Raw genomic sequence first — 244,832 nt, forward strand, 5'->3', positions numbered from 1 at the left:
GGGTTACTCACTGTGTCACTGTACAGAGTCACTGTTTATTCTGAGTGAGGGGTCACTCACTGTGTAACTGTACGGAGTCAGTGTTTATTCAGGGGTGAGGCTCACTGTGTAACTGTACAGAGTCACTTTTCATTCAGGGTGTGGGTCACTGTATCTCTGTACAGAGTCACTGTTTATTCAGGGTGAGGGTCACTGTGTAACTGTACAGAGTCACTGTTTATTCAGGGTGTGGGTTACTGTGTAACTGTACCGAGTCACTGTTTATTCAGGGTGAGTGCTACTCACTGTGTAACTGTAAGGAGTCACTGATTATTCAGTGTGAGCGTCACTCACTGTGTAACTGTACAGAGTCACTGATTACTCAGGTTGAGGGTCACTGTGGAAACTGCACAGAGTCAGTGTTTATTCAGGGTGAGGGTCACTATGTCACTGTACAGACTCACTGTTTATTCAGGGTGAGGGTCACTCACTGTATAACTGTACAGAGTCACTGTTTATTCAGGTGTGAGGGTCACTCACTGTATAACTGTACAGAGTCCACTGTTTATTCAGGGTTACGGTCACTGTGTAACTGTAAAGAGTCACTGTTTATTCAGGGTGAGGGTCACTCACTGTGCAACTGTACAGAGTCAGTGTTTATTCAGGGTGAGGGTCACTCACTGTGTAACTGTGGAGAGTCACTGTTTATTCGGTGGGTGAGAGTCGCTCATTGTGTAACTGTACAGAGTCACTGTTTATTCAGGGTGATTCTCACTGTGTAACTGTACAGAGTCACTGTTTATTCAGGCTGAGGTCACTCATTTTGTAACTTGTACAGGGTCACTGTTTATTCGAGAGTGAGGGTCACTGTGCCACTCTACAGAGTCACTGTTTATTCAGGGTGAGGGTCACTGTGTAACTGTACAGAGTCACTGTTTATTCAGGGTGAGGATAACTGTGTAACTGTACAGAGTCACCGTTTATTCAGTATGAGTGTCACTTTGTAACTGTACAGAGTCACTGTTTATACAGGGTAAGGTTCATATCTCACTGTGCAGAGTCATCTGTTTATTCAGTGTGAGGGTCACTCACTGTGTAACTGTACAGAGTCACTGTTTATTCAGGGTGAGGGTCACTGTATAACTGTACAGAATCACTGTTTATTCAGGGTGAGGGTCACTCACTGTGTAACTGTGCACAGTCACTGTTTATTCAGGGTGTAGGGTCACTGTGTCTCTGTACAGAGTCACTGTTTATTCAGGGTAAGGGTCACTGTGTAACTGTACAGAGTCACTGTTTATTCCGGGTGAGGGTGACACGCTGTGTTAATGTACAGGGTCACTATTTATTCAGGGTGAGGATCACTCACTGTGCAACTGTACAGAGTCACTGTTTATGCAGGGGCGATTTTCTCTCTTTGTGTAACTGTACAGAGTCACTGTTTATTCAGGGTGAGGGTCAGTGTGTAACTGTACAGAGTCACTGTTTATTAAGTGTAAGAGTCAATGTGTAACTGTTACAGAGTCACTGTTTTATTGACGGTGAAGGGCACTGTGTAACTGTACAGAGTAACTGTTTCTTCAGGGTGAGGGTCACTGTGTAACTGTACAGAGTCACTGTTTATTCAGGGTGAGGGTTACTGTGTCACTGTATAGAGTCACTGTTTATTCAGGGTGAGGATCACTGTGTAACTGTACAGAGTCACTGTTTTATTGAGGGTGAGGGTCACTGTATAACTGCACAGAGTCACTGTTTATTCAGGGTGAGGGTCCACTGTTTAACTGTACACAGTGTTTATTCCGGGTGAGGGTCACTTGCTGTGTAAATGTACAGGGTCACTGTTTATTCAGGGTGAGGATCACTCACTGTGTAACTGTACAGACTCACTGCTAGCTCAGGGTGAGGGTCACTGTTTAACTGTACAGAGTCACTGTTTATTCCGGGTGAGGGTCACACGCTGTGTAAATGTACAGGGGTCACTGTTTATTCAGGGTAAGGATCACTCACTGTGTAACTGTACAGAGTCACTATTTACTCAGGGTGAGGGTCACTGTGTAACTGTACAGAGTCACTGTTTATTCAGGGTGAGGGTCACTCACTGTGTAACTGTACAGAGTCAACTGTTTATTAAGGGTGAAGGTGACTGTGTAACTGTACAGAGTCACTGTTTATTAAGGGTGAGGGTCACTGTGTAACTGTACAGAGTCATTGTTTATTCAGGTGAGGGTTACTCACTGTGTAACTATACAGAGTCACTGTTTATTCATGGTAACGGTCACGATGTTGCTGTACAGCGTCACTGTTTATACAGGGTGAGGGTCACAGTGTCTCTGTACAGAGTCACTGTTTGTTCAGGGTGAGGGTCACTGTGTCACTGTAGAGAATCACTGATTATTAAGGGTGAGGGTCACTGTGTAACTGTACAGGGTCAATGTTTATTCAGGGTGATGGTCGCGGTGTAGCTGTACAGAGTCACTGTTTATGCAGGGTGAGGGTTACTCACTGTGTAATTGTACACAGTCACTGTTTATTCAGGGTGAGGGTCACTGTGTAACTGTACAGAGTCACTGTTTATTCATAGTAACGGTCACGGTGTAGCTCTACAGAGTCACTGTTTATACAGGGTGAGGATCACTCACTGTGTAACTGTACAGAGTCACTGTTTATTCAGGGTTAGGGTCACTGTGTAACTGTACAGAGTCTCTGTTTATTCATGGTGAAGGTCACTCACTGTGTAACTGTATAGAGTCACTGTTTTTTCTGGGTGAGAGTCACTCACTGTGGAAGTGTACAGAATCACTGTTTATTCAGGGTTAGGGTCACTGTGTAACTGTACAGGGTCACTGTTTAATTGAGGGTGTGGGGTCACTGTTGTAACTGTCCAGAGTCACTGTTTATTCAGCATGAGGGTTACTCACTGTGTAACTGTACAGAGTCACTGTTTATTCAGGGTGAGGGTCACTGTGTAACTGTACAGAGTCACCTGTTAAGCAAAGATAGCAGCATGAGGGTTACTCACTGTGTAACTGTACAGTGTCACTGTTTATTCAGGGTGTGGGTCATTCACTGTGTAACTGTACAGAGTCAGTGTTTATTCAGGGTGAGGGGCACTCACTGTGTAACTGTACAGAGTCACTGTTTATTCAGGGTGATGGTCACTCACTGTGTAATTGTACAGAGTCACTGTTTATTCAGGGTGAGAGTCACTGTGTAACTGTACAGAGTCACTGTCTATTCAGGGTGAGGATCACTGTGTAACTGTACAGAGTCACTGTTTATTCAGGGTGAGGGTAATGTGTAACTGTACATAGTCACTGTTTCTTCAGTGTGAGGGTCACTGTGTAACTGTAGAGAGTCACCTGATTTATACAGGGTGAGGTTCATTATGTCACTGTACAGAGTCACTGTTTATTCAGGTTGAAGGTCACTCCACTGTGTAACTGTACAGAGTCACTGTTTATTCAGGGTGAGGGTCACTATGTCACTGTACAGACTCACTGTTTATTCAGGGTGAGAGTCACTGTGGTACCTGTACAGAGTCACTGTTTATTCAGGGTGAGGGGTCACTCGCTGTAACTGTACAGAGTCACTGTTTATTCAGGGTGAGGGTCAATGTGTAACTGTACAGACTCACTGCTAGCTCAGGGTAAGGGTCACTGTGTAACTGTACAGAGTCACTGTTTATTCCGGGTGAGGGTCACACGCTGTGTTAATGTACAGGGTCACTGTTTATTCAGGGTGAGGATCACTCACTGTGTAACTGTACAGAGTCACTGTTTTTGCAGGGGGATTTTCTCTCTTTGTGTAACTGTACAGAGTCACTGTTTATTCAGGGTGAGGGTCAGTGTGTAACTGTACAGAGTCACTGTTTATTAAGTGTGAGAGTCAATGTGTAACTGTACAGAGTCACTGTTTTATTGACGGTGAAGGGCACTGTGTAACTGTACAGAGTAACTGTTTCTTCAGGGTGAGGGTCACTGTGTAACTGTACAGAGTCACTGTTTATTCAGGGTGAGGGTTACTGTGTCACTGTACAGAGTCACTGTTTATTCAGGGTGAGGATCACTGTGTAACTGTACAGAGTCACTGTTTTATTGAGGGTGAGGGTCACTGTATAACTGCACGGAGTCACTGTTTATTCAGGGTGAGGGTCACTGTGTAACTGTACACAGTCAGTGTTTATTCCGGGTGAGGGTCACTCGCTGTGTAAATGTACAGGGTCACTGTTTATTCAGGGTGAGGATCACTCACTGTGTAACTGTACAGACTCACTGCTAGCTCAGGGTGAGGGTCACTGTGTAACTGTACAGAGTCACTGTTTATTCCGGGTGAGGGTCACACGCTGTGTAAATGTACAGGGTCACTGTTTATTCAGGGTGAGGATCACTCACTGTGTAACTGTACAGAGTCACTATTTACTCAGGGTGAGGGTCACTGTGTAACTGTATAGAGTCACTGTTTATTCAGGGTGAGGGTCACTCACTGTGTAACTGTACAGAGTCACTGTTTATTAAGGGTGAGGGTGACTGTGTAACTGTACAGAGTCACTGTTTATTAAGGGTGAGGGTCACTGTGTAACTGTACAGAGTCACTGTTTATTCAGGGTGAGGGTTACTCACTGTGTAACTGTACAGAGTCACTGTTTATTCAGGGTGAGGGTTACTGTGTCACTGTACAGAGTCACTGTTTATTCAGGGTGAGGATCACTGTGTCTCTGTACAGAGTCACTGTTTATTCAGGGTGCGGGTCACTGTTTAATTGTACAGAGTCACTGTTAATTCAAGGTGACTCACTGTGTAACCGTACAGAGTTACTGTTTATTCAGGGTGAGGGTCACTCACTGTTTAAATGTACAGAATCACTGTTCATTCAGGGTGTGGGTCACTGTATCTCTGTACAGAGTCACTGTTTATTCAGGGTGAGGGTCACTGTGTAGCTGTGCAGAGTCACTGTTTATTCAGGGTGAGGGTTACTGTGTAACTGTACCGAGTCACTGTTTATTCAGGGTGAGGGCTACTCACTGTGTAACTGTAAGGAGTCACTGATTATTCAGTGTGAGCGTCACTCACTGTGTAACTGTACAGAGTCACTGATTACTCAGGTTGAGGGTCACTGTGAAACTGCACAGAGTCAGTGTTTATTCAGGGTGAGGGTCACTCACTGTATAACTGTACAGAGTCACTGTTTATTCAGGGTGAGGGTCACTGTCACTGTACAGAGTCACTGTTTATTCAGGGTGAGGGTCACTCACTGTGCAACTGTACAGAGTCACTGTTTATTCAGGGTGAGGGTCACTCACTGTGTAACTGTGGAGAGTCACTGTTTATTCTGGGTGAGGGTCGCTCATTGTGTAACTGTACAGAGTCACTGTTTATTCTGGGTGAGGGTCGCTCATTGTGTAACTACAGAGTCACTGTTTATTCAGGGTGATTCTCACTGTGTAACTGTACAGAGTCACTGTTTATTCAGGGTGAGGATCACTCATTGTGTAACTTTACAGGGTCACTGTTTATTCAGGGTGAGGGTCACTCATTTTGCAACTGTACAGGGTCACTGTTTATTCAGAGTGAAGGTCACTGTGCCACTCTACAGTGTCACTGTGTATTCAGGGTGTGGGTCACTGTGTAACTGTACAGAGTCACTGTTTATTCAGGGTGAGGATAACTGTGTAACTGTACAGAGTCACTGTTTATTCAGGGTGAGGATCACTCACTGTGTAAGTGTTCAGAGTCACTGTTTACTCAGAGTAAGGGTCACTCACTGTGTAACTATACAGAGTCACTGTTTATTCATGGTAACGGTCACGATGTTGCTGTACAGAGTCACTGTTTATACAGGGTGAGGGTCACAGTGTCTCTGTACAGAGTCACTATTTATTCAGGGTGAGGGTCACTGTGTCACTGTAGAGAATCACTGATTATTAAGGGTGAGGGTCACTGTGTAACTGTACAGGGTCAATGTTTATTCAGGGTGATGGTCGCGGTGTAGCTGTACAGAGTCACTGTTTATGCAGGGTGAGGGTTACTCACTGTGTAATTGTACACAGTCACTGTTTATTCAGGGTGAGGGTCACTGTGTAACTGTACAGAGTCACTGTTTATTCATAGTAACGGTCACGGTGTAGCTGTACAGAGTCACTGTTTATACAGGGTGAGGATCACTCACTGTGTAACTGTACAGAGTCACTGTTTATTCAGGGTTAGGGTCACTGTGTAACTGTACAGAGTCTCTGTTTATTCATGGTGAAGGTCACTCACTGTGTAACTGTATAGAGTCACTGTTTATTCTGGGTGAGAGTCACTCACTGTGGAAGTGTACAGAATCACTGTTTATTCAGGGTTAGGGTCACTGTGTAACTGTACAGGGTCACTGTTTATTGAGGGTGAGGGTCACTGTGTAACTGTCCAGAGTCACTGTTTATTCAGCATGAGGGTTACTCACTGTGTAACTGTACAGAGTCACTGTTTATTCAGGGTGAGGGTCACTGTGTAACTGTCCAGAGTCACTGTTTATTCAGCATGAGGGTTACTCACTGTGTAACTGTACAGAGTCACTGTTTATTCAGGCTGTGGGTCATTCACTGTGTAACTGTACAGAGTCAGTGTTTATTCAGGGTGTGGGTCATTCACTGTGTAACTGTACAGAGTCAGTGTTTATTCAGGGTGAGGGTCACTGTGTAACTGTACAGAGTCACTGTTTATTCAGGGTGAGGGTCACTCACTGTGTAATTGTACAGAGTCACTGTTTATTCAGGGTGAGAGTCACTGTGTGACTGTACAGAGTCACTGTCTATTCAGGATGAGGATCACTGTGTAACTGTACAGAGTCACTGTTTATTCAGGGTGAGGGTAAATGTGTAACTGTACATAGTCACTGTTTCTTCAGTGTGAGGGTCACTGTATAACTGTACAGAATCACTGTTTATTCAGGGTGAGGGTCACAGTGTCTAGGTACACAGTCACTGTTCATTCAGGGTGAGGGTCACTCGCTGTAACTGTACAGAGTCACTGTTTATTCAGGGTGAAGATCGCTGTAACTGTACAAAGTCACTGCTTATTCAGGGTGAGGGTCACTGTCACTGTACTGAGTCACTGTTTATTCAGGGTGAGGGTCACTCACTGTGTAACTGTACAGAGTCACTGTTTACTCAGGGTGAGGGTCACTGTAACTGTACAGAGTCACTGTTTATTAAGGGTGAGGGTCACTGTGTAACAGTATAGAGTCACTGTTTATTCTGGATGAGGGTCACTCATTGTGTAACTGTACAGAGTCATTGTTTATTCAGGGTAAGGGTCACTGTGTAACTGTACAGAGTCACTGTTTATTCAGGGTGAGGGTCACTCACTGTGTAACTGTACAGAGTCACTGTTTATTCAGGGTGAGGGTCACTGTGTAACTGTACAGAGTCACTGTTTATTCAGGGTGAGGGTCACTCACTGTGTAACTGTACAGAGTCACTGTTTTATTGAGGGTGAGGGTCACTGTATAACTGCACAGAGTCACTCTTTATTCAGGGTGAGGGTCACTGTGTAACTGTACACAGTGTTTATTCCGGGTGAGGGTCACTCGCTGTGTTAATGTACAGGGTCACTGTTTATTCAGGGTGAGGATCACTCACTGTATAACTGTACAGACTCACTGCTAGCTCAGGGTGAGGGTCACTGTGTAACTGTACAGAGTCACTGTTTATTCCGGGTGAGGGTCACACGCTGTGTAAATGTACAGGGTCACTGTTTATTCAGGGTGAGGATCACTCACTGTGTAACTGTACAGAGTCACTATTTAGTCAGGGTGAGGGTTATTGTGTAACTGTACACAGTCACTGTTTATTCAGGGTGAGAGTCACTGTGTAACTGTACAGAGTCACTGTCTATTCAGGGTGAGGATCACTGTGTAACTGTACAGAGTTACTGTTTATCGAGGGTGAGGGTCACTGTGTAACTGTACAGAGTCACTGTTTATTCAGTGTGAGGGTCACTGTGTAACTGTAGAGAGTCACTGATTTATACAGGGTGAGGTTCATTATGTCACTGTACAGAGTCACTGTTTATTCAGGGTGAAGGTCACTCACTGTGTAACTGTACAGAGTCACTTTTTATTCAGGGTGAGGGTCAATATGTCACTGTACAGACTCACTGTTTATTCAGGGTGAGAGTCACTGTGTCACTGTACAGAGTCACTGTTTATTCAGGGTGAGGGTCACTGTGCCACTGTATAGAGTCACTGTTTATTCAGGGTGAGGGTCACTCACTATGTAACTTTACAGAGTGACTGTTTATTCAGGGTGAGGGTCACTCACTGTGTAACTGTACAGAGTCACTGTTTATTCTGAGTGAGGGTCACTCACTGTGTAACTGTACAGAGTCAGTGTTTATTCAGGGTGAGGCTCACTGTGTAACTGTGCAGATTCACTGTTTATTCAGGGTGAGGGTCACTGTGTAACTGTACAGATTCACTGTTTATTCAGGGTGAGGGTCACTCACTGTGTAACTGTTCAGAGTCAGTGTTTATTCAGGGTGAGGGTCACTCACTGTGTAACTGTACAGAGTCTCTGTTTATTCATGGTAACGGTCACAGTGTAGCTGTACAGAGTCACTGTTTATACAGGGTGAGGGTCACTTACTGTGTAACTGTACAGAGTCACTGTTTATTCAGGGTTAGGGTTACTGTGTAACTGTACAGAGTCACTGTTTATTCATGGTGAAGGTCACTCACTGTGTAACTGTATAGAGTCACTGTTTATTCAGGGTGATAGTCACTCACTGTGTAAGTGTACAGAATCACTGTTTATTCAGGGTTAGGGTCACTGTATAACTTACAGGGTCACTGTTTATTCAGGGGGAGGGTCACTGTGTTACTGTACACAGTCACTGCTTATTCAGGGTGAGGGTCACTCACTGTGTAACTGTACAGAGTCACTGTTTATTCAGGGTGAGGGTCACTGTGTTACTGTACATTGTCACTGTTTATTCAGGGTGAGGGTGAGTCTCTGTGTAACTGTACAGGGTCACTGTTTATTCAGGGTGAGGGTCACTCACTGTGTAAGTGTACAGAGTCACTGTTTATTCAGGGTGAGGGTCACTGTGTAACTGTACAGAGTCACTGTCTATTCAGAGTGAGGTTCACTGTATAACTGTACAGAGTCACTGTTTATTCTGGGTGAGGGTCGCTGTGTAAATGTACAGAGTCACTGTTTATGCAGGGCGATTTTCACTCTTTGTGTAACTGTACAGAGTCACTGTTTATTCAGGTTGAGGGTCAGTGTGTAACTGTACAGAGTCACTGTCTATTCAGGGTGAGGGTCTGTGTAACTCTACAGAGTCGCTGTTTATTCAGGGTGAGGGTCACTGTGTAACTGTACAGAGTCACTGTTTATTCAGGGTGAGGGTCACACTGTAACTGTACAGAGTCACAGTTTCTTCAGGGTGACTGTGTAACTATACAGAGTAACTGTTTATTCAGGGTGAGGGTCTCTATGTCACTGTACAGAGTCACTGTTTATTCAGGGTGAAGGTCACTCACTGTGTAACTGTGCAGAGTCACTGTTTATTCAGGGTGAGGGAAACTGTGTAACTGTACAGTGTCACTGTTTATTCAGGGTGAGGGTCATTCACTGTGTAACTGTACAGAGTCAGTGTTTATTCAGGGTGAGGGGCACTCACTGTGTAACTGTACAGAGTCACTGTTTATTCAGGGTGAGGGTCACTCACTGTGTAAGTGTACAAAGTCACTGTTTATTCAGGGTGAGAGTCACTGTGTAACTGTGCAGAGTCACTGTCTATTCAGGGTGAGGATCACTGTGTAACTGTAGAGAGTTACTGTTTATTCAGTGTGAGGGTCACTGTGTAACTGTACAGAGTCACTGTTTATTCAGTGTGAGGGTCACTGTGTAACTTTAGAGAGTCACTGATTTATACAGGGTGAGGTTCATTATGTCACTGTACAGAGTCACTGTTTATTCAGGGTGAAGGTCACTCACTGTGTAACTGTACAGAGTCACTGTTTATTCAGGGTGAGGGTCACTATGTCACTGTGCAGACTCACTGTTTATTCAGGGTGAGAGTCACTGTGTCACTGTACAGAGTCACTGTTTATTCAGGGTGAGGGTCACTCACTATGTAACTTTACAGAATGACTGTTTATTCAGGGTGAGGGTCACTGTGTTACTGTACAGAGTCACTGCTTATTCAGGGTGAGGGTCACTCACTGTGTAACTGTACAGAGTCACTGTTCATTCAGGGTTAGGGTCACTGTGTAACTGTACAGGGTCACTGTTTATTCAGGGTGAGGGTCACTGTGTAACTGTACAGAGTCACTGTTTATTCCGGGTGAGGGTCACACGCTGTGTAAATGTACAGAGTCAATGTTTATTCAGGGTGAGGGTCAATGTGTAACTGTACAGAGTCACTGTTTATTCAGGGTGAGGGTCACTGTGTAACTGTACAGAGTCACTGTCTATTCAGGGTGAGGGTCTGTGTAACTCTACAGAGTCGCTGTTTATTCAGGGTGAGTGTCACTGTGTAACTGTACAGAGTCCCTGTTTATTCAGGGTGAGGGTCAATGTGTAACTGTACAGAGTCACTGTTTATTCAGGGTGAGGGTCACTGTGTAACTGTACAGAGTCACTGTTTATTCAGGGTGAGGGTCACTCATTGTGTAACTTTACAGGGTCACTGTTTATTCAAGGTGAGGGTCACTCATTTTGTAACTGTGCAGAGTCACTGTTTATTCAGAGTGAGGGCTACTCACTGTGTAACTGTAAGGAGTCACTGATTATTCAGTGTGAGCGTCACTCACTGTGTAACTGTACAGAGTCACTGATTACTCAGGTTGAGGGTCACTGTGAAACTGCACAGAGTCGGTGTTTATTCAGGGTGAGGGTCACTATGTCACTGTACAGACTCACTGTTTATTCAGGGTGAGGGTCACTCACTGTATAACTGTACAGAGTCACTGTTTATTCAGGGTGACGGTCACTGTGTAACTGTACAGAGTCACTGTTTATTCAGGGTGATTGTCACTGTGTAACTGTACAGAGTCACTGTTTATTCAGGGTGAGGGTCACTCATTGTGTAACTTTACAGGGTCACTGTTTATTCAGGGTGAGGGTCACTCATTTTGTAACTGTACAGGGTCACTGTTTATTCAGGGTGATTGTCACTGTGTAACTGTACAGAGTCACTGTTTATTCAGGGTGAGGGTCACTCATTGTGTAACTTTACAGGGTCACTGTTTATTCAGGGTGAGGGTCACTCATTTTGTAACTGTACAGGGTCACTGTTTATTCAGAGTGAGGGTCACTGTGCCACTCTACAGAGTCACTGTTTATTCAGGGTGAGGGTCACTGTGTAACTGTACAGAGTCACTGTTTATTCAGGGTGAGGATAACTGTGTAACTGTACAGAGTCACTGTTTATTCAGTATGAGTGTCACTTTGTAACTGTACAGAGTCACTGTTTATTCAGGGTGAGGGTCACTCACTGTGTAAGTGTTCAGAGTCACTGTTTATTCAGGGTGAGGGTCACTGTGTAACTGTACAGAGTCACTGTCTATTCAGGGTGAGGATCACTGTGTAACTGTACAGAGTCACTGTTTATCCAGGGTGAGGGTCACTGTGTAACTGTACAGAGTCACTCTTTATTCAGGGTGAGGGTAACTGTGTAACTGTACATAGTCCCTGTTTATTCAGTGTGAGGGTCACTGTGTAACTGTAGAGAGTCAGTGTTTATTCAGGGTGAAGGTCACTCACTGTGTAACTGTACAGAGTCACTATTTATTCAGGGTGAGGGTCACTGTGCCACTGTACAGACTCACTGTTTATTCAGGGTGAGGGTCACTGTATAACTGTACAGAGTCACTGTTTTATTGAGGGTGAGGGTCACTGTGTAACTGTACACAGCCACTGTTTATTCAGGGTGAGGGTCACTCGCTGTGTAGCTGTACAGGGTCACTGTTTATTCAGGGTGAGGGTCACTCACTGTGGAACTGTACGGAGTCACTGTTTATTCAGAGTGAGGGTTACTCACTGTGTCACTGTACAGAGTCACTGTTTATTCTGAGTGAGGGTCACTCACTGTGTAACTGTTCAGAGTCAGTGTTTATTCAGGGTGAGGGTCACTCACTGTGTAACTGTACAGAGTCACTTTTTAGTCATGGTAACGGTCACAGTGTAGCTGTACAGAGTCACTGTTTATACAGGGTGAGGGTCACTCACTGTGTAACTGTACAGAGTCACTGTTTATTCAGGGTTAGGGTTACTGTGTAACTGTACAGAGTCACTGTTTATTCATGGTGAAGGTCACTCACTGTGTAACTTTATAGAGTCACTGTTTATTCAGGGTGATAGTCACTCACTGTGTAAGTGTACAGAATCACTGTTTATTCAGGGTTAGGGTCACTGTATAACTTACAGAGTCACTGTTTATTCAGGGTGAGGGTCACTGTGTTACTGTACAGAGTCACTGCTTATTCAGGGTGAGGGTCACTCACTGTGTAACTGTACAGAGTCACTGTTTATTCAGGGTGAGGCTCACTGTGTAACTGTACATTGTCACTGTTTATTCAGGGTGAGGGTCACTGTGTAACTGTACAGAGTCACTGTTTATTCTGGGTGAGGGTCACAGTGTAACTGTGCAGAGTAACCGTTTATTCAGGGTGAGGGTGAGTCTCTGTGTAACTGTACAGGGTCACTGTTTATTCAGGGTGAGGGTCACTCACTGTGTAAGTGTACAGAGTCACTGTTTATTCAGGGTGAGGGTCACTGTGTAACTGTACAGAGTCACTGTCTATTCAGGGTGAGGATCACTGTTTTACTGTACAGAGTCACTGTTTATCCAGGGTGAGGGTCACTGTGTCTATGTGCAGAGTCACTGTTTATTCAGGGTGAGGGTCACTGTGTAACTGTACAGAGTCACTGTTTATTCAGAGTGAGGGTCACTCACTGTGTACCTGTACAGAATCACTGTTTATTGATGGTGAGGGTTACTGTGTATCTCTTTGCAGTTGCTGCTTATTCAGGATATGGGGCCTTCTTTGCTATTGTACTTGCCAGTGAATGTTCCTCAGCCTTACCCCAGCCTCTCTCTTTCTCCTTCCACCCACTTCTTGCAGATGCTGTCTAACTTGCTGATCCTCCTCTGCACCAACATTGTCGGCGTGTGCACACAGTACCCTGTAGAGGTGTCGCAGCGGCAGGCGTTCCGTGAGAGCAGGTCGTGTATTCAAGCACGCCTGCACTCCCAGCATGAGAACCAGCAGCAGGTATGTGAGCTTTCCATCCAATTTCTTCCGGCCCTTGCTTCCCCCATCAGCTCCCTCCTCCTCCAGCCCACCTGCTGTGCTTCGACTCCGCACAGCCACTGTCCTGGGAGGAAGGGGTTTTTTCTCCACCCCATCTACTCTTAGGATGACCACCTCCCCACTTCTGTCCAGTTCCCCATCCCCCCACTGCTCTCCAACCCTATGGGGAAGAGTGTGTTTGGAATTGGTTGTGGTCCTTCCTCCTGTCTGTACCCCATAGTACTTTCTGCCCCCATCAGCATTGATGTTTGTGGAACCGAATGTAAGGGTCTCAGGATACTGTGGTGAGTGGATCACCCTCTAACACCCTTAAATCTCGCCACACTCTGCAGGTCAGGAGTGTGATGGAACACACCCTACTTCCCCGGGTAGTTAGTCCATGTACTCCACATCCACCACATTACCTCTCCACTGTCTACAGGTCAGGTGTGTGATGGAACACTCCCCACTTGCCCAGGTGGAGATAGTCCATGTATTCCACATCCACCTCATTACCTCTCCACTGTTTACAGGTCAGGAGTGTGATGGAACACTCCCCACTTTCCCGGGTGGAGTTAGTCCATGTACTCCACATCCACTACATTATCTCTCCATCGTCTATCGGTCAGGAGTGTGATGGAACACTCCCCACTTGCCTGGATGAACGGGCTCCAACAATTTTCTAGGAGCTCAACACCAGCTGGGAAAAAGCATCCCACTCAAACGGGCACTCACAGGCACTCAGTGCACTATCTCCAAACCTGTGGTCACCTCACCAAGGCTATTCTGATGACCCCTCCCAAGCCCCATATACCTCTCCCCAGGTGTGATTATGAGGGGAACAAATCCCCACCACCACCACCAACACTGTCCTGAATACTTCGAATGTCCCTTCACCATCTGAATCCAGGGATGTCTGTCTATGACAGCACTGTAGGAGCGTCCTCACCACGTAGACTGTTGGGGTTCAAGGAGATGGCTGATCCTCCCCACTTTCCTGATGGTTATATGGAAGGGAGTAAATACCACACTTGGTAGCAACTGGCCGGGGTCAGGGGAAGGTGACGCGTTCAGAGGGATCAGGCTGTGGGAGTGGGTCAGGGAACGATTCACATTTGGTACGTGGTGGGGCCGGACATCTGGGCTGAGACACAACTGACCTGGTGTTGGGAACCAGTCACCTGGATTGGGAGATGTCTGACTTGGCCCCTTCTGTCTCGGCCCTGCAGGAACGCCTCCTCCTCTCCATCCTGCCCCGACATGTTGCAATGGAGATGAAGGCCGATATCAGCAGCAAGAAGGAGAACATGATGTTCCACAAGATTTACATCCAGAAGCATGACAACGTCAGGTTGGCCCTGGCCCCAGGCCCCTCTCCCTTTCTCCCTGTCTCGTTCACTCTCCTCCTCCATCACACTCCTCCCTGCCTCTTTCCCCCACTGTTCACCAACTCCACTGCCAACGTACCTGTTCAGTATTCCCACCTTATTGTTTCTATCTGTTTTCACCAGGGTATAACTACGTGGTCTTCCTCCTTCCCATCCTGTGGCCTGTGGTCCCAACCTTGCCTGCATTGCATTCCAAGCTGTGGGGTTGGGGAGGGGCGAGGGGTAGACATGGGCTAGAATTGGCATTGGGACATCCCCGGCTCCCTGTCAGTCTCCCACATTTCGAACCTGTGGTTGAGGTGGGAGGAGGGGGAGTGGGGAGGGGAGAACTGGCACTGGCCTCAGGACCTGACTGACCTTCGCCCCCCCCCCTCCCCGCAGCATCCTGTTTGCTGACATCGAGGGCTTCACCAGACTGGCCTCCCAGTGCACAGCTCAGGAGCTGGTCATGACCCTCAATGAGCTCTTCGCCCGCTTCGATAAGCTGGCAACTGTGAGTATAGCAGCGAGGGGAGAGTGGGAACGTGGGTAGGGAGAGGCTGGTACCTCGCGGGACAGTGGGTTCAATCCTCTCACCTCTAGCACTCTCTCTCTGTCTATGTGGAATCTGCACGTTCTTGCTGTGATCTCGGGGATCTCCCTCCACCTCCCAACAACGTGAGGTTGTGGGGAGGGGGAGGGGGTGTTAATCGGACACTGTGAACTCCCCCATCTGCAGGTGTGTGTTTGGGTGAGGGGTAGGCATCCACTCTCTGCCCACCCTGATTAGTCCCCTTCCCTCCACCCCTCTATCCCTCCCTCCCTCTATTGTCACGTATACAAGTCCCTGTGTGCACGGGCTGATGGGAAAATTTGCTTCCAGCAGCATCACAGGCACACAGCGTCACATTAGTGGCACTCACAAGGAGAATATAAGTTGCAAACAATTTTTACAAAGATAAACACAAATGGAACAAAAACCAAGTCCATCATAGTGCAGAGTGGTCACAGTGTTGCTGTACTGAGGTGGTGATCAGGGTTGTGCTGGTTGGTTCTGAATGTTTGAAGGGAAGTAGCTGTTCCTGAACCTGGTGGTGTGGGACTTCAGGCTTCTATACCTCCTGCCCGATGGGAGCTGTGAGAAGATGGGATGTCCCGGATGGTGGGGATCTCTGATGATGGACGTTGCCTTCCTGAGACAGCACCTCCTGTAGACACTACCGATGGTGGGGAGGGAGGGATGTGTCCGTGATGTATTGAGCTGAGTCCACGACTCTCTGCAGCTTCTTACATTCCTGTGCGTTTGAATTGCCGTATCAGACCGTGATACAAACAGTCCTACCCTCCTGCCCATTGGGTTGTAAGCCCCTCTCTCCACGCCCCCTCTAATCCTTCTCCTTGCCTCCTGCCCTTCAGGAGAACCACTGTCTGAGGATTAAGATTTTGGGTGACTGTTACTACTGTGTGTCTGGGCTCCCTGAAGCTCGAGCCGATCATGCTCACTGCTGTGTGGAGATGGGGATGGACATGATTGAGGCCATATCGTGAGTACAACCAGTGTGGGCACGGCCCAGGGGTCAGTGACAGTTTGTGTTGTCTGTGAGTGTGTTGTCTATCTGTGTGTGTGTGTGTGTGATTTCCTCTGCCTGTGTGTCTGTGCTTGTGTTTCATTTCTCTGTGTGTGTGTGTGTATAAAAACGCATATCCATATTGCAACGCTCCCTCCTCGCCGCCCCTCCCACCGCACTGATGGTGGGAAGGAGTACAAAGACTGGCGGTTTAGGGATGTGTGTGTGTGTGTGTGTGTGTGTGTGTGTAAGTAAGTGTAAGTGTGAGTTGGGATTATGTGTGCAGAGCCTGAGCACAAGGTTCCCGGCTTTCCCACAAAACTGCAGGAAATCCAGCCCAAGATCTCCGGAATTCTGCAGATGCTGGAAATTCAAGCAACTCACATCAAAGTTGCTGGTGAACGCAGCAGGCCAGGCAGCATCGCTAGGAAGAGATACAGTCGACATTTCGGGCCGAGACCCTTCGTCAGGACGAACTAAAGGAAGAGCTAGTAAGAAATTTGTCTCTTCCTTCAGTTAGTCCTGACGAAGGGTCTCGGCCCGAAACGCCGACTGTACCTCTTCCTAGAGATGCTACCTGGCCTGCTGGATCTCCGGAGACAGTGTGGAATCTCCAACTGGGAACTGAGTGGGGAGGTGGGAAAGGGAGGGATGGTGGGAGAGAGATATGGACAAGGGGAGAGAGGGAGGAACGGGACAAGGTATGGTGAAAGTGGAGGGGAGAGCAGGGGACGGAGAGATGGCGAAGAAGGGCTTGGAGAGAGAGGGAAGGAGAATGGATGGAGAAACTGAGTGAGTGGGAGGGTCTGAGAGGAAAACTGGGTGCAACGGTGGTGATGGACGAGAGAAAAGGAGTGCTGGAGGGTAGGAGAGTGGTAAGAAGGAATGGAGAGAGAGAGAGGAAAATAGGTAGAGTGAGAGAGCTCAAGGGTGAGAGATGGAAGAGGGAATGGAAACAGAGGGAGGAGGGAGACAGGCATAGAAAGCAGGGAGAAAGACTGGTGGCGAACAGGGTTTGGGGAGTGGAAGAGGGATAGTGAGAGAGTTTGGTGAAGAAAGGGAGGAAGCGCAAAGATAGAAAGGGTGGAAGGGAACGGAAGAGGGAGTGAGAAAGAGAGAAGGAGATGAGAGAATTGGAGAGAGTTGCAGGGCAGCGGGTTGAGAGGGGAAGAGGAATGCCAGGCAGGGGGAGGAGAGGGGCAGTGGGGATTGCAATCAAGGTGGCCCCATGCCAGCGGGGAGAGAACTGGGTGAGACAGTCCCCAAACCACCGAACCTTCTGCCTCTTTCACAGGCTGGTGCGGGAGGTCACGGGAGTCAATGTCAACATGCGTGTGGGGATCCACAGTGGAAGGGTTCACTGCGGTGTCCCTGGGGCTCCGCAAATGGCAATTCGATGTCTGGTCCAACGATGTCACACTTGCCAATCAGATGGAGGCAGGGGGCAAAGCAGGGTAAGTCATGGAGATGCACAGGGGAGATCTCCCTATCCCTGAGTCAGACCCACATCAGGAGCACCGTTCACATTTCCATCTCCCTATCCCTGGGTCAGACCCACACCAGAAGCACTGTGCACAGTTCCCATCTCCCTATCCCTGGTCAGACCCACACCGGGAGCATCGCGCACAGTTTCCATCTCCCTATCCCTGGTTCAGACCCACACCGGAAACACAGTGCACAGTTCCCATCTCCCTATCCCTGGGTCAGACCCACACCGGGAGCACCGTACACAGTTTCCGTCTCCCTATCCCTGGGTCAGACCCACACCAGGAGCTCCGTGCACACTTCCCATCTCCCTATCCCTGGTCCAGACCCACACCGGGAGCACCGTGCACAGTTTCCGTCTCCCTGTCCCTGGGTCAGCCCCACACCGGGAGCACTGTGCACAGTTCCCATCTACCCTATCCCTGGGTCAGACCCACACCGGGAGCACCGTGCACAGTTCCCATCTCCCTGTCCCTGGGTCAGACCCACACCGAGAGTACCGTGCACAGTTCCCGTCTCCCTATACCTGAGTCAGACTCTCACCGGGAACACCGTGCACAGTTCCAGTATCCCTGCTCCTGGGTCAGACAAACATCAGGAGCACCGTGCAAAGTTCCCATCTCCCTATTCCTGGGTCAGACCCACAACAGGAGCAGCGTGCACAGTTCCCATCTCCCTATCCCTGCGTCAGACCCACTTCGGGAGCACCGTGCACAGTCCCCATCTCCCTATCCCTGGTCCAGACCCACACCGGGAACACCGTGCACAGTTCCCATCTCCCTGTCCGTGGGCCAGACCCACACCGGGAGCACCATGCACAGTTCCCATCTCCCTATCCTGGGTCAGACCCACACCGGGAACACCGTGCACAGTTCCCCTCTCCCTATCCCTGGGCCAGACCCCACACCGGGAGCACCGTGCACAGTTCCGTCTCCTTCTCCCTGGGCCAGACCCACACCGGGAGCACCGTGCACAGTTCCCATCTCCCTATCCCTGGGTCAGACCCACACCGGGAACACCGTGCACAATTCCCATCTCCCTATACCTGGGCCAGACCCACACCTGGAGCACCGTGCACAGTTCCATTTCCCAATCCCAGGGTCAGACCTTCACCGGGAGCACCGTGCACAGTTCCGATCTCCCAATCCCTGGTCCAGTCCCAGACCAGAGCACCGTGCAGAGTTCCCATCTCCCTATCCCCGGTCCACCCACACCAGGAGCACCGTGCACAATTCCCATTTCCCAATCCCTGGGTCAGACCTTCACCGGGAGCACCGTGCACAGTTCCAAAGTTCCAATCTCCCAATGCCTGCTCCAGACCCACACAAGGAGCACTGTGCACAGTTCTCATCTCCCTATCCCTGGGCCAGCCCCACACCGGGAGCACCGTGCACAGTTCCCAACTCCCTGTCCCTGGGTCAGACCCACACCGGGAGAAACGTGCACAGTTCCCATCTCCCTATCCCCGGGCCAGACCCACACCGGGAGCACCGTGCACAGTTCCCATCTCCCTCTCCCTGGGCCAGAACCACTCCGGGAGCACCGTGCACAGTTCCCATCTCCCTATCCCTGGTCCAGACCCACACTGGGACCACCGTGTACAGTTCCCATCTCCCTATCCCTGGTCCAGACCCAAACCGGGAGCACCGTGCACAGTTCCCGTCTCCGTATTCCTGGGCCAGACCCACACCGGGAGCACCGTGCACAGTTCCCGTCTCCGTATTCCTGGGCCAGACCCACACTGGGAGCACCGTGCACAGTTCCCGTTTCGCTATCTCTAGGTCAGACCCACACCGGTGCACCGTGCACAGTTCCCATCTCCCTATCCCTGGGCCAGACCCACACCGTGGGCACCGTGCACACATCCTGTCTCCCTGTCCCTGGGCCAGACCCACACCGGGAGCATCGTGCACAGTTCCCATCTCCCTATCCCTGGTTCAGACCCACACCGGAAACACAGTGCACAGTTCCATCTCCCTATCCCTGGGTCAGACCCACACCGGGAGCACCGTGCACAGTTTCCGTATCCCTATACCTGGGTCAGACCCACACCAGGAGCACCGTGCACAGTTCTGATCTCCCTATCCCTGTTCCAGACCCACACCGGGAGCACCGTGCACAGTTCCAGTCTCCCTATCCCTGGTCCCGACCCCACACCGGGAGCACCGTGCACAGTTTCCGTATCCCTGTACCTGGGTCAGACCCACACCAGGAGCACCATGCACAGTTCTCATCTCCCTATCCCTGTTCCAGACCCACACCGGGAGCACCGTGCACAGTTCCAGTCTCCCTATCCCTGGTCCCGACCCACACCGGGAGCACCGTGCAAAGTTCCCATCTCTCTATCCTGGGACAGACCCACACCGGGAGAACCGTGCACAGTTACCATCTCGCTATCTCTAGGTCAGACCCACACCGGGAGCACCGTGCACAGTTCCCATCTCCCTATCCCCGGGCCAGACCCACACCGGGAGCACCGTGCACAGTTCCCATCTCCCTATCCCTGGGCCAGAACCACACCGGGAGCACCGTGCACAGTTCCCATCTCGCTATCCCTGGGTCAGACCCACACCGGAGCATCGTGCACAGTTCCCATCCCCTATCCCTGGTTCAGACCCACACCGGAAACACAGTGCACAGTTCCCATCTCCCTATCCCTGGGTCAGACCCACACCGGGAGCACCGTGCACAGTTTCCGTATCCCTATACCTGTTCCAGACCCACACCGGGAGCACCGTGCACAGTTCCAGTCTCCCTATCCCTGGTCCCGACCCACACCGGGAGCACCGTGCACAGTTCCCACCTCCCTATTCCTGGGCCAGACCCACACCGGGAACACCGTGCACAGTTCCCATCTCGCTATCCCTGGGTCAGACCCACACCGGGACCATCGCGCACAGTTCCCATCTCCCTATCCCTGGTTCAGACCCACACCGGAAACACGTGCACAGTTCCCATCTCCCTATCCTTGGGTCAGACCCACACCGCGAGAACCGTGCACAATTCCTGTCACCACACATCCTGGGTCAGACCCACACCGGGAGCACCATGCATACTTCCCATCTCCCTCTCCCTGGGTCAGACCCAGACCGGGAGCACCGTGCACAGTTCCATCTCCCTGTCCCTGGGTCAGAACCACACCGGGAGCACTGTGCACAATTCCCATCTTCCTATCCCTGGGTCAGACCTTCACCGGGAGCACCGTGCACAGATCCCATCTCCTGTCCCTGGGTCAGACCCACACCGGGAGTACCGTGCACAGTTCCCGTCTCCCTATCCCTGCGTCAGACACACTTCGGGAGCACCGTGCACTGTTACCATCTCCCTATCCCTGGTCCAAACCCAAACCGGGAGCACCGTGCACAGTTCCCGTCTCCGTATTCCTGGGCCAGACCCAAAACTGGGAGCACCGTGCACAGTTCCCGTCTCGCTATCTCTAGGTCAGACCCGCACCGTGCACAGTTCCCATCTCCCTATCCCTGGGCCAGACCCTACACCGTGGGCACCGTGCACACTTCCTGTCTCCCTGTCCCTGGCCAGATCCACACCGGGAGCAGCGTGCATGCTTCCCGTCTCACTCTCACTGGGTCAGACCAACACCGGGAGCAGCGTGCAGAGTTCCCCGTCTGCCTTTCCCTCAGTCAGACCCCACACCGGGAGCACCGTGCACAGTTCCCATCTCCCTATCCCTGGGTCAGAGCCACAGCATGATCACAATGCACAGTTCCCATCTACCTATCCCTCAGTCAGACCCACACCGGGAGAACCGTGCACAGTTCCCGTCTCCCTCTCCCTGGGTCAGACCCACACCGGGAGCACCGTGCACAGTTCCTGTCTCCCTATCCCTGGGCCAGACCCACACCAGGAGCACCGTGCACACTTCCTGTCTCCCTATCCCTGGGCCAGACCCACACCGGGAGCACCGTGCACAGTTCCCGTCTCTCTATCCCTGGGCCAGACCCACACCGTGAGCACCGTGCACAATTCCCGTCTCCCTGTCCCTGGGCCAGACCCACACCGGCAGCAGCGGCATACTTCCCGTCTCACTCTCACTGGGTCAGACCAACACCGGGAGCTGCGTGCACAGTTCCCGTCTACCTTTCCCTCAGTCAGACCCACACCCGGAGCACCATGCACAGTTCCCGTCTCCCTATCCCTGGGACAGACCCACACCGGGAGAACCATGCACAGTTACCATCTCGCTATCTCTAGGTCAGACCCACACCGGGAGCACCGTGTACAGTTCCCGTCTCCCTCTCCCTGGGCCAGACCCACGCCGGGAGCACCGTGCACAGTTCCCGTCTCCCTGTCCCTGGGTCAGTCCCACACCGGGAGCACCGTGCACAGTTCCCATCTTCCCTATCCCTGGGTCAGACCTACACCAGGAGCACCGTGCACACAGTGAGATCTCCCTATCCCTGGGTCTGACCCACACCGGGAGCACCGTGCACAGTTCCAATCTCCCTGTTCCTGGGTCAGACCCCACACCGGGAGCACCACGCACAGTTCCCATCTACCTTTCCCTCAGTCAGACCCACACAGGGAGCACCGTGCACAGTTCCCATCTCCCTATCCCTGGATCACAGCCACAGCTGGATCACCATGCACAGTTCCCATCTCCCTATCCCTGGTCAGACCCACACCGGGAGCACATTAGCACAGTTCCATTTCCCAATCCCTGGGTCAGACCTTCACCGGGAGCACCGTGCACAGTTCCGATCTCCCAATTCCTGGTCCAGTCCCACACCAGGAGCACCGTGCACAGTTCCCATCTCCCTATCCCCGGTCCAGACCCACACCAGGAGCACCGTGCACAGTTCCCATCTCCCCTATCCCTGGGCCAGAACCACACCGGGAGCACCGTGCACAGTTCCCATCTCCCTATCCCTGGTCCAGACCCACACTGGGACCACCGTGCACAGTTCCCATCTCCCTATCCCTGGTCCAGACCCACACCGGGAGCACCGTGCACAGTTCCCCATCTCCCTATCCCTGGGTCAGACCCACACCAGGAGCACCATGCACACTTCTCATCTCCCTCTCCCTGGGTCAGACCCACACCGGGAGCACCGTGCACAGATCCCATCTCCCTGTCCCTGGGTCTGACCCACACCGGGAGTACCGTGGACAGTTCCCGTCTCCCTATCCCTGTGTCAGACACACTTCGGGAGCACCGTGCGCAGTTCCCATCTCCCTATCCCTGGTCCAAACCCAAACCGGGAGCACCGTGCACAGTTCCAATCTCCCAATGCCTGCTCCAGACCCACACAAGGAGCACTGTGCACAGTTCTCATCTCCCTATCCCTGGGCCAGCCCCTCACCGGGAGCACCGTGCACAGTTCCCCAACTCCCTGTCCCTGGGTCAGACCCCACACCGGGAGCACCGTGCACAGTTCCCATCTCCCTATCCCCGGGCCATACCCACACCGGGAGCACCGTGCACAGTTCCTGTCACCACACATCCTGGGTCAGAACCACACTGGGAGCACCATGCAGAGTTCCCATCTCCCTATCCCTGGATCACATCCACAGCTGGATCACCGTGCACAGTTCCCATCTCCCTATCCCTGGGTCAGACCCACACCGGGAACACCGTGCACAGTTCCCGTCTCCCTATCCCTGGGCCAGACCCACACCGGGAGCACCGTGCACAGTTCCCATTTCCCAATCCCTGGGTCAGACCCACACCGGGAGCATCGCGCACAGTTCCCATCTCCCTATCCCTGGTTCAGACCCACACCGGAAACACAGTGCACAGTTCCCATCTCCCTATCCCTGGGTCAGACCCACCACCGGGAGCACCGTACACAGTTTCCGTCTCCGTATTCCTGGGTCAGACCCACACCGGGAGAACCGTGCACAGTTCCCATCTCCCTGTCCCTTGGTCAGGACGCACACCGGGAGTACCGTGCACAGTTCCCGTCTCCCTATACCTGAGTCAGACTTTCACCGGGAGCACCGTGCACAGTTCCAGTATCCCGACTCCTGGGTCAGACAAACATCAGGAGCACCGTGCAAAGTTCCCATTTCCCTATTCCTGGGTCAGACCCACAACAGGAGCAGCGTGCACAGTTCCCGTCTCCCTATCCCTGCGTCAGACCCACTTCGGGAGCATCGCGCACAGTTCCCATCTCCCTATCCCTGGTTCAGACCCACACCGGAAACACCGTGCACAGTTCCCATCTCCCTATCCCTGGCTCAGACCCACACCGGGAGCACCTTGCACATTTCCTGTCACCACACGTCCTGGGTCAGAACCACACTGGAGCACCATGCACAGTTCCAACTCCCTATCCCTGGGCCAGACCCACACCGGGAGCACCGTGCACAGTTCCCATTTCCCAATCCCTGGGTCAGACTTTCACCGGGAGCACCGTGCATAGTTCCGATCTCCCAATCCCTGGTCCAGTCCCACACCAGGAGCACCGTGCACAGTTCCATCTCCCTATCCCTGGACAAGACCCACACCAGGAGCACCGTGCACATTTCCCATTTCCCAATCCCTGGGTCAGACCTTCACCGGGGAGCACCGTGCACAGTTCCAATCTCCCAATGCCTGCTCCAGACCCACACAAGGAGCACTGTGCACAGTTCTCATCTCCCTATTCCTGGGAGAGCCCCACACCGGGAGCACCGTGCACAGTTCCCAACTCACTGTCCCTGGGTCAGACCCACACCGGGAGCATCGTGCACAGTTCCCATCTCCCTATCCCCGGGCCAGACCACACCGGGAGCACCGTGCACAGTTCCCATCTCCCTATCCATGGGCCAGACCTACACCTGGAGCACCATGCACAGTTCCCATCTTCCTGTCCCTGGGTCAGACCCACACCGGGAGAAGCGTGCACAGTTCCCGTCTCCCTCTCCCTGGGTCAGACCCACACCGGGAGCACCGTGCACAGTTCCCGTCTCCCTATCCCTGGGCCAGAGCCACACCAGGAGCACCGTGCACAGTTCCCATTTCCCAATCCCTGGGTCAGACCTTCACCGGGAGCACCGTGCACAGTTCCGATCTCCCAATCCCTGGTCCAGTCCCACACCAGGAGCACCGTGCACAGTTCCCATCTCCCTATCCTGGTCCAGACCCACACCAGGAGCACCGTGCACATTTCCCATTTCCCAATCCCTGGGTCAGACCTTCACCGGGAGCACCGTGCACAGTTCCAATCTCCCAATGCCTGCTCAGACCCACACAAGGAGCACTGTGCACAGTTCTCATCTCCCTATTCCTGGGCCAGCCCCACACCGGGAGCACCGTGCACAGTTCCCAACTCACTGTCCCTGGGTCAGACCCACACCGGGAGCACCGTGCACAGTTCCCATCTCCCTATCCCCGGGCCAGACCCACACCGGGAGCACCGTGCACAGTTCCCATCTCCCTATCCCTGGGCCAGGACCTACACCTGGAGCACCATGCACAGTTCCCATCTCCCTGTCCCTGGGTCAGACCCACACCGGGAGTACTGTGCACAGTTCCCGTCTCGCTATACCTGAGTCAGACTCACACCGGGAGCACCGTGCACAGTTCCAGTATCCCTACTCCTGGTCCAGACCCACACCGGGGACCACCGTGCACAGTTCCCGTCTACCTTTCCTCAGTCAGACCCACACAGGAGCACCGTGCACAGTTCCCATCTACCTATCCCTCAGTCGGACCCACACCGGGAGAAGCGTGCACAGTTCCCGTCTCCCTCTCCCTGGGTCAGACCCACACCGGGAGCACCGTGCACAGTTCCCGTCTCCCTATCCCTGGGCCAGAGCCACACCAGGAGCACCGTGCACAGTTCCCATTTCCCAATCCCTGGGTCAGACCTTCACCGGGAGCACCGTGCACAGTTCCGATCTCCCAATCCCTGGTCCAGTCCCACACCAGGAGCACCGTGCACAGTTCCCATCTCCCTATCCCTGGTCCAGACCCACACCAGGAGCACCGTGCACATTTCCCATTTCCCAATCCCTGGGTCAGACCTTCACCGGGAGCACCGTGCACAGTTCCAATCTCCCAATGCCTGCTCCAGACCCACACAAGGAGCACTGTGCACAGTTCTCATCTCCCTATTCCTGGGCCAGCCCCACACCGGAGCACCGTGCACAGTTCCCATCTCACTATCCCCGGGCCAGACCCACACCGGGAGCACCGTGCACAGTTCCCATCTCCCTATCCCTGGGCCAGACCTACACCTGGAGCACCATGCACAGTTCCCATCTCCCTGTCCCTGGGTCAGACCCACACCGGGAGTACTGTGCACAGTTCCCGTCTCGCTATACCTGAGTCAGACTCACACCGGGAACACCGTGCACAGTTCCAGTATCCCTACTCCTGGACCAGACCCACACCGGGACCACCGTGCACAGTTCCCGTCTACCTTTCCCTCAGTCAGACCCACACAGGGAGCACCGTGCACACTTCCCATCTACCTATCCCTCAGTCGCACCCACACCGGGAGAAGCGTGCACAGTTCCCGTCTCCCTCTCCCTGGGTCAGACCCACACCGGGAGCACCGTGCACAGTTCCTGTCTCCCTATCCCTGGGCCAGAGCCACACCAGGAGCACCATGCACAGTTCCTGTCTCCCTATCACTGCACCAGACCCACACCGGGAGTACCGTGCACAGTTCCCGTCTCCCTATCCCTGCGTCAGACACACTTCGGGAGTACCGTGCACAGTTCCCATCTCCCTATCCCTGGGTCAGACCCACAACAGGAGCAGCGTGCACAGTTCCCGTCTCCCTATCCCTGCGTCAGACCCACTTCGGGAGCACCGTGCACCGTTCCCATCTCCCTATCCCTGGTCCAAACCCAAACTGGGAGCACCGTGCACAGTTCCCGTCTCCGTATCCCTGGGCTAGACCCACACCGGGATTACTAGTGCATAGTTCCCGTACCCCTATCTCTGGGTCAGACCCTCAGCGGGTGCACCGTGCACAGTTCCCATCTCCCTATCCCTGGGCCAGACCCACACCGGGAGCAGCGTGCAGAGTTCCCGTCTACCTTTCCCTCAGTCAGACCCACACCGGGAGCAGCGTGCACAGTTCCCGTCTACCTTTCCCTCAGTCAGACCCACACCGGGAGCACCGTGCACAGTTCCCATCTCCCTATCGCTGGGTCAGAGCCACAGCAGGATCACCGTGCACAGTTCCCATCTACCTATCCTTCAGTCAGACTCACACCGGGAGATCCGTGCACAGTTCCCGTCTCCCTCTCCCTGGGTCAGATCCACACCGGGAGCACCGTGCACAGTTCCCGTCTCCCTATCCCTGGGCCAGACCCACACCAGGAGCACCGTGCACACTTCCTGTCTCCCTATCCCTGGGCCTGACCCACACTGGGAGCACCGTGCACAGTTCCCAACTCCCTGTCCCTGGGTCAGACCCACACCGGGAGCACCGTGCACAGTTCCCATCTCCCTATCCCCGGGCCATACCCACACCGGGAGCACCGTGCACAGTTCCTGTCTCCACACATCCTGGGTCAGAACCACACTGGGAGCACCATGCAGAGTTCCCATCTCCCTATCCCTGGATCACATCCACAGCTGGATCACCGTGCACAGTTCCCATCTCCCTATCCCTGGGTCAGACCCACACCGGGAACACCGTGCACAGTTCCCGTCTCCCTATCCCTGGGCCAGACCCACACCGGGAGCACCGTGCACAGTTCCCATTTCCCAATCCCTGGGTCAGACCCACGCCGGGAGCATCGCGCACAGTTCCCATCTCCCTATCCCTGGTTCAGACCCACACCGGAAACACAGTGCACAGTTCCCATCTCCCTATCCCTGGGTCAGACCCACACCGGGAGCACCGTACACAGTTTCCGTCTCCGTATCCCTGGGTCAGACCCACACCGGGAGAACCGTGCACAGTTCCCATCTCCCTGTCCCTTGGTCAGACGCACACCGGGAGTACCGTGCACAGTTCCCGTCTCCCTATACCTGAGTCAGACTTTCACCGGGAGCACCGTGCACAGTTCCAGTATCCCGACTCCTGGGTCAGACAAACATCAGGAGCACCGTGCAAAGTTCCCATTTCCCTATTCCTGGGTCAGACCCACAACAGGAGCAGCGTGCACAGTTCCCGTCTCCCTCTCCCTGGGTCAGACCCACACCGGGAGCACCGTGCACGGTTCCCGTCTCCCTATCCCTGGGCCAGAGCCACACCAGGAGCACCGTGCACAGTTCCCATTTCCCAATCCCTGGGTCAGACCTTCACCGGGAGCACCGTGCACGTTTCCCATTTCCCAATCCCTGGGTCAGACCTTCACCGGGAGCACCGTGCACAGTTCCGATCTCCCAATCCCTGGTCCAGTCCCACACCGGGAGCACCGTGCACAGTTCCCATCTCCCTCTCCCTGGGCCAGAACCACACCGGGAGCACCGTGCACAGTTCCCATCTCCCTATCCCCGGGCCAGACCCACACCGGGAGTACTGTGCATAGTTCCCATATCCCTATCTCTGGGTTAGACCCACACCGGGAGCACCGTGCACAGTTCCCATCTACCTATCCTTCAGTCAGACCCACACCGGGAAAACCGTGCACAGTTCCCGTCTCCCTCTCCCTGGGTCAGATCCACACCGGGAGCACCGTGCACAGTTCCCGTCTCCCTATCCCTGGGCCAGACCCACACCAGGAGCACCGTGCACACTTCCTGTCTCCCTATCCCTGGGCCAGACCCACACCAGGAGCACCGTGCACAGTTCCCAACTCACTGTCCCTGGGTCAGACCCACACCGGGAGCACCGTGCACAGTTCCCATCTCCCTATCCCCGGGCCAGACCCACACCGGGAGCACCGTGCACAGTTCCCATCTCCCTATCCCTGGGCCAGACCTACACCTGGAGCACCGTGCACAGTTCCCATCTCCCTGTCCCTGGGTCAGACCCACACCGGGAGTACTGTGCACAGTTCCCGTCTCGCTATACCTGAGTCAGACTCACACCGGGAGCACCGTGCACAGTTCCAGTATCCCTACTCCTGGTCCAGACCCACACCGGGACCACCGTGCACAGTTCCCGTTTACCTTTCCCTCAGTCAGACCCACACAGGGAGCACCGTGCACAGTTCCCATCTACCTATCCCTCAGTCGGACCCACACCGAGAGAAGCGTGCACAGTTCCCGTCTCCCTCTCCCTGGTCAGACCCACACCGGGAGCACCGTGCACAGTTCCCGTCTCCCTATCCCTGGGCCAGAGCCACACCAGGAGCACCGTGCACAGTTCCCATTTCCCAATCCCTGGGTCAGACATTCACCGGGAGCACCGTGCACAGTTCCGATCTCCCAATCCCTGGTCCAGTCCCACACCAGGAGCACCGTGCACACTTTCTGTCTCCCTATCCCTGGGCCTGACCCACACTGGGAGCACCGTGCACAGTTCCCAACTCCCTGTCCCTGGGTCAGACCCACACCGGGAGCACCGTGCACAGTTCCCATCTCCCTATCCCCGGGCCATACCCACACCGGGAGCACCGTGCACAGTTCCTGTCACCACACATCCTGGGTCAGAACCACACTGGGAGCACCATGCAGAGTTCCCATCTCCCTATCCCTGGATCACATCCACAGCTGGATCACCGTGCACAGTTCCCATCTCCCTATCCCTGGGTCAGACCCACACCGGGAACACCGTGCACAGTTCCCGTCTCCCTATCCCTGGGCCAGACCCACACCGGGAGCACCGTGCACAGTTCCCATTTCCCAATCCCTGGGTCAGACCCACACCGGGAGCATCGCGCACAGTTCCCATCTCCCTATCCCTGGTTCAGACCCACACCGGAAACACAGTGCACAGTTCCCATCTCCCTATCCCTGGGTCAGACCCACACCGGGAGCACCGTGCACAGTTTCCGTCTCCGTATCCCTGGGTCAGACCCACACCGGGAGAACCGTGCACAGTTCCCATCTCCCTGTCCCTTGGTCAGACGCACACCGGGAGTACCGTGCACAGTTCCCGTCTCCCTATACCTGAGTCAGACTTTCACCGGGAGCACCGTGCACAGTTCCAGTATCCCGACTCCTGGGTCAGACAAACATCAGGAGCACCGTGCAAAGTTCCCATTTCCCTATTCCTGGGTCAGACCCACAACAGGAGCAGCGTGCACAGTTCCCGTCTCCCTATCCCTGCGTCAGACCCACTTCGGGAGCATCGCGCACAGTTCCCATCTCCCTATCCCTGGTTCAGACCCACACCGGAAACACCGTGCACAGTTCCCATCTCCCTATCCCTGGCTCAGACCCACACCGGGAGCACCTTGCACATTTCCTGTCACCACACGTCCTGGGTCAGAACCACACTGGGAGCACCATGCACAGTTCCCATCTCCCTATCCCTGGGCCAGACCCACACCGGGAGCACCGTGCACAGTTCCCATCTCCCTATCCCCGGGCCAGACCCACACCGGGAGCACCGTGCACAGTTCCCGTCTCCCTCTCCCTGGGTCAGACCCACACCGGGAGCACCGTGCACAGTTCCCATCTCCCTATCCCTGGGCCAGAGCCACACCAGGAGCACCGTGCACAGTTCCCATTTCCCAATCCCTGGGTCAGACCTTCACCGGGAGCACCGTGCACAGTTCCGATCTCCCAATCCCTGGTCCAGTCGCACACCAGGAGCACCGTGCACAGTTCCCATCTCCCTATCCCTGGTCCAGACCCACACCCGGAGCACCGTGCACATTTCCCATTTCCCAATCCCTGGGTCAGACCTTCACCGGGAGCACCGTGCACAGTTCCAATCTCCCAATGCCTGCTCCAGACCCACACAAGGAGCACTGTGCACAGTTCTCATCTCCCTATTCCTGGGCCAGCCCCACACCGGGAGCACCGTGCACAGTTCCCAACTCACTGTCCCTGGGTCAGACCCACACCGGGAGCACCGTGCACAGTTCCCAGCTCCCTATCCCTGGGCCAGACCTACACCTGGAGCACCATACACAGTTCCCATCGACCTGTCCCTGGGTCAGACCCACACCGGGAGTACTGTGCACAGTTCCCGTCTCGCTATACCTGAGTCAGACTCACACCGGGAGCACCGTGCACAGTTCCCGTCTCGCTATACCTGAGTCAGACTCACACCGGGAGCACCGTGCACAGTTCCAGTATCCCTACTCCTGGTCCAGACCCACACCGGGACCACCGTGCACAGTTCCCGTCTACCTTTCCCTCAGTCAGACCCACACAGGGAGCACCGTGCACAGTTCCCATCTACCTATCCCTCAGTCGGACCCACACCGGGAGAAGCGTGCACAGTTCCCGTCTCCCTCTCCCTGGGTCAGACCCACACCGGGAGCACCGTGCACAGTTCCCGTCTCCCTATCCCTGGGCCAGAGCCACACCAGGAGCACCGTGCACAGTTCCCATTTCCCAATCCCTGGGTCAGACCTTCACCGGGAGCACCGTGCACAGTTCCGATCTCCCAATCCCTGGTCCAGTCCCACACCAGGAGCACCGTGCACAGTTCCCATCTCCCTATCCCTGGTCCAGACCCACACCAGGAGCACCGTGCACATTTCCCATTTCCCAATCCCTGGGTCAGACCTTCACCGGGAGCACCGTGCACAGTTCCCGTCTCCCTATCCCTGGGCCAGAGCCACACCAGGAGCACCGTGCACAGTTCCCATTTCCCAATCCCTGGGTCAGACCTTCACCGGGAGCACCGTGCACAGTTCCGATCTCCCAATCCCTGGTCCAGTCCCACACAAGGAGCACTGTGCACAGTTCTCATCTCCCTATTCCTGGGCCAGCCCCACACCGGAGCACCGTGCACAGTTCCCAACTCACTGTCCCTGGGTCAGACCCACACCGGGAGCACCGTGCACAGTTCCCATCTCCCTATCCCCGGGCCAGACCCACACCGGGAGCACCGTGCACAGTTCCCATCTCCCTATCCCTGGGCCAGACCTACACCTGGAGCACCATGCACAGTTCCCATCTCCCTGTCCCTGGGTCAGACCCACACCGGGAGTACTGTGCACAGTTCCCGTCTCGCTATACCTGAGTCAGACTCACACCGGGAGCACCGTGCACAGTTCCAGTATCCCTACTCGTGGTCCAGACCCACACCGGGACCACCGTGCACAGTTCCCGTCTACCTTTCCCTCAGTCAGACCCACACAGGGAGCACCGTGCACACTTCCCATCTACCTATCCCTCAGTCGCACCCACACCGGGAGAAGCGTGCACAGTTCCCGTCTCCCTCTCCCTGGGTCAGACCCACACCGGGAGCACCGTGCACAGTTCCCATCTCCCTATCCCTGGGCCAGACCCACACCGGGAGCAGCGTGCAGAGTTCCCGTCTACCTTTCCCTCAGTCAGACCCACACCGGGAGCAGCGTGCACAGTTCCCGTCTACCTTTCCCTCAGTCAGACCCACACCGGGAGCACCGTGTACGGTTCCCATCTCCCTATCGCTGGGTCAGAGCCACAGCAGGATCACCGTGCACAGTTCCCATCTACCTATCCTTCAGTCAGACCCACACCGGGAGATCCGTGCACAGTTCCCGTCTCCCTCTCCCTGGGTCAGATCCACACCGGGAGCACCGTGCACAGTTCCCGTCTCCCTATCCCTGGGCCAGACCCACACCAGGAGCACCGTGCACACTTCCTGTCTCCCTATCCCTGGGCCTAACCCACACTGGGAGCACCGTGCACAGTTCCCGTCTCGCTATCTCTAGGTCAGACCCACACCGGGAGCACCGTGCACATTTCCGGTCTCCCTCTCCCTGGGCCAGACCCACACCGGGAACACCGTGCACAGTTCCCATCTCACCATCCCTGTTCCAGACCCACACCGGGAGCACCGTGCACAGTTCCCGTATCCCTATCTCTGGGTCAGACCCACACCGGGAGCACCGTGCACAGTTCCCATCTCCCTATCCCTGGGTCAGACCCACACCAGGAGCATCGCGCACAGTTCCCATCTCCCTATCCCTGGTTCAGACCCACACCGGAAACACCGTGCACAGTTCCCATCTCCCTATCCCTGGGTCAGACCCACACCGGGGGCACCGTGCACAGTTCCCATATCCTGGTCCCTGGGCCAGAACCACTCCGGGAGCACCGTGCACAGTTCCCATCTCCCTATCCCTGGGTCAGACCCACACCAGGAGCATCGCGCACAGTTCCCATCTCCCTATCCCTGGTTCAGACCCACACCAGAAACACCGTGCACAGTTCCCATCTCCCTATCCCTGGGTCAGACCCACACCGGGGGCACCGTGCACAGTTCCCATATCCCGGTCCCTGGGTCAGACCCACACCGGGAGCACCGTGCACAGTTCTCATCTCCCTATCCCCGGGCCAGACCCACACCGGGAGCACCGTGCACAGTTCCCATCTCCCTCTCCCTGGGCCAGAACCACACCGGGAGCACCGTGCACAGTTCCCATCTCCCTATCCCCGGGCCAGACCCACACCGGGAGTACTGTGCATAGTTCCCATATCCCTATCTCTGGGTCAGACCCACACCGGGAGCACCGTGCACAGTTCCCATCTACCTATCCTTCAGTCAGACCCACACCGGGAGAACCGTGCACAGTTCCCGTCTCCCTCTCCCTGGGTCAGATCCACACCGGGAGCACCGTGCACAGTTCCCATCTCCCTATCCCCGGGCCAGACCCACACCGGGAGTACTGTGCATAGTTCCCATATCCCTATCTCTGGGTCAGACCCACACCGGGAGCACCGTGCACAGTTCCCATCTACCTATCCTTCAGTCAGACCCACACCGGGAGAACCGTGCACAGTTCCCGTCTCCCTCTCCCTGGGTCAGATCCACACCAGGAGCACCGTGCACAGTTCCCGTCTCCCTATCCCTGGGCCAGACCCACACCAGGAGCACCGTGCACACTTCCTGTCTCCCTATCCCTGGGCCAGACCCACACCAGGAGCACCGTGCACATTTCCCATTTCCCAATCCCTGGGTCAGACCTTCACCGGGAGCACCGTGCCCAGTTCCAATCTCCCAATGCCTGCTCCAGACCCACACAAGGAGCACTGTGCACAGTTCTCATCTCCCTATTCCTGGGCCAGCCCCACACCGGGAGCACCGTGCACAGTTCCCAACTCACTGTCCCTGGGTCAGACCCACACCGGGAGCACCGTGCACAGTTCCCATCTCCCTATCCCCGGGCCAGACCCACACCGGGAGCACCGTGCACAGTTCCCATCTCCCTATCCCTGGGCCAGACCTACACCTGGAGCACCATGCACAGTTCCCATCTCCCTGTCCCTGGGTCAGACCCACACCGGGAGTACTGTGCACAGTTCCCGTCTCGCTATACCTGAGTCAGACTCACACCGGGAGCACCGTGCACAGTTCCAGTATCCCTACTCCTGGTCCAGACCCACACCGGGACCACCGTGCACAGTTCCCGTCTACCTTTCCCTCAGTCAGACCCACACAGGGAGCACCGTGCACAGTTCCCATCTACCTATCCCTCAGTCGGACCCACACCGGGAGAAGCGTGCACAGTTCCCGTCTCCCTCTCCCTGGTCAGACCCACACCGGGAGCACCGTGCACAGTTCCCGTCTCCCTATCCCTGGGCCAGAGCCACACCAGGAGCACCGTGCACAGTTCCCATTTCCCAATCCCTGGGTCAGACCTTCACCGGGAGCACCGTGCACAGTTCCGATCTCCCAATCCCTGGTCCAGTCCCACACCAGGAGCACCGTGCACACTTCCTGTCTCCCTATCCCTGGGCCTGACCCACACTGGGAGCACCGTGCACAGTTCTCAACTCCCTGTCCCTGGGTCAGACCCACACCGGGAGCACCGTGCACAGTTCCCATCTCCCTATCCCCGGGCCATACCCACACCGGGAGCACCGTGCACAGTTCCTGTCACCACACATCCTGGGTCAGAACCACACTGGGAGCACCATGCAGAGTTCCCATCTCCCTATCCCTGGATCACATCCACAGCTGGATCACCGTGCACAGTTCCCATCTCCCTATCCCTGGGTCAGACCCACACCGGGAACACCGTGCACAGTTCCCGTCTCGCTATCTCTAGGTCAGACCCACACCGGGAGCATCGTGCACAGTTCCCGTCTCTCTATCCCTGGGCCAGACCCACACCGGGAGCACCGTGCACATTTCCGGTCTCCCTCTCCCTGCGCCAGACCCACACCGGGAACACCGTGCACAGTTCCCATCTCACTATCCCTGTTCCAGACCCACACCGGGAGCACCGTGCACAGTTCCCGTATCCCTATCTCTGGGTCAGACCCACACCGGGAGCACCGTGCACAGTTCCCATCTCCCTATCCCTGGGTCAGACCCACACCAGGAGCATCGCGCACAGTTCCCATCTCCCTATCCCTGGTTCAGACCCACACCGGAAACACCGTGCACAGTTCCCATCTCCCTATCCCTGGGTCAGACCCACACCGGGGGCACCGTGCACAGTTCCCATATCCTGGTCCCTGGGCCAGAACCACTCCGGGAGCACCGTGCACAGTTCCCATCTCCCTATCCCTGGGTCAGACCCACACCAGGAGCATCGCGCACAGTTTCCATCTCCCTATCCCTGGTTCAGACCCACACCAGAAACACCGTGCACAGTTCCCATCTCCCTATCCCTGGGTCAGACCCACACCGGGGGCACCGTGCACAGTTCCCATATCCCGGTCCCTGGGTCAGACCCACACCGGGAGCACCGTGCACAGTTCTCATCTCCCTATCCCCGGGCCAGACCCACACCGGGAGCACCGTGCACAGTTCCCATCTCCCTCTCCCTGGGCCAGAACCACACCGGGAGCACCGTGCACAGTTCCCATCTCCCTATCCCCGGGCCAGACCCACACCGGGAGTACTGTGCATAGTTCCCATATCCCTATCTCTGGGTCAGAGCCACAGCAGGATCACCGTGCACAGTTCCCATCTACCTATCCTTCAGTCAGACCCACACCGGGAGCAGCGTGCAGAGTTCCCGTCTACCTTTCCCTCAGTCAGACCCACACCGGGAGCAGCGTGCACAGTTCCCGTCTACCTTTCCCTCAGTCAGACCCACACCGGGAGCACCGTGCACAGTTCCCATCTCCCTATCGCTGGGTCAGAGCCACAGCAGGATCACCGTGCACAGTTCCCATCTACCTATCCTTCAGTCAGACCCACAACGGGAGATCCGTGCACAGTTCCCGTCTCCCTCTCCCTGGGTCAGATCCACACCGGGAGCACCGTGCACAGTTCCCGTCTCCCTATCCCTGGGCCAGACCCACACCAGGAGCACCGTGCACACTTCCTGTCTCCCTATCCCTGGGCCTGACCCACACTGGGAGCACCGTGCACAGTTCCCGTCTCGCTATCTCTAGGTCAGACCCACACCGGGAGCATCGTGCACAGTTCCCGTCTCTCTATCCCTGGGCCAGACCCACACCGGGAACACCGTGCACAGTTCCCATCTCACTATCCCTTGGTCAGACGCACACCGGGAGTACCGTGCACAGTTCCCGTCTCCCTATACCTGAGTCAGACTTTCACCGGGAGCACCGTGCACAGTTCCAGTATCCCTACTCCTGGGTCAGACAAACACCGGGAGCACCGTGCAAAGTTCCCATTTCCCTATTCCTGGGTCAGACCCACAACAGGAGCAGCGGGCACAGTTCCCGTCTCCCTATCCCTGCGTCAGACCCACTTCGGGAGCATCGCGCACAGTTCCCATCTCCCTATCCCTGGTTCAGACCCACACCGGGAGCACCTTGCACATTTCCTGTCACCACACGTCCTGGGTCAGAACCACACTGGGAGCACCATGCACAGTTCCCATCTCCCTATCCCTGGGCCAGACCCACACCGGGAGCACCGTGCACAGTTCCCATCTCCCTATCCCCGGGCCAGACCCACACCGGGAGCACCGTGCACAGTTCCCATCTCCCTATCCATGGGCCAGACCTACACCTGGAGCACCGTGCACAGTTCCCATCTCCCTATCCCTGGGCCAGAGCCACACCAGGAGCACCGTGCACAGTTCCCATTTCCCAATCCCTGGGTCAGACCTTCACCGGGAGCACCGTGCACAGTTCCGATCTCCCAATCCCTGGTCCAGTCCCACACCAGGAGCACCGTGCACAGTTCCCATCTCCCTATCCCTGGTCCAGACCCACACCAGGAGCACCGTGCACATTTCCCATTTCCCAATCCCTGGGTCAGACCTTCACCGGGAGCACCGTGCACAGTTCCAATCTCCCAATGCCTGCTCCAGACCCACACAAGGAGCACTGTGCACAGTTCTCATCTCCCTATTCCTGGGCCAGCCCCACACCGGAGCACCGTGCACAGTTCCCAACTCACTGTCCCTGGGTCAGACCCACACCGGGAGCACCGTGCACAGTTCCCATCTCCCTATCCCCGGGCCAGACCCACACCGGGAGCACCGTGCACAGTTCCCATCTCCCTATCCCTGGGCCAGACCTACACCTGGAGCACCATGCACAGTTCCCGTCTCGCTATACCTGAGTCAGACTCACACCGGGAGCACCGTGCACAGTTCCAGTATCCCTACTCCTGGACCAGACCCACACCGGGACCACCGTGCACAGTTCCCGTCTACCTTTCCCTCAGTCAGACCCACACAGGGAGCACCGTGCACACTTCCCATCTACCTATCCCTCAGTCGCACCCACACCGGGAGAAGCGTGCACAGTTCCCGTCTCCCTCTCCCTGGGTCAGACCCACACCGGGAGCACCGTGCACAGTTCCCATCTCCCTATCCCTGGGCCAGACCCACACCGGGAGCAGCGTGCAGAGTTCCCGTCTACCTTTCCCTCAGTCAGACCCACACCGGGAGCAGCGTGCACAGTTCCCGTCTACCTTTCCCTCAGTCAGACCCACACCGGGAGCACCGTGCACAGTTCCCATCTCCCTATCGCTGGGTCAGAGCCACAGCAGGATCACCGTGCACACTTCCTGTCTCCCTATCCCTGGGCCTGACCCACACTGGGAGCACCGTGCACAGTTCCCGTCTCGCTATCTCTAGGTCAGACCCACACCGGGAGCATCGTGCACAGTTCCCGTCTCTCTATCCCTGGGCCAGACCCACACCGGGAACACCGTGCACAGTTCCCATCTCACTATCCCTTGGTCAGACGCACACCGGGAGTACCGTGCACAGTTCCCGTCTCCCTATACCTGAGTCAGACTTTCACCGGGAGCACCGTGCACAGTTCCCGTCTCCCTATCCCTGCGTCAGACCCACTTCGGGAGCATCGCGCACAGTTCCCATCTCCCTATCCCTGGTTCAGACCCACACCGGGAGCACCTTGCACATTTCCTGTCACCACACGTCCTGGGTCAGAACCACACTGGGAGCAGCGTGCACAGTTCCCGTCTACCTTTCCCTCAGTCAGACCCACACCGGGAGCACCGTGCACAGTTCCCATCTCCCTATCGCTGGGCCAGACCCACACCGGGAGCACCGTGCACAGTTCCCATCTCCCTATCCCCGGGCCAGACCCACACCGGGAGCACCGTGCACAGTTCCCATCTCCCTATCCATGGGCCAGACCTACACCTGGAGCACCGTGCACAGTTCCCATCTCCCTATCCCTGGGCCAGAGCCACACCAGGAGCACCGTGCACAGTTCCCATTTCCCAATCCCTGGGTCAGACCTTCACCGGGAGCACCGTGCACAGTTCCGATCTCCCAATCCCTGGTCCAGTCCCACACCAGGAGCACCGTGCACAGTTCCCATCTCCCTATCCCTGGTCCAGACCCACACCAGGAGCACCGTGCACATTTCCCATTTCCCAATCCCTGGGTCAGACCTTCACCGGGAGCACCGTGCACAGTTCCAATCTCCCAATGCCTGCTCCAGACCCACACAAGGAGCACTGTGCACAGTTCTCATCTCCCTTTTCCTGGGCCAGCCCCACACCGGGAGCACCGTGCACAGTTCCCATCTCCCTGTCCCTGGGTCAGACCCACACCGGGAGTACTGTGCACAGTTCCCGTCTCGCTATACCTGAGTCAGACTCACACCGGGAGCACCGTGCACAGTTCCAGTATCCCTACTCCTGGTCCAGACCTACACCGGGACCACCGTGCACAGTTCCCGTCTACCTTTCCCTAAGTCAGACCCACACAGGGAGCACCGTGCACAGTTCCCATCTACCTATCCCTCAGTCGGACCCACACCGGGAGAAGCGTGCACAGTTCCCGTCTCCCTCTCCCTGGGTCAGACCCACACCGGGAGCACCGTGCACAGTTCCCGTCTCCCTATCCCTGGGCCAGAGCCACACCAGGAGCACCGTGCACCGTTCCCATTTCCCAATCCCTGGGTCAGACCTTCACCGGGAGCACCGTGCACAGTTCCGATCTCCCAGTCCCTGGTCCAGTCCCACACCAGGAGCACCGTGCACAGTTCCCATCTCCCTATCCCTGGTCCAGACCCACACCAGGAGCACCGTGCACATTTCCCATTTCCCAATCCCTGGGTCAGACCTTCACCGGGAGCACCGTGCACAGTTCCAATCTCCCAATGCCTGCTCCAGACCCACACAAGGAGCACTGTGCACAGTTCTCATCTCCCTATTCCTGGGCCAGCCCCACACCGGAGCACCGTGCACAGTTCCCAACTCACTGTCCCTGGGTCAGACCCACACCGGGAGCACCGTGCACAGTTCCCATCTCCCTATCCCCGGGCCAGACCCACACCGGGAGCACCGTGCACAGTTCCCATCTCCCTATCCCTGGGCCAGACCTACACCTGGAGCACCATGCACAGTTCCCATCTCCCTGTCCCTGGGTCAGACTCACACCGGGAGCACCGTGCACAGTTCCAGTATCCCTACTCCTGGACCAGACCCACACCGGGACCACCGTGCACAGTTCCCGTCTACCTTTCCCTCAGTCAGACCCACACAGGGAGCACCGTGCACACTTCCCATCTACCTATCCCTCAGTCGCACCCACACCGGGAGAAGCGTGCACAGTTCCCGTCTCCCTCTCCCTGGGTCAGACCCACACCGGGAGCACCGTGCACAGTTCCCATCTCCCTATCCCTGGGCCAGACCCACACCGGGAGCAGCGTGCAGAGTTCCCGTCTACCTTTCCCTCAGTCAGACCCACACCGGGAGCAGCGTGCACAGTTCCCGTCTACCTTTCCCTCAGTCAGACCCACACCGGGAGCACCGTGCACAGTTCCCATCTCCCTATCGCTGGGTCAGAGCCACAGCAGGATCACCGTGCACAGTTCCCATCTACCTATCCTTCAGTCAGACCCACAACGGGAGATCCGTGCACAGTTCCCGTCTCCCTCTCCCTGGGTCAGATCCACACCGGGAGCACCGTGCACAGTTCCCGTCTCCCTATCCCTGGGCCAGACCCACACCAGGAGCACCGTGCACACTTCCTGTCTCCCTATCCCTGGGCCTGACCCACACTGGGAGCACCGTGCACAGTTCCCGTCTCGCTATCTCTAGGTCAGACCCACACCGGGAGCATCGTGCACAGTTCCCGTCTCTCTATCCCTGGGCCAGACCCACACCGGGAACACCGTGCACAGTTCCCATCTCACTATCCCTGTTCCAGACCCACACCGGGAGCACCGTGCACAGTTCCCGTATCCCTATCTCTGGGTCAGACCCACACCGGGAGCACCGTGCACAGTTCCCATCTCCCTATCCCTGGGTCAGACCCACACCAGGAGCATCGCGCACAGTTCCCATCTCCCTATCCCTGGTTCAGACGCACACCGGAAACACCGTGCACAGTTCCCATATCCTGGTCCCTGGGCCAGAACCACTCCGGGAGCACCGTGCACAGTTCCCATCTCCCTATCCCTGGGTCAGACCCACACCAGGAGCATCGCGCACAGTTCCCATCTCCCTATCCCTGGTTCAGACCCACACCAGAAACACCGTGCACAGTTCCCATCTCCCTATCCCTGGTTCAGACCCACACCAGAAACACCGTGCACAGTTCCCATATCCCGGTCCCTGGGTCAGACCCACACCGGGAGCACCGTGCACAGTACCCGTCTCCCTATCCCTGGGCCAGACCCACACCAGGAGCACCGTGCACACTTCCTGTCTCCCTATCCCTGAGCCAGACCCACACTGGGAGCACCGTGCACAGTTCCCGTCTCGCTATCTCTAGGTCAGACCCACACCGGGAGCATCGTGCACAGTTCCCGTCTCTCTATCCCTGGGCCAGACCCACACCGGGAGCACCATGCACATTTCCGGTCTCCGTCTCCCTGGGCCAGACCCACACTGGGAACACCGTGCACAGTTCCCATCTCACTATCCCTGTTCCAGACCCACACCAGGAGCACCGTGCACAGTTCCCGTATCCCTATCTCTGGGTCAGACCCACACCGGGAGCACCGTGCACAGTTCCCATCTCCCTATCCCTGGGTCAGACCCACACCAGGAGCATCGCGCACAGTTCCCATCTCCCTATCCCTGGGTCAGACCCACACCAGGAGCATCGCGCACAGTTCCCATCTCCCTATCCCTGGTTCAGACCCACACCGGAAACACCGTGCACAGTTCCCATCTCCCTATCCCTGGGTCAGACCCACACCGGGGGCACCGTGCACAGTTCCCATATCCTGGTCCCTGAGCCAGAACCACTCCGGGAGCACCGTGCACAGTTCCCATCTCCCTATCCCTGGGTCAGACCCACACCAGGAGCATCGCGCACAGTTCCCATCTCCCTATCCCTGGTTCAGACCCACACCAGAAACACCGTGCACAGTTCCCATCTCCCTATCCCTGGGTCAGACCCACACCGGGGGCACCGTGCACAGTTCCCATATCCCGGTCCCTGGGTCAGACCCACACCGGGAGCACCGTGCACAGTTCTCATCTCCCTATCCCCGGGCCAGACACACACCGGGAGCACCGTGCACAGTTCCCATCTCCCTCTCCCTGGGCCAGAACCACACCGGGAGCACCGTGCACAGTTCCCATCTCCCTATCCCCGGGCCAGACCCACACCGGGAGTACTGTGCATAGTTCCCATATCCCTGTCTCTGGGTCAGACCCACACCGGGAGCACCGTGCACAGTTCCCATCTACCTATCCTTCAGTCAGACCCACACCGGGAGAACCGTGCACAGTTCCCGTCTCCCTCTCCCTGGGTCAGATCCACACCGGGAGCACCGTGCACAGTACCCGTCTCCCTATCCCTGGGCCAGACCCACACCAGGAGCACCGTGCACACTTCCTGTCTCCCTATCCCTGAGCCAGACCCACACTGGGAGCACCGTGCACAGTTCCCGTCTCGCTATCTCTAGGTCAGACCCACACCGGGAGCATCGTGCACAGTTCCCGTCTCTCTATCCCTGGGCCAGACCCACACCGGGAGCACCATGCACATTTCCGGTCTCCGTCTCCCTGGGCCAGACCCACACCGGGAACACCGTGCACAGTTCCCATCTCCCTATCCCTGGGTCAGACCCACACCAGGAGCATCGCGCACAGTTCCCATCTCCCTATCCCTGGTTCAGACACACACCGGAAACACCGTGCACAGTTCCCATCTCCCTATCCCTGGGTCAGACCCACACCGGGAGTACCGTGCACAGTTCCCATCTCCCGGTCCCTGGGTCAGACCCACAACTGGAGCACCGTGCACAGTTCCCATCTCCCTATCCCCGGGCCAGACCAACACCGGGAGCACCGTGCACAGTTCCCATCTCCCTCTCCCTGGGCCAGAACCACACCGGGAGAACCGTGCACAGTTCCCGTCTCCCTCTCCCTGGGTCAGATCCACACCGGGAGCACCGTGCACAGTTCCCGTCTCCCTATCCCTGGGCCAGACCCACACCAGGAGCACCGTGCACACTTCCTGTCTCCCTATCCCTGGGCCAGACCCACACTGGGAGCACCGTGCACAGTTCCCGTCTCGCTATCTCTAGGTCAGACCCACACCGGGAGCATCGTGCACAGTTCCCGTCTCTCTATCCCTGGGCCAGACCCACACCGGGAGCACCGTGCACAGTTCCCATCTCCCTCTCCCTGGGCCAGGACCACACCGGGAGCACCGTGCACAGTTCCCATCTCCCTATCCCCGAGCCAGACCCACACCGGGAGTACTGTGCATAGTTCCCATATCCCTATCTCTGGGTCAGACCCACACCGGGAGCACCGTGCACAGTTCCCATCTCCCTATCCCTGGGTCAGACCCACACCCGGAGCATCGTGCACAGTTCCCATCTCCCTATCCCTGGTTCAGACCCACACCGGAAACACAGTGCACAGTTCCCATCTCCCTATCCCTGGGTCAGACCCACACCGGGAGCACCGTGCACAGTTTCCGTATCCCTATACCTGGGTCAGACCCACACCAGGAGCACCGTGCACAGTTCCCATCTCCCTATCCCTGTTCCAGACCCACACCGGTAGCACCGTGCAGAGTTCCCGTATCCCTATCTCTGGGTCAGACCCACACCGGGAGCACCGTGCGCAGTTCCCATCTCCCTATCCTTGGGTCAGACCCACACCGGGAGCATCGCGCACAGATCCCATCTCCCCATCCCTGGTTCAGACCCACACCGGAAACACAGTGCACAGTTTCCGTCTCCCTATCCCTGGGTCAGACCCACACCGGGAGTACCGTGCACAGTTCCCGTCTCCCTATACCTGAGTCAGACTTTCACCGGGAGCACCGTGCACAGTTCCAGTATCCCTACTCCTGGGTCAGACAAACATCAGGAGCACCGTGCAAAGTTCCCATTTCCCTATTCCTGGGTCAGACCCACAACAGGAGCAGCGTGCACAGTTACCGTCTCCCTATACCTGCGTCAGACCCACTTCGGGAGCACCGTGCGCAGTTCCCATCTCCCTGTCCCTGATCCAGACCCACACCGGGAGCACCGTGCACAGTTCCCATCTTCCCTATCCCTGGGTCAGACCCACACCAGGAACACCGTGCACAGTTCCCATCTCCCTATCCCTGGGTCAGACGCACACCGGGACATCGCGCACAGTTCCCATCTCCCTATCCCTGGATCACAGCCACAGCTGGATCTCCGTGCACAGTTCCCATCTCCCTATCCCTGGGTCAGACCCACACCGGGAACACCGTGCACAGTTCCCATCTCACTATCCCTGTTCCAGACCCACACCGGGAGCACCATGCACAGTTCCCATATCCCTATCTCTGGGTCAGACCCACACCGGGAGCACCGTGCACAGTTCCCATATCCCTATCTCTGGCTCAGACCCACACCGGGAGCACCGTGCACAGTTCCCATCTCCCTATCCCTGGGTCAGACCCACACCGGGAGCATCGCGCACAGTTCCCATCTCCCTATCCCTGGTTCAGACCCACACCGGAAACACAGTGCACAGTTTCCGTCTCCCTATCCCTGGGTCAGCCCACACCAGGAGCGCCATGCGCAGTTCCCATCTCCCGGTCCCTGGGTCAGACCCACACCGGGAGCACTGTGCACAGTTCCCATCTTCCCTATCCCTGGGTCAGACCCACACCGGGAGAACCGTGCACAGTTCCCGTCTCCCTATACCTGAGTCACACTCTCACCGGGAGCACCCTGCACAGTTCCAGTATCACTACTCCTGGGTCAGACAAACATCAGGAGCACCGTGCAAAGTTCCCATCTCCCTATTCCTGCGTCAGACCCACTTCGGGAGCACCGTGCACAGTTCCCATCTCCCGGTCCGTGGGTCAGACCCGCACCGGGAGCACTGTGACAGTTCCCATCTTCCCTGTCCCTGGGTCAGACCCACACCGGGAGTACCGTGCACAGTTCCCGTCTCCCTATACCTGAGTCAGACTCTCACTGGGAGCACCATGCACAGTTCCAGTATCCCTACTCCTGGGTCAGACAAACATCAGGAGCACCGTGCAAAGTTCCCATCTCCCTATTCCTGGGTCAGACCCACAGCAGGAGCAGCGTGCACAGTTCCCGTCTCCCTATCCCTGCGTCAGACCCACTTCGGGACCACCGTGCACAGTTCCCATCTCCCTATCCCTGGTACAGACCCACACCGGAAACACCGTGCACAGTTCCCATCTCCCTATCCCTGGGTCAGATCCACACCGGGAGCACCTTGCACAATACCTGTCACCACACATCCTGGGTCAGAACCACACCGGGAGCACCATGCACACTTCCCCTCTCCCTATCCCTGGGCCAGACCCACACCGGGAGCAACGTGCACAGATCCCATCTCCCTATCCCTGGGTCAGAGCCACAGCAGGATCACCGTGCACAGTTCCCATCTACCTGTCCCTCAGTCAGACCCACACCGGGAGAACCGTGCACAGTTCCCGTCTCCCTCTCCCTGGGTCAGACCCACACGGGGAACGCCGTGCACAGTTCCCGTCTCTGTATCCCTGGGCCAGACCCACACCAGGAGCACCGTGCACACTTCCTGTCTCCCTATCCCTGGGCCAGACCCACACTGGGAGCACCGTGCACAGTTCCCATCTACCTCTCCCTCAGTCGGACCCACACCGGGAGAAGCGTGCACAGTTCCCGTCTCCCTCTCCTTGGGTCAGACCCACACCGGGAGCACCGTGCACAGTTCCCGTCTCCCTATCCCTGGGCCAGAGCCACACCAGGAGCACCGTGCACAGTTCCTGTCTCCCTATCCCTGCGCGAGACCCACACCAGGAGCACCGTGCACAGTTCCCGTCTCCCTATCCCTGCGTCAGACACACTTCGGGAGCACCGTGCACAGTTCCCGTCTCCCTATCCCTGTGTCAGACACACTTCGGGAGCACCGTGCACAGTTCCCATCTCCCTATCGCTGGGTCAGAGCCATAGCAGGATCACCGTGCACAGTTCCCATCTACCTATCCTTCAGTCAGACCCACACCGGGAGCACCGTGCACAGTTCCCGTCTCCCTATCCCTGGGCCAGACCCACACCAGGAGCACCGTGCACACTTCCTGTCTCCCTATCCCTGGGCCAGACCCACACTGGGAGCACTGTGCACAGTTCCCGTCTCTCTATCCGTGGGCCAGACCCACACCGGGAGCACCGTGCACATTTCCGGTCTCCCTCTCACTGGGCCAGACCCACACCGGGAACACCGTGCACAGTTCCCATCTCACTATCCCTGTTCCAGACCCACACCGGGAGCACCATGCACAGTTCCCATATCCCTATCTCTGGGTCAGACCCACACCGGGAGCACCGTGCACAGTTCCCATCTCCCTATCCCTGGGTCAGACCCACACCGGGAGAACCGTGCACAGTTCCCCTCTCCCTGTCCTTTGGTCAGACCCACACCGGGAGTACCGTGCACAGTTCCCGTCTCCCTATACCTGAGTCAGACTCTCACTGGGAGCACCATGCACATTTCCAGTATCCCTACTCCTGGGTCAGACAAACATCAGGAGCACCGTGCAAAGTTCCCATCTCCCTATTCCTGGGTCAGACCCACAACAGGAGCAGCGTGCACAGTTCCCGTCTCCCTATCCCTGCGTCAGACCCACTTCGGGACCACCGTGCACAGTTCCCATCTCCCTATCCCTGGTACAGACCCACACCGGAAACACCGTGCACAGTTCCCATCTCCCTATCCCTGGGTCAGATCCACACCGGAGCACCTTGCACAATACCTGTCACCACACATCCTGGGTCAGAACCACACCGGGAGCACCATGCACACTTCCCCTCTCCCTATCCCTGGGCCAGACCCACACCGGGAGCAACGTGCACAGATCCCATCTCCCTATCCCTGGGTCAGAGCCACAGCAGGATCACCGTGCACAGTTCCCATCTACCTGTCCCTCAGTCAGACCCACACCGGGAGAACCGTGCACAGTTCCCGTCTCCCTCTCCCTGGGTCAGACCCACACCGGGAACACCGTGCACAGTTCCCGTCTCTGTATCCCTGGGCCAGACCCACACCAGGAGCACCGTGCACACTTCCTGTCTCCCTATCCCTGGGCCAGACCCACACTGGGAGCACCGTGCACAGTTCCCATCTACCTCTCCCTCAGTCGGACCCACACCGGGAGAAGCGTGCACAGTTCCCGTCTCCCTCTCCTTGGGTCAGACCCACACCGGGAGCACCGTGCACAGTTCCCGTCTCCCTATCCCTGGGCCAGAGCCACACCAGGAGCACCGTGCACAGTTCCTGTCTCCCTATCCCTGCGCGAGACCCACACCAGGAGCACCGTGCACAGTTCCCGTCTCCCTATCCCTGCGTCAGACACACTTCGGGAGCACCGTGCACAGTTCCCGTCTCCCTATCCCTGTGTCAGACACACTTCGGGAGCACCGTGCACAGTTCCCATCTCCCTATCGCTGGGTCAGAGCCACAGCAGGATCACCGTGCACAGTTCCCATCTACCTATCCTTCAGTCAGACCCACACCGGGAGCACCGTGCACAGTTCCCGTCTCCCTATCCCTGGGCCAGACCCACACCAGGAGCACCGTGCACACTTCCTGTCTCCCTATCCCTGGGCCAGACCCACACTGGGAGCACTGTGCACAGTTCCCGTCTCTCTATCCGTGGGCCAGACCCACACCGGGAGCACCGTGCACATTTCCGGTCTCCCTCTCACTGGGCCAGACCCACACCGGGAACACCGTGCACAGTTCCCATCTCACTATCCCTGTTCCAGACCCACACCGGGAGCACCATGCACAGTTCCCATATCCCTATCTCTGGGTCAGACCCACACCGGGAGCACCGTGCACAGTTCCCATCTCCCTATCCCTGGGTCAGACCCACGCCGGGAGCACTGTGCACAGTTCCCATCTTCCCTATCCCTGGGTCAGACCCACACCGGGAGAACCGTGCACAGTTCCCCTCTCCCTGTCCTTTGGTCAGACCCACACCGGGAGTACCGTGCACAGTTCCCGTCTCCCTATACCTGAGTCAGACTCTCACTGGGAGCACCATGCACATTTCCAGTATCCCTACTCCTGGGTCAGACAAACATCAGGAGCACCGTGCAAAGTTCCCATCTCCCTATTCCTGGGTCAGACCCACAACAGGAGCAGCGTGCACAGTTCCCGTCTCCCTATCCCTGCGTCAGACCCACTTCGGGAGCACCGTGCACAGTTCCCATCTCCCTATCCCTGGTCCAGACCCACACCGGAAACACCGTGCACAGTTCCCATCTCCCTATCCCTGGTCCAGACCCACACTGGGAGCACCGTGCACAGTTCCCATCTTCCCTATCCCTGGTCCAGACCCAGTCCAGGAGCACCGTGTACAGTTCCAGTCTCTCTGTTCCTGGGTCAGACCCACACCGGGAACACCGTGCACAGTTCCCATCTCCCTATCCCTGGTTCAGACCCACACCGGAAACACCGTGCACAGTTCCCATCTCCCTATCCCTGGGTCAGATCCACACCGGGAGCACCTTGCACAATACCTGTCACCACACATCCTGGGTCAGAACCACACCGGGAGCACCATGCACACTTCCCCTCTCCCTATCCCTGGGCCAGACCCACACCGGGAGCACCGTGCACAGTTCCCATCTCGCTATCCCTGGGTCAGACCCACACCGGGAGCACCGTGCAGAGTTCCCATCTCCCTGTCCCTGGGTCAGACCCACACCGGAAGTACCGTGCACAGTTCCCCTCTCCCTATACCTGAGTCAGACTCACAACGGGGGCACCGTGCACAGTTCCAGTATTCCTACTCCTGGTCCAGACCCACACCGGGAGCACCGTGCACAGTTCCCATCTCCCTATCCCTGGGTCAGACCCACAACAGGAGCAGCTTGCACAGTTCCCGTCTCCCTCTTGCTGCGTCAGACCTACTTCGGGAGCACCATGCACAGTTCCCATCTCCCTATCCCTGGTCCAGACCCACACCGGGAGCACCGTGCACAGTTCCCATCTTCCCTATCCCTGGGTCAGACCTACACCAGGAGCACCATGCACAGAGTGAGATCTCCCTATCCCTGGGTCTGACCCACACCGGGAGCACCGTGCACAGTTCCAATCTCCCTGTTTGTGGGTCAGACCCACACCGGGATCACCGCGCACAGTTGCCATCTCCCTGTCCCTGGGTCAGACCCACACCGGGAGTACTGTGCACAGTTCCCGTCTCCCTATCCCTGCGTCAGACCCACTTCGGGAACACCGTGCACCGTTCCCATCTCCCTATCCCTGGTCCAAACCCAAACCGGGAGCACCGTGCACAGTTCCCGTCTCCGTATCCCTGGGCTAGACCCACACCGGGAGTACTGTGCATAGTTCCCGTACCCCTATCTCTGGGTCAGACCCACACCGGGTGCACCGTGCACAGTTCCCACCTCCCTATCCCTGGGCCAGACCCACACCATGAGCACCGTGCACAGTTCCCGTCTCCCTGTGCCTGGGCCAGACCCACACCGGGAGCAGCGTGCAGAGTTCCTGTCTCCCTATCCCTGGGCCAGACCCACACTGGGAGCACCGTGCACAGTTCCCATCTACCTATCCCTCAGTCGGACCCACACCGGGAGAAGCGTGCACAGTTCCCGTCTCCCTCTCCTTGGGTCAGACCCACACCGGGAGCACCGTGCACAGTTCCCGTCTCCCTATCCCTGGGCCAGAGCCACACCAGGAGCACCGTGCACAGTTCCTGTCTCCCTATCCCTGCGCCAGACCCACACCGGGAGTACCGTGCACAGTTCCCATCTCCCTATCCCTGCGTCAGACACACTTCGGGAGTACCGTGCACCGTTCCCTTCTCCCTGTCCCTGGTCCAAACCCAAACCGGGTGCACCGTGCACAGTTCCCATCTCCCTATCCCTGGGCCAGACCCACGCCATGAGCAGCGTGCACAGTTCCCGTCTCCCTGTGCCTGGGCCAGACCCACACCGGGAGCAGCGTGCATACTTCCCGTCTCACTCTCACTGGGTCAGACCAACACCGGGAGCAGCGTGCACAGTTCCCGTCTACCTTTCCCTCAGTCAGACCCACACCGGGAGCACCGTGCACAGTTCCCATCTCCCTATCGCTGGGTCAGAGCCACAGCAGGATCACCGTGCACAGTTCCCATCTACCTGTCCCTCAGTCAGACCCACACCGGGAGAACCGTGCACAGTTCCCGTCTCCCTCTCCCTGGGTCAGACCCACACCGGGAACACCGTGCACAGTTCCCGTCTCTGCATCCCTGGGCCAGACCCACACCAGGAGCACCGTGCACACTTCCTGTCTCCCTATCCCTGGGCCAGACCCACACTGGGAGCACCGTGCACAGTTCCCATCTACCTCTCCCTCAGTCGGACCCACACCGGGAGAAGCGTGCACAGTTCCCGTCTCCCTCTCCTTGGGTCAGACCCACACCGGGAGCACCGTGCACAGTTCCCGTCTCCCTATCCCTGGGCCAGAGCCACACCAGGAGCACCGTGCACAGTTCCTGTCTCCCTATCCCTGCGCGAGACCCACACCAGGAGCACCGTGCACAGTTCCCGTCTCCCTATCCCTGCGTCAGACACACTTCGGGAGCACCGTGCACAGTTCCCGTCTCCCTATCCCTGTGTCAGACACACTTCGGGAGCACCGTGCACAGTTCCCATCTCCCTATCGCTGGGTCAGAGCCACAGCAGGATCACCGTGCACAGTTCCCATCTACCTATCCTTCAGTCAGACCCACACCGGGAGCACCGTGCACAGTTCCCGTCTCCCTATCCCTGGGCCAGACCCACACCAGGAGCACCGTGCACACTTCCTGTCTCCCTATCCCTGGGCCAGACCCACACTGGGAGCACTGTGCACAGTTCCCGTCTCTCTATCCGTGGGCCAGACCCACACCGGGAGCACCGTGCACATTTCCGGTCTCCCTCTCACTGGGCCAGACCCACACCGGGAACACCGTGCACAGTTCCCATCTCACTATCCCTGTTCCAGACCCACACCGGGAGCACCATGCACAGTTCCCATATCCCTATCTCTGGGTCAGACCCACACCGGGAGCACCGTGCACAGTTCCCATCTCCCTATCCCTGGGTCAGACCCACGCCGGGAGCACTGTGCACAGTTCCCATCTTCCCTATCCCTGGGTCAGACCCACACCGGGAGAACCGTGCACAGTTCCCCTCTCCCTGTCCTTTGGTCAGACCCACACCGGGAGTACCGTGCACAGTTCCCGTCTCCCTATACCTGAGTCAGACTCTCACTGGGAGCACCATGCACATTTCCAGTATCCCTACTCCTGGGTCAGACAAACATCAGGAGCACCGTGCAAAGTTCCCATCTCCCTATTCCTGGGTCAGACCCACAACAGGAGCAGCGTGCACAGTTCCCGTCTCCCTATCCCTGCGTCAGACCCACTTCGGGAGCACCGTGCACAGTTCCCATCTCCCTATCCCTGGTCCAGACCCACACCGGAAACACCGTGCACAGTTCCCATCTCCCTATCCCTGGTCCAGACCCACACTGGGAGCACCGTGCACAGTTCCCATCTTCCCTATCCCTGGTCCAGACCCAGTCCAGGAGCACCGTGTACAGTTCCAGTCTCTCTGTTCCTGGGTCAGACCCACACTGGGAACACCGTGCACAGTACCCATCTCCCTATCCCTGGGTCAGATCCACACCGGGAGCACCTTGCACAATACCTGTCACCACACATCCTGGGTCAGAACCACACCGGGAGCACCATGCACACTTCCCCTCTCCCTATCCCTGGGCCAGACCCACACCGGGAGCACCGTGCACAGTTCCCATCTCGCTATCCCTGGGTCAGACCCACACCGGGAGCACCGTGCAGAGTTCCCATCTCCCTGTCCCTGGGTCAGACCCACACCGGAAGTACCGTGCACAGTTCCCCTCTCCCTATACCTGAGTCAGACTCACAACGGGGGCACCGTGCACAGTTCCAGTATTCCTACTCCTGGTCCAGACCCACACCGGGAGCACCGTGCACAGTTCCCATCTCCCTATCCCTGGGTCAGACCCACAACAGGAGCAGCTTGCACAGTTCCCGTCTCCCTCTTGCTGCGTCAGACCTACTTCGGGAGCACCATGCACAGTTCCCATCTCCCTATCCCTGGTCCAGACCCACACCGGGAGCACCGTGCACAGTTCCCATCTTCCCTATCCCTGGGTCAGACCTACACCAGGAGCACCATGCACAGAGTGAGATCTCCCTATCCCTGGGTCTGACCCACACCGGGAGCACCGTGCACAGTTCCAATCTCCCTGTTTGTGGGTCAGACCCACACCGGGATCACCGCGCACAGTTGCCATCTCCCTGTCCCTGGGTCAGACCCACACCGGGAGTACTGTGCACAGTTCCCGTCTCCCTATCCCTGCGTCAGACCCACTTCGGGAACACCGTGCACCGTTCCCATCTCCCTATCCCTGGTCCAAACCCAAACCGGGAGCACCGTGCACAGTTCCCGTCTCCGTATCCCTGGGCTAGACCCACACCGGGAGTACTGTGCATAGTTCCCGTACCCCTATCTCTGGGTCAGACCCACACCGGGTGCACCGTGCACAGTTCCCATCTACCTATCCCTCAGTCGGACCCACACCGGGAGAAGCGTGCACAGTTCCCGTCTCCCTCTCCTTGGGTCAGACCCACACCGGGAGCACCGTGCACAGTTCCCGTCTCCCTATCCCTGGGCCAGAGCCACACCAGGAGCACCGTGCACAGTTCCTGTCTCCCTATCCCTGCGCCAGACCCACACCGGGAGTACCGTGCACAGTTCCCATCTCCCTATCCCTGCGTCAGACACACTTCGGGAGTACCGTGCACCGTTCCCATCTCCCTGTCCCTGGTCCAAACCCAAACCGGGTGCACCGTGCACAGTTCCCATCTCCCTATCCCTGGGCCAGACCCACGCCATGAGCAGCGTGCACAGTTCCCGTCTCCCTGTGCCTGGGCCAGACCCACACCGGGAGCAGCGTGCATACTTCCCGTCTCACTCTCACTGGGTCAGACCAACACCGGGAGCAGCGTGCACAGTTCCCGTCTACCTTTCCCTCAGTCAGACCCACACCGGGAGCACCGTGCACAGTTCCCATCTCCCTATCGCTGGGTCAGAGCCACAGCAGGATCACCGTGCACAGTTCCCATCTACCTGTCCCTCAGTCAGACCCACACCGGGAGAACCGTGCACAGTTCCCGTCTCCCTCTCCCTGGGTCAGACCCACACCGGGAACACCGTGCACAGTTCCCGTCTCTGCATCCCTGGGCCAGACCCACACCAGGAGCACCGTGCACACTTCCTGTCTCCCTATCCCTGGGCCAGACCCACACTGGGAGCACCGTGCACAGTTCCCATCTACCTCTCCCTCAGTCGGACCCACACCGGGAGAAGCGTGCACAGTTCCCGTCTCCCTCTCCTTGGGTCAGACCCACACCGGGAGCACCGTGCACAGTTCCCGTCTCCCTATCCCTGGGCCAGAGCCACACCAGGAGCACCGTGCACAGTTCCTGTCTCCCTATCCCTGCGCGAGACCCACACCAGGAGCACCGTGCACAGTTCCCGTCTCCCTATCCCTGCGTCAGACACACTTCGGGAGCACCGTGCACAGTTCCCGTCTCCCTATCCCTGTGTCAGACACACTTCGGGAGCACCGTGCACAGTTCCCATCTCCCTATCGCTGGGTCAGAGCCACAGCAGGATCACCGTGCACAGTTCCCATCTACCTATCCTTCAGTCAGACCCACACCGGGAGCACCGTGCACAGTTCCCGTCTCCCTATCCCTGGGCCAGACCCACACCAGGAGCACCGTGCACACTTCCTGTCTCCCTATCCCTGGGCCAGACCCACACTGGGAGCACTGTGCACAGTTCCCGTCTCTCTATCCGTGGGCCAGACCCACACCGGGAGCACCGTGCACATTTCCGGTCTCCCTCTCACTGGGCCAGACCCACACCGGGAACACCGTGCACAGTTCCCATCTCACTATCCCTGTTCCAGACCCACACCGGGAGCACCATGCACAGTTCCCATATCCCTATCTCTGGGTCAGACCCACACCGGGAGCACCGTGCACAGTTCCCATCTCCCTATCCCTGGGTCAGACCCACGCCGGGAGCACTGTGCACAGTTCCCATCTTCCCTATCCCTGGGTCAGACCCACACCGGGAGAACCGTGCACAGTTCCCCTCTCCCTGTCCTTTGGTCAGACCCACACCGGGAGTACCGTGCACAGTTCCCGTCTCCCTATACCTGAGTCAGACTCTCACTGGGAGCACCATGCACATTTCCAGTATCCCTACTCCTGGGTCAGACAAACATCAGGAGCACCGTGCAAAGTTCCCATCTCCCTATTCCTGGGTCAGACCCACAACAGGAGCAGCGTGCACAGTTCCCGTCTCCCTATCCCTGCGTCAGACCCACTTCGGGAGCACCGTGCACAGTTCCCATCTCCCTATCCCTGGTCCAGACCCACACCGGAAACACCGTGCACAGTTCCCATCTCCCTATCCCTGGTCCAGACCCACACTGGGAGCACCGTGCACAGTTCCCATCTTCCCTATCCCTGGTCCAGACCCAGTCCAGGAGCACCGTGTACAGTTCCAGTCTCTCTGTTCCTGGGTCAGACCCACACCGGGAACACCGTGCACAGTTCCCATCTCCCTATCCCTGGTTCAGACCCACACCGGAAACACCGTGCACAGTTCCCATCTCCCTATCCCTGGGTCAGATCCACACCGGGAGCACCTTGCACAATACCTGTCACCACACATCCTGGGTCAGAACCACACCGGGAGCACCATGCACACTTCCCCTCTCCCTATCCCTGGGCCAGACCCACACCGGGAGCACCGTGCACAGTTCCCATCTCGCTATCCCTGGGTCAGACCCACACCGGGAGCACCGTGCAGAGTTCCCATCTCCCTGTCCCTGGGTCAGACCCACACCGGAAGTACCGTGCACAGTTCCCCTCTCCCTATACCTGAGTCAGACTCACAACGGGGGCACCGTGCACAGTTCCAGTATTCCTACTCCTGGTCCAGACCCACACCGGGAGCACCGTGCACAGTTCCCATCTCCCTATCCCTGGGTCAGACCCACAACAGGAGCAGCTTGCACAGTTCCCGTCTCCCTCTTGCTGCGTCAGACCTACTTCGGGAGCACCATGCACAGTTCCCATCTCCCTATCCCTGGTCCAGACCCACACCGGGAGCACCGTGCACAGTTCCCATCTTCCCTATCCCTGGGTCAGACCTACACCAGGAGCACCATGCACAGAGTGAGATCTCCCTATCCCTGGGTCTGACCCACACCGGGAGCACCGTGCACAGTTCCAATCTCCCTGTTTGTGGGTCAGACCCACACCGGGATCACCGCGCACAGTTGCCATCTCCCTGTCCCTGGGTCAGACCCACACCGGGAGTACTGTGCACAGTTCCCGTCTCCCTATCCCTGCGTCAGACCCACTTCGGGAACACCGTGCACCGTTCCCATCTCCCTATCCCTGGTCCAAACCCAAACCGGGAGCACCGTGCACAGTTCCCGTCTCCGTATCCCTGGGCTAGACCCACACCGGGAGTACTGTGCATAGTTCCCGTACCCCTATCTCTGGGTCAGACCCACACCGGGTGCACCGTGCACAGTTCCCACCTCCCTATCCCTGGGCCAGACCCACACCATGAGCACCGTGCACAGTTCCCGTCTCCCTGTGCCTGGGCCAGACCCACACCGGGAGCAGCGTGCAGAGTTCCTGTCTCCCTATCCCTGGGCCAGACCCACACTGGGAGCACCGTGCACAGTTCCCATTTACCTATCCCTCAGTCGGACCCACACCGGGAGAAGCGTGCACAGTTCCCGTCTCCCTCTCCTTGGGTCAGACCCACACCGGGAGCACCGTGCACACTTCCTGTCTCCCTATCCCTGGGCCAGACCCACACTGGGAGCACCGTGCGCAGTTCCCGTCTCGCTATCTCTAGGTCAGACCCACACCGGGAGCACCGTGCACAGTTCCCGTCTCTCTATCCCTGGGCCAGACCCACACCGGGAGCACCGTGCACATTTCCGGTCTCCCTCTCACTGGGCCAGACCCACACCGGGAACACCGTGCACAGTTCCCATCTCACTATCCCTGTTCCAGACCCACACCGGGAGCATCGCGCACAGTTCCCATCTCCCTATCCCTGGTTCAGACCCACACCGGAAACACAGTGCACAGTTCCCATCTCCCTATCCCTGGGTCAGACCCACACCGGGAGCACCGTGCACAGTTTCCGTCTCCCTATCCCTGGGTCAGACCCACACCAGGAGCACCGTGCACAGTTCCCATCTCCCGGTCCCTGGGTCAGACCCACACCGGGAGCACTGTGCACAGTTCCCATCTTCCCTATCCCTGGGTCAGACCCACACCGGGAGAACCGTGCACAGTTCCCGTCTCCCTATACCTGAGTCACACTCTCACCGGGAGCACCCTGCACAGTTCCAGTATCACAACTCCTGGGTCAGACAAACATCAGCAGCACCGTGCAAAGTTCCCATCTCCCTATTCCTGGGTCAGACCCACAACAGGAGCAGCGTGCACAGTTCCCGTCTCCCTATCCCTGCGTCAGACCCACTTCGGGAGCACCGTGCACAGTTCCCATCTCCCGGTCCGTGGGTCAGACCCGCACCGGGAGCACTGTGCACAGTTCCCATCTTCCCTGTCCCTGGGTCAGACCCACACCGGGAGAACCGTGCACAGTTCCCCTCTCCCTGTCCTTTAGTCAGACCCACACCGGGAGTACCGTGCACAGTTCCCGTCTCCCTATACCTGAGTCACACTCTCACCGGGAGCACCCTGCACAGTTCCAGTATCACTACTCCTGGGTCAGACAAACATCAGGAGCACCGTGCAAAGTTCCCATCTCCCTATTCCTCGGTCAGACCCACAACAGGAGCAGCGTGCACAGTTCCCGTCTCCCTATCCCTGAGTCAGACTCACACCGGGGGCACCGTGCACGGTTCCAGTATTCCTACTCCTGGTCCAGACCCACACCGGGAGCACCGTGCACAGTTCCCATCTCCCTATCCCTGGGTCAGACCCACAACAGGAGCAGCGTGCACAGTTCCCGTCTCCCTATCCCTGCGTCAGACCCACTTCGGGAGCACCGTGCACCGTTCCCATCTACCTATCCCTGGTCCAAACCCAAACCACGAGCACCGTGCACAGTTCCCGTCTCCGTATCCCTGGGCTAGACCCACACCGGGAGTACTGTGCATAGTTCCCGTACCCCTATCTCTGGGTCAGACCCACACCGGGTGCACCGTGCACAGTTCCCATCTCCCTATCCCTGGGCCAGACCCACACCATGAGCACCGTGCACAGTTCCCGTCTCCCTGTGCCTGGGCCAGACGCACACCGGGAGCAGCGTGCAGAGTTCCTGTCTCCCTATCCCTGGGCCAGACCCACACTGGGAGCACCGTGCACAGTTCCCATCTACCTATCCCTCAGTCGGACCCACACCGGGAGAAGCGTGCACAGTTCCCGTCTCCCTCTCCTTGGGTCAGACCCACACCGGGAGCACCGTGCACAGTTCCCGTCTCCCTATCCCTGGGCCAGAGCCACACCAGGAGCACCGTGCACAGATCCTGTCTCCCTATCCCTGCGCCAGACCCACACCGGGAGTACCGTGCACAGTTCCCATCTCCCTATCCCTGCGTCAGACACACTTCGGGAGTACCGTGCACAGTTCCCATCTCCCTATCCCTGGGTCAGAGCCACAACAGGAGCAGCGTGCACAGTTCCCGTCTCCCTATCCCTGCGTCAGACCCACTTCGGGAGCACCGTGCACCGTTCCCATCTCCCTATCCCTGGTCCAAACCCAAACCGGGAGCACCGTGCACAGTTCCCGTCTCCGTATCCCTGGGCTAGACCCACACCGGGAGTACTGTGCATAGTTCCCGTACCCCTATCTCTGGGTCAGACCCACACCGGGTGCACCGTGCACATTTCCGGTCTCCCTCTCACTGGGCCAGACCCACACCGGGAACACCGTGCACAGCTCCCATCTCACTATCCCTGTTCCAGACCCACACCGGGAGCACCATGCACAGTTACCGTATCCCTATCTCTGGGTCAGACCCACACCGGGAGCACCGTGCACAGTTCCCATCTCCCTATCCCTGGGTCGGACCCACACCGGGAGCATCGCGCACAGTTCCCATCTCCCTATCCCTGGTTCAGACCCACACCGGAAACACAGTGCACAGTTCCCATCTCCCTATCCCTGGGTCAGACCCACACCGGGAGCACCGTGCACAGTTTCCGTCTCCCTATCCCTGGGTCAGCCCACACCAGGAGCGCCATGCGCAGTTCCCATCTCCCGGTCCCTGGGTCAGACCCACACCGGGAGCACTGTGCACAGTTCCCATCTTCCCTATCCCTGGGTCAGACCCACACCGGGAGAACCGTGCACAGTTCCCGTCTCCCTATCCCTGGTTCAGACCCACACCGGAAACACAGTGCACAGTTCCCATCTCCCTATCCCTGGGTCAGACCCACACCGGGAGCACCGTGCACAGTTTCCGTCTCCCTATCCCTGGGTCAGACCCACACCAGGAGCACCGTGCACACTTCCCATCTCCCGGTCCCTGGGTCAGACCCACACCGGGAGCACTGTGCACAGTTCCCATCTTCCCTATCCCTGGGTCAGACCCACACCGGGAGAACCGTGCACAGTTCCCGTCTCCCTATACCTGAGTCACACTCTCACCGGGAGCACCCTGCACAGTTCCAGTATCACTACTCCTGGGTCAGACAAACATCAGCAGCACCGTGCAAAGTTCCCATCTCCCTATTCCTGGGTCAGACCCACAACAGGAGCAGCGTGCACAGTTCCCGTCTCCCTATCCCTGCGTCAGACCCACTTCGGGAGCACCGTGCACAGTTCCCATCTCCCGGTCCGTGGGTCAGACCCGCACCGGGAGCACTGTGCACAGTTCCCATCTTCCCTGTCCCTGGGTCAGACCCACACCGGGAGAACCGTGCACAGTTCCCCTCTCCCTGTCCATTAGTCAGACCCACACCGGGAGTACCGTGCACAGTTCCCGTCTCCCTATACCTGAGTCACACTCTCACCGGGAGCACCCTGCACAGTTCCAGTATCACTACTCCTGGGTCAGACAAACATCAGGAGCACCGTGCAAAGTTCCCATCTCCCTATTCCTCGGTCAGACCCACAACAGGAGCAGCGTGCACAGTTCCCGTCTCCCTATCCCTGCGTCAGACCCACTTCGGGAGCACCGTGCACAGTTCCCATCTCCCGGTCCGTGGGTCAGACCCGCACCGGGAGCACTGTGCACAGTTCCCATCTTCCCTGTCCCTGGGTCAGAGCCACACCGGGAGAACCGTGCACAGTTCCCCTCTCCCTGTCCTTTGGTCAGACCCACACCGGGAGTACCGTGCACAGTTCCCGTCTCCCTATACCTGAGTCAGACTCTCACTGGGAGCACCATGCACAGTTCCAGTATCCCTACTCCTGGGTCAGACAAACATCAGGAGCACCGTGCAAAGTTCCCATCTCCCTATTCCTGGGTCAGACCCACAACAGGAGCAGCGTGCACAGTTCCCGTCTCCCTATCCCTGCGTCAGACCCACTTCGGGACCACCGTGCACAGTTCCCATCTCCCTATCCCTGGTTCAGACCCACACCGGAAACACCGTGCACAGTTCCCATCTCCCTATCCCTGGGTCAGATCCACACCGGGAGCACCTTGCACAATACCTGTCACCACACATCCTGGGTCAGAACCACACCGGGAGCACCATGCACACTTCCCCTCTCCCTATCCCTGGGCCAGACCCAGACCGGGAGCACCGTGCACAGTTCCCATCTTCCCTATCCCTGGGTCAGACCCACACCGGGAGCACCGTGCAGAGTTCGCATCTCCCTGTCCCTGGGTCAGACCCACACCGGGAGTACCGTGCACACTTCCCCTCTCCCTATACCTGAGTCAGACTCACACCGGGGGCACCGTGCACAGTTCCAGTATTCCTACTCCTGGTCCAGACCCACACCGGGAGCACCGTGCACAGTTCCCATCTCCCTATCCCTGGGTCAGACCCACAACAGGAGCAGCTTGCACAGTTCCCGTCTCCCTCTCGCTGCGTCAGACCTACTTCGCGAGCACCATGCACAGTTCCCATCTCCCTATCCCTGGTCCAGACCCACACCGGGAGCACCGTGCACAGTTCCCATCTTCCCTATCCCTGGGTCAGACCTACACCAGGAGCACCATGCATAGAGTGAGATCTCCCTATCCCTGGGTCTGACCCACACCGGGAGCACCGTGCACAGTTCCAATCTCCCTGTTTGTGGGTCAGACCCACACCGGGATCACCGCGCACAGTTGCCATCTCCCTGTCCCTGGGTCAGACCCACACCGTGGGCACCGTGCACAGTTCCCATCTCCCTGTCCCTGGGCCAGATCCACACCGGGAGCAGCGTGCATACTTCCCGTCTCACTCTCACTGGGTCAGACCAACACCGGGAGCAGCGTGCACAGTTCCCGTCTACCTTTCCCTCAGTCAGACCCACACCGGGAGCACCGTGCACAGATCCCATCTCCCTATCCGTGGGTCAGAGCCACACCAGGAGCACCGTGCACAGTTCCTGTCTCCCTATCCCTGCGCCAGACCCACACCGGGAGTACCGTGCACAGTTCCCGTCTCCCTATCCCTGCGTCAGACACACTTCGGGAGTACCGTGCACAGTTCCCATCTCCCTATCCCTGGGTCAGAGCGACAACAGGAGCAGCGTGCACAGTTCCCGTCTCCCTATCCCTGCGTCAGACCCACTTCGGGAGCACCGTGCACCCTTCCCATCTCCCTATCCCTGGTCCAAACCCACACCGGGAGTACTGTGCACAGTTCCCGTCTCCCTATACCTGAGTCAGACTCACACCGGGAGCACCGTGCACAGTTCCAGTATCCCTACTCCTGGTCCAGACCCACACCGGGACCACCGTGCACAGTTTCCGTCTACCTGTCCCTCAGTCAGTCCCACACAGGGAGCACCGTCCACAGTTCCCATCTCCCTATCCCTGGGTCAGAGCCACAGCAGGATCACCGTGCACAGTTCCCATCTACCTGTCCCTCAGTCAGACCCACACCGGGAGAAGCGTGCACAGTTCCCGTCTCCCTCTCCCTGGGTCAGACCCACACCGGGAGCACCGTGCACAGTTCCCGTCTCCCTATCCCTGGGCCACACCCACACCGGGAGTACCGTGCACAATTCCCGTCTCCCTATCCCTGCGTCAGGCACACTTCGGGAGCACCGTGCACAGTTCCCATCTCCCTATCCCTGGGTCAGACCCACAACAGGAGCAGCGTGCACAGTTCCCGTTTCCCTGTCCCTGGGCCAGACCCACACCGGGAGCAGCGTGCATACTTCCCGTCTCACTCTCACTGGGTCAGACCAACACCGGGAGCAGCGTGCACAGTTCCCGTCTACCTTTCCCTCAGTCAGACCCACACCGGGAGCACCGTGCACAGTTCCCGTCTCCCTCTCCCTGGGTCAGATCCACACCGGGAGCACCGTGCACAGTACCCGTCTCCCTATCCCTGGGCCAGACCCACACCAGGAGCACCGTGCACACTTCCTGTCTCCCTATCCCTGAGCCAGACCCACACTGGGAGCACCGTGCACAGTTCCCGTCTCGCTATCTCTAGGTCAGACCCACACCGGGAGCATCGTGCACAGTTCCCGTCTCTCTATCCCTGGGCCAGACCCACACCGGGAGCACCATGCACATTTCCGGTCTCCGTCTCCCTGGGCCAGACCCACACCGGGAACACCGTGCACAGTTCCCATCTCACTATCCCTGTTCCAGACCCACACCAGGAGCACCGTGCACAGTTCCCGTATCCCTATCTCTGGGTCAGACCCACACCGGGAGCACCGTGCACAGTTCCCATCTCCCTATCCCTGGGTCAGACCCACACCAGGAGCATCGCGCACAGTTCCCATCTCCCTATCCCTGGTTCAGACCCACACCGGAAACACCGTGCACAGTTCCCATCTCCCTATCCCTGGGTCAGACCCACACCGGGAGTACCGTGCACAGTTCCCATCTCCCGGTCCCTGGGTCAGACCCACAACTGGAGCACCGTGCACAGTTCCCATCTCCCTATCCCCGGGCCAGACCAACACCGGGAGCACCGTGCACAGTTCCCATCTCCCTCTCCCTGGGCCAGAACCACACCGGGAGAACCGTGCACAGTTCCCGTCTCCCTCTCCCTGGGTCAGATCCACACCGGGAGCACCGTGCACAGTTCCCGTCTCCCTATCCCTGGGCCAGACCCACACCAGGAGCACCGTGCACACTTCCTGTCTCCCTATCCCTGGGCCAGACCCACACTGGGAGCACCGTGCACAGTTCCCGTCTCGCTATCTCTAGGTCAGACCCACACCGGGAGCATCGTGCACAGTTCCCGTCTCTCTATCCCTGGGCCAGACCCACACCGGGAGCACCGTGCACAGTTCCCATCTCCCTCTCCCTGGGCCAGGACCACACCGGGAGCACCGTGCACACTTCCCCTCTCCCTATCCCTGGGCCAGACCCAGACCGGGAGCACCGTGCACAGTTCCCATCTTCCCTATCCCTGGGTCAGACCCACACCGGGAGCACCGTGCAGAGTTCGCATCTCCCTGTCCCTGGGTCAGACCCACACCGGGAGTACCGTGCACACTTCCCCTCTCCCTATACCTGAGTCAGACTCACACCGGGGGCACCGTGCACAGTTCCAGTATTCCTGCTCCTGGTCCAGACCCACACCGGGAGCACCGTGCACAGTTCCCATCTCCCTATCCCTGGGTCAGACCCACAACAGGAGCAGCTTGCACAGTTCCCGTCTCCCTCTCGCTGCGTCAGACCTACTTCGCGAGCACCATGCACAGTTCCCATCTCCCTATCCCTGGTCCAGACCCACACCGGGAGCACCGTGCACAGTTCCCATCTTCCCTATCCCTGGGTCAGACCTACACCAGGAGCACCATGCACAGAGTGAGATCTCCCTATCCCTGGGTCTGACCCACACCGGGAGCACCGTGCACAGTTCCAATCTCCCTGTTTGTGGGTCAGACCCACACCGGGATCACCGCGCACAGTTGCCATCTCCCTGTCCCTGGGTCAGACCCACACCGGGTGCACCGTGCACAGTTCCCATCTCCCTATCCCTGGGCCAGACCCACACCATGAGCACCGTGCACAGTTCCCGTCTCCCTGTGCCTGGGCCAGACCCACACCGGGAGCAGCGTGCATACTTCCCGTCTCACTCTCACTGGGTCAGACCAACACCGGGAGCAGCGTGCACAGTTCCCGTCTACCTTTCCCTCAGTCAGACCCACACCGGGAGCACCGTGCACAGATCCCATCTCCCTATCCCTGGGTCAGAGCCACAGCAGGATCACCGTGCACAGTTCCCATCTACCTATCCCTCAGTCAGACCCACACCGGGAGAAGCGTGCACAGTTCCCGTCTCCCTCTCCCTGGGTCAGACCCACACCAGGAGCACCGTGCACAGTTCCTGTCTCCCTATCCCTGCGCCAGACCCACACCGGGAGTACCATGCACAGTTCCCGTCTCCCTATCCCTGCGTCAGACACACTTCGGGAGTACCGTGCACAGTTCCCATCTCCCTATCCCTGGGTCAGAGCCACAACAGGAGCAGCGTGCACAGTTCCCGTCTCCCTATCCCTGCGTCAGACCCACTTCGGGAGCACCGTGCACCCTTCCCATCTCCCTATCCCTGGTCCAAACCCACACCGGGAGTACTGTGCACAGTTCCCGTCTCCCTATACCTGAGTCAGACTCACACCGGGAGCACCGTGCACAGTTCCAGTATCCCTACTCCTGGTCCAGACCCACACCGGGACCACCGTGCACAGTTTCCGTCTACCTGTCCCTCAGTCAGTCCCACACAGGGAGCACCGTCCACAGTTCCCGTTTCCCTGTCCCTGGGCCAGACCCACACCGGGAGCAGCGTGCATACTTCCCGTCTCACTCTCACTGGGTCAGACCAACACCGGGAGCAGCGTGCACAGTTCCCGTCTACCTTTCCCTCAGTCAGACCCACACCGGGAGCACCGTGCACAGTTCCCGTCTCCCTCTCCCTGGGTCAGATCCACACCGGGAGCACCGTGCACAGTACCCGTCTCCCTATCCCTGGGCCAGACCCACACCAGGAGCACCGTGCACACTTCCTGTCTCCCTATCCCTGAGCCAGACCCACACTGGGAGCACCGTGCACAGTTCCCGTCTCGCTATCTCTAGGTCAGACCCACACCGGGAGCATCGTGCACAGTTCCCGTCTCTCTATCCCTGGGCCAGACCCACACCGGGAGCACCATGCACATTTCCGGTCTCCGTCTCCCTGGGCCAGACCCACACCGGGAACACCGTGCACAGTTCCCATCTCACTATCCCTGTTCCAGACCCACACCAGGAGCACCGTGCACAGTTCCCGTATCCCTATCTCTGGGTCAGACCCACACCGGGAGCACCGTGCACAGTTCCCATCTCCCTATCCCTGGGTCAGACCCACACCAGGAGCATCGCGCACAGTTCCCATCTCCCTATCCCTGGTTCAGACCCACACCGGAAACACCGTGCACAGTTCCCATCTCCCTATCCCTGCGTCAGACCCACACCGGGAGTACCGTGCACAGTTCCCATCTCCCGGTCCCTGGGTCAGACCCACAACTGGAGCACCGTGCACAGTTCCCATCTCCCTATCCCCGGGCCAGACCAACACCGGGAGCACCGTGCACAGTTCCCATCTCCCTCTCCCTGGGCCAGAACCACACCGGGAGAACCGTGCACAGTTCCCGTCTCCCTCTCCCTGGGTCAGATCCACACCGGGAGCACCGTGCACAGTTCCCGTCTCCCTATCCCTGGGCCAGACCCACACCAGGAGCACCGTGCACACTTCCTGTCTCCCTATCCCTGGGCCAGACCCACACTGGGAGCACCGTGCACAGTTCCCGTCTCGCTATCTCTAGGTCAGACCCACACCGGGAGCATCGTGCACAGTTCCCGTCTCTCTATCCCTGGGCCAGACCCACACCGGGAGCACCGTGCACAGTTCCCATCTCCCTCTCCCTGGGCCAGGACCACACCGGGAGCACCGTGCACAGTTCCCATCTCCCTATCCCCGAGCCAGACCCACACCGGGAGTACTGTGCATAGTTCCCATATCCCTATCTCTGGGTCAGACCCACACCGGGAGCACCGTGCACAGTTCCCATCTCCCTATCCCTGGGTCAGACCCACACCCGGAGCATCGTGCACAGTTCCCATCTCCCTATCCCTGGTTCAGACCCACACCGGAAACACAGTGCACAGTTCCCATCTCCCTATCCCTGGGTCAGACCCACACCGGGAGCACCGTGCACAGTTTCCGTATCCCTATACCTGGGTCAGACCCACACCAGGAGCACCGTGCACAGTTCCCATCTCCCTATCCCTGTTCCAGACCCACACCGGTAGCACCGTGCAGAGTTCCCGTATCCCTATCTCTGGGTCAGACCCACACCGGGAGCACCGTGCGCAGTTCCCATCTCCCTATCCTTGGGTCAGACCCACACCGGGAGCATCGCGCACAGATCCCATCTCCCCATCCCTGGTTCAGACCCACACCGGAAACACAGTGCACAGTTTCCGTCTCCCTATCCCTGGGTCAGACCCACACCGGGAGTACCGTGCACAGTTCCCGTCTCCCTATTCCTGAGTCAGACTTTCACCGGGAGCACCGTGCACACTTCCAGTATCCCTACTCCTGGGTCAGACAAACATCAGGAGCACCGTGCAAAGTTCCCATTTCCCTATTCCTGGGTCAGACCCACAACAGGAGCAGCGTGCACAGTTACCGTCTCCCTATACCTGCGTCAGACCCACTTCGGGAGCACCGTGCGCAGTTCCCATCTCCCTGTCCCTGATCCAGACCCACACCGGGAGCACCGTGCACAGTTCCCATCTTCCCTATCCCTGGGTCAGACCCACACCAGGAACACCGTGCACAGTTCCCGTCTCCCTATCCCTGGGCCAGACCCACACCGGGAGCACCGTGCACAGTTCCCATTTCCCAATCCCTGGGTCAGACCTTCACTGGGAGCACCGTGCACAGTTCCGATCTCCCAATCCCTGGTCCAGTCCCACACCAGGAGCACCGTGCACAGTTCCCATCTCCCTATCCCCGGTCCAGACCCACACCAGGAGCACCGTGCACAGTTCCCTTTTCCCAATCCCTGGGTCAGACCTTCACCGGGAGCACCGTGCACAGTTCCAATCTCCCAATGCCTGCTCCAGACCCACACAAGGAGCACTGTGCACAGTTCTCATCTCCCTATTCCTGGGCCAGCCCCACACCGGGAGCACCGTGCACAGTTCCCAACTCACTGTCCCTGGGTCAGACCCACACCGGGAGCACCGTGCACAGTTCCCATCTCCCTATCCCAGGGCCAGACCCACACCGGGAGCACCGTGCACAGTTCCCATCTCCCTATCCCTGGGCCACACCTACGCCTGGAGCACCATGCACAGTTCCCATCTCCCTATCCCTGGGTCAGACCCACACCGGGAACACCGTGCACAGTTCCCGTCTCCCTATTCCTGGGCCAGACCAACACCGGGAGCACCGTGCACAGTTCCCATTTCCCAATCCCTGGGTCAGAACTTCACCGGGAGCACCGTGCACAGTTCCGATCTCCCAATCCCTGGTCCAGTCCCACACCAGGAGCACCGTGCACAGTTCCCATCTCCCTATCCCCGGTCCAGACCCACACCAGGAGCACCGTGCACAGTTCCCTTTTCCCAATCCCTGGGTCAGACCTTCACCGAGAGCACCGTGCACAGTTCCAATCTCCCAATGCCTGCTCCAGACCCACACAAGGAGCACTGTGCACAGTTCTCATCTCCCTATTCCTGGGCCAGCCCCACACCGGGAGCACCGTGCACAGTTCCCAACTCACTGTCCCTGGGTCAGACCCACACCGGGAGCACCGTGCACAGTTCCCATCTCCCTATCTCAGGGCCAGACCCACACCGGGAGCACCGTACACAGTTCCCATCTCCCTATCCCTGGGCCAGACCTACACCTGGAGCACCATGCACAGTTCCCATCTCCCTGTCCCTGGGTCAGACCCACACCGGGAGTACTGGGCACAGTTCCCGTCTCGCTATACCTGAGTCAGACTCACACCGGGACCACCGTGCACAGTTCCCGTCTACCTTTCCCTCAGTCAGACCCATACAGGGAGCACCGTGCACAGTTCCCATCTACCTATCCCGCAGTCGGACCCACACCGGGAGAAGCGTGCACAGTTCCCGTCTCCCTCTCCTTGGGTCAGACCCACACCGGGAGCACCGTGCACAGTTCCCGTCTCCCTATCCCTGGGCCAGAGCCACACCAGGAGCACCGTGCACAGTTCCTGTCTCCCTATCCCTGCGCCAGACCCACACCGGGAGTACCGTGCACAGTTCCCGTCTCCCTATCCCTGCGTCAGACGCACTTCGGGAGTACCGTGCACAGTTCCCATCTCCCTATCCCTGGGTCAGAGCCACAACAGGAGCAGCGTGTACAGTTCCCGTCTCCCTATCCCTGCGTCAGACCCACTTCGGGAGCACCGTGCACCGTTCCCATCTCCCTATCCCTGGGCCAGACCCACACCATGAGCACCGTGCACAGTTCCCGTCTCCCTGTGCCTGGGCCAGACCCACACCGGGAGCAGCGTGCATACTTCCCGTCTCACTCTCACTGGGTCAGACCAACACCGGGAGCAGCGTGCACAGTTCCCGTCTACCTTTCCCTCAGTCAGACCCACACCGGGAGCACCGTGCACAGTTCCCGTCTCCCTATCCCTGGGCCAGACCCACACCAGGAGCACCGTGCACACTTCCTGTCTCCCTATCCCTGGGCCAGACCCACACTGGGAGCACCGTGCACAGTTCCCGTCTCGCTATCTCTAGGTCAGACCCACACCGGGAGCACCGTGCACAGTTCCCGTCTCTCTATCCCTGGGCCAGACCCACACCGGGAGCACCGTGCACATTTCCGGTCTCCCTCTCACTGGGCCAGACCCACACCGGGAACACCGTGCACAGTTCCCATCTCACTATCCCTGTTCCAGACCCACACCGGGAGCACCATGCACAGTTCCCATATCCCTATCTCTGGGTCAGACCCACACCGGGAGCACCGTGCACAGTTCCCATATCCCTATCTCTGGGTCAGACCCACACCGGGAGCACCGTGCACAGTTCCCATCTCCCTATCCCTGGGTCAGAACCACACCGGGAGCATCGCGCACAGTTCCCATCTCCCTATCCCTGGTTCAGACCCACACCGGAAACACAGTGCACAGTTCCCATCTCCCTATCCCTGGGTCAGACCCACACCGGGAGCACCGTGCACAGTTTCCGTCTCCCTATCCCTGGGTCAGCCCACACCAGGAGCGCCATGCGCAGTTCCCATCTCCCGGTCCCTGGGTCAGACCCACACCGGGAGCACTGTGCACAGTTCCCATCTTCCCTATCCCTGGGTCAGACCCACACCGGGAGAACCGTGCACAGTTCCCGTCTCCCTATACCTGAGTCACACTCTCACCGGGAGCACCCTGCACAGTTCCAGTATCACTACTCCTGGGTCAGACAAACATCAGGAGCACCGTGCAAAGTTCCCATCTCCCTATTCCTGCGTCAGACCCACTTCGGGAGCACCGTGCACAGTTCCCATCTCCCGGTCCGTGGGTCAGACCCGCACCGGGAGCACTGTGACAGTTCCCATCTTCCCTGTCCCTGGGTCAGACCCAAACCGGGAGAACCGTGCACAGTTCCCCTCTCCCTGTCCTTTGGTCAGACCCACACCGGGAGTACCGTGCACGGTTCCCGTCTCCCTATACCTGAGTCAGACTCTCACTGGGAGCACCATGCACAGTTCCAGTATCCCTACTCCTGGGTCAGACAAACATCAGGAGCACCGTGCAAAGTTCCCATCTCCCTATTCCTAGGTCAGACCCACAGCAGGAGCAGCGTGCACAGTTCCCGTCTCCCTATCCCTGCGTCAGACCCACTTCGGGACCACCGTGCACAGTTCCCATCTCCCTATCCCTGGTACAGACCCACACCGGAAACACCGTGCACAGTTCCCATCTCCCTATCCCTGGGTCAGATCCACACCGGGAGCACCTTGCACAATACCTGTCACCACACATCCTGGGTCAGAACCACACCGGGAGCACCATGCACACTTCCCCTCTCCCTATCCCTGGGCCAGACCCACACCGGGAGCAACGTGCACAGATCCCATCTCCCTATCCCTGGGTCAGAGCCACAGCAGGATCACCGTGCACAGTTCCCATCTACCTGTCCCTCAGTCAGACCCACACCGGGAGAACCGTGCACAGTTCCCGTCTCCCTCTCCCTGGGTCAGACCCACACCGGGAACACCGTGCACAGTTCCCGTCTCTGTATCCCTGGGCCAGACCCACACCAGGAGCACCGTGCACACTTCCTGTCTCCCTATCCCTGGGCCAGACCCACACTGGGAGCACCGTGCACAGTTCCCATCTACCTCTCCCTCAGTCGGACCCACACCGGGAGAAGCGTGCACAGTTCCCGTCTCCCTCTCCTTGGGTCAGACCCACACCGGGAGCACCGTGCACAGTTCCCGTCTCCCTATCCCTGGGCCAGAGCCACACCAGGAGCACCGTGCACAGTTCCTGTCTCCCTATCCCTGCGCGAGACCCACACCAGGAGCACCGTGCACAGTTCCCGTCTCCCTATCCCTGCGTCAGACACACTTCGGGAGCACCGTGCACAGTTCCCGTCTCCCTATCCCTGTGTCAGACACACTTCGGGAGCACCGTGCACAGTTCCCATCTCCCTATCGCTGGGTCAGAGCCACAGCAGGATCACCGTGCACAGTTCCCATCTACCTATCCTTCAGTCAGACCCACACCGGGAGCACCGTGCACAGTTCCCGTCTCCCTATCCCTGGGCCAGACCCACACCAGGAGCACCGTGCACACTTCCTGTCTCCCTATCCCTGGGCCAGACCCACACTGGGAGCACTGTGCACAGTTCCCGTCTCTCTATCCGTGGGCCAGACCCACACCGGGAGCACCGTGCACATTTCCGGTCTCCCTCTCACTGGGCCAGACCCACACCGGGAACACCGTGCACAGTTCCCATCTCACTATCCCTGTTCCAGACCCACACCGGGAGCACCATGCACAGTTCCCATATCCCTATCTCTGGGTCAGACCCACACCGGGAGCACCGTGCACAGTTCCCCTCTCCCTATCCCTGGGCCAGACCCACACCGGGAGCACCGTGCACAGTTCCCATCTCGCTATCCCTGGGTCAGACCCACACCGGGAGCACCGTGCAGAGTTCCCATCTCCCTGTCCCTGGGTCAGACCCACACCGGAAGTACCGTGCACAGTTCCCCTCTCCCTATACCTGAGTCAGACTCACAACGGGGGCACCGTGCACAGTTCCCATCTCCCTATCCCTGGGTCAGACCCACAACAGGAGCAGCTTGCACAGTTCCCGTCTCCCTCTTGCTGCGTCAGACCTACTTCGGGAGCACCATGCACAGTTCCCATCTCCCTATCCCTGGTCCAGACCCACACCGGGAGCACCGTGCACAGTTCCCATCTTCCCTATCCCTGGGTCAGACCTACACCAGGAGCACCATGCACAGAGTGAGATCTCCCTATCCCTGGGTCTGACCCACACCGGGAGCACCGTGCACAGTTCCAATCTCCCTGTTTGTGGGTCAGACCCACACCGGGATCACCGCGCACAGTTGCCATCTCCCTGTCCCTGGGTCAGACCCACACCGGGAGTACTGTGCACAGTTCCCGTCTCCCTATCCCTGCGTCAGACCCACTTCGGGAGCACCGTGCACCGTTCCCATCTCCCTATCCCTGGTCCAAACCCAAACCGGGAGCACCGTGCACAGTTCCCGTCTCCGTATCCCTGGGCTAGACCCACACCGGGAGTACTGTGCATAGTTCCCGTACCCCTATCTCTGGGTCAGACCCACACCGGGTGCACCGTGCACAGTTCCCATCTCCCTATCCCTGGGCCAGACCCACACCATGAGCACCGTGCACAGTTCCCGTCTCCCTGTGCCTGGGCCAGACCCACACCGGGAGCAGCGTGCAGAGTTCCTGTCTCCCTATCCCTGGGCCAGACCCACACTGGGAGCACCGTGCACAGTTCCCATCTACCTATCCCTCAGTCGGACCCACACCGGGAGAAGCGTGCACAGTTCCCGTCTCCCTCTCCTTGGGTCAGACCCACACCGGGAGCACCGTGCACAGTTCCCGTCTCCCTATCCCTGGGCCAGAGCCACACCAGGAGCACCGTGCACAGTTCCTGTCTCCCTATCCCTGCGCCAGACCCACACCGGGAGTACCGTGCACAGTTCCCATCTCCCTATCCCTGCGTCAGACACACTTCGGGAGTACCGTGCACCGTTCCCATCTCCCTGTCCCTGGTCCAAACCCAAACCGGGTGCACCGTGCACAGTTCCCATCTCCCTATCCCTGGGCCAGACCCACACCATGAGCAGCGTGCACAGTTCCCGTCTCCCTGTGCCTGGGCCAGACCCACACCGGGAGCAGCGTGCATACTTCCCGTCTCACTCTCACTGGGTCAGACCAACACCGGGAGCAGCGTGCACAGTTCCCGTCTACCTTTCCCTCAGTCAGACCCACACCGGGAGCACCGTGCACAGTTCCCATCTCCCTATCGCTGGGTCAGAGCCACAGCAGGATCACCGTGCACAGTTCCCATCTACCTATCCTTCAGTCAGACCCACACCGGGAGCACCGTGCACAGTTCCCGTCTCCCTATCCCTGGGCCAGACCCACACCAGGAGCACCGTGCACACTTCCTGTCTCCCTATCCCTGGGCCAGACCCACACTGGGAGCACCGTGCGCAGTTCCCGTCTCGCTATCTCTAGGTCAGACCCACACCGGGAGCACCGTGCACAGTTCCCGTCTCTCTATCCCTGGGCCAGACCCACACCGGGAGCACCGTGCACATTTCCGGTCTCCCTCTCACTGGGCCAGACCCACACCGGGAACACCGTGCACAGTTCCCATCTCACTATCCCTGTTCCAGACCCACACCGGGAGCACCATGCATAGTTACCGTATCCCTATCTCTGGGTCAGACCCACACCGGGAGCACCGTGCACAGTTCCCATCTCCCTATCCCTGGGTCGGACCCACACCGGGAGCATCGCGCACAGTTCCCATCTCCCTATCCCTGGTTCAGACCCACACCGGAAACACAGTGCACAGTTCCCATCTCCCTATCCCTGGGTCAGACCCACACCGGGAGCACCGTGCACAGTTTCCGTCTCCCTATCCCTGGGTCAGACCCACACCAGGAGCACCGTGCACAGTTCCCATCTCCCGGTCCCTGGGTCAGACCCACACCGGGAGCACTGTGCACAGTTCCCATCTTCCCTATCCCTGGGTCAGACCCACACCGGGAGAACCGTGCACAGTTCCCGTCTCCCTATACCTGAGTCACACTCTCACCGGGAGCACCCTGCACAGTTCCAGTATCACTACTCCTGGGTCAGACAAACATCAGCAGCACCGTGCAAAGTTCCCATCTCCCTATTCCTGGGTCAGACCCACAACAGGAGCAGCGTGCACAGTTCCCGTCTCCCTATCCCGGCGTCAGACCCACTTCGGGAGCACCTGCACAGTTCCCATCTCCCGGTCCGTGGGTCAGACCCGCACCGGGAGCACTGTGCACAGTTCCCATCTTCCCTGTCCCTGGGTCAGACCCACACCGGGAGAACCGTGCACAGTTCCCCTCTCCCTGTCCTTTAGTCAGACCCACACCGGGAGTACCGTGCACAGTTCCCGTCTCCCTATACCTGAGTCACACTCTCACCGGGAGCACCCTGCACAGTTCCAGTATCACTACTCCTGGGTCAGACAAACATCAGGAGCACCGTGCAAAGTTCCCATCTCCCTATTCCTCGGTCAGACCCACAACAGGAGCAGCGTGCACAGTTCCCGTCTCCCTATCCCTGCGTCAGACCCACTTCGGGAGCACCGTGCACCGTTCCCATCTCCCTATCCCTGGTCCAAACCCAAACCACGAGCACCGTGCACAGTTCCCGTCTCCGTATCCCTGGGCTAGACCCACACCGGGAGTACTGTGCATAGTTCCCGTGCCCCTATCTCTGGGTCAGACCCACACCGGGTGCACCGTGCACAGTTCCCATCTCCCTATCCCTGGGCCAGACCCACACCGGGAGTACCGTGCACAGTTCCCATCTCCCTATCCCTGCGTCAGACACACTTCGGGAGTACCGTGCACAGTTCCCATCTCCCTATCCCCGGGTCAGAGCCACAACAGGAGCAGCGTGCACAGTGCCCGTCTCCCTATCCCTGCGTCAGACCCACTTCGGGAGCACCGTGCACCGTTCCCATCTCCCTATCCCTGGTCCAAACCCAAACCGGGAGCACCGTGCACAGTTCCCGTCTCCGTATCCCTGGGCTAGACCCACACCGGGAGTACTGTGCATAGTTCCCGTACCCCTATCTCTGGGTCAGACCCACACCGGCTGCACCGTGCACAGTTCCCATCTCCCTATCCCTGGGCCAGACCCACACCATGAGCAGCGTGCACAGTTCCCGTCTCCCTATCCCTGCGTCAGACCCACTTCGGGAGCACCGTGCACCGTTCCCATCTCCTTATCCCTGGTCCAAACCCAAACCGGGAGCACCGTGCACAGTTCCCGTCTCCGTATCCCTGGGCTAGACCCACACCGGGAGTACTGTGCATAGTTCCCGTACCCCTATCTCTGGGTCAGACCCACACCGGGTGCACCGTGCACAGTTCCAATCTCCCTATCCCTGGGCCAGACCCACACCATGAGCACCGTGCACAGTTCCCGTCTCCCTGTGCCTGGGCCGGACCCACACCGGGAGCAGCGTGCATACTTCCCGTCTCACTCTCACTGGGTCAGACCAACACCGGGAGCAGCGTGCACAGTTCCCGTCTACCTTTCCCTCAGTCAGACCCACACCGGGAGCACCGTGCACAGTTCCCATCTCCCTATCGCTGGGTCAGAGCCACAGCAGGATCACCGTGCACAGTTCCCATCTACCTATCCTTCAGTCAGACCCACACCGGGAGCACCGTGCACAGTTCCCGTCTCCCTATCCCTGGGCCAGACCCACACCAGGAGCACCGTGCACACTTCCTGTCTCCCTATCCCTGGGCCAGACCCACACTGGGAGCACCGTGCACAGTTCCCGTCTCGCTATCTCTAGGTCAGACCCACACCGGGAGCACCGTGCACAGTTCCCGTCTCTCTATCCCTGGGCCAGACCCACACCGGGAGCACCGTGCACATTTCCGGTCTCCCTCTCACTGGGCCAGACCCACACCGGGAACACCGTGCACAGTTCCCATCTCACTATCCCTGTTCCAGACCCACACCGGGAGCACCATGCACAGTTACCGTATCCCTATCTCTGGGTCAGACCCACACCGGGAGCACCGTGCACAGTTCCCATCTCCCTATCCCTGGGTCGGACCCACACCGGGAGCATCGCGCACAGTTCCCATCTCCCTATCCCTGGTTCAGACCCACACCGGAAACACAGTGCGCAGTTCCCATCTCCCTATCCCTGGGTCAGACCCATACCGGGAGCACCGTGCACAGTTTCCGTCTCCCTATCCCTGGGTCAGACCCACACCAGGAGCACCGTGCACAGTTCCCATCTCCCGGTCCCTGGGTCAGACCCACACCGGGAGCACTGTGCACAGTTCCCATCTTCCCTATCCCTGGGTCAGACCCACACCGGGAGAACCGTGCACAGTTCCCGTTTCCCTATACCTGAGTCACACTCTCACCGGGAGCACCCTGCACAGTTCCAGTATCACTACTCCTGGGTCAGACAAACATCAGGAGCACCGTGCAAAGTTCCCATCTCCCTATTCCTGGGTCAGACCCACAACAGGAGCAGCGTGCACAGTTCCCGTCTCCCTATCCCTGCGTCAGACCCACTTCGGGAGCATCGTGCACAGTTCCCATCTCCCGGTCCGTGGGTCAGACCCGCACCGGGAGCACTGTGCACAGTTCCCATCTTCCCTGTCCCTGGGTCAGACCCACACCGGGAGAACCGTGCACAGTTCCCCTCTCCCTGTCCTTTGGTCAGACCCACACCGGGAGTACCGTGCACAGTTCCCGTCTCCCTATACCTGAGTCAGACTCTCACTGGGAGCACCATGCACAGTTCCAGTATCCCTACTCCTGGGTCAGACAAACATCAGGAGCACCGTGCAAAGTTCCCATCTCCCTATTCCTGGGTCAGACCCACAACAGGAGCAGCGTGCACAGTTCCCGTCTCCCTATCCCTGCGTCAGACCCACTTCGGGACCACCGTGCACAGTTCCCATCTCCCTATCCCTGGTTCAGACCCACACCGGAAACACCGTGCACAGTTCCCATCTCCCTATCCCTGGGTCAGATCCACACCGGGAGCACCTTGCACAATACCTGTCACCACACATCCTGGGTCAGAACCACACCGGGAGCACCATGCACACTTCCCCTCTCCCTATCCCTGGGCCAGACCCACACCGGGAGCACCGTGCTCAGTTCCCATCTCGCTATCCCTGGGTCAGACCCACACCGGCAGCACCATGCACACTTCCCATCTCCCTATCCCTGGGTCAGACCCAGACCGGGAGCACCATGCACAGTTCCCATCTTCCCTATCCCTGGGTCAGACCCACACCGGGAGCACCGTGCAGAGTTCGCATCTCTCTATCCCTGGGCCAGACCCACACCGGGAGCACCGTGCACATTTCCGGTCTCCCTCTCACTGGGCCAGACCCACACCGGGAACACCGTGCACAGTTCCCATCTCACTATCCCTGTTCCAGACCCACACCGGGAGCACCATGCACAGTTACCGTATCCCTATCTCTGGGTCAGACCCACACCGGGAGCACCGTGCACAGTTCCCATCTCCCTATCCCTGGGTCGGACCCACACCGGGAGCATCGCGCACAGTTCCCATCTCCCTATCCCTGGTTCAGACCCACACCGGAAACACAGTGCGCAGTTCCCATCTCCCTATCCCTGGGTCAGACCCATACCGGGAGCACCGTGCACAGTTTCCGTCTCCCTATCCCTGGGTCAGACCCACACCAGGAGCACCGTGCACAGTTCCCATCTCCCGGTCCCTGGGTCAGACCCACACCGGGAGCACTGTGCACAGTTCCCATCTTCCCTATCCCTGGGTCAGACCCACACCGGGAGAACCGTGCACAGTTCCCGTTTCCCTATACCTGAGTCACACTCTCACCGGGAGCACCCTGCACAGTTCCAGTATCACTACTCCTGGGTCAGACAAACATCAGGAGCACCGTGCAAAGTTCCCATCTCCCTATTCCTGGGTCAGACCCACAACAGGAGCAGCGTGCACAGTTCCCGTCTCCCTATCCCTGCGTCAGACCCACTTCGGGAGCACCGTGCACAGTTCCCATCTCCCGGTCCGTGGGTCAGACCCGCACCGGGAGCACTGTGCACAGTTCCCATCTTCCCTGTCCCTGGGTCAGACCCACACCGGGAGAACCGTGCACAGTTCCCCTCTCCCTGTCCTTTGGTCAGACCCACACCGGGAGTACCGTGCACAGTTCCCGTCTCCCTATACCTGAGTCACACTCTCACCGGGAGCACCCTGCACAGTTCCAGTATCACTACTCCTGGGTCAGACAAACATCAGGAGCACCGTGCAAAGTTCCCATCTCCCTATTCCTCGGTCAGACCCACAACAGGAGCAGCGTGCACAGTTCCCGTCTCCCTATCCCTGCGTCAGACCCACTTCGGGAGCATCGTGCACAGTTCCCATCTCCCGGTCCGTGGGTCAGACCCGCACCGGGAGCACTGTGCACAGTTCCCATCTTCCCTGTCCCTGGGTCAGACCCACACCGGGAGAACCGTGCACAGTTCCCCTCTCCCTGTCCTTTGGTCAGACCCACACCGGGAGTACCGTGCACAGTTCCCGTCTCCCTATACCTGAGTCAGACTCTCACTGGGAGCACCATGCACAGTTCCAGTATCCCTACTCCTGGGTCAGACAAACATCAGGAGCACCGTGCAAAGTTCCCATCTCCCTATTCCTGGGTCAGACCCACAACAGGAGCAGCGTGCACAGTTCCCGTCTCCCTATCCCTGCGTCAGACCCACTTCGGGACCACCGTGCACAGTTCCCATCTCCCTATCCCTGGTTCAGACCCACACCGGAAACACCGTGCACAGTTCCCATCTCCCTATCCCTGGGTCAGATCCACACCGGGAGCACCTTGCACAATACCTGTCACCACACATCCTGGGTCAGAACCACACCGGGAGCACCATGCACACTTCCCCTCTCCCTATCCCTGGGCCAGACCCACACCGGGAGCACCGTGCACAGTTCCCATCTCGCTATCCCTGGGTCAGACCCACACCGGCAGCACCATGCACACTTCCCATCTCCCTATCCCTGGGTCAGACCCAGACCGGGAGCACCATGCAGAGTTCCCATCTTCCCTATCCCTGGGTCAGACCCACACCGGGAGCACCGTGCAGAGTTCGCATCTCCCTGTCCCTGGGTCAGACCCACACCGGGAGTACCGTGCACAGTTCCCCTCTCCCTATACCTGAGTCAGACTCACACCGGGGGCACCGTGCACAGTTCCAGTATTCCTACTCCTGGTCCAGACCCACACCGGGAGCACCGTGCACAGTTCCCATCTCCCTATCCCTGGGTCAGACCCACTTCGGGAGCACCGTGCACCGTTCCCATCTCCCTATCCCTGGTCCAAACCCAAACCGGGAGCACCGTGCACAGTTCCCGTCTCCGTATCCCTGGGCTAGACCCACACCGGGAGTACTGTGCATAGTTCCCGTACCCCTATCTCTGGGTTAGACCCACACCGGGTGCACCGTGCACAGTTCCCATCTCCCTATCCCTGGGCCAGACCCACACCATGAGCAGCGTGCACAGTTCCCGTCTCCCTGTGCCTGGGCCAGACCCACACCGGGAGCAGCGTGCATACTTCCCGTCTCACTCTCACTGGGTCAGACCAACACCGGGAGCAGCGTGCACAGTTCCCGTCTACCTTTCCCTCAGTCAGACCCACACCGGGAGCACCGTGCACAGTTCCCATCTCCCTATCGCTGGGTCAGAGCCACAGCAGGATCACCGTGCACAGTTCCCATCTACCTATCCTTCAGTCAGACCCACACCGGGAGCACCGTGCACAGTTCCCGTCTCCCTATCCCTGGGCCAGACCCACACCAGGAGCACCGTGCACACTTCCTGTCTCCCTATCCCTGGGCCAGACCCACACTGGGAGCACCGTGCGCACTTCCCGTCTCGCTATCTCTAGGTCAGACCCACACCGGAAGCACCGTGCACAGTTCCCGTCTCTCTATCCCTGGGCCAGACCCACACCGGGAGCACCGTGCACATTTCCGGTCTCCCTCTCACTGGGCCAGACCCACACCGGGAACACCGTGCACAGTTCCCATCTCACTATCCCTGTTCCAGACCCACACCGGGAGCACCATGCATAGTTACCGTATCCCTATCTCTGGGTCAGACCCACACCGGGAGCACCGTGCACAGTTTCCGTCTCCCTATCCCTGGGTCAGACCCACACCAGGAGCACCGTGCACAGTTCCCATCTCCCGGTCCCTGGGTCAGACCCACACCGGGAGCACTGTGCACAGTTCCCATCTTCCCTATCCCTGGGTCAGACCCACACCGGGAGAACCGTGCACAGTTCCCGTCTCCCTATACCTGAGTCACACTCTCACCGGGAGCAGCCTGCACAGTTCCAGTATCACTACTCCTGGGTCAGACAAACATCAGCAGCACCGTGCAAAGTTCCCATCTCCCTATTCCTGGGTCAGACCCACAACAGGAGCAGCGTGCACAGTTCCCGTCTCCCTATCCCTGCGTCAGACCCACTTCGGGAGCAACCGTGCACAGTTCCCATCTCCCGGTCCGTGGGTCAGACCCGCACCGGGAGCACTGTGCACAGTTCCCATCTTCCCTGTCCCTGGGTCAGACCCACACCGGGAGAACCGTGCACAGTTCCCCTCTCCCTGTCCTTTAGTCAGACCCACACCGGGAGTACCATGCACAGTTACCGTATCCCTATCTCTGGGTCAGACCCACACCGGGAGCACCGTGCACAGTTCCCATCTCCCTATCCCTGGGTCGGACCCACACCGGGAGCATCGCGCACAGTTCCCATCTCCCTATCCCTGGTTCAGACCCACACCGGAAACACAGTGCGCAGTTCCCATCTCCCTATCCCTGGGTCAGACCCATACCGGGAGCACCGTGCACAGTTTCCGTCTCCCTATCCCTGGGTCAGACCCACACCAGGAGCACCGTGCACAGTTCCCATCTCCCGGTCCCTGGGTCAGACCCACACCGGGAGCACTGTGCACAGTTCCCATCTTCCCTATCCCTGGGTCAGACCCACACCGGGAGAACCGTGCACAGTTCCCGTTTCCCTATACCTGAGTCACACTCTCACCGGGAGCACCCTGCACAGTTCCAGTATCACTACTCCTGGGTCAGACAAACATCAGGAGCACCGTGCAAAGTTCCCATCTCCCTATTCCTGGGTCAGACCCACAACAGGAGCAGCGTGCACAGTTCCCGTCTCCCTATCCCTGCGTCAGACCCACTTCGGGAGCATCGTGCACAGTTCCCATCTCCCGGTCCGTGGGTCAGACCCGCACCGGGAGCACTGTGCACAGTTCCCATCTTCCCTGTCCCTGGGTCAGACCCACACCGGGAGAACCGTGCACAGTTCCCCTCTCCCTGTCCTTTGGTCAGACCCACACCGGGAGTACCGTGCACAGTTCCCGTCTCCCTATACCTGAGTCAGACTCTCACTGGGAGCACCATGCACAGTTCCAGTATCCCTACTCCTGGGTCAGACAAACATCAGGAGCACCGTGCAAAGTTCCCATCTCCCTATTCCTGGGTCAGACCCACAACAGGAGCAGCGTGCACAGTTCCCGTCTCCCTATCCCTGCGTCAGACCCACTTCGGGACCACCGTGCACAGTTCCCATCTCCCTATCCCTGGTTCAGACCCACACCGGAAACACCGTGCACAGTTCCCATCTCCCTATCCCTGGGTCAGATCCACACCGGGAGCACCTTGCACAATACCTGTCACCACACATCCTGGGTCAGAACCACACCGGGAGCACCATGCACACTTCCCCTCTCCCTATCCCTGGGCCAGACCCAGACCGGGAGCACCGTGCACAGTTCCCATCTTCCCTATCCCTGGGTCAGACCCACACCGGGAGCACCGTGCAGAGTTCGCATCTCCCTGTCCCTGGGTCAGACCCACACCGGGAGTACCGTGCACACTTCCCCTCTCCCTATACCTGAGTCAGACTCACACCGGGGGCACCGTGCACAGTTCCAGTATTCCTACTCCTGGTCCAGACCCACACCGGGAGCACCGTGCACAGTTCCCATCTCCCTATCCCTGGGTCAGACCCACAACAGGAGCAGCTTGCACAGTTCCCGTCTCCCTCTCGCTGCGTCAGACCTACTTCGCGAGCACCATGCACAGTTCCCATCTCCCTATCCCTGGTCCAGACCCACACCGGGAGCACCGTGCACAGTTCCCATCTTCCCTATCCCTGGGTCAGACCTACACCAGGAGCACCATGCACAGAGTGAGATCTCCCTATCCCTGGGTCTGACCCACACCGGGAGCACCGTGCACAGTTCCAATCTCCCTGTTTGTGGGTCAGACCCACACCGGGATCACCGCGCACAGTTGCCATCTCCCTGTCCCTGGGTCAGACCCACACCGGGTGCACCGTGCACAGTTCCCATCTCCCTATCCCTGGGCCAGACCCACACCATGAGCACCGTGCACAGTTCCCGTCTCCCTGTGCCTGGGCCAGACCCACACCGGGAGCAGCGTGCATACTTCCCGTCTCACTCTCGCTGGGTCAGACCAACACCGGGAGCAGCGTGCACAGTTCCCGTCTACCTTTCCCTCAGTCAGACCCACACCGGGAGCACCGTGCACAGATCCCATCTCCCTATCCCTGGGTCAGAGCCACAGCAGGATCACCGTGCACAGTTCCCATCTACCTATCCCTCAGTCAGACCCACACCGGGAGAAGCGTGCACAGTTCCCGTCTCCCTCTCCCTGGGTCAGACCCACACCAGGAGCACCGTGCACAGTTCCTGTCTCCCTATCCCTGCGCCAGACCCACACCGGGAGTACCGTGCACAGTTCCCGTCTCCCTATCCCTGCGTCAGACACACTTCGGGAGTACCGTGCACAGTTCCCATCTCCCTATCCCTGGGTCAGAGCCACAACAGGAGCAGCGTGCACAGTTCCCGTCTCCCTATCCCTGCGTCAGACCCACTTCGGGAGCACCGTGCACCCTTCCCATCTCCCTATCCCTGGTCCAAACCCACACCGGGAGTACTGTGCACAGTTCCCGTCTCCCTATACCTGAGTCAGACTCACACCGGGAGCACCGTGCACAGTTCCAGTATCCCTACTCCTGGTCCAGAACCACACCGGGACCACCGTGCACAGTTTCCGTCTACCTGTCCCTCAGTCAGTCCCACACAGGGAGCACCGTCCACAGTTCCCATCTCCCTATCCCTGGGTCAGAGCCACAGCAGGATCACCGTGCACAGTTCCCATCTACCTATCCCTCAGTCAGACCCACACCGGGAGAAGCGTGCACAGTTCCCGTCTCCCTCTCCCTGGGTCAGACCCACACCGGGAGCACCGTGCACAGTTCCCGTCTCCCTATCCCTGGGCCAGAGCCACACCAGGAGCACCGTGCACAGTTCCTGTCTCCCTATCCCTGCGCCACACCCACACCGGGAGTACCGTGCACAATTCCCGTCTCCCTATCCCTGCGTCAGGCACACTTCGGGAGCACCGTGCACAGTTCCCATCTCCCTATCCCTGGGTCAGACCCACAACAGGAGCAGCGTGCACAGTTCCCGTTTCCCTGTCCCTGGGCCAGACCCACACCGGGAGCAGCGTGCATACTTCCCGTCTCACTCTCACTGGGTCAGACCAACACCGGGAGCAGCGTGCACAGTTCCCGTCTACCTTTCCCTCAGTCAGACCCACACCGGGAGCACCGTGCACAGATCCCATCTCCCTATACCTGGGTCAGAGCCACAGCAGGATCACCGTGCACAGTTCCCATCTACCTATCCCTCAGTCAGACCCACACCGGGAGAACCGTGCACAGTTCCCGTCTCCCTCTCCCTGGGTCAGACCCACACCAGGAGCACCGTGCACAGTTCCCATCTCCCGGTCCCTGGGTCAGACCCACACCGGGAGCACTGTGCACAGTTCCCATCTTCCCTATCCCTGGGTCAGACCCACACCGGGAGAACCGTGCACAGTTCCCGTTTCCCTATACCTGAGTCACACTCTCACCGGGAGCACCCTGCACAGTTCCAGTATCACTACTCCTGGGTCAGACAAACATCAGGAGCACCGTGCAAAGTTCCCATCTCCCTATTCCTGGGTCAGACCCACAACAGGAGCAGCGTGCACAGTTCCCGTCTCCCTATCCCTGCGTCAGACCCACTTCGGGAGCACCGTGCACAGTTCCCATCTCCCGGTCCGTGGGTCAGACCCGCACCGGGAGCACTGTGCACAGTTCCCATCTTCCCTGTCCCTGGGTCAGACCCACACCGGGAGAACCGTGCACAGTTCCCCTCTCCCTGTCCTTTGGTCAGACCCACACCGGGAGTACCGTGCACAGTTCCCGTCTCCCTATACCTGAGTCACACTCTCACCGGGAGCACCCTGCACAGTTCCAGTATCACTACTCCTGGGTCAGACAAACATCAGGAGCACCGTGCAAAGTTCCCATCTCCCTATTCCTCGGTCAGACCCACAACAGGAGCAGCGTGCACAGTTCCCGTCTCCCTATCCCTGCGTCAGACCCACTTCGGGAGCATCGTGCACAGTTCCCATCTCCCGGTCCGTGGGTCAGACCCGCACCGGGAGCACTGTGCACAGTTCCCATCTTCCCTGTCCCTGGGTCAGACCCACACCGGGAGAACCGTGCACAGTTCCCCTCTCCCTGTCCTTTGGTCAGACCCACACCGGGAGTACCGTGCACAGTTCCCGTCTCCCTATACCTGAGTCAGACTCTCACTGGGAGCACCATGCACAGTTCCAGTATCCCTACTCCTGGGTCAGACAAACATCAGGAGCACCGTGCAAAGTTCCCATCTCCCTATTCCTGGGTCAGACCCACAACAGGAGCAGCGTGCACAGTTCCCGTCTCCCTATCCCTGCGTCAGACCCACTTCGGGACCACCGTGCACAGTTCCCATCTCCCTATCCCTGGTTCAGACCCACACCGGAAACACCGTGCACAGTTCCCATCTCCCTATCCCTGGGTCAGATCCACACCGGGAGCACCTTGCACAATACCTGTCACCACACATCCTGGGTCAGAACCACACCGGGAGCACCATGCACACTTCCCCTCTCCCTATCCCTGGGCCAGACCCACACCGGGAGCACCGTGCACAGTTCCCATCTCGCTATCCCTGGGTCAGACCCACACCGGCAGCACCATACACACTTCCCATCTCCCTATCCCTGGGTCAGACCCAGACCGGGAGCACCATGCAGAGTTCCCATCTTCCCTATCCCTGGGTCAGACCCACACCGGGAGCACCGTGCAGAGTTCGCATCTCCCTGTCCCTGGGTCAGACCCACACCGGGAGTACCGTGCACAGTTCCCCTCTCCCTATACCTGAGTCAGACTCACACCGGGGGCACCGTGCACAGTTCCAGTATTCCTACTCCTGGTCCAGACCCACACCGGGAGCACCGTGCACAGTTCCCATCTCCCTATCCCTGCGTCAGACCCACTTCGGGAGCACCGTGCACCGTTCCCATCTCCCTATCCCTGGTCCAAACCCAAACCGGGAGCACCGTGCACAGTTCCCGTCTCCGTATCCCTGGGCTAGACCCACACCGGGAGTACTGTGCATAGTTCCCGTACCCCTATCTCTGGGTTAGACCCACACCGGGAACACCGTGCACAGTTCCCATCTCCCTATCCCTGGGCCAGACCCACACCATGAGCAGCGTGCACAGTTCCCGTCTCCCTGTGCCTGGGCCAGACCCACACCGGGAGCAGCGTGCATACTTCCCGTCTCCCTCTCACTGGGTCAGACCAACACCGGGAGCAGCGTGCACAGTTCCCGTCTACCTTTCCCTCAGTCAGACCCACACCGGGAGCACCGTGCACAGTTCCCATCTCCCTATCGCTGGGTCAGAGCCACAGCAGGATCACCGTGCACAGTTCCCATCTACCTATCCTTCAGTCAGACCCACACCGGGAGCACCGTGCACAGTTCCCGTCTCCCTATCCCTGGGCCAGACCCACACCAGGAGCACCGTGCACACTTCCTGTCTCCCTATCCCTGGGCCAGACCCACACTGGGAGCACCGTGCGCACTTCCCGTCTCGCTATCTCTAGGTCAGACCCACACCGGAAGCACCGTGCACAGTTCCCGTCTCTCTATCCCTGGGCCAGACCCACACCGGGAGCACCGTGCACATTTCCGGTCTCCCTCTCACTGGGCCAGACCCACACCGGGAACACCGTGCACAGTTCCCATCTCACTATCCCTGTTCCAGACCCACACCGGGAGCACCATGCATAGTTACCGTATCCCTATCTCTGGGTCAGACCCACACCGGGAGCACCGTGCACAGTTTCCGTCTCCCTATCCCTGGGTCAGACCCACACCAGGAGCACCGTGCACAGTTCCCATCTCCCGGTCCCTGGGTCAGACCCACACCGGGAGCACTGTGCACAGTTCCCATCTTCCCTATCCCTGGGTCAGACCCACACCGGGAGAACCGTGCACAGTTCCCGTCTCCCTATACCTGAGTCACACTCTCACCGGGAGCAGCCTGCACAGTTCCAGTATCACTACTCCTGGGTCAGACAAACATCAGCAGCACCGTGCAAAGTTCCCATCTCCCTATTCCTGGGTCAGACCCACAACAGGAGCAGCGTGCACAGTTCCCGTCTCCCTATCCCTGCGTCAGACCCACTTCGGGAGCACCGTGCACAGTTCCCATCTCCCGGTCCGTGGGTCAGACCCGCACCGGGAGCACTGTGCACAGTTCCCATCTTCCCTGTCCCTGGGTCAGACCCACACCGGGAGAACCGTGCACAGTTCCCCTCTCCCTGTCCTTTAGTCAGACCCACACCGGGAGTACCGTGCACAGTTCCCGTCTCCCTATACCTGAGTCACACTCTCACCGGGAGCACCCTGCACAGTTCCAGTATCACTACTCCTGGGTCAGACAAACATCAGGAGCACCGTGCAAAGTTCCCATCTCCCTATTCCTGGGTCAGACCCACAACAGGAGCAGCGTGCACAGTTCCCGTCTCCCTATCCCTGCGTCAGACCCACTTCGGGAGCACCGTGCACAGTTCCCATCTCCCGGTCCGTGGGTCAGACCCGCACCGGGAGCACTGTGCACAGTTCCCATCTTCCCTGTCCCTGGGTCAGAGCCACACCGGGAGAACCGTGCACAGTTCCCCTCTCCCTGTCCTTTGGTCAGACCCACACCGGGAGTACCGTGCACAGTTCCCGTCTCCCTGTACCTGAGTCAGACTCTCACTGGGAGCACCATGCACAGTTCCAGTATCCCTACTCCTGGGTCAGACAAACATCAGGAGCACCGTGCAAAGTTCCCATCTCCCTATTCCTGGGTCAGACCCACAACAGGAGCAGCGTGCACAGTTCCCGTCTCCCTATCCCTGCGTCAGACCCACTTCGGGACCACCGTGCACAGTTCCCATCTCCCTATCCCTGGTTCAGACCCACACCGGAAACACCGTGCACAGTTCCCATCTCCCTATCCCTGGGTCAGATCCACACCGGGAGCACCTTGCACAATACCTGTCACCACACATCCTGGGTCAGAACCACACCGGGAGCACCATGCACACTTCCCCTCTCCCTATCCCTGGGCCAGACCCAGACCGGGAGCACCGTGCACAGTTCCCATCTTCCCTATCCCTGGGTCAGACCCACACCGGGAGCACCGTGCAGAGTTCGCATCTCCCTGTCCCTGGGTCAGACCCACACCGGGAGTACCGTGCACACTTCCCCTCTCCCTATACCTGAGTCAGACTCACACCGGGGGCACCGTGCACAGTTCCAGTATTCCTACTCCTGGTCCAGACCCACACCGGGAGCACCGTGCACAGTTCCCATCTCCCTATCCCTGGGTCAGACCCACAACAGGAGCAGCTTGCACAGTTCCCGTCTCCCTCTCGCTGCGTCAGACCTACTTCGCGAGCACCATGCACAGTTCCCATCTCCCTATCCCTGGTCCAGACCCACACCGGGAGCACCGTGCACAGTTCCCATCTTCCCTATCCCTGGGTCAGACCTACACCAGGAGCACCATGCACAGAGTGAGATCTCCCTATCCCTGGGTCTGACCCACACCGGGAGCACCGTGCACAGTTCCAATCTCCCTGTTTGTGGGTCAGACCCACACCGGGATCACCGCGCACAGTTGCCATCTCCCTGTCCCTGGGTCAGACCCACACCGGGTGCACCGTGCACAGTTCCCATCTCCCTATCCCTGGGCCAGACCCACACCATGAGCACCGTGCACAGTTCCCGTCTCCCTGTGCCTGGGCCAGACCCACACCGGGAGCAGCGTGCATACTTCCCGTCTCACTCTCGCTGGGTCAGACCAACACCGGGAGCAGCGTGCACAGTTCCCGTCTACCTTTCCCTCAGTCAGACCCACACCGGGAGCACTGTGCACAGATCCCATCTCCCTATCCCTGGGTCAGAGCCACAGCAGGATCACCGTGCACAGTTCCCATCTACCTATCCCTCAGTCAGACCCACACCGGGAGAAGCGTGCACAGTTCCCGTCTCCCTCTCCCTGGGTCAGACCCACACCAGGAGCACCGTGCACAGTTCCTGTCTCCCTATCCCTGCGCCAGACCCACACCGGGAGTACCGTGCACAGTTCCCGTCTCCCTATCCCTGCGTCAGACACACTTCGGGAGTACCGTGCACAGTTCCCATCTCCCTATCCCTGGGTCAGAGCCACAACAGGAGCAGCGTGCACAGTTCCCGTCTCCCTATCCCTGCGTCAGACCCACTTCGGGAGCACCGTGCACCCTTCCCATCTCCCTATCCCTGGTCCAAACCCACACCGGGAGTACTGTGCACAGTTCCCGTCTCCCTATACCTGAGTCAGACTCACACCGGGAGCACCGTGCACAGTTCCAGTATCCCTACTCCTGGTCCAGAACCACACCGGGACCACCGTGCACAGTTTCCGTCTACCTGTCCCTCAGTCAGTCCCACACAGGGAGCACCGTCCACAGTTCCCATCTCCCTATCCCTGGGTCAGAGCCATAGCAGGATCACCGTGCACAGTTCCCATCTACCTATCCCTCAGTCAGACCCACACCGGGAGAAGCGTGCACAGTTCCCGTCTCCCTCTCCCTGGGTCAGACCCACACCGGGAGCACCGTGCACAGTTCCCGTCTCCCTATCCCTGGGCCAGAGCCACACCAGGAGCACCGTGCACAGTTCCTGTCTCCCTATCCCTGCGCCACACCCACACCGGGAGTACCGTGCACAGTTCCCGTCTCCCTATCCCTGCGTCAGGCACACTTCGGGAGCACCGTGCACAGTTCCCATCTCCCTATCCCTGGGTCAGACCCACAACAGGAGCAGCGTGCACAGTTCCCGTTTCCCTGTCCCTGGGCCAGACCCACACCGGGAGCAGCGTGCATACTTCCCGTCTCACTCTCACTGGGTCAGACCAACACCGGGAGCAGCGTGCACAGTTCCCGTCTACCTTTCCCTCAGTCAGACCCACACCGGGAGCACCGTGCACAGATCCCATCTCCCTATACCTGGGTCAGAGCCACAGCAGGATCACCGTGCACAGTTCCCATCTACCTATCCCTCAGTCAGACCCACACCGGGAGAACCGTGCACAGTTCCCGTCTCCCTCTCCCTGGGTCAGACCCACACCGGGAACACCGTGCACAGTTCCCGTCTCTGTATCCCTGGGCCAGACCCACACCAGGAGCACCGTGCACACTTCCTGTCTCCCTATCCCTGGGCCAGACCCACACTGGGAGCACCGTGCACAGTTCCCATCTACCTATCCCTCAGTCGGACCCACACCGGGAGAAGCGTGCACAGTTCCCGTCTCCCTCTCCTTGGGTCAGACCCACACCGGGAGCACCGTGCACAGTTCCCGTCTCCCTATCCCTGGGCCAGAGCCACACCAGGAGCACCGTGCACAGTTCCTGTCTCCCTATCCCTGCGCCAGACCCACACCTGGAGTACCGTGCACAGTTCCCATCTCCCCATCCCTGCGTCAGACACACTTCGGGAGTACCGTGCACAGTTCCCATCTCCCTATCCCTGGGTCAGAGCCACAACAGGAGCAGCGTGCACAGTTCCCGTCTCCCTATCCCTGCGTCAGACCCACTTCGGGAGCACCGTGCACCGTTCCCATCTCCCTATCCCTGGTCCAAACCCAAACCGGGAGCACCGTGCACAGTTCCCGTCTCCGTATCCCTGGGCTAGACCCACACCGGGAGTACTGTGCATAGTTCCCGTACCCCTATCTCTGGGTCAGACCCACACCGGGTGCACCGTGCACAGTTCCAATCTCCCTGTCCCTGGGCCAGACCCACACCATGAGCACCGTGCACAGTTCCCGTCTCCCTGTGCCTGGGCCAGACCCACACCGGGAGCAGCGTGCATACTTCCCGTCTCACTCTCACTGGGTCAGACCAACACCGGGAGCAGCGTGCACAGTTCCCGTCTACCTTTCCCTCAGTCAGACCCACACCGGGAGCACCGTGCACAGTTCCCATTTCCCTATCGCTGGGTCAGAGCCACAGCAGGATCACCGTGCACAGTTCCCATCTACCTATCCTTCAGTCAGACCCACACCGGGAGCACCGTGCACAGTTCCCGTCTCCCTATCCCTGGGCCAGACCCACACCAGGAGCACCGTGCACACTTCCTGTCTCCCTATCCCTGGGCCAGACCCACACTGAGAGCACCGTGCACAGTTCCCGTCTCGCTATCTCTAGGTCAGACCCACACCGGGAGCACCGTGCACAGTTCCCGTCTCTCTATCCCTGGGCCAGACCCACACCGGGAGCACCGTGCACATTTCCGGTCTCCCTCTCACTGGGCCAGACCCACACCGGGAACACCGTGCACAGTTCCCATCTCACTATCCCTGTTCCAGACCCACACCGGGAGCACCATGCACAGTTACCGTATCCCTATCTCTGGGTCAGACCCACACCGGGAGCACCGTGCACAGTTCCCATCTCCCTATCCCTGGGTCGGACCCACACCGGGAGCATCGCGCACAGTTCCCATCTCCCTATCCCTGGTTCAGACCCACACCGGAAACACAGTGCACAGTTCCCATCTCCCTATCCCTGGGTCAGACCCACACCGGGAGCACCGTGCACAGTTTCCGTCTCCCTATCCCTGGGTCAGACCCACACCAGGAGCACCGTGCACAGTTCCCATCTCCCGGTCCCTGGGTCAGACCCACACCGGGAGCACTGTGCACAGTTCCCATCTTCCCTATCCCTGGGTCAGACCCACACCGGGAGAACCGTGCACAGTTCCCGTCTCCCTATACCTGAGTCACACTCTCACCGGGAGCACCCTGCACAGTTCCAGTATCACTACTCCTGGGTCAGACAAACATCAGGAGCACCGTGCAAAGTTCCCATCTCCCTATTCCTGGGTCAGACCCACAACAGGAGCAGCGTGCACAGTTCCCGTCTCCCTATCCCTGCGTCAGACCCACTTCGGGAGCACCGTGCACAGTTCCCATCTCCCGGTCCGTGGGTCAGACCCGCACCGGGAGCACTGTGCACAGTTCCCATCTTCCCTGTCCCTGGGCCAGACCCACACCGGGAGCAGCGTGCATACTTCCCGTCTCACTCTCACTGGGTCAGACCAACACCGGGAGCAGCGTGCACAGTTCCCGTCTACCTTTCCCTCAGTCAGACCCACACCGGGAGCACCGTGCACAGATCCCATCTCCCTATACCTGGGTCAGAGCCACAGCAGGATCACCGTGCACAGTTCCCATCTACCTATCCCTCAGTCAGACCCACACCGGGAGAACCGTGCACAGTTCCCGTCTCCCTCTCCCTGGGTCAGACCCACACCGGGAACACCGTGCACAGTTCCCGTCTCTGTATCCCTGGGCCAGACCCACACCAGGAGCACCGTGCACACTTCCTGTCTCCCTATCCCTGGGCCAGACCCACACTGGGAGCACCGTGCACAGTTCCCATCTACCTATCCCTCAGTCGGACCCACACCGGGAGAAGCGTGCACAGTTCCCGTCTCCCTATCCCTGCGTCAGACCCACTTCGGGAGCATCGTGCACAGTTCCCATCTCCCGGTCCGTGGGTCAGACCCGCACCGGGAGCACTGTGCACAGTTCCCATCTTCCCTGTCCCTGGGTCAGACCCACACCGGGAGAACCGTGCACAGTTCCCCTCTCCCTGTCCTTTGGTCAGACCCACACCGGGAGTACCGTGCACAGTTCCCGTCTCCCTATACCTGAGTCAGACTCTCACTGGGAGCACCATGCACAATTCCAGTATCCCTACTCCTGGGTCAGACAAACATCAGGAGCACCGTGCAAAGTTCCCATCTCCCTATTCCTGGGTCAGACCCACAACAGGAGCAGCGTGCACAGTTCCCGTCTCCCTATCCCTGCGTCAGACCCACTTCGGGACCACCGTGCACAGTTCCCATCTCCCTATCCCTGGTTCAGACCCACACCGGAAACACCGTGCACAGTTCCCACCTCCCTATCCCTGGGTCAGATCCACACCGGGAGCACCTTGCACAATACCTGTCACCACACATCCTGGGTCAGAACCACACCGGGAGCACCATGCACACTTCCCCTCTCCCTATCCCTGGGCCAGACCCACACCGGGAGCACCGTGCACACTGCCCCTCTCCCTATCCCTGGGCCAGACCCACACCGGGAGCACCATGCACACTTCCCATCTCCCTATCCCTGGGTCAGACCCAGACCGGGAGCACCATGCACAGTTCCCATCTTCCCTATCCCTGGGTCAGACCCACACCGGGAGCACCGTGCAGAGTTCGCATCTCCCTGTCCCTGGGTCAGACCCACACCGGGAGTACCGTGCACAGTTCCCCTCTCCCTATACCTGAGTCAGACTCACACCGGGGGCACCGTGCACAGTTCCAGTATTCCTACTCCTGGTCCAGACCCACACCGGGAGCACCGTGCACAGTTCCCATCTCCCTATCCCTGGGTCAGACCCACAACAGGAGCAGCGTGCACAGTTCCCGTCTCCCTATCCCTGCGTCAGACCCACTTCGGGAGCACCGTGCACCGTTCCCATCTCCCTATCCCTGGTCCAAACCCAAACCGGGAGCACCGTGCACAGTTCCCGTCTCCGTATCCCTGGGCTAGACCCACACCGGGAGTACTGTGCATAGTTCCCGTACCCCTATCTCTGGGTCAGACCCACACCGGGTGCACCGTGCACAGTTCCCATCTCCCTATCCCTGGGCCAGACCCACACCATGAGCAGCGTGCACAGTTCCCGTCTCCCTGTGCCTGGGCCAGACCCACACCGGGAGCAGCGTGCATACTTCCCGTCTCACTCTCACTGGGTCAGACCAACACCGGGAGCACCGTGCACAGTTCCCATCTCCCTATCCCTGGGCCAGACCCACACCAGGAGCACCGTGCACACTTCCTGTCTCCCTATCCCTGGGCCAGACCCACACTGGGAGCACCGTGCGCAGTTCCCGTCTCGCTATCTCTAGGTCAGACCCACACCGGGAGCACCGTGCACAGTTCCCGTCTCTCTATCCCTGGGCCAGACCCACACCGGGAGCACCGTGCACATTTCCGGTCTCCCTCTCACAGGGCCAGACCCACACCGGGAACACCGTGCACAGTTCCCATCTCACTATCCCTGTTCCAGACCCACACCGGGAGCACCATGCACAGTTACCGTATCCCTATCTCTGGGTCAGACCCACACCGGGAGCACCGTGCACAGTTCCCATCTCCCTATCCCTGGGTCGGACCCACACCGGGAGCATCGCGCACAGTTCCCATCTCCCTATCCCTGGTTCAGACCCACACCGGAAACACAGTGCACAGTTCCCATCTCCCTATCCCTGGGTCAGACCCAGACCGGGAGCACCGTGCACAGTTTCCGTCTCCCTATCCCTGGGTCAGACCCACACCAGGAGCACCGTGCACAGTTCCCATCTCCCGGTCCCTGGGTCAGACCCACACCGGGAGCACTGTGCACAGTTCCCATCTTCCCTATCCCTGGGTCAGACCCACACCGGGAGAACCGTGCACAGTTCCCGTCTCCCTATACCTGAGTCACACTCTCACCGGGAGCACCCTGCACAGTTCCAGTATCACTACTCCTGGGTCAGACAAACATCAGGAGCACCGTGCAAAGTTCCCATCTCCCTATTCCTGGGTCAGACCCACAACTGGAGCAGCGTGCACAGTTCCCGTCTCCCTATCCCTGCGTCAGACCCACTTCGGGAGCACCGTGCACAGTTCCCATCTCCCGGTCCGTGGGTCAGACCTGCACCGGGAGCACTGTGCACAGTTCCCATCTTCCCTGTCCCTGGGTCAGACCCACACCGGGAGAACCGTGCACAGTTCCCCTCTCCCTGTCCTTTAGTCAGACCCACACCGGGAGTACCGTGCACAGTTCCCGTCTCCCTATACCTGAGTCAGACTCTCACTGGGAGCACCATGCACAGTTCCAGTATCCCTACTCCTGGGTCAGACAAACATCAGGAGCACCGTGCAAAGTTCCCATCTCCCTATTCCTGGGTCAGACCCACAACAGGAGCAGCATGCACAGTTCCCGTCTCCCTATCCCTGCGTCAGACCCACTTCGGGACCACCGTGCACAGTTCCCATCTCCCTATCCCTGGTTCAGACCCACACCGGAAACACCGTGCACAGTTCCCATCTCCCTATCCCTGGGTCAGATCCACACCGGGAGCACCTTGCACAATACCTGTCACCACACATCCTGGGTCAGAACCACACCGGGAGCACCATGCACACTTCCCCTCTCCCTATCCCTGGGCCAGACCCAGACCGGGAGCACCGTGCACAGTTCCCATCTTCCCTATCCCTGGGTCAGACCCACACCGGGAGCACCGTGCAGAGTTCGCATCTCCCTGTCCCTGGGTCAGACCCACACCGGGAGTACCGTGCACACTTCCCCTCTCCCTATACCTGAGTCAGACTCACACCGGGGGCACCGTGCACAGTTCCAGTATTCCTACTCCTGGTCCAGACCCACACCGGGAGCACCGTGCACAGTTCCCATCTCCCTATCCCTGGGTCAGACCCACAACAGGAGCAGCTTGCACAGTTCCCGTCTCCCTCTTGCTGCGTCAGACCTACTTCGCGAGCACCATGCACAGTTCCCATCTCCCTATCCCTGGTCCAGACCCACACCGGGAGCACCGTGCACAGTTCCCATCTTCCCTATCCCTGGGTCAGACCTACACCAGGAGCACCATGCACAGAGTGAGATCTCCCTATCCCTGGGTCTGACCCACACCGGGAGCACCGTGCACAGTTCCAATCTCCCTGTTTGTGGGTCAGACCCACACCGGGATCACCGCGCACAGTTGCCATCTCCCTGTCCCTGGGTCAGACCCACACCGGGTGCACCGTGCACAGTTCCCATCTCCCTATCCCTGGGCCAGACCCACACCATGAGCACCGTGCACAGTTCCCGTCTCCCTGTGCCTGGGCCAGACCCACACCGGGAGCAGCGTGCATACTTCCCGTCTCACTCTCACTGGGTCAGACCAACACCGGGAGCAGCGTGCACAGTTCCCGTCTACCTTTCCCTCAGTCAGACCCACACCGGGAGCACCGTGCACAGATCCCATCTCCCTATCCCTGGGTCAGAGCCACAGCAGGATCACCGTGCACAGTTCCCATCTACCTATCCCTCAGTCAGACCCACACCGGGAGAAGCGTGCACAGTTCCCGTCTCCCTCTCCCTGGGTCAGACCCACACCAGGAGCACCGTGCACAGTTCCTGTCTCCCTATCCCTGCGCCAGACCCACACCGGGAGTACCGTGCACAGTTCCCGTCTCCCTATCCCTGCGTCAGACACACTTCGGGAGTACCGTGCACAGTTCCCATCTCCCTATCCCTGGGTCAGAGCCACAACAGGAGCAGCGTGCACAGTTCCCGTCTCCCTATCCCTGCGTCAGACCCACTTCGGGAGCACCGTGCACCCTTCCCATCTCCCTATCCCTGGTCCAAACCCACACCGGGAGTACTGTGCACAGTTCCCGTCTCCCTATACCTGAGTCAGACTCACACCGGGAGCACCGTGCACAGTTCCAGTATCCCTACTCCTGGTCCAGAACCACACCCGGACCACCGTGCACAGTTTCCGTCTACCTGTCCCTCAGTCAGTCCCACACAGGGAGCACCGTCCACAGTTCCCATCTCCCTATCCCTGGGTCAGAGCCACAGCAGGATCACCGTGCACAGTTCCCATCTACCTATCCCTCAGTCAGACCCACACCGGGAGAAGCGTGCACAGTTCCCGTCTCCCTCTCCCTGGGTCAGACCCACACCGGGAGGACCGTGCACAGTTCCCGTCTCCCTATCCCTGGGCCAGAGCCACACCAGGAGCACCGTGCACAGTTCCTGTCTCCCTATCCCTGCGCCACACCCACACCGGGAGTACCGTGCACAATTCCCGTCTCCCTATCCCTGCGTCAGGCACACTTCGGGAGCACCGTGCACAGTTCCCATCTCCCTATCCCTGGGTCAGACCCACAACAGGAGCAGCGTGCACAGTTCCCGTTTCCCTGTCCCTGGGCCAGACCCACACCGGGAGCAGCGTGCATACTTCCCGTCTCACTCTCACTGGGTCAGACCAACACCGGGAGCAGCGTGCACAGTTCCCGTCTACCTTTCCCTCAGTCAGACCCACACCGGGAGCACCGTGCACAGATCCCATCTCCCTATACCTGGGTCAGAGCCACAGCAGGATCACCGTGCACAGTTCCCATCTACCTATCCCTCAGTCAGACCCACACCGGGAGAACCGTGCACAGTTCCCGTCTCCCTCTCCCTGGGTCAGACCCACACCGGGAACACCGTGCACAGTTCCCGTCTCTGTATCCCTGGGCCAGACCCACACCAGGAGCACCGTGCACACTTCCTGTCTCCCTATCCCTGGGCCAGACCCACACTGGGAGCACCGTGCACAGTTCCCATCTACCTATCCCTCAGTCGGACCCACACCGGGAGAAGCGTGCACAGTTCCCGTCTCCCTCTCCTTGGGTCAGACCCACACCGGGAGCACCGTGCACAGTTCCCGTCTCCCTATCCCTGGGCCAGAGCCACACCAGGAGCACCGTGCACAGTTCCTGTCTCCCTATCCCTGCGGCAGACCCACACCTGGAGTACCGTGCACAGTTCCCATCTCCCCATCCCTGCGTCAGACACACTTCGGGAGTACCGTGCACAGATCCCATCTCCCTATCCCTGGGTCAGAGCCACAGCAGGATCACCGTGCACAGTTCCCATCTACCTATCCCTCAGTCAGACCCACACCGGGAGAAGCGTGCACAGTTCCCGTCTCCCTATCCCTGGGCCAGAGCCACACCAGGAGCACCGTGCATACTTCCCGTCTCACTCTCACTGGGTCAGACCAACACCGGGAGCAGCGTGCACAGTTCCCGTCTACCTTTCCCTCAGTCAGACCCACACCGGGAGCACCGTGCACAGATCCCATCTCCCTATCCCTGGGTCAGAGCCACAGCAGGATCACCGTGCACAGTTCCCATCTACCTATCCCTCAGTCAGACCCACACCGGGAGAAGCGTGCACAGTTCCCGTCTCCCTCTCCCTGGGTCAGACCCACACCAGGAGCACCGTGCACAGTTCCTGTCTCCCTATCCCTGCGCCAGACCCACACCGGGAGTACCGTGCACAGTTCCCGTCTCCCTATCCCTGCGTCAGACACACTTCGGGAGTACCGTGCACAGTTCCCATCTCCCTATCCCTGGGTCAGAGCCACAACAGGAGCAGCGTGCACAGTTCCCGTCTCCCTATCCCTGCGTCAGACCCACTTCGGGAGCACCGTGCACCCTTCCCATCTCCCTATCCCTGGTCCAAACCCACACCGGGAGTACTGTGCACAGTTCCCGTCTCCCTATACCTGAGTCAGACTCACACCGGGAGCACCGTGCACAGTTCCAGTATCCCTACTCCTGGTCCAGACCCACACCGGGACCACCGTGCACAGTTCCCGTCTACCTTTCCCTCAGTCAGTCCCACACAGGGAGCACCGTGCACAGTTCCCATCTCCCTATCCCTGGGTCAGAGCCACAGCAGGATCACCGTGCACAGTTCCCATCTACCTATCCCTCAGTCAGACCCACACCGGGAGAAGCGTGCACAGTTCCCGTCTCCCTCTCCCTGGGTCAGACCCACACCGGGAGCACCGTGCACAGTTCCCGTCTCCCTATCCCTGGGCCACACCCACACCGGGAGTACCGTGCACAGTTCCCGTCTCCCTATCCCTGCGTCAGGCACACTTCGGGAGCACCGTGCACAGTTCCCATCTCCCTATCCCTGGGTCAGACCCACAACAGGAGCAGCGTGCACAGTTCCCGTTTCCCTGTCCCTGGGCCAGACCCACACCGGGAGCAGCGTGCATACTTCCCGTCTCACTCTCACTGGGTCAGACCAACACCGGGAGCAGCGTGCACAGTTCCCGTCTACCTTTCCCTCAGTCAGACCCACACCGGGAGCACCGTGCACAGATCCCATCTCCCTATCCCTGGGTCAGAGCCACAGCAGGATCACCGTGCACAGTTCCCATCTACCTATCCCTCAGTCAGACCCACACCGGGAGAACCGGGCACAGTTCCCGTCTCCCTCTCCCTGGGTCAGACCCACACCGGGAACACCGTGCACAGTTCCCGTCTCTGTATCCCTGGGCCAGACCCACACCAGGAGCACCGTGCACACTACCTGTCTCCCTATCCCTGGGCCAGACCCACACTGGGAGCACCGTGCACAGTTCCCATCTACCTATCCCTCAGTCGGACCCACACCGGGAGAAGCGTGCACAGTTCCCGTCTCCCTCTCCTTGGGTCAGACCCACACCGGGAGCACCGTGCACAATTCCCGTCTCCCTATCCCTGGGCCAGAGCCACACCAGGAGCACCGTGCACAGTTCCTGTCTCCCTATCCCTGCGCCAGACCCACACCGGGAGTACCGTGCACAGTTCCCGTCTCCCTATCCCTGCGTCAGACACACTTCGGGAGTACCGTGCACAGTTCCCATCTCCCTATCCCTGGGTCAGAGCCACAACAGGAGCAGCGTGCACAGTTCCCGTATCCCAATCCCTGCGTCAGACCCACTCCGGGAGCACCGTGCACCGTTCCCATCTCCCTATCCCTGGTCCAAACCCAAACCGGGAGCACCGTGCACAGTTCCCGTCTCCGTATCCCTGGGCTAGACCCACACCGGGAGTACTGTGCATAGTTCCCGTACCCCTATCTCTGGGTCAGACCCACACCGGGTGCACCGTGCACAGTTCCCATCTCCCTATCCCTGGGCCAGACCCACGCCATGAGCAGCGTGCACAGTTCCCGTCTCCCTGTGCCTGGGCCAGACGCACACCGGGAGCAGCGTGCATACTTCCCGTCTCACTCTCACTGGGTCAGAGCCACAGCAGGATCACCGTGCACAGTTCCCGTCTCCCTATCCCTGGGCCAGACCCACACCAGGAGCACCGTGCACACTTCCTGTCTCCCTATCCCTGGGCCAGACCCACACTGGGAGCACTGTGCACAGTTCCCGTCTCGCTACCTCTAGGTCAGACCCACACCGGGAGCACCGTGCACAGTTCCCGTCTCTCTATCCCTGGGCCAGACCCACACCGGGAGCACCGTGCACATTTCCGGTCTCCCTCTCACTGGGCCAGACCCACACCGGGAACACCGTGCACAGTTCCCATCTCACTATCCCTGTTCCAGACCCACACCGGGAGCACCATGCACAGTTCCCATATCCCTATCTCTGGGTCAGACCCACACCGGGAGCACCGTGCACAGTTCCCATCTCCGTATCCCTGGGTCAGACCCACACCGGGAGCATCGCGCACATTTCCCATCTCCCTGTCCCTGGTTCAGACCCACACCGGAAACACAGTGCACAGTTCCCATCTCCCTATCCCTGGGTCAGACCCACACCGGGAGCACCGTGCACAGTTTCCGTCTCCCTATCCCTGGGTCAGACCCACACCAGGAGCACCGTGCACAGTTCCCATCTCCCGGTCCCTGGGTCAGACGCACACCGGGAGCACTGTGCACAGTTCCCATCTTCCCTATCCCTGGGTCAGACCCACACCGGGAGAACCGTGCACAGTTCCCCTCTCCCTGCCCCTGGGTCAGACCCACACCGGGAGTACCGTGCACAGTTCCCGTCTCCCTATACCTGAGTCAGACTCTCACTGGGAGCACCATGCACATTTCCAGTATCCCTACTCCTGGGTCAGACAAACATCAGGAGCACCGTGCAAAGTTCCCATCTCCCTATTCCTGGGTCAGACCCACAACAGGAGCAGCGTGCACAGTTCCCGTCTCCCTATCCCTGCGTCAGACCCACTTCGGGAGCACCGTGCACAGTTCCCATCTCCCTATCCCTGGTCCAGACCCACACTGGGAGCACCGTGCACAGTTCCCATCTTCCCTATCCCTGGTCCAGACCCAGTCCAGGAGCACCGTGCACAGTTCCAGTCTCTCTGTTCCTGGGTCAGACCCACACCGGGAACACCGTGCACAGTTCCCATCTCCCTATCCCTGGTTCAGACCCACACCGGGAGCATCGCGCACAGTTCCCTTCTCCCTATCCCTGGGCCAGACCCACACCGGGAGCACCGTGCACAGTTTCCATCTCCCTATCCCTGGGTCAGACCCAGACCGGGAGCACCATGCACAGTTCCCATCTTCCCTATCACTGGGTCAGACCCACACCGGGAGCACCGTGCAGAGTTCCCATCTCCCTGTCCCTGGGTCAGACCCATACCGGGAGTACCGTTCACAGTTCCCCTCTCCCTATACCTGAGTCAGACTCACACCGGGGGCACCGTGCACAGTTCCAGTATTCCTACTCCTGGTCCAGACCCACACCGGGAGCACCGTGCACAGTTCCCATCTCCCTATCCCTGGGTCAGACCCACAACAGGAGCAGCTTGCACAGTTCCCGTCTCCCTCTTGCTGCGTCAGACCTACTTCGGGAGCACCATGCACAGTTCCCATCTCCCTATCCCTGGTCCAGACCCACACCGGGAGCACCGTGCACAGTTCCCATCTTCCCTATCCCTGGGTCAGACCTACACCAGGAGCACCATGCACAGAGTGAGATCTCCCTATCCCTGGGTCTGACCCACACCGGGAGCACCGTGCACAGTTCCAATCTCCCTGTTTGTGGGTCAGACCCACACCGGGATCACCGCGCACAGTTGCCATCTCCCTGTCCCTGGGTCAGACCCACACCGGGAGTACTGTGCACAGTTCCCGTCTCCCTATACCTGAGTCAGACTCACACCGGGAGCACCGTGCACAGTTCCAGTATCCCTACTCCTGGTCCAGACCCACACCGGGACCACCGTGCACAGTTCCCGTCTACCTTTCCCTCAGTCAGTCCCACACAGGGAGCACCGTCCACAGTTCCCATCTCCCTATCCCTGGGTCAGAGCCACAGCAGGATCACCGTGCACAGTTCCCATCTACCTATCCCTCAGTCAGACCCACACCGGGAGAAGCGTGCACAGTTCCCGTCTCCCTCTCCCTGGGTCAGACCCACACCGGGAGCACCGTGCACAGTTCCCGTCTCCCTATCCCTGGGCCAGAGCCACACCAGGAGCACCGTGCACAGTTCCTGTCTCCCTATCCCTGCGGCACACCCACACCGGGAGTACCGTGCACAGTTCCCGTCTCCCTCTCCCTGGGTCAGACCCACACCGGGAACACCGTGCACAGTTCCCGTCTCTGTATCCCTGGGCCAGACCCACACCAGGAGCACCGTGCACACTTCCTGTCTCCCTATCCCTGGGCCAGACCCACACTGGGAGCACCGTGCACAGTTCCCATCTACCTATCCCTCAGTCGGACCCACACCGGGAGAAGCGTGCACAGTTCCCGTCTCCCTCTCCTTGGGTCAGACCCACACCGGGAGCACCGTGCACAGTTCCCGTCTCCCTATCCCTGGGCCAGAGCCACACCAGGAGCACCGTGCACAGTTCCTGTCTCCCTATCCCTGCGGCAGACCCACACCTGGAGTACCGTGCACAGTTCCCATCTCCCCATCCCTGCGTCAGACACACTTCGGGAGTACCGTGCACAGATCCCATCTCCCTATCCCTGGGTCAGAGCCACAGCAGGATCACCGTGCACAGTTCCCATCTACCTATCCCTCAGTCAGACCCACACCGGGAGAAGCGTGCACAGTTCCCGTCTCCCTATCCCTGGGCCAGAGCCACACCAGGAGCACCGTGCATACTTCCCGTCTCACTCTCACTGGGTCAGACCAACACCGGGAGCAGCGTGCACAGTTCCCGTCTACCTTTCCCTCAGTCAGACCCACACCGGGAGCACCGTGCACAGATCCCATCTCCCTATCCCTGGGTCAGAGCCACAGCAGGATCACCGTGCACAGTTCCCATCTACCTATCCCTCAGTCAGACCCACACCGGGAGAAGCGTGCACAGTTCCCGTCTCCCTCTCCCTGGGTCAGACCCACACCAGGAGCACCGTGCACAGTTCCTGTCTCCCTATCCCTGCGCCAGACCCACACCGGGAGTACCGTGCACAGTTCCCGTCTCCCTATCCCTGCGTCAGACACACTTCGGGAGTACCGTGCACAGTTCCCATCTCCCTATCCCTGGGTCAGAGCCACAACAGGAGCAGCGTGCACAGTTCCCGTCTCCCTATCCCTGCGTCAGACCCACTTCGGGAGCACCGTGCACCCTTCCCATCTCCCTATCCCTGGTCCAAACCCACACCGGGAGTACTGTGCACAGTTCCCGTCTCCCTATACCTGAGTCAGACTCACACCGGGAGCACCGTGCACAGTTCCAGTATCCCTACTCCTGGTCCAGACCCACACCGGGACCACCGTGCACAGTTCCCGTCTACCTTTCCCTCAGTCAGTCCCACACAGGGAGCACCGTGCACAGTTCCCATCTCCCTATCCCTGGGTCAGAGCCACAGCAGGATCACCGTGCACAGTTCCCATCTACCTATCCCTCAGTCAGACCCACACCGGGAGAAGCGTGCACAGTTCCCGTCTCCCTCTCCCTGGGTCAGACCCACACCGGGAGCACCGTGCACAGTTCCCGTCTCCCTATCCCTGGGCCACACCCACACCGGGAGTACCGTGCACAGTTCCCGTCTCCCTATCCCTGCGTCAGGCACACTTCGGGAGCACCGTGCACAGTTCCCATCTCCCTATCCCTGGGTCAGACCCACAACAGGAGCAGCGTGCACAGTTCCCGTTTCCCTGTCCCTGGGCCAGACCCACACCGGGAGCAGCGTGCATACTTCCCGTCTCACTCTCACTGGGTCAGACCAACACCGGGAGCAGCGTGCACAGTTCCCGTCTACCTTTCCCTCAGTCAGACCCACACCGGGAGCACCGTGCACAGATCCCATCTCCCTATCCCTGGGTCAGAGCCACAGCAGGATCACCGTGCACAGTTCCCATCTACCTATCCCTCAGTCAGACCCACACCGGGAGAACCGTGCACAGTTCCCGTCTCCCTCTCCCTGGGTCAGACCCACACCGGGAACACCGTGCACAGTTCCCGTCTCTGTATCCCTGGGCCAGACCCACACCAGGAGCACCGTGCACAGTTTCCGTCTCCCTATCCCTGGGTCAGACCCACACCAGGAGCACCGTGCACAGTTCCCATCTCCCGGTCCCTGGGTCAGACGCACACCGGGAGCACTGTGCACAGTTCCCATCTTCCCTATCCCTGGGTCAGACCCACACCGGGAGAACCGTGCACAGTTCCCCTCTCCCTGCCCCTGGGTCAGACCCACACCGGGAGTACCGTGCACAGTTCCCGTCTCCCTATACCTGAGTCAGACTCTCACTGGGAGCACCATGCACATTTCCAGTATCCCTACTCCTGGGTCAGACAAACATCAGGAGCACCGTGCAAAGTTCCCATCTCCCTATTCCTGGGTCAGACCCACAACAGGAGCAGCGTGCACAGTTCCCGTCTCCCTATCCCTGCGTCAGACCCACTTCGGGAGCACCGTGCACAGTTCCCATCTCCCTATCCCTGGTCCAGACCCACACTGGGAGCACCGTGCACAGTTCCCATCTTCCCTATCCCTGGTCCAGACCCAGTCCAGGAGCACCGTGCACAGTTCCAGTCTCTCTGTTCCTGGGTCAGACCCACACCGGGAACACCGTGCACAGTTCCCATCTCCCTATCCCTGGTTCAGACCCACACCGGGAGCATCGCGCACAGTTCCCTTCTCCCTATCCCTGGGCCAGACCCACACCGGGAGCACCGTGCACAGTTTCCATCTCCCTATCCCTGGGTCAGACCCAGACCGGGAGCACCATGCACAGTTCCCATCTTCCCTATCCCTGGGTCAGACCCACACCGGGAGCACCGTGCAGAGTTCCCATCTCCCTGTCCCTGGGTCAGACCCATACCGGGAGTACCGTTCACAGTTCCCCTCTCCCTATACCTGAGTCAGACTCACACCGGGGGCACCGTGCACAGTTCCAGTATTCCTACTCCTGGTCCAGACCCACACCGGGAGCACCGTGCACAGTTCCCATCTCCCTATCCCTGGGTCAGACCCACAACAGGAGCAGCTTGCACAGTTCCCGTCTCCCTCTTGCTGCGTCAGACCTACTTCGGGAGCACCATGCACAGTTCCCATCTCCCTATCCCTGGTCCAGACCCACACCGGGAGCACCGTGCACAGTTCCCATCTTCCCTATCCCTGGGTCAGACCTACACCAGGAGCACCATGCACAGAGTGAGATCTCCCTATCCCTGGGTCTGACCCACACCGGGAGCACCGTGCACAGTTCCAATCTCCCTGTTTGTGGGTCAGACCCACACCGGGATCACCGCGCACAGTTGCCATCTCCCTGTCCCTGGGTCAGACCCACACCGGGAGTACTGTGCACAGTTCCCGTCTCCCTATACCTGAGTCAGACTCACACCGGGAGCACCGTGCACAGTTCCAGTATCCCTACTCCTGGTCCAGACCCACACCGGGACCACCGTGCACAGTTCCCGTCTACCTTTCCCTCAGTCAGTCCCACACAGGGAGCACCGTCCACAGTTCCCATCTCCCTATCCCTGGGTCAGAGCCACAGCAGGATCACCGTGCACAGTTCCCATCTACCTATCCCTCAGTCAGACCCACACCGGGAGAAGCGTGCACAGTTCCCGTCTCCCTCTCCCTGGGTCAGACCCACACCGGGAGCACCGTGCACAGTTCCCGTCTCCCTATCCCTGGGCCAGAGCCACACCAGGAGCACCGTGCACAGTTCCTGTCTCCCTATCCCTGCGGCACACCCACACCGGGAGTACCGTGCACAGTTCCCGTCTCCCTATCCCTGCGTCAGGCACACTTCGGGAGCACCGTGCACAGTTCCCATCTCCCTATCCCTGGGTCAGACCCACAACAGGAGCAGCGTGCACAGTTCCCGTTTCCCTGTCCCTGGGCCAGACCCACACCGGGAGCAGCGTGCATACTTCCCGTCTCACTCTCACTGGGTCAGACCAACACCGGGAGCAGCGTGCACAGTTCCCGTCTACCTTTCCCTCAGTCAGACCCACACCGGGAGCACCGTGCACAGATCCCATCTCCCTATCCCTGGGTCAGAGCCACAGCAGGATCACCGTGCACAGTTCCCATCTACCTATCCCTCAGTCAGACCCACACCGGGAGAACCGTGCACAGTTCCCGTCTCCCTCTCCCTGGGTCAGACCCACACCGGGAACACCGTGCACAGTTCCCGTCTCTGTATCCCTGGGCCAGACCCACACCAGGAGCACCGTGCACACTTCCTGTCTCCCTATCCCAGGGCCAGACCCACACTGGGAGCACCGTGCACAGTTCCCATCTACCTATCCCTCAGTCAGACCCACACCGGGAGAAGCGTGCACAGTTCCCGTCTCCCTCTCCTTGGGTCAGACCCACACCGGGAGCACCGTGCACAGTTCCCGTCTCCCTATCCCTGGGCCAGAGCCACACCAGGAGCACCGTGCACAGTTCCTGTCTCCCTATCCCTGCGCCAGACCCACACCGGGAGTACCGTGCACAGTTCCCATCTCCCTATCCCTGCGTCAGACACACTTCGGGAGTACCGTGCACAGTTCCCATCTCCCTATCCCTGGGTCGGAGCCACAACAGGAGCAGCGTGCACAGTTCCCGTCTCCCTATCCCCGCGTCAGACCCACTTCGGGAGCACCGTGCACCGTTCCCATCTCCCTATCCCTGGTTCAGACCCACACCGGAAACACAGTGCACAGTTCCCATCTCCCTATCCCTGGGTCAGACCCACACCTGGAGCACCGTGCACAGTTTCCGTCTCCCTATCCCTGGGTCAGACCCACACCAGGAGCACCGTGCACAGTTCCCATCTCCCTATCCCTGGGTCAGACAAACATCAGGAGCACCGTGCAAAGTTCCCATCTCCCTATTCCTGGGTCAGACCCACAACAGGAGCAGCGTGCACAGTTCCCGTCTCCCTATCCCTGCGTCAGACCCACTTCGGGACCACCGTGCACAGTTCCCATCTCCCTATCCCTGGTTCAGAGCCACACCGGAAACACCGTGCACAGTTCCCATCTCCCTATCCCTGGTTCAGACCCACACCGGAAACACCGTGCACAGTTCCCATCTCCCTATCCCTGGTTCAGACCCACACCGGAAACACCGTGCACAGTTCCCGTCTCCGTATCCCTGGGCTAGACCCACACCGGGAGTACTGTGCATAGTTCCCGTACCCCTATCTCTGGGTCAGACCCACACCGGGTACACCGTGCACAGTTCCCATCTCCCTATCCCTGGGCCAGACCCACACCATGAGCACCGTGCACAGTTCCCGTCTCCCTGTGCCTGGGCCAGACCAACACCGGGAGCAGCGTGCATACTTCCCGTTTCACTGTCACTGGGTCAGACCAACACCGGGAGCAGCGTGCACAGTTCCCGTCTACCTTTCCCTCAGTCAGACCCACACCGGGAGCACCGTGCACAGTTCCCATCTCCCTATCGCTGGGTCAGAGCCACAGCAGGATCACCGTGCACAGTTCCCGTCTCCCTATCCCTAGGCCAGACCCACACCAGGAGCACCGTGCACACTTCCTGTCTCCCTATCCCTGGGCCAGACCCACACTGGGAGCACCGTGCACAGTTCCCGTCTCGCTATCTCTAGGTCAGACCCACACCGGGAGCACCGTGCACAGTTCCCGTCTCTCTATCCCTGGGCCAGACCCACACCGGGAGCACCGTGCACATTTCCGGTCTCCCTCTCACTGGGCCAGACCCACACCGGGAACACCGTGCACAGTTCCCATCTCACTATCCCTGTTCCAGACCCACACCGGGAGCACCATGCACAGTTACCGTATCCCTATCTCTGGGTCAGACCCACACCGGGAGCACCGTGCACAGTTCCCATCTCCCTATCCCTGGGTCAGACCCACACCGGGAGCATCGCGCACAGTTCCCATCTCCCTATCCCTGGTTCAGACCCACACCGGAAACACAGTGCACAGTTCCCATCTCCCCATCCCTGCGTCAGACCCACACCGGGAGAACCGTGCACAGTTCCCCTCTCCCTGTCCTTTGGTCAGACCCACACCGGGAGTACCGTGCACAGTTCCCGTCTCCCTATACCTGAGTCAGACTCTCACTGGGAGCACCATGCACAGTTCCAGTATCCCTACTCCTGGGTCAGACAAACATCAGGAGCACCGTGCAAAGTTCCCATCTCCCTATTCCTGGGTCAGACCCACAACAGGAGCAGCGTGCACAGTTCCCGTCTCCCTATCCCTGCGTCAGACCCACTTCAGGACCACCGTGCACAGTTCCCATCTCCCTATCCCTGGTTCAGACCCACACCGGAAACACCGTGCACAGTTCCCATCTCCCTATCCCTGGGTCAGATCCACACCGGGAGCACCTTGCACAATACCTGTCACCACACATCCTGGGTCAGAACCACACCGGGAGCACCATGCACACTTCCCCTCTCCCTATCCCTGGGCCAGACCCACACCGGGAGCACCGTGCACAGTTCCCATCTCGCTATCCCTGGGTCAGACCCACACCGGCAGCACCATGCACACTTCCCATCTCCCTATCCCTGGGTCAGACCCAGACCTGGAGCACCATGCACAGTTCCCATCTTCCCTATCCCTGGGTCAGACCCACACCGGGAACACCGTGCAGAGTTCGCATCTCCCTGTCCCTGGGTCAGACCCACACCGGGAGTACCGTGCACAGTTCCCCTCTCCCTATACCTGAGTCAGACTCACACCGGGGGCACCGTGCACAGTTCCAGTATTCCTACTCCTGGTCCAGACCCACACCGGGAGCACCGTGCACAGTTCCCATTTCCCTATCCCTGGGCCAGACCCACACCGGGAGCACCGTGCACATTTCCGGTCTCCCTCTCCCTGGGCCAGACCCACACCGGGAACACCGTGCACAGTTCCCGTCTCTGTATCCCTGGGCCAGACCCACACCGGGAGTACTGTGCATAGTTCCCATATCCCTATCTCTAGGTCAGACCCACACCGGGAACACCGTGCACAGTTCCCGTCTCCGTATTGCTGGGCCAGACCCACACCGGGAGTACTGTGCATAGTTCCCATATCCCTATCTCTGGGTCAGACCCACACCGGGAGCACCGTGCACAGTTCCCATCTACCTATCCCTCAGTCAGACCCACACCGGGAGAAGCGTGCACAGTTCCCGTCTCCCTCTCCCTGGGTCAGACCCACAGCAGGAGCACCGTGCACAGTTCCCGTCTCCCTATCCCTGGGTCAGACCCACACTGGGAGCACCGTGCACAGCTCCCGTCTCCCTATTCCTGGGTCAGACGCACACCAGGAGCACCGTGCACAGTTCCCGTCTCCCTATCCCTGGGTCAGACCCACACCGGGAGCACCGTGCACAGTTCCCATCTCCCTATCCCTGGGCCAACCCACACCGGGAGCACCGTGCACAGTTCCCGTCTCCCTGTCCCTGGGTCAGACCCACACCGGGAGCACCGTGCACAGTTCCCATTTCCCAATCCCTAGTCCGGTCCCACACCAGGAGCACCATGTACAGTTCCCATCTCTCTATCCCTGGTCCAGACCCACACCGGGAGCACCGTGCACAGTTCCCATCTCCCAATCCCTGGTCCAGACCCACACCAGGAGCAACGTGCACAGTTCCCATCTCCCTATCCCTGGTCCAGACCCACACCGGGAGCACCGTGCACAGTTCCCATCTCCCTATCCCTGGCTCAGACCCACACCAGGATTACCGTGCACAGTTCCCGTCTCCCTATCCCTGGGCCAGACCCACACCGGGAGCACCGTGCACAGTTCCCATCTCCCTATCCCTGGTCCAGACCCACACCGGGAGCACCGTGCACAGTTCCCATCTCCCTATCCCTGGCTCAGACCCACACCAGGATTACCGTGCACAGTTCCCGTCTCCCTATCCCTGGTCCAGACCCACACCGGGATCACCGTGCACAATTCCCATCTCCCTATCCCTGGGTCAGACCCACACCGGGAGCACCGTGCACAGTTCCCATCTCCCTATCCCTGGATAAAACTCACACCGGGAGCACCGTGCACAGTTCCCGTCTCCCTATCCCTGGGCCAGACCCACACCGGGAGCACCGTGCACAGTTCCCATCTCCCTATCCCTGGGCCAGACCCACACCGGGACAACCGTGCACAGTTCCTATCTCCATATTGGTGAGGCTCAGGGAGTCGATGAACCCTTAGCCTCCTGTTCTTGCAGGAAAATCCACATCACCAAGGCCACTCTGCAGTTCCTGAATGATGATTACGATGTGGAGCCCGGTTACGGAGGGCAGAGGAACCCCTACCTCAAGGAGAACCGCATCGAGACATTCCTGATCATTGGTTGCAACCAAAAACAGGCAGGTGGTCTTTCACTCTCCCTCTACTTCAGCGTTGTTGTTTTGGTGAGAGCTCGGGATCACTGCCGACCATCCCACGGTCAACGCGGTGGGGTTGGATATTGTAATCCTGGGGGGAGGGGTGTGGGAATCAGGTTAAGTGGCTGATTCCATTGAGGCTCTGGAAGTGGAGTGTGTGTTCCTGGGGAGTGGAGTAAAGAGAATGCAGGGATATCTTTCCATGGGAAGGGGTAGGATATGGAGCAGATCCTATCGGAGTTTTATGGAAAATAAGGAATTGAGTAGGATAGCAGTGGATGTGGGGTGGAGCAACATGTTGCAGGAGGGAGAGTCTCAGAGTGATACAGCAGGGAAACAGGCCCTTCATCCCAACTGATCCATGCTAGCCAAGATTCCTATCTAAGCCAGTCCCATTTACCCACATTTGGCCCCTATACCTCTAAACCTTCCCTATCTCCATACCTGTCCAAGTGGCTTTTTAACATTGTTAATGTATCTGTCTCATCCACCTCCTCTGGCAGCTCATTCCATATACGGAACTCCCTCTGGGTGAAAAATTACCCCTCGGGGTCCTGTTAAATCTTTCCTCTTTCACCTTAAACCTGTGCCCTCTAGTTCTTGGTTACCCAGCCCTGGGAAAACGACAAAGGGTTCACTCTATCGATGGCCCTCATGGTTTTTTAACCTCTTTAAGATCACCCCTCAGTCTCTTACTCTCCAAAGAAAAAGTCCCAGTCCCAACCTTTCCAAACCTCTCTCCATAACTCAGTGCCTTCAGTCCCAGCAACATCCTGTAAATCTCCTCTGCATTCTTTTCAGTTTAAATGCACTATTCCTACAGCAAGCTGACCACAACTGAACACAGTACTCCAAGTGTGGCCTCACCAATACCTTGTCCAGCTGCAACGTAACGTCCCAACTTCTATACCCAATGCCCTGACTGATTGAAGCCAGAATGCCAAATGTCTTCCTCTCTGCCCTGCATCTGTGCGTGAGCTGTATCTGTACGGTAAGCTCCCTCTGTTCCACAACACTCTTCAGGGCACCACTGTGAGAGGTAGTATTGATCTGACCACAGTGTCTGAGGGCTCGCTCAGTGGTGAAGACTGTGCGGGGAAGGTGGGGGTGGGAGGTGGAGCATGTGGGATGCACAATCCCCCAGTTATAAGACCCTGCAGAGCTTCCCTGCGCGTCTGCCCGTTTCCAGTGCAAGGAAAACTGGCCCAGAGCCTAAATCGCCATAGGTGGGGTAGGGAGAGTGGATGTCTACAGTCACTGAGGGAGGGGCCTGTGTGTAACCGGCACTGTGGGAGGGGCGGTGAGGAGGGAGTGTGGGATGATTGGGTCACTGTTGCCTGGATCTCACCGTTGACAATATTTTCTACCCTCGCCTCCCCCAACAGAGGGAAGGCAAGGCCACGTTGGCCAAACTGCAGCGAGCACAGGCTCTCTCCACCTCCATCCCAGGCTCCTCATGGGAGTCCAACAGACATGTAAATCTCCACATGCCCCACCACCTGCACGTACCGGTAAGGATGCCTCCCGCACACACTCTGCTGCCTCTCCCTGTGACCCCTTTACCCCCCACGTGCCTCCTGTTCGGCCCCACCCCCTCGTCCATCAACCCCACCTCCTCGCCCTTCATCCCCACCTCCTCATCCTTCTTCAGCTTGGGAACTGTAGCCCAGTGCTGCCTCTTGCAGTCAAACAGCCGGAGGGTGGGGTCAGTGTTGTGTGCCCTGGAGCTTGTTAACTCTCTCTCTCTTACCCCCCTCCCCCTTTCTTTTTCAGGGAATCATGGATTACATCGGAAAAGAAAAGTGAGTTCCCGGTCTTCCTAGAATGTTTTCTAGGTCAGGCATACACCTGCCGGAACAGCACTGGGATCAGGTCACTCTGCAGAGAAAACAGCCCAAGTTTCTCCTTATAGCTCACGCCCTCCATTCCAGGCAGCATCCCGGCGAACCTCTTCTGTAAAGCCTCCACAGCCGTCCTGTAATGGGGCGATCAGAACTGAATGAAATACTCTAGATGCAGCCTGAACAGTTTTATAAAGCTGTAACATAACCTCCTGGCTCTTGAACTTCGGTGTCCAGACTAATAAGGGCAAATGTCCATGTGCCTTATTTACCACTCTATCAGTATGCGCAGACTCTTCAGGAAGCAATGGACTGGCACCCCATGATCCCTTTGTTCATCAACACGGTTAAGTGTCCTGCCTCTTCACTTTTGACCTCCCAAAGTGTAACACCTCACACTTGCCCAGACGGAACTGCCCCTGCCATTTCTCTGCCCGTATCTGTCTGAGTCACAAACAGCAAGATGGTGTAATGGTTAGCCTAACGCCGACAGCCCAGCTTCATTTTCCGTTTCTGTAAGAAGTTTGTTTGTTCTCCCATGCCCGCATGCTCAGGTCGCTTCTCACGTTCCAAAGACGTACGGGTTGGGGCTGGTAAATTGTGGACATGCTACGTTGGCATCAGAGGTACAGTGACACTTGCAAGCTGCCCTCAGCAGATCCTCGGACGGTTTTGGTTGTCGATGCTAATGATGCAATTCACTGTATCTTTCGATGTGCATAAGATATCGGAGCAGAATTAGGCCCATTGAGTCTGCTCCACCATTTCATCATGGCAGATCCATTTCCCTCTCGGCCCCAATCTCCTGCTTTCCACCTTCAAGAACCTATCAACCTTTTCCTTAAATATACATAAAGATTTGGCCTCCACAGCTGCCGATGGCAAACAATTCCACAAATTCCCTTCTTTAATCCGCCATCAAACACTCCTTATACAGTAACCTTTTCCCCCTTCAATGGCAGTTCATCCAAGAACTGTGTTAGTTGTTGACGTAAATGACTGATTTCACTGTATGTTTTGATACACATGTGACAAATAAAGCTAATCTTATAAAACAGCAGAGGTCCCAGCAGGAATCCCTTGGGAACACCACAAGTCATGGTCTTTCAGCCAGAATACAGTAAGTCCCATTGACTTCCATCTCTGTCTTCCATGGGAAAGCCAATTCTGAATCCAGACAGCCAGGTCACCATGGATGCGATGCATCTTAATCTTCTAGACCAGCCTGCCGTCATCTTACTCATGGGTGGAGTAGGTTCCAAGGGCTGTCCCTGAGTAACCAGAGACATCCCTGGGACGAAAAGGGCTCCTTGTGGACAGAGATCAAGGAATCAAGCAGACTGGGTCCTGTTGGCTCTGGGGTTCAGGAGAATGACAGATGATCTCATGGGGGGGGGGAGGGAGGAGTTCAGTTGATGAGGGTGTTTTCCTAGTCCAGAACGAGGGTCCCACGTTCAGATGCCTTGCAATTCCCGTACCAGCCGGTGACGCAGCTGGTCAGGACACTCGATGGTGCTCCTGTAAAGATTGGTTAGAATGTGGGATGGGTGAGTACATTATCAGGCCCCGCAGCTTTACGTGGGCTGACCCTGGCTGGGGTCTTCCTCGCATCAGCCGCCGCCTGACAGAGTGGGAAGAGGGGCGAAAGCGGCTTCCTTGCCGGCACATCGTTCCGTGCATCAAACTGAGGGTAAAAGACTAGTCACCCAGCCTGTCAGGAGGGAAAGTGTCATTGTTGTTGGTGCATGTGGGGGACTTGTAGTCTGTTATGGTCTGGATACCCTGCCACATATGCCCCGTGTCTCTGGTGTCACAGAAATGGCTGTCTGTGAATAATCCTGTTTTGCCTTTCTGACAGTGCGGGAAAGCGCAGCTCTTGCTGACCCGAGAGCTGTCTTATCACACACAGGAGAAAATCTGCCGATGCTGGAAATCCAAGCAACGCACGCAAAATGTGGGAGAAACTCAGCAGGTCAGGCAGCATCTGGGAAAATAGTACAGTCGACATTTCGGGCTGAGACCCTTCATCAGGATTGAAGAAGGGTCTCGGCCCAAAACGTCGACTGTTTACTCTTTTCCATGATGCTGCCTGACCTGCTGAGTTCCTCCAGTATTTTGTGAGAGCCACCTTCTCCCCTGATCTAAAGGCAGCATCCTGATCCCTCAGCCGTGCCCGGAGCTCTCCTGATTTGCGCTCACGTAGATGTGATTAATGACGGTAATACGTATCCAGCCACAGGTCTCTCATACTCATCGGTGTTAATATAGGTAGCCGACTCCCTGAGCATACTCCAGTCCGTGTTTTCCAAACAGTCCTGTACCGCTGAGGTTGCTCCTTCTGGCCAGTTGTTTATCTCCCTTTGAACTGGTTTAAATCAGTTGTTGGTATGCAAGATTGAGCATGATAGATAAGTGGTCAGAGTTGTTTCATACACACCAGGAATGTTGGTATCAACCTGGTCTAATATGTTCTGAACCACGGTAGCCAAGTTAACATGCTGATAGAATTAGGCAGGCCTGTTTTTAAGTTAGCATGGTTAAAGTCGGCAACATCAGGGTGTGTGGTTTGCAGGTCAGGAATGGCATCTCCTCAGTATTAGCATGGGGGAAGGGGGGGGGTGTACAGTCACAATCATAATAGTAATGAACTCCCTCAGTAAATAGAAGGGCCTGCACTTCACCTTTAAGAACACTACCATAGTGGGCCGTCACTACAGAAGCGTTCACACACCAGTTCTCAATAACATAAACGCATGCACCTTCACCATGAGTCTCGCCAGAGATCATGGGGATTCTGTCGGTCCAAAAAGAGATGAAATCCACTTGTTTGGGGTGTTGTCCTGGAAGCACGTTTCCGTCAGGATGAGCGCACAGCGGTCTTTCAGCTGGCGCTGATTCAGTGTCAGACGCAGGTAATCTAGTTCATTTTCCTGCGGTCGAATGTTTGAAGGCAGAATTGCTGGGAGATCTGGCCTGTAGGGTTTCGTCTTTAGTCTCGCCAAAGCACTTTCCGCGCTTTTGTATCCTGGCCCACCGCTTCCGACGGCTCTCCCCTGGGTGATTGTAGCAGGTGACAACACGGAACGCAATGAGCCCATGCTGCGGAGCTCCTCTGCTGTCCAGCAACTCGCTAGTGAGGTAGACTTGCAGTACCTGGTGTTCTTAATATCCAGTGATGTCTTGCTATCGTAAAAAAAGACGCAAAGAACGAACAATTACACTATTACTTGGAGCTGGAGTGACCGCCACGCCTGGCCTCGCCGCCCTCTTCACAGAATACCGCAAAAGAATGTCGAGGCCTCTCTCGAAACTTCCAAAATACAGATCTTGTGTATGCAAACCAACAGTCCGATTAACACAACCCCTCTGACACACGCTTGCTCCCAGTCACTCCCCTTCCCTCTCCTGGGAGAGGTAGAATGGGTGATAGAGTGTGGAAGAGAGAGCGCGCGAGCGTACAGGAATGGCGGAAGGGTGGCACCGGAGACAATTGGGGAAGGGGGAATTGGGAGACAGAGATCACATCTTTAATTCCCCCCCCCCCACTACTGATCGTGTCTCCACTATTGTCGGGGGCAGAGACGTCCAAAGATGATCGAACACGCGTGCACCCACTGACACCCGGGCTACTTGCGCTCACCCACTGCCCGTTCCTGTACGTGACAGGAGTGTGGCTCTGTGACCTCCACGCAGGATTCGTGTGCGGAACTGACACTCTGTCTGCTCCCACCCAGGGATGTCCAGGAGAACAGGAACCCCGAGGAGGAAGTGGACGAGTTCCTGGGCCATGCTATCGACGCCCGGACCATTGACCGCCTGCGTTCCAAGCATGTCCGCAGGGTGCTGCTCACCTTCCACGACCCCCAGCTAGAAAACAAGGTGGGGATCGGAGGGAAACAAGGGAGGGGGAATGGGGAAGAGGAGTTGAGGGGGGGGAGAGGGAGGGTGGTGGGAGAGGGCGAGCAGGGCAGAAAAAAAGGGGAGAAGAGGCTGGGGAAGCTGAATGGAGAAGTGCGGAAGGGGAAACGAAGGTCACACATGGGATGCTCCATCCCATGTCTTTAACCCCATGGTTACCTCCACCCCATCCCCTCCTCCTGTCCCTGACCCCACTCCTTTCCCCCACCCCCACCCTACCCCTTGCTCCCTCTGTCTACCCACTTGGCACACCCACACACTACCCTTGCCGACCCACCCACCCCTTCTGCACCCTCACTTGTTCACCCCCCTCGCACCCATTCTTGCCCACCCACCTGATCGCCCCCTCCCCATCTCCTTGCCCCACCGATCCAATCCCTCACCCCAACCCACTCACTCAATTCCTCCCCCGCCCTCACACTCCCCTCTCCATCTCCCTCCTGTTCTCTCTCACTCTCTCACTCTCTGCCCTGCAGTACTCCAAAGAGGTGGACAACGGCTTTGCTGGTTACGTAGCCTGTGCCCTGCTGATCTTTGCCTTCATCTGCTCTGTGCAGATAGTGATCATCCCACAGTGAGTACTTCATTGGACGTGAGGAGGGACAGGACACAGAGAGTACCCACATCACTCCAAACCATCGTCTCCCTGAGACCAAAGGTTTCCCCAATCAAAGTCACAGTCTAGTTGACTCAGCCAGTTCTGTCACTGGCACAACCCTCTCCCATGGTCAAGGACAACTTCCAGAAGGTGGCATCCATCACTAGGGACCCTCACCATCTGGGACACGCCCTCTTCTCGTTGCTACCATTGCGGAGGGGGTACAGGAGCCTTAAGACCCACACCCAGTGATGTTGTCATTGGAGCTTCTGCTGGTGTCTCTGTACCTCTGGGTTGTTACGGGATGGTGACCCCCATGAAGAGCCTTCCTCCTTTCACAGTCAGGCTTGGCACTGTCCTTGGCAGAGTGCTGTGTGCACAGGTGCAATGAAAAACTTACCTACAGCAGTATCAGGGACACAACGTTCTCAAGGAAACATAAATTAAACATGAATTATACACAATTTTTATGAGAAAGGACACAATTAGAACAAACAGGTCCATTGTAGTACAAAGTGGTCACAGTGTTGCTGTACTGAGGTGGTGATCAGGGTTGTACTGGTTGGTTCTGAATGTTTGAAGGGAAGTAGCTGTTCCTGAACCTGGTGATGTGGGACTTCCGGCTTCTGTACCTCCTGCCCGATGGGAGCTGTGAGAAGATGGGATGGCCCGGATGGTGGGGATCGCTGGTGATGGACGTTGCCTTCCTGAGGCAGCACCTCCTGTAGACACTACTGATGGTGGGGAGGGAGGGATGTGTCCGTGATGTATTGGGCAGAGTCCACGACTCTCTGCAGCAAGGGTTTCCGTCCTTTCTTAAGCCATGGACCAATACCATTAAGCAAGGGGTCCGTGGACCCCAGGTTGGTAACACCTGATCTGCATCTTCTTACATTCCTGTGCACTCGAATTGCTGTACCAGACTGTGATACAACCAGTCAGGACATTTCCAACAGTACATCTGCAGCAGTTTGTTCGATCCCTCCTTCTCTTCCTCACCCCCTCCCCAACCTCCACCTTCAGAGTTATATAGCACAGAACCAGGCCCTGTGGGCCAACTCACCCATGCCAACCATGCCTGTGTGTTGGAAGTTCTGAGAGTGCAAGATGCTCCTTACAATTGACTAACAGGACGGAGAAAGCCCCGAGGCATCTTGCAGAAGAACATTGAATCCAGGCTAGAGATGGAGAGCACTAATCTGTGCTGCAAGTTACTGTAGTGCCTTACGTGCACAGGTACATTGTGAGCTTCAAGTTCACCAATAGCATCTCCCTGACCAACCACACCCATGGAAGCTCACCATTGCCTCCAGCCTCCTTCACTCCAGGGCCAGACAATCTCTCACATTCTCATCTCATTAATACCGTTGAGAAGGAGGTACAGGAACCTGAGGACCTACTCTCGATAATTCAGGAGCAGCTTCCTCCTCTCTGCCATCAGATTTCTGAATGGTTCATGAACACATCTTTTGGATGATTAATGTATTTATTATAACATCGTAATTTTTAAGTCTTGCACTGTACTGCTGCCAGAGACCAACAGATTTCACTCCGCAATACTACTAACCAACCTCTCTTTATTTCTCTCTTCTCCCCCACCCCTCCCATTGGGCAGAAGATACAAAATCCTGAAAGCACATACCATCAGGCTTAAAGGACAGCCGTCCCACTGCTGTCAGACTACTAAATGGTCCCCTAGTACGACAAAATGGACTCTTGACCTCGCAATCTGCCTCGTAGTGGCCTTTGCACCTTATTGCCTGCTTGCATGACTGTTAGGGCCATAGACAAAGTAGATTGTGGGAAATCTTTCCCCATTGCTAAGATAGCGAGAACGAGGACCTTGACGTACTGATGCGGTGAAATGATCTGTCTGGATGGCATGCAGATCAAGGTTTTTCACTGTATCTCGGTACGTGGGACAATAATAAATCAACTTAATAGGAAATGAAAACAGAGAATTTATGAAACTCTGGTTAGACCACACTTGGAATATTGTGTTTAGTTCTGGTTGCCTCATTAGAGGAAGGATGTGAAAGTTTCAGAGAGGGTGCAGAGGAGATTTACCGAGATTTACCAAGATTCTACCTGGATTGAGGAGCATGTCTTATGAGGGTGGGTTGAATGAGCTATGACTTTTTAAGGTGATTGGAGGGAAGTATAGGGGGGATGTTAGAGGTAGGGTTTTTACACAGAGAGTGGTGGTGATAGAGGCAGATACATTAGAGACATTTAAGAAACTCTAAGCTAGGCGTATGGATGATAGAAAAATGGAGGTCAATGTGGGAGGGAAAGGTTAGATTGATTTTGCAGTAGGTTAAAAGGTTAGCACAGCACTGTGGGCCAAAGGGTCTGTTCTGTACTCTAATGAACAAAGTGCGTTGTCTCAGCGTGACCATAATGCTGGGATTGTCAGGCTGTGAGATGGGGGTTCCCCCACCCTACACCTGATATCCTTCTCTCCCTTCCGCTGCCCCCACACCCAGCACTGGCAAGGGGCTTTCGGCTGTGAAGCTGAGGTTCCCACCCCAGTCCCAGATCTCCACAGAGGCCCCCAGCCTGGTCTCCAACCTTCCAGAGGAGGGAGGGGAGGGGTTTGGGGACTGCCTGGGGAGCCCTTCCCCTACGAGATGCCGGGGGGGGGGGGTGTGATGGGAAGTGGATGATCTCAGCTGGAGAGATCAAGGGAAGTGGCCTGTTGTTTCTTCTGACTGTGGGAGAACCCGGCCCCCGTCGCTAGGCTCTCCCTCACCCTTCCTCCTCTACCCCACAGTTCCTCCCTGATGCTGGGTTCTTTCCTCTGCTGCTCCCTGGTACTGATCGGCATCCTGTACATCTGCACCGTCTACTCTTGTCACAGTGTGAGTACAGGGGGCTTCACAGGTACAGACCCTTCCCTGTCCAGTGTGCTTACTGTCCGTGTATAGGGGGCAACTCTTTCAGTGTTAGTGTGCTCACCCTCAGTGTGTGCCTGTATCTCTGCGTGTGTCCCTGTGTGTGTGTGTGTGTGTGTGTGTGTGTGTGTGTGTGTCTCCCTATACGCCTGTGCATGTGTGTTACTGACTGTGCCTGTGTTGTTGGGGCGTTTGGTATGACGGAGTGGTGCCTCTGTAGAAGGGAGGGAAGGTGGAGGGATGTAAAGAGGGGAGAGCTGAAGCAGGAGGGATGGTGGGGGAGAGAGAGGGAGAGCAAGGAGGGTGGGGCAGAATAGAGGGGGAATGGAGAGGAGAGGAAGGGAGAGGTGAGGGAGGGATTGAGTGCATAGTGGTGGCGAGAGTCTGGGGTGGTGAGGAGGTATGTAGTCAGGGAAGGGGTGACCCTGTTGTTGAGGTGGGGAATACTCAGGGTGGGGGTTGCTAGAGGGTGTGGTCAATGGACCCTCTTCCTCAGCCCTCATTGACCTCCCCGCCCACACCACAGCTCTTTGTGCTGCCGCTCCAGCGCCTTTCCAAGAAGATCGTGCAGTCGCGGGTCAACAGCACAGCGGTCGGCGTCCTCAGCGTCGCCCTACTCTTCCTGGCTGCCTTCATCAACATGGTGGGTGGTTCCTCACTCCCTTCCCCTAACACTCACCCCCATTACCCCCTCCCTCACCCCATCACCCCCTCCCTCACCCCTCAACCCTCACCCCTCACCCCTCCCTCACCCCTCACCCCTCATCCTTCCTCACCCCTCCCTCACCCTCTCCCCCACCCCGTCCCTTACGCCTACCCCAGCCCTCACCCCTCCCTCACCCCTCATCCCTCCCTCCTCCCCCCTCCTCGCCCCCTCCCTCACCCCTCCCTCATCCTCTCCCCCACCCCGTCCCTCACGCCTACCCCAGTCGTCACCCCTCCCTCACCCCTCATCCCTCCCTCCTCCCTCCCTCCCTCCCTCTTCACCCCTCCCTCACCCCATCACCCCTCCCTCACCCTCTCCCTCACCCCGTCCCTCACGCCTACCCCAGCCCTCACCCCTTCTCCCTGTCCCGCTGTCCCTGTCTCTCTAGCTCTCTGCCCCGGCGCATCGGACATTTACTCCTGGTCTTGCTCCTCCCCAGTTCTCCTGCAGCTCGGAGGATCTTCGTGAGTGTGTGGCTCGGATTCACAACGTGTCCCCGCAGATGGTCAACGCCTGTTCCCTCCGCACCCTTAACATCACCCTGGGGGATGAGAAGAATCTGTGTGGGGGAAGCTCCCCCGTCTGCAGCTTTCCTGAGGTGGGTGATGAGGGAGTGTCACGCTGTGTGAGGGGCAGTGAGGAGGGAGCGTCACGCTGTGGGTGGGGCGGTGATGAGGGAGTGTCACGCTGTGGGAGGGGCGGTGAGGAGGGAGCGTCACGCTGTAGGATGGGTGGTGAGGAGGGAGTGTTGTGCTGTGGGAGGGGCGGTGAGGAGGGAGCGTCACGCTGAGGGAGGGACGGTGAGGAGGGAGCGTCACGCTGTGGGACGGGCGGTGAGGAGGGAGTGTTGTGCTGTGGGAGGGGCGGTGAGTGGGGAGTGTCACGCCGAGGGAGGGGCGGTGAGGAGGGAGCGTCACGCTGTGGGAGGGGTGGTGAGTGGGGAGCATCACGCTGAGGAAGGTGGGACTGGTTCCCAGCTCTAATGTATTCTGTTCCTTCCATCTAACCCCCTTCACAACCACTCCTCTGTTCCTCTTCAACCCAAACCCTTCCCTCTCACCTCTCACCTCTCACCCTCCCCTCCCCCCCTCCCCCCCTCCCCCCCCCCCCCGACAGTACTTCACCTACAGCATTATTCTCTCCCTGCTGGGATGTGCTGCCTTCCTCCAGATCAGCAGCATTGGGAAGCTGGTCATCATGGCAGTCATCGAGGGCATCTACATGGCCATTGCCGAGGGACCCAAAGTCAACCTCTTCAACAACTTCGACCTCCTGGTCATGGCCAACACCCTGTGAGTCCCACCAGCCACCAGGAACTCAGCTCCCCCCACCCTCTCATGCTCCCCAATCCCTGATCTTTCCCCCAACCCCATTCTCCCGCTGTCTTCCCAAAACCCTTAACTCCTTCCCTCACCGATCAGGAGCCCATCCATTGTTGCCTTTAATATGCAACACCTGACCTTCACCAACCCCGTGGCAATGAATCCTATGGATTCAGCATTCTCTGCGAGAAGATCTTCCTCCTCGTCCCAGTTCTAAAGGGAGGTCTATTCACTCTGAGGCTGCACCCTGGGTTCGTGGAGCCTCCCACTTATGGAGATGACCCTTCCACATCCACTCTCTCCAGGCCTTTCAGCATCTGGGAGGTTTCAATGAGATTCCCTCCTGCATCCTTCTGAACTCCATCGAGTACAGGCCCAGAGACATCAAGCGTTCCTCGTACATCAAGCCTTTCATTCCCAGGGTTGTTCTTGTGAACCTCCTCTGGAGCCTCTCTGGGAGCAAAACATCCTTCCCTAGATACAGAGCCCAAAACTGCTGAATGATTTGTAAAGTTGAATCATAAGTCCTAGCTTCTATATTCTGTGACCTTGGCTAATAAAGGTAAGTATCCTATATTCCTTCTTGTGTTTCCTGCTTTGGGGATCTTTGGACTTGTACACTGAGGTCCATCTGTTCCTCAGGCTATTGGTGATGTTTACGCATAGGAACTTGAGGCTCTCAAACCTCTTGACCTCAAAACCATTGATATAGACAGGAGAATGTGCACTGGCCCCCTTTCTGAAGTCAACAATTAAACGTCTAACCAAACTAATCCCTTCTGCCTACACTGTGTCCATATCCTTCCTTTTCCTGTACACTCATGTGCCTACTTTGTAGAGTCTTGATTGAAGGGTCTCAGCTAGATACGATGATTGTCCATTTCCCTCCACAGACGCTGCCCGACCTTCTTAGTTCCTCCTGCCTTCTGTGTGTGTTGATCGTGAACATGTCCATCATATCTGCCTCCATCACCAACCCTGACAAAACCTTCTACGCACCCACTGCTCTCCACATTAAGGAAAAACCTAGCCCACACATCTACTCTGTCTACCTACGTCATTGTGCATGGCCTAGCTCTCCAAACTGTATCACCCCACACTGACCAGGATTAAACTCCAGCTGCCATTGCTCTGCCCGTGTTCCCTCCTGGTCAGTGTTGTCATGTAACCTCCCTGCCATCGTCATATCTCCTAACCTGGGGTCCGTGGACCTCTCAGACTTGTCAGCTGAGCTGGGCTGTATAGCCAGCCGCTTTTTGCTCTGAATGACCATGTCTTCTCTCTCTGCTCTTTCCCCCAGGACCAGCAACGACACCTCAGCCTGGTGAGTCTCCTGCTGATGGAACCTCATGTTTCCCCATTTCACCCCCACCCACCCCTTACCTGAGACAGCTCCGCGAACCCTTGCAGTCCATGTGGTGTGGTGGGCAGATATTGGACTTGGTTTATTATTGTCATGTGCACTGATACAATGAAAGCTTGTCTTCCATACTGTTCATACAGATCAGATCATTACACAGTGTATTGAGGTAGAACAAGGCAAAACAATAACAGAATGCAGAATAGAGTGTCACAGTTACAAAGAAAGTGCAGAAACTGTGAGGTCAAAAAGTCCAGCTTATCTCACTGGGGGACCATTTAATAATTTTATAACAGCGGGATAGAAGATGTCTTTGAGCCTGGTGATAAGTGCTTTCAGATGTTTGTATCTTCTGTCCAATGGGAGGAGAAGAGAGGATGTCTGGGGTGGGTGGGGTCTTTGATTATTCTGGCTGCTTTACTGAAGACAAGTGAGAAGTGTAGACAGAGTCCACGGTGGGGAGGCTGGTTTCTGTGATGTGCTGAGCTGTGATCACAATGATGTTCCAAGCAGTGATGCACCCAGACAGAATGCTTTCTATGCACATTGATAAACATTGGTAAAAGTTGACAAGGACATGTCAAATTGCTTTAGTTCCCAGGATTTAGACTGTGAAGGAATGGTTGATGTGTTTCCCAGTTGGGATGGTATGGGAGAGGCAGAGAGTGTCCCCCACCCCCACCAAGTCCTCCTGGGCAGAAGAGGTGGAAGTTTAGGAGATGCCGTCCACATAGTCCAGGCATTGACTACCTATTGGTGTATTGTGTGTGCCTGTGGTGTGGGAGGGTGTTTAGTGGAGGTGGGATGGGAGTGCCAATTGAGCGGGCTGCTTTGTCCATCACCACTGCTGTCCTGCAGATGGCGGAGAAGTAACGTGGCAGTATGTGGAGTGCATGGACTAACTCCATCCGGGCAAGTAGTGAGAGACCTTGAGTTGTCAGGAAGGGAGTCACTCACCACAGGATCCCCAGCCTCTGACATGCTCTTGTAGAGAAGCGTTTCCCTGTTTGGTGGTGACTCCCAAGATGGAGATGTGGCTGATGGGGTTGTGATGGAATGTACGTTAACCCTCTCCCATTCTCCCCACCTCTCTGTACGTGCCGTTTTGCAGTGAGGAGCTGGTGTCTAAGGTGCCCCTGAAATACCGTGACCCCGATGGTGCTGTTGGTCTCCATGTTGGTCCTGTACCTGCATGCACAGCAGGTGGAGTCCACGGGCCGGCTCGACTTCCTCTGGAAGCTGCAGGTAAGGAACGTGCTCCCGGCGAGGAAGGGCGGAGGGGGGACCAAGTGAGGAAAGAAACAAGTTAATGAGGGGAGGGGAAGGAGTGAGGGCATGGAGGGCCAGTGAATGAAGGGGTGGGGGCGAGGGGTGGATTGAGGGAAAGGGGAAGGGAGAGGAGAGGAGAGGACAGGTGCAGTCTACAGCCCAGCTTGACCCTCTGCAAGCTGGAGGTAGGGGAAGGAGGCGGGCTGGGAGAGGAATGGGAGTGGAGGGGAACGAATGGGGAACGGGACTGATGGCCAGCTAAATAGGGAGGGGTGACAAAGGGGAAGGGGGAAATGGGTTGGCAGGGGGAGATTGAGAGGGGTGAGGGAGAGAGGGGGTGAAGGTCTGGGTTGGGGGGGGAAGGGGAGCTGTGAGGGTGAGGTGATGTCCTGGAGAAGGGAGCAGAGGAGATTCTCCAGGGTGTTGTCCTGGACTGGAGGTCTCTAGTTACAGGGAGAGATGTGTGCCGTTTATGAGGTTGAGAGGTGTAGACAGGGTGGGGAGTCAGAATCTTTTTTCCCCCCACAGTAGTGGTATCAGAAACAAGAGGAGGTGAGAGGGAGGAGGTTCAAAGGGGACCTGAGGGGTAAGTTTTCCCACACAGAGAATGGGTGATATCTGGAAGTTACAGCCAGAGGAGGGAGTGGAATCAGAGACACTGGTTGTGTTTGATGGGCATTCAGATGGGCAGGGGGTAGAAGGACAAGGTCCAAATGGGGCAAATGGGATTGGCAGAGATATGTAAAAATATTGGCAAGGTCCATTCTGGACTTGTTGCTGAGTAATGAACCTTCCAGGTAACTGACCTTTCAGTGCGAGAGTGACTACAGCTCAAAGTTTTTTTTTAAAAGATTAAAGTTCTTTTAAAACAATTAGCTGTATTTGTCACATGTACATTGAAACCTGCAGTGGAATGCATCATTTTAGTAAAGAAAGCTTTTGGCTCATTGGCCTTCATAAATCAATGTATTGTGTACAGGAGATAGGATGTTATGTTGAAGTTGTATAAGACGTTGGTGAGGCCTAATTTGGAGTATTGTGTGCAGGTTTGGTCACCTACCTACAGGAAAGATGTAAACAAGGTTGAAAGAGTGCAGAGAAAATTTACAAGTATTTTGCCGGGACCTGAATTATAAGGTAACATTGAATAGGTTCGGACTTTACTCCCTGGAATGTAGAAGATTGATGGGAGACTTGATAGAGGTGTACAGGATTATGAGGGGTATAGATAGGGTAAATGCAAGCTGGCTTTTTCCACTCTGGTTGGGTGGGATTACAACTAGAGGTCATGAGTTAAGATATGATAAGATAAAACTTTATTTATCCTGAAGATAATTATTGTTGCAAGGTTGCTCAGTCAGAAATATATACTTTAAAATACAAAATGTAAGCATTGAGGTGTGAAAGAAATACAACGTGCATTAAAAAGTTAAAGTGCAGAATACAGATGTACAATGAAACTATATACTTACATACGTAAGGAGGAGCAGTTGTAGAGTTTTATAGCCACAGGGAGAAAGGATCTCCTGTGGCATTCGGTTATGCTCCTCGATGGAATCAATCTGTTACTAAAGGTCTGTTTGTCATGGAGGGGTTGAGCGGGATTGTCCATAATGCTCCGTAGCTTCTGCAGCATCCTCCTCTCAGACACAACCACCAGGGAATCCGGTTCCACCCCAGAACAGAACCAGCCTTCCTGACTAGGCTATCGATCCTCTTGGTATTGGCTGCTCTCACCCTGTTGCCCCAGCATACTACAGCGTAGAATCGAATGCTGGCCACCACTGAGTCGTGGAACATCTGCAGCCTAGTACTGATTGACATTGATTGACTTTGAAAGGTGAAAGGTGAAAAGATTAAGGGGAACATGAGCGGAAACGTCTTCTCTCAGAGGGTGGTGAGAGTGTGGAACAAGCTGCCAGCACAAGTGGTGCATGCAAGCTCAATTTCAACGTTTAAGAGAAGTTTGGACGGGTACATAGAAGTTGGGGTATGGAGGGCTATGGTCCTGGTGCAGGCCAATGGGAGGAGGCAGCTTAAATAGTTTGGCACGGATGAGTGCTGTACTTTCTCATAACTATTTGTGTCAACACCCAGTACAGTCCGAGGATGTGCTGGGGGCAGCCTGCAAATCTCACCATACTTCCGGTGCCACAATTTACTAACTGCTAACCGGTACACCTTTGGACTGTGGGAGGAAACCAGAGCACCCGGAGGAAACACACGCAGTCACGGGGAGAATGTACAAACTCCCTGCAGACAATGGCGGGAATTGAACCCCTGTAACAGCGTTATGCTCACTGCTACAGACAAGAGTAAGTATGGACCTTGTGAGAAAGTATTAAACTGGATCAGGGCAAATGACAAGAGCATTAGGCAGGAACTAGAGAGAGTTCATTGGAAAGAGGTGTTTTGGGCAAGTTCGCACGTGGATAGCGTTTAAAGACCAACTTCACACAGGTACGTTCCAGTCAGAAGGAAGGACAAGGATGGGAAGGTAACAGAACCCTGGATTTTCGAGAGACCAGATATGAATTGAGTCAGGAAGAGAAAGGAAATGGGTTGAGAGCGTTACAAATGCAGAAGGAGATGTGGGCTGTGAGGAGGGATACAGGGAGTGGTGAGGGATGGAGGGGGGACAAGGGCAGTAGAAGAGATTGAGGTTATCAACTTGAGTAGGAAAATTAAAGAGTCTTCCTTATTCCCAGTCTCTCAGGATCGGTGTGGTGAATTCTATTCTTGTTGACGGGGGGGGGGGGGGTGGGCGGGGAGATTTTTGTCCTTCCGCCCTGGTCCACACGCATCTGTCCTAGTTGTACAGCACAGAGACAGGCCTTCTGGTCATTTGTGTCTGTACTAACCCCCATTTCCCCAGCACTTGCTCCATAAATTTCCCTACCTTGGTGATACGAGTGCTACTCCAGATACCCCTCCAATGTTGTGGGAGTCTCTGCTTCCTCCCCCACCCTCAGACTGTGTTCCAGATTCCAGCCCCCCCCCCTCACGATTGGGATATAAGACTTCCCCCTCATATCCACTCTGAACCTCTGGAGAGTGCAGACACTGCACCATCTGCTGGCAGAGTCAGTGAGTTGAGAAGTATCTGTGAGGTAGAGTGAGACTGTCAATGTTTCAGGTGGAGACCCTGCATCAAGAAATCCTTCCTCAGTTCCTTACAGCCTCACGGAATCTCCTCAACCCACTGAGTTTTTTAAAATTTCAAAATAGACTTTATTCAAAAATAAAATTATGTACAATAAACCATTTAATGACTCTCAGTCCTTTACAGATGTCTCCATTATCGTCTATACATTTCCACACTTCTAGCCACCCACGTGGCATCCTGTTGGTTCACCTTTCCACACCACTGTTGAGGGGTATACTCCCCGCCACCCGACCCCTCCCACTCCCATGGGTGGAGAAACTTATACCGTGGTCCTTCCCCACCGGGCCCTTGCGATGGCTGCACCGAGTTTCAGTGCGTCCCTCAGCACGTACTCCTGCAGCCGAGAATGTGCCAGTCGGCAGCATTCTCCCACGGACATCTCCATGTGCTGGTAGATCATCAAGTTTCGGGCTGACCAAAGAGCGTCTTTCACCGAGTTGACGATCTGCCAGCAGCACCGGATGTTTGTCTCCGTGTGCGTCCCCGGGAACAGCCCGTAGATCAGAGAGTCCTCTGTTACGCAGCTCCTGGGGATGAAACGTGACACTAGCCCGTCCATCCTCCTCCACACCCTCTTTGCGAACTGGCAGTGTGCAAAGAGGTGGGTCACAGACTCCTCCTCACTGCAGTCTTCCCGTGGGCAGTGGGGTGCGGAGACGACGTTCCGGGCGTACAGGAGGGATCTGACTGGGAGGGCCCCTCTCACCACCATCCTGGTGCCTGTTGGTGAGATCTGGCGATGAGGCATTTTGCCAGATGAACTGGACGGTCTGCTCAGGGAACGACCCCACTGTGTCCATCACGTCCTTCTCCTGCAGTGCCTGCAGGACATTACACGCCGACCACTGCCTGATGGCCCTGTGGTCAAAGGCGTTCTCCTGGAAGAACTTTCCTACAAATGACAGGTATGGCGGCAATGACCAGCTGACTGGGACCTTGCGCGGGAGTGGAGCCAGACCCATCCTTCGTAGCCAGGGTGACAGGTAGAACCTGGGCACATAGTGGTACTTGGTGCCCACATACCTGGGTTCTACACACAACCTGATGCAGCCACACACGAAGCTGGCTATCAGGGTGAGGGCGACATTGGGGACGTTCTTGCCCCCGTTGTGCAGGGACTTGTGCATGACGGTCCGTCTGACCCGCTCCATCTTGGATCCCCAGACGAATCTGAAGACAGCCCGGGTGATTTCCAAGCTGTAGGAGCGGGGGACGGGCCAGACCTGCGCCAAGTACAGCAGCCCTGAGAGCACCTCACACCTGATGGCCAGGTTCTTGCCCGTTATCGACAGGGAGCGCCCTTCCCACAGTCCCAGATCCTGTTTCACCTTGGCAGTCCGCTCCTGCCAGTTCTTGTTGCACGCCTCAGCCCCTCCGAACCAGATCCCCAACACCTTCACGTGGTCAGACCTGATGGTGAAGGGGACGCTGGATCGGTCGGGCCAGTTGCCGAAGAGCATGGCTTCGCTCTTCGTGCGGTTGATCCTGGCCCCCGACGCTAACTCGAACTGTTCATAGGTGCCAATCAACCTGCGAACTGACCTCGGATCAGAGCAGAAGACGGTGACGTCGTCCATGTACAGGGAGGTTTTCACTTGGGTCCCTCCACTGCCTGGCAGCGTCACCCCTCTTATGCCCTCATCCCTCCTGATGGCTTCCGCAGAGGGTTCAATGCAGCAGACAAACAAGACAGGGGAGAGGAGACAGCCCTGTCTGACTCCAGACCTGATGGGGAAGCTGTCTGTTTCCCACCCGTTGACCTGGACTGCACTACGGATGTCTGTGTAGAGCAGTCTGATCCAATTCCTGATTCCTTCCCCAAATCCCATTTTGGAGAGCATGTCCGCCATGTACGTGTGCAATATCCTGTCGAAGGCTTTCTCCTGGTCCAAGCTGGCCAGGCAGGCGTTCACTCCCCTGTCCTGCACGTAGGCGATGGTGTCCCTCAGCAGCGTGAGGCTGTCTGAGATCTTCCTGCCCGGTACAGCACAGGTTTGGTCTGGGTGAATCACCTGTCCCAGAACAGACTTGACCCTGTTGGCGATAGCCTTGGACAGGATCTTGTAGTCCACATTCAGGAGAGAGATGGGTCTCCAATTTCTAATGTCCTCCCTTTCCCCCTTCTGCTTGTAGATGAGGGTGATGTTGCCCTTCCTCATGGACTCTGACATACTGCCGGCCAGAAGCATAGCGTTGTACACTTCCAGCAGGTCTGGGCCCCTCCAGTTCCACAGAGCTGAGTACAACTCAGCCGGTAAGCCGTCGCTTCCGGGAGTCTTACCCGACCCAAAGGAACGGATGGAGCCTGTCAGCTCGTCCAGGGTCAGTGGCTGATCCGGACTCTCCCGCTTGCCGTCGTCTAAGACCTGCGTGATAAACGACAGGAAGTTGCGGGAGGCTGTGGATTCTGTAGCCTTTTCGTCGTACAGACCGGCATAGAAGGACTTGCAGATCCTCAGTATGTCGGTCTGCGAGGACGCGACTGAGCCGTCCTCTTCCTTAAGGTCAACCTACTGAGTTCCTCCAGCATTGCTCCCTCTGACCCCCTCAAAGACTATCTACCCCTTCTGCACCCCTCTAACTCTGGACAGATTTGCATCAAAACATCCACTGAAATGTTCCATTTGCGCTCGCAACCAACATAAGCTGGGTGTGTGCTGAGGGCAGCCTGCAAGTGTCGCCTCGCGTCTGTCGCCAGCCAAGCATCATACCCACAATGCTCAGCAGAACAACGCAAGCAACAACAGCAGCTCAATAATGGCAATAAAAAAAAACAAGCCTCTTTTCCCCCTGACAGACAGGCGTCCAATCCCAAGCTTCTATCAGGTCCCCCCTCAGCCCACTCTGCTCCAGGGAGAATAGACCCAGACTTTCCACGGCGGCACAGTAGCGTAGAGGTTAGCGTAATGCTATTGCAGCGCCAACGATTACCGTATGTTTTGATGTACACATGACAAGTAAGGTTAATCTTTCTTTGAATTGAGAGTCTCCATCGCAGGAAACCTCCTGGTAAATCTCCTCTGCATCCTCTCTCCAGCGCTTCCTTTATACACCCCTGTCTATCCCTGATACAGGGAGAAGTTCCCTGTAGTCTCTCCTTCCTAGAACCCTTCCTAATGTTGTACAGCTCAATCATGGTACCCTCTTGAACCCCTCCACTCCAGGGAGAACAGATTCAATCTCTTCATGAAGCTGAAACACTCTGTCCCAGGGAGCTTCCTGGGGAAAGTCCCCGGCAACCCCTCCAGCAGCGACCAGGACTGCACACAGTACTCCAACTCAAAGTCAGGGTGGAGTCTACTGTCACCAGCACAAGTTCACGTGTGCACAGGTGCAGTGAAGAACTTCCCCGCAGCAGCGTCACAGACCAGGGTTTGCTACGGCTGTCAAGTGACCCCAACCCCCCCCCCCACCTCCACTGTTCTGGGCTGATGGAGGCAAATCTCTTTGTGACTTCTTCACACTTACCACTTCCCAAGGGTCCCTCTTGTTCCCCACGCCCAGTGAAGACAGGTCTCCCCTCCACCACCCTGCCTACCTGTCACCTTCCAAGATCCTTCTGTTCCCCAGCACTGCCCGTCACCTCCCGTCGCCCCTCTGCTCTCATGCCCAGTGAAGGGAGATGTCCCATGTTCCACCTTCACCACCCTGTCTACCTGCCACCTTCCAAGGCTTTTGTCCCCCAGCACCCTCCGCCACGTCCGATACCTGGGAATGCCCTTTCTCTTCTGCCTGACCGCCCGACACCGTGTCCCCACTGCAGGCCACCGAGGAGAAGGAGGAGATGGAGGAGCTCCAGGCGTACAATCGGCGCTTGCTGCACAACATCCTGCCCAGGGACGTGGCTGCCCACTTCCTGGCACGCGAGCGCATGAACGACGAGCTCTACTACCAGTCCTGCGAGTGCGTGGCCGTCATGTTCGCCTCCATCAGCAACTTCTCCGAGTTCTACGTGGAGCTGGAGGCCAACAACGAGGGCGTGGAGTGTCTGCGGCTCCTGAACGAGATCATCGCCGACTTCGACGAGGTGATGGAGGTTGGGGGTGGAGGGTGTTACGGGAGCGTGGAGCAAGGATGACAACGGAGTTGGATTAAATGTTTTTACTGAGTCTTTGTACACACGGGCAACTCGCAGTGCGGGAGTGACGAACCGGGCCCGCTGAGGCAAAAACGTGGACTTGAAAACCCACGCAGAAAAAGCAGAGAGAGCTCTCCGCTTGTAGGAGGCTCAGTCAATCGGCTGCATGTGTACTTGACACATTTTCTCAATCAATCCGTTATGTTTCAGGGTGTTGTGGAGGTTTCATTTAGATGGTGAGTAACACACACAAAATGCTGGAGGAACTCAGCAGGTCAGGCAGCATCTAAGGATTGAAACGATGACTCTTTATTCCTCTTCATAGATGCTGCCTGACCTGCCCAGTTCCTGCAGCAGTGGCAGTCCTGATGAAGGGTCTCAGCCCAAAACGTCGACTGTTTACTCTTTTCCACAGATGCTACCTGGCCTGCTGAGTTCCTCCAGCATTTTGTGTGTATTGCTCTGGATTTCCAGGGCCTGAAGATAGGTAAGTCCCCTGGTCCTGATCGAATGCATGCCAGGGTACCAAAAGAAATGTCAGAAGTTTAGTCCAGGCTTTGGTGATGATTTACCAAAATTCTCTGGACTCTGGGCAGGTCCTGGCAGACTGGAAAATAGAAAATGTCACTCCACTGTTCAAAAAAGGATGTAGGCAAAAGGCAGGTAACTATAGGCCAGTAGTTAAACATCTGTAGTTGGGAAAATGCTTGGGGCTATCATTAAAGAAGGAATAGCAAGGCATCTGGAAAGAAATGGATCCATCAGGCAGACACAGCATGAATTCAGCAAAGGCAGGTCCTGTTGGACAAACTTACTGGAGTTCTTTGAGGATATAACAAGCGCAGTAGATGGAGGGGAACAGGTGGGCATCATTTACTTGTATTTCTAGAAGGTGTTCAATAAGGTGCCACATAAAAAAATTTTCCATAAGATAAGGATGCATAGAGTTGGGGTGATGTGTTAGCATGGATAGAGGATTGGTTAAGTAATAGAAAGCAGAGAGTTAGGGTACATGGGTGTTTCTCTGGTTGGCAATCAGTGGTGAGTGGTGTGCCACAGGGGTCAGTGCTGGGCCTACAACTGCTCTTGATATACGTTAATGATCTGGAAGAGGGGATCGAGTGTAGTGTATCTAAGTTTGCTGATGATACTAAATTGAGTGGAAAAGCAAATTGTGCAGAAGATACAGAGAGTCTGCAGAGAGATATAGATATGTTAAGTGAGTGGGCAAAGGACCGGCAGATGGAGTACAATGTTGGTAAATGTGAGGTCATCCACTTTGAAAGGGAAAATGAAACAGCAGATTATTATTTAAATAGTAAAAGACTGCAGCACGCTGCTATGCAGAAGGACTTGAGAGTGCTTGTGCAAGAATCGCATAAGGTTGGTTTGCAGGTGCAGCAGGCTATCAAGAAAACAAATGGAATGTTGGCCTTCATTGCTAAAGGGATTGAATTGAAGAGCAGGGAGGTTATGCTGCAACTGTACAGGGTACTGGTGAGGCCACACCAGGAGTACTGCGTGCAGTTCTGGTCTCCTTACTTGAAGAAGGGTATACTGGCTTTGGAGGCAGTGCAGAGGAGATTCACCAGATTGATTCCAGAGATGAGGGGTTTAGACTATGAGGAGAGGTTGAGTCATCTGGGACTGTACTCACTGGAATTCAGAAGACTGAGAGGAGATCATATAGAAACATATAAAATTATGAAATGGATAGATAAGATAGAGGCAGGAAAATTGTTTCCGCTGGTAGGTGACACTAGAACTAGGGGACATAGCTTCAAGATTCGGGGGAGTAGGTTTAGGCCGGAGATGAGGAGGAACTGCTTTTCCCAGAGGGTGGTGAATCTGTAGAATTCTCTGCCCAATGAAGCAGTGGAGGCTACCTCAGTAAATATATATAAGACAAGGTTGGATAGATTTTTGCATAGTAGGGGAATTAAGGGTTACGGGGAAAAGGCAGGTAGGTGGAGATGAGTCCATGGCCAGATCAGCCATGATCTTGTTGAATGGCGGAGCAGGCTCAATGGGCCAGATGGCTGACTCCTGCTCCTATTTCTTATGTTCTTATGTCCATCATCTGCAGAATCTCTTGTGTTTATCATTTAGATCAGGGGTTCCCAATATTTTTATGCTATAACTGGTGGTTCATGGGCCCCAGGTTGGGAACCCCAGATTTAGATAGTGTCTGTGTCTATATCTGAGTGTGTATCCACGTAGACCCTTGTTTACATGTGTGTGTCTACTTGTTTCCATGTGCATCTGTACATCTTTGTGTTTGTATCCTTGTACATGTGTCTCTTTGTGTATCTGTCTGCTCATGTCTCTGTGTGTCCATGTACGCTCAGTGGCCACTTCATTAGGTACACCTCGTTAATGCAAATATCTACTCAGCCAATCATGTGGCAGCAACTCAATGCATAAAAGCATGCAGACGTGGTCAAGAGGTTCAGTAGTTGTTCAGACTAAACACCAGGATGGGGAAGAAATGTGATCTAAGTGACTTTGACTGTGGACTAATTGTTGGTGCCAGACAGGGTGGTTTGAGTTTCTCAGAAACCGCTGATCTCCTGGGATTTTCACGCACAATAGTCTCTGGGGTTTATACAGAATGGTGCAAAAACAAAAAAAACGTCTAGTGAGCGGCAGATTGGTGGGTGAGATATAGGCCAAACATGGACAATGGGCAAGTGGGACTGGCTTAGATGGGAATGTTGGTCAGCATGGACTGGATGGGCCAAAGGTCCTATTTTTGTGCTCTTTGTGTATGTGAGGGAGAATGTGGTAAATGTGGTAATTACGTAATGGTGTCTATGCGAGATGGTCACTGTGTGTGTGTGTGTGTGTGTGTGTGTGTGTGTGTGTGTGTGTGGCTGTGTGGACCAGATGCAGAGGGACACGTGCTGAGTTCCGTTAACCTGCTGCTCTGGTCCCCAGATAATCAGTGAGGAGCAGTTCAGGCAGCTGGAGAAGATTAAAACCATCGGCAGCACCTACATGGCTGCCTCGGGACTCAACGACAACACCTACGATAAGGTGAACAAGTCCCACATCACAGCGCTGGCCGATTATGCCACTCGGCTGATGGAGCAGATGAAGTACATCAACGAGCATTCCTTCAACAACTTCCAGATGAAGATCGGTGAGTGCTGGATGCTGGAGACACAGAGGAGGCATCTCTATCTATCTATCTATCTCAGACATCCCACCCTGCAAAAACTCATATCAGGGAGGTAGCACCATCAATTTGCGGGAGACTTCCGGGAGAGGTGGGATGTCTGCAATAGAGTAGCTCCTTAGCAGCTGGCCAGCTAGTTTAAATAACATTAGCTATGCTAATGAACGAATGACACCTGTTAAACTCACCTCAACATGTCTTTTACATTTTAACCCACCATGGGCAATAGAAAAGTCATTGTTGCAAACAGTGCAGTGAGCAACACCGTCATTATTTTGACCCCTACCAGGCAGGGGTACACTTTAGTGTAGTCTAGGGTGACGTACGTTTTATATTTTCCTTTTTTTTGAACACTCTGCCATGGCACGCTCTCGCTCTCTCGCTCTCGCTCTTTCTCGCACTCTCGCTTTTTCTCTCTCACTCTCGCGGTTGCTCTCAAAAAAATTGATTTCCGTGATATTGCATATAATCTGTGGGCATCAGGGAGCCACTATTCATATGCAGGAGACTTCCGGGAGGTGGGATGTCTTTTCTCTCTTTCTCTCTCTCTCTCTCTCTCACTCACTCTCACTTTCTCTCTGCACATGGTACACAAGCCACACATGTCTTGGCGCACACACACAGAGGAGGCATCTCTCTCTCTCTGTCGGTCTCGGTCTCAGTCTCTCTCTCTCTGTCTCTGTCACCCTCTCTCTGTTTCTCTCTCTCTCACACACACACACACTGGGATAAACACTCTTCACCATCACTGTGTGTTTTGTCGGTGAGTGTGCTGTGTTGCCCAGGACTGTTCTCACAGCCCCTCCCCCTCCTCAGGACTGAACATTGGCCCAGTGGTTGCGGGAGTGATCGGGGCTCGGAAACCTCAGTACGACATTTGGGGGAACACAGTGAACGTTGCCAGTCGTATGGACAGTACCGGAGTCCCCAACAAGATCCAGGTCAGTAGGGGAGGGCAGACATTGACACCCAGTCACTTTGGTAACGGGAGAGAGTTGACCTGGGCCACGTGCTCCCATCTCTGTGTGACGGGATATGGTGCAGATAGGACTGAGGGTAATAGAGCCAATACAGGCCCTTTGACCCAACTGGTCCATGCCGACTGTATTGGCCGGCAAGCTGCCTGCATTTGAACCTCTCCTACCCTTGTACTTATCTGGATGGTTTTTAAACGTTGCTAATGTGTCCGTCTCAACTAGTGCTTCTGGTACCCTCTGTGTGGAGAAGCTGTCTCTGGTGTTCCTTTTAAATCTCTTGCCTCTCATCTTAAATTTGCTCCTTGTTTTTTTTAGGACCCCCTCTCTGGGGGAGGGGTGGGGAAGGACTATGTGCTTTTCACAAGCAAGAGAAAATCTGCAGATGCTGGAAATCCAAGCAACACACACAAAATGCTGGAGGAACTCAGCAGATCAGACAGCATCTATGGAAAAGAGTAAACAGTTGATATTTCGGCCAGGCCTGAAACATCGAGTGCTTACTCTTTTCCATAGATGCTACCTGGCCTGCTGAGTTCCTCCAGCATTTTGTGTGTGTGGCTTGTGCCTGTCATGCCTCTCCTCAATCTCCTATGTTCCAGGGAATATAACTCAGAAGCCCAAATCGAGGCAACATCCTGGTGAATCTCTTCTGCACTCCTTCTAGTTTAAAGACATCTTCCCCATAACGGGGCTGACGAAAACTGAACACAATATTCCAAGTCTTGTACAATGTGCCAACTCCCGTACTCAGTGACCTGACTGATGGCCAGCGTACCAAACGCCTTCTTTATCACCCTGTCTACCTGTGAATTATCCACTTGCACTCCGAGGTCCCTCTGTTTCATAACGCTCACTGGGACCCTACCTTTATCTGTAGATGTCCCACACTGGTTTGACATCCAAAAGTGCAAAACCTCACATTTGTCTGGATTGAAAGCCATTTGCCAGTCCTCAGCCCAAATTCCCAGCTGATCAAGGACACCCACGCCCCCTGGGATGCCTTGTAACCTTACACTGTCAACACCACCACCTAGTTTGGAATCGTCCTCAAACTTCCTAACCACACCTTGTGCATTCACCTCCAAGTTGGTCACCTGGATGACAGCTGAGTCGTACAGCTCAGCATTATAAACAGGTCTCCAGACCAAGAAACAACTTTCAACCAGCACCCGGGTGAAACAGTTGCCCCTCAGACCCATTAAAATCACTCCCCTCTTACTTTAAGCCTCTATTCTCTAGTTTTAGACTCCCCAACCTTGGGATAAAGACTCTGACCACCCACCTTATCTCTGCCCCAAATGATTTTATACACTTCTAAATGCTCCAAGCAATAAAGTTCCAACCTAGCCAACCTCTCTCCATAACACAGTCCCTGGAGTCCCGGCAACATCCTCATAAATCTCTGCACACTTAATGGCATTGTTTCTATAGTAGGGCAACCAAAACCGAACACAAGTGTGGCCTCACTAATGTCTTGTACAACTGTAACATAACATCCCCACTCCTGTACTCAGACCCTGACTGACGAAGGCCAGCCTTCACCACCGTCTTCCACGTTTAGGGAACTATGTACCTCTGTTCTCCACTGTGAAGCTCCTACCCTGGTTTGATTCCCAAGCTCCAACACCTCACACTGCTTCGAATTAAAACTTCATTTGCAGCCCTCGGTCCACTCACCCAGCTGATCAAGATCTCTCTATAGATTTTGATAACCTCCAATGTCTATCATATCACTTATTTTAATGACATTTGCAAACTCACTAAGCAAGCCAAATTGTTTATTTCAATAACAAAAAAACAAAGATCCCAGCACTGACCCATGACACACAACTAGACAAAGGCCTCTAATCCAAGAAACGTCCCTCAACCATCACCCTCTGCTTCGTATCGTTGAGCCAATTATGGATCCAACCTGCGCCCCCACCCCAGCCCCCCCCGATCATGTGCTGTCTGATGGGGTAGCGGGTCTCGGGGCAGTGGGGGTCTCTGGGGGAGATCTGCCCTCTCTAACTTGCTGCCTTCTTTTCCCTCACCCCCTACCCCTCACAGGTGACACGCGATGTGTACCAGGTCCTGGCATCCAAGGGGTACCAGCTGCAGTGTCGAGGTCTGGTCAAGGTCAAGGGCAAGGGGGAGATGTTGACCTACTTCCTTGGACCGTGCGCCTGCCCCAGCTAACAATAACCAAGGGGTGTGGGGGGTGTGAGTGAGACCACCCTCCACAATACCCCACTCTACCCCTTAGCGGGGGTGGGGCTAGATCAAGGCAGTGATCAAGGCTGCCTCACCAGACACAACCTCTTCTGTGAAGACCTCAGGTGCCAAACGTGGAAGAAACTGGTGGTGGGTGGGATGGGCAGTCAGTCCCAGACCCATCCCGAGAGGAATTATTTATTTATTCTTCTACTGGTTTTTTCCCTACAGTTTCCTCTCCTCTCTTCGCCCTTCTCTATATCTTCAACTCAGGTCCACATTCCGAACCCACTCTCCCTCTCCTCTCATCATCCCTTCTCTCTGACCCCCATTTTTGCTATCCCTTTTTCTTAACTCTCCCTCCCCTTGCCTTGCATCTCTTTTGTACTCCCTCCTCATCCCTTCCTCTCCCGCCTCGCCCCTTTCCGCAACCTCCCCATTGCCTCTCCCTGGAGAACCGCTGACAGTACAGGACGCCCTCAGATTTTGTTAATGGGGAACAGGAGGTGTGTAGGGAAGGGAACCATGATAACCACCGCCCCCCTGCACACATCTGGGTATGTGGCAGGGGGAGAGATCACTTAGTGACTGGGGTCTGAATCCAGGAACTGTGTTTGGTCTTGGTACCAGCTCCCACTGCTCAAGTCCTGTTTGTCTGTCGTTGCCAATGTGAGGAGTGAGGGGTTTTATATCAGTGTTTGGGGGGGTGTTAGGTGTGGGGGTGTTTCTATAGGGAACAGGTGTATGGCCTGAGAGGAGGGGGCTCTACAATGGGAATTGCAAAAAATAAAGACCTGATACCTTTAACCAACCCCTGTCATTTGGGTCATCATTGGGCAGACCAGGAGAGAGGATATGGAGGAAAGGGATGAGGGAGAGGAGAGAAGACCGTAAGACATAGGAACAGAATTAAGCCATTTGGCCCATTGAGTCTGCTTCACCATTCAATCTTGGCTGAGGCAGTTGAAAAGTCTTTGCTGATGATAAAATAAATGACTTAACTGGGCCCAGAATACACACAAGTTCAAGTCTAGATCACCTGGCTCTGCCACTCTCCTGCTTTCTTGCCATTACCTTTGACACCCTGACTAATCAACCTCCACTTTAAATATACTCAGTGACTCGGCCTCCACAGCCGTCTGTGACAATGAATTCCACAGATTCACCACTCTCTGGCTGAAGATATTCCTTCTCCTCTCTGTTCTGAAAGGGACGTCCTTGTGTCCTGAGGCTGTGCTCTCTGATCCTAGACTCGTCCACTAAGGAAAGCATCCTCTCCACATCCACTCTATCTAGGCCTTTCAATATTCGATAGGTTTCAGTGAGTTCCGCTCCTCCTCATTCTTCTAATCTCCAGCAAGGACAAGCCCAGAGCCATTAAATACTCCTCAAACCCTTTCATTCCCAGAATCATTCTCGTGAAACTCCTCTGGACCCTCTCCAACGTCAGCACATCCTTTCGTGGATAAGGGGCCCAGAACTGCTCACAATACTCCAAGTGCGATCAGACCAATGACTTATCGGTAGATAGATACTTTATTGATCCCTAAGGAAATTAGTGTCACAGTAGTATTACAGGTGCACAGTAGCAAAAAGCCTCAGCGTTACATCCTTGCTTTTATATTTTAGTCCTCTTGAAATGAATGCTAATATTGCATTTGCCTTCCTCACCACCAACTGAAACTGCAAATTAACTGTAGTGGTAGTTATTAGTGTTATTTCTATTTCACTAAGTTAGCCTCTCCCGCATGGGAGGAGTTCACATATTGTACAAGCACTGTTATCAATAAAGTTCGATTGAGCATCTTGCATGCTGGCGTCTTGGTGTGCTCTGCACTTTCCCTCAATATCGAACACAACATGGTGTCAGAAGTGGGTGATCATGGATAAATTGATGCCACAGACCAAGTGAGATCCCCAACAAGCTAGAATACGTTGTAATAATTTGTGGGCCACTAGCCTGGAGAGGTGCACAGAGACACAGGCACAGCAGAGAAGTCAGTCAAACTCTCTGGAAGAGAAAAGAAGACTTTTATAGTCCAAATAAATAAAATAATAAACAAACAAACAACCAGGGAAATGGAGCAAATACTTGCAGAACCCACATCTACTTACCTAATAAAGCCCCCCAAGACATTTGATTTCTCTTAACAAGGGGACTTTGAGAGATGGATTGGATGCTTTGATAGATTAAGAGTTGCAAGCAATCTCACTTGGGCTTCAGAAGAGCATCAAGTAAGTACACTGATATACTGCATGAGTGACAAAGCAGATGACATCATGGGTGGATTTGGACTGACAGATGCTCAGAAAAAGGAGTACAAAAAGTGCAGGACTAGTTCAAAGAGTATTCCACAAGAAAGTAAAAAGTGATGTATGAGAAGGTAAAGTTCAATTCTAGGAAACAGGAGTGAGATGAAAGTGTAAATGACTTCATCACAGCATTGTATGCCCAGTCAGACAACTGTGCATATGGAAATCTGAGAGATGAGCTCACTAGAGACAGGATTGTTGTCGGGTTACTAGACACTAAATTGTCAGAGAGACATCAGTTGTACGCAAATCTCACACTAGAGAAAGCTATTACTATGGCCAGGCAGAGTGAGAATCTTTATCAGCGACAAGCAGAACTGAGGTACGAAAACAATGCTCAGGTAAGGCTAGAAGCTGTACAAAAGGAAGGGTACAAACAATTGCTGCCAGAAAGACTACAGAAAGAGGTGACAGTAGAGCTCAGCTCAAACAAAACAGACAAGCAAAACACAGAGCAGATAAAATGTCCAACTGCAGGAGAAGCAGCAAGTCTGCATTCCATGTCAAAGAGCTCTGTCCAGCAAAAGAAGTGAAATGCCACCAATACGATGATTTTATAAAAATCAGTGTCACTCAAAACAGTTCTTCAGAAGGTCAAAGAAAACCATGATTCAGGAAAGAGAGAGCTCTCCTTGGGGCTCTAGATCCAAATAGACAAGGCTGGAGTATTATGGTTCAGCTGCAAAATGAGGCAGTGACGTTCAAAATGGACGCTGGGGCAGATGTCACAGTTGTCCTCGGATGTTCTGTTCACAAAACTGGTGAAGAAAACGGGCATTACGCTAACAAAGAAAGTGCTCTTGGGGCCAGGGAAACATAAACTCAGTGTGAAAGGGATGTTTACTATTTCCATCCATAAAAATGAGGAACAGTTAAAAGAGGGCGTCTATTTTGTTCAGAATCTCTTCTCACCAATACTGGGACGACATGCCATCAAGAAGCTGAACCTCATTGCAATGTTTGGGTGTTTTTGATTGGGTTGTTTATCTGTGCTACCATAGAGATGTACTCCACAGCCCAATAGCTTAGGCCAAGTGACTAAAGAGGCAGAATAATCCTCTCACTTTGCTAGTGTTCAGGTAGTCTAACCTGACCTCTGTTAGATATAGTGTTTTTAAAAAGAGTTCAAATGTTGAAAACATTTCATAAAATGAGACTGTTCTTTAAAAAAAAGAATTGGTGGAAAAAAGGAGGAAAACAGAGAAAGACTGTTATAGTGTAGGTAATTCTTTTTTATGTTTATGTAAGGAGCATAGTTACTCAATTTCAGTGACTATAATTTCAATGCGGTTCTATGAACAAGAAGTACTGTACATACCTAGTTTTTCTTTGCTTCAAGAAGGGAAGATGTAGTGTTATTCCTATCTAAGTTAGCCACTCCCACATGGGAGGAGTTCACATACTGTACAAGCTGGGTTATCTAGAAAGTTCAGTTGAATACCCTGCATGCTGGCATCCTGGTGTGCTCTGCACTCTCCCTCAATGTCGAACACAACATTATCCTTAAGGGGATCCTGCACAAGGACACCCAAGCCCCTTTGCACCTCTGAGTTTTGAATTTTCTCCCTATTTAGGAATAGTCTACACCTTTATTCCTTCTACCAATGTGCATGACCATACACTTTCCTACACCATATTCAATCTGCCACCTCTTTGCTCATTCTCCCAATCTGTCCAAATCCTTCTGCAGACTCCCTGCTTCATCAGCACTACCCGCCCCACCGCCCACATCTTTGTATCATCTACACACCTGGCCACAAAACCATGAATTCTGTCATCCAAATAATTGACATGCTGTATAACATGAAATGAAGTGGTCATAACACTGACCCCTGTGGAACACCACTAGTCACTGGCAGCCAACCAGAAAAGGCCCCTTTCAGCCAATCTTCTATCCATGCAAGTATCTTTTCATGGGCTCTTATCTTGTTAAACAGCCTCATGTGTGGCACCTTGCCAAAATGTCTTCTGAAAATCCAAGTAAACAACTTCCTGACTCTCCTTTGTCTATCTTGCCTGTTATTTCTTCAAAGGATTCCAACAGATTTGTCAGGCAAGATTTCCCCTTAAGGAAACCACACTGACTTCAGCCTGTTTTATGATGTGTCTCCAAGTACCCTAAGACCTCATTCTTAATAATGGATTCCAACATTTCCCAACACTGAAGTCAGGCTAACTGGCCTATAATTTCCTTTCTTTCACCTTCCAGTGGTGTAGTCCATCTGGTCCAGGTATCTTACCTACCTTCAGACCTTTCAGCTTCCCAAGCACCTTCTTCCCAGTAATAGCAACTACACTCACTTCTGCCTCAACTCTCTCAAACATCCAGCACACTACTAGTGACTTCCACAGTGAAGACTGGTGCAAAATAGTTATTATTCACACTATTTCTTTGTCCATTCCTACCTCTCCAGCGTCATTTCCCAGTGGTCTAATATACACAAACAAGAGAAAATCTACAGATGCTGGAAATCTGAGCAACACACAGGAAGTGCTAGAGGACCTAGGAAAAGAGTACAGTTGATGTTTCGGGCCAAAATGTTGACTGTACTCTTTTCCTAGATGCTGCCTGATCTGCTGAGTTCCTCCAGCGTTCTGTGTGTGTTGTCTAATATATACTCTTGCCTCTTGTGTACTTTTTATATATCTGAAAAAAACATTTGGTATCCCCTTTGATATTTTTGACTAGCTTACCTTCATATTTCATCTTTTCTCTCCTCATGGCTTTCTTAGTTGTCTTCTGTTAGTTTTTAAAAGCTTCCCAATCCTCTAACTTCCCACTAATTTTTGGTCTATTATATTCCTTCTCTTTGGCTTTTATGTTGGCTTTGACTTCTCTTGTTAGCCACAGTGGTGTCACCTTTCCTTTAAAATACTTCTTCTTTGGGATGTATCTATCCTGCGCCTTCCAAATTTCCCCCTGAAGCTCCAACCATTGCTGCTCTGCCGTCATCCCTGCTAGTGTCCCCTTCCAATCAACTTTGGCCAGCTCCTCTCTCGTGCCGCTGTAATTCCCTTTACTCCACGTAATTCTGATACATTTGACTTTAGCTTCTCCCTCTCAAACTGCAAGGTGAATTCTATCATGTTATGACCACTGCCTCCCAAGGGTTTCTTTGCCTTAAGCTCTCGAATCATATGGAGCTCATTACACAACACCCAATCCAGAATAGCCTTTTCCCTAGTGGGCTCAACCACAAGCTGTTCTAAAAAACCATCTCATAGGCATTCTACAAATTCCTCTCTTGGGATCTATCATCAACCTGATTTTCCCAATCTACCTGTATATTGAAATCCCCCATAACTATCATAACATTGCCCTTTTTACATGTCTTTTCTATCTCCCATTGTAATTTGTAGCCCACATCCTGGTTTGGAGGTCTGTATATACAGTAACTCCCATTAGGGTTTTTTACCCTGGCAGTTTCTTAACTCTACCCAAAATGATTCTACACCTTCTGATCCTATGTCACTTCTTTCTAAGGATTTGATTTCATTTTTTACCAAAAGAGCCACCGCCCCCGCCTCACCCCACCGCTTACCTACCTGTCCTTTTGATACAAGGTGTAACCTTGGATATTAAGCTCCCAACTTCGATCTTCTTTCAGCCATCTCTCAGTAATGCCCACAATGTCATACCTGCCAATCTGTAACTGTGCTACAAGATCATCTACCTTATTCTGTATATTGTGTGCATTCAAATATAACACCTTCAGTCCTGTATTCATCGCCCTTTTCAATTTTGTCCCCACGTTACACCTCAACTGATCCCCACTGACTGAAGTTTTGGACTACCAACTTTCTATCCTTCCTCACAGTCTCTCTACATGCTGCATCTACCTGTACACCAACAGCTCCATCCTCTGACCTATCGCTCTGGTTCCCATCCCCCTACCAACCTATGTTAAACCCTCCCCAACAATTCTAGCAAACTTCCCCTCAATGATAGTGGTCCCCCTTGAGTTCAGGTTAACCCATCCTTTTTGTACATGTCATACCTTCCTCAGAAACAATCCCAGTGACCCAGAAATCTGAAACCCCGTCCCTACACCAACTCCTCAGCCACTCTTTCATCTGTACCATCATCCTATTCCTGCCCTGACTAGCACGTGGTACTGAGAGTAATCCAGAGATCTCTACTGCTTTCCCCTGGCTCACTGCACAGGACCTCTTCTCCTTTCTACCTGCGTCATTGGTGCCAATGTGAACCATGACCTCTGGCTGCTCACCCTCCCTCTTGAGAATCTTCTGCAGTGGCTCTGAGCCATCCTGGATCCTAGCACCTGGGAGGCAACACATCATCCTGGCATCTCTGTTGTGCCATCAGTGAACTTGATGATTCGGTTCGAACTGGATCTATCAGTACAATCATGTGTCGGCAGAGTGAACAGCAGTGGGCTGAGCACTCAGCTCTGGCGACGGAGGGCAGTGCTCAGTGTGATGGAGTTAGAGATGTTTTTGCCAACACAGACTGACTGTGGTCGTTCTGTCAAGCAGTCCAAGATCCAGTTACAGGGAGAGGTGTTGAGACACAATGGGGACAGTTTACCCACCAGCTTCTGAGCTGTCATTGTATTGAAAAGTCAGATAAAGTCAATAAACAGCATCCTGGTATATGAGGCACCATTTTCTAATAGTCCATGAGCCAGTAGGGTTGGTCAGTACCATCTGAGGGGAATAATGCTCGTAGTGATTTTTGGCAAGGTATACATCTCCAGAGTTAGAAAATATGTGATAGCATTGCACCAGTGGTAGCTTTGTGTGTGCTATCATGCATTTTATATCACTACCCTAAAATAAGCATTTCTGAAAAGTGGCCAATGTAAAGTACCACATATAAAATTCAACCTAGTGGTATTTTGTCATCAGTGATCCCTCAACATTGAAATTTGTCACGATGATAGCTGAGTTCAAGCACTTTTCATCAAATGTTGTTATAAAATTCTACATTGGAAACTATGTCATTGGTGGACTGGCAGTACAGTGCCTAATTTCAGTAAAGTGAATCATTTCATTTTTAGAAAAATATTTGTCTGCTGTTTATTTTTGAAAAGTCAATAAAAGACCCTAGGACACATATAATCACACGGATTTGTAGAGAATTTATTCAGGAATTCAAATAAGTAATCACTTTTTGTATATATTCCATATTAACATCAGTATAGCAGAAAATGTTACCCCAGCCCCCAAAAGCTTTTCACATGACTTGGGGCCCTTCAGAAATTTCACCTTATTACAAAAAAATGCAGATTTGATCACACACCCCTGCTTCTGATGAAGATCTCCTATTTGGCCTTTTTGATGTACAGGTATTCTCACCAGCTTCATCAGTAATGCTTTCCTTGGCTTTCCTTTTCAAAGTCTCTAAGTCTCTCTTCATGGTGAAGAGACTTCGGCATCTTTGGTGATAGTAGATTCTTGGGACTTCTTTTTCTTCAAGTTCTTTAGCAACGTCTAAAATAGGGGCATAGTTTCTCAGTTTGGCTGCTTCAAGTAATCTTTTCCAGGATTCATAGTCGTCATAACTAAACAGTCATCATCTTCTTTTGATGTTTTCTGGTGTATGATACACTCCTTCTTAACAGATTCGTTGTGCTTATGGCTCTCCATTCTGAAGCAAAATGATTCAACTACTCCAGATCTAAATCTACTCTACTCTTATCTCTCCTCTGTTGTGCAGGACTATCCCACCACCACAGTACCTGAAACAGAAAAAAATCACATTAACTTTGCTGGTGAAAGAAGCACCTGCTGCAAAGGTGATATAAATGTATGTATAAATGGTGATACACAAGATATAAACGTGAAACAGAACATGAAAACAGAAGTACATCTTGTGTAATGTATAGTCACTGTGTTGTCAGTGCCAGTAACATTTGTAGAGATGCTAATTTTAACAACTTTTCTGAAAAACATATAGTCTGAGCTATATTCCCACCAATTTTCAAAGACAAAGTGTCAATAATAAGAGAGAACCATCAGTTTGAAGTAGAATGCTTTATTCTGTGCTATGTATAGTTTCGAGAAGTGTGTTTTGGCATGGGGTTATAAGTCGAGTGATAACACACAGAAAGCTACCACCGCTGCAATGCTATCACATATTTTCTAGCACTAGGGGTGCATACCTTGTCAAAAATCACTACAAGAATTATTCCTCCCAGATGGTATCGGTGGCCCAAATTTGGGGTCCTGGCTCACGGACTATATTGAGTGATAAGCAAACTGAAAAGGGTCCAATGTAGCAGGAAGATGGGATGCAATGTGCTGCATAACCAGCCACTCAAAGCAAGACGTTATTGTTGAGGTCAGTGACACTGGGTGGTAGTCACTGAGGCAGCTTACTCTCACTCACCCTATTGGCCACCTGGTGATCTTGAGGCTTTAGCTCTTTGAGGCTTCCGCGAAGAGAGGCTTCACTCGGAGAAAGCAAAGGAAAGAAAAGCTTAGCTTGTTTCCCTTCTCTTCTTTAAATCTGCTCAGCTGGGACAGTAGAGATGCCAGGCAGAATAGTGGAACGCTCCTCTTGCGGGATGTGGGAAGGCAGAGAGACCTCCAGTGTTCCTGACGACAACACATGCAAAGGTGCATCCAGCTGTAGCTTTTTTATGTATTTATTACATCCAAGGGAGTACAAATCTTTATGTTGCGTCTCTGTCACAATGTACAAGCAATAAGAAAGGGAAATATGGGAGGATATTACCCAAACACTAAAATCGTCACCACAATTGTCCTGTTTACATGTATGCACAGTCAGATAACAATCAGATCAACGTGTATTGATCAATCTGAAGGCCTGGTGAAAGAAGCTATCCCGGAGCCTGTTGGTCCTGCCCTAATGCTGTGGTACCGTTTGCCAGATGGTAGCAGCTGAAACAGTTTATGGTTGGGGTGGCTGGAATTGCTGATGATCCTCTGGGCCCTTTTAACGCACCTGCTGCTGTAAGTGTCCTGAATAGAGGAAAGTTCACACTCTCAGATGCGCTGGGGATGGGTGCAGGCAACAGGATGAGTTGCAACATAAAGAGGGGACAAAATCGCAAAGGGTGAATATAGGACTGAAGGTGTTGTATCTAAATGCATGCAGTATTCAGAATAAAGGAGATGAACTTGCAGAACAGTTACAGATTGGCAAGTATAACGTTGTGGGCATCTCTGAATCATGGTTGAAAGATTATAGCTGGGAGCTTAACGTTCAAGGATACACATCGTGTCGGAAGGACAGGCAGGAACGCAAAGGGGGCAGCATAGCTCTGTTGGTAAAAAATGAAATCAAATCATTAGAAAGAGGTGACATAAGGTCAGAAGATGTAGAATCATTGTGGATAGAGCTAAGGAACTGCAAGGGTAAAAAGACTCTGATGGGAGTTGTATACAGACCCCCAAACAGTAATAAGGATGTGGCCAACAAATTACAATGGGAGATAGAAAATGCATGCCAAAAGGAGACAATGTTTCAATAGTCATGGGGACTCAATATGTAGGTAGATTGTGAAAATCAGGTTGGTGCTGGATCCTGGGGGCGGGGGGATTACTAGAGAGCCTAAGAGAAGGCTTTTTAGAGCAGCTCGTGGCTGAGCCCACTAGGGGATCAACTATTCTGGATTGGGTGCTGTGCAATGAACCAGAATTGATTAGAGAGCTTAAGGTAAAAGAACCCCTTAGGGTAAATAATTATAATACGATCGAATTCGTCCTGCAATTTAAGAAGGAGAAGCTGAAGTCAGGTATATCAGTATTACAGTGGAGTAAAGGAAATTACAGAGACACGAGAGAGGAGTTGGCCAGAATTGATTGGAAAAGAACACAGTCAGGGATGACGGCAGAGCAGCAATAGCTGGAATTTTTGGAAGCAATTTGGAAGGCACAGGATATATACATCCCAAAGAGGAAGAGGTATTCTAAAGGAAAGTTGATACAACCATGGCTAACAAGAGAAGTCAAAGCCAACATAAAAGCCAAAAAAAGGGCAAAAATTGGTGGGAAGTTAGAAGATTGGGAAGCTTTTAAAAACCAATAGAAGGCAATTAAAAATAGTCATTAAGAAGGTAAAGATGGAATATGAAAGTAAGTAAGCTAATAATATTAAAGAGGATACCAAAAGTTTCTTCAGATACATAAAGTGTGAAAGAGAGGTGAGAATGGATATCAGACTGCTGGAGAGGTAGCTATGGGGGAATAACAAAATAGAACTGAATAAGTATTTTTGCATCAGTCTTCACTGCGGAGGACATTAGCAGTATGGTGGTAGTTCCAGGTGTCAGGAGTCATGAAGTGTGTAAAGTTATCATAACTAGAGAGAAGTTTCTTGGGAAACTGAAAGGTCTGAAAGTAGATAAGTCACCTGGACCAGATGGACTACACCCCAAGTTCTGAAAGAGGTGGCTGAAGAGATTGTGGAGACATTAGTAATGATTTTTCAATAATTACTAGATTCTGGAATAGTTCTGGAAGACCAGAAAATTGCAAATGTCACTCCACTCTTCAAGAGGCAGGAAACTCTAGGCCAGTTAGTCTGATCTCAGTGGTTGGGAAGAAGTTGGTGTCAATTATTAAGGATAAGGTTAGGGAAAATCTTGCCTGACAAATCTGGGAATCCTTTGAAGAAATAACAAGCAGAATAGACAAAGGAGAATCTTTGTCAATCTACTTGGAATTTCAGAAGGCCTTTGACAAAGTGGCTGCTTAACATGATACGAGCCCATGGTATTACAGAAAAGATTCTCACATGGATAAAGCAGTGGCTGACTGGCAGGGAGCCTTTTCTGACTGGCTGATGGTGATCAGTGGTGTTCCACAGGGGTCTGTGTTGGGGCCAATTCTTTTTACGTTATATGTCAATGATTTGGATGATAGAATTGATGGCTTTGTTGCAAAGTTTGCAGACAAAACAAAGGTAGGTGGAAGGGCCAGTAGTCTTGAGGAAGCAGGGAGTCTACAGATTAGAAGAATGGGCAAATAAGTGGCAGATGGAATACAGTGTTGGGAAGTTTGTGGTCATGCAGTTTGATAGAGGAAATGGAAAGGTTGACTATTTTCTAAATGGAGAGAAAATACAAAAATCTGAGTCGCAAAGGGACTTAGCCACTGTACACGCTGGGCAACTTACAGTGCGGGAGCTATAAACCAGACCTGCTAAAATGAAAACACGCACTCTGGAGAGCCCACACCCTAAAGAGAGGAGGCCCAATCAATTCTCTGTGCCTTTGATCAACCGCACGCACATTTACCACATTCTCGCAATCAATCCAATAAAATTCATCCCTCCCGCTATAGATGGGAACCACAGAGGAAGGAAATAACTGAGAAAAAAACATGAAATGTCCATCCTGCTTGGTACTGATGAAGTGGCCGGTGCACCCCGTGGACCGCCACTGGAGGGCAGCTTCTCTCTATGCCTTCCTGGTGAATCTTCTCTTGGTGAAGCGTTCTTGGTTCATGTGCAGGGACGCCAGATTCATCAGCAGAGGACGCTGCTGTCGCTTCCCTGAGACCCTGTCAGATCACCGGCCAGTATGATCAAATATCGCCGTTTGTCAGCTCAAATTCTGCCACTCGACCGTGATAATGCCAGACGGCTTCATTCTTTCTGGGAGACGCGCGTGTAGACTGTGTGTGTGTGTTTGGCACCAAACATTCACAACCTTTGCTTCATGGCCTCTTGCTTGTCGCAAATTCGCTCCTGGACAGCTGGCTGTAGGTGATCTAGTCTGGTGTGTGAAGTGCGCTTAATTCGGCGGGCGAGGCACCTGTGAATTCGTTTGGGATCGCCCGATAATGGAAAAGAAAACGGCTTAATTTTGTCAGGTCCGCCCGTGTTGGTTTAGAAAGATCTTGTTTCACTGTTTGCACTGCTCGCTCTGCCAGGCAAATTAATATTGCGTGATATGGACCCATAACATTCTTTTCCACAAACACCTTGAATTATTCACTTGTGAAGACGGCTCTATTTTGTCGGTCAAGGTCTTCTACCTTTGGGCCCACTGCATATGGCACTGGGTGGGCCTTGTAGTTCTCCTTAAACTTGAATTTAGCCGCCGGTCCCTGTGGTAAACCACTTCTGCTATCCACGCTATCTCCATCCAGTGTAGCTGCCGAACACCGAGATCGGTAGTTGTAATTTTGGAATCTGGAGTAAGGATAATTGGCTTACCAAGGTGACGGCTGACTCAGTATCCAGCTCAAATTTCACGGCTGGTTGTCCACTGTGGGTGTAACCAGGCAAGAAGGTCGATTTCAGTAGTCCATGTCATGGGTTTGGAAAACAGTGCCCACTCCTTCGTTCCGGCGGTCTCCTTGCGTGGAGTTGAAGGATGAATTCTGCCGTTTTCTCACGGCGCGTTGCTTAGTAAAGCACACCGTGTCGAGGTGCCGTATCTTCTGACAGAATCAGCAGACTGTCTTTTGATGCTTGCAATTGGGCCATAGGGCATGACTTTCCCCAGAGCGATGGCATCTCTGTGGGCGCTTATGCGATCTGTGAGGAGACTGTAGGTATCCGCTGCAAACGTTTTCGGCTCTTGACCCAATACTGCATGAACCATTGGTGATGGGGGAATCTGTGTAAGGGATCTCTGGACTGCTTCCCGTGGCAAGCTGTGGACCATGCATTGTCCCAGAACAGCTCGTGCTTTTCGGACAGAAGGCTCTCCGCTGTCTCCCATCCTGGACTCGGGACAATCGCTTGGATAAACATCGCTTCTTTAATTTGCTCGGGGGAATATCTTTGCACTTACATCCTGCGCCACTGGGGTCCATAACGCCATAAGCTATAGGAGCAGAAGTAGGCCATTCGGCCCGTGGAGTCTGCTTCGCCTCTATCATGGGCTGATCCAATTCTCCCAGTCATCCCCACTCCCCTGCCTTCTCCCCATACCCTTTGATCCCCGGGCTAATCAAGATCCTATGTTCAGAATCAGAATCAGGTTTATTATCACCGGCATGTAACGTGCAATTTGTTAACTTAGCAGCAGCAGTTCAATGCAATACATAATGTAGCAGAGAGAGAAAAAAATAATAAATAAAATAAAACATAATAATAAATAAACAAGTAAATCAATTACGTATATTGAATAGATTTTTTAAATGTGCAAAAACAGAAATACTGTATATTTACAAAGTGAGGTAGTGTCCAAGCGTTCAATGTCCATTTAGGAATCGGATGGCAGAGGAGAAGAAGCTGTTCCTGAATCGCTGAGTGTGTGCCTTCAGGCTTCTGTATCTCCTACCTGATGGTAACAGTGAGAAAAGGGCATGCCCTGGCTGCTGGAGGTCCTTAATAATGGACACTGCCTTTCTGAGACACCGCTCCCTAAAGATGTCCTGGGTACTTTGTAGGCTAGTACCCAAGATGGTGCTGACTAGATTTACAACCTTCTGCAACCTCTTTCGGTCCTGTGCCGTAGTCCCTCCATACCAGACAGTGAAGCAGCCTGTCAGAATGCTCTCCATGGTACATCTATAGAAGTTTTTGAGTGTATTTGTTGACATGCCAAATCTCTTCAAACTCCTAATAAAGTGTAGCCGCTGTCTTGCCTTCTTTATAACTGCATCGATATGTTGGGACCAGATTAGATCCTCAGAGATCTTGACACCCAGGAACTTGAAACTGTTCACTCTCTCCACTTCTGATCCCTCTATGAGGATTGGTATGTGTTCCTTTGTCTCGCCCTTCCTGAAGTCCACAATCAGCTCTTTTGTCTTACTGATGTTGAGTGCCAGGTTGTTGCTGTGGCACCACTCCACTAGTTGGCATATCTCACTGCTGTACGCCCTCTCGTCACCACCTGAGATTCTACCAACAATGGTTGTATCATCAGCAAACTTATAGATGGTCATCTATGTTCCCGGTGGTGTGCCGGAGTTCCGAGAATCTGAAGCATGCCATAAAAATATTGTGCTGTAACCTTTGTGTGTCCAAAGCCTCAAACGTGTCTCTCAGTTCAGATTCCTTCTGTAGCATCGAAGCATTTCTGCCTGAGTACTCGTGGAGCAACTTGAGTTTCATTGATTCACCCTGCTTTGCCGCTGGTGTTAAAGTTGGTAATGTAGTCCAGGGAGGGTTTCTTCCATTGCAGCCAGGTTGCACCGGTCAGGCTTGCATAGCTGTGGCCCAAAATATATAGTTTGCTTTGTGGATCCAGAACTGGCTTGCCCACAGAAGGCAAAGTGTAGTTGTAGATGGGTCATATTCTGCATGGAGGTTGGCGACCAGTGGTGTGCCTCAGGGATCTGTTCTGGGACCCCTACTCTTAATGATTTTTATAAATGACCTGGATGAGGAGGTGGAGAAATGGGTTAGTAAATTTGCTGATGACACAAAGGTTGGAGGTGTTGTGGATAGTGTGGAGGGCTGTCAGAGGTTACAGCGGGACATTGATAGGATGTAAAACTGGGCTGAGAAGTGGCAGATGGAGCTTAACCCAGATAAGTGTGAGGTGGTTCATTTTGGTAGGTCAAATTTGATGGCAGAATATAGTATTAATGGTAAGACTCGTGGAGGATCAGAGGGATCTTGGGGTCCAAGTCCATAGGACACTCAAAGCAGCTGTGCAGGTTGACTCTGTGGTTAAGAAGGCATGTGGTGTTGTGGGCACGTGGCCAAGTGGTTAAGGCGTTCAACTAGCGATCTGAAGGTCGTGAGTTTGAGCCCCAGCTGAGGCAGCGTGTTGTGTCCTTGAGCAAGGCACTTAACCACACATTGCTCTTTGACGACACTGGTGCCAAGCTGTATGGGTCCTAATGCCCTTCCCTTGGACAACATCGGTCTCATGGAGAGGGGAGACTTGCAGCATGGGCAACTGCTGGTCTTCCATACAACCTTGCCCAGGCCTGTGCCCTGGAGAGTGAAGACTTTCCAGGCACAGATCCATGGTCTCGCAAGACTAATGGATGCCTTCTGGTGTATTGGCCTTCATCAATCGTGGAATTGAATTTAGGAGCCAAGAGGTAATGTTGCAACTATATAGGACCCTGGTCAGACCCCACTTGGAGTACTGTGCTCAGTTCTGGTTGCCTCACTACAGGAAGGATGTGGAAACCATGGAAAGGGTGCAGAGCAGACTTACAAGGATGTTGCCTGGATTGGGGAGCATGCTTTATGAAAATAGGTTGAGTGAACTCAGCCTTTTCTCCTTGGAGCTACAGAGGATGAGGGGTGACCTGATAGAGGTGTACAAGATGATGAGATGCATTGATTGTGCGGATAGTCAGAGGCTTTTTCCAAGGGCTGAAATGGTTACCACAAGAGGACACAGGTTTAAGGTGCTGGGGAGTAGGTACAGAGGAGATGGCAGGGGTAAGTTTTTTTACTCAGAGAGTGGTGAGTGCGTGGAATGGGCTGCTGGCAATGGTGGTGGAGGCAGATACAATAGGGTCTTTTAAGAGACTTTTGGATAGGTACATGGAGCTTAGAAAAATAGAGGGCCATGGGTAAGCCTAGTAATTTCTAAGGGTGGACATGTTCAGCACAACTTTGTGGTTTTAGGTTTTAACTTGTAGGTTTTCTATGTTTCAGTAGTGAGCGGCCATTTTAATTTTGATCCCATCCTCGTTGCCATGACAACGATGTAGTATAATTATGTTAGTAACAGTACATGCTGGGCAACCTAGAGTGCGGGAGCACCCAACCAGGCCCACCAAGACGAAAACATCCGCAAAGAAAAGAGCCCTCCATGCGTAGAGGCCCAATTGATTTACTGTGCAATCATTCTCGCAATCGGTCTGATATAGTTCAAACCCCACCTTGTCATGGTCCGGATTGGGGCCTCTTTAAATTTACCTTGTTTATGTTATGATCCGGACCATTGATTCCCTGTTTTCCCATGTCCCTCGACTTTGGTGATTAGAGGCAATTAACACCCGGCTGAACCGGTAGTTTATAGTCTCTGGCTTTCAGCCATTCGGCGCGGGAGCGTCTGCAAAGTCATCTAAGGTACGGTGTGTCGATGTCATCTGGCCGGAGCAAGCCTAGTCTCTGCCGAAGCGAGTGCTGGTAATTCACCTCTCCTCACCGGAGCAACCCTGTCAAGTTACCTCGCCAAAGCGAGCCTGCAAAGTTTCCTCACCGAGGTGGGTCCGTCAGTTAACCCACCGGAGGGAATCAAGAACCACTGTCTACTGTTCCCGGGCTGAGTCGAGAGCTCGCCACTGCCCGGAGGCTCCAAGTCAAGTCCTGGCTCCGGCAGCATTCAAGCACCAAGTCAAGTCCTGGTCCTGGCAGCATTCAAGCACCAAGTCAAGTCCTGTCCCTGGCGGCTTCCCAGTTCTGAGTCAAGTCCTGGTCCTGGCGGTCTGTGATTCCTGTCCTACCCCACTGTCTGAATCCCTTCTCTGCCCCTCTTGACTCTAGCCCTCGTTTGCAGCCCCCGCCTGCACTTCGGTCTAGTTCCATCGCCGGAGCTAGATAGGTACTGTCTGGTGTTCATTCGTGTTGTCCTCGCCTCCATGGGGGTAAGTCTGGCTGTCTTGCTGTTGCCCCGCGGGGAATCTTGTCTTGTCTTGTCTTGTCCTCGCCTCCATGGGGGTAAGTCTGGCCGTCTTGCCGTTGCCCCGCGGGGGTCATGTTCTATCTTGTCTTGTCCTTGCCTCCATGGAGTAAGTCTGGCCGTCTTGCCGTTGCCCCACGGGGGGTCATGAGTCCCGGCCCTATGTCCTGTACCCAAGGAGGGGTCCCAGCTCCCTGTTCTGTGTGTGAGTCCCAGCCCTATGATGTCCTGTACCCAAGGAGGGGTCCCGACTCTGTGTTCTGTGTATGTGTCCATGGTTCCGTGTACCTGCTCTCCCGAGACCGAGGCTCTGTTTTCCATGTTCCTCCTCTCCCTAGCCCATGTCATGTCCTTGCCTGGTTCTGGGGTCCGAGCCCAAGGCAAGACCAAGGTACTGGGTCCTTGCCCAGTCTCGGGCTCAGAGTCCATACCCTAGCCTCTTCACGTCTCCTCTAGTTCTGGGAGCCGATTCCGAGTCCGAGCCCAGACCATTGGTCCCAGCCTAGTTGTAGTCCTGAGTCCTTATCCTGTTCGCTACTCCTGCTCCTGCCTAGCTCTCCTGGTATCGAACAATAAACTAAATCTAAGTAACCTCACAGGATGTGTCTTGCATTTGGGTCCACTCTTGCTCCCAATGCCCCGCCATTGTGACACACCTCTGACACCCTCCCCCATACTTTCCTCCAGTCACCTTAAAATTATGCCCCCTCGTATTCGCCAATTCTGCCCTGGGAAAAAGTCTCCAGCTGTCCAGTTGATCTATTGTTCTTAGCATCTTGTACACCTCCATCAAGTCAGCTTTCATCCTTCTTTGCAAGGAGAGAAAAAACCTTTGCTCACTCAATCTATCCTCATGAGGCATGTTCTCTAATCTAGGTAGAATCCTGGTAAATCTCCATTGCACCCTCTCTAGAGTTCCCACAGCTTTTCTATAATGAACACAATACTCCAAGTGAGGTCTAACAAGAGTTTTTAGAGCTGCGATGTGACTTCCTGACTGATGAATCCTTTGACAACCTTCCTCCACAAGCCAAATTTGCAACCACTCCCCTCTGTTCTTCCCCCACCTTCTTATGTTTTTCCCCATTCTGGTGGCCTTCTTGTCCCTTCTCATCACCTCCCCTGTCCTTCACCTCCCTCTGGTTCTCCACCTCCTTCCCTTTCTCCCATGGTCCACTCTCCACTCCTATCAAATCCCTTCTTCTTCAGCCCTTTACATTTTCCACCTATCACCCCCCTAGCCCCTCCCCCAAAGAAACACCTAATCTCCAAAGTAACACACAGGAAACGCTGGAGGAACTCAGCAGGTCAGGCAGCATCTATGGAAAGGAATAAATATTCAATATCACAGCCTGAAATGTCGCCTGTTTATTCCTCTTCATACATGCTGCCTGACCTTCCATCCAAGTTAGTCCCATTTGCCAGCACTTACCCTCTAAAACTTTGCAATCCATATACCTGTCCAAGTGCCTTTACAATGTTAATGCACCTACCTCAACCACTTTTGATTGCCCGAACTACATGCCCCATGATTTTATGCACATCCCTCAGGCTCCTATGCCCCAGTAAGAAGAGCCCCAGCCCACTAACCTGTCCTTAGAACCACAGCTCCTCCATTCCAGGTGATACCCTGGTAAACCTCCTTTCAGCCTCCCTACTGTCAGCACACCCTGCCCGTTGTGTGAGGACTGAAACTGTGCATGATACCCCTGTACAGCGGTCATGTGTGTCTCTGCCCCCAGCACCCCTCAGACAGTGTGTTCCCAGTTCCAAATACTCCTCACGCCAAACATTCCTCAGATCTTCTCTATAATTCATGCCCTCATCGTGAAATTCCTACCACTTACCCTAAACCCCATCTCTTTCTCCAAACCATCACTTCCTCCTAATACCCCCTCATTCCCATAAACTGCACTCCTTTCCCATCTCTTCCCTTCCTCAAAGCCCCCTTTGCCTAAACAGCTCCTTTTCCCTTTAAACCCTCCCCCCCCCCACACTGCACCAATCCCACCCTTCTCCCATCCATCCACTTTGCCCTGACCTATAAAACATAGGAGCAGAATAAAGCCATTCCATCATGGCCGATTTATTATCCCTTTCAACCTCATTCTCTTGCCTTCTCCTCGTAACCTTTGACCTACTTAATAATTAAGAACCTATACACCACTGCTTTATATATACCCAATGCCTTGGCCTCCACAGCCATCTGTGACAATGAATTCCACAGATTCACCACCCTCTGGCTAAAGAAATTCCTCCTCATCTCTGTTCTAAACTGACATCCTTGTATTTCGAGGCTGTGCCCTCTGGTCCAAAGCTCTCCCACTATAGGAAACATCGTCTCCACGTTCATTCTAGCTAGGTCTTTCAGTATTTGGTAGGTTTCAATGAGATCACCCATCATTTTTCTGAACTCCAGTGAGTACAAGTCTAGATCCATCAAAAGCTTCTCATACATTAACTCTTTCATTCCAAGGATCATTCTCACAAACCTCCTCTGGACCTTCTCCAATGCCAGCACATACTTTCTTAGATAAGTGGCCCAAAATTGCTCACAATACTTTGTATGGTCTAATCAAAGCCTTATAAAACCTCTGTTTTTATATTCTAGTCCTCTCAACATCAGCTGGGAATGTTAACATCCAATGAGGATGCTAACACTCATTACCACTGACTTAACCTGCAAGTTAATCTTTAGGGAATCCTGCATGAGAACTCTCAAGTCCCCTTGCACCTCTGATTTCAGGATTTTCCCTCCATTTAGAAAGCAGTCTTCGCCTTTATTCCTTCTACCAAAGTGCATGTCCATACACTTCCCAACACTGTATTCCATCTGCCATTTCTTTGCCCGTTCTCCTAATCTGTCTAAGTCATTCTGCAGACTCTCTGCTTCCTTAACACTATCTGCCCTTCCACCTATCTTCGTATCGTCTGCAAACTTGGTCAGGAAGTCATTAATTCTGTCATCCAAATCGTTGACATATAACGTGAAAAGAAATGGATACAGCATTGATCCCTCCGGAACACTAGTCACTGGCAGACAACAAGAAAAGACTCCCTTTATTTCCACTCTTTGCCTCCTCTTAGTCAGCCTATCTTCTGTCCTTGCTGGTATCTCTCCTGTACAGAGAGAAAGTGAAGCGGCTGGTGGATTGGTGTGAGACAACCTATTCCTCAACGTGGAGAAGACTAAGGAAATCATTGTGGACTTCAGAAAAGTGCAGACGAACCATCCCCCTCTGCGAATACATTGCTCCTCCACAGAGAGAGGGTTAAGTGCACCAAGTTCCTGGGAGTTCACATCACGGATTACCTCACCTGGTCCCTTAATATCACCTCCCTGAACAAGAAGACACAGCAGCACCTCCACTTCTTAAGAAGATTGAGGCAAGTGAGGCTCCTATTCCCCCCCACCCCCCACCCCCCATTTTAACTGCATTTTGCAGGAGCACCATTGAGAGTGTCCTGACAAGTTGCACTCCTTCTGGTACGGGAGCAGTCGAGCATTGGAGCAGAAGTCCCTACAAAGGACAGTGAGAACAGCTGAAAGGATCATAGGGTCTCCCTACCATCCATCAAGGACATTGATCAGGAGGTATGCAGGTCCCTTAGTATTATTAAGGACCCCACCCATCCATCCAGCACCCTCTCTGACTTTCTACCATCAGGCAGGAGACTACAATGCATAAAGACAATAACGATCAGGATGACAAACAGTTGCTTCTCCTAGGCCTTAGGCTTCTGAACTCCCGGCTGCATCATGTTCGAAGTGTCACTAGTTAATCTGTTCCGTCCCTTACAATATTGAATATTAATGCACTTTAATTTGTTATTTATGTCTGATTCATCTGTAGATTTTATCCTTACCTTCATAAGTGATAGTGTGTTTTGTGCGTTATGTGTTCTACACCCCGGCATGAAGAAACGTCTCATTTATATATATTATATATGTTGTATACAGTGGCATGCAAAAGTTTGGGCACCCCGGTCAAAATTTCTGTTACTGTGAATAGCTAAGTGAGTAAAAGATGACCTGATTTCCAAAAGGCATAAAGTTAAAGACACATTTCTTCAATATTTTAAGCAAGATCACTTTTTTTATTTCCATCTTTTACAGTTTCAAGATAACAAAAAAGGAAAAGGGCCGGAAGCAAAAGTTTGGGCACCCTGCATGGTCAGTACTTAGTAACACCCCCTCTGGCAAGTATCACAGCTCGTAAACGCTTTCTGTAGCCAGCTAAGAGTCTTTCAATTCTTGTTTGGGGGATTTTCGCCCATTCTTCCTTGCAAAAGGCTTCCAGTTCTGTGAGATTCTTGGGCCGTCTTGCATGCACTGCTCTTTTGAGGTCTATCCACAGATTCTCGATGATGTTTAGGTCGGGGCATTGTGAAGACCATGGCAAAACCTTCAGCTTGTGCCTCTTGAGGTAGTCCATTGTGGATTTTGAGGTGTGTTCAGGATCATTATCCTGTTGTGAGTGGAGCTGGTGGGCTACAACCCATCTGGACGATGCTCCTAGTGCTTCTTGCCTTTCTCCTTCTTGGGCTTTTTGCGCTTGGGTTGGACGCCCCTGCCAGTCTCAGAGCCATTGCACCAGTTGCCGTCCTCAAACCCCTCCTCCCAGTCGTCAGTGGGGTATTCAGTGCGGATGTGGCCCTGCCCTTTGCAGGCATGGCAAATGGCGCTGTCAGTTCTCCAGGGGATGTGGAAGGAGCCCCTCTCAGAGTTCTCAGAGTTCTCCAGGGGATGTGGAAGGAGCCCCTCTCAGAGTTCACCACAACCTGGCCCTGAGTGATGGCCTCCCGCTTCAGGATGATGAAGGTCTGTTGCCACCTGCCCCAAGTGGGGGTAGAAGCATTCCTTGGGCAGGAAAGGGGGGGGACGTGCAACGGCCCCTCCACTGTCAGGGGCTGCCCCCACCCCCAGCCTGGATGCCCCGGCTGATGGCAAGCTCGAGGTCCTCTTCTGCGCGCAGCATGAAGACCGCCTGCCCGTACAGCTTGGAGGCGGTGAGGATGTCTGAGTAGCCGACCACCTCAGACATGGCTTTGATGCATTCCTCCAGGGTGGCGCTGGGGGGCACCAAGCTCTTCATTCCACTCAGGAAGGTCATGGAGCTCAGGGGCGGCTTCTCCATGACTGTGTCTGCCTTCCCACAACCTGCTCCCTTGCCAGCCGGCCTTCTGTGCCATGATGCTGCTCTGAGGGACCAAAATGTCAGACGGATGACGTATGAGGTGTAGCTGCTACTGTCAGGAGGATCATGCCAGAGCTCACCGATGCTATTGGGCCAGGGGTGGACAACTTTCCTGCTGTTTGGTCTCAGAACGGATCACCACAGCTCTACTGCCCACTCACATAGGCAGTCACTTGGCCAATGAATCACCCCCTTCTGTAATTCCAACCTCTGATTCCTCCCCGGTTCAGGTAGGGCACAAGCGAGGTAGAGAGATCGAGAGAGAGAGAGAGAGAGAGAGAGAGAGAGAGAGAGAGAGAGAGACAGGGAGAGGAAGAAAGAGAGAGAGAAATAGAGAGAGAGCTCTTTGTATCCAACCACACTGGGAACAATGTATAGAAGGTCACATCAGGAGCACCGGACGCAGTATATCACCCCAGCCGACTCACAGGTGAAGTGTCGCCTCACCCGTAAGGACTGTCTGGGGCCCTGAGTGGTGGTAAGGGAGGAAGTGTAAGGGCATGTGTAGCACTTGTTCCGCTTACAAGGATAAGTGCCGGGAAGGAGATCAGTAGGGAGGGATGGGGGAACGATGATATACTGCGTCCGATGCTCCCGATGCGGCCTTCTATATATTGGCGAGACCCAACGCAGACTGGGAGACCGCTTTGCTGAGCATCTACGCTTTGTCCGCCAGAGAAAGGAGGATCTCCCAGTGGCCACACATTTTAATTCCACATCCCATTCCCACTCTGACATGTCTATCCACAGCCTCCTCTACTGTAAAGATGAAGCCACACTCAGGTTGGAGGAACAACACCTTATATTCCGTCTGGGTAGCCTCCAACCTGATGGCATGAACATTGACTTCTCTAACTTCCGCTAAGGCCCCACTTCCCCCTCGTACCCCATCTGTTACTTATTTTTATGCACACATTCTTTTTCTCTCTCTCCTTTTTCTCCCTCTGTCCCTCTGACTATACCTCTTGCCCATCCTCTGGGTCCCCCCCCCCTTGTCTTTCTTCTCGGACCTCCTGTCCCATGATCCTCTCATATCCCTTTTGCTAATCACCTGTCCAGCTCTTGGCTCCATCCCTCCCCCTCCTGTCTTCTCCTATCATTTTGGATCTCCCCTCCCCCTCCCACTTTCAAATCTCTTACTAACTCTTTCTTCAGTTAGTCCTGACGAAGGGTCTCGGCCCGAAACGTTGACTGTACCTCTTCCTAGAGATGCTGCCTGGCCTGCTGCGTTCACCAGCAACTTTTATGTGTGTTGCTTGAAATTCCAGCATCTGCAGATTTCCTCGTGTCCTGTCTCCCTATCCCTGGGTCAGGCCCACACCGGAAGCGTTGTGCAGTTCCCATCTCCCTATCCCTGGGCCAGACCCACACCGGGAGCGCTGTGCACCGTTCCCGTCTCCCTGTCCCTGGGCCAGACCCACACCGGGAGCGCCGTGCACCGTTCCCATCTCCCTGTCCCTGGGCCAGACCCACACCGGGAGCACCATGCACCGTTCCCGTCTCCCTGTCCCTGGGCCAGACCCACACTGGGACACCGTGCACAGTTCCCATCTCCCTGTCCCTGGGCCAGACCCACACCCACACCGGGAGCACCGTGCACCGTTCCCGTCTCCCTGTCCCTAGGCCAGACCCACACCGGGAGCGTCGTGCAGTTGATGATGCAGCAATATGGGGGAAGTGTAGGGGTTGGAACATGGAGTTACAAGGAGAGAGACAGCCTGGGTCCCGCAATTCAGTTCTCCCTCCGGGCAGAGCCCCCTCCATAGAGTGGGGTGCAGAGAGTTTGGTGGGTGGGAACATGGATGAGTTGGGTGAGGACCTAGTGGGTGTTAAGTGTCACGGAGAACGCTGATGTCACATCCACTCTGGCACAGACACAGTGAGATCTCATTAAACAGTGAGAAGTTAGTGGGTGTTGAATTTCAAGGGGCTTGGGTGTTTTGGTATATGGAAGGAAAGTGTGAAAAGGGAGCAGGCAGTCAGAAAATGAAATGGAATGCTGCCTGTACTGCTTTTGAGTCAAATTCAAAGTAAATTTTTATTGTCACACACACAAGTAATCAGCATAATCAAGGACCCCACCCACAAGAAACTACAGCGTTATACTGAGCTGTGTCCACATCACAGAAACCAGCCTCCCCTCCACGGACTCTGTCTACACTTCTCACTGCCTCAGTGAAGCAGCCAGAATAATCAAAGACCCCACCCACACCGGACATCCTCTCTTCTCCCCTCTCCTGTCGGCAAAAGATACAAAAGCCTGAAAGCACGTACCACCAGGCTCAACTCCACAGCTTCTACCCTGCTGTGATCAGACTAATGAATTTACAGTTCCTCATATGTTACTTGACTAGTGACCTCTCTGTAGGTTGCAAAGTTTGCCATCCAGACAGATCATTTGAAATCATAACTACATCAACGATAATAAGCCAAAGATTAGTGAAACACTTACAGCAGCATCACAGGCACAGAGCATCAGAAACACAACATTCACAAGGAAATGACGCATGAAAGGTTATAATTTCAATAAAAAGAGAAATCCGTCGTAATGCCAACTGGTCACAGCGTCGCTATACTGAGTGATTCGGGTCGTGCCAGTCAGTTCAAGAACCGAATGGTTGAAGGGAAGTAGCAACGTTTCATTCCCTCACAACTAACCACTAAGCTCTGTGCCCTTGACCTCAATACCTCGTGGTGCAACTGGATCCTGGATTTCCTCACTTGCAGACCCCAGTCAGTTTGGATTGGCAACAGCATCTCCTCCACGATCTCCATCAGCCCAGCTGCAGCACAAGACTGTGTGCTTAGCCCCCTGCTCTACTCACTTTATACTTATGACTGTGTGGCTAAGCACAGCTCCAATGCCATCACTGTTGATGGCTGAATCAAAGGCGGTGATGAATCAGCATACAGGGTAGGGTGGCTCTTTTGTTAAAAAATGAACTCAAATCCTTAGAAAGAGGAGACACATGATCGGAAGACATAGAATCATTGTGGGCAGAGTTAAAGAACTGTAAGGGCAAGATGACCCTGAAGGGAACTACAAGGAAGTCTCCGAACAGTAGCCAGCATGTGGGCTACAAATTGCAATGGGAGATAGAAGAGGCATAGCAAAAGGGCAACATTACGATAGTCATGGCGATTTGAATATGCAAGTAGATTGGGAAAATCAGGTTGGTCCTGGATCCCAAGAGAGAGAAACTGTAGGGTGCCTATGAGATGGCTTTTTAGAGCAGCTTGTGGTTGACCCATTTGAGGATCAGCTATCCTGAAGTGGGTGTTGTGTAATGACCCAGATTTGATTCGGGAGCTTAGGAGATAGTGATCATAATATGACAGAATTCACCCTGCACTTTGAGAGGGAGAAGCTACAGTCAGATATATCAGCACTACAGTGGTGTAAGGGGAATCATAGAGGCATGAGCGAGGATCTAGCCAAAGTTGAGTGGAAGTGGACACAAGCAGAGCAGCAATAGCTGGAGTTTCTGGGAGCAATTTGAGAAGTACAGGGTAGATACATCCCAAAGAAAAAGTATTCTAAAGGCACGATATCACAACCATGGCTGACAAGTCAAAGCCAACATAAAAGCAAAAGAGAGGCCATAGAATAGAGCAAAAATTAGTGAGAAGGTAGAGGATTGGGAAGCTTTTAAAAACTAACAGAAGGCAACTGGAAAACCCTAAAGGGGGAAAAAATGAAATATGAAGGTAAGCTAGCCCAAAGAGGATACCAAAAGTTTTTTCAGATATATAATGAGTAAAAGAGAGATGAGAGTAGATATTGGACCGCTGGAAAGTGACACTGGAGAGGTGGTAACGGGGGACAAGGAAATGGTGGACAAACTGAATAAGCATTTTGCATCAGTCTTCACTAGCAGTAGGCCAGAAGTTCGAGTATTAGGGATCAAGAAGTGAGTGTAGTTGCTATTACTGAGCTTGTGAAGCTGAAAGGTCAGAAGGTAGATAAGTCACCTCGACCAGATGGACTACATTCCAGGGTTTCGAAAGAGGCAGCTGAAGAGATTGCAGAGGAAATAGTAATGATCTTTCAAGAATCAATAGATTCTGGCATTGCTCCAGAGGATTGGAAAATTGCAAATGTCACTCCACTCTTGAAGAAAAGAGGGAGGCAGAAGAAAGGAAATTATAGGCCACTTATTCTGACCTAGTTGGGAAGATGTTGGAGTCTGTTGTTAAGGGTGTGGGTCCAGGGTACTTGGAGACACATGACAAAATAGGCCGTAGTCAGCATGGTTCCGTTGACGGAAAATCTTGCCTGATATATCTGTTTGAATTCTTTGAAGAAATAACAGGCAGGATAGACAAAGGAGTCAGTGGATGTAGTGTGTTTGGATTTTCAGAAGGCCTTTGACAAGGTGCCATTCATGAGGCCGCTTAACAAAACAAGAGCCCATGGTATTATAGTAAATATACTGGCATGGATTGAAGATTGGCTGTCTGGCAGAAGGCAAATAATGAGAATAAAGGGAGCCTTTTCTGACTGGATGCCGGTGACTAGTGGTGTTCTGCAGAGGTTGGTGTTGGGATTGATTCTTTTTATGTTGTATGTCAACTATCTGTGGCCAGGTTTGCGAATGATACGATGATAGTTAGAGGGTCAGGTAGTGTTGAGGAAGCAGGGAGGCTACAGAAGGACTTAGACAGGTTTGGGAAATTGGCAAAGAAGTGGCAGATGGAATACAATGTCAGGAAGTGTATGATCATGCACCTTGGGAGAAGGAATAAAAGCATATACTGTTTTCTAAACGGGGAGTAAATTCAAAAATTCGAGGTACAAAGGGGACTTGGGAGTCCTTGTGCAGGATTCCCTAAAGGTTAACTTGCAGTTTGAGTCAGTGATGAGGAAGGCAAATGCAATGTTAGCATTCATTTCAAGAGGTCTAGAAAATAATAATGGATGTAATGTTGAGGTTTTATAAGTCACTGGTGAGGCCTCACTTGGAGTATTGTGAGCAGCTTTGGGCCCCTTATCTCAGAAAAGATGTGCTGACATTGGAGAGGGTCAGAGGAGGTGCATGAGAATGATTCCATAACGGAAAAGCTTATTGTATGAGGAGTATTTGATGGCTCTGGGCCTGTACTCACTGGAATTCAGAAGAATGAGGGAGGATCTCATTGAAACCTACCGAATGTTGAAAGACCTAGATAGAGTGGATGTGAAGAGGATGTTTCCTTTGGTGGGGGAGTCTAGGACCTGAGGGCACAGCCTCAGAATAGAGGGGCGTCCATTTAGAATGGATTTGAGGAGGATTTTTTTTTAGGCAGGTGGTGGTGAATCTGTGGAATTCGTTGCCACAGGCGGCAGTGGAGGCCAAGTCGCTGGGTGTATTAAATGCTGAGGTTGACAAGTTCTTGATTAGTAAGGATGTGAAAGGTTACGGGGAGAAGGCAGGACAATGGGGTTGAGAGGGAAATGAATCAGCCATGATAGAATGGTGAAGCAGACTCGATGGGCCGGATGGCCTAATTCTGCTCCTACATCTTATGGTCTTGGTTTCTGTAGATTCAGCATGTCATCTGAAACTTTTACAATCGATATGATGTGGTTCATCCCTCCCCCTATAGATGGGAACCATAGAGGAAGGAAATAACTGAGAAAAAAACATGAAATGTCCATCCTGCTTGGTACTGATGAAGTGGCCGGTGCACCCCGTGGACCGCCACTGGAGGGCAGCTTCTCTCTATGCCTTCCTGGTGAATCTTCTCTTGGTGAAGCGTTCTTGGTTCATGTGCAGGGACGCCAGATTCATCAGCAGAGGACGCTGCTGTCGCTTCCCTGAGACCCTGTCAGATCACTGGCCAGTATGATCAAATATCGCCGTTTGTCAGCTCATCTGAAACTTTGACAGAATTCTGTAGATGCACAGTGGAGAGTATCCTGACTGGTTGCATCATGGCCTGGTATGGAAACACTAATACTCAGGACTGGGGGACCCTACAGACAGTAGTGGATACAGCCCAGTCCATCGTAGGCAATTCTCTCCCCACCACTGAGCACATTTACATGGAGCACTGGCACAAGAAAGCAGCACCAGTCATCAAGGACTGCCTCACCATCTTTTCTTGCTCCTACTATCCGGCAGGAGGTACAGGAGCCTTACGTCCCACACCACCAGATTCAGGAACTGTTATTACCCTACAACCATCAGACTCCTGAACCAGTGTAGATAACTTTACTCACCTCAGCACTGAACTGATTCCACAACCTATGGACTCACTTTCAAGGACTTGACCACTCTTGTTCTCAATATTAATAATTTACTTTTTTTATTACTTTATTTGTTTTACTCTTGTTGTTTATTGATTGCTCCTATTTCCACACTGGATGTTTGTCAGTCTCTATTACGATTAGCTTTTTCACAAATTCTATTGTTTTTCTTTATCTTCCTGTAAATGCCTGCAAGAAAATGAACCTCAGATCCCACGTAGCGCTAATTCGTTACAATGCTTTATTTGTTAATGCTTCAATTCTTTATTGAAATGTTTTAAAATGTCAACAATTCATTCTAAACAACACTTAAAACTTCTCGAGTGGACGCCATTAAACATTCAATGAGCCAATGAGAGCACCTTACACACACTCTGAGCCACTCACAGTTCACACTATGCCTCCCTCACGTGTGTAAGCATTCTCAATCCCTCAACAATTATTTCCATTTTTTTCACCCATAATGTCTGAAAATTGGCCTGCAACTTCCAGTGAGGGTAGTGCATCTGAGATGTCTAGGAAGAGCATTAGCATGGATGTGAAATTGTAAGTGAGATGACATTTGGAAGCTGGTGAGTATCAGGTTGATGTTGGCGCCTCTTTGAAATTGGCTACATTGACGATCGGAACAATTATAAAAAATGCAGACAAGATGAAAGCTTCTGCAATGACGACCTCAAAGTTATCATCAATGAAGATGACTCATTCAAGGAGCCATTTGCTTGAAAAAATGGAAAATAGACTAAATATATGGGTGGATGACCGAACACAATGAAACATGCCCCTAAGCTAGCTGATAATAATGGAAAAGGCAAAAAGCATCATCAATTATATTCAAGAAGAAGAAGATGATGATACGTTGGTGACATTCACAGGCAGCAGTGGTTGGTTTGACAGATTCAAACAGTGGAGTAACCTCCGTAGCATACGTATCTCTGGTGAAGCCGACAGTGCAGACAGCAAGGCAGCCCAGGGTTCTCTGCAGCACGGAAGGCCATAATCGAAAAGGACAACTATCCTCCCAAGCTTGTCTTCAGTGTGGATGAAACGGGCTTATTTTGGAAAAGACTGCCTTCTCGTGCTTTCATCTCCCAAGAAGAGAAACATGCATCTGGGTTCAAGGCTGCAAAGGACCATTTAATTCTCTTGCTGGCAGGCAATGCTAAAGGTGACTTTAAGTTAAATCCTATGATTGTGTATCACTCTGAAACACCATGAGCAATAAAAGGCATTTTAAAGTCATATAAACCAATCTAGCTTGAACCTAAGGCATTGTTGGTGCTGAATAATGCCCCAAGCCACCCTGAGAATCCTGAAACGCTTTGGACCTGCATTCCTGTAGAAGTGGTTTACCTTCCACCCAACACCACCTCATTACTCCAACCAATGGATTAAGGAATAATATAAAATTTTAAAGCCTACTACCTTCATCACACATTCAGGCAACTTGTAGAGGAAACAAAAGGCCAAGACAACAAATCCATCAGGCAATTTTGGAAAAACTACATCATGAAAGCTGTAGACAGTATTAGAGCAGCCTGGGGTGAAGTAACTTCAAACTGCATGAACAGACTGTGCAAGAAGCTATGGCCAGAAGCATGCAATGCCATCCTAGGACTTCAGGCGAAACCAGTCATCCAAAATATCATGAATTGGCCAGTGAAGAGAGATTAGAAGACGGTGGGAGGAGAGAGAGCAGCACACCACACGTGCACAGCCCTCCAATGAAAAATGATATCGTATCTGTTAAATAGGGGCCGTGGACAATTCTGATTTGATGGAGAGGGACGTGAAAGCACAGAGGAACATCTGGAGAAATTTCTGAAACGCTTGTTCGCTGCTGTCGTTACTGCGTGGTCAGGAATCTTTCGGAGGGTAGGCCTCAAAATCCCCGGCTTTGCCTGCTGTTGGCGATCGAGGTTGCGGTCGAATCGTTCAGACAGAGATGGCGCTCAGTACTCGGTGTCAGAGAGCTGATCAGAGGCTCGAAGTTTTCAGATGACTCAGAGTCGGACTATGGTCGGCACAGCAGGGAGAGTTTTTCTTCCTTCTCCCGTCTGCGTGAGATGTGGGACATTTGAGAGACTTTGAACTTTTACTGTGCTCATGGACTTCTTCATCAAGTTATGGTATTGTTACACTGTTGTAACTATATGTTATAATCATGTGGTTTTGTCAGTTTTTTCAGTCTTGGTCTGTCCTGTGTTTTGTGATATCACACCGGAGGAAATATTGTATCATTTCTTAATGCATACATTACTAAATGACAATAAAAGAGGACTACGTGTCTTCATAATCTAAAGATGGCGATGTTGAAGAGTTACTGTATTCTCATGGTGAGAGCCTTAATAACAAAGAGCTTCAAGAATTGGCAGAGCAATGCCTCCTGGGTGAATCTGAGGACGTGGATGGAGAAGAGGAAACACCGGCAAGAAACCTCACCACAAAATTCCTCACACTAGCATCACCACGATCACACTGTGGAGAGGGAGGAATATTCCCGTGATATATTGGGTAGAGTCTACTACTCTCTGCAGCTTCTTATGTTCCTGTGCATTTGAATTGCCATACCAGACCATGATGCATCCAATGAGAACACTTTTTTGTAAGTATCTAAAAAAAAATGGGATCTAGGCAAATCAAACTTCTTAGATAACTGTTCAAAAGATATAAAACAGTTATCCAGAAATAAGTCATGAAAACATGTTATACCTTTCGTTTTCCATTTCAAAAAGGCTTGGTCCATAACCGAGGGCTGAAAAATTCGTCATGTAAAAGCAGAAAAACTATGAAACCACAGCCACACTGCCTGGGTCAAGCTGCCCCTCTAAACTTAGTCACCGGAGAAGAATGGCACTTGTAAGAGAGGCTCCTGTGTCGCCAACAGTCACTCTGAGTGAACTGCAGAAGTCAGTGGCTGCAACTGGAGATGAAGTTCTCATCACTCCATAGTCTCTAAGGCCTTGGACAAAAAGCGTACTTATGGAATAGTGGCAAGGAAGAAGCCCCGGCTTAAAAAATAAGCATATCCTTGCCCATAAAGACTTTGCCAAAGCATCCCTTAGAAGTGAAAGAAGATCTTGCAGTTGGATGAGAGACTAAAGTGTAACTTTTTGGCCTCAAAACTAAGGGGTACATGTGGCATAAATCTAATACTGCACATCAGCCAGGTAACACCATCCCTTCTGTAAAGTATGGTGGAGATAGCATCATGCTATGGGTATGTTTTTCAGCAGCAGGGACTGGAAATCTGATTAGGATTGATGGGAAATGCTGATAAATACAGACAGACCCTGGTTAAAAACCTGTTGGTCTCTGCCAAAAAGCTTAAACTGGGCAAGAAGTTAGACAATGACCCAAATCACACTGCCAGAGCAACCATGGTGTGGCTTCAAATGAAGAAAATTGATGTCCTTTCAGTGGCCCAGTCAGAGTCCTGACCTTAACCTGATCGAACATCTCTGGCAAGACCTCAAGATTGCTGTCCACTGCCGCTCCCCAACTAACCTGGCACAGTTTGAGCAATTTTGCAAGGAGGAATGGGCAAATCTTGCTTCATCACATTGTGCAAAGTTAATAGACACTTATTCAAAAAGACTACTGGCTGTAATAGCTGTGAGAGGTGGTTCAACTATGTACTGAGTTGAGAAGATGAGATTCAATGTGATACATAACCAGCCACATGACATTATTGTTGAGGTCAATGCTGCAGAGCACATATCCTTTGAAATGATAACACCGAGGAATTTAAAGTTGCTGACCCTCTCCACCGATGAGGACTGGCTCCACTCAGCCAGATTTTCAATCTCCCTCCGTTGAGGCTACTGTCTTGTACACCCGGGATGATGGTGGTCGCCTTGAAGCCTGTGGGGATAGTGGACTGTTCCAGAGGGATGTTGAAGATGTCTGTTAGAACCTCTTAACTGGGCTACACAGTCCCTCAGCACCCGACAGCTGTGTTATCAGGCCCCACAGCTTTACATGAGCTGACCCTGGCTAGGGTCTTCCTCGCGTCAGCTGTGGCCAGATCAGCTAGGGCCTGCTCCTTGGAGATGGGTGTGTTCTTCCTCACTGGCACAAACTGAGGGTAAAAGACCAGTCACCCAGCCTGTCAGGAGGGAAAGTGTCATTGTTGTTGGTGCATGTGGGGGACTTGTAGTCTGTTATGGTCTGAATACCCTGCTACATATGCCCTGTGTCTCTGGTGTCACAGAAATGGCTGTCTGTGAATAATCCTGTTTTGCCTTTCTGACAGTGCGGGAAAACCATCTGTGTGCCGGACTCAATTAGAAAAATACTACTTCTATTGCAGTGCAAAGTGGTCACAATGTTGCTGTACTGAGGTGGTGATCAGGGTTGTGCCAGTTGGTTCAGAAACTGAATACTTTATACTTGAAGGGATTGATTGAAGGGAAGTAGCTGTTCCTGAACCTGGTGGTGTGGGACTTAAGGCTTCTGTACCTCCTGCCCGATGGGAGCTGTGAGAAGATGGGAAGGCCCGGATGGTGTAATTAGGAATAATGTGGACATGCTGGTCTCCCAACCTAGAAGGAGATGTTTGACACAGAGGAAGAGTGGTGAAGAGCCTTCAGAGGGATGGTAGTAGGTATGTTCTATTGAGTGGACTAGGCATCTTTGCTCAGGGATTTTATTTGGGGAGGCGGGAGAATTCCCAGTGTCAACTATTTATACATTATCATAGATTCTGTCTCACCTGCTGAGTTCCTCCAGCGTTTTGTGTGTTGCTCTGGATTTGTGTGAAAGGGGAGGTGCTGTTGGGAGTGGTGGGGGCAGGCGAGCGATATTGAGTGTCATTGAGACCGGTGTTAGGGATAGGAGGAGGAGAGAGTCAGGCACTCCCACGGCACTGCTGGAGAGAGGGGGCCGCGATGGTCGACTGATGGAGGTTGGAAAGATCCCTCCGAGGCAGGGAAACGCTTTGTAACGACGGGTTCTGAGCGGAGGGAGGACCGCCCGGACATCGATGGTGGTGGTGGGAGGTAAAGGTCAGTGAGTTTTTTGGTGAATGGGGGAGTGAAGACCATCATCCCCAACATTGGCCTGCAAGGGATCCCGGTAACGCAGCCGGGTCAGGCCAAGCATCGCCATGGAAACAGACCGCGCTTGCGCGCCCCGGAATCTCCGCTGGCATCGGGGCGGGTCTGATGTAGCGTCACTAACCCAAACACGCCACGCCCCCTAGTACCCTCAACCAATTAGAGACGTGTCCAGCATGTTCCCCTCCCTCTCTCTCTCTTCCCCCCCCCAACAACCGCGCAGCAGCCAATCGGGAGTCAGGGCACTTTCCATTGCTTCCAATCAGTCAACCGAACCCCCATTTAGCCAATGTCAGCGCAGGCTCGTAACAGCCTTCAACTGAGCGACCAATTGGAGAGGGTCGGTGGAACTCGAGGGGAGCGAGCTGCCAATCGGAGTGGAGACCAGGAACCCATGAGTTTGACCGACGCGGGCGCAACCCAATCGGTCGTTGCGATCAGGCCCCCGGTTTACGAGCGGGGGCTGGCGGAGCGCTGGTGACGGGCGGCCTGAGATCGCGGGCCGCGGGGGTGGGCCAACGCTGGAGTTTGCAGTTGAAGACAGAAGGAAAGGTGAGGGTGACGCTGACGCCGCTATGTCTGAGGTATTGGGTCCGCCGTCGGCTTGGAGGAGGAAGTGGTGGAGTGGTCGGGCGATCCTTCCGACTGGGCACCAATTAACGAGCTGAGGGGCCCGGGCGCTGCAGCACGCGCGTCCGTCCTTCCTGACGTCATGACGCCAGTCAACGAATGTCCGCGCCTTGCCTTGTGCCTGCTGATGGCTGGGTCAGCCTAATTGCCTGCTCCCCGGAGCTCCGCTGTCACTTGGACAACGGGGCCGTCCTTAGACCTCCTACTCCCCTTCTACTCAGGCAGCGGCCGCCGCCACTCCCAACCTCCCCGCCTACCTGGCCGCGCCCTGGAGCTCGATATCCTTGTTATCAGGTTCTGGGAAATAAACTAATGCAGCACGCCTGCCCAGTCGCCTGGGGTCGTTGTGGAGCCTGCTTGACTTAATGAACATACCCCGCTCCTGTCATTGGCCCGGGGTCCGGCGCCTGGTCACCAGAAATGAGATGGACACGGGTGTAACCGTCCACCGTCGGTCTTCACTCCCCACCCCAAGACCCTGTCCGATCCTTTTGTTGCGTCTGGGTTCAAGGTCTGCGGCTCTGATGGTGGGCGTGAGAATTTGGGATGGTCAACGTTTCGGGTTGAGCAGCGTCGGTGGGAGGGGAGGGGTTGGGGTTGTCCAAGTCTCTGGTCGAAACCCTACTCCTCATTCCTTATTTTTACCCCGCTATCTAATTTTCATTCCCGTCTCCTCAACCCATCACCTCACTAATCCCCACCCTCTGCCCCGTCTCCCTCTTCCCCACCCCATCTCCTCCCTCCGCGCCCCCGCCCCATCTCCTCCTTCCGCGCCGCGACCCGGCCCCATCTCCCCCACCCGCCCGTCTTGCTCTGATCTCCTACCAACCTCTCTCTCTGTCCTCCCCTGCTGACCCCCCTAACCTCTCCCCTTCTCCCCCACAGGTGCCGGCGTCTGGTGGTGTCGCGGCTCCATGGCGTGCCGGGAGGTGCAGGCGGCCACCGGGCTAGCGCTGCTGTGTGGAGTGTGCTCTCTGGGTGGGCTGCTGGCTGCCACACTGCTACCACGCTGGCGGCTTCAGCGTCTGGCCTCGGCCAGCCGGCACCAGCCCAACCTGAGCGTCAGCTCTGGGCTCTGGACCCGCTGCGTGAGAGCACAGGGTGAGGCCCGTTGCACCTTCCGCGACCCCGACTGGTACCGCTCACTTGACCAGCTCGACCTGCGGCTGTTACAGCTGGCACTGCCACTGGCCCTGACTGCCGCTACCGCCGCCGCTCTGCTGGGTGCCCTCGGCCTCTGTCACGCTGCTTGCAGCGGCCGTGCCCCCCGTGCCGGCCTGGCCCGCTGCCTGGTCAACAGCGCTGGCTGCCAGCTGGTGGCTGGCTTACTCGACCTGCTGGCTGCCGGCCTGGTACTAGGTCCCACTGTCTGGCTGCTGCTCCATACTAGCCGTCTAAACCGGCGCTACGGGCCGACTTGGAGCGCGGGGCCCGCCGCCTACTTAGCTCTGGGCAGCGGTGGCGGGCTGGCACTGGCCGGTGGGCTGTTGCTGCTCTGGTACTGTGCCTGCCGTCCACCGCCCGTGCTGCTTTGGCAGCCGCTGGCCCCAACCCCTCTCCCAGCCCAATTTCAGCACTACCCATACCCGCTATCCGCTCCCACTGCCTACTTGGCCGAGCCCTCCGGCCGCCGTTCCCGTCTCTCCACCCTGGAGATCGATATCCCTGTCATCAGGCAGCAGGCGTGCTAAGGGGGGGAGGGGCAGTGGGGGACAGCGATGGGGGTGTTGAGTGATTGGGCTGCTTTGTCCTCCGCTTGTCCCCAGAACCACAAACACCCCTAGGATGGGATGTACGCACAGAGGAGGATCCCCTCACTCGCTCCCTTCCTCACACACCCCTAACACTTCTTGTCTCAGACGTGCACATTGCCACGCATTCACCGGATTGCTTCTCACAATATACAGAGATGCACTCTTATATTCAATTACACATAGAGAGAGAGAGAGAGACACACACACACACAGTCACAAGGGCCCACAAACACTATCTCACACACAGGATCTCTCTGGCATGTACACTACCTGTCTGTCTCTGTCTCTCTCTCTCTCTCTCACACACACACACACACACACACACACACACACACACACATGTTGTACATCTCTCCTTCTAGGGTTCCCTTTTGCTCGGTTTCCACTATTCCTTCCAAGTCATTTCTCTCTCATATACACACTATCAGTTCACCTGCTGTATTCGCCTGCAGCTTGGTGCCAACTGTATTCCGTGACCGAGACATGAAGTACCGAGGACTCTGACGGGGCATTTAACCCAGGGAACAATGCAACTCGTGGATGATCTAATTGCGCTGTGAATGTGGATACCTCCTTCCACCTGCTAACTCTGCTCTCATTGCCTATTCATTCATTGTCTGGGTGTGGGTGTCATTCATGAGTATAATCATTACTCATTTGTTCCCTGCTCCCCATGAAGGTGGGGGTGAACCGAAGGTGCTCCAATGGTGCCATTGATAAAGGGAGTTCCTGGGATTTTGACCTAGTGATAGAGGTCAATTTTTCCTCAGTTGGCCAGTGCAAGAGCGGGGCTTGTTTCCTTGTGCCCACTGGCCTTGTCCTCTGGGCGGGAAAGGCAGAGAGACTGCAGATGCTGCAACCTGTATCCTGTATCTTGTGACTCAGTGGGCCGAGCAGCTTCTGCGGAGGGGAAAGGTGCCAGTGGATGTTCCGGGTGGTTCGGGGAGGTGCTGTCGGAGTAGTCCCGGGCGAGTAACTGTGGTGACAGTGCAGTGTCCAGTGTTGTTCTGCAAGTGCTGAATTGTGATGTTCTGATTGTGTTACAGCAGGCTCAAGGGGAGAGAGAGGAGGGGGAGAGGTGGTGTCCCATTCCCAGTTCACCAGCTGTCAGGGCTGTTGGTGCATTGACATCACATTGGAACTCCATTCCAGCTTCCCCCCTCATCCTTCCTCCTCTCCCCCCCCCTTTCCATGACATCCTTCTTCCTTCCCCCTCCCCATCCACCTCATTCCCACTCTCTATCTACTTCCACATCACATTTCCCCCACTAACCCATCACAACCCCATTCCTTTCTCTTCCTACCTATCCCACCCCATCTCCTTTCCCCCATTCACATCTCATCCCTTTCCATGCCATTCCACCACCTTTCCCCTCCCCATCAATCCCACATTACAGCCAACTTCATCCCCTCCCATGGGAGTCAACAACTCCTTTATCATTTACTGAGTTTCATTTCTGCAGCCCTTGCTGGTTGGATTAGATGGGTATCTCTGGAGTAGTGTATGGGGAGGGGGGAGGGGGGAGGGGGGGGGGCTCCTGTGACCAGAATGATATCTCTCGCACTCTTATAAACTCCTTCTCTCTCCCGCCACTGGTTCCTAGATCCTGCCTCTGTTAAATCGGGAACATGCTATTTTCCCAAACTGGGTTGGGGGGTGAGGGAAGTGGTGCGGAAATTGCTGGTTCTGAATATTCCTGTGCCCTGTTGTATATACTGTATAATGAAATGTTGAAGAGTTTCAATGTCTGTGCCTATCGGCGGTGGGAGTGCTTTCCAATAAAAGTATTCATTTATTCATACAAAGGGCTCATTTGTCTGTAAACTTGTTTGAATGTGGGAGCATGCTGTGCATGTTTCATTGGCCTCCAGGGGCTCCTGAGTAACGTACCATAGAGCTATAAGGACAGACCCTTCAGCCCATCAAGTCTGCGCTCCCCCCATTAACCCCAATTCCACTACACCTCCCCTTTATCTCTTGCCCATACACAGAGGCAAGATTCACAGTGGCCGATTAACACACTGACCTGCACATCATTGGGATGCAGGAGGGAACTGGAACCCCAGGGAGAACATGCAGACTTTGCACAGACACAGCACTGATGGTGGGATCAAAATCACTGGGATGGGTGGTAAGGAGGGAGCACCATGGTAGGGACATGGTGTTACTGTAATTCACAGGAGGCTCTGGAAGGTTCTATCTTGCAGTGTGTTCCTTCCCCCTGAGCAGAGAGAAGATAGCTGCTCCCCAGTAGTAAGGAAAACCATCACAGCTACTCGACGCTTTTATAATATATATATATTTATATAACAAAAGTACAATGAACTGTAACTAAACCTCCGCAATGTGTCACACTATAATTTCCCCCCTCCCTACCCCACCCTGCTTAAAGAGGAAAATCATCCTGAGTTACTTTCATAATTCATCATACAAAAATGTATGTACAAGATCATGGCTCTCGCCCAAGGGAGGGAACCTATAGCCCTGTGGATTAGGGAGAAGAGAACAGGTTGGGGAGAGAGGCTAGTGGCTGTACAAGTTAACACATGAACCCAGCTATCCGCTTAGGGCTCACCTGTGCTCTTGAAGATAATTCTGGGTGCAGGGGTTCTAATCACTACACCCCCTGTTCACAGGTGTACAGGAGGGATGGGGAAGTGGACTCTTCCTCTTCCCTTTCCCCCCCTCCAGGCTTCACCCGCACTGCAGCATTACTACGCACTTTTAACTGGCAGGTTACTTAAGATAATGTAAACAGTATATTCCCTCTTCAAACGTGTGCGCGCACACACATGACTGCTCACCCCATCACTATGACTGTTCTTGGTCCCTGCCCCTTGGACCCCCTCTCGCCTCTTTGGTGAGGGGACAGGTGCCCTCCCTGAACCTTTCTGGAGATAGGAGAGATGCCAAGATCTGAAGCGGACGCATCAGATGATGGATCCAGTGGGTCAAACAGCTTAGGTGGGGAGCCAGAAGAAATGCCAAGGCTTCCACAGTATGGTAACAGCATGAGAACACCCTTTGACTCATCCTACTGTACCGAACTAATTATACTAGTCATTGAATGACTAGGAGCCATATGAAACTAGTCTGCCTGCACAATATCCATATTCCTCATTCCCCACGCACACCAACAGTTCCACCCTTTCCGCACATTGATGAAGGTAGAACCATAGATGTAGTGTATATGGATTTCAGTAAGACATTTGATAAGGTACCCCATGCAAGGCTTACTGAGAAAGTAAGGAGGCATGGGATCCAATGGAACACTGTGGATCCAGAATTGGCTTGCCCACAGAAGGCAAAGAGTGGTTGTAGACGGATCATATTCTGCATGGATGGCGGTAACCAGTGGTGTGCCTCAGGGATCTGTTCTGGGACCCCTTCTCTTCGTGATTTTTATAAGTGACTTGGATGAGGAGATGGAGGGATGGGTTAGTAAATATGCTGATGACACAAAGGTTGGGGATGTTGTGGATAGTGTGGAGGGCTATCAGAGGTTACCGTGCGATGTTGATAGGATGCAAAACTTGGCTGAGAAGTGGCCTATGGAGTTCAATCCAGATAAGCGTGAGGTGGTTCATTTTGGTATGTCAAATACGATGGCAGAATATAGCATTAACTGTAAGACTCTTGGCAGTGTGGAGGATCAGAGGGACCTTGGGGTCCGAGTCCATAGGACACTCAAAGCTGTTGTGCAGGTTGACTCTGTGGTTAAGAAAGCATACGGTGCATTGGCCTTCATCAGTCAGGGGATTGAGTTTAGGAGCTGAGAGGTAATGTTGCAGCTATATAGGACCCTGGTCAGACCCCACTTGGAGTACTGTGCTCAGTTCTGGTCACCTCACTACAGGAAGGATGTGGAAACTATAGAAAGGGTGCAGAGGAGATTTACAAGGATGTTGCCTGGATTGGGGAGCATGCCTTATGAGGATAGGTTGAGTGAACTTGGCCTTTTCTCCTTGGAGTGACAGAGGATGAGAGGTGACCTGATAGAGGTGTACAAGATAACGAGAGGCATTGATTGTGTGGATAGTCAGAGGCTTTTTCCCAGGGCTGAAATGGCTAGCACGAGAGGGCATAGTTTTAAGGTGCTTGGAAGTAGGTGCAGAGGAGATGTCAGGGGTAAGTTTTTTATGCAGAGAGTGGTGAGTGCGTGGAATGGGCTGATGGTAGCGGTGGTGGAGGCGGAAATGACAGGGTCTTTTAAGAGACTCCTGGATGGATACATGGAGCTTAGAAAAATAGAGGGCTATGGGTAACCCTAACACGAGGAATTCTGCAGATGCTGGAAATTCAAGCAACACATATCAAAGTTGCTGGTGAACGCAGCAGGCCAGGCAGCATCTCTAGGAAGAGGTGCAGTCGACGTTTCAGGCCGAGATCCTTCGTCAGGACTAACTGAAGGAAGAGCTAGTAAGAGATTTGGAAGTGGGAGGGGGAGGGGGAGGGGGAGATCCAAAATGATGGGAGAAGACAGGAGGGGGAGGGATGGAGCCAAGAGCTGGACAGGTGATTGGCAAAAGGTGATATGAGAAGATCATGGGACAGGAGGCCCAGGGAGAAGGAAAATGGGGGGGGGACCCAGAGGATGAGCAAGGGGTATAGTCAGAGGGACAGAGGGAGAAAAAGGAGAGTGAGAGAAAGAATGTGTGTATAGGGTACAAGGGGGAGGTGGGGCATTAGCGGAAGTTAGAGAAGTCAATGTTCGTGCCATCAGGTTGGAGGCTACCCAGACGGAATATAAGGTGTTGTTCCTCCAACCTGAGTGTGGCTTCATCTTTACAGTAGAGGGGGCCGTGGATAGACATGTCAGAATGGGAATGGGATGTGGAATTAAAATGTGTGGCCACTGGGAGATTCTGCTTTCTCTGGCGGACAGAGCGTAGGTGTTCAGCAAAGTGGTCTCCCAGTCTGCGTCGGGTCTCGCCAATATATAGAAGGCTACATCGGGAGCACTGGACACAGAATATCACCCCAGCCGACTCACAGGTGAAGTGTCGCCTCACCTGGAAGGATTGTCGGGGGCCCTGAATGGTGGTAAGGGAGGAGGTGTAAGGGGATGTGTAGCACTTGTTCCACTTACAAGGATAAGTGCCAGGAGGGAGATCAGTGGGGAGGGATGGGGGGGACGAATGGACAAGGGAGTCATGTAGGGAGCGAGCCCTGCGGAAAGCAGGGTGGGGGGGAGGGAAAGATGTGCTTAGTGCTGGGATCCCGTTGGAGATGGCGGAAGTTACGGAGAATATGTTGAACCCGGAGGCTGGTGGGGTGGTAGGTGAGGACAAGAGGAACCCTATTACTAGTGGGATGGCGGGAGGATGGAGTGAGAGGTGTGTGTGAAATGGGGGAGATGCGTTTAAGAGCAGAGTTGATGGTGGAGGAAGGGAAGCCCCTTTCTTTAAAAAAGGAGGACACCTCCTTCGTCCTGGAATGAAAAGCCTCATCCTGAGAGCTGATGCAGTGGAGACGGAGGAATTGCGAGAAGGGGATGGCATTTTTGCAAGAGACAAGGTGGGAAGAGGAATAGTCCAGATAGCTGTGAGAGTCAGTAGGCTTATAATAGACATCAGTAGATAAGCTGTCTCCAGAGATAGAGACAGAAAGATCTAGAAAGGGGAGGGAGGTGTCGGAAATGGACCAGGTAAACTTGAGGGCAGGGTGAAAGTTGGAGGCAAAGTTAATAAAGTCAACGAGCTCAGCATGCACGCAGGAAGCAGCGCCAATGCAGTCGTCGATGTAGCAAAGAAAAAGTGGGAGACAGATACCAGAATAGGCATGGAACATAGATTGTTCCACAAAGCCAACAAAAAGGCAGGCATAGCTGGGACCCATACGGGTGCCCATAGCTACACCTTTAGTTTGGAGGAAGTGGGAGGAGCCAAAGGAGAAATTATTAAGAGTGAGGACTAATTCCGCTAGACGGAGCAGAGTGGTGGTAGAGGGGAACTGATTAGGTCTGGAATCCAAAAAGAAGCGGAGAGCTTTGAGACCTTCCTGATGGGGGATGGAAGTATATAGGGACTGGACATCCATGGTGAAAATAAAGCGGTGGGGGCCAGGGAACTTAAAATCATCGAAAAGTTTAAGAGCGTGAGAAGTGTCACGAACATAGGTAGGAAGGGATTGAACAAGGGGGGATAAAACCGTGTCGAGGTATACAGAAACGAGTTTGGTGGGGCAGGAGCAAGCTGAGACAATGGGTAACCCTAGGTAGTTCTAAGGTAAGGACATGTTTGGCACAGCTTTGTGGGCCGAAGGGCCTGTATTGTGCTGTAGGTTTTCTATGTTTCTATGCTGTTCCTTTAGGCCCCTCATCCTCTCTTGAGACACAAAATACACTGGAATTTGGAGCAACACACAAGGTGCTGGAGGGATTTAGCAGATGAGGCACTATATGTTTAAGGAGGATGCGGAGAGGGATTATCGACATCTCGGGGTCTAGACCTAGCAACAACTTCCTTATGCACCATCTGGATCTGAAACCATTACACCCCTCCTAGCAGCCCACCGATGTTGCTGAGCCCTCGGGAAACTCGGTCAGCTACTGTGCCCCTCCCCGTAGCTCTGTCCTTGTGTTCACCTGGCGAGTGGTGTGACGGGCTGAGCAAGCACACTTCCATTCCTGTCTTTGGAAACAACTCGGAAGATGTGTAGCTTTGATGATTGATGGTTGGGTTGAATTGTTCTCCTATCTTGGCAATTTACTTGCAAACGTTTCATCACCATACGAGGAGATATTCCTGTCGTTACTTGAGGAATGTGGGGAGCGGATGGAGGAGGCACCCCTTCTCTCTCTTTCCCTTTCTCCATCCCGAAATTCAATTGGAGAACAGGGATGGGAGCAGAGGATGGAGGGAGACTACCTCCACCCCCCTCTTTGCCTGTCCATGGGTTTACTCGCCCTTCTCTCTGTCCCTGTGGAATAGAGTTTGAAGGACCCTGACTCCCTCTCTCCATCACTGGGTTCACAGGTAGCAGGAGGAGGAGGCGGAGGGGCTCCCACTGCTCACTCTATCCCTGGGTTCACTTGGACAGTGATGGGATGGTATGGAGGGAGAACTACCCCTGACCCTGGTTCACGGGGAGAGGGGCAGAAGGGGACCCCCAACCCACTTTCTGTCCCTGTGTTTTGACGGTGGTGGAGGCCAAGGGCAAAGGGAGAATACCCTACCCCCACCCCATCATTGGTTTCATTTGGGTAGAGGGGGCAGAGGCGGAGGGGGCTCGGTGGGCAGCGGGGGAGGGGGCTGGGCTGTTCGGGGCACCCCTTGAGCACTGAGCAGGGACTCGAGCATGTCAAAGGCATCCTGGTAATGCCCATGACCATTGGTCTCCAGTGGCAGCGAGGAGGGGAGAGGAGGGGGTGGGGGAGGGGGATGTGGTGGGGGAGGAGGTCCTGGCATTTTGGAGGGGTGGGGCTGCTTGTGCCTGCTCCCAGCCTCCTCCTCACCACCCCATCCGCAGTGATGCCGATGACGCTTGTGGCGATGGGCTCCCTCCCTCCTCCTATCTCTCCGCCCTCTCTCCCCTTCGTCTTCCCTCTCTCCGCTCTCCAATCCTTCCTCCAGCGCTGGGGGCAGACGCAGCCTTGGGTGGAGGGGCACCGCAGCCCGCTGCCGCTGCTGGGCCAGCTCTTCAGCACGCTTGGCCCGGTACTCAGACAGGCTCACCCGCTGCGGGAGGGTGCCGCCAGGTACAGTGGCATGGGAGGGGCCAACTCGTACTCCTCGCTCATCCACAGGCCCTGCCCCGCCAGCCGGTGGCTCCGGGCAGGTGCCAATGGCCGTATGTGCCGATAGGGGAGCAGCCCAGGACGCTTCCTCTGTCTCTGGATCCTCCAAACGAGGCTTCTTCGCTGCCTGGGTGGCCTGAGGGGGCAGAGGTAGCAGACAATGAGGGCTGAAGGTACAGGACAAGGGCTACGGCAGTGAGTGAGGGAAGCGTCTGATACACAGGGAGTGTCCGTGGGTCGGTGTACGTGGTACGCGAGCGGAGGTCGGGGTACATGAGGACATCACAGATGTATCTATCACCAACTTACCCGCCAGTTCTTGATGCGTTTCAAGCGACTGGGGGTCTTCTCCAGGATCTGGAGGAACTCGTGCGTCAGTTCTGGAAGATGAAGGCCCCCAGAGTGTGTGTGTGGGGGCAGAACAACATTAATAGAGGGACAAACTTTAGGAGACATTTACAAACCCGTCCCTACATCCCAGTGTTGGTTGAGGATTCCGGAAATGTCACTGGGTAGAGAGAGGGGTCACAGGGCCCAGTTTCCCACTGCTCCTCAACAGTGAGTATCCAACGCAGGGGACTGTGTGGAGGGAGCTTCACTCTGTGTCTGACCCCAGGAGTGTGTGATGGGACAGTGCAGAGGGAGATTCACTCTGTGTCTGACCCCGGGAGTGTGTGATGGGATGGTGTGGAGGGAGATTCACTCTGTGTCTGACCCCAGGAGTGTGTGATGGGATGGTGTGGAGGGAGATTCACTCTGTGTCTGACCCCAGGAGTGTGTGATGGGACAGTGTGGAGGGAGCTTCAGTCTGTGTCTGACCCCGGGAGTGTGTGATGGGACTGTGTGGGGGAAGATTCACTCTGTGTCTGACCCCAGGAGTGTGTGATGGGACAGTGTGGAGGGAGATTCACTCTGTGTCTGACCCTGGGAGTGTGTGATGGGACAGTGTGGAGGGAGCGTCACTCTGTGTCTGATCCCAGGAGTGTGCACGAGACGGTGTGGAGGGATTTTCGTCCCAGCCAGGGTTGTTGTCAGCAGGCTCTGGGGGATAGGACTCACCATCCAGCAGTTCCAGTGTGACGGTGGGGTCAACATACTCCCACCAATTCTTGCCGTCTGTGGAGACGGGGATCTCCCAGTTGGACCACTTGCAGGCGAGGTGTATGCAAACACAGGCCACCACAGCAGGCTGGTACTGCAGGCAGAAGGTGGTGAGGTGGAGGCTGCAGGGCAGACGGGCCAGCGAGCGTTGAGTGGGTCGGGCGGTGGAGGAGGGGTGAGGTGAGAAGAGAAAGCACAGCGTTAAATCGTCTCGTGGGTGGACTGTGCCATGAGCTCATGAATCAACAGTAGTGGCACAGGCTGAGTGCCGGGGGGGAGGCAGGGCAGAGGACACTGAGCGACGGCTGAAAGGTGGAGGATCCCAGTGCTTCCTTTCCACTGCTCTCGAAAGGACTCCTTCCAAGGGCGAGGAGGCAGACAGGAGTCTATGCTGAGGGACTAACACAGAATGTACCTTACAAAGTTGTATACAACAAGCATACACACACAACACACCATATAGAGATAAACATATACACTGAACTTGCATTCCAACACAAGACACACATACTGTATGCACCATACACACATAACACATTGATGCATCATATACACACAATACACTGACACTCAAGATACATACACACGTCACACCTCCTACTAACACATACACCTTAAACACACAACATATTTACAGATCATAGAGATACACAGAGAAAGAACAACATAAAAACAGGCACAGATACACACATTGGATGTTGGGGTGAGTTTTTTTTTACACAGAGTAGTGGGTGTGTGGTATATGCAGATACAATAAGGACATTTACAGACTGAAAGGGAAATGAAGGGCTATGTAGGAGGGAAGGGTTAGATTGAACCTAGAGTAGGTTAAAAGGTTGGCACATCATGGGCCAAAGGGCCTCTGCTATGCTCTACTGTTCTATGATACAACGTACAGTGTTGGCAGTGTGAAGGATCAGAGGGATCTTGGGGTCCGAGTTGGTGACCAGTGGTGTGCCTCAGGGATCTGTTCTGGGACCCCTACCCTTCATGATTTTTATAAATGACCCGGATGAGGAAGTGGAGGGATGGGTTAGTAAATTTGCTGATGACACAAAGGTTTGGGGTGTTGTGGATAGTGTGGAGGGTTGTCAGAGGTTACAGTGGGACATTGATAGGATGCGAAACTGGGCTGAGAAGTGGCAGATGGAGTTCAACCCAGATAAGTGTGAGGTGGTTCATTTTGGTAGGTCAAATATGATGGCAGAATATTAATGGTAAAACTCTTGGCAGTGTGGAGGATCAGAGAGATCTTGGGGTCCAAGTCCATAGGACACTCAAAGCTGCTATGCAGGTTGACTCTATGGTTAAGAAGGCATATGGTGCATAGGCTTTCATCAATTGTGGAATTGAATTTAGGAGCCAAGAGGTAATGTTGCAGCTATATAGGACCCTGGTCAGACCCCACTTGGAGTACTGTGCTCAGTTCTGGTCGCCTCACTACAGGAAGGATGTGGAAACCATAGAAAGGGTGCAGAGGAGACTTACAAGGATGTTACCTGGATTGGGGAGCATGCCCTATGAGAATAGGTTGAGTGAGCTCAGCCTTTTCTCTTTGGAGCGACGGAGGATGAGAGATGACCTGATAGAGGTGTATAAGATGATGCGAGGCATTGATCTTGTGGATAGTCAGAGGCTTTTTCCCAGGGCTGAAATGGTTGCCACGAGAGGGCACAGTTTTAAGGTGCTTGGAAGTAGGTACAGAGAAGATGTCAAGAGTAAGCTTTTTTTTTACGCAGAGAGTGGTGAGTGCGTGGAATGGGCTCCCGGTGACGGTGGTGGAGGCGGATACGGTAGGGTCTTTTAAGAGACTCCTGGACAGGTATATGGAGCTTAGAAAATTAGAGGGCTATGGGTAACCCTAGGTAATTTCGAAAGCAAGTACATGTTTGGCACAGCATTGTGGGCCAGTATTGTGCTGTAGGTTTTCTATGTTCTATACAGTAAACGCAAACATAGCAGAACATACATGTACATCATACACACACAATACAGAGACATTTTCTGAAGGAGTGTTGCAGACACTCGCAGAGATGCACACACATACACACCTGTGCAGGTACACGTGCATGAACATGCTGTTGCAATACCCGTACACAGATGTGATGGCAGACACAGTTATAATCAGACTTCCATGGATACATGTGGTATGTGGGCACGCCAAAAGAAGCACATGGACGCGTGTGCGTCACATGGCCTCTGCTTTCTCAGAGAGGCTGCTTGCCACTGGTAATGACTCAGTGACCACCTCAGGCAGGCAGCTTCTGCCAGCTTCTGCCCGGAGCAGGAGCAGGCTAGGAGGGAGCGCTATGAAAGTGGGTGAGTGAGAGGGAGGGAGGAGCAGAAGAGGCATAAAAGGAAGCTGTTGGGCACTGCGCCATGAGGGGCGGTGTGAGGAACAACCTGTTGGTAGCCATGAAGTATGATGTCTGTGCCAGATCCTTGCTCGCTGGAGAGAGAGAAAGAGAGAGAGGGGTGAAGGTTAGTTTTATATTTTAGTAAGCAATAGGAGCACCATTAACATCATGGGGAACTACCAATCTCTGAGCCAGCAAGAGATGTTGGGGACATCCACCAACAGCTTGGTCAAGGAGCAAGGGTTAGGCGTTGGAGAGAAAGGGAGGAGTATAAAGGCTGGAAGGTGTTACAGAGAGGAGGGAGTGTAAGGGCTGGAGGAGGTCAGGAGGTCACAAAGACTGAGAGGGCTGTAGGGGCCGGAGGAGGTGACAGAAAGGAAGGAGTGTAGTGGGTTACAGAGACAGTGAACGTATAGTGATCAAAGGGGGTCACAGAGAGAGAGGAGTTGGTTGTAGAGATTGGAAAGATGTGATGCCACAATCACAAGGAAGGTGTGCTGGTGTCTACTTTCTCAGGAAGTTCAGCTTGTTATCAAACACTCTAACAAAGTTCTTCAGAACCTACAGACAGTAGTGAACTCTGCCCATTACATCACATGCACATCCCTTCTCAAGAAAACATCATGCATCATCAAATTTCCCCAACATCCAGGCCATGCCATCTTCTCACAGCTTCTATTGGGCAGAAGCCTGAAGTCCCACACCACCAGGTTCAGGAACAGCTACTTCCTTTCTACCATCCGGTTCTTGAGCCAACCCACACAACCCTGATCACTACCTCAGTACAGAAACACTGACCACTTTGCACTACAATGAACATTTTGTTCAAGTTGTGTTCTTTCTGTCATAATTTATGTTTCCTTGTGAATGCTGTGTTTCTGATGTTCTGTGCCTGTGAAGCTGCTGCAAGTAAGTTTTTCATTGCACCTGTACACAATGACAATAAACTCCACTTTGACTGTTTTCCCCCTTTGACTTTTTCCCCAACTTTGAGTATGCAGCGGCGCTTTCCCAGGAAGATGCCAGGCATGAAATGTTCTGGTTTTGAGGAGAGAACGGAGAGGTTGGGTCTGTTCTCCTTGGACCTGATAGAGATGTGCAAAATTATGAGGAGGACAGATAAGGGTAAAAATCTTTTTGTCATGATCAGGGAGTTTAGAACATGAAGGCATGGGTACAAATTGTGAGAAAGTGGAGGTTTTATAAGGCATTGGCCAGACCACATCTGGAGAATTGTGAGCAGTTTTGGGTCTCTTATCTAGGAAAGAATGTGCTGGCATTGCAGAGGGTTTACAGGAGGTTCACAAGAATGATCCCAAGATTAAATAAATTGATGTATGAGGTGCACTTGATGTCTCTGAGTCTGTCCTCAGTTTGGAAGAATGATGAGTTATCAAATTGAAACCTACCGAAAATTGAAAAGCCTCAAAAGAATGCACGTGGAAAGGATGTTTCCAATAGTGGGAGAGTCTAGGACAAGAGGGCACAGCCTCAGAATAGACAGAGGGTGGTGAATCTGTGGAATTCATTGCCACAGATGAATGTGGAGACCAAGTCATTGTGTATATTTAAAAGTGGATGGTGATAGGTTTTTGATTCGTGAGGGCGTCAAAGGTTACGGGGAGAAGGCAGGAGAATGGTGTTGACAGGGAAAATAAATCAGCCAGGATGGAAAGCCAGAGTGGACTCAATGGAACAAATGGCCTAATTCTGCTCCTGCCTTATGGTCTTATGGAACATTACAGCACAGTACAGGCTCTTCGACCCACGATGTCGTGCGTTTCAATGTGCGTTGAGTAAGGTCTGCTCGACTTTCTCTTCTTAGTAAGCATCTCCTGATGAAATTCTGTGGGTAACCATCACTGTAACCACCCAGCCTGCCCCAGGAAAAGCTGCATTCGCACCTTATTTAAGAGAGCACAAACACACTGCAGCACCACTATACTTCAGGCCAGGGAAGAGAAGCATTTATTCAATATGCCCCAGAACAACAGTTACCCACAGAATTTCATCAGGAGATGCTTACTAAGGAGGGAGTCGCGCAGACCTTACTCAGTGCGCAACCTTGCCCTAAGTCAAGAATATACCAGTAATGACAACTCAACCGCTCCAACCTCAATTTTAAAGTCTTGACTGATAAAATTTTGGAAAGCAAGCAAGACTAGTTCAGAAACAAAACTCTCCCTCTCTGGTACTTCCCTCTCCCTTCTCCTTTTCCCAACCATGATTCCCTGCCCCCTTCCCACTCTCAGTCCACAATCGAGATGCATATCAGAATCAGGTTTATCATCACTCAGGGTATTTCATGAAATTAGATTTTTCTTGCAGCAGCAGCAGCACTGTGCAATACATTAAAATTACTACAGTACTGTGCAGAAGTCTTAGGCACCCTAGTTATATATGTTTCTTCATCCTTATCACATTTTATTAATAAAATACCTTGCAACTTTGGAATGTTCCTTCTCCCTCATTGATCCAAATCTTCAAAGCCTGCTTATCAATCCCTTACAACATCCTCAAAGTAGTCAATCAGGCTCGTGAGGCATGACCTGCCCCTCACAAAGCCATGTTGATTATCCGTATTCAGATTATGCTTCTCCAAACGCTCATAATTCCTACAATCACTTGCCCACTACTAAAGTAAACTCACTGGTCTATAATTCCCAATTCCCTTTCTTAAACAAAGGAATAACATCATTTGCCACCCTCCAAATCATCTGGTCCTATTACTCCTGTGGCCACTGAGGACGCAAGGATCATTGCCAAAGGCACAGCAATCTCTTTCCTCTAAAGTTATGGGTAACATTTCCCCCAGAGGGTTGGGGGGGTGGGGTTTGGAATCTGGAACACAACGTCTAAGGGTGGAGGAGGAAGCAGAGACTCCCACAACATTGGAGAGGTATCTGGAGTATCACTCGTATCACCAAGGTAGGGAAATTTATGGAGCAAGTGCTTGTGAAATGGGGGTTAGTACGGACACAATGAACCAAAAGGCCTGTCTCTGTGCTGTACAACACTACAGCACACCTAGTTCACTTACCTTCTTGTCCCCCTAACATCTCGTTCCCCTAGTTAGCAAATGACATTGCTGAATTGGGCCTTATCTCAAAATAACAATGAGTCAGGGTGCAAGAAGGAGACAGAGGGCTTTGTGACATATCATGACAACAACTTTTCCCTCAATGTTAACAAAAGAACTGGTCAAAAGGGAACAGTGCAAACACTTGTCTACATCAACAGTGTTGAGATTGAGAGTTTCAAGTTCCTAAGTGAGATCATCACTGTCTCTATTTCCTCAGGAGACCAAAGCAATTCTGCACGTCCCCTTTGATTCCTACCAATTTTTATCAATGCACCACAGAAAGCATTCTATCCAGATGCACGGCAATTGCTCTGCATGTGACCGCAAGGTGGACACGGCTCAGCACATCACAGAAACCAGCCTCGCCTTCATGAACTCTGTCTACACTTCTCACTGCCTCAGTGAAGCATCCAACATCATCAAAGACCCCACCCACACCAGACATTCTCCCCCCTCCCACTGGGTAGAAGATATTAAAGCCTGAAAACGTATACCACCAGGCTCAAGGACAGCCTCTATCCCACTTTTATCAGACGTTCAAACAGACCTCTTGTACAATAAGCATACACAAAATGCTGGTGGAACGCAGCAGGCCAGGCAGCATCTATTGGAAGAGGTACTGTCGATGTTTCAGTCCTGATGAAGGGTCTCGGCCTGAAACGTCGACTGTACCTCTTCCAATAGATGCTGCCTGGCCTGCTGCATTCCACCAGCATTTTGTGTGTATTGCTTGAATTTCCAGCATCTGCAGATTTCCTCGTGTTTGCATCTTGTACAATAAGATAGTCCCTTGACCTCACAATATATCTCGTTATGATCTTGCACTTTATTGTTGACCTGCACTGCACTTTCTCTGTAACTGTTATACTTTATTCTACATTCTGATATAGCTTTGCCTTGTTCTACCTCAATGCACTGTGTAATGATCTGATCTGAATGAACAGTATGGAAGACAAGCTTTTCAATGTATCTCAGTACAGGTGACAATAATATATCAATACCAATACCTTACCTCTGACTAGCTGCGTACACTTCACCACATGGGTGTGCGGGTGATCTATGGTGATCTCGAACCCTGAAAGGGAGAGGAGAGGAGAGGTCACAGCAGGTACAGGCGGTGTCACTGGGGAATATCTGGGGAGGGGGTGCTCACTTCCATCACTGCCAGAACCTGACATTACAGATTGAGCTCCCTGCACCCCTCCAGATCCTCCCGTGCAGACAGCAGCCCATCCAGGACCCACTGTGGGTAGGAAGCAGAGGTCACAATCCATCAGGAACCTGTTGTACTGGGAACAGGCTCCTTCAGCCTATGGCATAGAATCGGGAGTTGCTCACTGAAGGATGGGGAGGCCCAATAAAATAGGCCTAGAATAAATGTCTCTCACCCCTGGAGCCCCAGGGAGATTGTGAGCTACAGCTTAGTTCCCCTCCCACTTCTCCACCCTCCCCATGCTCCGACCCAGCCTCCCCATCTCCAGACTCACCCAGGGTCTGCAGTATGATGCTTTCTAGGATGACCAGGTCCTGTGCTTCCTGCAGGTAGGCCTGTGACAGAGAGGGCAGCAGGGTTACGGGGAGCAGCATCAAGATCTCACAGCCACACCTTTCCACTGCAATCTGGGAGTACCAGCTTTATTCTCACCCACTGATCTGTGCTGCTGGCTTCACTCCCATCCTCTCAGAAGGAGAGAGAGAGAAAACAGTCTGTGCTGATGCTCACCCAGCCACTCACACCACCAGCAGTGACATGATCCTGGTGGACAAATGCCAGAAGAACGGCCCTCCAGTGCACAAAGCCAATGATGCAGCGAGGGATCAATTTGTGCCAATTTGCACACTCCAGCTCGCGCATTCTAAAGGTGCTGTGCTCAGCTTGACACTGCTCAAAGGCACGAAGCTCTGAGTGGACATCTCAGTCAAGAAGTACGGCACCCAAATGGGTTCTTTCCAAATGTACAAAACACCGAAGGACCCATTCTAACGGGGTAATGCTGAAAAGTGCACTCTTCATGAACCTGCCCGACTCCAGAGTATTGTTGCATTCTCCAGTTGATTCGATTCACCGGTGCCGTGCACTTGTACAGCTCACTTTTCTAAGGTGGAACACAGAATGGTACAGCATAGGAACAGGTCCTTCAGCCCACCCTCTGTACCAAATTAACAAATTATGTTAACAAATGATCCATATCCATGTACATTCATGTGTCTGGGAATCTCATGCCTCCATCATATCTGCCTCCACAACTATCCCTGGCAGCACGTTCCAGGCACCAACTCCCTATGTAAGAAAATGTCCCCTGCACACCCCCTTAAGACCATAAGACAAAGGAGCAGGATCAGGCCATTCAGCCCATCAAGTTTGCTCCACCATTTGATCTTGGATGATTTATTTCCTTCTCAACCCCATCCTCTTGCCTCTTCCCCATAATTTTTGATGTCTTTACAAAGTACCTATCAACCTCCATTTTAAATGAATTCCACAGATTCACCACCCTCTGACTAAAGAAATTCCTCCTCATCTCTGTTCTAATGGGATGTCTTTGAACTTTTGAACTTGCTCCTCTCACCTTAAAACTATACCCTCTATTATTAGACATTTACACCCTTGGAAAAAGATCATGACTGTTTATCTATGGGTCTAATAATCTTTTAAACTTCTACCAGATGTCTCCTCAGCCTCTGCCACTCCAGAGAAAATAACATGTTTATAGAAGTTGCAAAAAAAAGAGACTGTTACAAGTGTAGAACTATTCTTGCAGCTGTGTGAATGCACACTCTGAACATTATAGAACACTGAACAGTACAGGCCCACAATGTTGTGCCAAACTTTAACCTACTCCAAGATCTAACTGTTTCCTTCCACATAGTCCTCCATTATTTCTATCATCCATGTGGCTATCTACGAGTCTCTTAAGTGTCCTTAATGTATCAGCCTCACATTGACCACTCTATAAAAAAAGACTGCCTCTGACATCTCCCCTCTACATTCTTCCAATCATCTTAAATGAATATCCTTTAGTATTGGCCATTCCTGCCCTGGATAAAAGGCACAGTATGCCCACTCTGTCTATGCCCCTCAAGATCTAATATACCTCTGTCAAGTTGCCTGTCATCCTCCTTTGCTCCAAAAAAAGGCCCTAACTCACTCAACCTTTCCTATGATGCTTGCTTGCTCCCATTCAATAGTGACACTTCTTGGAGCAGAAGGGATGCCAAAATCCAGGAGCATGTGGGTGTCGAGCTAAGGGTGCCCACCAAATGAGACTCAGCTGGGACCTACCTCACTCTTGACATCAGGTGGGGGTTCCTGTGGGTTCAGGCAGGCGTGCGCCACTTTAATTACATGCTCCAGCTTGCGAGGTTGCTCCTCCACCTTGGCAGCTAAGAAGAGAGTGGCAGGGGCGATGATCTACGCAAAGTACAAGGGAGGGTCAGAGTGTGACAGCACAGTGGACGGTATAGGGACTGTGTGATACAATGCTGTATGTTAACTGTACAGCTATTATGTGTAATACACAATCCTTTTAACTACTGTACAAAAGATTATGTGTCATAAACTGAATTCATAGTATGTAAGGGACAGTGTATATTAATGTGTTGTATACCAACTGTATAGATACCATGCATGCAACATCATTGGCCAGTAGTTATGCAAAGGATTAAGTGTGACAGTGTTGTTCATTATCTGAACACAGGTCTGTATATGTTATCGTACTGTACATTGATCCTAGAAAGGATAAATACATTAACTCTTTGGGAATTGTATGTGATACAGCATTGCACAGTAACTATATAGGATTGTGTGTGATAGATACAGAACTATACACTACCTGTATGCGATAATGTTACATGGTTTATCTGACCTGTGTATGACGTAGTGCTGTACGATAACTATATTGGGAACAATATATAGTGGCATATATCAACTGTACAGTCAGTGATACAGTGCTGAAGTGGATCTACAGGAGAATGTGTGTGTTATGGTGTTGTACATAAAGTATGCAGGCGCTGTATATTATGTAGTGCCATACATTAACAGTACAGGGACCTTCAATGATATGTTACTGAATAATAACTACGCAGCCTGTGGCTATCCATTTATAGCTTATAGGATTTGTGTGCAATATATAGTACTAAAATTCACAAAAAGTTTGTATGTTATACAATGTTAAAGATTTATATGTGTGTGATACCGTCATGTAGTAACACCGAGGCAGTGTCACACATTCACCGGGGAACAGGACATGTGACGTAGATATGGATGGCAGGGTTCACAGCTGATAGTTACATCACCTGCGTGCTGACATAAATCCGGTCTAAGCTGGTGACAGAACACTTACGTTGCGATGAAACTTGGTGAAACACTGCTGCATATAAAATCGGTGCATGTAAACGATTGCCGTGTTAATGGTCAGCTGAGAACTGCGGTTACCGTGTTAAGGAGGAAGAACACACCATCCCGACTTTAAGCCGAGTACAGTTATACACAGCAGCAAGCACACAGCTCATAGACTCACATTAATAAATTTCTAGTAGTTGTAATTGCTCAAGAAACTACATATTTATAGAATTACAATACTGTTTTTTTTTAATTAACAGACTAACATTGATGCATCATCATTCATCTCATTTAACAGCATGAAACAGTCATGGTACTTCCAAAAGCAAAATCAAAGCCATTCTGCATTTACTCGTGCAACGTTCTCTCCTTGATTTTATCATCCTTCATCTCCAATTTCATCTAGATACTTAACTTCAGAAGGATCACAGTTGTTTACAATCCCTTGCATATCATTTCCCACCATGACCCTTGTATTTCTTAACCTCTAACCCGAAGTTCTCCTTGCTGACAGACTTCATTTATGGCCATGTTTTCACTCTGTGAGGGGAGGAAAAAAGGCAGCAATTTGCCCCGGATGCCTCAGAGACGTCTGTCTGCCTAGTGCTGGTTCATTTATGGGTACTAGTCTTTTGGAAAAATACAAGGGCTTTGGAAAGGATGCAAGAGAGGTGTACCAGAACTGGAACTCACAATTTATTGAAACAACCAAGACAGGAGACCATTTGATCCACTGGGTAAAGAGATTCCTAGCCCAGCCCCTACTTTTCCCACTGATTCCATTGTCCTGTTTAAATATGGGGAGGGAGTCTCTGCTGCCTCCACTACTGAGTGTTCTGGAGGAAACATTTTACCTCACCCCCCCCCCCACCCAGTTCCTCCATAGTCAAACAGCGTGGAAATCAAGCCCTTTGGCCTAACTGGTCCATGCCAACCAAGAATCCCATCTAAGTCAGTCTCATTTGCCAACATTTGGCCCATATCCTTTTGAATCTATGCACCTGTCTAAATGTCTTTTAAATATTGCAATTGTACCTGCCTCAACCACTTCCTTGACAGCTTGTTCCACACATCTGCCACCCTCTCGATGTAAAAGTTACCTCTCAGGTCCCCTTTAAATCTTTCTCCTCTCACCTTAAACCCATATCCTCCAGTTTTAGATTCCCTTATCCTGGAGATCTTATGCATGCCACTCATGGTTTTATATCTATCAGGTCATCCCCTCAGCCTCTCACTCCAGGGAAAACAGTCCCAGCCTATTCAGTCTCCTCTTATAACTCAAACTCTTTAATCCTGGTAACATCCTTGTAAATCATTTCTGTACATCATACACCTTAATGTCATCCTTCCTACAGCCATTGCCTGGAGCATATTGTGTGCTACTTCCTGCTGAATTTGTTTCACACATCCCTCCTTCTGCAACTGAAGACTGACTTGTACCTTTCTCTTAATGCAGGAACATCAACCTGCTGATTTCCTCCAGCAATTAGTTGTTTTTTGGGGGCAGATTCCAGCAGCTGCGGTCTCTGCCTGCATTTTTCTCTTTCCGACAAAGGCTTGCAGACCCAAACAACTGCTTCTTTCCATAGGTGCTGCCTGATCTGTTGTGTTTTTCCAGGATTTTCTGTTAGTTTCACATTTCCGGCCCTCACCATCTGAAACATACCCTCTTCTCATTATTACCTTCAAGGAGGAGGAGTAGGAGCCTGAAGACACACACTCAACAGTTTAGGAAACAGCTTCTTCTCCTCTGCCATCAGATTTCTAAACAGTCCGTGAAACCATGAACACTACCTTGCTATTCCTCTTTTACACTATTTATTTGTTTTTACTGTAACTTACAGTAAGTTTTTTGTCTTGCACTGTACTGTTGCCACAAACCAAAAAAGTTCCTGATATATGTCAGTGTTAATAAACCTGATCCTAATCTGTAGTTCATCATTGATACTGAGACTGTGATCTCAAGTACTAGACATCGCAGCCAGGGGGAACATCAAACCCATATCCACACCCCATCTGTCCATCATCCCTCATTCCACCGATCACATACCAGCAGGGCTGTTAAGAAGGTTAATGGTGTGTTGGCCTTTATTAGTCGGAAGACTGAGTTCAAGAGATATGATGTAAACTCTGGTTAGACCACTCTCAGGGTATTGTGTTCGGTAGTTGTCGACTCATTATAAGAAGGATGTGGAAGCTTTAGAGAGGGCGCACAGATTTACCAGGATGCTGGTTGGATTAGAGACCATGTCTTATGAAATAGTAGGGGACAGTGGGTCCAGTGAGATGGAGGAACTGAGCGAAATACATGTTAGTAGGGAAGTGGTGTTAGGTAAATTGAAGGGATTAAAGGCAGATAAATCCCCAGGGCCAGATGGTCTGCATCCCAGAGTGCTTAAGGAAGTAGCCCAAGAAATAGTGGATGCATTAGTGATAATTTTTCAAAACTCGTTAGATTCTGGACTAGTTCCTGAGGATTGGAGGGTGGCTAATGTAACCCCACTTTTTAAAAAAGGAGGGAGAGAGAAACTGGGGAATTATAGACCGGTTAGCCTAACGTCGGTGGTGGGGAAACTGCTGGAGTCAGTTATCAAAGATGTGATAACAGCACATTTGGAAAGCGGTGAAATCATCGGACAAAGTCAACATGGATTTGTGAAAGGAAAATTATGTCTGACGAATCTCATAGAATTTTTTGAGGATGTAACTAGTAGAGTGGATAGGGGAGAACCAGTGGATGTGGTATATTTGGATTTTCAAAAGGCTTTTGACAAGGTCCCACACAGGAGATTAGTGTGCAAACTTAAAGCACACGGTATTGGGGGTAAGGTATTGATGTGGATAGAGAATTGGTTAGCAGACAGGAAGCAAAGAGTGGGAATAAACGGGACCTTTTCAGAATGGCAGGCAGTGACCAGTGGGGTACCACAAGGCTCACTGCTGGGACCCCAGTTGTTTACAATATATATTAATGACTTGGATGAGGGAATTAAATGCAGCATCTCCAAGTTTGCGGATGACATGAAGCTGGGTGGCAGTGTTAGCCGTGAGGAGGATGCTAAGAGGATGCAGAGTGACTTGGATAGGTTGGGTGAGTGGGCAAATTCATGGCAGATGCAATTTAATGTGGATAAATGTGAAGTTATCCACTTTGGTGGCAAAAATAGGAAAACAGATTATTATCTGAATGGTGGCCGATTAGGAAAAGGGGAGGTGCAACGAGACCTGGGTGTCATTATACACCAGTCATTGAAAGTGGGCATGCAGGTACAGCAGGTGGTGAAAAAGGCGAATGGTATGCTGGCATTTATAGCGAGAGGATTCGAGTACAGGAGCAGGGAGGTACTACTGCAGTTGTACAAGGCCTTGGTGAGACCACACCTGGAGTATTGTGTGCAGTTTTGGTCCCCTAATCTGAGGAAAGACATCCTTGCCATAGAGGGAGTACAAAGAAGGTTCACCAGATTGATTCCTGGGATGGCAGGACTTTCATATGAAGAAAGACTGGATGAACTGGGCTTGTACTCGTTGGAATTTAGAAGATTGAGGGGGGATCTGATTGAAACGTATAAAATCCTAAAGGGAATGGACAGGCTAGATGCAGGAAGATTGTTCCCGATGTTGGGGAAGTCCAGAACGAGGGGTCACAGTTTGAGGATAAAGGGAAAGCCTTTTAGGACCGAGATGAGGAAAAACTTCTTCACACAGAGAGTGGTGAATCTGTGGAATTCTCTGCCACAGGAAACAGTTGAGGCCAGTTCATTGGCTATATTTAAGAGGGAGTTAGATATGGCCCTTGTGGCTACGGGGATCAGGAGGTATGGAGGGAAGGCTGGGGCAGGGTTCTGAGTTGGATGATCAGCCATGATCATAATAAATGGCGGTGCAGGCTCGAAGGGCCGAACGGCCTACTCCTGCACCTATTTTCTATGTTTCTATGAGGATAGGTTGAGTGGGCTAAGGATTTTCTCTTGAGAGCAACAGAAGCTGAGAAGTGACTTGATAGAGGTGTACAAGATAATAAGAGACATAGATTGAGCAGACAGCCAGAGCCTTTTACCCAAAAGGCTAACACGAGGGCATAATTTTAAGGTGATTGTAGGAAAGTATAGAGGGATGTCAAAGGTAAGTTGTCTTACAGAGTGTGGTGAATGCATGGAACACCCTGTCAGGGGCAGTGGTAGAAGCAGATACATTAGGGACATTTAAGAGACTCTTAGATAGGCACATGGATGAAAGATAAATGGAGGGCTATGTAGAAGAGAAGAGAGTAGGTTAAAAGGTCGGCACAACATCGTAGGCTAAAGAGCCTGTACTGTGCTGTAATGTTCTTTATTCCTATGCTCACTCTCTCAGTCCTAATGCAGGATCTCATTCCAAAACATCAACTATTCCTTTCCCTCCACAAATGCTGCCTGAACCAATGAGTTCCTCCAGCAGTTTGATTTAAAATCAATGTGTTATCTTTAAGGAAGATCACCTCCCTTTTTCAGCTCAGCAGAGAACAGGCTCAGTTTACTTAAACATCAGGAATTCTGCAGATGCTGGAAATTCAAGCAACACACATCAAAGTTGCTGGTGAACGCAGCAGGCCAGGCAGCATCTCTAGGAAGAGTCCTGACGAAGGGTCTCGGCCTGAAACGTCGACTGTACCTCTTCCTAGAGATGCTACCTGGCCTGCTGCGTTCACCAGCAACTTTGAGGTGTGTTGCTTCAGTTTACTTAACCTCTGCTCACAGGAGAAAACCTCTATCCCAATCTGAACCTTCATTGCACTCCCTCCCTTGCATGTCTATATTGTGGTAAGTGCAGAGGACAGACTGGTACATAATATTTGAGACAGACACCCATAGTGGCACAGCTAGAGAAGCTGCTGCCTCTTAGCCCAAGCAGGCTGGCTTTGATCCCAGACCACGGAGCTGTCTGTGTGGAGCAGTCATGGTCTGTGACCCTGCGGGTTTCCTATGAAGTTGGTAGGTTACTATGCTACTGTAAATTGTGCTTAGTGTATAGGTGAATATCAAATCTGGCTGGAGCTGATGTGGGCATGGAAGGATAGGGTAGAATATTTTTACGATTAATGTAAAAATTTGTGGTTTGTTGGTCAGACACTGTGGGCTGAAGAAGAGCCTGTTTCCGTGCTGTATCTTCCTATGACACCATGTGGTGTTACCAGGGAGAAGGAGAGGGAGAGAGGGGGACTTACTTGCAGGGATTCACATCCCTCTGAAAACTAGCACCTTTCAATCTCATATCTACTCTGATTCCTTTCTATTCTGTGAGGACAGCACCACAAGGATACATCCAAGGATCTTCAGTGTACCAGCTCAGGACAGTAAAACTTGGGACCACAAGCATCAGTTCCAAGCAGGAAACATTCATTGGCTTCTGGATGAGAATTAATAGCTCGTGGGCAAACATAAAGCTTGGATGGTTCATACCTTGGCTTACTTCTCTACCCACTCTCCATCCAGGACCAGGTATAGTGGAAAACCTCTTATCTAGCTTCTGCTGAAACAATGTAATAAACATTAAGCTATTGGGGGATCAAATACAGTCAGAAATTTGCAGACTACACCAAGACCTGGGGCATATTGGACAGTGAGGAAGGCAATCAAAAGACCTGGGAATACAGATCCATAATTCCTTGAAGGTGCCGTCACAGGTAGACAGGGTGGTAAAGAGACCATCTGGCACATTTGCCTTCATAAGTCATGGCACTGAGTACAGGAGTTGCAATGTTATGTTGAAGTTGTATAAGATGTTGGTGAGGCCAAATTTGGAGAACAGTATTGTGTATAGTTCTGGTCAACTACCTACAGGAAAGATATGATAAGCTTGAAAGAAAGCAGAGAAAATTTACAAGGATGTTGCAAGGATTTAATTGACCTGAGTTATAGGGAAAGGTTGAATAGGCTACAATTTTATTAACTGGAACTCAGGAACATAAGACACAGGAGCAGGAGTCTGCCATCTAGGCTAACAAGCCTGCTCCACCATTCAATAAGACCATGGCTGTGGACTCAGCTCCACCTACCTGCCTTTTCCCCAATAACCCTTAATCTTGCTATTCAAGAACTGTGTCTTAAATATATTTAATGATGTAGTCTCTACAGCATCCCTGGGCAGAGAATTCCAAATTCACTACTCTCTAGAAAAAGCACTTCCTCCTCAACTCCATTCTATTTCCCTGAATCCTGAGACCATGTCCCCTTATTCTAGTCTCACTCACCAGTGGAAACAACTTTCCTGCCTCTATCTGATATATCCTTTTCTTTCATAATTTTATATCTTTCTATAAGATCCCTTCTCATTCCAGTGTGTATAGTCCCAGGTGACTCAATCTCTTCACATCTCCAGAATCAACTTGGTGAATTTCCTCTGCACCATCTCCAAGGCCACTATATTACACAACTGCATGCAGTATTCCAGGTGTGGCCTCACCAGCATCCTGTACAGTTGCAGCATAACCACCCCTCCTTAAATTCAATCCTTCTAGCAATAAAGGCCAACATTGAATTAGCCTTATTGATAGCCTGTTGGATCTGTAAACCAACCTTCTGTGCGTGTCATGAATCCTTCTGCACAATAGCATGCTGCAATCATTTAATAATCTGATCTTCTATTTCCCTTCCAAAGTGGATGACATTGCATTTACCAATGTTTTATTCCACCTGCCAGACCCTTGCCAATCACTTAACCTCTCTATATCTCTCTGCAGACTCTGCACATTCTCCACAATTTGCTTCTCCACTCAGTTTAGTGTCATCAGCAAACTTAGATAGAGAAACACAGAAACCCTACAGCACAATACAGGCCCTTCGGCCCACTTTAGAAGTTACCTAGGGTTACCCATAGACCTCTATTTTTCTAAGCTCCATGTGGCTTTCTAAGAGTCTCTTAAAATACCCTATCGTATCTGCCTCCACCATCGTCGCCGGCAGCCCATTCCACGTACTCACGGCTCTCTGCGTAAAAAACACACTCCTGACATCTCCTCTATACCTACTTCCAGGCACCTTAAAACTGTGCCGTCTCGTGCTGGCCATTTCAGCCCTGGGAAAAAGCTTTTAAACTCAATCCCCTGACTGATGAAGGCCAATGCACCGTATGCCTTCTTAACCACAGAGTCGACCTGCACAACAGCTTTGAGTGTCCTATGAACTCGGACCCCAAGATCTCTCTGATTCTCCACACTGCCAAGAGTCTTACCATTAATACTATATTCTGCCATCATATTTGACCTATCAAAATGAACCACCTCACACTTATCTGGGTTGAACTCCATCTGCCACTTCTCAGCCCAGTTTTGCATCCTATCAATGTCCCACGGTAACCTCTGATAGCCCTCCACACTATTCACAACACCGCCAACCTTTGTGTCATCAGCAAATTTACTAACCCATCCCTCCACTTCCTCATCCAGGTCATTTATAAAAATCACGAACAGAAGGAGTCCCAGAACAGATCCCTGAGGCACACAACTGGTCGCCGACCTCCATGCAGAATATGACCATCTACAACTACACTTTGCCTTCTGTGGGCAAGCCAGTTCTGGATCCACAAAGCAATGTCCCCTTGGATCCCATGCCTCCTTACTTTCTCAATAAGTCTTGCATGGGGTACCTTATCAAATGCCTTGCTGAAATCCATATACACTACATCTACTGCTCTACTTTCATCAATGTGTTTTGTCATATCCTCAAAAAATTCAATCAGGCTCGTAAGGCATGACCTGCCTTTCACAAAACCATGCTGACTCTTCCTAATCATATTATGCCTCTCCAAATGTTCATAAATCCTGCCTCTCAGGATCTTTTCCATCAACTTACCAACCATTGAAGTAAGACTCACTGGTCAATAATTTCCTGGGCTATCTCTACTCCCTTTCTTGAATAAGGGAACAACATCCACAACCCTCCAATCCTCCAGAACCTCTCCCGTCCCCATTGATGATGTAAAGATCATTGCCAGAGGCTCAGCAATTTCCTCGCTCGCCTCCCACAGTAGCCTAGGGTATATCTTGTCCGGTCGGGGAGACTTATCCAACTTGATACTTTCCAAAAGCTCCAGCACATCCTCTTTCTTAATGTCTATATTCTCAAGCTTTTCAATCCGCTGTAAGTCATCCCTACAATTGCCAAGATCCTTTTCCATAGTGAATACTGAAGCATTCATTAAGTATCTCTGCTACATCCTCCAGTTCCATACACACTTTTCCACTGTCACACGTGATTGGTCCTATTCTCTCACGTCTTATCCTCTTGCTCTTCACATGCTTGTAGAATGCCTTGGGGTTTTCACTAATCCTGTTTGCCAAGGCCTTCTCATGGCCCCTTCTGGCTCTCCTAATTTCATTCTTAAGCTCCTTCCTGCTCGCCTTATAATCTTCTAGATCTCTATCATTACCTAGTGTTTTGAACCTTTCGTAAACTTTTCTTTTCTTCTTGACTAGATTTTCAACAGCCTTTGTACACCACGGTTCCTGTACCCTACCATCTTTTCCCTGTCTCATTGGAATGTACCTATGCAGAACACCACGCAAATATCCCCTAAACATTTGCTACATTTCTGCTGCATATTTCCCTGAGAACATCTGTTCCTAATTTATGCTTCCAAGTTCCTGCCTGATAGCCTCATATTTCCCTTTACTCCAATTAAACGCTTTCCTGACTTGCCTGTTCCTATCCCTCTCCGATGCTATGGTAAAGGAGATAGAGTTGTGATCACTATCTCCAAAATGCTCTCCCACTGAGAGATCTGACACCTGACCAGGTTCATTTCTGAAAACCAGCTCAAGTACAGCCTCTCCTTTTGGGCTTTATCTACATATTGTGTCAAGAAACCTTCCTGAACACACCTAACAAACTCCACCCCACCCAAGCCCCTTGCTCTAGGGAGATCTCTCACCATGACAACCCTGTTATTATTACACCTTTCCAGAATCTGTCTCCCTATCTGCTCCTTGATGTCCCTGTTACTATTGGGTGGTCTATAAAAAACACCCAGTAGAGTTATTGACCCCTTCCTGTTTCTAACTTCCACACACAGAGACTCAGTAGACAATCCCTCCATGATGTCCACCTTTTCTGCAGCTGTGACACTATCTCCAATCAGCAGTGCCACGCCCCCACCTCTTTTACCTCCCTCCCTGTCCTTTCTGAAACATCTAAAGCCTGGCACTCGAAGTAACCATTCCTGCCCCTGAGCCATCCAAGTCTCTGTAATGGCTACAACATCATAGCTCCCAGTACTGATCCACGCTCTAAGCTCATTAACTTTGTTCATGATGCTTCTTGCATTACAATAGACACACATCACAAACCATCAGTCTGAGCGCATCCCTTCTCTATCACCTACCTATCCTCCCTCTCGTACTGTCTCCAAGCTTTCTCTATTTGTGAGCCAACCACCCCTTCCTCCGTCTCTTCAGTTCGTTTCCCACCCCCCAGCAATTCTAGTTTAAACTCTCCCCAATAGCCTTAGCAAACCTCTCTGGCAGAATATTGGTCCCCCTCGGCTTCGAGAGTCAACCCGTCCTTTTTGTACAAGTCACGCCTGCCCCAAAAGTGGTCCCAATGATCCAAAAATCTGAATCCCTACCCCCTGCTCCAATCCCTCAGCCACGCATTTATCCTCCACCTCATTCTATTCCTATACTCACTGACGTGTGGCACAGGCAGTAATCCCAAGATGACTACCTTTGAGGTCCTGCTTCTCAACTTCCTTCCTAACTCCCTGTAATCTGTTTTCGGGACCTCCTCCTTTTTCCTACCCATGTCATTGGTACCAATTATGTACCACGACCTCTGGCTGTTCATCTTCCCACTTCAGGATATCGTGTACGCGATCAGAAACACCTCGGACCCTGGCACCTGGGAGGCAAACTACCATCTGTGCTTCTTTCCTGCGTCCACAGAATCTGACCCCCTAACTATACAGTCTCCTATAACTGCTCTCCTCTTCCTTTCCCTACCTTTCTGAGCCACAGGGCCAGACTCTGTGCCAGAGGTACGGCCACTGTTGCTTCCCCCAGGTAGGCCATCTCCCCCAACAGTAATCAAGCAGGAGTACTTATTGTTAAAGGTGACAGCCACAGACATACTCTCTAGTATCTGACTCCTGCCCTTCCCTCTCCTGACTGTTACCCACTCATCTGTCTCCTAAGGCCCCAGTGTGACTACTTGCCTATAGCTCCTCTCTATCACCTCCTCACTTTCCCTGACCAGATGAAGGTCATCGAGCTGCATCTCCAGTTCTCTAACGCGGTCCCTAAGGAGCTGTGCCTCAACGCACCTGGTGCAGATGTGGCCGTCCAGGATGCTGGGAGTCTCCCAGACTTCCCACATCTGACACCCAGGACAGAACACCGGCCTCACACACATACTTCCTGTTTCTATTCTACACAAGTAACGTACCTCACCTCGACCGGTTATCGCTGAAGCCCCATTGAGCCAAAGCCCAGCTACTCTGTCTACCTCTACTCCAACACCCGCTCTAAAAGCTGTCTTCTTTTTAAATTCTTCCCGCTACACTCAGTCCCATCTTCCAGATCAATAATGTATATTGTGAACAGTTACGGGCCTGGCATAGATTCCTGCAGCACACCGCTCACCAGAGAAACAACCATTTGTCCCAACTCTGCCTTCTAGTGGTTAACCAATCCTCTCCCCGTGCTAATACATTACCCTCAACTTCGTGCATCCTTACTTTATAGTTAAGTCTTATGTGGCAACTTATCGAATGATCTCAGGAAATCCAAATATACTATATCCATCTGTACCCCTCAATCCGCTGCACTCAATATATTCTCAAGGAACTCCAGTAAGTTTGTCAAACAGGACCCGCCCTTGCTGAATCCATGCTGCACCTGCCTGATGGAACCACTTCTATCCATATGTCTCGTTATTTTTCCCTTAATGATAACCCAGCATTTTCCTGAATAGATTTTAAACTAACTGGCCATTTGCCTGCATCCTTTTAAACTAAGCCATGACATTTGCTGTCTTCCATTTTGCCAGAACCTGCCCAGAAAAATTTTGGTAAGTTTATCAGATACATCTACTATAACTTCCATTTCTTTCTGGGCCCTTGGATTGATTCCTTCAGAACCAGGGAACTTTGCTACCTTTAGAAGAATGAGCAGAGATTTTATAGTTAAGCAAAATGATGAGGGGAAAAGATAGGTTGAATGCATGCAGGCTTTTGCCAGTCAGGTTGCGTAAAATTAGAACTAGAGATCATAGGCTTAAGGTTGAAGGTGAAATATTTAAGGGGAAGCTGTGGAAGAACTTTTTTCACTTGAGTGGAAAAAACTGTCAGAAGCATTAGAGATGGGTTCAATTGCAATATTTAAGAGAAGTTTGGATAGGTACGTTAAAGAGGAATGGAAGGATATGGTCTGGATGTAGGTAGACTAGACAGGCCAAATCAGCATGGAATGGATGGGACAAAGGGCCTGTTTCTGTGATAACTTGATTATGCAGATTACTGTACAGAGCAATACGAATTGTGTGTTTATTACCCAGGAAAGCAAGGGTCAAAGCCCAAAGACACTGCACAAGCAGCAAATCTATGTAAATGTTTACAACTTAAGCAGATGAACAAAAGGGATGCAGTCAAGATACAGAACACCCTAGAACCACAAAGCAGAAATTGACTCAGTGGCTTCTTCCTTAGTCCTCAATAATCATAACCTACAACCCACCCACAGACTTTTGCCCTCGCGGAAGAACAAACAATGCCACTAACATTGCAAGCCCTGGCTCTGTGAGTCAAGGGCACACTGATGTGGAAGGAGGAGACTAAGAACGGGAGCCTGGATTCAGGGCACTACTTCAAACTTGTGCCCAGTCCTCCCTTCACAAAGCATCCCTGGCCTCTTCCCAAGTTATGAATGGCCATATAAGCACAGAAACAGGCCATTCATCACAATTGGTCTAGACCAACAGTCTAAGATTGGTCGCAACCTCAATTTGGCCTACATCCCTCTGAACCTTTGCTACCCATGTACCATTCAAGAACTTTTTAAATATTGTCAATGCACCTGCCTTAACCACTTATTCTGTGGCAGCTCATTTTCTGGGTGAAACAAAATCTCATCCCTGGCTGCTATTAAACATGACTCCAGATGAAAGGTCTTCACCAAAGCATCAACTCCCAAAATAAAACTGAGCATTCACCTTAATCACACCCCATGATAATATACACCACTAAAAGGTCACTCTTGGTTTCTTAAACTCCAGTGAGAAAAGTCCAATCTGCTCAATCTCTCCCAATAACTTAATCACTCAATTCCTGGCAATGTCTTTGTAAATCTCTCCTCTGCAGTCTTTCCAGCTTATTGGTATTTCCCTATAGTACGGTGACCAAAACTTCATACTCCAAATGTGGTCTCACCAACATCTCGTACAACTGCAATACAATCTCCCAACTTCTAAATTCAACGCCCAAACTGAAAGCCAAACTTTCTTCACAATTTTGTCTGTGACACCTCTTTCAGGGAATCACATCCTTATATCTTTGCCTCTTACATGCTAATGAACAAAGCTCCAGCCCACTCAACTCCTCCCCTCTACAATCTTCAGGCCCTCCACTCCATTGACATTAACCATTCTTCCCTCCCCTCCCATAGGTGCTACCCGACCAGTTGAGTGTCTCCTACCTCCATTCTTGATCCCAGCTTCTAGGGCTCATGTTACCCACTCTATTCCCCCAAGACTGGGCACCCCAGGCTCAATCTCCACAATACAGCTCAAAATCTATTCATGCTGGCCCCAGCCTCCCTCTATAACACCACCCTCATATCCAGGCACTCCACACCCAGAGGATCTGACTTTTTTTTGGGGAGGGAGAGGGGCTACTCTCTCATCCCTATCCAAGATCCAAGCCCCCATCATCCACCTCACCCCAGGCTCCCTTTTCTCCCCCCAACACTTCATTGAGGCTGCTCTACCCTCAAGAACTCCAAACGGGTGATGGCAACCTTGTTCCTTGACTATTCAATGACCACCACCCCCACCCTCGCCCAAGAGTCCGATGGGACCCCACTCCTTCTCACCGCGAATCCGATCCCCAGCCAGTTCTTCTTTCCCGACAGCCCATTCAGATACAAGGGAGGGAGCTGTTTCCTCCCATATCCCTGTCCCGGGTCATTCCCCCAGCCAGGATAATGCCTAGCTTCCCTCTCACCAAGGGGGCTAAAGACTAAGGGGAGAGGGGGCTTCTCCTTCCCGTATCCTTGTCCAGGATAATACTGCCCCCGCCCAGCCCAGCCCCAGATTCCGTCCCTCGCCGCGGCCTAGCGCGCACACACAAGGCCTGAGGATACACGCTGAGCCGCTGGCCCATATCCTGCAGTAGGTTGGCAGTTTGCTGCCGGTACGACAGCTCCTTGTCCCAGTCCACGCCGCCCCGTCGCGACGGGCTGTCCTGCAGTTGCTGCCGGCTGAAGCACCAGCGACTGCCCGGCACTAAGGAACTCGACGCAGCCGCTGCCGCCATTTCCCCCACACGGCGCCGGCGGGGAGGAGCGCGGAGCGGCCGCGCGCATCCACGTGCATACGTCACAGGAATCATTGTGGGCGAGTACGCGCGCCGCCACCGCCTTCTCCCTCCCCAACGGCAACAGAACCGCCGCGGGTGAGCAAGCGCGCCCCTTACGTCAACACACGCGCTCCTCCCGCCTGCGCCGAACTCCAATTCGAGCAGAGGGCTCGCCCTATTTTTTTTTAAATTCAAAACATAAGTCTCCCTCTTTTTGCCAGATTAAAAACACACTCGCAAGACCAACTTTGCAGCCCGTTTTATTGTGGTCGCTAACTGCAAACACTCGAGAAAAAAATAAAAACAACGATGTGAAGTTGGAGAGCTAATCGAATAGCCGGATCCTCCATGGCTGCAGCCTCTGCGGGAATGGGGGAAGAACGCCGAGGCACCCCTATATATAGACATTGGGTTCCACCTCTGCTCCTGCGCAGTCACAACAGGAACACTCGTGACAGGGTGGGGGGGGGAGGCCATTGAGACATCTGCTCCCTACCCGGCCGCAATGCGTCAAGAGTTTCTTTCTTTAGTATTCTTTATTACTGAAGCCACACCTACTGTAAAAACTCAACGCAATTTCTTCGTGATAAAAACCAGAGGATTACGTATACACCGTCTTAAAAGACGGAAAGGTCATCCAATCCCGCCTGACCAAATCGATATGCTAGCCAATCCACAACGGGAGTAGGTGGGATATAGTCTTAACACTCTTTAGTATTTGAGGGAACGGGACTGGTGCCTAGCTGCTCGATAGACTTGACAAACAACCAATGGGTAGTGCGGAGCGTGGAAGGTCGCTGTTAAGGGCGGATACCATTTATTCCAAAATTAATTCCTGAGGAAACCTTATCGACCTGAAAAGGTTAATTTTTCAGTGGCGCTGCCTATGCAGCTTTTAGTATATTAATCACATTCTATTTTGATCTCAGATTTTCGGGTATGTATTTTCGAACCGCGCCAGTTTTTACTGATTGACGTAGATGATAGTCAATAAGAACAAGCGGCGCTGTGCGGCTGTTTTTAATCTACCTATCAGGGAGGTGGGTACAGTACCAGTGCGTGGAGTAAAGAAATAATAATTGAGAGCACCGCCGGTGTTGATTGACCTACGCATCCAATAGCCGCGGGAGCTTGTTAGAAGGGTGTGATCAACCGCAAAGCGCCTTCGTATTACCGTCCGGCGTTGATTGACGGACGTAACATCCAGTAGCTACGAGGAGCATTTGGAATCCGACCAATAGGAAGAGGAAGGAGTGGGATCGCGCGCTTCCACGGTCATCCGTTGCCAGAAGATCGTTGACGGAGTGAGGGTGAAGTCGTGCTTCTGAGGAAATATGGCTCTGGGTTTTGCAGGGAAGGTAGGGTGGAGGGTAAGGAGAAACCTGCTGGAAGGTCTGGGGAGGGGGGGAGGGAGGAGGTTGACTTTTGGGAGGAATCGGCGGCATGGGGTTGGCGGGATGGTCCCCTTGATGGCGGTAAGATGGCGGTGTGGCTTCCAGAGGTTCAGAGGTCAACAAAAATCTGTATCGTTCCACCTTCTAGATCGAATATTCACCCCAAAACACGTTCTGCCTCCCATGTGGTTACAAACTGCATCCTTGGCCAAACACTCCATTCACAGTAATAGCTCACAGACGACTAACCATGTTGAAGCTTAAGTCACTTGCAAGGCTGGGTATGCCGGTCCTAAAACACATCTTCCATGGGGTCAGTAGTCAATTCAGTAGCTATCTCATGGAAGTCCCAACACCAAAACTGCTCTTAATCTAGTTGGGTAAAGATCCGTTCTGGCGTTAGGGGTTTAAAGGCAATCTCTAGGAGATTTGGCCACAGACGACTATAGTGTTAAGAAAGTATAAGGAATACTTACCTTTATTAATCAACCTAAAATATAACTGCAGAGACGGGCCTGCCGCTTTTCACAATCTACACCACTGCCTTAAAGGAGAAGTGAATCTGAATCAAGCAACACACATCAAAGTTGCTGGTGAACGCAGCAGGCCAGGCAGCATCTCTAGGAAGAGATACAGTCGACGTTTCAGGCTGAAACCCTTCGTCAGGACTGTCTGTCTGTCTGTATCTTGTTTTACGGCGGTTGGCATCCAGCTTAATGGTGCATTACCGCCACCCTCTGCTCCAGAATGTGCACTAGACAAGGACTAACTGAAAGAAGAGCTAGTAAGAGATTTGAAAGGGGGAGGGGGAGATCCAAAATGATAGGAGAAGACAGGAGGGGGAGGGATGGAGCCAAGAGCTGGACAGGTGATTGGCAAAAGGGATATGAGAGGATCATGGCACGGGAGGCCCAGGGAGAAAGAAAAGGGGGAAGGGGGGGAACCCAGAGGATGGGCAAGGGGTATAGTGAGGGGGACAGAGTGAGAGAGAAAGGATTTTAAAAGATTATAAAAAATAATGGATGGGGTACGAGGGGGAGGTGGGGCATTAATGGAAGTTAATAAATAAATAACGGATGGGGTACAATCTGAATCATATTTTATTATCACTGACACATCCTGATGAAAGGTCTTGCCCTAAAACATCAACTGTTTATTCCCTTACACAGATGCTGCCTGACCAGCTGAGTTCCTCCAGCACTTGTCTGTGTTACTCAAGATGCCCAGCATCTGCAGAATGGCAATACATAGCTGATTACCATGCCAATCTTGACTGTTCCTCTTCCCACCCTATGCAATTCCCTTTTATCAGTTCATTCATCTCTGCAACATGTGTTCCCAGGAGGAGGGTTTCCTTTCCTGGACCTGCTTCAAAGAATGGGGTTTCCCTTCCTCCACCATTGATGCTGCCCTCACCTGCATTTCCTGGACAGCAGTACTCACCCCTTTCCACCACCTTAACGAGGATAGAGTTCCTCTTGTCTTCACCTATCATCCCATAAGCCTCTACATCCAACAAATCATTCTCTGCTATCTCAATGTGACTCTGCTATGCTAACAAACACGTCTTTACCCTACCCGCCCATTCTCCACTTTCTGCAGGATCCTGTGATTCCCTTATCCACTTGTACCTCCCTTGTAATCCCTCTCCTGGCACTTATTCCTGCGTCTGACAGAAGAAGAGGGGAAAAGAAAAAAGAACAAAATTACCAGAATCTCCTTCCTGGCACACGTCCCTGCAAGTAAGAGAAATGCTACACTTGCCCATTCAGGACTCCCCAACAGTGCTTCCAGGTGAGGCAACACTTCACATGTGCATCTGTTGGGATTGTCTACTGTATCTGGTGCTCCCGATGTAGCCACTTGTACATTGGTGGGACCCGATGTAAATTGGGGAACCACTTTGCGAGCACCTCAGCTCCATCCACATAAAGCAGAATTTTCTGTCGGTCAGACATTTCAATTCCTTTCCCTATTCCCGTTCTGACATGTCAGGCCATGGCCTCCTCTTGTGCCATGATGAGGCCACTCTCGGTGGAGGAGTTAAAACTCATTCCGTCTGGATAGTCTCCAACCTAATGGCATGAACATGGATTTCTCTTCTCACTTGCCTGTCATCTCCCCCTCGTGCCCCTCCTCCTTCCCATTCTCCCATTATCCACTCCTGTCCTCTCCAGTCCTTTGCCTTTTGCGCTTATCACTGCCCAGCTTCTCACTTCATTCCTCACCCACCCAGCTTCACCTATCGCCTTCTAACTTGTTCTTCTGACCCTCCCACCGCCTTATTCTGGTGTCTTCCCCTTTCCTTTCCAGTCCTGATGAAGGGTGGGGTGGGGGCACAGGATAGCTCCTCTAAGGTGCTGACTCACAGGATCTTGAAACTGCTCACGCTTTCCAATTCAAACCCCTCAATGAGGACTGGTGTGTGTTCTCCAACTTCCCCTTCCTGAAGTCCACAATCAGTTCCTTGGTCTTGATGTTCAGTGTAAGGTGGTTGTGAGACAACCCTCAACCAGCTGATCCAACTCACTCTTCTACGCCACCTGAGATTTTACCGTGGTATTGTTGGCAAAATTTTAGATTTTGCCTGTGCCCAGAAACGGGAGGATGCAGAGAGTTATCGAAGACTCATCAGGGTTGAGATATTAGATGCTAAGTGAGACAAGGGTTCTGGTATTTTGTGGACAGCGGCTAATGCTGAGGTAAATCATCAGTCTTGGATAGCAGAGCAGGCACAGGCAGTTTATTCCAGGTTCTATTTGATGCCTTTGTTGGGCAAAAATGTAAGTGGATGAGTATTGGGGAAGTATGCGGTTCTTTGGAGTGAGAATAGAGGAGCAAAATATCGATTGTGTGGAGAGAAACTGAATTCTACTGTGCAGAGGAACCTGTGTGTGTTTGTGTTGAGCAACTGAAGTGAAATCTGCAGGTAGAGCAACTAATCAGGAAAACAGATAGAGCCATGGCCTTGATCACAGAGAGGTAGAGGAGAAAGGCACAAAGGACTTGTTACAACAAAAGGTAGATGAGGGTAGGGCTGTGGATACCTGGACTTTAGCAAAGCATTAGACAAGGTCTGGAAGGTTAGGTTCATGGAATTGTGGGAGAGCTAGTAAGGTGGATTCAAAATTGTCTCACAGGTAGGAAGCAAAGGATGGTGTTTGAAACCAGTGACTAGTAGTATACCACAGAGGTCGGTGTTGGGACCTTTGTTGCTTGTTATTTACAAATTTTGTATATCAAATAATTTTGGTGCACAGGCACAAGACTTGAACAGCAAGTTTGTGGAGGATATAAAATTAGATGATGATGATGATGATGAAGGGCATAATAAATTAGAAGGGGGTCTTGATCAGTTGGTGAGTTGGGGCGAGGCATAACAACTGGATTTTTAATAGAGTTAAGTGTGAGGTGATGCATTTTGGAAAATCAAACCAGTGCAGGATTTATACTATAAATGGTAGGGCACAATGGGGTGTAGTGGTACTGAAGGCCTTAGCGGTATAAGTATATAGGATTAGAACTCGGAGTCTGGTTGCAGAACTCATTAGTGAGGCCATATTTAGTGTACCTTGTACAGTTTTGGTCACCCTGTTATAGGAATGATGTGGTTGAACTGGAAAAAACGCAGAAAAGGTCTATGAGAGTGTTGCTAGGAATAGAGGACCTGAGTTAAATGGCCAAGCTAGGTCTTTACTCCTTGAAATGTAGGAGGAGGAGGGCTGACTTTATAGAAAGGCACTAATAAGGTGAATGGTACAGTTCCCCCCTCCCCCTCACCGGTAGGGGGAGCCAAAAGTAGAGGGCATAGATTAGGGTTGAGGGGGAAATATTTAAAAGGGGGCAACTTTTACACCCAGAAGGTGGTGAATATATGGAATGTGCTGTCAGAGGAAGTGGTTAAGGCAGATACAGTGGTATCATTTAGAAGCACTTGGAGGAGACTGGTTTGTCGGGATTTGGTCTGAATGGCTTGTATCCATGTTTTGCAGTAGAGTCAAAAATTGTACAGGATGTTGTCAGGGCCAAACCAGGAGCACAGCCTACAATTCTGGTCTTCCATTAGAGACAGTGCAGAGAAGATTCACTGGGACAATTCCTGCAGGAACAGGGTGGGGAAGGGTTGACCAAGTTGGGCCTGTACTTGTTGGGATTTGGAAGAACAAGAGGCACACTAATCAATCTAATGCAATTACAAAGAAGGCATGACAACAGCTCTATTTTATTATAAGTTTGAGAAGTCTTGAGATGTCAACAAAGACTCGCAAATCTCTACAGATGTAGTGTGGAAAGCATTCTGACTGGTTGCATCACCATCTGGTATGGAGGGAGGGGGCACTGCACAGGATTGGAAAAAGCTGCAAAGTTGTAAACTCAGCCAACTCCATCATGGGCACTAGCCTCCCCAACATTCAAATGCTGATGCCTCAAAAAGGTGGCATCCATCAGTAAGGACCCTCATCAGCCAGGACATGCCCTCGTCTCATTGTTACCATCAAGGAGGAGGTACAGGAGCATGAAGGCACACTCAATGTCTTAGGAGCAGCATGTTCCCCTCTGCCATCAGATTTCTGAATGGACAATGAACCCATGGACACTACCTCACTATTTTTTCCTCTCTTTTTGCACAACGTATTTAAGTTAATGTAGTATATATACTTGTTGTAATTTATAGTTTTCATTGCTGCAAAACAACAAATTTCACGACATATGCCAGTGATATTAAACCTGATTCTGATTCTTGTTTAGCAGCCTCATGCACGGCATCCTGTCAAAGGTCTTCTGAAAATCCAAGTAAACAACATCCTTTATCTGCCCTGCCTGTTATTTCCTCAAAGAATTCCAACAGATTTGTCAGGCAAGATTTTCCCTTGAGGAAACCACGCTGACTTCAGCCTATTTTATCATGTGCCTCCAAGTATCCCGAAACCACATCCTTAATAATACACTCCAATATCTTTCTAACTACTGAGGTCAGGTTAACTGGCCGATAATCTCCTTTCTTCTTCTTCTCTCAGTTCTAAATGAGTGGAGTGACATTTGCAATTTTCCTGCCCTTTGGAACCATGACAGATTGTATTGATTGTTGAAAGATCATTACTAATGCCTCCACAATCTCTTCAGCCACCTCTTTCAGAACCCTCGGGTGTAGTCTATCTGATCCAGGTGACATATCTGCCTCAGGTTTTTTGTTTTTCCATTTTTGCTCTTGTTTTGCACTGCTCATTTAATTTTATATATATATATATATATATATATATTAAAGGCTAATTTGCAGGTTGAGTCAAAGGTGAGGAAAGCAAATGCAATGTTAGCATTCATTTCAAGAGGACTAGAATATAAAAGCAAGGATGTAATGTTGAGAGCTTATAAAGCACTGGTGAGGCTTCACTTGGAGCATTGTGAGTAGTTTTGGGCCCCTTATCTAAGAAAGGATGTGCTGACATTGGAGAGGGTTCAAAGGAGGTTCATGAAAATGATTCTAGGATTGAAAGGCTTATTACATGAGGAGCGTTTGATGGCTCTGGGCCTCTACTCACTGGAATTCAGAAGAATAAGGTCTTATTCTACTCCTGTATCTTATGAGCTTTTATGCCAGTGATATTAAACCTGATTCTGGATACTGAGGGGCCTCAACAGGATGGATACTCAGAGAATGTTTATCAAGGTGAGGGAGTGTTTAGAACGGTGGGGTGGGGGGGGGTGCAGATACACAGTAACAGGGTAATTAATGGTCCATTTCTCTCTATTATTTGAGTAAGCAGAATAACTGAAGATATTCAAGGTCCCAAGGCAGGTGGACCTTTACTCTGCAGAGGAGCTGTGAGGACTGACGGGAAAGAACAGAGCTGAGGTCAATGTGTGGCCAACAGCAACATTGACAAGTGGTGGACCAGGCTGCTTTTGGGGTTCTTGTAAACTTCTTGCTGGGTGAACAGAGGTTTCTTTTTTGATAATCTCTGTCTGTCTCCTAACACACCCCCACCATCAGCATTTGTGCAGGACCAAACTGTCCTTCCGAGGACCTCTGTGATTGAGGGAATTAAGCCCGGTCTGGAAAAAGGAGCATGAACGAACTCCTGGTTGTGTTTTACAGGTGTCAACGTGGGTCTAAGGGAGGTTCCGTGGCCATGAACAGAATCCGGATCCATGTGCTGCCTTCCACACGGGGGCGTCTCACCCCTATCCCCAGGGTGCAAGAGACCCTGACCTGCTCCTTCTCCCACCGCCCATGCTCGCAGCCCCGATTGGAGGGCCAGGAGTTCTGTCTCAAGCACATCCTTGAGGACAAGAATGCTCCCTTCAAGCAGTGCAGTTACATCTCATCCAAAAATAGCAGGAGGTGCCCAAATGCAGCACCCAAACCAGAGAAGAAAGATGGGTAGGTGGTGGCCTTGGCTTCTGGGACCTGGTGCTGGGAAAAGCACGATGATACGTTTCCCAGATGAGGTGGAGTGTGGCTCATAGAAGGAGCGTGCAATGGGGCAGAGGGGTTGGGTGGTGGTTGTGATCCCTTGCATCTGCTGCTGCCCTCTTGGGCAAGAGGTGATGAGTTTGGGAGGGGCTATTGGAGTAGCCCAGGCAAATGTCTGCACGCTGCAGCTAATGTCTGCCAGTGGTGAAGGGAATGGTTGTGTTTTGGGGGTGGGAGGTATGTGGGATGGTGTGCTGCTTTGTCCCAGGTGAGGTCGAGCTTCTCACCCCAGGGATGTGGAGGGTGTTCTATCACACTCCTGACCTGTAGATGGCGGAAAGACCTTGAGCTGTCAGGGGTCTTGGGTGCCAGTCACACAGGATTCCTCGCCTGCTCTTGTAGCCATGGTGTTGATGAGGAGTAAGGAAATGTCTCCTGGCCTCGGAACTTTTGTGATGGTCCCTCTTCCCTAACACATACTAGGGCTTGGGCTAGGTCAGGAGCTTTGGGCTTGCGCATTGCCCTCTAACCATCTGTCCTCTTCTGCTCCACTCTCCCTTTGCAGGATCGTTTTCTGTACAGAGCATGCCCGAAGGAATGCATTGGCCATGAGGGTCCCATCGAAGAAGCCTAGCTCCAACCCCTCGCCTGAGGTGCTGCTCACCCAGCTCAGCAGCTACCTGAAGAGTGATCTGGGCTCCCAGGGACCAGACAGCAGCCAGAGCGAGGCCAGCAAGATACTTGGTACAGGTTCCAGTGGGCGTGGGAGAGGGAAGGGCACGGACAGAGCATTTTTTTTTCGAGAGGACAGAATTGTGGAGAAATTACTTTAGTCAGAGGATGGTAAATCTGTGGAATTTGTTACCACAAGTGGCTGTGGAGGCCAAGTCATTGGGTGTATTTAAGGCAGAGAAAGATAGGTTCTTGATTAGCCAGGAGAGTGGGGATGACCGGAAGAATTGGATCAGCCCATGATTGAATGGTGGAGCAGACTCAATGGGCTGAATGGCCTACTTCTGCTCCTATATCTTATGGTCTCATGGACTGGAATAAGTATAACTCTCTCCCTCCTTCCCTGCTTATTTCCCAATATGGTGACTTGTTAGCAGTGAGTATAACCCTGCTGTGGTCTCTTGCCCCTCCTTGCCACTGAGTCTCTGAGTTATGTAGCTTCATTTCTTCTCTTCTTGGTCCTGAACAGCTGACCATTTAGACTGGGACTCCTGTACCTCCTACGAGAGGGAACATCAACTCCATGCCTGCCTTGTTAAATGCCATAGTATTATCTCCTCCGTAGAAACCCCAGAGAATACAGGACCAGTCTCCTCACAGAACAGACTCTCGGTCCCAGGGATGGATCTGGTGCAATCTCCACCCCATGCCCTCTGTGTCCCCAAGACACTTCATCAGTACTGGAAAGGAAGGGGGGAAGATGCCAGAATAAAAAGCTGGGGGGCGAGGGGATTGCTGGAAGGTGAGAGGTGAAGCCAGGTGGATGTGAAAAGTAAAAGGCTGGGGAAGAAGGAATCAGATAGGAGAGTGGACCATGGCAGAAGGGGAGGGGGGGGTGGGCACCAGGGGAGGTGATAGGCACGCGAGGAGAAGAGTGAAGGGTTAAGAGGCCAGAGTGGGAAAGAAAAAAAATACCAGAAGGCAAGAGCAGTGTTCATACCATCAGGTTGGACGCTACCCAGTCAGAATATTCAGAATGTAAGGTGTTGCTCCTCTCCCTGAGAGTGGCCTCATCGTGGCAGAGGAGAAGGCCATGGACCATCGTGTCGGAATGAGAATGGGGATAGAAATTAAAATGGTTGGTCACCAGAAAATTCCACTTTTGGCAGATGGAGCAGAGGTACTCAACAAAGTGGTCCCCTAATTTACATTGGGAGCACTGGACACAATAGATGATCACAACAGATTTGCAGGTGAAGTGTTGCCTCATCTGGAAGGACTGTTTGGGGCCTTGAATGGAGGTGTATGGGCAGATGTACCATTTCTCTCACTTGCAGGGATATGCCAAGAGAGAAATTCTGGGTTTTTTTTTTCTCTCTTTTTTTTCTTTTCCTCTCCCTTCCCTCTCTCATTTCTCACGGCCTCTTGCTACTTCTCTTCACATCCCCCTAGTGCCCTTTCCTTCCATGGTCCACTCTCCTCTCCGATTCCTTCTTCTCCAGACATTTACCTTTCCCACCCATTACCTTCTGGCTAGTTCTCCTTCCCTCTCCCTCCCCCCACCGACCTTTTATTCTGACCTCTTCCCACCCCCCCCTTCCTTTCCAGTCCTGAAGAAGGGTCTCAGCCCAAAACATCGACTGTTTATTCACTTTCATGGATGCCTCCTGATATACTGAGTTCCTCCAGCAGTTTGTGTGTGTTGCTCTGGATTTCCAGCATCTGCAGAATCTATTATGTTTAAGGCACTGATGAGGCTGCACCCGGAACTGTGTTGTAGAAAGAGTTTGGGTAGAACATAGAACAGTACAACACAGCACAGTGTGAGGACTAGGCAGGCCTGTGACTTGATTTTTCGAGTGTAGGAGACTGAGGTGTTACCTTAGAGTTGTATAAAACCACAAGGCTGTTTTTCAGGGATGGTGATCCAAAAGCTACTATTGTAGCAGCAGAGTGGGAGGTTATTCCTTGAGCTTCAGGAATGAGAGGTGTTTAAAATCAGAATGATCCTAGTTGGCACTGAAAAGGGGATTCCTGAGAGTCCAGATCCAAGACATGGGCTCACAGTGAAGGGTGGGATGTGTTGGAGCAGAGGCAGACAGGTCTCACTTGAGGGATTGAGAGATGAGGATGGATGAGACAAGGCAAGACAGGGTGGTGGGGTGCCCAACCAGCTTCTGATGCCCTCCTGTCCATCCACCTACAGATGAGGACAGTTGGAGTGAGGGGGAGCCCGAGACAGTGCTTCTGGACCAGACATGGAGGGGCGACCCGGACAGTGAGGCCGACAGCATTGACAGCGACCAGGAGGACCCTCTGAAGTGAGTGAATGAGTGAGAGCCAACTGTGCGCTGACCCTGAGGCTCCCATCAATCGAGATCCAGCTTGTCCTCAGAGTGAGTCGACTTAGTGCAGGCCCAACATGAAGGAAAAGAGGCTCTTCACATTCTGTCACTTTCTCTGGGCCAAGCTGCTTCCTATTCTACCCACTATGTCCCAGTTCACTGCACCCACTCACATCCTCCTCTCCCAGTCTTTGACATTCCTGCCTTGCACCCAGCATTTTGTTAAAACTGCAGGTTCTCCTTCTGACTATGAGACAGAAAGACATCAACACCAATATCACCAGTACTTAGAACTACAATACTACATTTATTAAGACAGAACAGAGCAAGCATTGAGATACTTATCTAGGCGTGCACAGGCCCGTCTCACTGCAGCACACCTCCTCCCGTTATGCTGATCCACAGCACCCCTTTTCTTGGTGAAACCCCAGAAAACTACCTCCCCCCAACCACTCTACTTTATACCCTTTCCACTGATACGAGATGCTGCAGTAAGTGAAGCATCATACATAGCACCATCTCAGACCACCCAGTTAGAACCAGTCATCACTTGTCACCACTCTTGACGAGCCCCAGCCCTAGGTTCACCATGTTCCTATGGCTATCCCCACAGTATTACATTCTCATGGTATATTCCCATAATAGTGATCAGAGACCCTCTAGACATTTCTGTTACATTTAAGGCCACAGTGGTGATGAGACATTCAACTGGGCACAAAGATTAACCTGTTACAATACCCCTAGGCACGCAGGAGTGTACACAGCGGAGGAGGTGGCACTGGTGATGCGGGAGAAGCTGATCCGCCTGCAGTCACTCTACATCGACCAGTTCAAACGACTCCAGCACCTGCTGAAGGAGAAGAGGCGACGTTACCTGCACTCCTGCAAGCCCGATCTTGAGGCTGCCGGTGAGTCAGGGCAGAGCATGGGCTGTGGAGGGAGCACAGAGCTCATGAGGGTGGAGGCAGTGCTGGATGTGTACAGCTGGGTGGTGTCTGGGACAGGCTACACTGTGGTACCTTCTCAGTGACTGGTGAATGTGTACAGAGACGGGTGCTGAACATACTTTGAAGTTTTGGACCATCGTTGGGGCGCCATTGTTAGAATGGTTCTTCGAGGCTTCAGCAAGGAGAGGCTTGACTGAGAGAAGGTGAAAAAGCTGTAGGTAGGGTTTTCCCCCCTAGTTTATTTGTTATTTTCTCTTTATTACAAAGTTAAACAGTAGGGATGCCAGGCAGGATTAGTTCAATGCTGTCCCTGGCTACTACACTTGCAGCACTTGCCAGCTGTAGCTTCTAACACTCTGTGTTAGAAGGTGATTCGGAAGGGTGGGGGGTGAAGGGCAGGCCATGTAGAGAGGTAGTTACATCCTAGGTGCAGGACACAGTCAGGAAGGGGACAATACCACTGTGGCCATCTCCCTCAACAATAGATATACCACTTTGGATACTGTTGGGGGAGGGGAGTGAGTGACATAACAGGGGAAAGTCACAGTGGTCAGGTCTCTGGACTGAGTATGGCTCTGTGACTCAGAAGGGAGGGGGGAGAAGAAGCAAGCTGTGGTGAAAAGTGGTTCATGAGGGGAACAGAAAGGAGGTTCCATGGACAAGAATGAGATTCCAGGAAGGTTTGTTGCCAGAGTTCAGGATATCTTGGATCGAGTCCTCAGCATTCTTCAGTGGGAGGCTAACCAGCCAGAAGTCGTGGTCTGTACAAGTATCACTCAATGACATGGGTAGGAAGAGTGACAAAGTTCTGCAAAGTGAGTTTAGGGAATTAGGTGCTAACTTAAAGGACGGACCTCCAGGGTTGTGATTTTAGGGTTGCAACCTGTGCTACGAAATAGTGATGCCAGAAATAGAAAGATCATACAGTGTAACATGTGGCTAAGGAGTTGGTGTAGGTGGGAGAGCATCAGATTTTTGGGTCGTTGGGCTCTCTTCCAGGAAAGGTGGGACGTGTACAGAAGAGATGGTTTGCACCTGAACCAAAGGGGGACTGATACCCTAGCAGGAAGGTTTGCTAGTGCTACATAGTGGGATTTAAACTAGAGTTGTGGGGGGGGGGGGGGGGGGGAGAGACCAGAGTGCCAGAACAGATAGGGGAGAGGTTGTGGAGACACGTTGTTAAGACTTCAGACAAAATCAGGAATCAAAAGGTTGAGCATGGTGCAACTAATGTTCTCAGTGGTGTATATTTTAATGCAAGAAGTATCATAAGGAAAGGCAGATGAGCTCGGGCCATGGAATTATGATATTGTAGCCATTAGTCAGACGTGGTTATAGGAGGGGCAGGACTGGCAACTCAGTATTCCGGGGTTCCATTGTTTTAGGCGTGACTAAGCAGATGGGATTAAAGGGGAAAGGGTAGCAATACATGTTAAGGAAAATGTCATGGTTGTCTTCAGTCTGGACACACTGGAGAACTCGTATAATGAGGCTTTATGGGTAGAACTGAGGAATAAGAAAGGTATGATCGTGTTAATGAGGCTATATTATAGACCACTGACAGTCCACAGAATTTTAGAGGAACATATTTGTAGAGAGATCGCAGACTGTTACAAGAAACATAAGGTTGTTATAGTAGGTGATTTTAACTTTCCACTTATTGACTGGGACTCCCATATTGTAAGAAGACTAGATGGGATAGAGTTTGTCAGATGTGTTCAGGGAAGTTTTTTTAGTCAGTACATAGAAGTCCCAATGAGAGAGTGTGTGATATTTGATCTACTATTAGGGAATGAGACATGGCGGGTGACAGAAGTTTGTGTAGGGGAACACTTTGTTTCTAGTGATCATAATGCCGTTAATTTCAAAGCAAACATGGAAAAAGATAAGTCTGGTGTGTGGGTTGAGATTCTAAATTGAAGAAAGGCCAATCTTCATGATATCGGAAAGGATCTCGCAAGTGTGGTTTTCTGGCAAAGGTGTACTTGGCAAGTGGGAAGCCTTAAAGTTGAAATTTTGTAAGTATGTTCCCATCTGAATAAAAGGTAAAGATAATAGGTTCTGGGAACATTGGTTTTCAAGATATATTGAGGCCCTCATTAAGAAATCAAGAGGTGCGTAGCAGGTATAGGCGGGTAGGACCAAATGAGGTACTTATGGAGTACGTGAAATGTAAGAGAATACTTAAAGAAATCAGGGGGCTGAAAGAAGGCATGAGGTTGCCCTAACAGACAAGGTTAAAGAGAGTCCTGAGGGATCCTACAGATACGTTAAGAGCAAAAGGATCGGAAGGGGCAAAATTCGTCCTCTTGAAGATCAGAATGGAAATCTGTTTGTGGAGCCAAAAGAAATTGGAGAGATGTTAAAAGGATTTTTTGATCTGTATTTACTTGGAAAATGGACAGAGTCTATAAAAGTGAGGCAAAGCAGCAGCGAGGTCATGGATCCAATACAGATTAGGGAAGAAGAGGTGTTTGCTGTCCTTGAGGCAAATTATGGTGGATAAATCCCCAGGGCCTGACAAGGAGTTCCCTTGGATCCTGGGGGAGGCAAGTGCAGAAATTGCAGGAGCCCTAGCAGAGATAGTTAAATCATCCTCAGTGACAGGTGGGGTACTGGAGGATAGCTAATGTTATTCTGCTGTTTAAGAAAGACTGTAAAAATAAAACACGGAATTATAGGCCAGTGAGCCTAACATCAGTGGTGGGAAAGTTACTGGAAGGTATTCTATGAGACTGCATATGAGTATTTGGATAGACAGGAATTGATTAGGGATAGTCAGCATGGCTTTATCCAAGGTAGGTCATAGGGTTTTTCAGGGAAGTTACCAGGAAAGTTGATTAAGGCAAGGCAGTGGATGTTGCCTGTATGGACCTTGGTAAGGCATGCTGGACGTTCGAGAGTGTCAGGGGGCAGAAGTGGGTGAAGTTGCCATTACTAGGGAGAAAGTTCTTGGGAAACTGAAAGGTCTGATGGTCGATAAGTCACCTGACCAGACAGTCTGCACCCCACGGTTCTGAAAGAGCTGAAGAGATTGTGGAGGCATTAATAATGACCCTTCCAGAATTAGTTGATTCTGACATGGTTCTAGAGCACTTGAAAATTGCAAATGTCCCTCCACTCTTCAAGAAGGGAGAGAGGCAGGAGAAAGGAAATTATGGGCCATTTAGGCTGACCTCAGTGATTGGGAAGATGTTGGAATCAATTGTTAAAGATGTGGTTTCTGGGTACTTGGAAGCACATGGTAAAATAGGCCAAGGTCAGCATGGTTTCCTCATTGGAAAATCTTGCCTGACAAATCTTTTGGAATTATTTGAAGCATGATAGACAAATAATTAGTGGATGTTGTATACTTACAGTTTCAGAAGGCCTTTGACCAGGTGAGGCATGATAAGAGCAAATAGTATTACAGGAAAGATTCTAGCATAGATAAAGTAGTGGCTGATTGACAGGAGGCAAAGAGTGGGAACAAAGGGAGCCTTTTCTGGTTGGCTGCCAGTGACTCGTGGTGTTCCACAGGGGTCTGAGTTGGGACTGAATCTTTTTGTGTTATGTGTCAATGATTTGGATGATGGAATTGATGGTTTTGTTGAAAACTTTGCAGACAATATGAAGATGGGTGGAGAGGCAATAGTTTTGAGGAAGTAAAGAAGCTACAGAAGGATTTAAACAGATTAGGAGAATGGGCAAAGAATTAGCGGATGGAATATAGTGTCAGGAAGTGTACAATCATGCACTTTGGTAGAAGAAACAAAAGGGTAGACTAAATGGAGAGCAAATTCAAAAGTCTGAGATGCGAAGGGACTTTGAAGTCCTTGTGCAGGATTCCCTAAAGGTTAATTTGCAGGTTGAGTCTGGTGAGGAAGGCAAATGCAATGTTCGCATTCATTTCGAGAAGTCTTGAATATAAAAGCTAGGGTGTAATACGGAGGCTTTATAAAGCACTGGTGAGGCCTCACTTAGAGTATTATGAGCAGTTTTGGGATCCTTATCTAAGAAAGGATGTGCTGACACTGAAGACAGATCAAAGGATTTTCACGAAAACGGTTCCGAGATCAAAAGGAGCGTTTGATGGCTCTGGGTCTGTAATCACTAGAATTCAGAAAAATTCAGAGGGGTGACCTCGTTGAAACCTGTCAAATGTTGAAAGGCCTCAATAAAGTGGATGTGGAGAGGAATCCCTATGGTGGGAGAGTCTAAGACCAGGGGACACAGCCTCTGGATAGAGAGCATCCTTTTAAAACAAAGATGATGTCGATCTGCCTCTCTACCAAAGGCCTTTAGGTTCAGACCCAGGGAATAACTGTCACTGAGCTTGAGAAAATCTGCAGCCAAGTGAGCCCAGAATACTGCATGGAGCCGCTGTTATACATTGTTATCACATACAGATAAGGGTGGGCTAAGAAGCTTCTCATGGAACAAACACTTCTTTGTTCACACATTATTTTCACAGAGCGACTTGTCAAGCTGCCAATAAGTCAGTTAGGTTCTAGCCTTTTTAATTCTGCATAGAATTCCTCAGTGAGATGTAATTTCTTTATCCAGAGAGTGATGAATCTGTAGAATTTGTTGCCACAGGTGGCTTTGGAGGCCAAGTCATTGGGTATATTTAAGGCAGAGGTTGATAGATTCTTGATTCGTCAGGGCGTGAAGGGATACAGGGAGAAGGCAGGAGATTGGGGCTGAGAAGGAAGATGGATCAGCCGTGATGAAATGGCGGAGCAGACTTAATGGGCCAAATGGCATAATTCTGCTCCTGTAACTTATGGTCATATCTGACAAGTTTCAACCTTGGAGGTTGGTCAGGAAGGTTCAGTCACTCGGCATTCAAGATGAGGTAATAAATTGGATTAGACATTGGCTTTGGCTTTGTGGGAGAAGTCAGAGAGCGGTAGTAGATGGTTTCCCCTCTTACTGGAGCTTGTGACTAGTGGAGTGCCACAAGGATTGGTGCTGGGTCTATATCAATGATCTGCATGATGATGATGTGGGTAACTGGATCAGCAAATTTTTGGATGACACTAAGATCGGTGGGATCTGGACCAGTTGTTAAAATGGCAGAAGGAATTCAATACAGACAAGTGCGAGGTGTTGCTTTGTCATTTTTAAGCCACTCCTGTGTAATTTTGGCTTTATGCTTGGGGTCATTGTCTTGCTGGAAAACAAATCTTCTCCCAAGTCGCAGGTCTCTTACAGACTGCATCAGGTTTTCCTCCAGGATTTCCCTGTATTTTGCTGCATTCATTTTACCCTCTACCTTCACAAGCCTTCCAGGGCCTGCGGCAGTGAAGCATCCCCACAGCCTGATGCAGCCAGTACCGTGCTTCACGGTAGGGATGCTGTATTTTTGATGATGTGTGGTGTTTGGCTAACAGCAAGCATAGTGTTTAGTCTGATAGCCAGAAAGCTTAATTCCTCCAGCATTTTGTGTGTGGGCCTTAATTTTGGTTTCATCAGGCCATAGAATTTTCTTCCAGCGGACTTCAGAGTTTTCCACATGCCTTCTGGCAAACTCTAGCTGAGATTTCATGTGAGTTTTTTCAACAGTGGCTTTCTCTTTGCCACTGTCCAATCTCAACCACTGAAGCTTGTAACTCCTCCAAGGTTGTCATGGGACTTTTGGTGACCTCCCTCACTAGTCCCCTTCTTGCACAGTCATTCAGTTTTTGAAGACGGCCTGCTCTAGGCAGATTTACAGCTGTGCCATATTCTTTCCATTTCTCGATTGATTTAACTTTATTCTAAGGGATATTCAGTGACTTGGAAATTTTCTTGTATCCATCTTCTGACTTGTGCTTTTCAATAACCTTTTTGCGGGGTTACTTGGTGTGTTCTTTTGTCTTCATGGTGAAGTTTTTGCCAGGATACCAACTCACCAACAATTGGACCTTCCAGATATAGGTGTATTTTTACTACAATCACACAGGTGATCTCCGTTTAACTAATTATGTGACTTCTAAAACCAATTGGCTGCACCAGTGATGATTTGGTGTGTCATATTAAAAGGGGGGGGGGGTGAATAGTTGTACAATTAATTATTTTGAGTTTTATATTAGGACTTTATTCCTTGGATCGTAAGAGAATAAGGGGAGATTTGATAGTATACAAAATTGTGAGGGGTGTAGATAGAGTAAATGCAAGCAGGGTATTCCACCAAGGGTGCGTTGAACTACAACTAGAAGTCATAGGTTAAGGATGAAAGGTGAGAAGTTTAAGGGGAACATGAGGGGGAACTTCTTCACTCAGAGGGTGGTGAGAATGTGGAATGAGTTGACAAAACAAGTGGTGCATGTGAGCTCAATTTCAACATTAAAGAGACATTTGGATAGGTACATGGAGGGCTATGGTTCAGGTACAGGTCAATGAGATTGAGTGACTTAAATGGTTCGGCATGGACTAGGTGAGGCCAAGGGCCTGTTTCTGTGCTGTGTTTTTCTATGATTCTATTACCCCCTCAGTGACCAGTGTTAAGGAATAGGTAACTTGGTGTGTGGCTGAGGAGGTAGGTGGGGGGAAGGGGTTCAGAATGGGACTGATGGTGTAACCCAGTGTCTGTCTGTCTGTCTGTCTCTCTCTCTCTCTCTCTCTCTCTCTCTCCATTGCTGGAGGTAGGTGGTAACCCGGAGGCCATGCTGATGAAAGAGCGGGTGGACCTGCGCAAGCTAAGGGCCTTGCGACGGTATCGCCGGCGATATGGGCTGGAGGCACTGCTACACCGGCAACTGAAGGAGAGGCGGGCGATGGCCAGTGAGGGGGGCCCACACCAGGTCTGAGGGTGGATGAGGGGTTAGGTTGGGGATTGGGTGTGGCGGGGGCAGGGGGTCAGGGTGGGAGATTGGGAGTGAGGTTAGGGTGATTGGGTGGATGAGGGACAGGACATGAGAAGTTGAGGGTGAGGGATCAGGGTGGGTATTGGGTGTGGTGGTTCGGTTTTGGGTGAGTCGGCTGTCTTTGGGGTGAGCTGTGGGCAGATGTGGTGGACTTTGCCCCACTGACCATTGTTTCCTCTCTTTCCCAGCAGGCACAGGCACAGCCCAGCGCCCGTCAGACCCAGCGCTGTGTGGTGGTGACAGATGGGCTCCGGTGTCCTGCTCCCTCTCTTCCACTCAGTAGGCACTGCCTTAACCGTATCCTTCTTCACACACCCTCACTGGGGTTGTGGCTATGTGATCCCTCTGTTTAAGGGTGGGTCCTGTGTTTGGGGTCTCCGGTGTGGTCTCCAGATCACATTGGGGAAAATAGATGCACTTCTCTGTCAACCCTGTGGTAGGATGGGGATGGGGAAGGTGGCACAGAAGAAACCCCCCAAGAATGCTATTCACCTTAACCTGCTGTCAGATATCTGTCAAGACCCCAGCCAGGTACTGTTCCAGCCGTGCGTGGGGGTGAAGGAGGTGCCCTGCACAAAGCCTGTGCCCCTGAGCCAGGCTGAGCAGCCTTGCTGCCCCCTACATCTGCAGGTGCCCCCGCAGATGTACCAGCCTGAACCTGCCCTCTGTGCCTCCCAGCAGCTGCAGAGCGGGCCGGCCGACATGTACCTGAGTGCAGCCGAGCTCCAGCCGTCCGAAGTGCTGCCGCTGGAGTTCAGCGAGGTGAGCCCAGGATGGTGGGGGGCTGGGGTGCCTGGAAATTCTGGGCACGAATGTCCACTTTCTGAAATGCTGCCTGGGGGCAGTGCACCTTGGCCCGTCCTCCCTCCAGGATGAGAGAATTCAACATTTGTCACCTTCATCCCTCAGGCAACATAGGAGTTATCTCCCTCCTCAGAGCACTCATGTGAAGGTGTTTCTGCAATGCTGTCAGAGAGGGAGTTCCCAGGATGTAAATAGGGAAAGGACAGTTGATATATTTCTCAGCATCCCCTGCCCTTGTCCTTCTGGGCCCATTGTGTATCAGTGATGGAAGGAGGGACTGACTGATGAAGCTAGTCTGTCCAGGGGGGAAGTGACAGGGAGAGTCGCTCACCACAGGAAACCTGACCTGGGCTATGTTAACTGAGAATATTGTAACACACAAAACACTGGAGGAACTCAGCAGGTTAGGCAACATCTATGGAGGGGAATAAATGGTTGACATTTTGGGCCAAAGCCCTTCATCAGAGCATGGTCTCGGACTGAAACCTCAACTGTTTATTAATGTCCATAGATGTTGCCTGAACTTCTGAACTCCTCCAGCATTTTGTGTGTGTGGCTCTTGATTTCCAGCAACTGCAGAATCTCGTGTTCAGAATTTTGTAGGAGCCTTTCCTGGGCATCTTGGTCTCGTGTAGAGATGGCAAAGGGGACTGGCTGGATGTACAAACGTGTACAAGGAGTGATGGGGAGAGCATGGTGTGTATGTGATGTGTTGGAGGGGAAGAGGTGCCTGGATGTACAGGAAGGGGTAGGCTCCAATGTATGTCGTGTGTCTGAATGCTGTGGTGTCACAGTCCAGGGTGTGTTGGAGGGGAAGGGATGAGTAGGTGAGTGTGTGAGGGGTGTGATCCGACAGTACCTGGTAGGTGGGAGGGGAGGGGATGACTGGATATACAGCAAGTTAGTCATGTATAGGTGAGTGTGTGAGGGGTGTGATCTCACATTACTTGGTGTGTGGGAGGAGTGCAGGGGAGGGGGCGACTGGATTTATGGGGAGATTAACATAGAACAGTGCAGCACACAATGTGCCTAACCATTTAAATTAGGAATCAGATGGCCAACTAAACAAATCTCTTCTGCCTACACAATGCCTATATCCTTTCATTTCCCTCACATTCATGTGCCATGAAACATCTCTTAAAAGTCTAATGTACAGTTGCAAGAAAATGTTTGTGAACCCTTTGCAATTACCTGGTTTTCTGCATTAATTACTCAATGTGGTCTGATCTTCATTGAGTCAGAATAATAGACAAACACAATCTGCCTAAACTAATAACACAAACAGTTACACTTTTCATGTCTTTTTGAACACATTGGTTAATCATTCACAATCCAGGCTGGAAAAAGTATGTGAACCATTGTATTTAATAACTGGTAGAACCTCCTTACGCATCAATAACCTCCACCGAATGTTTCCTGAAGCTGATGATCAGATTTGATGACAACGACAAGGAGGTCATTGTGATCAAGTTTCAGCTCATCAATATCCCTGGGATACCTTGCATGAACAGCCCTCTTCAGGATGTGCCACAACATCTCAATTGGGTTCAGGTCTGGCCATTACAAAACACAAATGTTGTTCTTTTTAAACCAGTCTGCTGTTGATTTACTTTTGTGTTTCGGATCATTGTCTTGTTGCATCATCCAACTTCTGTAAGGTTCAGGTGACAGACCACTACCCTGGCATTCCCCTGTAAAATGTCTTGATACAATTGTGAATTCATTGTTCCCTCAACAATTGCAAGCTGTCCGGGCCCTGAAGCAGTAAAGGAACTCTAAAACCATGATCTTCCTTCAACCATGCTTCACGGTTGGGGTGGTGTGCGGTTCCCTTTTTCCTCTAAACATAGCAATGTGAATTTCTGTGAAAAAGTTGGACTTTTGTCTCATCTGTCAACAGAACGTTGTCCCAAAGGCGTTGTGGAACATCCAGGTGATTTTTTGCAAATTTGAGATGTGCAGCAATTTTTTTCTTTTTTGAAGTGCAGTGGTTTCCTCCATGGTGTCCTTCCATGAACACCATTCTTGTTTAGTGTTTTTCTTATAATGGACGCATGAATAGAGACTTTAGCAAGTTCTAGAAATTTCTGCAGGTCTTTTGGTGATACATTTGGGTTCTTTTTCACCTCCTTCAGCATTACACGTCATGGTCTTGGTGTGATCTTTGCAAGAACGCCCACTCCTAGGGAGAGTAGCAACAGTACTGAGTTTCTTCCATTTGTAGATAATTTCTCTTACTGTGGACTTAATGAACATTTAGGTCTTTAGAAATGCCTTTGTAGCCTTTTCTAGCTTCATGCTTGTTTTGATGGAGGCGCAGTGCACATAAACAGATCTTTCTTGAGAAGAGCAGGCTCTGTCAGTAACTTGACATTGTGTCTTTTTAGGGCAGGGCACCTCAACAACCCACACCTCCAATCTCATTTCATTGAATGGAACACCTGACTCCAAATAGCTTTTGTAGAAGGCATTACCCCAGAAGTTCACGTACTTTTTGAACCTAGACTGTGATTGTTTAAATGCTGTACTCTCTATTCACAAGAAAAGTACAGTTGTTTGAGTCTTCCTAGTTTAGGCAGGTTGTGTTTGTCTATGATTATGACTGAGATTGAGATCATACCAGATTTTGAGTATTTAATGCAGAAAACCAGATAATTGCAAAGGGTTATCACACTTTTTCTTGCAACTCTACCACCACCCCACGCGGCCACCATTTTCTGTGAGTTTTTTAAAAAAACCCTCACATCTCCTTTGAACTTGCCTCCTTTCACCTCAAGTGCACGTCCTCTGGTATCAGACATTTCAACCCTGGGGGAAAAGATAACTGTTTACTCTATCTATGCCTCTTATAATCTTCTAAGCCTCTATCAGATCTCGCCTCAGCCTCCACCTCTCCAGCAGGTTTGTCCAACCTCTCTAGCATATGCCCTCTAATCCAGGCAGCATCCTGATGAACCTCTTTCAAAGTCTTGACATCCTTCCTGTAATGGGGAGACCAGAATTGTATGCAGTACTCCAGATGATTTGCTTTTAAAGCTGCAACATAGTTTACTGACTTTTGAACTCTGCCTCAACAATCATGGCATATGACTATTTAACCACCCTGTCAACCTGTGTAGCCATTTTCAGGGAGCTGTGAATGTGAACCCCAAGATCCCTCTGCTCATCAACACTGTTTAGGATCTTGCCCTTGTGTGTGCCGTCTCTCTGCATCTGACCTTCCAAGGTGCAACACTTGACATTTGGCCAGGTTAAACTCCATCTGCCATTTCTCCACCCATATCTGCAACTGATCTACATCCTGTTGTATTCTTTGTCAGTCATCTACACTACCCAAAACACCACCCATCTTCATACCATCTGCAAACTTACTTAATGCAGTTACATTTTCATTCAGGTCATTTATATACACCATAAACAGCAGACTAATCACAGACCTCCAGCGAGAATAAATCCGTTCGACCACTGCCTTCTGTGTTCAATGTGCTGAATCCAAATGGCCAATTCAGCATGGTTCCCGTGCATCTTAATCTTCTGGATGAGCTTCCCATGAGGGGCCTTGTCAAACACTTTACTCAAATCCACACAGGGGATCCTCTGTAAGGTGTTGGAATGTGAAGGGCACATCCAATGACACAGAGCATTAATGGGGCTTTGATGTTGAAGGATTTGGGATCCCAAACTCCCAGCAACACCAGGCTCTGAATCAAGACCACCGGTTTGTTGTAGCCGGCGGTTTCAAACAGTAAGCCAACAGTGAACTCTCCCTGTGGTCTTTGGGTTTGCTTACAATTCCAGCCAGAGCCAACCAGATCATCAGGGAGAGACACAAGGTCATGTGGACTGGGATCTTGCACCTTCAGCATTCCTGGTGGCTCTGGACATTTTCACTGCAAACCCCTTAGATCAGAGCCGAAGGGATCTTAGCCAAAGGTTTGGTGCAGTGAGGGAGATGGGGAGGCATAGGTAAGGAGTTCCAGAGCTTAGGGACCTGGGTAACTGAAGGAGGAAAGGGAGATTGTGTTGAAAGGATTACATGGATCAGGGGTTTAGGGGCTGGAGGGGGTCACAGACGGGAGGGTTGTCAGGTCCTGAAGAGGTTACAGGAGGGGTATTGGGGTAGGACTAGGGTGAGTCTTTTTCTCTAACAGTGTTACTATCCCCTATAGGACTGCCTGGACGTGGTGGGTGACAGTCTGCAGTGCCCACCCTCACCACTCTTTGATCCTGCCCAGGGCACCAGCACTCAGTCAACAGACGAGTCAGACTTGGCAGAGGTCAGTATGGACACAGGCCCTGTGGGGGACAGGGGCACTCCCTGACCCGCTAAGACTGGCCACTGAATTTAACCCTGCGCTGAGTTCCTTAACGTCACCATGTATTGCTGTCGCTCCCCATAAGAACCAAATGGCCCTGCCTCCTGACTAATGTAGCAGCATGGAGTAGGGCCAAATGGTCTCCTGTGTGCTTCCTGTAGGTGCCCAGCTTCAGCAGTGGGCCAAAGCTTGTTTCCTGTCCCATCACCTCTCCACCTCTCACTTCCCCTATGTCTGACCAATTTGTCTCCTGTGACTTCATCTCTCACCACCTGTTTCTCTCCATCCCACAGGCTGCCTTGCAGACGGTCTCTCAGACCCACAGCACCAGAGACCACAATGGTACCAGGGATGACAGCTGAACAGCAAGCAAGACCCAATGGTGGGGGCTACTAACTTGAGGCTGCTTCCTCCTGTATCTCTACAGGATGGTGACAGGCAGGGTGGGGATCTTTCCCCAGGCACATGGTGGGAGGGTATTATGGGGCTGATGCTTCTAACACCTCGTGTGGGGTCATACTGTGGAAGGGGTCATGGCCCTGTGCTCTTCTTTCTACCACCTCTCCCCCACCACCACATTGTATCATTGTTTATTTTTCATTTTGCCACCCTTCAGCTGTTGTCCTGATACCTCTCCCTTCCCTCCAGCAGGGATCTTTGTAGTAATGTGGCAGAGCATTGACCAAAGAGGTGGCAGTGTGGTCACTGGTTCCATTAAAGGCTTTCAAATAGATGTTTGTTTGTGTCGTGTTCTTGCTAGAGTGAACTCAGCACCTCACATAACCGATAAGTACCAGGACTGGGGTGGTAGAGTGAACCACAGGAGTGGGTTATTGAAGGGATCCAGACAGAACAAAGTCTCATCACGCACCTTAACACCCTAGGGAATGATTGGGGCAAAAATCTTCAGTCACCAAGAGACATTGGGCAATGTGGAACTAAGCAGAGAGATTTGGGGGGGGGGGGGGGGAGAGAAGAATAGTAGAAGAGCAATCAGAACACGCTCTACTGCCATTCTCCTCTTCCTTCCCCACCCCCACTGTTCCCTCGTGCCTCACCTGTCACATTAGCTCAAGCTAGTGGATAACCAAGTGACCAATTGAAGGGATGATTTACAAACACTTATAAACCAAAGAGAAAAGCCAAAAATCACTACAAGGCAAAATCGTCCATTTATTAGAAACCAGTGTAGTAATTAACAGTTGTAAAATCCAGTCTTCAGAGCAAACCGCAGATGTCACAGCAACTGATGGCTCATGGGAGGGTTAGATCAGAAAGTTGTACATCATGGCACCTCTAGAGTGGTTAAAAGTCTAATGGGGGTGTATCTAAACATGCAAAGGGTGGGGTGTAGAGAAATGGCACCTCTACAGCAGTTGAAAAGGAGTGGGGTAGGGGAGGGGTGGAGAGTAATGAGGGTAAGTGAAATAATAAAGTGGGGGAATTGGAGATGGATAGATGAACAGAGGGGTCAGTCATAGGGAGAGAAGGGGGTAGGCAGCAATGATGCACCTTGAACTTGCACAGCTCCCTGGTCAGACTGAGATCACAGGTTATGTCTGGTGAGAGCAGGATGTTCTGTAGCAGATAAAAGGGCAGACAGTGAATGGTTGGGGCACAGAAGGGAAGTCAGGGCTGGGATTGCCCAGTACCTGGTCCCAGACCCTCATGAACAGGCCCCTGTGGAGCAAGGAGGGAGGGTGAAGACTCCTGGACCCACCACTCAGGCAGGTGAAGAGGTGTAACACGGTGCTGGGAGAGGTGGGAGAAATGAGGATAGAGCAAGGCTGAGGAAGAAACAGGCAGCACATTCACCTTGAGCATCTCAATCATTCTGTTTAATGTTGCTGGGGGGAGGGAAGGGAAGGTGTGGTGTGGTTTTATTCACTTCACTTGGAGTCATTCCTTCTCTTCTTCTCCTGAAAAGACAAACCACAGTGTTGGTGTTTTTATGCCTCAGTAACAGGCCCAATAGTCAAACTTTGCCTTAATGACCTCTACCAAGCTGATGTTGAGGGTCAGAAACAGCTCACAGTGGCCTCCTTGCCCACCCACACTAACACTTTTCCCCACATTAGCAGACCCTTCCATGAGATAAGAAGGCATTTGACAAGGTGTCACACAGGAGGCTGCTCAACATGATAAAATCCTACAGCATTACTGGTAAAATACTGGCATGGATAGAGGAATGGCTGACAGGCAGGAGTCACTGAGTGGGAACAAAGGGGGCCTTTTCTGCTTGGCTGCCAGTGACTAGTGGTGTTCCTCAGGGGTCAGTATTGGAACCACTACTTTTCACATTGTCAATGATTTGGATAATGGAATTGATGGCTTTGTGACAAAAGTTTGCAGATGATACAAATATAGGTGGAGGGGTAGGCAGTGCTGAGCACGCAATGCGATTGCAGCAGGACTTAGACAAAATGGCAGAATGGGGGGAAAAAAAGAGGCAGATGGAATACAGTGTTTAAGGCACTTTGGTAAGGAACAATAGTGCGGACTATTATCCAAATGGGGAGAAGGTTCAGACATCAGAGGTGCAGAGGGACTCAGGAGTCGTCCTGCAAGACTCCCAGAAGGTTAATTTCCAGGTTGAGTCTGTGGTAAAGGCGGCAAACGCGATGTTGGCATTTATTTCAACGGGAATAGAATAACAAAGCAGGGACATAATGCTGAGGCTTTTAAGACACTAGTCAGGCCTCACCTGCAATACTGTCAACTGTTTTGGGCCCCATATCTCAGGATGTGTTGTCATTACAGAGGGTCCAGAGGAGGTTCACAAGGATGATTCTGGGAATGAAGGGGTTAACATACGAGGCGTGTTTGGCAGCCTTGGGCCTGTACTCACCGGAATTTAGAAGAATGCAGGGGGACCTGATTGAAACCTACAGGACTAGCTGGGAAACATCCTCTCCACATCCACCCTATGATGAGGGTTATCTAAAACTAGAAGGCACAGCCTCAAAATAGAGGGGTGGCCTTTTAGAACAGAGGTACAGAGTTTTTTTAAGCCACAGAGTGGTGAATCTGTGGAATGCTCTGCCACAGACTGTGGCGGAGGCCAAGTCTGTGCATATATTTAAGGCAGAAGTTGATAGTTTTCTGATTGATCAGGGCATCAACTGATACAGCGAGAAGGCAGCTGTATGGGGTTAGATCAGCCATGGTGGACTCAACGGGGTGAATGGCCTAATTCTGCTCCTATGTCTTATGGTCTTTTGTGTTCCCAAATTTTTTTATGCCATGGGCCCCAGGCTGGGAACCCCTGCATTAGACCATTAAATAAAAGTAGAATTAGACCATTTGCCTCATCAAGACTGCTCCACCATTCCATTATGGCTGAATTATCCCTCAACTCCATTCTCCTGTCTTCTTCCCATAACCTTTTGACACCCTTACTAATCAATAATCTCTGAACCTCTGCTTTAAATACACCTAATGACTTGGCCTGCACAGCCACCTATGAAAGTGAATTCCACAGATCCACCAAACCCTAGCTAAAGAAATTCCTCATCTCTGTTCTAAAGGGATGTCCTTCTATTCTGAGGCTGTATCCTCTGATCCTAGACTCCCCCATTGTAGGAAACATCCTCTCCACATCCACTCTTGGGCTTTTAATTTTGATAGGTTCCATTTCATGCCATTCAGTTGCTGTTTAAATGCTGTTTAATTTACATCCCAAAACTTTAAAGCTCTTATCAATGCCTGTTTCATTGGGACATTCTCTCCACCTGTGTCTCTCATCTATTCCCTCTGCTTACCAGACCTCCCACTGCACCCTCCTTCATGTCTGCACACACAGTTAGAGCAAGTTAGATGGGAGGTCGAGGTCTCACCTTCTCATTCATGCCAAGTATCAACATGAGCTTTCTGAAAACTGCAATGAAGTCCAAGAACAGGTCCACACAGTGCCTGGGAGGGAGGGAGGGAGGGAGGGAGGGAGGCAGGCAGGCTGTTAATTGAGAGCAATTGACACCCCACTGACTAACCCCCGCATTGACAGACAGCTTGGTCACAAAACCCAATCTGGATTCCACTTCAGTCAGTGGAGCACACACCTCAGAGATAGGCACACGCACAATACAGACACACACCCTGGGCACAAAGCACACATGGACATTGCAGCACACACTGTAGACATGACAAACACGTGTAAAGAACAGAGACACCACACTTGACACACTCAAACCAGACATAAACACAAATCCTGACCCAGCATCCTATAGACACAAGACCCACAGGATGACACTCACCATATGTAGTCCTTGTCCCCATGCTCTGCTTTCTCAATGATGAGCTGGGTGTCAAACAGGATAAAGCCACAGAAAACCAGGAGGCCGATGTACAGCTGTGCCTGGGAACAGAATCAGGGCTGCTTTCAGTGGCAATGGAGGGGCAGGGTGGTGTTCCACAACCTCTGACCTCCCTCCAAAATTTCACACTCCATGGACTGTCCAACCCCCAAACCAACCCAGAGCTGCTTGTACCTGGAAGAGCAGGACCGATCCAAAGAAGAGGTTGACCAGTGGCATGAAGCAGAGGACAGCGAGGAGTGACATCAGGGTACCTGCCAGCAAGAGAGCACGATGGCGTTATTTCACCACCCCCACACTAAACCAGTGTACAACAGGGTCCGCCCCACCCACCACTAACTGGGCTATGATAACTTGTACACTGCTTGCTGTCAATCACACTTTTACTTGAGCACAAGGAGGGCAGCTCATAGAACAAGATAGCATAGTACAAGCCCTTCAACCAACAACGTGCTGACCTTTTAACATATTCTAAGACCAATTTAACCCTTCCTGCCCATATAATCCTCTATTCTTCTTTCATCCATCTACCTATCTAGGAGTCTCAAATGCCCCTAATGCATCTGCCTCTACCACTGTTAGCTCAACAGTATATTCAGCATACCCACCACTGTGTGTAAAAAAAAAAATACCTCGAGAAAAGCCCTAGCTTGCTCAAACTGATCTCATAAGACATACCCTCCAACCCAGGCAGCATCCTGGTCAATCTCCTCTGCACTGCCTCTCAAGCTTCCACATCCTTCCTCTAATGGGGCAACTCAAACTGAACACAATACTCCAAGTGTGGTCTAACCAGGGTTTTATCAAGCTGCAATATTACCTCACGGCGCTTGAACTCAATCCCAATTAATGAAGGCTAACACGCCGCACGCCTTCTTAACCACCCTAACAACTTACAAGGCAACTTGGAGGGATTTATGGTTGTAGACCCCAAGACTCCTCTGTACTCCACACTGCTAAGAATCCTGCCATTAACCCTGTAATCTGCCTTCAAGTTTGACCTTGCAAAGTGAATCACTTCACACTTTTCTGAATTGAACGCCATCTGCCCTTTCCGAACCCAGCTCTGTATCCTGTCAATGTCCCATGTAACCTATGATAACCTTCTACGCTATCTACACCACCATCCTTGTCATCTGTAACATACTAACCTACTCTTCTACTTTCTTGTGGAAGTCATTTATAAAAATCATAGGCTCAACCAGTCACTAAATTGTTCTGCAGTTACAGTTCAAAACTATCCATTTTTAGCAATCGTTCCAATAGAAACTGTGTATTATGAATTCTTTTATTTGTATAATTACAGTAAGTACAAATCATAATACACTTATTCAGGCATTAATAACCATCAAAATTTACATGTTAAAGGCCAATTATATTCTAGAATTAGTCAGACAAGTTCCCTAGAATCCTTTGCATCTTTATCTTGTCTTGTATGCCTGGTGACCTTACTACCAGGCTTGAACAGAAAGGGGAAACAAAGTGGAAGTGAGGCTTTGAAGAAGCTGGGTGGTTGCATTATGTCTGCACAATGTGTCAGCTTATTATCTTGACTCTTCTCTTTCTGCAACTTTCACAGTGTCAGAGAGCAGAGGGCATTTCCCTGATTGAACACCTATGCATGCAGCTCAGACCAAAGGTAGGTGGGATGGCAAGGGTGAGAGCTGTGGGCATGACCAACAGGACAGAGAACAAGGTGACACATCACAGCCGGTCCTTCACTAGACAAAGTACAAGAGTTAGGGGAGTATGTTGCAGATGGACAAGGCCACCTTTGGAGTCCTGTGTACATTTCTGGTCACCCTGCTATAGGAAGGATGTCATTAAGCTGGAGAAGGTGCAGAAAAGGTCCAACAGGATGTTACATAATTAGAGAGCTTGAGTTATGAGAAACTGGACAGGCTGGGACTGTTTTCCCTGGAGAGGAAGTTGAGGGGTGAATTAATAAAGGTTTATGAAACTATGAGGAACATAGATAGGTGGATACATAGAACAGAAGGGCACAGAACAGAACCTTTGGCCCACAATATGCCAACCTCTTAACCTACTCCAAGATCAATCTAACCGTTTCCTCCCAAATAGCCCTCCATTTTTCTATCATCCATGTGCCTAAGAACATCTTAAATCTCCCTAATGTATCTGCCTCTACCACCACCCCTGTATGGTGTTCCACATCCTCACCACTCAAAAAAAACCTGCCTCTGATATCCCTCCTATATTTTCCACCAATCACTTTCTGTGCCAGCCTGTCCAGGAGGTGGGCAGACCCACATCCATTACCCATAACTAAAAATAATCTTCACAAAATGTGCATGTGACAGCATCAAGTACCCAGGTTGCCGGCATGACACATAGTCCAGAGGTTTACAAGAATGATTCTGGGAATGAAAGGGTTAATGTATGAGGAGCATGTGATGGCTCCAGGTTTGTACTCTTTGAGGAATGAGTGGAAATCTCATTGAATGCTACCAAATCTTAAAGGCCCAGATAAAGTGGATGTGGAGAGGCTGTTTCCTATAGTGGAGGAGTCTAGGACCAAAGGGCATAACTTCAGAATACAAAGAGGTCCATTTAGAGCAGATGGAGGAATTTCTTTAGCCAGAGGGTAGTGAATCTGTGGAATTCGTTGCCACAGGTGGCTGGGGAAGTCAACTCATTGGGTGTATTTAAGGTAGAGGTTGATAGGCTATTGATTAGTAAGCTCGGCAAAGGTTGGGGGGAAAAAAGCAGGAGAATGGGGTTGAGAAGGAAAATAAGAAGAATGGGCAATAATATGGAGGTATCAATGGAAGTGTACTAATGCACAGAAATGGAGGGAGTTCAGATGGAAACACTTGATAAGATATTTTATTACACCCTCTCAGAAATCCCATTATGATTTAACCAATTTCCCCCGGGATCAATAAAGTATGACTATGATAGTAACCTCCCTGTTTGGAGAAATTATGGAAATCAAAATGCAAACCATTATATTTTCTGGGAATGCCCCGTTATCAAAGACTATTGGAGTGGGATACACAATACCCTACAAGACATTTTTAAATGTGAAATACCCTTAGAAAGTAAGACCATATATTTTGGGTATATACCTCAAGAATGGTTGAAAAGAGACAAATATTTAATGAATGTACTGCTGGTGGCTGGTAAAAAGACCCTTACCAGGAAATGGTTATCACAGGAGAGCCAAACCTTAAATGTATGGATGGAAATTACAATGGACATTTACAAAATGGAGAAGATAACAGCATCTGTTAATCATAAGTTTGAACAATTTCATTCATACTGGGAAAAATGGTTCAACTACATTACACCTCATAGGCCTGATTTTATTCTCACAAATCAATGGATATGTTGTAAAAAAAAAATCACTCCCTACTTTGTACATAGTTTTCTCCTTTTGCTTGTTCTTTCTTTCCTCTCCTTTCTATAAGTGTATAACTCAGATAAATATTATGTGGAGATTTGTACAAATATGACTATGATATGTACAGTATCTGAAATACATCTTATGGAAATGTTTGATGATGAACTTCAATAAAAAAATAAATTCCAAAACAGGAAAATAAATCAGCCATAATAAATGGTAATACAGACTCAATGGGCCAAACAGTGAGATTCTGCTTCTATGCCTTGAGAATCACACACAGATGGGATTGAGAAAGGAATCAATCTCCCTCACAGCTGGGTCCTCACCACCAACCACTGAGACTCCCTGACCCAGATTTGACTTGCAGCTCTCCAGGCACAGAGACAGCACACCACTGTATGGCACCAATGAGGTGCTACACGATTTCAGACAGAGACAAGGAGTCTTTGTGCTGCACTCTGGATATCCCCAACCTCACAGAGGTCAATCAATGTGCGGGACAATTATTTCTGGGGGTTGGGGTTAGGGAACGCACCTGTCACAGATAGGGGGATTGACAGTGCTTAAGCATGGCACTGGTGAAGACACAACAGAAGCACTCACCTCCCAGAAAGAGGTAGCTGCGCCGCTGGGCGTATAGGGCGCTGAGCGTGAAGCAACAGAAGATCAACGCAGAGACCACGAAGGCAGTTGGGACGATGCTGTGAAGGCAAGCGATACATTGAGAGCCATGCTCAAAGCCCAAGATGACAGGCAGTTGATGCTCCAAAAGCCCTTCACAGTCACACCACTCCATGTCTCCTGACCCACAACCCAGTCCCCACACCCCTCTCCGTGTCTCCTGACCCACAACCCAGTCCCCACACCCCTCTCCGTGTCTCCTGACCCACAACCCAGTCCCCACACCCCTCTCCGTGTCTCCTGATCCACACCCCAGCCCAGCCGCATTAACCATCCTTCCGAATCCATCCCTGGGCTCGACACAATCACTCAAGAGACTTACGCTGGGTTGAATGAAATGACAAAATCCATCAGCGGGCCCAGACCAGTACCTGAAACAGGGCGCAAAGAAGGGAAGAGAGAAGGGGTGATGAAATAGTCAAGCAACAGAATTCATTGTGCTTAACAATTATCACTGAGTAACCACCAGTGTCAAGAGGCGGCCGTCAGACTGTCAACCCAGTCACGCAAGGACAACTCCAAGCGCTGCCCAGACCTGTCTTCAAAGTATTCCAAGGTCTGTTCACCCAACAACCCTCCCCACCCCCAATCCTGTCAGCACGGCAGGGTGTACATGGATCCCTGCTCGGGAGCCACATAGGATCTGACACTCCACAGCACACCGGTGAGGCACAATAAATCCACATCAAGCCTCCACTGGAAAATCTGTGAACCCCTCCCAGTCTCTGTGACACCCTCTCTCTCCTACGCTCATCCCTGCCTCTGCAATGTCCTCCCTCCTCTACATCCCACATCCCTAACACCCCTCCCCATCCATTTAACCCTCACCTGCCCCAAACGCCTCCCTATCTCTGTAACCCCATCTGTGCCCATGCACTTCATCCTCCTTCAGCTGCCCCATGCCCTGATATCTCGACATTTTTGCTGCCTCACTTTCTGCAAAAAGGACTCTCCTTTGAACCGCTTTACCTTCCAACTTTGGGTCTTATGTTCGGTCTCCCGATTTCCTAACTCAATAGAAATTCTGTCTGATTCCTCCTCCTCTGAGGGGGGGGGGGGGGGGAAGAAGAGGATCCACCCCTTTTTACCTGTGGCACAGTTGGTATCCCCCACCCACCAACGCACTCCCCGCCAGGCACGAGCGAGGCTTTGTGCTTCAGGCAGTTACCTGTGAAGAAGGCGAAGGCAGCCAGGATGCACAGCCGCCGCTTTTCGTTCTCCAGGCTGTGAGGGGTGAACGCCAGCCAGGCGATGAGGCCCAGGGAGATCAGCGTAGACAGCATCCCACCCTGTAACAGCCGCATCTCCGTCAGGTAACCCTTCACTGATTCTGGGGCTGTCTCACCACCCCCCCACCCCAATCCACCCACCAGAGGGAGGTCCCATGTGAACCTGGCTGGCACTGGGATCAACCCACCTGGTCCTGGCAGCAAGGAGGAGGCAGCAGCCACAGACACACTGCTGATCTTTGCTGCATCTCAACAGTACCAGAGACAGCAGTGGGACAGGGGATTGAGACACCAGAGACCCCAGTGTCTTGGGGAGGGAGGATCCTGATAGAGTGAGCACAGGCCCCAAGGTTTTAGAGACAGTATCCTGATGGAGGAAGCAGAGACTCAGGGCATTGGGGAGGGAGGGGAGAATGGACATTGTTTTATTGCTGGAGAAGGACCAACATGACCAAGTGTCCTGTGTCATTCCACCCTGTGGGAATAATTATTGGTTTATCTCTGGGAGGAGGATTATTTAGACTGTGCCCCAGCAGATGGTCATAGCACAATACAATGGCACAGGAGGAACGCAGCAAACCAAGGCAGCATCAGGGGAAGAAAGTGAAGAATTGATATTGTCCATTTCCCTCCACAGATGTTGCCTGACCCACCGAGTTCCTCCAGCGTCTGTCATATAGCTCCAGGTTCCAACATCTGCAGTCTCTAGTGTCTCCACGATCAGGGCCATTTCTGGGAGAGGGACCAGAGCAAAAGCCCAGTTGGAACCACTATCGATTCCTCTCCTACAGAGGAACCAATCTGACCAGGAGTGACCGGGAATGACCAGTGGGAGAGGGAATGTAAAGCAAACGTTGTGCCCCCACCCTTACCTGGAAGAGCCTGGTAACCACATGGATATAGGCTCCAGCTGCTGCCAGGAACATGCAGATGGCCAGGCTGGCGTAGACTTTTTTCAGGTGTTGCTGTGTGGAGTACGATCTGCAAGAGAGCAGTGGGACAGGTAGAATACATTTCACACACTGGGGAGCACCAACACCAACAACTCTGGGATATAGTCCCATCCCAGTGATAATCTGAACTGTCTCTACCTTTCTCCCACCACCACACCACCCCACTCACTCTGACCATCCCGAGTACCACTTACATCTGGGAGAACTTGAACAGGCTGTCCAAGTTCAGGGTTCTGTCGAAGACATTCATCTTGCACTGGATTTATGCAAGCCGATCACTCAGTCTAGATTTCTGAGATGGGGGCACCTGTGGGAGAAGAACGGATGGGAAAAGTTAGGAACACGGACTACGTGCTACTCCTCACCCCTTTGTCCACTTACACCATACAGGCGTAACACTCCCCAAGTAGACCCAAGGCCACAGACTGGGAGGCATCGCAACTCCACCCCCCCCCCCACCCCATCAACACAAAAAAATCTACAGCGATAACATTCAACAGGTCCTCCAGCCGAGCAGAACTAATTGTCTCTCATCCCTTCTACTTGCGCATGATCCATTTTCCAGAGCCTGGCCTGAGGAGGGCAAGATCGAGAGCTTCACAGTCTCAGAGTCACTATCTTCCACGCCACTTCCCCCCACCCGAAAATCTGCTCTCAGTCTTCAGTGGCAGTTACTGAGCAGTTCTCCTCCTCCTCACTGGCAGATTTCAAACCTCCTTGTGGGTACCTTCCCCACCCGCAGCTCGAAGAGACTGATTAGAGTTTATCAAAGAAAAGATTTACAAAATAATTACGGTAGTCAGGGGCTTCGGTTCCAGGGTAGGTGAGCCGGGAACTAAAGGTCACAGGGTTCTGCTGAGAGGGGAGTATAAGTCTGATTGCTTCACTTTCAGTGAGGTGGGCTGTTAAACCAGACAGAATGCAGGAAAAATTCAAGAAGGTGTTACTGAGACTAGAGGGGTTGGATTATAAGGAGAGACTGGATAGGCTACACACCTCCCCCCACTCAGTTTAAGTGTAGGAATGGGGCTGAGGGGTGACTTAATAAAGGTTTATAAACTCAAAAGGGTTTTCACTGACAAATAACAGACACTTCAGCAATGCATACTTAGCCCACTGCTCTACACTCATAACTGTATGGCTAGATACAGCTCAAACACCATCTATAAAATTCACCGATGAGACCACCGTTGTCAGCAGAACCTGAGGTGGCTGTGAGAGGTGCACAGGAGTGAGACGGATTCGGCTAGTTGAGTAGTATCCTAACAACAACCTTGCACTCAACATCAGCAAGACCAAGGAATTTATTGTGGATTTCAGGAAGGAGAATTCAGGAGAACACACACCAGTCCTTAATGAGGGGTCAGCAGTGGAAAAGGTGAGCAGGTTCAAATTCCTGGGAGGCAGCATCTCCGGGAATCTATCCCAGGCCCAACACATTAATGCAATCACAAAGGCGGCATGACAGCAGCTATATTTCATTAGGAGTTTGAAGAGATTTGGTATGTACTGTGGAGAGCATCCTAACTCGTTGCATTACTGTCAGGTATAGAGGTTCCAATGCATAAGATTGCAAGAGGGAACGGAGGGTTGTAACTCAGCCACTCCAGCATGGGCAGAACCCTCCCGTCAAGAAGACAGCACCCCATCCTGGAACATGCCCTCTTCTCATTAATACCATCAGGGTGGAAACAGGAGCCTGAAGGTGCATGTTCAACGATTCAAGAACAGCTTCTTCTCCTTTACCATCAGATTTCTGAATGGTCCATGAACTACCTCACTGTTCCTATTTTGCAGTGTACTGCTGGCACAAAACAACAAATTTCATAACATACGTCAGTAATAATAAACCTGATTCTGATTAGTTAAGGTGGATGGTCAGCTTTTTTTCCCCCAGAAGTGGTGTCCAAAACCAGAAGGCATTGGTTCAAGGTGAGAGGGGAAAGAATTTAAAGGGGACCCAAGGAGTAAAGTTTTCCAGAGGGTGGTGGGTGTATGGAACAAACTGCAAGATGAGGTGATAAGAGATGGGTACTGTACAAAGATTAGATTTAGATTAGATTCAACTTAATTGTCATTGTGCTGAGTACAGATACAAAGCCAATGAAATGCAATTAGCATCTAACCAGAAGTGCAAGAGAATAGTATTATTTACAAAATAACTGTGAATAAAAAGTAAGTGCTACAGCACACAAATATAAAAGTACTGAGGCAGTACAATATGGGTGCAATATTGCTTAGCGCTGTGAGGTGAGGTTCAGCAATGTCACAGCCTCAGGGAAGAAGTTCTTCCTGTGCCTGCTGGTGCAGGAGCAGAGGCTCCTGTAGTGCCTACCAGATGGAGGAGGGTAAAAAGTCCATGATTAGGGTGAGATGCATCCTTGATAATGCTTTTCACCCTGCCCAGGCAGCGTTTATGGTAGATGTTCTCAATGGTGGGCAATTGGGTGCTGATAATCCGCTGGGCAGATTACTGGGACTAAAGCATGGAAAGACAAGGTAAGGGGGAATATGGACCAAGCGTAAAGTACGACAGTCAGCATGGACGAGAGGGGCTGAATGGCTTTTTTCTCTGTTGTGCAATTCTATGAGCTTAGAACAAAGAGCCTGGCCATTTGGCCCTTGAAGCCCTACTCTCCCGTCTCACAACATCCAGGAATAATTTACCTCAGCACCATTTACGGTCAAAAGTCAAAGCACTACAGCACAGAAAACAGGCCCATCTGGTCCATGATAAACTTTTTCTGCCTAGCCCCATCTACCCACACCCGAGCCACAGCCCTCCATACCCTTCCCTTCCAAACTGCTCTTAAACGTTACAATTGAAATCATCCACCACTTCCACTAGCAGCTCATTCCAAATTCACATCACCCCGAGTGAAGTAATTCCCCTCAAATATTTCGCCCTTCTCCCCAAGCCTATGACTTCTAGCTCTCGTCTCACTCACCTTCAGTGGAAAAAGCCTGCTTGCATTCATCCAATCTATACCCTTCATAATTTTGTACACCTTTATAAGATCTCCCCTCACTCTCCTACACTCCAAGGAATTTTCCTGCACTATCTCCATATCCCTCGATACACATAGGTCTAGTCATCAGCTACAATGTTACAGCTATATAGGACCCTGGTCAGACCCCACTTGGAGTACTGTGCTCAGTTCTGGTTGCCTCACTACAGGAAGGATGTGGAAACTATAGAAAGGGTGCAGGGGAGATTTACAAGGTTGTTGCCTGGATTGGGGAGCATGCCTTATGAGAATAGATTGAGTGAACTCGGCCTTTTCTCCTTGGAGCGGCAGAGGATGAGAGGTGACCTGATAGAGGTATATAAGATGATGAGAGGCATTGATCGTGTGGATAGTCAGAGGCTTTTTCCCAAGGCTGAAACGGCTAACACAAGAGGGCAGAGTTTTAAGGTGCTGGGGAGTAGGCACAGAGGGGATGTCAGTGGTAAGTTTTTTTTTAATGCAGAAAGTGGGTAGTGCGTGGACTGGGCTGCCAGCGACCGTGGTGGAGCAGGTACGATAGAGTCTTTTAAGAGACTCCTGGATAGGTACATGAAGCTTAGAAAAATTACCCTAGGTAGTTTCTAAAGTAAGTACGTTCGGCACATGTGCTGTAGGTTTGAATGAACTCAGTGACTGAACCTCACTAAGCCTTAGGTGAGAGTTCCAAAAATTCACCACACTCCATCCCCATCTCTGGGGGAAGAAAATTCGCCACATCTCTGCCCTGAAAGGCCAACCCTTCATTCTGAGATTGGGACTTCCTAGTGGGGAAATATCCTCCCTGCACCCAGCCTGCAGGGCTCTGTGACATTTTTAAATGAGATACCATGGTCAGTCAGAGGCTGAGGGGAGACCAGGGAGTTTTTAAAATAAGGCAGGATAAACAGCCAGAATCCTTTCCCCAAGAGTTAGAGACATCAAACACCAGAGGACAGACATTAAGGTTAGTGGTGGTGGTGGTGGGTGGAGTTTAAAGGAGACGCGAGAAGTATGTATATACATACACATCCATTTAGATTAGAACAGAAGTGAGAAGGAATGTGTTTAGCCAGAGGCTGGTGAACCTGTGGAATTCATTACCATAGATGGCTGTGGAGGCCAAGTCATACATACAGCAGAGCTTGATAGGTTCTTGACTAATCAGGGCATCAAAGGTTAGGAGGAGAAGGCAAGAGAATGTGGTTGAGGGAAAAAATGTCAGCTATGATGACATGGCAGAGCAGACTTGATGGACCAAATAGTCTAATTCTGCTCCTATGTCTTATGGTTACCAGTGGTGGTGATGGAAGCATGCAGTTTGCTAGAGTTAATGAAGGGAATGGAGAGAGAGTACAGAGAAGATTTACTAGAATGTTACCTGGGTTTCATCTCCTAAGTTACAGAGAAAGGTTGAACAAGTTGGATCTTTATCCTTTGGAGCGTAGAAGGTTGAAGGGGGACTTGATAGAGGTATTTAAAATTATGAGGGGGATAGATAGATAGAGTTGACGTGGATAGGCTTTTTCCATTGAGAGTAGGGGAGATTCAAACAAAAGGACATGAGCTGAGAGTTAAAGGGCAAAAGTTTAGGGGTAACATGAGGGGGAACTTCTTTACTCAGAGAGTGGTAGCTGTGTGGAACGAGCTTCCAGCAGAAATGGTTGAGGCAGGTTCGATGTTGTCGTTTAAAGTTAAATTGGATAGATATATGGACAGGAAAGGAATGGAGGGTTATGGGCTGAGTGCAGGTCGGTGGGACTAGGTGAGAGTAAACGTTCAGCACGGACTAGAAGGGCCGAGATGGCCTGTTTCCGTGCTGTAATTGTTATATGATATAGATGATACACAGGAGGATATTCAGTATAGATTGGTATCAAGATCAACACAACATTGTGGGCCAAATGGCCTGTCCTGTTCCATATTCTAAAGTACAATTAATGTATCTATATTAAGAATAAAATATATTTTAAATTAACAAATCCCCCTGGAAACCTCTTCACAACCTCCACCCACCTATCCAGGAAACACGATAAACCGTGAATACAGTGCACACATCCAAAATTCACCTTTACAAAACTGACTAATCACTGTGGAAAAATATGAGGTACAGAACCTAAAGTTCACTCATATGTATACAGAGTGTTGAACTAGTTTACCCAGGGCAAGGTTCACAATGGGAGGCCATTTGAGATTTGCGTTAAAACCGAAATCAATCTCTTCTACTGATAAGAGTCAGAGTAATACAACACGGAAAGAGGCCCTTTGGCCCATCTTCTCCATACTGACCAAGGTGCTTGCATTTCACTCATATCCCTCAATCTTTACCTACAATGCAATATCCATCTCTAGATATTTAAGAATTCTTTTTCTTCTGCCTCCAACACATGCAGGACTCTCTTGCCTACAGACCATGCACCTACAGTAATGCTGAGGGGAAATATTTCTCAAAGGAGCAAATCTCCACTTATGACATGGGAAGCAACAGGGAGACAGTTTTCTAGAAAGGCAACCCCTCTGTAACACAGGGAAACGCTGTAGCTGGGGCTACTGCAGTTCCCCGTCAGTCACTGCCTTCTAACCCAAGGCCTCTGTTCGGTCTGTGTCTCTGTACAGCTCTGTGGAGAGAAAGCACAGAAAGGAGCATGGTCACTTGTGAAGCTCTGGAAGATTATAAATAGCAAAGCCAAGTGCTGACCAAGCAGAGATTTGGTGGCAGCAAACAGATGGGGGTGGGCAGTGACCTTCTAGTGCACCTGCCACTGGGTCAGTGACCCTGCATGATGATGCAGAGGCATGAGAAGAAACAATGACTTTCCCCACAGCTTGTGAAATGTCCCCATATCCCACAAGCACATGAAGCAACGGTGGTCTGGGAGTCCTGCATCGCTACAGAATGTGATTGGGAACGTTGGTTCCTAGACTGTAGGGATGGGTATCTTTCCACAATGGGTTGGTGAGCCCACAGATCCACTCCCCTTAATTCATAACAGAATGTACTCACATTGGGAGACAGAAACAATTCACCAGGGGAAAAAGGGTTGTCCTCTGAGGAAGGGCTAGGGATGTGGGGGAGGGTCCCAGACAGCTGAAGGAGGGGAAAGAAAGGGAGCTGGGGACATGTAGGGAGCTCCAGAGCTCAGGAACCTGGGCAGCTGAAGGAGGGGCACACACACATATATGGGGAGGGGGCAGCACACAGAGAGGAGATGGAGAGACGTTGGGAGACAGTTCCTGAGTCAAGTAGGTGACAACAGGTTAGCAACAACAGCTGGCTGAGTGCTGAGGTCCGAGATTTAAAGGACCCAGAGCCAGTGATGCAGACAGGCAGGAGTCACAGAGGGATCTGAATTCCAGAGGAGCAGGCTGTCAAGACCATCTCAGACTACCTGGGTGTGAAGTGGATGAGTGTGCTGCGAGTGAATTGCTGGCTACTCTTGACCATGTTAATCCTCACTGCATCTTCCTCAATAAATGGGAGTCCCCAGAGTAAAATTTTTTGATGGGCACCATCTCCTATAATAAACAGAAGTAGAACAGTCTAATGGGCACACATGTAGCTCTTTGACGAAGACCCATCATTGCAAGACTCTCCCTGGTTACTCCAGCTGGGAACCTAGCAGAAACCAAGACAGCAAGGAAATATGTAGGGCTCACTCCCATAGGAAGGGCCTGGGGGTAAATAGTAGGGATGGTTGAAGAACATGACCAGGGGACAGAAGTGGCGGGAGGGGAGATGAGAGTAGACACTGGGACCAGTACAGGTCAAAATGACAGGCTTGTAACTACTGCCTACATGTTTCGCAACCAAAGGTACAGCCGTGAGATGACAGCCACACCCTCCCTATCTCTGCTGTGCAAGATTCCTGTTTATGTTAATGGTGATACAGCTGTCTGCTGGCTTCCCCTTCAGGTGAAGGGCCCCATACAAACCCCAGAACTTGAGGGACCCTTCAAAACATGGGAGGGGCATTGGGTAATAGCTCTTCCACTCTGTTTCATGCTCCTGTACAAATCCCTCATCTCCAGTGTCAAAATTCCCACCAAACTTCCACTGATTCACCGCTCTCTGGGCAAAGGAAATTCTCCAGACGTCAAATTCCCCTCCATCTTAACTGCTTGATCCTCAAATCTCTGCTGTCCCACAAGTCTGCCGTGACCTTACCAAGGTCCCACACAGCTGACGATCCCCCAGGGTTAGTTCCTCTGTGTGCAGTGACCTGCCAAGCAGCCAGTGGGTCAAGGAGAGGCCGGCAGTAAACTCTTAATGGCAATCAAGAGTGCTCCATATTTACAGGCACATTACACAGAACAAATTGTGC

The 244,832-nt window shown here is 52.8% G+C and overlaps 5 protein-coding genes and 1 non-coding gene across 16 annotated transcripts in view; 4 read left to right on the forward strand and 2 right to left on the reverse strand.

Moving 5' to 3' along the window:
- The first annotated feature begins 13,089 nt into the window (after positions 1-13,089).
- Positions 13,090-137,201, forward strand: LOC140191553 (adenylate cyclase type 5-like). The gene is given in 22 exon segments (XM_072249028.1): positions 13,090-13,239; positions 14,487-14,608; positions 15,027-15,138; positions 16,041-16,168; positions 17,487-17,562; positions 17,564-17,646; positions 107,771-107,912; positions 109,316-109,441; positions 109,704-109,732; positions 113,506-113,650; positions 114,166-114,263; positions 117,061-117,148; positions 117,708-117,824; positions 118,327-118,485; positions 119,004-119,179; positions 120,510-120,533; positions 121,681-121,714; positions 121,716-121,814; positions 128,768-129,031; positions 132,020-132,224; positions 133,077-133,201; positions 135,287-137,201. Coding segments are annotated over 22 exon segments (2,631 nt in total). The 3' UTR covers positions 135,416-137,201.
- Positions 137,202-168,519: 31,318 nt separating this feature from the next.
- On the forward strand, positions 168,520-172,900 carry cldn12 (claudin 12). 2 transcript variants are annotated; one of them, XM_072249300.1, is made up of 2 exons: positions 168,520-168,659; positions 170,226-172,900. In XM_072249300.1, the coding sequence occupies exons 1-2, from the start codon at positions 168,638-168,640 to the stop codon at positions 171,029-171,031; spliced, it is 828 nt and encodes a 275-aa protein (XP_072105401.1). In that variant the 5' UTR covers positions 168,520-168,637; the 3' UTR covers positions 171,032-172,900. The 2 variants fall into 2 exon arrangements, with proteins under 2 accessions (XP_072105401.1, XP_072105402.1); XM_072249301.1 differs by lacking the exon at positions 168,520-168,659 and adding an exon at positions 169,055-169,262.
- Positions 172,901-173,428: 528 nt separating this feature from the next.
- LOC140191342 (cyclin-T1-like) lies at positions 173,429-203,315 on the reverse strand. Of its 2 annotated transcripts, XM_072248649.1 has the most exons (9): positions 203,046-203,315; positions 189,717-189,798; positions 188,657-188,785; positions 186,861-186,921; positions 186,386-186,448; positions 182,338-182,383; positions 179,893-180,056; positions 179,143-179,213; positions 173,429-178,969 (listed from the first exon to the last, which is right to left on the reverse strand). In XM_072248649.1, exons 1-9 carry the CDS (start codon positions 203,291-203,293, stop codon positions 178,292-178,294), a joined length of 1,542 nt encoding a protein of 513 aa, XP_072104750.1. In that variant the 5' UTR covers positions 203,294-203,315; the 3' UTR covers positions 173,429-178,291. The 2 variants fall into 2 exon arrangements, with proteins under 2 accessions (XP_072104750.1, XP_072104751.1); XM_072248650.1 differs by lacking the exons at positions 173,429-178,969; positions 179,143-179,213; positions 179,893-180,056 and adding an exon at positions 180,073-180,333.
- Positions 203,316-204,020: 705 nt separating this feature from the next.
- Positions 204,021-227,716, forward strand: kansl2 (KAT8 regulatory NSL complex subunit 2). Of its 6 annotated transcripts, none has more exons than XM_072248596.1 (10): positions 204,021-204,122; positions 210,752-211,036; positions 211,635-211,813; positions 213,948-214,062; positions 214,831-214,994; positions 221,646-221,800; positions 222,052-222,160; positions 222,372-222,625; positions 226,837-226,944; positions 227,277-227,716. In XM_072248596.1, the coding sequence occupies exons 2-10, from the start codon at positions 210,786-210,788 to the stop codon at positions 227,343-227,345; spliced, it is 1,404 nt and encodes a 467-aa protein (XP_072104697.1). In that variant the 5' UTR covers positions 204,021-204,122; positions 210,752-210,785; the 3' UTR covers positions 227,346-227,716. The 6 variants fall into 6 exon arrangements, with proteins under 6 accessions (XP_072104697.1, XP_072104700.1, XP_072104701.1 ...); XM_072248599.1 differs by lacking the exon at positions 204,021-204,122 and adding an exon at positions 204,174-204,197; XM_072248594.1 differs by lacking the exon at positions 204,021-204,122 and adding an exon at positions 204,391-204,630.
- Positions 226,363-226,499, forward strand: LOC140191960 (small nucleolar RNA SNORA2/SNORA34 family). Its single transcript, XR_011883968.1, has one exon. It is a non-coding gene; the product is annotated as a small nucleolar RNA SNORA2/SNORA34 family (small nucleolar RNA).
- A 420-nt stretch (positions 227,717-228,136) lies between the features above and the next one.
- tegt (testis enhanced gene transcript (BAX inhibitor 1)) overlaps positions 228,137-244,832 on the reverse strand; it is an 87,257-nt gene continuing 70,561 nt past the window's right edge. For 3 of the 4 annotated variants that reach the window (XM_072248602.1, XM_072248603.1, XM_072248601.1), the window contains exons 2-10: positions 237,721-237,833; positions 237,446-237,554; positions 236,513-236,633; positions 235,667-235,715; positions 235,267-235,364; positions 231,471-231,550; positions 231,237-231,337; positions 230,820-230,895; positions 228,137-228,902 (exon numbers count right to left, since the gene is read on the reverse strand). In XM_072248602.1, the coding sequence (XP_072104703.1) occupies positions 228,873-228,902; positions 230,820-230,895; positions 231,237-231,337; positions 231,471-231,550; positions 235,267-235,364; positions 235,667-235,715; positions 236,513-236,633; positions 237,446-237,554; positions 237,721-237,776 (720 nt within the window). In that variant the 5' untranslated portion in view covers positions 237,777-237,833 and the 3' untranslated portion in view covers positions 228,137-228,872. The remainder of the gene's footprint in view (positions 228,903-230,819; positions 230,896-231,236; positions 231,338-231,470; positions 231,551-235,266; positions 235,365-235,666; positions 235,716-236,512; positions 236,634-237,445; positions 237,555-237,720; positions 237,834-244,832) is intronic. The other variant, XM_072248604.1, reaches the window with a different exon arrangement.

Source organism: Mobula birostris, chromosome X (assembly GCF_030028105.1).
Source record: "Mobula birostris isolate sMobBir1 chromosome X, sMobBir1.hap1, whole genome shotgun sequence".
In the NCBI taxonomy this organism is placed as follows: Eukaryota; Metazoa; Chordata; class Chondrichthyes; order Myliobatiformes; family Myliobatidae; genus Mobula; species Mobula birostris.

What these genes read in the sequence shown, in the direction of transcription:
- LOC140191342 (XM_072248649.1), bottom strand. Translation starts at nt 203,293, where the DNA reads ATGATTCCTGTGACGTATGCACGTGGATGCGCGCGGCCGCTCCGCGCT. An exon ending in CACCTGATGTCAAGAGTGAG is followed by an intron (nt 186,922 to 188,656) that starts GTAGGTCCCAGC and finishes TCTCTGTCACAG; the next exon opens with GCCTACCTGCAGGAAGCACA. An exon ending in TACTTCATGGCTACCAACAG is followed by an intron (nt 180,057 to 182,337) that starts GTTGTTCCTCAC and finishes TCTGCCCTGCAG; the next exon opens with CCTCCACCTCACCACCTTCT.
- cldn12 (XM_072249300.1), top strand. Translation starts at nt 168,638, where the DNA reads ATGGTGGTGGTGGGAGGTAAAG. An exon ending in GGTGGTGGTGGGAGGTAAAG is followed by an intron (nt 168,660 to 170,225) that starts GTCAGTGAGTTT and finishes TCTCCCCCACAG; the next exon opens with GTGCCGGCGTCTGGTGGTGT.
- kansl2 (XM_072248596.1), top strand. Translation starts at nt 210,786, where the DNA reads ATGAACAGAATCCGGATCCATGTGCTGCCTTCCACACGGGGGCGTCTC. An exon ending in AAACCAGAGAAGAAAGATGG is followed by an intron (nt 211,037 to 211,634) that starts GTAGGTGGTGGC and finishes CTCCCTTTGCAG; the next exon opens with GATCGTTTTCTGTACAGAGC. An exon ending in CAGTAGGCACTGCCTTAACC is followed by an intron (nt 222,161 to 222,371) that starts GTATCCTTCTTC and finishes ACCTGCTGTCAG; the next exon opens with ATATCTGTCAAGACCCCAGC.